A 288,358-nucleotide genomic window follows, 5' to 3' on the forward strand; every position below is an offset into this window, starting at 1 on the left:
AAGGTCAGAAATGAAAATGTTCATGGATGATTGTAAAATATTCAGTACCAATTGCAACTTCTCAGATACTGAAGCTGTCCATGTCTAGATGCTGCAAGACCTGACAACATTCAAGCTTGGGCTGGCAAGTGACAATTACTACTTGCAACATACAAGTATCAGACAATAGTCTTCTCCAATAACAGAGAATCCAGTCATTTTCTTTGACATACAATGCCATTTCCATCACTGAATCCTCTACCATCAACATCTTGGTGGTAGCCATGATTCAGAAAACTAACTGAACCATATCCCATTTAAAAGAGGCTCTGCAGTGCATAAACTCACATCCCAATTTTCTAAAACTTGTTCATCATCTTCAAGTTATAAAACTCTCCATTTGTCTGAATGATTGCAGCTTCAGTGAGAAGCTCAACAGAATTTGGGACAAAGCAGGTGAATTGATGACATCCAATCCATTACCATAAAAACATGCCCTCTACCACTGATGCACAGTGTGTACTATATACAAAATGCACTGCAGAAATTTGTCAATTTCCTTTTGATAACAACTTCCAAGTGCATCTGCTAACTCGAAGGACAATGACAGCAGATGTAAGGGAAAACCACTATTTGCAAATTTCCTTTCAATTCACATCCTGGCTTGGAACTACATTACCATTCACTGTTATTGAATCATAATTCTGCAACTTGTTTCCTAGCAGCACCATTGATGTACCTGTATCAGATACACTGCAATGGTTCAAGAAGGTGTCTCATTGTCATCTTTTCAAGTGAAGTTAAGGATTGGGGAAACAAATGCTCCCCCATCAGTCATGTCACTTCCCATGAAAGAATGAAGATGAATTCAGATTATGACTGAGATCACTAATTATGGATATTCTTGAAGGGAATCAAGGCAAGTATCAATAAAAAAAATGATCATGAAGAACATCATTAACATCCTGTCTATGATACTTGTGCAACAATATCAGCCTTGACCAAGGCCTCCTGTAACATCCTTTTGATCACTTGCAGTGAATCACTGTCCAAGCTCAGGCTTTATACACTGTTTAAAATATTTGTTTAAGGGTGAAATGTGTAAATTATTTAACTTGGACAGCAAGTATGATTCGAGAACAATAATATATTGAAAAGCTACTTTCTGCAGAATATTGATATCTGCACTGGGCCCATTGAGAAAATAATTGATTCAGTGTAATTGTTCGATTTAGACAACTTTTATTAATTCTTTCATGCATTTGAGCATCATTTACAATTGCCTTGAGCTGAATAGGTTCTCAGGCAATTTTAGAGGGTGTTAAGATAGATTCGAATCACTGTGGATCTGGAATCACATGTGGGCCAGACTAGAAATGTACAGCAGATATCTTTCCTGACAGAAGATTGATGAAATAAGTAGGTTTTTAAAACGTTGAATCATGATTTCACAATTAACATTGCTAAAATGCTTCCCAGTTCTATTATAAGAAGAAAGTTGCTGGAAAGGCGCAGTAGGTCCGGCAGCATCTGCGAAGGAAAAAACAGAGTTAGCATTTCCAGTCCACTGACCTTTCCTCAGAACTGACCTGGACCCAAAACGTTAACTCTGTCTCTTCTGAAGAAGAATCTCGACCTGAAACGTCAACTTGCCTGCTCCTCTGATGCTGCTTGGCCTGCTGTGTTCATCCAGCTTCACACCATGTTATCTCAGGTGAGACTGCCAGTTTCCTTTCCTAAAGGACATTAGTCAACTAGATGGAAATAAAAACAGAAGTTGCTGGAAATGTTCAAGAGGTCTGGCAGCATCTGTGAAGAGAAATCAGAGTTAACATTTTGGGCCCAGTGACCTTTCCTTAGAATGAGATGGGTTTTTCCCAACAATTGACAATAGAATCATGGTAATCATTAAACTCTTAATCCCAGATTATTTTTTATTGAATTCAAATTCCACCAGTTGCTGTGGTGGAATCTGAACCTGGGTCCCCAGAATATTATTTGGGTCTCTGGATCAATGGCCCAGTGATAATATCACTAAACCATCATGAAATAAATGGACATTTGGATCATAATAATCTGATTTTACAGTCAGCAAGGCTTTATAATGGAAATTTTGCTTGACAAATGTATTGGAGTGTTTTGCAATGTAATTAACTGATTTAATAGAGATGTGTCAATGGATATACATGGATTTTCAGATAAAGCAGGTTGACTAGTAAAATGAAAGCACATGGAATAGGAGGTAATATACTAGCATGGAATAAGGGTTGTCTAAAAGGTGGAAAACAGAGACTAGGAATAAATGGGTTACATATTAAGAGGTTAGTAGGTAAAGATGGCCAAGGGGTCCTAGGTATGCTATGTACTAAGCCACTAAATGTTAACATGTAGGTTTAACAAACAATTATCATAAGACGATTTAAGCACAGGAGTAGTGAAGTCTTGCTTCAAATGTACAGAAGCTTAGTTTAATCACATCTGGAATACTTTGTGCATTTGATTCCTTTAAATCAGGAGAGAATCATTTGATAATTCATCATTTGGGATGTTGTTTGAACTTATCTTCTAAGCATAAATTTCGCCTCTGCGGCTGATAATCCCTTCTCCATTTGTACTGCATGAAAATGCAACAATGCAATGAGAAAATCATGTTTAATAGCTCAACATTAACTGCTTTTGTATTATATACCATATGTTCTGCTTGATCTTTCAAGTGGATAATGGGGTTGATGACTTATGGATGGGCACTCCCCACGTTGAACTCATCTTGAAACACCAATAAAATACTTTAGGTGCAGCCAACATTAATACTATGGTTAGCAAAGCACATCAAACCACCTAAATCTGTAGTAAAAGTAGTTACCTGAAACTGTCCATCCTTTCTTGATGTCTATAATGTATGTAGCATCAAGGGACATCTGACATGCATGTACAGAAAATCTGATTCCAAAGGCAAAGTCTGACCCCACAGCAAAACACAACTGACTTACAAGCTGTAAACACCTCAACACTGCAGCAAAGGAAGTGTTAACACAATGTACCAATCAAACACATCAGCAAGCTTGAGGGTCAAACAAACAAAATACAAATATGAGAAGCTGACCAAAACTTCCAAGTTGTTAATATCACATTGAGATTGGTTTGGGCATTCAGAAGCTTTTGCAATCATTAAAATAACACATCCTGAAAAACAAGGCAGTATTCTCAAGAAAATAAAATTGGCACAGGAGCCTACATATTACCTCAATGCCTCCTGAAAGACATGCGCCTGAGTAAGTGGTGTGTTCTGTGGTACAGCCTATGAAAGATAGTCTGACAGTAGAACGGATCAGCAGTTTATTAATGGTCTGCAGGACTACCAATTGCACTAACCTCTGTATAGTCACAGTTCATGAGATTCAAACTCCATCCACTGCGGTGGAACACAGCAGCGTGTTGCACATCAGAGATCTACAGGGACATAGCTTTGGAGTGAGAGACAAGCCTAATTCCATGTTAACTGCATCTGACATGCTGAATAGATTTCCCAACTCACACAAAGATTATGATACTCCTCTTGATCTAAACTTTCATGATCTACACTATCAAGTTGAAGATGTTCTCAAGGTCGATCTTTTACACATGGCCAGAGTCAGGGTAAACATTTGCAACTGGCAGCTGCTGAAGAAAGAAAAGAGTTGCAACAGGTCATTATCCAGGGATTTATTTTAGATTTAGATTGTTTTAAGATATTGTCAATTTGTACCTAGGAACAGTGAAAACTGAATAATGTTGCCACGTTCCAGTGCCATCTTGGATTACAGAATAAATTACTGAACAAATTGTATAACTGGTAAAATACTGAAGAAGTTAATATTGAAGTAATATTACTAAAACTGAAACAGACTCAAAAGTTCATCTTTCCCTTTCTGTGGACCTCACAATCTTTGCGGACTTCACCTTCTCTACTCTTCCAGTTGCTGCCATCCGACATTGCCCCCAGAGTGCTGGCAATATGTTTCTTTCCTGCCATCACATCTCTGAGCTGCAGTCAGGCTGCATGGGTCCTGCATCTCCTCTGACACTAGACATTGACTGACAGGCTCTGGCTCTGAGTCAACCAACAGTGTCCTGGCTTGTCTTCTAATGCTGTCACTCCAGGGAGGGATGCAGATGCATGGGGCCCCAGCCTCCTGCAGGAGAACATCAAGAGGAGGCCCCAGAGTGACCAAAACAAAAACAAATGTTACTGAGCTGGAAAGACAACTATGAAGCTGTGCAGATGTGGCAGAATGTGCCACATGAGCCAAACACTGCCAGCCCCACTGCCACCATCTTGGAATCCGTGGATGGTGTGACAATATTAAAGCTATACCCAAGAAGATTTGCGTATTTTGTTCACACTGAGATGAACATGATCACTTTTAAGAACAAACAAGTCCCAATACCAAAATCCTAATGCTGAAATATCAGATCCACACTACACCAGGCACAGATGAGTATCGCACTGACAAGATGGCTGACACATGAATATAAAACCAAGAACTGCAAATGCTGGAAATATGAAACAAAAACAGAAATTGCTGGAAAAACTCAGCAAGCCTAGTAAGTGTTTTCTCTCTTTAGATGCTGATGTTTCGAGTTCGGCAACCCTTCATCTTGAACTAAATTGTACATTTGCTGAAGACAAGGGGTCAAGATGGTTAATATGTGCAGAAGGGGGCAAGTGAGAAAGAAATTCACTTAAGCAGACGTAGGAATGAATAATGATGAGCTAGGAAGATAGAAAAGCTCATAATGGGGCCTATGAGTAGGTGAAAATGGGTTAGCTGTGCTGATGGGAGCCTATGTAATGACAGGGTGAAGGGGGTGGATAAAGGACATGGAAGAAGGTGCTCAGGCCCTAAAATCATTGACGTCAATATTGTCTTCTGAAATTTGTAGGGTCCCCAAGGGAAAAATGAGATACTGCTCTTCTAGCTTACACTGAAACTCACTGGAGCACTGCCACAAGCCTGGGATGGAAATGTTGGCTAGGGAACAGTGTGTTGAAGTGGCAGAACATTAGAAGCTCAGGGTCACTTTCCAGACAGAGCATAGGTGTTGCAGCAAATACAGTAGATTAGATTGAGTGAAGTGCAGGTAAATCACTGCTCCCCCTGGAAGGTGTGCCTGGAGTTTTGAAGAATGAGAAGGGAGGACATAAACAAGTAAGTCTTACACTTCTTGCAATTGTATGGGAATCCCTCTGGGTTCCTTGTTCACATATTGTTCAGTCTTTTAGCCCCGACCTCCTATCTTCAGCTTGTATATCACCTTTTCCTAGCTACTATCTAGTTCTGAAGAAGGGCCACTGCACCTGAAACATTTCTCCAGCAATTTCTGTTTTTGTGGCTTATCCGTGAATCCACGTATGTGCCAGGGACAAATCTGGATCAATGTCTTGTGAATGCATTTGAGACAACACAAATGTACTAACTCCAACGCTGGATGAAGCCTTTACATCTACATAATATTCCATCCACTCCTTGGACAAAAGTAGGAACAGACCCTTTACACTGTATGGGGAAGATTACATCCTTGTGATGGATTACTTCTTCAAACTCCCATTATTGGACAACTTAGCAACACAATGATCCTGAGAACAGGTTGATGTCTAGTTCCTCCTTAAAACAAGTGATTCAACTGCAGCCTGAATGTTATGAATGAATATTGCCTACAATATTGAAACGGTCAACTCACAATGAACACAAGCTGGTGCCAATACAAAACAGACCCAACTCTATTAGGAGATAAGTTAGAATAACTTTTACCACAAAACAAAACTGTCTCGAATCATATTCTGCCTCGAGCTACTTCCCGAGATTATTGTAGATTTGCTCAGCCACGCACTCTCTCTCTCTCTCTCTCTCTGTGTCTCTGTAGGACAGTGAAATTGCTTTCTCTCTTCTTCTTTGTCTCCAGACATTCAGTGAATTGTTGCTTTTTGCTATGTTTACCTCCTCAGAATATCTAACAGAGTCAAAGACACTGGTCTAGAGTCCAAGAGATTGGTCCACAGTTGAACCCTCTTTTTATATATTTTTGGATGGTTTGCTACTGTTTGTTTCTTTGTGTAGCAGGACTTGGTGCCTTTCTGTCTGAGCTTTCCTTTGTTTGGTGGATAAGTTGTTGGGGGTATGTCTATCCAAGGTAAATATTCACTTTTACATTATGCTAATATCATTAACACCTGGGTGCTGTGTTTGGACTGTGCCTGGTGTCTAGGTTTTATGGCTTCAGAGATTTATTTGGCCAATGCACCCAGCATCCCTTGCTGTTTGGCCATGTTAGCAATCCAACTGTGTTTTAGCCACGAGGAGGCTGCTACATTTCCCCCTTTTTGAATGTAAAGAAGCTTGTGCGAATGATGTTCAAATTGAATTGTAAAGGTTTGTTCTGTTAGTTGTCAGGGGAGCTTACACATTTGTGAAAGCCATTTGTCAAGATTATCATCATGCATTTGATAAATGCTATAATTATATGTAGAAAAAAAGAAAAATCTTGTTGTGATAATCCATACAAGATTATGATGCATAGATACCATTCAGTAATCAGAACAAACAGAAATGATAATAGTGATAACCCTGGGAGTTCCATCTGTTATATACTCCTTATGTGCGTGTACAGATATTATTCATGGTGATTGTCCCTATCTGTTGGATATCTATCTTTTCCAGTCTGCATTCTTAACCATCAACATCATGAGATTTATCAAGGTGAGTTTGATTAGGACATAGGTAGATATGGGAGGTGCCAGATTTATGGTTGACAGGTATGGGCATATGTTATGGTGTGTTTGTTCACATTTACTTAGAATGGTCCTATCAATGTCCATTGTCTCTCTACAGTTATGGGAGAGTGTCTTAGTAACCCATCTAAATACTTCATTTTTAATAATTCTGATATTTTTGATTTCAAAATGCCCTCAACCCAACTTTATGACTGGAAATAATTGAAATCCCTAGCACCTAGCCCAGTGCCTCACCAGGAGTATCCTTGCAGTTGTCATTATTCCAAACCTTGATGAGCTGCTGCAATTGACAGCTAGAGATATTGGTGTGGTTAAGGGGGGAAGTTGCGGATCCTTGAAATAAGAGGACATCTGGAAATGCCCCATCTTCGGAGCAGATGCGGTGAAGGTGGAGGAATTGGGAGTAGGGGATCACATTCTTGCAGGAAGGTAGGTGAGATGAGGTGTAGTCTAGGTAGCTGTGGGAGTCGGTGGCCTTGAAATAGATATCAGTTTTGAGGTTGTCACCAGAGATGGAGACAGTGAGATCCAGGAAGGAGAGAGAGATATCAGAGATGGTCCATGTGAACTTGAGATTGGGATGAAAGGTGTTATACCACACGGCTGCCCCCCCCGCCCCCACAGTGGTCAAAAATGCTCTCGACTGCATCTCTTACGTTTCCCACATCTCTGCCCTCACATACCTTGCCCACAACAAAAACAAAGACAGAATTTCTCTTGTCCTCACATATCAACTCAATAACCTCCGGATTCAACGTATCATTCTCCGCCAATTCTGCCACCTGCAATCTGACCCCACAACCAAGATATATTTCTTCCCCACCCCTATCTGCCTTCCGTTCAGACCGCGCTCTCAGCGAATCCCTCATCTGCTGCACACTCCCCACTGGCCCCACCAATCCCAGAAGCTTTTCCTGCAATCATAGGAAGTGCAACATCTGCCCCCGCACCTCCCCCCTCACCTCCATCCAAGAACCCAAAAATACCTTCCACATTAGACAGAGGTTCACCTGCATATCCACCAATGTGGTCTACTGCATCCGCTGTTCCCGATGTGGCCTCCTCTACATTAGTGAGACCACGCTTGGATATTGTTTTGGAGAGTATCTGTGCTCTGTGACAAACAACAACACCTTCTAGTAGCGAACCATTTCATCAGCCCCTCCCACTCCCTGGGTGACATGTCCATCCTGGGCCTCCTCCAGTGTCATAATTATACACACCAGAAACTGCAAGAGCAGCACCTCATATTCCACCTTGGGAGCCTACAACCTAATGGTCTCAATGTGGACTTTACCAGTTTCAAAATCTCCTCACCCCTAGCCTCACTCCATGACTACCCCTCCCTCTCATCCCAACCTCTTTGACCTGACACAACCTGTCCATCTTCTCTCACACCTATCTGCACCCCTACCCACCTCACTGACCAATCCCTTCACTGCCTACCAGGACTCATCTATCACCATCCACCTACCTCCCCCAGCTCCATCGTTCCTCTCTCTATTTATTACTGAGCTCCCTTCGCCCTCCCCCATATTTGACGAAGGGCCCCAACCTGAAACGTTAACTTTCCTTCTCCTCTGATGCTGCCTGGGCTGCTGTGTTCTTCCACTGTGTCATCTCTGACTCCAGCATCAACAGTTCTTACTATCCCTGAATGACTCTCTTAATTTGTCATGTATTTCTTGCCCATATCTCTTAGGCCATGGAACCTGTGGTCCAGGGCCAGGCTGGGTTTCTACAGAATTCTCTGTGTTTGGACCGCTTTATGAGAAGGTACTGTCTGATAATGCCCTCTCAAGTCAGACAAGGGGGCACTTCCCACATTTTGCTAGTCAGCATATAATTGCTGGGTCCTTTACTGGATTCCTCCTTCATGTTATTAAGGCATGGAAAGTGGCCGTAGTTGGTGTAAGGCTTCAGCTAAATTCTTGATGCAGCCACTCTAAGCCTTAGACGTGTAGAGTTATAGCATGGTGATCCCTTCTAGTATTATCCGGAGATAAGTCTTTAACCTCTTCTGTGGCCTGACTAGAATTTCCCACACCTGTGTACTACATCTATCCCTCAGCTTCTGACCCAATATCTTCAGCTTGTTCCAGTTAGTCTTTAAAACATCTGGTAGTCATTTCAAACAGGGTAGTGGACTATGTAGGGGAGTCAACATCAGCTGATGTCTCTAAGGTTCGCACACAGGAAGTACATGCCTGTCCTCCTCTCTCGGCTGACTTCCTCAGAGCACCTCTATACCATGCTATCCTTTTTGAGCTCATGCTTTGCTTGCTACGGGTTGTAGAACACCTGGCTGATGAGCCAACTTCTGGTCAGACGCCTGTATCCTCCATTACTCACTTGAATCCCGTGGGGTATTTGCCGTCTTAAACATGGCTTCGGCAGAATTCTGAGAATACCAGGCCGACGGGTTTAACTTCAGAGGACTGAAGGTCACTTTTTATCGAAGCTCACCCAGGGCTGCCAAATGTTGTCCAGATCTACAACAAAATGAGTCAGACAACCCCAAACAGGTCATTACGAATGAATTTGCCCAGGTGTCCCACAATACCAAAGCAGTCAAATCACAATGAACTCAAGCCTGTACCAAAGCAAAACAGTCCCTATTTTATGAAGAAGCAAGTTACAATAGCTTCTGCAACAACCAAAATATCTCTAATCCTGTTTGTACCCTTAAACTTATAATCCTTCTTGAGTTTCTTGCAGATTTACACAGCCATGCTCTCTCTGTCTCTGTGGGACTGCGAAGCTGCTTTCTTTCTTCATCTGTCTCTGGATGGTCAGTGAGTCTCTTCCTTTTGGCATACTGGTCTCCTCATAAGGTCCAAGAGGGTGCAAGAGATTGGTCTGCAGGTGAACCTTGTTTTTACACCTTTTTGGATGGTTTGCTTCTGTTTGCTTCCGTATGCAGAAGGACCAGGTGATTTCCTTTCTGGTCCCTCCTTTGTTTGGGGGATAAATTGTTGGGAGTATGTCTGTCCAGGGTAAATGTTGTTACTTACATTATGCTAATGTCATTAGCACCTGGCTGCGGTGTTTGCACCATGCCTGTTGCTTAGGTTTTACAACTTCATAGTTTTACTTAGCCAATGTACCCAAAATCCCTTGCTACTTAGACAAGTTAGCAATCTATCTGTGTGTTAGCAGCCAGGAGGCTGCTACAAGGCCAAAGTATGTTTCAAGACATATGTACTAAGGGTACAGAAACCAACATCATGTCATCAACGCATAATCCACACTCACAGAGTTTAGCATTTTGATTCAATTTGATATAATTTTGTCATCTGTACCTAAGTACAGTGAAAAGTTTTGCTTTGTGTGCAGTATAACAGATCGCAGCATACAAAGACACTAAGATTATAGGGTGTTTGAACAGTACAAGGAATGCAAAGTTGTAGCTGCAAAAAAGTTGTACAGAGGCAAGATCAATATCGAATTTACATTTGAGAAGTCCATTCAGAAGTCTAATAACAGTGGGGAAGAAGCTGTTCTTGAACCTTTTGGTACATGTGTTTAAGCTTGCATGCCATCTGCCTGACGGAAGAAGTTGGAAGAGATTATGAATGGGGTGAGAGGAGTCTTTGATGATTTGGCTGCCTTTCCGCAACAGCAAGAAGTGTAGATGGACTCAATGGATGGGAGTTTGGTTAGTATGATGGTCTGGGCTGTGTTCACAACTTTCTGTAGTTTCTTACAGACCTGGACAGAACAGTAGCCATACCAAGCAGTGATGCTTCTGGATAGAATGCTTTCTATGGTGTATCTGTAAAAGTTGGCCAGGGTCTTATGGACATGCCAAATTTTCTTGGTGTCCTGAGGAAGAAGAAGTGTTATTGTGCCTTCTTGAACATCGCACCAACATAGGTGGCCCAGTAGAGATCATTAGTGATCATACTCCTAGGAACTTGAAGCTTTCGACTGTCTCCACTTCAGCTCCATTTATATAAATAGGGGTGTATCCTCCTCCTTGCTTCCTGAAGCTAATGATCAGCTCTTAATAGTTTTTCTGACATTGAGGGAGAGGTTGTTCTTGGCACCATATCATTAAGCATTCTATCTCTTTCTTGCACTCTGTCTCATCATTGTTTGATATCCCACCTCCGATGGGTAGTGTCGTCAGCAAACAAGATGGAGTTCAGATGAAATTTGGCCATACAGTCATGAATGTACAGGAATGTGCAGTAAGGGGATGAGTACACACCCTTTGGGGTCCTGATGTTAAAGATTGTTCTGGAGAAGGTGCTGTTGCCTATGCTCACTGATTGCAGTTTGTAGGTCAGGAAGTTGAGTATCCAGTTGCAGAGGGTGGAGCAGGGGCCTCAGTTTTAAGGTTTGCAGATTATTTTGGATGAGATTATAGATTTGAAGGCAGAGCTGTAGTCAACAAGTAGAAGCTTGATGTAGGTATCCTTATAATTTGCAGGGATGAGTGCAGGGCAAGGGAAATGGCATCCACTGTGGACCTGTTTTGCCGGTAGGCAAATTACAAAGGATCGAGGCAGGCCAGGTGGGTGGAGTTGATGTGAGCCGTGCTAACTTTTCCAAGCACTTCATAATTATGGAGGTCAGAGCCCCTGGCTGGTAGTCATTGAGGCATGTTGCAAATGTTTTCACTGGTGCTGGTTTTTCTCTTGAAGCAGGTAGAGACTTCAGGTTGTAGTAAGGAGAGGTTAAAGATATCAGTGAATAATCCTGCTAGTATCTGAGTGCATGGCCAGGGTCTCCATCTGGGCAAGTCGCTTTCCATGGATTCGGTCTCAAGAAGGCCAATCTGACGTCGGCAGCAGTGACTGATGGAACAGGCGTATAGTACATGCTGAATCACTTCCAATTCAATGATCATCAAGTGTCAAGTGTGAAGAAACAAACAAGATTTTCACATTGCATTGATGCATTTTTAAGCACACCGACAGAGAAGGAATTACTATCCTGAGCAAGTTTTATGCAAATCACCTTACTCAGCAATCAATTGTCAAACCATGATACAGAAGATTCTTCTTTGAAAACTGAGGAAAATGAAAGAGATACACAATAACTAAGCAGGGAGAGTACAACCAACCTGCATACTGGGAAGAGAGTGCGAGTTAGAAATTAAAAAAACTTGGATGTCATTAGAAATTGCAAAAATATACAATCACCACAGATCATGATAGTGTCTGTGAAGAACTGTCATAATCGTCATCACTTTATGTAATTTGGTGTCTTATTTTGGTTTATTTTGCACCACTGAAAATTTTCACGATCTTACAGATGTTATACGAATTGTCTTTGTTCTGCACTTAGTAAAGCTGTTTGAGTATGATTACAATGTAGGCATCTACTTGGCAGTGTTAACTATTGCCTCAGTAAGTCCTACGCATGTAAGAAAAGGAAAATTTTAAACTGAACTGTTACCTTACATCTTCTGATGAAAGGTCTAGGCCCAAAACGTCAGCTTTCCTGCTCCTAGGATTCTGCTTGGCCTGCTGTGTTCATCCAGCTCCGCACCTTGTTGCCTCAGATTCTCCAGCATCTGCAGTTCCAATTATCACTGATACCTTAGATTTACCTACATTTACATGGACAGCAGCTGTTCAGGAAGGCAGCTCACTAGTATCTTCTCAACTATAATTAAGGATGGAGCAGAAAATACTGGTCGTGCCAGCAATATTTATATCCAAAGATGAATTCTTAAAAATATGCAATTTGAGCTGTGAGTAACAAAAAAAAATAAAGAAGGAGAAAATGCAATTGTTTAAATATTTAATGAACAACGACAAATATGATGAGATGCAGATAACAAATTCAACATGTAACAGCCCTTTAGTTTCAAAATTTGATCTGCCAGAATATGAACAATAATCTATTATGTTAAAGGCTATTCGTTCCAGTTTGTGATGTGGAAGATGATGGTGTTGGATGGGGGTGGACAATGTCAGAAGTCACACAACACCTGGTTATAATCCAATAGGTTTATTTAAAATTGCAAGCTTTTGGAGTGCTGTTCCTTCAAAAGATGAAGTGGAGAAAGGCGCGCGGATATAGACATAGCGGTGGAGAATTTGTTATCGAAATGATTTTTCAAAAATGTCTTCCTTTCTTAGTAGGCTATTAGTTTACTCTCATGCTTAAAAGAATTATCTTTCTTTTGTAAGTCATTCTATAGTTTGAAAGTATTTACTATTCATTCATCAGATATATTTACTGAACTTTGTGTACCCATGAGTATGGCTTAAGATTGTATATTGACCTTCGGCACAAACTTTGAGAAGTACTGCAGTGGAGCATTAAAGTCCAGAGATGGAATGTCATGCAGCACTGAATTAGGTTGGTACCAAAACTGTAGTACAAAAACATTCAGAGGAAAACATGATGTTGCGTCATATTGTGTGGTAGAGGAGTGAATGGAAGGCATGCATGCAGTTTGAGAGTGCATTGAGTGGATGCAGTAGTTTGGGAAGCAATTTGATCCTGGGAGGGAGTAGTAGAACGTGGACCTTCAGGCTTTATTGGGAGAGTCTGGGTATAGATGTGTTGGAGGTGAGAAGATAGTTGCAATCTAAAATTGTAATTGATGATGTCCCACTAGCCTCATGGTACAATTAGACAATTCTACATATGCATTGAGATAGAGACAGGATTTTATGTTAGTTGGTTAGAGTCACAATACTGATGTTTTGCTTAGAATATCAAATCCCCACTAATTCTGGTAGGCTGTGAATTATTCAGGTTGAAGGAACTGATCAAACTCAGCAGACATTTCAAATTATACATAGGTGTGGGTCAGTTCTTGAACTTTGCTTCCTTTACTTTCTCCTCCCTTTCCTCTTTCAATATTGGCCTTTTTCTAGGCTGCATTGTACAGAATGTAGCATTCCGTTTACAGAATAGCTAGCATGTGAATCTGTATACTGGCCACAAGTAAATCGGGATATTAAACCACAATTAACAGTCACTATCCTAGAGACTCTGGCAGATGAATATTGCAGGGTACCTCCAGGGCTGTCAAGGCACTGAAAACATATCTCATACACCTACAATTTCATGTTTAGTGATAGCCTCAAGTGAGTGCGGCTCACATTATAAAGCTTTAATGCTGTCGGATTTTTTTATTTTGTGGTGAGGAGTGAGGAACCACCTCATTAAAGAATAGCTCATGTCAATGACTAGCCACTTTGGAAGTGGGATGGAATAATTGATGCAGGAGAGGATGAAGACATTGTTACATTCACTGAGGAAATGTGGGTAGGTTGACAGAATGGAATGCCTTCTGATAAATGAATTGATTAAGTATGCCTTGATTACCATGTATGCAGTTGATTATTCTCTGAACCTGACGAAATCGGTTGTCAAGGTAAAGTCCATTGTCCTCTGTGCTTAGGATTCTGTGTCTATGTGAAGGGTGATGAACTCTGCCACTCACTCATACAGGGCTTCACAACTGTGGTTTTATTATGGTGTGTTGCCACTTACATTGATACATACCTGCACATTTACCCTGGAATGCAGTCACTGTAAAAAAAATTCATTTAAAAAAAAATTTGCCTGCTGTTGTTTTAACGTTCCATTTCTTCCGGTACAATGGCATCTATATTTGCGACTATCTGTTATGACATTCTCAGCCTTCTCTTACTATGGGGCTCCAATGTGTCCAGATAACTAAGCATAGCATAATGTATCCTGCACTCAGAGTGCTAACATATACTCTTTCTTGCTTGTGTAGCTGTGCCACTTGCCAGCCTGCCTTGATGGCCTGGAACTGAACCCATTTTATAATTGGAAGTCTCCTACAGATACATACAATTTCTGTGATGCAGTGGTGGGATTGCCTTGGCTTTTTGGAGGACTGACTTGAATCAATATCTTTCTCTTCCTCTTCCCTCCTACCTACTATAAAGACAGCACTTTCTACAGTGATGACCCAAGTGACATTAACAAAATTATAATTGTTTGAATCATAGAATCCCTACAGTTTGGAAGCAGGCCATTTGGACCATTGAGTCCAGTTAACCCTCCAAAGAGCATTTTAACAGGCCTTTACCGCCCCCCCCCCCGCCTTATCCCCATAACCCTGCATTTCCCATGGCTAATCCATCTAACCTGCACATCCTTGGACACCATGGGCAATTTAGCATGTCCAATCCACCTAACTTGGCCCTAAACTGCTAACAAGATAAAGATTGGCTAAAAATTTTGCAAAATAGATTCGATAAACTTAACAGATGCAAAAAAGTCACAAAGATTATCACTCTTCATGTGGCACAAGTTCACAAATTCAATGTTAAATACATCATAGTTAATTCCAACAAAAATATTTCCCCAGATCGCTCAATAAGGAAATGCTATTTATATAAAATATCTCTCACATTCAGTGCTGTATTTTCAAATCATTATTTAAGATTGTATTATACCTACAATTTTGAGATATATGCCCAATGAATCCAAATGTTGCAGAAGCAAGGTATATTTAATATCTATAGCAGGATTTATAGCAATCAATAATGTCACAAACAATTTTAGTGTATTTCCCTTTACATGGCTGTGATCAAATATATTTGCCTGTGGACCTATACATTTTCTTATGCTCAGACTCAGCCACACTAACACATTTGTGCATAAAATAGTGACAGATGAAGACAAAACAGTAATTATAAAAATTGAATTTCATTCGGTTTCTATTTTGTGCAGGCCTGATGTTTCTCAGTTCAGTTAACATTTTGCCCAGAGCAAAGGCATTGAAAGTACAACGAATGACCAGTAGCTGTGATAGTTCTTAAAATTAAAGTTAATTTCTTAAGGGACTTTTAAAACGGAAGAGTGAGAAGAGACAGAGAGTCTGCTTCTTTTCTGGCATGCTGCGGTTAGGCATTTTGCTGTTTAGTTGACTGCAGAAGCCAGATGACTTTATTTGCAGGATTCCTCTCCTTCTTTGATGAAATTCAGACCATCTCAAAGTAGTTTGAAATATCCTAGAATATATTTCAGCAGCAAGAAAAGATCTCTTATCGTTGTGATCTCATAACAAATGTTGAATAAAAGTCTAAATAGGAGATTGTGGTAATTCAATCTACAATTTGAACCTTTCTTTTAATGTGGCCAAAATCTTTTGCTCTCAACAAGACAAAATCTTAAAGGTGATGAAGGAACTTGCTCACCCTCAGTTTGAAACCGTAGTAAATCATCATCAAATCATAAATTAACTTTTCTCTCTTGAGAGATTCAATTCTTTAAAAATCACTCCGTAGTCCTCAGGAGCTGTCTAAAGTCAGCTATTTTTTAAAGACTCAAATTGTTTTTAAAATGTAACTTTAAAAGATTTGTAATATTACTGTACAGGAACTGCAAAGCATTACCAGAAATACAGAGCAAAATGTATTTTTTCTTCAAAAAACAGAACAAAATATATTTTTTCTCAGAGCAATCCTGATTCTCATGCAGATGGTGTTCCATTTCAGTGTTTTGCAGCAATTCTGCGCTCTATTTCCATGTGATCTGGGGGGCATAAGGGCTATCCTATGAGTTCAGGTCTTTGCAGATTTTCTCAGACTGTGGCAGTCAGTTGGAAAGAAGGTGGTGTGATCACACAGAATGGTGCTTGTCTGGATTGTGAAAGGCTTGTCGCTCCATTGTGAGATGGATTTCAGCCAGCCAGCATACCACCTTTGTAGCCCTTATAAAAATCACCTGCATTTCCCCCAGACATTTGTCTGCTTTCCTGGTGCTGTATTCATTCTGTGTATTTGGGATATTTTCCTCTTGGGATTTACTTGAGTGTTTAATGCTAATTTTTTATTGTATGTCTGTTTCCAGCAGAGTAGCTCAGGTTCCAGCCGCCATTGAATTGTTGGTCAATGATGTGAATGAAGGATAATCAGCCAAGTCACGTAATTAGCTTTAATTTACATATTACTGTGCAGATGCATTTTAGTGAATGGGGAGTCCCAGGCTTTGAAAAAGAAGGACTGTAGTATGCAACAAAATTAAAAACAATGGAAACTTAATTTGTGGCTGAAATTGCAACAAAATACAAACATCTGTGAATTGGACTTAATGTGAGAAAGAATCATTTCTGTACGAGTGCCAACAGGAAAACACAATGTGGGGAATTTTCTCTTTCAGCAGAGGGAGGGCAAAGAAGCAAAAGTGAATAAACTTTCATTTGAGTAAACATTTTCAATGTGTCATTCTCAACGGAGATAAAAGTGATGACAGTCAACCACTTGGACGTGCTGTTAGATTTACCTTGCAACAATTAAAACACGCTTTCTAACTTTGTGAGGGAGAACAATGAAAGCGAACAACTTTTTTTCCCGTGCTGTGTACATGAAGTAAAGCCTTGCTGGACAAGTCAAAAGTAAGTCATTATGTGCTGAATACAGCTGTGTTTAAATCATTGCTACACTCTAGAATTGAATACTTTGATAACACACTATAAGAAAAAAAATCAAAATCTCTTTTGTATGTGATGTTCATCTGATGCAAGCACTTTTATGACATGGAGCTTGGTATTGTGCAGGTGTGGCAGAATAAACTGATTTAATTCACAAAGTTTAATTGTGTTTTCATTGGAAGTTTTTAATAGCTTATCCTTATAAATTCAGTGTACTTACAGCACAGGTTACATGACTAGGGCAAATCGTCTATGTAATTCCCCAAACATGCCTACTTTCACTGAAAAAAAACATGTTATCATTTGCAGTCATCATTTTTCTATTATTCATGGTCAATAAAGAAAGTGATTATTTATGAATAAACGTCGTGTGTTAATTTTAGACCATCCCACTTTTCTCAGCCTCTGTGCAGTCATTACATATATAACTTTTAAGTTGTGAAAGTATGTTGATGGCACACGTGAGCATTGTTATCGACTATTTGTCTGGTGACTGGTCATTACTGGAGTGCCGCATCCTCAATGTTAGCTTCCACTCCAGGAAGATTACTGACTCTATCATGCTGTCTGTGTTGATAGTCATCTGGAGCAGTGGAAATGCCAAACAGCACGCATGTAGACATATATCTGCCATATAGCACCCACAATGTAGGTAGAAAACTTGCTGATTTCATCCTGTTTCAAATGTCAGACACCATCTTTTGAATCTAGTATAGGAGAGACCTTTGCCTTCACAAGTTGTAGCAACATGCTTCAATGGTTAGTAATGGGTAGTGGGGTAACGGGATGTCTTATTGAAAGTCTTTGGATCTGTATGTACTGTCAGAATTTTGTTTTATTTTTCACTACAGTAATACTGTTAATCAAGTCTGTGAAGAGCTCTGTACCATTCACAACTACCACAGCAGACCGTGACCATTTGCATCAATGCATGGACAATATTTAGGTTTGGGTTAATAAGTGATAAGCCTACACTCATGCCACACAAGTGCCAAACAATAGTAATCTTCAACAAGAGAGAATATATCCATTTTCCCTTAATATTGTATGACATTTCCATCACTGAAGCCCCCAGAATCACCATCCTGGGGTGAAACTGGCTGCAGATTGAACTGGGCCAGTCAGTTGTAACTTCTACCTATGGCTAGAAGAGCATGCAGGTGATTATAGGAGCAATTTTGAGGGAAGCAACTCACTTCCTGACTCCCTAAATCCTACCTACCATCTACAAGGCACAAATCAGGAGTGTAATGGAATTCTCCCCAGTTGCGTGGCTGAGTACATTTCTAACAACATGCAAGAAGTACAACAACCATGCAATATAAAACAACTTGCTTGATTGGCACACTATCCACCAATCTCAACATTCGCTCCATGTACCACTGACACAGTGTCAGCACTGTATACAAGATGTACTGAAGCAATTCACCATGTCTCCTTTAATATCACCTTCCAAACTCATAACTGCTGCCACTTGAAGAACAAGGTATGGAGGTGCCAGTATTGGACTGGGTTGGATAAGGTCAAAAACCACACGATATTAGGTTATAGTCCAACAGGTTTATTTGGAAACATTAGCTTTTGGAGCATTGCCCCTTCATCAGGTGTAGTGAGAGAGGCATCAAGACACAGGATTTACAAGTAAAAGATCTAAAAATCATACAACTGATGCAAATGTATTGAATAAACCTAAAATGGCTGGCTGACTCCCACCTGTTAAATCTTTAATCAGTTACAAATGAGACACGAGTTTCAATTGGTTAAAATGCAAATCCCAGAATTTCTTTCAAGTCACTGCCCTGAGATAACAAAACGTTTTATTAGCGTATGCAAGAAGTAGCGTTTCAGGTCAGACAATACATTTTAGGTGTGAGACTTCATTTAGAATCTGTCTGTGTTTTAAACAGGAGTCAGACTGGTTTTATTTCCAAAGCAAGAATTTATAAAATGCCCGTTGACTGACCGTGTCTACAAATTGTGTGTTTTTTGAACAAGATAGAAAGCATCTGCAAATATAAATCCGCACATGCATATTCACTCCATAGATTTGTGTGTGTGTGTGTGTATGTGTCTATCTGTATAGTGTTATGGGGTCACTTGAAGTGCAACATGAACCCAAGATCACAGGTCCGGCCATCCTCATGGGTACCAAATGTGGCTATCAGCCTCTGCTCAGCGACTCTGTGTTTTTGCATAATTCTAAGTCTGCCTTGGAGGACATTTACCCAAAGATCCGAGGCCGAATATTCTTGACCACTGAAGTATTCCCCTACTGGGAGGGAACATTCGTGTGTCTGGCAATTGTTGTGCGGTGTCCATTCATCCATTTGTGCATTGTTGTAGCATCTGCATTGTCCCACCAATATACCAACACTCGGGGTATCCTTGCCTGCAGCATATGAGGTCGAAAATGTTGGCCAAGTCACATGAGTATATGCCGTGTACCTATACTGCAATGAATGAAACACGGGAGGTCCCCATCATCAAAGACAATTATAGGTGGTCAACAAATGCTGGGGTAGCAAGGTGTAGAGCTGGATGAACACAACAGGCCAAGCAGCATCAGACGAGCAGGAAAGCTGACGTTTCAGGCCTAGATCCTTCTTCAGAAAAAGTGCTGGCCAAATGCTACAAAGCCAGCAAACAAATGCTGGTATTGGCAGCAACACTTGCATCCCATGAAAGAAAAAAAAATGCAACTGGGCCCTTGATTTACAATGGGCTTCAGGCCACTGAAATGCTCTAATCATAATAGTGTAGGGTACTTACTTAAGATGGAATTAATACGTGCATGGTATAAACACCCTTCAGCACTCACTTTTCTGGCTGTACACAACTTAAATTCAAGGACATGGTTGCCAGGCCGGCTAACAGGGCTTTTTGCCATGCTCCTATTTGTTTTGGTGGCAGCCCCTTCCAAAAGGTGGACATTTATTTGTGGAGTTGAATGTCGATTATTAAAGTGAGGAAGACGTTCAATGAATATGAATGCAATAACCCTTGAAAATGCTTATTCACCACAGGAAGTAGACTTTGAAAGTCTATGCACCATTGTTTATAAGACAAGCTATCACAGAGTAATGCTATCAATTGCTGTAGTTACACAGCATATTAATCAGAAACAACTCTACTTTTAGTTTTCCATTTTGTTTTTAATATCCATATGTTTTTAATGATTATTGATTAAGAAGTTGTGAGCATGTTTTAGTCAAATGGTAATCTTGCACTGGGGCCGGGGGGGGGGAATGTTCGAAAAGTACTTTCTAGAGCTTTCAACCAACTGAATTTTCCCAATGAGAGTGATTTTATCGGAACCCTGTTATCAGTTGCTTGTTTTGTAGTTTTGAATTCAGTCCAGGCTAGCTATTACTCTGTTAGGATTGCTGCACACATCCTGATATTTTTGTTGATATTTCCTGCACTTAGCTTTGACTTCAACATAATATCATCTCACCACGGCTGGTTCAATTCTATCAATGTGCGGAACGATGAAAGAAGCTCTTCTACTGCTTTCATGCATTAAGGACTTTTTGCTATCTGGCATACATCACAATGAATGAATAATAGCTTGGCTGAAAATCTAAGGGAACTATTAATTTTTGTTTAAATAAAGTCACAATTACAGAGCTATGAAGCAGAATGATTATTATATTTCTGCTGAGGATAGTTTTTTGGTTTCTGTTTATGTAAAAATATGTATAACTCAGGGTGCATGATGTCGTTTGGATGACCATATATGGGAAACTAGATGTATTCATTGGAAGAAGTATATGTTCTTTACCAGCTTGTGTTAACCAAGGGGTAAAACTTGCTTCTTATTAGCTAAGCATAAATTGTGCAAGTTTCACAGCAGTGTTCTGTGCAGGATTTCTTGATGTGTGACCAAGCAAGAACTTTCACTGTATTTTGCCAAACTTACCTCATTTACTACCTATGCCACCCATAGAGACCCTTCTACCAGATTCTATCATCCATCATTCCAAGGAAACTCACCACTGCCAAGATATCCGAGAATGGACCACTATCTCTGGGATCGGCATTATCTTTAAAGGACTGTTTTGCCTCTGAACAAGCTTTGTCAGTGCACAGTTGCCCTACGTGGACCCTGCCATTTTCTCTGGTCATAGTGGACAATGGAAAGTTGAGCCCAGATGTGCATGCAGGGGCCTCAAAGTCCTCTTGGTTGGAATGGTGCAACAACGGTACTTTCCATTCCCCATTGGCCAACAATAACGGCCATGACATCAGATTTATACCAACTGGTTCTGAAGTTGTCATCCAGCTCAGCATAATCTCAGCTGACTAGAAGAATGCACAACAAAGTAACAGAAACTCAATGAAATTCTGAACTCCACTAACACAAGTGCCACCATCTTCTCGCACTCAAACTATCTCCATTATTATAGTGCAATTCTCACCAAGGATCATGCTTTACCAATCCCACTATCACCTGCAAAATTTTGCCTTATTCTCTGTTGATCCAGAGCAAAGCCTCTCTGTAGCATCTACTCATTCACTTGCAAAACTTGCACCGAATGATGACAGCTGTGCTGCATGCTTTCATCTCCGTTATTAACTGTCCCTTTCCATTCTAACAGGACAGAAAGATAAATAGAAAGCGGGACATAACACCAGCGCTTCATCAGAGGCTCACTGATGATGTTACCTAGAATGGTGACGAAACGTCTGAAAACTAACCTTCCAGCTCAGCGAGCAAGCTCACATCTAGGACAGAAAGAGACAAGATAGATGGTGGCTGTATAAAATTTGGCCCTTCGCCCCTTACATAAAGCGGATCCTGACTCTGACTGCCTTGAACAGTTGACTGATCATATTCAAGTCCCTGAATTAGTATTGGAGAGTGATATCAATTTATTGCATCCATGGATGCCTAACTAAATGATATCTCACTTGACATGACTAACACTGTCAACTATGATGCATTTCTTGGCTTTATGTATGTTAAATGGCACATCAGTACAGCAAAACTGTAAACCTGATATTTCTAGCTCAGGGAAAAGGCTCAGAAAAGCAAGACAAAGCGAAGTTGTAAACCTGATATTTCTGGCTCAGGGAAAAGGCTCAAAAAAGCAAGACAAGGCAAGGCAGGGATGCTGGGAGCATCCAGATAGGCTCAAATTGAGCAAATGTTAAGACAGCAAGTGAACAGTCAAGAGATATAGCCTGTTCTAGTCCATGAGCTGTGTGTATGTCCCTGGTGCAAAGTGTCCTGGCCACAGCTGTATAATAAGACCATAAGGCATAGGAGTGGAAGTAAGGCCATTCGGCCCATTGGGTCCACTCTGCCATTTAATCATGGCTGATGGACATTTCAGCTCCACTTCCCTGCACTCTCCCCGTAGCCCTAGATTCCTTGTGAGATCAAGAATTTATCAATCTCTGCCTTGAAGACATTTACTGTCCCGGCCTCCACTGCACTCCGTGGCAATGAATTCCACAGGCCCACCACTCTCTGGCTGAAGAAATGTCACCTCATTTTCATTTTAAATTTACCCCTTGTAATTCTAAGGCTGTGCCCATGGGTCTTAGTCTCCCCGCCTAACGGAAACAACTTCCCAGCATCCAACCTTTCTAAGCCATACATTATCTTGTAAGTTTCTATTAGATCTCCCCTCAACCTTCTAAACTCTAATGAGTACAATCCCAGGATCCTTAGCTGTTCCTCGTACATTAAACCTACCATTCCAGGGATCATCCGTGTGATATAATGATACGTACTAATGTACTGCTGAGGTGTAACATTGAAATTCAGAAGTGCTTCGTCTGTAAATAAAATGAATGTTTTCAGGGGCTGATACATATTGGATACCAATGTCTGTGGATGTGGGATGTATGTGGTCAATGCCATGGAGAGAGCCTTGAAATGTTGGTACCCAGTGTCCAACATGGTGGTCTTTTGGAGCAAGGAGTGAGCTGAAATCACCAAGTACCCACTCTGACGTCTGTGCCGAGAATTTTCAGCACTTGGTTTGGTCATGGCAGGTGGTACGATAAAAATCTGCATATTAATAAGCAAAGGTGTGCAGTTAGTAAGGTCATTAACAAACAATAACCAACATGCTACTCACTGGGGAGAACCTCACTGTGATATCCAGAGTGTAGCTAAAAGATGAAGCAAGGTGACCCTTAAGTTTGAGATAGACATCATTGAACCCCTCACAGGATTCTGCCACATCTGTCACCTTACCCCACATTGTTCAAGACCCTATAAGACCTGCCTCAATTACTTATTGTGCATTTCCAGTGTAGTCTCACACATATATATGAGTTAGGAGCAGGAGTAGGCCACTCAGTGTCTTGTGCCTGCTCAAACATTCTGTAATAACATAGCTGATCTGATTGTAATTTCAACTCCATCAGCCCACCCATCCAATGTAACTTCTCATCTTTCGCATAGTTAGAATCTATCTGCTTCTGCCTTTAAAATATTCAATGGCTCTCCTTCCATCACACTTAGAGGGAGAGAGTTCCAAAGAGTCACTAAAAACTCAAAGAGAAAAAAAAAGTTTATCTCTATCTTAAACGGGTAACTACACATTTTTAAATAGTGACCCCTAGTTCTACATTCACCCGCAAAAGGAAACACTATCTCCACATCTACTCAATGTTCCTCTGATGCTGCTTGGTCTGCTGTGTTCACCCAGCTCCATATTTTGTTATCTAAGATCCCTCAGATGTTATGTTTTAATCAACTCCCTTCTAATTCTTCTAAATTCCAGCAGGTAAAGCCTTGTCTATCCAAACCTTCCTCTGAAAACTTATTACTTATTCCAGGTCAATGTAGTGCAGAGCTGGAGGAACACAGTAGGTCAAGCAGCATCAGAGGAGCAGGAAACCGTACATTTCAGGTCGGGACTTTCATTAGGCCAGAGTCACAACCTGAAACGTTGACATTCCTGTTTCTCTGATGCTGCCTGACCTGCTGTTTTCTTCCAGCTGCACACTATATTGATTCTAATCCCAGCATCTGCAGCTCTTTCTATCACCTACTCATTCCAGGTATTTAGCTTGGTCTAGTCTTCCCTGAAATACTACCATTGCATTTTCATCCTTCCAAAATAAGGAAACCAATGCTCTACACAACACTTCAGATATTGTTGTCTCACCATTGCCCTGTATTACTGAGGCATTATTTACCAATATTTGTACTTGATTCCCCTCACAATAAACAGTAACATTCTATTTGCGTTCCTAATTATTTGCTGTGCCTGCATCACAGCTATTGTGAAACATACACTTTGTCACCCAGATCTCTCTGTAATCATTTGCCTCTTAGATAATCTGCTTCATTTTTTAAAATTTCTTTTCATTTATTATTCCTGTCAAAATTAACAATTTCCTTTTTTCCCATATTAGAGTTCATTTGCCAGATTTTTGCTCAGTCACTTAAACTGTCTATAGTGTTTTGTAGCTTCCTCTTTACATCTTACTTTTCTCTCTATCTATATTTCTTCATTTTAAGCATGTATAACTGAAATCTGTCCCAAACTGTTTTCATTACCATGCACATATTGTATAATTGTACATAGCTTTATTTTAATGTATCAAGAATAAAATTACGTTGCAGCTTGAAAACTGAAGCTGCCTAGCTGCTTTGAAACTGATTATGACAAAAATATTGGCATCTTCTATTTCCTGGAAAATCATGGTAATGACATTTTGACAAAATAAGAAGTACAAATTTTGAATCCTAAATAAAACTTGTTCATTGCAATATCTAGTCTATGACTCGATGGTATAAACTGGCAATGATTGATTTTACTGACCAGAGTTACTGCTGTCATTAAAGGACACCATGTTAAAATGCAAAGCAGGAGGCTTCGCCATTTGTCAGTGATGGATTGATGATGTTTCAACTGTCCAATGAACATCCAAAAGACATTGTGATAAACTAGCTAGGAGGCCTGAGTGAAATGAATGATCAACCAGTCAAGACTGGTACCATATTTAAAAGGTTCTGTTGGCAGGAGGAACAGAGAGGGAGCCATGTAACTGGAAAGATCAAAGAATAGCAACAGTCACACAAGGGTGTCATCCAGACTCTCTGTCATCTGCTCACAAGACCTTCATTGTATGATCCTCTCTGTCCTCCTCATTATGCCATCTTCCGAACTCATGATCCCGATGCCCCTCTGGATGGAGTAGCGCCCTCCCTCTGTTGCATCTCCTTATTAGAGGTCTCAATGTCTTAGTGAATGAACCCTATTATAAATTGCTGCTCTCACAGCCTCTCACCTTGTCATTGTGTACACACAAGTGTTAAGACAGAGAGGTCACTCTATTGGTATCTGTCAACTATGGCTAGCCTCTGCAACACTACTTCTGCTGTTTTCTTGCTGTTACCCTCGCTAAAATATCATGCTACCATGACTTTAGACTGTAGCCAAGACTAACCTACCACTGAGCAACCTTTTCCTCATGGCTGCAACACACTGAAATTGCATTGTTCTTGAATCCCGGAACAAAATAGGAAAAGAAACATTAAAAAGCCTGTACAAATTGCTTACTGTACTTCCTATCCTTTTACCTTTAAGCCTCACGTCCAGCAACCATATTTGCTGCCTCTGGGAATATTCACTGGAATATCCAGATGTGTAATTGCACCAGACTTCCTTCCCAAAATCATCCGCTTTGCTGCCCCTTCGGCTTTCTGACCTATCTCCATTGCGCATATAAAATTCCACCCTTAATCTTGGAAGGAAATTGTTCTGATTGTAACAGAAGTTAGAAAGCTGTGAAACTGTGAACTATTATGGGGTTAATAGCACCCATGGGAATTTCAAGTCAGATCTTAGAAAGTTATGAAACTTTATCCAGGTTGAAGTGGTCTTAAGAAAGAATGCATACACCACTTGGCCACAGGCAAAGAGCCAGACTTGATAGTTGTTTCTTACAAAATCATTTATCAAATGGAATTACAATAAATTACAAACATGAGGTTAATTAACTCAAATGCATTAACTGCCCTGGCTTTAAGCAAAGTGTTCTCGTATCTTTAATGGCCTCGTACACAAATTAGTTTTGTGCAATTATCTTAGGAACTGACGTCACATTGACTATTTTTGGCCATTTCTGTACATTGTCTGATTGTCGCAGCTGAAATTTAGATATCACATTTCGGAAAAGACTGAAAATATGATACTTCATCCAGTCTGCAACTGCGCATTCGAATTATTGTGAATTTGAAGCAGATAAAAGCAAATATTTAAGTGTCACTAAGCCTGATCCTTATTTTGCTTCATCACAGTTCAAGAAAGATAACTAATAAATTCAGGAAATATATAGAATGGCATTTGCATGTTGGAGCTGAAACTGATAATATTGTTATATTGTTGGTGAATTTCTTTAGCCATTAGTTAAAGATGCAAGAGAGGTAAGTTATGTGAAGGAGCAGTGATTTGGTGGCATGGAGGAGTTGAGAATGGATCTATGAGATGTGACAGTGACATTCTGTTTGAGTCAACTTTTTAGAAATATGAGTAATTATGGTATTGCATTGGAGAATTGTTCTAATTTCAGGTCTGTTGCAGAGCTATGTTCGTGATTCAGTGATATGAGTCACTCCCTAAAATGGTATAAACGTTTTGCTTTTGTAGAAGTTGGCTCAATGCGCTTTATATCTATCTATGAAATCGCATAAATAGGGAGTTTAGTAATAGTATCAGAGATAATGGGAACTGCGGATGCTGGAGATTCCAAGATAATAAAATGTGAGGCTGGATGAACACAGCAGGCCAAGCAGCATCTCAGGAGCACAAAAGCTGACGTTTCGGGCCTAGACCCTTCATCAGAGAGGGGGATGGGGGGAGGGAACTGGAATAAATAGGGAGAGAGGGGGAGGCGGACCGAAGATGGAGAGTAAAGAAGACAGGTGGAGAGGGTGTAGGTGGGGAGGTAGGGAGGGGATAGGTCAGTCCAGGGAAGACGGACAGGTCAAGGAGGTGGGATGAGGTTAGTAGGTAGCTGGGGGTGCGGCTTGGGGTGGGAGGAAGGGATGGGTGAGAGGAAGAACCGGTTAGGGAGGCAGAGACAGGTTAGATGCACTGCATCCCAAAACCAGTCTAACCTGTCTCTGCCTCCCTAACCGGTTCTTCCTCTCACCCATCCCTTCCTCCCACCCCAAGCCGCACCCCCAGCTACCTACTAACCTCATCCCACCTCCTTGACCTGTCCGTCTTCCCTGGACTGACCTATCCCCTCCCTACCTCCCCACCTACACCCTCTCCACCTATCTTCTTTACTCTCCATCTTCGGTCCGCCTCCCCCTCTCTCCCTATTTATTCCAGTTCCCTCCCCCCATCCCCCTCTCTGATGAAGGGTCTAGGCCCGAAACGTCAGCTTTTGTGCTCCTGAGATGCTGCTTGGCCTGCTGTGTTCATCCAGCCTCACATTTTATTAGTTTAGTAATAGTACCTTTTTGTTACTCAACTGGATTTTTCTCACCTTCAAATGTCTTTGAATACAGTCCAAGCAAACACTTAATGAGAAGAGGCTTGATATAAATCAATAATATGTTTAATTATTAAAGTGGTAAAAGAGAATAACAGTAGTAAATGGAGTCTACTAATTCAATTCGTACAATTTGTCCTTGCATTATCAGGCAAAGTAAAAGATAAGTCACTCTTTTCTGACAATTTATACATATTTCTCATCTCTTTCTAACCTCATAATTTTGCTGACCACTTTTATTGCTTCTGTTTTAAACTATGCTGGTTCCTTCAGACTGTGCTGTGTTATATCTTCAGCTAATCACAGTTAGAAGAGGATCAAAGTTCACTTACAATATTGGCTGGAATTTTATAGGCCCATAAACAATGTTAGTCTTAGAGGGAGATCTGGGAGAGTCATGTGACAACTTCAGTGAGACCTATCTTGATGTTGGGAGCAACTAGATGCATTTTCCAACAGTGTTCTGAACACCAAGACAAAATTCTTGCTAGATTCCTGTTAACATGGATTAGTAGACGCTTCTGCCTTTAGATAACAGGCACCCAAGAGTCTAAATGACCACTCTATGTTCGGTCACTGTGCACTCCCATATCCAGACCTTGCCTAGCCTCTCCATTTCATCATGGCACATCTCTGTTTGACTTGAACCAGGCTGCTGCTCAGCGTGCACCAGCAACAATCCTTGCAAAGTTGCTCACAGGGACACGGCACCCAGCTCACAGATCCATCCCGGCTGCTCACAGGAAGCTTCAAAATCTCCCCTTCCCCCACTGCATCCCAAAACCAGCCGAGCTCGTCCCCTCCCCCCACTGCATCCCAAAACCAGCCCAGCTTGTCTCCCCCTCCCTAACCTGTTCTTCCTCTCACCTATCCCCTCCTCCCACCTCAAGCCGAACCTCCATTTCCTACCTACTAGCTTCATCCCGCCCCCTTGACCTGTCCATCCTCCCCGGACTGACCTATCCCTTCCCCGCCTCCCCACCTATACTCTCCTCTCTACCTATCTTCTCGTCTATCCATCTTCAGTCCACCTCCCCCTCTCTCCCTATTTATTCCAGAACCCTCTTCCCATCCCCCTCTCTGATGAACGGTCTAGGCCCGAAATGTCAACTTTTGTGCTCCTGAGATGCTGCTTGGCCTGCTGTGTTCATCCAGCTTCACACTTTGTTATCTTGGATTCTCCAGCATCTGCAGTCCCCATTATCTCTGCTGACAGGAGAGATCAGTTTGTCTCTTCATTCTCACTCACCTTGAGCCTAGTTCAAAGCATCTCTGCCTCATTTTGCCATTTTTTCACATATTACCCAGTCAGCTAGACCCACCGGACTCGCAGTGATTGTGTCTTGCTGTGCCATTCAGATACAAAGCCAGGAAGCTTGTTGTCGTTGTCAGCAATCCTCAGTCAAATCAAGGGAACCACTTTTTCACCAGTGGGTCCAGGCAGCAGATGTTGAGGGCAGCCTCCGGTACCATCCAAGGCTTGGGCATAGTCAGTCAGCCACTTGGGGTGGTCAGAGTCAGAGTTATCTTTCACAGGAGTCAAGGATCCTAATGTCAGAAAGCCCACTACCCTCTTGGCTTTTTCTGTCTTATTGTGGGCTATTTTACCTGGGAATGAGAGAAAGGGAGATATTAAGTCAGATGAAAGTGGGGTCATACAAATTGTAATGATGGTGAAAAAGGTGTCCTGAGTAAGTGAGCAGGCAGCATGGAGACACTGCATTGATAGTGCAGTCTGAGCATTTAGAGGCATGCAAGCAAAGATGCTCCCTGTGATAGAGCGGCAGAACAGATTTAAAGTAAGTGTGAGGTATCAAAGAGAAGATGGTGGCACATGCCCTGGCAGACCTGGGAAGGTAATTCATCTTCTTCCTACAATGCTGATAAGTCCTCCAAATGGCTGGCACCACACTGACTCAAGTGGTAACCTCAGACCAGGCTGGTAGGTCTGGTGTTGCATCCTCTTCAGAATCATCCCATCCACCAGAGGCCTGGGCAGCAAAGCAGGCACAAAATTTGCCTTACTTGTCTTCTGCAGAGAAATGAGACTAACTGTGCAAGGTAGCTGTCACAGTGCTTGCCTGAGTATGCAAAAGCTTTTCAAAGATGGGACTAGTGCCCGGGATTCCAGTCCATTCTGGGATAACTGGGCAGTAGTGAATTCTTTGCGTTATGGCGAGTGGGAGAATCAGGCTCGTGTCAGATGAAAGGGGCACCATGTAGCTAGTGCTGATAGTCAGAGGAATTTGGGTTGACAGCATGACAGGACAATAGGCTTCATCGAGGGAAACTACATGAAATTCAATGAAATTGACATTAAGCTAAACTCATTGTTTCTTTTTTGTACTTTGAAGAAAAGGACTTCCAATGGCATATTCATTACTTTCACACTACCCTTTTCAAAGTTGAAGGAAATTTCCATGGCATGGCAGAAAGTATGAATAGCTTCAGCCTGTAATGCTTTCCATCACCTTACCAATCTGACTGGGGTTTCCATTCAACCCCAGGGTCACAATTCCACATTCTTTCCTCACCTACTTCATGCAAATGTTAGTGCTCTCCTGAAAATTTCATATCCTGTTACCACAAATAAACCCATTAATGGAGATTTCTATGTGAAAGCTGACAGTCGACCCCAAGATGTTGACATAATGTCTCAGACTTTTCCTGGTGAAAAAGAAGGTTTTGTATCAGTTTTTTTTTCCAGTCCCCTCAGAGTCACACATTTTGGTCAAGGCTTTCAGTGGGAATTCAGTTCCTTTTTAGGTGTTGACCATTGAAGATAATAAGAATTTTAGAATTAGGAGCAGGAAATGAACATACCACCCATCATGACTACTCCAAAATTCATTATGATGAAAAATGGGGTGGAGCTTCAACTCCATTCCTCCTACCTATTTCACTTCATTCTCCAACACAACAAAATTTTAACTGCCTCAATCATAAATATACCCAGTGATAGTGTATCCACAACTCTCTGTGGTACAGATTCTAAAATTCTAAAAAATTACAGTTCTCAGAGTGATGAAATTACTTCTCATCTCAGTCCTAAATGATCAGTACTTCATTGCTAAACTTTATCCCCTTCTACAATCCTCAGTCAGAAGAAACAGTATCTCAGTATCAACTCTGGCAAGCCCCTTTATTATCTTGAATGTTTGAATGAGATCACCTCTGATTTTTTTCAAATTCCAATGATGATATGCCCAATTTATTCCTCATCCATTGGGTATATCCTTTTCCCATAGGGAACTAATCTACTGCATCTTCACTGCCCTGCCTCCAAATATATCCTTCCTCAAAGTGTCTAAAATCGCACATGGCATGCCAGGTGTGGTCACTCCAATGTCCTGTTTGATTGTAGAATGATATATTTAAGTTCATTCTGCAAGCCCTTAAAATACAAACCAGTGCACCAATTGTCCATCTGTTTGCTTACTGTACCCAAATGCTGACTTTTTTGTGTTCCTTGTATGAGTGCACTCAAGTCTCTGTGAACATTAACATTTGTCTGTTTTATGTCTTTTTTAAAAAAAAGTTCATTTTCTGCTTTAATGACCAAAGAGAATTGCCTCACACTCTTCTATATTATACTGCAGCTTTCCATCTTGTTTCCCACTGACTGAAGCTTTCTTTTGTTCTCCTCATGGCTTGCATTCCCACCCAGCTTTTTACCGTCAGTGAACTTAGATGTGTTACTCATTCCTTCCCTGAGTATTAATAATATTTAGAAATAATTGATGCAACAGCATTGGTCCTCATTGCATTCGCTAATTTAAGCCTGACAACTTGAAAGTGTCCCATTTGTCCTACTCTCTGTTCTTTTTTAACCCATTAACCAATTCTCAGTCCACATTGCATGGAGCTGGAGGAACACAGCAGGCCCGGCAGCATTAGGGGAGCAAGGAAGTTGGAGTTTCAGGTCAGGAAGGATCCTGAATTGAAACTTCAACTTTCCTACTCCTCTAATGCTGCCTGGCCTGCTGTGTTTGTCCAGCTCCATGCCATGTTGTCTCTGACTCCAGCATCTGTAGTTCTTACGACCTCTATCCATGCATTTGCTTTCTTTTTTTACTCGTGTTCTCTGTCCTTCCTTTCTCTAACAGCATTTTCTAACTTCCCAACCCATTCTCGAATCTGGAAGATCATAGCCACTATATCCATTATCTCTGCATTTACCTCCTTTAGAATCCGAGGTGATAGGCCATTGGGTCCTCTGGATTCTCAGAACTTCGTCATGGAGTTTTTCTCTGTTTGGTCTAATTATCTTAATTTCCTGACACTTATCAGCTCCTAGGATACCCTTTGATTCATAGAATCATAGAATCTCTATTGAGTGAAAGCATACCATTCTGCCCATCAAGTCTACACTGCCCTCTGAGCAGCAGACCACCCAGACCCACCCTTCCACCCCATCCCTGTATCCCTCTATTTCCCACGGCCAATCCACCTACTTTGGACATCTTTGGACTGTGGAAGCAAACTGGAGCACCCAGAAGAAAGAAACACATACACAGGGAAAATGTGCAATCTCCGCGCAGACAGTTGCCCGAGGGTGGAGTTGAACCAGGGTCCCCAGTTCTGTGAAGCATGAATACTAATCACTGAGCCACCATGCCACCCCATTTTGAAGATTGACAGGCAATATTTGTTCAACGTCTCTGCCGATTCCTGTGTCCAATGACCATGTCATCTGTTTCTGTTTCCAAGGGAAGCTAGTTTATGTTAGCTATTCAATATTTAAGATTCCTTGCTGGTTATCTGCTGCCATGTTGTGCTAGTAAAGCTACACCTTCATTCAGGATAGTACAGGAAAACTGATCTGAAAAAATCAGAAGGCCCCTAGAGCCCACACACCCCTGAATACTACAGGCAATTTAGCACGGCCGATCCACCTAGCCTCCGCATCTTTGGACTGTGGGAGGAAACCAGAGCATCCAGAGGAAACCCACACAGACATGAGGAGAACGTGCAAACTCCGCACAGACAGTTGCCTGAGGCTGGAATTGAACCTGGGTCCCTGGTGCTATGAGGCTGCAGTGCTAACCACTGAGCCATCCTAAAAGGACAGGCAGGGAGAAACTGACACCAGGTGTATTTGGGTTAAAACAAAACTGCTCAGCAACATCTTTTGGAATAAAGTAGGAAGTTTGTTGCAATGTCCCTGAGTTTCTCAGTTTGCAAATTTTGAATCAGTTCAGTGCAAATTTCTTAGTTCGATGTCCCTGACTCTCAGACTGCCCTCCTTCAGTATTGCTGTACCTCACTTCCACAGACCTCTTGTATACTCCCTACCATTCCTGAATTCACCCTTCTGTCAGGCCCATGCCCTTTAGCTTCTGCTATTCAGTTCCCTTCCTTCCAATCCCCAGTCCCTCACTTTCATCACCCTGACCTGAGCCCCTCACTCCCCAAGTCCTTCAATTTCATCTTCCCCTGACCCTAGCCTCTCATGACCCCAATCCCCAGCCCCTCAATTTCTTCTTCCCCTGATCCTAGTCCCTCATTACCCCAGGCCCCACTCCTTCAATTTCCTCTTCCCCTGACCCTAGCCCCTCACTAGCCCAGTTCATATTCCCTCAATTTCCTCTTCCCCTGACCCTAGCCCCTTACTACCCCAGACCCCATTCCCTCAATTTCCTCTTCCGCTGACCCTAGCCCCTCATTACCCAAATCCCCAGTCCCTCAATTTCCTCTTCCCCTGACCCTTGCCCCTCACTACCCCAGCCCCAATTCCCTCAATTTCCTCTTCCCCGACACTAGTCCCTCATTCCCATTGTCTCCCTTTTTTCAGTTTCCTGTCCCTCAGCCTTGTGGCTCCCTGTCTGTGAGGGTCCCTGTCCCACAGGCCACATTTCCCTCCATCCATCCTGTTCCTTTGCCACACCCACAAGCCTCTCCCATTTCCCGTTCCTCGGTGCATCAGTCCCTCCAGGCCCCGATCTTTATCTGCTCCCATCTCACAGTTCCCTAATCCCGAGTCCCTTCCTCCCATCCCTCAGGCCTGTCCCTCCTCCAATCCTGCTCCCCCCGCAGGATCCTCACATTGACCCCGCTCCTTCATTAACCCTATCCCCTTCAATCTGCCTCACCATATCCAACATTTCTCCCTCAGCCCATCAGCCTGCCTAATCCCTCTCTCTTGCTCTCCTTTCCCACATTCCCTATCACTTATAACACTATCTTAGGAACAGATACTTAAGATTAAAATCTTAGGAAGCAAAAAAAATTTGAAAAATAAAGAAAAAATAGCCCTTGTAGATCATTGGAATAAACATTGTAGGTCAATGGAATAAATTAGAAAACTAAAGAAGGGGAAAGTTGGGAATATCAGTCTTTCCGACCCGGTAACAAGCCTCAAGGGAGACCACACTGCCTTGGCAATGCCTGTGCCAGACTCACCAACAGGAGTTGCCCCACTTTAGGCGCTATCTCTTCACCGCTGGGCCCACTTCACCGTTGCTGCTGAACCCACGCTCCTGCAAAACCAAGAGTCTCTGGCTCTGCTGCCAGGCCAGGCCACCACCGGGCCACGGGTCCCACTTCAGTTGTAGATGACACCTTGCTGGCACTGCCATCTCGAAGGGTCCACTGCTGCTGACACTGCCGTCATGATCGCTGGTGGGGCTTTGCTGCTGCCACTAGGCCTGAACACCGGGAGAACAACCTCATTGCTGCAGCTACAGGCCCCAAATGGTTGGAGAACGATTTCATCTGCCGCCACCTCCTTTCGCCAGGGGACGCATGTCTGCCACTCTGCATGTGGCCTGCTCTCGTTGCCACCCTGGTGCTGCCAACCAACCTGCTGCAGGAAAGAAGAAAAAACACTAAAAGAAAAGGAAACCAAAGCGAAAGGAAAGAGCAGAAGCAAAAGTAATACAAAGAAGGAAAGCAGATGGGGACGGTTGGGCCCTGGGCAATATCCCTCAGACAACCCTGTTACTGCACTGCCATCTTGCACCAGAGACAAGGCAGTCAAAAGCATGGCAAAGAACGTGGCAAGGCTGACGAATTAAACCACTTTTATTTCAATGCAAGAGGCCTGACAAGTAAGGCAGATGAACTCAGGGCATGGATGGATGCATGGGATTGGGATATCATAGTAATTATAGAAATATGGTTGAAGGAGGGAAAAGATTGGCAGCTCAGTGTTCCTGGGGCACAGATGCTGTGAGAAGGATAGAAGAGGAGGCAGGAGGTTTGATTTAATTAGATTTATTGTAGTCACATGTACCTAGTACAGCTAAAAGGTTTGTTTTGTGAGCAATACAGGCAGATCAGACCAAACAAGGACATACAGATCATCTCATGCTTAGACACAGTGAGGCATACAAGGTTATGGGTGCACAGGAAGTGTACAAAACTAGATCAACACTTTTGAATTTAGAGGGGCCTATTCAGGAGTCTAATAACAGCAGGGAGGGAGCTGTTCTTGCACATGTTGGCACATGTGTTTAAGCTGCTGGAACTTCTGCGTCATGGGAGAGGTTGAAGGAGAGTATTACTGGGGCAGGAGGGGTCTTTGATTATATTAGCAGACTTTCCACGGCAATGAGAAGTATAAATGGAGACCCTGAATAGGCAATTGGCAGTGGGCTTTTGCTTAGGGAAAACATCACAGGTAGTATTTAGAGAGGACACACCCGAGGGACTGTCCATTGAGGCTGTATAGGGTGCAACTGAGAAATATGAAGGGGATGATCAATTTGATGAGAATACACTATAAGTCCCACAGTTGTCAGTCGGAAATTGAGGAGCATCTATGTAGGGAGATTGCAAATGGCTATAAGAATAATCAAGTTGTCATAGCAGGTGATTTTAACTTTCCAAACATAGACTGGGATTGACATACTGTTAAGGGCTTGGATGGAGAAGAATTTATTAAGCGAGTTCAAGAAAACTTTCTCAATCAATATGCAGATGTTCCTACTGGAGAAGGCACAAAATGTGACCTCCTCTTGGGAAATAAGGCAGGGCAAGTGCCTAATGTGTTAGCTGGGGTGCAATTTGAGACCAGTGACCATGAGCCTATTAGTTTTAAATTGTTGTGGAAAAGCATAGGCCTGGTCCACAAGGTAAAGTTCTAAACCGGGGAAAAGCCAATTTTGACAGCATTAGAGAGGAACTTCCGAAAATTGATTGGGCAAGCTGTTCACAGGTAAAGGGATGTTTGGCAAGAGGGAGGCTTTCAAAAGTGAAATTACCGGAGTTCAGCGACAGCATGTTCCTGTTAGGGTAAAGGGCAAGGCTGACAGGAGTAGGGAACACTGGATAACTAGAAATACCAAGGCTCTGGTCAAGAAAGAGAAGGTGGCATATGTCAGGTATAGATAGCTGGGATCAAGTGAATCCCTTGAGGAGTATAGGGCATGTAGGAGCACTCTGAAGATGGAAATCAGGAGGGTAACAAAGGAACATGAGACAGCTTTGACAGATAGAGTTAAAGAGAATCCAAAGAGACTCTAAAAGTATTTTAGGGACAAAAAAAGTAATTAGAGAGAGAGAACATGGCCCCTTATTGATCACTGAGGCCATCCGTATGTTGGAACCACAGAAGAAGATATCCTAAATGAGTATTTCACAGCAATATTTCCTGTGGAGAAAGCCATGGAAGCTGGGGGATTTGGAGAAATAAATAGTGATGTCTTGAAATGTGTCCACATTGCAGAAGAGTCGATGCTGGAAGTCTTAAAATGCGTAAAATGTAGATAAATCCCTGGGACCTGGTCAAGTACATACATTGCAGGAACCTAGAGAAGGAATTGCGGGGCTCTTAGCAGAGATATTTGTGTCATCGATAGCCACAGTGAGATGCTGGAAGACTGGAAGGTGACTGATGTTGTGCCATTATTTAAGTAAGCCTACTAGGAAAAAGCAGGGAACTACAGACCAGTGGGCCTAATATCAGTGGTAAGTTGTTGGAGAGGATTCTGAGAGACAGGATCTACATGCATTTCAAAAAGCAAATACTGATTAGGGATAGTCGGCATGACTTTTTGCATGGGAAATAGTATCTCACAAATTTGATTAAGTTTCTTGAAGAGGTCACCAATAAAATAGATCAAGGCAGAGAAGTAGCCGTTGTCTATGTGGACTTCAGTAAGGCCTTTGACAAGGTTCTGTATGGCGGACTGGTTGGTAAGGTTATATTACATGGGTTCTACGGAGAGCCAGCCAATGGATACAAAATTTGCTTGATGGTAGAAGACAGAAGATGGTGGTAGAGGGTTGTTTTTGGGACTAAAAGTCTATGACCAGCAGGGTGTTGCAAGGATCAGTGCTAGGTCTACAGTTGTGTGTCATTTATATAAATGATTTAGATGAGAATATAGAAGACATAGTAAGTTTGCAGATGACACCAAGATTGGTGATATGATGGACAAATAGGAAGGTTATCTCAGACTACAACCACATCTTGCTCAACTGGGCCAGTGGGCCGAAGAGTGGCGAACAGAGTTTAATTTAGTTAATGTGAGGTGTTCTATTTTGGTGAGACAAACCAGGGCAATACTCACACAGTTAATGGTAGAGCCTTGGGGAATATTGTCGAATGGAGAAACCCCGGAGTGCATCCTTGAAAATGGTGTCACAGGTAGACGGGGTGGTGAAAAAGGTGTTTGGCACACTTGCCTTCATTAATCAGAACACTGAGTACAGGAGTTGGGACATCATTTGACAGCTGTACAAAACATTGGTAGGGTCATATTTGGAGTAAGACATACAATTCTAGATTCCCTGCTATAGAAGGATGTTATTAAACTGCAAAGGGTGCAAAAAATATTTCCAAGGCTGTTACCAAATCTGGAAGGTTTGAGTTATGAGGAGAGGTTGGATAGGCTGGGACTTTACTCCCTGGAGCATAGGAGGCTGAGGGGTGACCTTATAAAGTTTTATAAAATCAAAGCTAAGGTCTTTTTCCCAGAAAGGGGAGTCCAAAACTAGAAGGGATAGGTTTAAGGTAAGAAGGGGATGATTTAAAAGGGCGTGAGGGACAATGTTTTCACACAAATATGCTTCAGAGAAAGTGGTAAAGGCAGTACAATTACAGCATCTTAAAAGCTTTTGGACAGGTACACGTATAAAAATGGTTTAGAGGGTTATGGGGAAAATGCAGGCAAATGGGACAAGTTCAGTCTAGGAAACTGGTTAGCATGGATGAGTTTGATCAAAGGGCCTGTTTCCATGCTGTATGACTATGTCTATGATTCTATGTGCCCCAAAACCTACCATCTTGTGAAGTAATCTTCTGTCCACCATAAGGCCAGAAGTGATGTTTCTGAACACATCACAGTGCTTTATTTTATCGCCAAGCCCTCAGATGAAGAAGTAGCCTGTGTCCCTATCTAAAAAGACCCAAAATCGTTCTAACACTGGGATAATAAGGGCCAAACAATAAGCATGAGTGATACTTTAATCACCAGCTCTCCCTCCACTTTCAAATTTCTAAATCTGTAACCTCTACCACCTCAAATAACAGAGGAAACGGTGGTATGGAAATATCACTACCTCCATGTTCTCCCACAAATTAAACACTATCTCAGTGGAAACTATGTCACTATTACTTTGATATTGCAAGTCAAAACCCTGATACTCTTTGTCTAACAAAGTTGAGGAGTCTCCCAGACTGCAGCAGACCGGACAGAGCAATAAAGGATTACACAATAAATTAAGGACTTGTCAGTGATTCATACCTTTGATTAATAAATTAACTTTAAAAACTGTAACATTGGAAAAGAAGACTGAAGATTTTGTATGTAATAAAACATGGGCTCTATATTGTTAAAATCACATATATGTAATCTTAGTACAATGGAATGTGTTCTTTTGCACTCCGTTAATATCCTAGGTCAAGACTTTATTCGATGTTCTCTGTTATCTTGTAAAAGAGGGAACCACTGGCTATAAAATTAATACATTCCTGTGCATTGGGCCTAAAATCAAATGTATTTTTGATTTATATAAGCGGTTTTCTACTGTCGTTTTGGAATCTGTAATCTCTGTTGAAATTATCTAATTGAGCAAGGCAAGGATCCAGACTCATGGATTATGCTAACATTTTAAATGATAGATGAACTCCCTTGTACAGATTCTTTCTGTTGCCACATTCTTCTAAAATACATAAGAAGAAAGGCAGTCCAGTTCAGTTTACACTGCCAGCAACAGCAATCATTATTCACTGGAGGCTGTTGAAACTTGGAAAGAGTCCAGGCCAAATGATAAAGTACCTGGAACTGCATTATCCTGCTGTAAAGACCATATTGACCTTGCGCCCAAATATTGGCACTGAAACAAATCAACTTCAAGGCAATTACGAATGGACGGCAAATGGGCTGACCTTCCCAGGGATGCTCACATCCCTCCAAAATTCAGTGGAAATTTCTGTCCTCTGTGTTTTGGATCCCAAAATCTGCAACAAAAGCCAAATTCATGGTGTGTTTTTCTTTTAGTCTCAATGTTGTACTAAGGAGTGTTATGGATCAAATCAGACCCCTTCAAAATATTTTAAGAAGGGACCCAGACCAAAACTGTTTCTTATCTTAAAGGCAAATGTAAAGTGTCTATTGCTGATGCAATGTGACTGATCAAACTATTCAATGTTAAGTAAAACACAATTTGTTTAAACTGTAGTTAAAATACAACCAGAGAAAGAGAAATTTGAAATAACAACTGAACAATGGCTACCGTGACTATTACTAATTAAATGTTCTAATATAGTAACATCCCAGAAGCACATCCCTTAGCTAAAAAGGAAAATTCAGATACAGATTCTTACATGCAGCTCTCCAATCCAAGACGGAAAAAAAGATATCAAGTGGAAATTCAGAGACAGTAGCAACCAGGAGACATTTACTGAAGCTTCCAAGATAACAAAGTGTGGAGCTGGATGAACACAATAGGCCAAGCAGCATCTTAGGAGGACAAAAGCTGACGTTTCGGGCCTAGACCTTTTCTGATGAAGGGTCTAGGCCTGAAACATCAGTTTTTGTGCTCCTAAGATGCTGCTTGGCCTGCTGTGCTCATCCAGCTCCACAATTTGTTATCTCGGATTCTCCAGCATCTGCAATTCCCATTACCTACTGAAGCTTCCAACTCTTTTTGAGACTCTAATAGCTTACTCAGAAATCCTGATCTGTGAGAGCTGGGTGCACCCATTCAGGCTGTCAATAAGAAAAAAAAAGGCATCCCAAGCTGTTTACACAAGTGATCTTCAGTAGGCAGCTTGAGACCTGTGCCTTACAACCTCTCCTCCATAAAAAGGACAAGATAGCCTCTTAAAGTGACAGCATTATCACAGGATTTAACAGGTACTGATAAAATTAGAATATTGTACTGACATTTCAGATATCATTTATTTAAAAACAAAGATTATGGGCCAAGTTTTACTCTATACCACATGGGCAGTTATCTGGTAAAATGGGTTGCTCCTCATGTTGTCACATGCTCTGTAACAAACAGACAATCCACTCCACAGATTCCTACCACTGCAGTGAATACAAAAGCTTAATACATTATTTTTAATTAAGACCCCACTGCAAATCATTTCCAATAGGTATTTCAGTTATTAGGGATGAATGAATTCTAACAGGCATAGAGCTAAAGTGCATCTAAATGTTGGTGCGAAGGTGTCTTAGCCACTCAAGTAGCAGTGTATTTTTCTTCTTGTTGGAACACCATGTTGCAGCATATTCTTCAATGATTTCCTTACATTGTAGGAGTCATAAGGAGAGGCAGGATGGGCTGGGGCTTCATTCACTGCAGTGTAGGACATTAAGGGGTGACCTTATAGAGATTAATAAAATAATGAGGTGAATAACAAAGGTCTTTTCCCTACAGTGTGGGCCTACAGGGCATATTTTTAAGGTGAGGGGGGAAAGATTTAAAAGGGACATGAGGGGCAACTTTTTCACACAGAGAATGGTTCATGCATGGAATGAACTGCCTGAAGAAGTGGTGGTTGCAGTTACAGTTACAACATTGAAAAGACATTCGAACAGGTACATGAATAGGAAAGGTTGAGAGGGATAGGCCAAATGCATGCAAATGAGCCTAGTTTAACTTGGGAAAATTGGGTGGTGTAGACAATGTGGACCAAGAGATCAGTTTCCATGCTGTATAACTCCATAACTACATGCCCAAAAGCTTATACATGAGTTCAAACCACTCAAAGTCAGGGGACAAGGAACTGTTCTGAGCAGCACCCATGATCCAAAATAAAACAAAGAACTGTGGTTGCTGGAAATCTGAAACAAAACAGAAAATGCTGAATAAGCTCATCAGGTCTGGCAGCTTATGTTGAGATCTAAAGAGAGTTAACATTTTGTTTCATTTTTTGATTAATTTATTGTCATGTTACAAAATACAGTGAAAAGTGTTGTGTAGTGTCACTACTCTCCTGCGCCATCTTAAAACACAGACAAATAAACCAAAAGAAAGAATATGAAGGCAGAAAAATGAAAACAAAAGTGTTCAACATTTCACAATCTTTCTTATTAAGTGGTCCGTCATGAGCCATGGGCCTGGTGGTCAGGCATGAGTTCCCATTGATATGCAGCTGGAAAATCACCACTCTTTGGCACCATATCACTTCCATTGATGTCCTCATCATTATGAGCCCTCACCATACCTTACCAATGTTGATGCCAACGATGCTGCTGGTTATCGGACCGGCACAAATTCAACCCTATTGTTGCCATGACTCTGCTTTAGGCCAATGCAGCCACTGCTGATTTCACTGGGTCTTAGACTGGGCCCAAACACATTCCCACCGCCTCAGTGAATCTATGTTGGAAGTATATGCTGCTGGGAGCCCAAGCTCACCTCCGCAGCAGCAGCTATGAGTCAGTGCTCGGCCCGCCTTGACGATACAGAAGCAACCAAGTACCCAAGCTCACCCCTGATGCTGCTGCCACGGGCCTGCATTGCTGGGCCCACTCACAGCTGCCAATACTGTTGCATGTCAGAGCTCTTCACCAAAAGGTAAGTAAACTAAAATAGAGGAGAATAAAAATGAGAGGGATGAGAAAAGGAAAGAAAAGCAAACAGAGTAGATGGGCCCCACAGAGAAGCTGTACTCTACTGCCATCTTATTGGAAGATTTTGAGTCCAGTGATGCTTCATCCAAACTAAACACAGATTCCTTCCTCTGCAGTGGAAGGAATGATTAGAATAATCAGAGATAATGCTGACAGAGAGAATAAAAGGAGAGACTGACAAAGTGATTACTGCTGATAAAACGAGAGGGAAATAAATGCTGAGTTGGGGGCAAATGAGAAGTGTAAATATTTGAAAATGGGTTGGCTAGGCCTTGAGCAACCCTTGCAAAAAGGACACAAGAGTGTTTGGATGTGTAACAAATATGGAGAATGGTGTTCATGTTCTGAAATTTTTAAACTCAATGTTGAGTCCTGAGGTCTGTGAGGGACCCAAGTGAAGGCTGAGGCATTGTTTCTCTAGCTTGTGCAGAGCTTCACTGCTGCAGTGCAGCAAGCCCAGTGCAGAAATGTTGGTCAGGGAGCATGGTAGTGCATTGAAATGGCAGGCGACTGGAAGCTCAGGGTCATTTTTACCAATAGATTGAATGTGTTTACAAAATAGTTAAGCAGCCTATATTTCATCCCTCCAATGTACAGGAGACCTCATTGTGAGCAGTGAAGACAGTAGACTAGATTTATTTAAGTGCAGGTAAATCGCTGCTTTACCTGGAATGTATGTCTGGTGCCTTGGATACTGAGGATGGAGGAAGTAAGTGGGAAAGTGTTGCAAATTCTGTGATTGCACAAGAAGGTACACTGGGGTGTGGGGACATGTTGGGAGTGGAGGATGAGCAGACCAGGATATATCGGAGGGAGTGGTCCCTATGAAATGCTCACAAGGGAAGGGAGGGGAATATATGTCTGGAGATGGCATCTCACTGGAAGTGGCAGAAATGGCGCCAATAACCCTTTGGATGTAGATGCTGGTAGGATGGTAAATTAAGATCAGGGAACCCTATCGCTCTGTTGGAAGGAAGAGAAGGAGTGAGACAGACGTGCAGAAAATGGGTCGGACAAAGCTAAAGATCCTATCAACCACCATGACAAGGAATTCTCAATTGGGGAAAATGTTGGATATTTCTGAGGCTTTTCTCCTAAAGCTGGCATTATTAGAACAGGTGCAACAGAGACAGAGTAGCTCAGAGAATGAAATGCAGTGTTTACAGGAAGCAGGGTGTGAGGATTTATAGTTTGCATAGCTGTAGAAGTTGGTGGACTTATAATGGATAAAAGTGGCCAGAAATGGAAACTGGGATGTTGAAAAATTTAAGGTTGAGATGGGCCAGTGACGGTGAGGGCAGGGTGAAAATTGAAAGTGAAATTGATGAATTGTTTCTTTCTAAGTCTGAACAAGAGAGACAAGCAATATCAAAGATGTTATCAATCTTCTGGCAAAAGAGTTTTGGATTGGGACCCGGGGACGATTAGAACAAGGAATGTTTTCCACAACCTACAAACTGACAGGGATACCTGGGGCCCATTTTGGAACTTATGTGTACAGCTTTGATCTGAAGAAAATGAGAGGAGTTAAAGAAGAAGTTGTTCAAAGTGATGATGAGCTCGGCCAGGTGGAGAAGGGAGCTGGTGGATGGGGACAGTTCAGGCCCTAATGATCTGTTGTAAAATCATTGACTGGATTTTTAAAGAAAGTGTCCATACCTAATAAGGCAATACTTCCATTATCTCCTATAACATAAGAATGAGACATCAATAACATAGTACTGAATATTCAATATTTATTACATTTTCTAGAGTCTACAGCTTTTACAATCATTGGCATTGCAATGTCTGGGCTAGTAGTGAGAAATTTGGTTATAAAATGTCGCACACTTCCTTCAGCATATCATATTCCAAGTGGCTCCAGTAAGATGGAGACTGAGATCTTCATCAACAAAAACCATGTCACGTGACATGATACAGTAATATCAGGTACATGTTCTTTAAAGTTATATTGCATACCAATTTGACATAATGCACAAAAATAACAGAGTAGATGGCAAGTCAACTGAATGGTGGAAATCTTAAAAGTAAGGTAAAGCTAAAGTCACCACAATCTTACCAGGCCATTAGGTTGCTTTCTCATTCGAGAAAGATGATTACTAGTGGTTTAACATGGGGTCTCCATGTCTCAGACGAGGAGAGAGGTTGAGAAGAAGGATCTCTCATAGTAATCTTAGGTTGTGTGAGAATTGAACCCGTATTCTTGTCAAATCATGTCAGCTGTCCAGTTAACTGAACTAGCCAACACAGAGTAGGTTAAAGAGTAACACTTCAGAGTGACAGAAGACAGGAAATAGATTCCTGCAGGACCAGTGCTGAGATCAGTATGTCTTTACTTTTAAATAAAAAACTGCATTTCTAAGAGTCTGGATGGCTAAGTATATATTTTTGTTCTCTCATACAAGATTCTTAAGTAACTTGATAGGGTAGATATTGAGAAATTGTTTTCTCTACGGAACAGTCTTGGACCAGAGGGCATAATCTCAGAGTAAGGGGTCACCCATTTAAGGCAGAGACGAGGAGGAATTTCTTATCTCAGAGGGTTGTGAGTCAGTAGAGTTTTTTAATACCACAGATGGGTGTCAAGGCTGGATCATTAAGTATATTCAAGGCTGAGATCATCAGATTATTTTTAATCTGTAAGAGAATAAAGGTTTATGGGGAAAAGTCAGGAAAGTGGAGTTGTGGTTATCAGGTCGGCTATGGTCTCGTTGAATGGCAGAGCAGACTTGATGGGCTGAATACTTCTGCTCCTGGGTATTATGGTTTTATATGGTCTTATAAAATCCCAATTCTATGCATGCTGGTGGATGTTCAGTTTTATGTCTGTTCTATCTCTGTCTGCCCAGAATGATTAACTGAGGCTGCTTTCTAAATGATTGTTAACGAAAGTATTCATCACAACCTGATTTCTGTAAGGTGACCATACCGTTTGTTTGCCATTGTCCACATAAATGATTCACTCGAACATTGACACTAAGTACCCTTTGAATTTCATCGGTTTCTATTTCTTCATGACAAAATGGGTTTCATCTCACACCCATTCTGTAAAAATGCTTCTTACATATCTAAGTGAGCATACGAGCAAAGGGATATAAGACGACAGAATAATAAATCTCTAAAACACTGTGATGAAAGTCAATAAGGCCGAAATAAAAGCAAATCATAAGGCTGACCTAACATTTCCAACCTAACATTCTCTACCTCTAAAGTAACACTTCTGAAAATTAAAGGTCGGTTAGGAGATTATTCACCAAAAATCCAGGAGCCCTGCAACTACATTGGGCCAAATCGATTGGCCTAAAGTGCTGTAATCCCAGCAGCACCAGGGTTAAAGAGATAATAAGGTATAGAGCTGGATGAACACAGCAGGCCAAGCAGCATCAGAGGAGCAGGAAGGCTGACGTTTCGGGCCTAGACCCTTCTTCAGAATCTTTTTCTGAAGAAGGGCCTAGGCCCGAAATGTTAGCCTTCCTGCTCCTCCGATGCTGCTTGGCCTGCTGTGTTCATCCAGCTCTACACTTTGTTATCTCAGATCCTCCAGCATCTGCAGTTCCTACTGCCCCAGCTGCAGGGTTAAAGAGTGATCAGTTGGTCTGTCCTTGAGCAAGAGGAGAAAATGAAAGCTTGACTCAAGGTAAGTGTAGGGTATCAGTGGGACATGGCAGGAAAACCTAGTCAAGGGATTTGGGGATTGGTTAGTTTGAAAGGCTGGTGTATGACTTTGGCGCTTTGCCTCCAATAGACACAGGGGATCACTAGGCATGAACCGCATTTCCACTCCCATACCTAATGCAAGCCTGTGCAGTGCAAATCTGGTATGGACTTCCACTTACCATGGGTCAAATAATGATGTGATGAAGAAGGATGTACACTTAAATGGCCGCGAATATGATACTTCGGCTTTCCAGAGTGTCAAGGTGGGCTGTTGGCCTGACTGCTCAAGCCCCCTTTTGTGCCACAACATGAGAAACGGGTTTCAGGTAGGCAGGAATTAAGTATTGAAGTACCTAAGCAGAAATTGAGATGTTGTTCCTCCAGCTTGGTCTATAGCAAACTGTAACATTCCTAGGATAGAGAACACAGTTATTGGACTTTATTTAAGCTCACACTTGAAGTATTATGTTCAGTCCAGTCACCATATTATAAAAGTCATACAAAGACACTAATGCAAGCAATATTTACAAGGATGATTCAAGAATTGGGAGGTGATACCTGAAAAGAGGGTCTCTTTCATCTTGAAATGTGAAGGCTGGGCAAAGCCAAGATAGGTCTAGAATAGATTTTCACTTCTAAGGATTTGCCACACTAATGGCTGACAAGATAATCATCAAGAAATTAGTTAAGGATCTCCAAAGTAACTTCTTTACACAGAGATTGGTGAGAAGGTGAAACTTGCTTCCACATGGAATCATTAAGGCAAATAGCATTGATGGATTTAGGAAAGCAAATGAAAGTGAAGTTATCGAGGAACTTGTGAAGAGTCAAAGGAAGATTCAAAGGAGATTTGAGGAAAGTACAAATGTTGCACAGCTGGATAGGCTGAAGGGTCTGTTTCAGTGCTGTATTTTCCATGCAATTACAATTATAATTACACTTCAGAAAAAGTAACAATTAGCTGTGTAACATCCAAGAATGTACTGAGATTGTGAAAGTCACGAGAAAATATAATTTTATTCTTTCTTTTACAGTCAGAAGGCAGTTAATGGGGACTCATTTTTAAATAGTTCTGTGCTATGATCAGCCTATTAAAATATCACTGCACCACACCTCTGTGAAGAAAATCTTCATCACCATAAAGTAATAAGAAGATTTTCATTGCTGTTGCAAACACTGGGCCAGATTTTCCGAGGAGTGGCCACTTTTCCCCTTCATTTTTACAACAAATGGGAGCTCTTACATTTCTGAGAGAAGGTTCCATTCAGTCTCCTCAGAAATGTGTCGGCATGCTCCCATTCTGACAATGTTTCAGAGCACAGACAGTAAACCACATTCCCTTTTCACAGCAATCAGCTGCCATACTGTGATATTTAAAGGCCCTGGCAGCCACTTTGACAGCTGCTGTCAAATGATAAGTGCATGATGTAAGTGCGATGTTAGAGTTTCTTGGAGAGTTGAATACTAGATATGTAGGATGTAGCAGTCCTGATGAGCTGGGTACCAGCTGGGTAAGGAGCCAGGCAAGAAGTGTGCCAGATGGACAGAGATCCAGGCTTCACACCGATGATCCCTGGAATGCTAGGTTTAACGTACGATGACCGGCTGAGGATCCTGGGATTGTACTCATTAGAGTTTAGAAGGTTGAGGGGAGATCTAATAGAAACATACAAGATAATGTATGGCTTAGAAAGGGTGGACACTGGGAAGTTGTTTCCGTTAGGCGGGGAGACTAGGACCCGTGGGCTCAGCCTTAGAATTAGAGGGTGTAAATTTAAAACAGAAACGAGGAGACATTTTTTCAGCCAGAGAGTGGTGGGCCTGTGGAATTCATTGCCACAGAACGCAGTGGAGGCCGGGACGTTAAATGACTTCAAGGCAGAGATTGATAAATTCTTGATCTCACAAGGAATCAAGGGCTACGGAGAGAGTGCAGGGAAGTGGATTTGAAATGCCCATCAGTCATGATTAAATGGCGGAGTGGACTCAATGGGCTGAATGGCCTTACTTCACTCCTATGTCTTATGGTCTTATAGGCTGGCAGGATGTCAATTAGGAAGTGGATAGGATGTCAAATGGGTAGAGTGCAAAGTGGCAAGGGGGCAGATAGATGACACAGTGTTTAGTTTAGGTTGGGGGGTATGAAAAATCAAAATTGGCAAAGCAAGGAGGGTGGGCATTGGGTTGAGGATGGAAGTCTGGTAAGGCAGCAGCAGCTGGGATGTCAGGGATTGTGTCAGGTGGCAGTGGTGAGTGGTCAGGCGTAAGGGGGCCGGTCTGAAGGCAGAGAGGTTGGGAGTCGGAGGGGGAGAAGAGTGGAGGTTTTGAGTTCCTGGGGAATATTGGGTCTTGTGAGGGTGTCAGGTCAAGGTCTGGTGTTGTAAGCGGTGTGGGGTAGGTGTAGCTGGGCATTTATGAGATAAGTACAGGATCTGTTAATCAGGAGTTGGATAATTTATTTAATAGAAATAGTGGGAACTGCAGATTCTGGAGAATCTGAGATAACAAGGTGTACAGCTGGATGAACACAGCCAGTGAAGCAGCATCAGAGGAGCAAGAAAGCTGAGGTTTCGGGCCTAGACCCTTCTTCAGAAATGCATTTCTGATGCCCCTGTGATGCTGCTTGGCCTGTTGTGTTCATCCAGCCCTACACCTTGTTATCTAAATATTTAATAGACTAACTTAATTTCACCAGAGCCTTCCAATGTATCCGATTTAAATTGAGGCTTTTGGTGACTTCCAAGCAAAGAGGAATTATCTAATGGAAAACTGCCCAAACAATTCTTTCCAATTGTGTCAGGGTAAGAATTCCACAGGGTCCCCATGCACAATTCCTATCTACTATAGAATTATGACTGTCTGACAATGCAAAGTCCTGCTCTTTGTTTCAAATCAACAACATTTTCTTATTTGTTTTAATTGCTGCTTGCAGTAAACATCAGTTTCGTCTGCTTTTAAAAATATCCAATAACTCTGCTCAATATGGGATAGAGAATTCTCGAAAATCATGAATCTCTGAAAAAATACAGGCTCCTTGTCTCTGCTTTAAATACAAAACGCCTTCTTTTGAAACTGTGCCTTTGAATCCTAGTCTCTCCCATGATGGTAAACATCTTTCTGTAATTTTTTTTCATGTAAAAGCATATAGCTAGGAGGAAAATGGAGGCCAACGGATAGGACGTAAAGGTTTGTCAGGATGCAGGTTCATACTGAGGTACAGATTAAATTATAAATGCCCAAGGCTTTAGTAAGTATACAAAACCTGTATGAAATGTGACCACCTAATGATTAGCATGAAACATATTACCTCAAACTATTGTGCTTTTGATTGATGTGAATGAAAAGTCATTGTCCACAGTGTCAGATAATTATCTCAGTTCTTCAATTCTGCCTAGAAATTTAATTGTTGCTTTTTGAACTGCAAAATAAATATCCTTAAAAGAATGTCTTAAACAGTTGTGGTTTTTTGCGCTATCATTTTTTAGTACTGCAGATGTAGTACATGCAAACAAACAGCAAATGAATTTATTTACTTGATGTTGGACAGGTTAGTCAGACTTTGTGACGTTCCACAAGTTTTGAAAAGTTAAAATACAGTAGGACTATTCCATGGACTTAAATCCTATATTTGCCATGAGCACTGGGCAATGTTAAAAGAGAGCCCAAACATGAGAATAGCTAAGTACTGCCAGCCTGCACTGCAGCTTTGTTGGGAAACAGTTTACTCACAATTTATTTTAAGTGTAAACTAATGTTGACTGGCTGATGTTTGGAGCTAGATTTGTATGGCAAGGTGTACCGCCTGACCCTCCAGAAGAGCAATTTCTTGGAAACTAACCAACAAGTCTTTCTTGCAGGAATAGCATGATTAACAAGCTGAACCTTCTTCCCCTTGAGATAAAAGTGCCCCATCCTCAGGAGTTACTGTTACTGTCAGAACTCTGCTGGGCCTGCAAGAAATCTTGGTGAAAAGATCAGAGTGTCCGGACTTCAGTGTGTCCTGGGCTTTTAGGATGGAGAGGACTCAGGCACCATAGGAGGGGGAGAGAAAATGAGGGCACTAAGCTGGAATATGAGAGAAACGCAGGATACGTTTTTAGGGTGGGTTTTTGGAGCCATGCTGAAGTCAGTTTGCCTCCAGCTGGGTATAGTACCTGATATAGTAATGCCTATTATGGTATTTCCTGTAATTTAAGAAACTGGAAGAATTCAACAGTCAGTTATAATAGCTTGCCATTCAATACACATTATATTCACAGGCATATAATTGCCAGGGCTAACTTTAAGCTGTTAAATTACAGAGAGTAGCATGCTCCTTGTACTGTGTTAGGCTTCAGTTAAGTCAGGGATAAGACAGAGTTTGAAAGCAATGTGCCCTCAGGTCACATGATACGGTACAGTGATGATATTACAAACATGTCTCTTAAAGGTATACTGACACACTGACTGTAAGTCAAACAACAAAGATGGGGAGTCAAAAGTGTTGCGTGATTTTCAACAGGTTGTAATTCCCCTTCCTTGCACCTTTGCATCAGCATGAGTGCAGCAGAGGCAGATTGAGATCCTTACGTAAGCTCTGTTTGGCCGCTTAAGAGCCTCAGTAGACCTAAGTGTACTTGGCTATTTCTCAAAGCTGACCCCCAAATCCCAACTACCACAGAATATTAGGAATACCTCAGGGGTGAGCGAAAAGTTGGGTGACTTTCTACATCCTAACCCCCAACCCTGCACACGAACTGAAAACATGCCTAGTGTGAGTGAGGGATCGTGCAATCGATGCACATGTTCAAGGCGTCTGCACAATTTACGCTGTCTCTTCACTTGAGTGAAGCATTTCATGTGGTCCCTAAATGATCAAAATCTGTGCCAGAAATGTATAATGTGGGCAGCAAAGGAGCTGAATTCTTTATTCTATGACTCAATGATTAGCAGCAGCAGTAACCTGTGTAACATAATATTGACTAAAGTCTGCATTGACTTAATTAAACTAATTACTTTTCTTCTACCCACTTGAAATAAACTTCCATCTGTCAGTACTTAGCTTTATTTTACTTTTTTAAATCACTGATTAACTAACATGATGCACAGCACAAGTTCTTGTCTGTGTTTACATATTCTCTGACTAGATTATACCTGTTTTGTCAACAATTGAGTGTGCTCATGTTACAGTCAAAAAGTGTTAATAAGATTGAGAGCTACACAGTTTCCTGATCTCCTTCCTGCTATCTATTTTTACATCCTGTTATTCCAGTGGCTATTATAACACAATACAATGTAGTTGTTTGATTGACACACCATCCATAACCTCACACATTCAATCTCACCATCATCCACACACAGACACCACTGTGTACCATCTTAGATTTAGATTTTAGATTTTTAATGTCGTATGTACTTGAGTACAGGAATATACTGAAAATCGTACAATATCACCATTTTCTGGCACCATCTTAGTTTATAAAAGAAAGGATTAGGAACAGAGACAGGAATAAAACAAACAATCAAAAGAAATGGAAAACATCCCGGTCACTCCCCTACCTCTGCTATAAGTCCTCGCTGCCAGGTAAACAAAGCCACAAAGTCCAAACTTCAGTCTGCGAACAATCGGACGTCCCAAGACCCCGCATGCCACCGCAGTTGGAATGACACAACCTCAGTCATCAGGTACCCAGGCCTTGCCATATCCTGGAGCCATGTCATCACCGCTGGAAACGTGTCACCATTCTTTTGGTGCCAATGTGCACCCACCAATGTTGTTGCTGCCATATGTCTGCATTGGGCCAATTTCAGCAATGCAGCCTCCAAACAGGCCTCAAACTCAGTGCTGGGCCGACTACACTGAAGCAGCTGGAGCCTCAGTTTGGTTTGTGTTGCTGCCACTGCAGTCTCCTGGGAATCCCTCCACTGCCGACGTGCCAGGAAGGAACAGCTCCCTCCAACAAAGAAAAGAAAAAGATAGAGCCAAACTCAAAAAAAGAAAATACAAGGAAAGACAGGCAGATGGAAGCAGATAAGCCCTGAGCTCAGGACCTGGCCCGCACACCGTTCATCTACAATGTGCTTTGCAGCATCTCACCAAAGCTCCTTTGACAGCACCTTCCAAAGCCACAAACATCAGCACCTGGAAGGACAAGGGCAGCAGATGCATTGAAACACCACAATCTCCAAGCCATTCATCATCCTATCTGGTAATCATATCGCTGCTCCTTCCCTGTCACTGGATCTTAATGCTGGACCTCTATCTCTAGCAGCACTGTGGATGAACCTACATTTCATGTACTGCAGCACTTAAAAGTGGCTTCATATTACCTTCCCAAAGTCAATTGGGGATGAGCAGTAAATGTTGGTCATGGCAACTCACTTCCCATGAACAAATAGTAGTGAAATGGAGACAGCCCATCCTTAAGAATAGTTATTCTGAATTCGTCATGAAATAACTCCACTGAGGCCGGTATCCCATTGCCAAGTCACCCTTTATTTGCACGTGCATACTACTTGACGCAAGTCTGGCTTCCCAGAGCTAGCACTCAGAATGAACAGTACCTCTAACACACCTGTTCATATTCTGTCAGTCAGGACTCCCTGATTGGCCCAGATCAATAGCCCCACTGAGGAGATTCATACTCTATGAGGTCCACCTGACTGACCTTGTTACAATCACTACATCCTTTCCTCTCTAAGACCAGGAATGTAGGCCTGTTTTTCTTTTAATTGTAGGTTCTCCTGCAGCATTTTGACACTGGGTCCAGTTTCTCCAACTCAGGCTCAGATATAGGTGGCATGTACCAGGCCATAGCCCACCTCTTGTGCCTGGAGCATCTCTTGAAGAAATTCATCCTCCTCTTCAAAGGCATCAAGGCTGTGACATCCTGTGTACCCATCTTGGACTCTGAGCATACTTCAATGCTGGATGGAGGGGGAGAACGTATGGTTTCTGATAGGCTTTCTGGGTGTTCTGAGGTGCTGAGTATGTTTAGCTCCTGTTTGCAAGGTTGCAGTTTTCATGTGGTCCACATGCTTGTTCAGGGCCACCTCACTTACCTGAACGTTGTACATCACACTGACCTCATGTTGACCATGCCTCTTACCCATGTGTGGCCATTTTCATGGCTTTGGCACCAATTCCGTCCCCTAAAGTAAAGTGCCTTTCTCGCTTACAGCCATTTCACCCTCCTCCCCAGGTCCAGGAAAATCAGATTTAACCTGGCACAGCCTCTTCTCCCCATTAGCAGCTTGGCTGGAGCTATCACATTGTTGCTTGAGGGGTGGTCCTATAATCAAATAGGAACCAGGACAGTTTGGTATGGAGTGAAGCTATAGGCTACTTCTTTAAGAGATAGTAGGAACTGCAGATGCTGGAGAATCTGAGATAACAAGGTATAGAGCTGGATGAACACAGCAGGCCAAGCAGTATCAGACGAGTAGGAAGGCTGACATTTCGGGTCTAGACCTTTCTTCAGAAATGTCTTTAAGCCTGCTTACTAAGCTTGTACCGCTCTTTCTGCCAGACCATTTGGCGATGGATGCTATGGAACTGTCCTTACATGCTGAATGCCATTCAACTTTCAGTAATATTTGAATTCTGTCCTGGTGAATGAATGCCCATTGTCTGTGACTAAAACTTCTGGGAGCCTTAATAACATTGAACGAACTCTATGCGTGTCCAACCATTTTGAGTGGGCATCCACAATGAATGTTGAGCCTATGAAAGGGCCGGCATTGTTGATGTGTAACCAAGTTTAGGGTTTACCTAGCCATTCACACAAACGTGGAGGAGTTTTTGGTGGTAATTTTTGTCCTTGTTGTCACCCTGTGCATTGCCCCACCAACATGATTATGTCTACGTCTAATCTGAGTCACCAGACATAACTTCTTGCTAACATCTTCATTTTGGGTAGCTCTGAATGACCCTGGTGGTGTTCAGCCGGTGTTTGGTGGCGATCTTTGGTCAGGACAATCACGCTTGCTCCCCATTATAGAAAGCTGTCCTGTACAGTCATCTGGTCTCAGAGAATGGCCCTTTTGTTTTCCCCATCACCACCAGAAGTTTTATTTTTGCCAGGACCAGATGTTTTTGTGTTCACAGTATGATATTATCAGCAGTGACTGGAATGGTGTCCAGAAAGCTAAAGCCAGAATGGGCTCCTCTAGGGGTAGCACCACAGGTGGCGTGCCTGCCAGTGCAAGGTGGCTCAAGGCATATGCAGTTGCTACTTGGCCTCCACACTTAGTACACACTTCGAATGAGAGCCCACCATTGAATGTGGCCTGAAGCTATGGGCAGCTTGGCTTTATCCTCTTTGAATAGCCCCAAGTACAGATTTGTGGTCCATTCCTGTTACAAATTTATGTCCGCAAAGGTATTGGTGGAATTTTCTCACACCAAAGATGACTGCTTCCCTTATCTATCTGAACATATTTGCACTCTGCATCAGCCCACATCCAGGAAGAATATGCTATTGGGTGTTCCCCTCCACTGAGCCATCTGTGAGTCAACATTCCATCAATACCATATAAGGAGGCATCGCATGTCAGAACCAGATCTCACTTTGGATCATAGTGCACCAACACCTTACAGGATGATAGCTGCTTCATTACTTCCCTAAAGCTATGTCTTGGTTACAAGACCATTCCCTTGACTGCCCATTGTTCAATAATAGATGTAAAGCCATCAGGATGGAAACCAGGTCACGTATGAGCTTTCTGTAATAATTCACCAATCCAAGGAAAGGCCGAAGTTCCAATACAGGTGTAGGGTCCAGGGCACTTTTGATCGCCCCCACTTTATCTTCCAATGGGTATACCCTAGACTTGTCAATTCTGTATCTCAGGTGGGCCATTTGGGGTGACTGGAACAACAATTTTTCTCTTCTATTACATACACCAGCCTTGGAGAAACAGCTAAGGTCTAAGTCCAAGTTGTCTAAGTGCTCTTTATTGGTCTTCCCTGTTATGCTCATGTCATCCAGATAAATGGCAGCCTGGGGTAGACACTGTAAAAAGTTCTCCATGGTCCACTAAAAATTGGGGCAGGCTGATGATAACCCAAGTAGTAGTCTTGTATATTGGTACAAACTCTTACAGGTATTAATTGTAGCATACTTCTAGGAGTTCTCATCTAACTACAAGTGCAGATACGCATGACCCATTTGTAAAGGACAACGCCCCCCCTCCCCCACCTTACCAGCTTTGCATATGGTCCTCCAAGTGTGGGACTGAGTATTTATCCAGCTATAAGAAGTAGCTTACCATTTGTTTAAAATCCCCACAAAGGTGAAACAATCTGTCAGACTTCATAATCTATTCATCTGATGCTGATCATTCTGCAAACTGGACTGGTTTGATGGTTCTTTCACTTTCCAGCCTCCTGATTTCAGTCTCTGCCTTTGCACATAAGACAAATGGCATTGCTGGGCCTTGCAGAATTGTGCAAGGTCACCTTGACTCCATTGATAGTCACTAGGGCTTCGTGAAAAACCTTCAGGTATTTTGATTGGCTCTGATTTGGATAGTGCTAATCAATATAACTGTTTCAAACCAGATATATAGGTGGGCTTCTCAAGGCATGCACTCTTTTGAATGCTGGCTATGAATTCTCTTACTTAATTCGGGGCTAGTGGGGCTCTTTTGGTCTCTCGACTCCACAGACCGGCAGCAGCTACAATGGCCCAGATACTAAAAAAAAGTTAACTGTTTGGCTGAAGCTTGGCTTTCTTTTGGGAATTTGCTGTGGGCTAACCTAGAGTCCCTCTATGTCCTGAATGAGGCTACACAATTGCCTTCACTCAAGGAGTGGGCCCCAAGCTTAGTTGGCTTGGCGAGAGTGTCCACTGCTGTCGGTATACCCTGAAACTCATATGCTCCACTTGTCACATTTACTAATGACCTAGCCAGTTGTGGTGCCTGTTTGAAATCCAATTGGGCTTCAGCTAGTATGTGTTTTTGAATGGTTACATCACTAACTCCACATACCAAATGGTGTCTCAGCCTCTCATTAAGAGTTAAACCAAAGTCTCTGCCAGTCATCTTAACCTCGTCAAAAATCCCAAAGCAGATTCCCCTGATTTTTGAACTGCTGAGTAAAACCAATCGTGTCACAAGTGTTTCAGAATTAGACGAGGCTTGCGATCGTAATATCCCCCAACTAAATCTGCCAACTGTTGAGATGTTTAATTAACTGGTGCCCCAGGAAATGTTAGAGTCCTAATAACCATAAAAACTGCGGGTCCACAAGCGGTCCTGAGAATTGTTCATTGCTTTTCATCTGCCCAATGTCATTTGTCTGGGAGAGATAACACATTCTTTTTGTGTACTGGGCCCTGTCTTCAATGGCAGGATCAAACAAGTCCAGCTTCTTAAATAACAACATGATGCCAGAAATGTTTACACCCACTCAAAGACTACTGTTACAAGTAAATTTCTTCAATCATCACTGAAGTAGTCCTATAGAAGCCAGTATCCCTTCACCAAGTAATGCTTTATTTACACCTGTTGAGTCCTTGATCCTGATCCATCTTCCTCAGAGCCAGCTTGCAGAGTAAACAGGACATCTGATACCCCTGCATATATCTGTAAACCAGGGCTCCCTGCTTGGCCCAGATTAACAGCCACAATTAGGGAACTCATATTCAATGAGGTCCACTTGGCTGACCTTGTTACAATCACTGCAAGTCGCTGATTTTCATTGTAGTAAGAACCATATAAAGTAACTGACTACAACAGGACCACGTTTCTCATTGAAAACCTTGGTGGTCGCAGTACTGGTGGGGCTTGGGAAACCAGGTCTAATTTGCAATGTGTGTAAATATAACAAGTTTTTATTTAGCTTTAGATTCTTGCCAAGACAGGCTTCATTATCATATAATCAATGTGGTAAATTAATTGTACATTTACTGTAGTTTCAATGTTTAGGAGGCATCCACTTTGTGATTTCTTCTCCTTTAATAAAAAATGACCTTAGAGCTGAACCCTATCTGTTGTAGTGACAAAACGTCAACTTATTTGTCGTATAAAGGTGAAATGACCAGAAAAGGTTAATACTGAGGAATGCCTTAAGCACAACCCACTATGATTAAGTCATGCAGAGCTGGTGGGAGGACTGCTTAGAATCTCAAAGGAGTAAGAACCAACATCCAGGTCTCACTCACCACCCTTGAAACGATGTCTATCACATTATAGAATCCCTACAGTGCAGAAAGAGGCAACTCAACCCATCAAGTCCATACCAACCCTTCAAAGAATATCCCATCTAGATCCAGTCCCACATCCCTGTCCTGGTAAGCTGGCATTTACCATGGCTAATCCACCTAACCTGTACATCCTTGGACACTGCAGGGAAATTTAGCATGGCCAATCCAACTAACCTGCACATCTTTGGACTGTGGGAGGACTGCATGGGTTTCCTTCGGGTACTCCAGTTTCCTCCCACAGTCCAAAGATGTGCAGGTTAGGTGAGCTGGCCGTGTTAGGTGAGCTGGCCATACTAAATTGCCCTTGGTGTTCAAGGCGGGATGCTCCAAAGGTCGGTATGGACTTGTTGAGTCGAAGGGCCTGTTTTGACATTGTAGGGATTCTATGATTCTATGAAACCCAAAAAGACACGGGAAGAACGTGGCAACCCCATCCAGACAGTCACCCATAAATGAAACTGAACCCAGGCCCCTGGATCTATGAGGCACTCATACTTAATCTGGAGAGCTGCTCCACAAAATTGTCAAACAACAGCCTGACTTAGTCATACTTACGGAGTTGTATCAACACCATCATCATCCCTGGATATGTCCTGACCCACCAGCAGGGCAGGCCTAGCTGAGATGGCAACACTATGGTATACATTCAGGAGGGAGACGTCCTAGGAGTCCACAACACTGATTCTAGACCCATAAGCTCTCATAGTATCAGGTCAAACATGGTTTGCTAAGATCACTATCTACCTACACACCAGCCCTAAATGACATAATCATCGTGGTTTAACCTTTAGACATTCCTGATTCCTTGATATCCACCTGACAATATGAAAAATTGCCCAGGTCTATCATTTACACAAAAGCAGGACAAATCCAACCGGGCCAATTACGGTCCCATTATTCTACTCTTGATCATCAGTAAAGTGATGAAAGATAATATCGACAGTGCTATTAAGCAACACCTCCCTAGTAATAGACTGTTCACTGACACTTGGTTTGAGGGGTCAACAGGGCCATAGCTCCTGATGTCATTACAGACTTAGTTTAAACATAGACAAAAGAGCTGAAATCAAGGGATGTAAGAGTGATTGCCATTGATGTCAAGGCATTTGAACTAATGGGGCTTCAAGGAGTTCTTATGAAACTAAAGTCCATGGGAAGTGGGGAAATCTCTCCACTGCTTGCAGCCACACTTGGCACAAAGGAAGAAGGCTGCAGTTGTTGGAAGATTGTCATTTCAGCTCCAGGACAAAGCTGAAAGATTTCCTCAGGATCGTGTCCTTGGTCCAACCATCCTTTTTTTACATGTTCTTGTTGGATGCTGTTTCGTAAGATCAGAAGTGGGGATATTCACTGATGATTGTACAATGTTCAATGCCATTGGCAACTCCTCAGACACTGAAGCAGTCCATATCCAAATACAACAAGACCTTAATAATATCTAGGCCTGGGCTGACAAGTGACAAATTCATGTCACACAAGTGCCAGGCAATGACCATTTCCAAGAAGAGAGAAACAAGCCTTCACCTCTTGTGTATTGGAGAAGTTTCAATCAATCCTCCAGAAACTTTGACTACCAGTCAGTGTCTGAGGCTGTGCACATTACATCTCCCAACATAGCAACACAGAAGGGTATTTGCACAAATCCATTGGGTTCTTTGAACCCAGTTTGTGACCTAATTGGCCAAAAGCCTCAGAACTTCAGGAAGCTCAAGGGCGAAGAGATAAAAACACTGGGCTGGAAACTACCTCCTCAGTAAAACTTGGCCCAGCTGCAGAAATTGGACCATCTGGAAAAAGAGAGACAGAGAGAGAGTATCCACCCTGACCTATAAGATTTAGCTCTGTGGAAGAGAGCCAACCCCATGTTGGAGAAGAAAGAGATAATAACAGCCCAGCTCAAATATGCAGATCCTTTCTCAGACGAATAAAGGTAGAGAAAGCATAAATATTGTGAGAGTTGCGAAATGCACACATGATGTTTTTAATAAGGAATACTTTGGTAATAAAGCCAAGTTGAACCACAAAACGAATTCTGTGTCCCTTTGTCCACCATAGTGACAGGAATGCTTGGGTAAAGTGTTTTTCATATGTAAACTGGTCGAAGAGTCCAAAACACAGACAACAAATTTCTGAAGAAGAGTCATTTGAACTTAAAACATTAAATCTTTTTCTTTCCACAGATGCTGCCTGACCTGCTGAATTTCTCTCTCACTTTCCAAATTTATTCCAGATTTCCAGAATCCGCAGCACTTTCTTTCCTCTACGCATTTTTTCAACTTTTTTTTGCTTTACGTTCTGCAGAACAATGCAAAAATGTATCACAACAATGGCAAAAAAAAGCATTTACATGGTATGAGAGGAGAATTCTGATTGGTTGGCAACTAAATGCTGATTGGTAGAAGTATTGCTGTGGAGAAATGTACCAATTAATGATGACTGACAGTTAACTTCAATGTGCTGTTTAAACCTTTGACCAAACAGGTTATCTCTGAGTGATCAAATCATTGCTATGAAAAAGGAACCAGAGATAAACTGTCACCTGTTCTGTCAGGCTGTATCAGGCACATTTTCATATGTATTCTTTTTAAATACAAAGAACAACACGCTGTGTATTAAGATATGTAGCTTCTGGTACACACAAATGTTCCATGCTCCGAGCCCATCTAATAATCTTGAACTGGTTGTCAGCATAATTTTTTTGTCTACCTAGCATTATCTGCTTGATGTTGACCAATCATGGAATCAGATCTAACGTTGGAGACTGTACTTTGCATTTTGCAAGAGTGGGATGGTTAAATATGATTAGTACCATGTTTGTTGGGAATGGCAGAGGAATATGTCATTCAATATAATCTGGCAGTATTTGGGATTTATGTACCTAGCCTCACATCGGCACTGAAATTCATATACCACATTACACATTTGTGTGATAGGCAGAATATTTTTTGGCTTATTTGCAGAAAGCCATGATTGGAACACATCACTCGTGTTGCTAATGACCTTTCCCCTCAGACAGAATAAGCATTTTATTTTTCCCTTTGTCTCGATATTTCTGGCATGTTGTCTTGATTAGTGCTAGAAGAAAACACTTCAACAAAATGTACCTTTTTATAGCAATACTCCAGTTCTGTTCTGCCAACATGAGTTCAATCTCTAGAAATCAGTCCAAAGATGTGGTTTACTACCTTCCAGAACAAACCACACATATGCTTTATCAATTACACTAGGGTTATGGAAGACCATCCAAACTGTGGTCATTTCCTGCCCTCAACAGGGAGACCTGAAACACCTGTAAGAAAGGATGTTTCTTTGTAGACACAGTGCATGGACAGAGTACTTTGGTAAGGTAGATAGAAAAGTGTGAACACATTTAAAGCCATTGTCAATGGGGGTACTTGGTAAGGTAGTTATCTTTAAATATTAGAATGTATGACTTTAGTCAATGATGTTTTCAGTTAAAATGCTTTTCCTTTCCTCCCAGTGTTTCCAGTGCTCCATATTCCCATTACCTGATGTACTCTGCACCACAACTTGTTACATTCTTCTACATCAGCAGTCTTTTACAAATTACATTAAAATACCATAGAGGATAATGTCCCAAGCCTCCATATTGTTGTTGCAGCTCCAGAATGCCAAAAAAGCCTGAGAAAATTTACTCAAGGATTACTGAGAGAAGCTTGCCTTTGTGCTGAGTAGCAAATTAGGTGAACTAAAATACAAATAATCGAACAATGAAGTGCCCACAGCAACACTTGTTGGTGCAAGATCCTACATGCTCCAAGGAAGGGTGGGAAGTGATTATTTTATTTGGTATCACTTTATTCATTGCAGCATTTTTTTGTAAAAAAAGTATTTTAAATATCACAGTGAAATAACTTGGATCAATTAACTTTTTCAGCTGCCTTTAATAATCAAAATAATCCTTAATATTTTCACATGTGAGTTTAATGTAGTTTACTTTGAGGTAAAAAATAAAGAAAAGTGATACTTCATCCTAAAATTACCTTCCTCTTCACTGCTAATAGCCCATTCTTCTTGTGTGTTAATCCTCTTAGCTACCAGTTATCAATTGTACATGATAGTAATTGGAGGAATCACATGTTACTTACAGCTGCCACTTCAAGTGAGTTCTTAATTCAAAAGCAAGTCTGTGCATCAGCCTAACTCCACACAAGGCATCAGGCATACAAGATCATTCAAGACCACTTTGTGTTGAGACCACATAATTAAGAACAAAAGCACTTTTTTTGTGTGTCAGACTACAGAACCTCTTTTTAAGTTTACTTTTGTCTCTGACGTCAATGGCCTAAGTTGTAACCATGGCTGAGAGGTTGCTGGCTTCTCCCACATCCATTTAATTGGCTACTGAAAGGTACATCAAAGCAGCCAAGAAAGAGTGGGAGAGTTCCAGAAAAGAACAGCTGTATCTTTTCCTTAAATGTGTGTATATTTCTGTCTTTTGTTTCAGGGAAGGGTAATTAGAAAAAGTAGATGTACATTAGGCATACATTTACATTATAACTGTAGACTGATTTTAACCCACTCCACCCGGCAGAAGCAGGGAGCAGCTGGCATTAAAATAGATCATTTTGATGAATCACTCAGTTCCTGGTACAGGCGCGCTGGCTGCCAAATGAACTGCACACTTAATTGAAGTGACAGAGGGGTCTATTAAGACAAGGTCAGTGCCTCTGAGAGGCTTGCAAATTGTTGTCCTACTATGTAATCAGGATCCCAAACTGATTTTAACAGACTTGAATAGGAGTCACAACAAGAAGCTGTAAAGAATTGAGAAATATCTCAGAGGATTAATTTCGGACACTGGCTGGCTCTATTTAAAGGGACACAGGTAAAATCATTCAGATCCGAAGGAAAGCAATTCATGCTGTCTTGGAATAATTTTGAACCTTAACACTTTAAACCTACAATGTAAGAAATAGCTTTGCATCAAGACTAAACTTGCAATTCAAAACACTGAATATGTATATACATTTACTTTTGTGCATGTTTGTATAACATTGATCTCCTATGACATTACTGAGAAAAAGGCAAGGCCAATTCAAGTACAAGCAAGGATTAGAATAAAAGGTGGTCACCAGACACAAAAGGAAGCAAAGTTTATTTGATTTGATTTACTGCTGTCTAATGTACTGAGATACAGTGAAAAGTGTATTCTTATGTGCTTTACAGGCTGATCTTTCTATACAAATTCATCAGGGTAACAGAACAGAGTGCAGGAGATGATGTACAGCTGCTGAGGTGGTTCAGAGAAAGATCAAATTAACATCAAAGAGGTCCATTCAAACTCTGATGACAGTACAGTAGGAGCTGTTCTTGAATCTGTAAGGTGTTTTTGCACCTGAAAGCAAATAGGAGCAAAGTTAGGGTTGAAGGAGGACAAGATGGGCTGTGAAAGGATAAGAGATGGAGAGATAAGAAATGAGGAGCAGTGTAAGGCTCTGAAATTACTCCCAGCAGCCAGGAAAGTTGTACTGAACTGACTGAATTCCAGCAGGATTCAAAACTCCTCTTTGTGAAACAGATTCTGTTGGGGACAAGGAATGGATATCAAGCTGCAGTTGGGGAATGAGGGAACAAAGGCAAGTGGAGTGCCTCTGTAGGAGGGAATTTTACAATTTAGGTTCACCAAGTAGAAGGAGGTCAATGATCAATCACTGTCGTCTCATTTAAGAATGTCTTCTCAGCTTGGAAAGGTACATTTCCCTCCATAATCAATCCTTCAGTCTTTCTGCATTGGCAGGCGTGGATGTTGTAAATTGGAGTCCCAATCATTGGTGGCTGTGGTCAGGCTAGGGAGCTGCACAAATGCTCCTTTCTGATGTTGTAAGTAAATCAAACAGCCATAATAAAATACACTTGTAGTCTAATTACTATGCTGTAAAAGCAATGTAAAGAAAGTAATATTCTTCCATTGCAATGAGACTTATTTCAAACATTAATTGCTGAAAATTAATTAGCATTACGATTGTAATAGTTGGAATGTGTAACGAATCGTCAGGGAAGTAGTTGTATCAAGAATGAAAATCGATATTAAAACCATTGCAGCAGTACAGTGAAGAATGTTTCTTCTGAAGCTATTAGGAAGGGGATACAGTTTAGGTTAGAAAAGAGAATGTTAGCAAGTATTGATAGAGTGTCAAATGACTGGAAGTTCTGGCTATTTTCAGTGAAGGGATGCTGGGATAGGGGGAAGAAGATCAGTGAAGGGTGGTGAGAAAGTGTGCAGGGGGAAGGGGGAGGAGTGCAGAGAATTGGGGATTTGGGGCATTGGTGTGGGAGGGGAATGGCAAATGCTGCGAAAGGGGGTAAGGGAAATGGAAATTCAATAAGAGGGATGAGCAGGAAGGGGGAGGAGGAAGATGGCAAAGTGGGGGAAGATGAGTAAAAGGGAATGAAGAGAGAAGGAGGGGTAAAAGTAGGTGGAGGAGAAGTGTAGAGCAGAGGAGGGTGGTAGTGGGGTGAGTGAAGGTATGTTGACTATAATAATATATAACATCACTAAAACATTATATTATCATAGAATTGAATACCTATCGTGGGGAAGCAAGCCATTCCGTGCATCAAGTACACATTGACCCTGCTAAGAGCATCCCAGCCAGGCCCAAACCCCTCACCCTATAACCCTGCACACCCCATGGCTAGTCCACCTAGCCTGCATTTTTAGTCTGTGGGAGGAAGCTGCAGCAAATGGAGGAAACCCACACAGACTTGGGGAGAATGTATAAACTCCACACAGACAGTCACCCGAGGGTAGAATCAAACCTGGGCCCCTGGCCATGTGAGGCAGCATTGCTAACCACTGAGCCATCGTGCCTCTCAATTAAATTCTAATATTACATTTTAACGACTAATTATAGTAATCATAGTAGCTAATATAATTGAAATGAATAATGTTATAATTATTACTGTAATGATCTGTTAAACAATGACATACTTCATGCCACAATAGCTGAGACTTAGATCACAAGTCTCAGACATAAAGGGTTTCTCTTATCATTGCTTCTAGCCTGAGGAACCGGTCTGACACTTTTATTACACTTTTATCCCTTCTTACGTAATTTCCAATGAGTTCAGCTAAGTGTTGTTGACCACTTAGAGACAAATATATGTTTTCAATTGATATGATTCAAGTATTGTCTGATTTCATTTCAGGGTCACTGATTTCTCTAGATCACTATTAGCTGTCCAATTGTGTCTAAATGAATGCTTTGGGACACAAATTATCATGATTGAGTGCGAACAAAAGCTACTGAACACAGAATGGTGTCAAAATTTTCTGGTAGTGTATTTTGAGTACCATGCACTGCCAAATATATAATGACAACCTCTGAGTCAGCACCACTCTATTTCCCTCCAGCATCTTAGACTCAATTGTCTTTTGGAGTTTCATTTCACACTCCAATACATCTGATAATTTAATGAAACAAAAAGTTCTAGTCCATGATTTCCTGCTGTACCTATAGTTCTTGCCCCACTGAATTTATTTCTTCCAACATTGACTCTATACATCCTCCCCATGTTCCCTTTCCCTATTCACTTATGTGACTTTTCTAAGACCCTAAGTTTTACAATATTTTCAGTTTTGTGATCTTAAACATCTTCCCAATATCACAGCCGTCCAATCTCTTCACATCTCATTCCCTTCTTTTAAATGGATGACTGACCAGATATCATCCACAAAAACTCTTCCTTGCTGGATGAACTAATTATCTTGCTGAACATGTCCTCCTTTATCGTAATTGACTTTCTCCAAATCAAAGGTGTTGCTATGGGTACCATATGGGTTCTAGCTATGCCTGTCTTTTGTCAAACATTACTGTTCCATTCTGACGTGGTCCAATTCACTCAAATTTTGTTCTGGTGCTTCTTGATGACTCCATTGATGCCATTTCCTGCTCATAGCCAAAACCCAAAAAAACTTATTCAACTCTGATTCTAGTTTCCAACTTTCTCTCAGCTTCATGTGGTCCATATCTGACTATCTCCTTTCTTTCCTCAAATATCAACCAACACTCATTATTAGCCCTCTGACTCCCAGAGCTAGCTTGTCTAAACTTCCTAATAGCAATTATGGACTCTTTTACAAGTTCTCCATCTCCACAGCACCTATTCTGATGATTTAACCTTCTGCAGAGGTGCTATTGATATATATTACTTTTCATCAACTGACATTTCCTCTCCCATAGTGATTCATATGAACCTCAACCGTGTAGACATCTGGCTCACAATTATTTTCCCCCATTTATTTTTTGTGGGATGTGGGCATCGTTGGCTAGCCAGCATTTCTTGACTATCCCTTGCTGCCTTGAGAAGGTGGTGGTGAGCTGCCTTCTTGAACCACTGCTGTCCACCTGCTGTAGGTTTACCATAATGCCATTAGGGAAGGAATTCCAGGATTTTGATCCAGTGAGAGTGAAGGAATGGTGATATTTTTCCAAGTTAGGATGGTGAGTGGCTTGGAGGGGACCTTGGAGGTCGTTGTGTTCCCATATATCTACTGCCATAATAAAATACACTTGGGGCATTGTAACAGAAAATCAAAATTTCAACGGAAGCTTATCAAATTTAAATTAAAATATCATTTTGAGGCATGATAATGGACTCCAGCTCTCATGGTGCCCACTGAGCATGAAAGGCCTGCTGCATATCAGCCTCAGCATGGCGATTGGTGTGCCAATACATTGACCTCCGATTCTGGAAGGCACTGCTGTGAACAGATCTCAGTTGAAAAATGAAAGGGAACATGGTTTACTATAATTACTATAATTTACTGTATAACATACAGTATTGAATATTACAGAAGTTAAAGCTTTTTTGAATGAATATGGCACAGCATTTCAATATACAGATTTTAAAAAAACTTACAGACAAAGAAAAAGTTGCACCACTGCTGCCAGAACAAAGGTTAAAAGTTTGAAAAATGTCTAGTGAGGAGAATCAAACTAGCAATTATTTTATCTATTTTCTTGCAGATTCATCAACTGTAGAATCATTAAATCTTTGAAGAAGATAAATCAAGCAACATTGAAATGCTACAGATTTAAAACAGCCTTAGATTAATAAGAATAAAAATCACTTTAGGAAGAAATTAGAAGGAAATTAACATTGCCTTCATGCTATGAGATTAGAAATGGCTCATATGGAAGACAGGATTGGACATCATGCAGAAAACAGTTCTTAAGCTACAGATTGGCTTCTAAGTTAGACTCTAAATCTCAAGACGAATAACAAATGCACTATTATATTAAATAGTCTAATTATTTAGTCTCTAGGTAAGTGCTTGGATCATTTTGCAACCCAAATAGCATCAGCTGGTATTGAAAGACCACTTGATGTCCAAATGTCGATAGCGAAGTATAACATACTTCAGGTCCTTTGGATATCACCCAGAGCTGCAAGAAGCTTTGGAATGGTAACATCAAAATCTCAAATTATGATCAATGCATACTGTCATAAATATTCTCATGATTGGATAAAGGAGTAGAATATTTTGTTTGCTACCCATTATTTACATAATAAAATTTCAATCCTTTTGGATGATTCATGGACATGATTTAAGAAGTCCTCAGAAACTAATCAAAGACAAGATTTTATAAAGCAGGAACAAATCTTTGTTGTTATATTATGTGTCTGTGTTCTAAGAGCCTTTCATGGGAGCCTGCAAAGTGATTCAGGAATATCTTTGAGGTCACAAACAGCCTTGAAGAAATGGACAGACAAGCATACAAAGGCTTGAATGTTTTCAGCAGGGAATGGAGCACTGGTATTACTGTCGTTACAAGGTGAACTGTTGAAAACACAGTTCAGTGGTCCACATAGGTTAATCAAAAGAATTGTTAAAGTAAATTATTTTATTCACACCCCAGTTCGCTGTGAGAAACGGAATAGGCCATGTCACAAAAATATGTGGCAGCAACATCACTGTTAGGAGGAGGATAACAAAGCGCAAATATGTCAGGTAGGAAGGACAGTAGATGGCGACAGAGATAGCGGTAAGGCTGATGAAAACCTAGGCAATTCCCAAAAGTGAACCTCCTGAACTATAAGCCATAAGACATAAAGCAGAGTAAGCCATTCAGCCCATTGAGTCAGCTCCACCATTCAATAAGAACATGCCTGACCTGATAATAGATAGAGTAGACAGCCAGGGACTTTTTGAGGTAGCTTTTGTGCGGGGGCATTGTTAAAAACTGAAAGGAGGTAGTTATCAGGAAGTCAGAGGTAGGTTCTTTACTCAGAAGAGTGGTGGGGCGTGGAATGCATTGCCGAAGAGGGTAGTGGAGTCGGCCTCATTAGGGGCATTTAAGCGTCCATTAGATAGGAATTTGGATGATAGGATAAGGTAGCAGTGGAGGTTAGATCGACGTTAGGTTTAGGGTAAATTTTGACACAACATTGTGGGCCGAAGGGCCTGTACTGTTCTATGTTCTATGTTCTATGATGATCCTCAACTCCACCTATCTTCATAACTCTTTAGTTCCCTTACTGATTAAAAATCTGCCTGTCTCTACCTTGAATATATTTAATGGTCAGCATTGGCAGCCTGCTTGTGGTAAAGAATTCCACAGATTCACAATTGTCTGAGAGAGGACATGGCTCCTTATCTCTATCTTAAATGTGCAACCCCTTTTTTTTTAGCAATTGTGCCCTCTGGAACGAGACTCTCCCACAGAGTGAAACTACTTTGTCACATCTACCCTGTCAGGTCCCCTAAGAACCCTGCATGTTTCAATCCTATGATATACTATTATTTCACACTGAATGATTAGGGAGAGTAGACAACATGTTTTCTTATTTTGACACTAAACCATATGGAGATCTATCGAGGTTATTCCCCAAATTTAAAAGAATCTGCAGGAACGAACCAGTGTGTACAACTTTAGCTATACATGATGGACATGGAAGGTTTGGGTTAAAAGGAAAGGCAGGATAGGCTGGGAATTCTTTCACTGGAGTATTGAAGTTTGAGAGGTGACCTTACAGAGATTTAGAAAAGCATGAGGGATTAGATAACATTAATAGGAGGTGACCTTTTGCTAGAATGGGGAATTTCAAGAGTCGGGGGTATATTTCTAAGGTGAGAGAACAGAGATTTAAAAAAGACAAAGATCAATTTTTTTACACAGAGGGTGATTCACTTGGGATTTGAACTCCTGAGGAAGTGATCTATGTGGGTACAGTTACAGTGTTTAAAAGACACTTAGATAAGTACGTGAATAGGGAAGTTTTGGAGGGATATGGGTAGGAGAAGGCAAGTGGGACTACTTATGGGACTAGATTAGTTTGGGATTATGTTCAGCACGGATTGGTTGAACTGAAGGTTCTGTTTCCATGGTGTATGGCTTTGTGAGTCTATGTTTTGGAAGTTGGAGGAACTTCTGCTTGCAAACCTCAGGGACAAACCCATAAACTCCAAGATTAGCTTTCTTGCAATGACAATCTGTGTGCTGCCCCATGCCTCAGCCTGGAACAATTTGCAATTCACTGGCTATCTGCTGAAAGACTAGCATCCCTTTACTCCCCCACTATCTTTAAATGGCCAGACCAATAAAGAACTATCAGCATCGAGTTGCCTTGCAGACTCCTGACATTTGTCCATACATGGCAGACATTGGAAATTTGGCATACCGTTTTGTGACCAGGAACTTAGAGGTCCTCCTGGATGGAATGATGGAGATGCGGGACTTCCATTTACCGTAGGACCAGCTGTAGGGGCCATGATGCCAGAATATGCTAACCTGGTCTAGAGTTGACACTTGGCTTAATCTAAGAAGCAGGTCAATGAACTTTTCCTCCCATCAGTGTAGGTGCCCCATTTTTTCTCTGATACCTCACACTCACTCCCTCTATCTCTGCTCCTGTACCCACCTCTCACCAAGTTTCATGTTCTACCATTCACACTATTGACTTCAACATCTTGCCCACTTGCTTTCACTCACCCCAATCATGACATTATTAACCCTGCATGCCCTCTGCCCTGCCTACTTACTCAGTTGGGAGAACTTTCCACATGCACCAACAGTACCAGCTGTGCTATCCACTTACATTCATGTCTATACCTGCCTCACTTGCTCTCATTTCAGAGGAAAACCAGTCTTCACTAGGGCAGAAAGAGACAAGATGGGCGGTTAATTGCTTGACATTCAGCTCCTCATTCCTTATGAAGATGTCAGCCTGACCCTGACCATCTCAAGTGGCTAACTGGCCATTTCAAAGACCCCGGACTGGCACTGGAAGCTGTCCTTGACGTTTTGTACCAGATTTACCTGACTGAAGATTATCTCCCATCACTTAACAGAATACTGCCAGTAACCATGAATGTGTGTTGGATGTGGCTGCTATTTATGGATCGTGTCCAAAGATGCTGGTTGGTACTGAGCAACATGGAAGCTGTTTGTAACCAATGGCAAGGTGAAGTCACCAGATGATTTGATATTCATGTCAAGAAGTCTCAATGTCCAGCTTGTTTAGCGCATTTGGTAAGATCAGAAGCTGCATATTAATGAGGTGAGTTGAGGTGTTAGTAAGACATTTAACCAACTATAATCCATCTTATTTGGCAACTTCCTACTGCTGAGTCAGAAACTCATCTTGCCATTTGGCAAAAGAATAAAGGATGCAGTGAGATGCTCCCTATGGGGAGATAGGCCTCACCAGGTGTCTTGCTGGATTCTGCCATAAATCTCATGATAGTCTATGTTGCACAGTTACCAATAAGATTGTGCATTGGAATAGCTAGACAGTATTTTCTCATACTTTGAGGAAGAACAATGGACAAATTTAATCAGATTATTTACAGAATTCTATGTTTTCGGTAGACAGACACTCAGGTGCAATAACTTAGCTAAAGATCGTGTAGACGTTGGGCAACTGGTACCAATCAAATAATATCCAAACTGTTTAAGTCAGGAATCTCAAGCTCAGGTAGAAGCAGGGATTCAGTCTGAAATTTAGTCTGAAAATTTTCATTATTCTGGGGCTTTCATCAATTGGATCTCATCAATGGGTATCAAAGCACTGTGAAGAATTAGTTGACTTTCGACACCTGAATTTGCCCATTGACACACAGGGCATTGCTGTTGTAGTGACTGTAATGAGGTTGGCCAGGTGTTTGTTCCTGCCATCGAAGACTGGCCCACCATTCTCTACCTGGGTGGAGAATCTGAAACAAATGGTTAGGGTCTTTAAACAGACAGTAGAACATTTATGACTGAGATGACGAGAAATGTCTTCACTCAGGAGGTGGTAATGTTGCGGAACTTTTTACCATATAAGGTGATAGTGTTCCAACTCACTAAATATATTTAAGATGTCTAGACAGTCAAGAGGTATGGAGAGACAACAAGAGTAAAGCATTGAGATACAGAATCAGGCATGAGCAGTTTGACTGGTGGAGTAGTCTCGATGGGTCAAACAGCTTATTCTTTTTACTATTTTCCATGTTTCTTGTTTCTACAAACTTCTTTACTCAGTCCAAGTCTCCTTGACACCATCACAGTGCGTGGTGCTGACTGCACTCAGTAAATGCATCAACCCCTTCAGAATTTTCCAGGTCTATATACAACAATTGCCAGCTGGAAAATGATAAGTCATCATGGGAAGGTTAATATTCTGTCTCAGGAACACTTCAAACTCTAAATAACCATCTCTATACCAACATCAAGTAGCTTTCAGTCTGATTTAATTTAAACTTGGAAGAGAATATAATTCTAGTAGACCTGGGCTTGCTACAAAACAGCTGTAACTACATTAATTATTTTTAAGTTAAATTGGCTTTGCCAGTCAATATCTAATATCTGAGCTATGGAATTATTCAAATTCTAAACAGATGAGCATTAAAACTGGTACTTTTGGTGCGCTATGTCCCAGAATGGAATAAGACATTGTATGACTATTGTTCCTGCTCTCAGTAAGAAACAAAGGAACCTGCAGCTTATTTCACCATGAACAGAATCTGCTTAAATTATTTGCCAGTTTTGTTCACTTGTATAATGAGTCATATACCACACCATTCCCAGCTATGATTCTTAATGCAGTTTACATGTTATATTAGCACAATTGTATTTTTGCAATGTGATTTTACATCAGGTTTCATTTCATTATTATTTTATACTCTGTGATATTTCATTATTTCTAGCCAGGCTCACTCAATATTGCCGCTTGTAAATATTTCAGCAGCAACTCCTTCAAAACTAATTGTACTTTATAATTAGAGAATCATACAAAATCCCTAATGATTAAAAACAATGATTTTCTGTCATTCAAACATGGGTTTAAAGTGTTATTGCTGTCTTAAAGTCACATTGGTTATCTGGCAGAAAGAAAATGAGTTGTCATGGAAACATGGCATTCTGTAAACTTCAACATTCTGTGCTGACTTGCAGTTAGTTATTGTAATGCACTTGAGACAAAATGATATGTGAACAGTAAAGAATTCTTATATTTCTGTTGCCAGTTTTTTCAACAGATTGCAATCATTCAGCTTTGTCAGAGGGTTAGGGAAGAGGATTAAAATTCAAATTAAATTTAAACTGAAGAGATAGCTGCTATCAGGAACACAGACATCTCAGAGAACTGTTAATCTAAAGTGACTTCAAAGGAAAGGAAGGGGAAAAGCCACGCAAGGATTCTTTTAAAATTACCAAACTTCAGAAAGCAATGTTAATTCAGAGCCAGTGAGTCCTGAAACCTTTTCGCCAATACAACCGTGTCAACATATTTTTTAATTTATTAAAGATAATGTGCTGATCACTGATCAAGCCAGAATTCGATGCTCATCCCTGATTTACTTATAAAATGTGGCGGCGAGTCTCCTTCTTGGCTTGCTGCAGCTCTTGGGAGGTGCTAAAAAAGCTCATGGCACTCCAGGTACAGAAGTCACCAGGTCTAGATGGGATGCACCCTAGATTGCTAAGAGAGGTAAGGGAACAAATTGCAAAGCCATTAACAGAAATTTTCCAGGAGTTTCTGAACACTGGATTAGTCCCAGAGGACTGGAGGATTGCAAACACGACATTGTTATTTAAGAGAGGGACAAAAGACACACCAGGAAACTAAAATCCTGTCAGTTTGACATCAGTAACAGCATAACTGATGGAGCCCATAATCTGGGAAGGGTAAATTTTTTTAAAGTTTGTTTATGGGACATGGAATGACGCTGGCTGGCCAGCATTTATTGCCCATGACTAGTAAAGATACACCAGGCGAAAAATAAACTAATGCCAAGCAATCAACGGGGCTTTACCAAGGAGGCCATGTCTGACAAATTTAATTGAGGGGGAGATGATGGCCTCGTGGTATTACTGCAAGATTATTAATCAAGAAATTCAGTTTTGTTCTGGGGACCAAGGTTCAAATCCTGCCAAGCAGATGGAGGAATTTCAATGCAATAAAAAAATGGAATTAACAATCTACTGATGACCATGAAACCATTGGTAATTTTCAGAAAAACACATCTGGCTCACTAATGTCCTTCAGGAAAGGAAATCCGCCATTCTCACTTTGTTTGGCCTACATGTGACACCAAACCCACATCAAATTGGTTAACTCTCAACTGCTCTCTGAAGTGCCCAGCAAGCCATTCAGTTCAAGTGCAGCTATGGATGGCCAATAAATGCTGGTCAGGCAGTGATGCCTGTATCCCAAGATTGAATAAAAACCAATGAAGGTAGTGCTGTGGATCTTGCATATTTGGACTTTCAGAAAGCAATAGTTATGGTCCACATGGCAAGTTGTTAGCAAATTAGAAATGTTTGGGATTGATTGGTCCTTTGCAGCATGGATTAGAGGTTGGCTAAAAATTAGGAAACACAGAGGAGATACAAATGAGCATTTCTCAGATTGAAGACAAGTTGAAAGTGGGTTTCCCTTGGATTGATGTTAGAACCCTAGCCTTTTCTGATTTATGTAAATGATTTGAAGATAAGTGTTGAGGGCAAAATCTCTCAATTTGCAGATTATGCTAAACTAAGGAGAATAATGAATTGTGAGTAGTGAATTGTGAGGATGATGCTGAGTGACTACAGAAGGATATTGACAAGTTTGTCAAATTGGCAGACACTTGGCAGATGAATTTCATTGCCTAGAAATGTAAGGTGGAAGAAACAAGGAGAGACAATACAGGCCTAATGGTTCAACTCAGGGGATTAGAGGAGCAGAGCGACCTGGGGTTCAAGTGCTTGATTATCAGAAGGTGACCAGGCAAATTGAAATGTTTGTTAATACAGTTTAATAAATACTTAATAAATAAATTATAAATAAAATAAAATTAATAAATTAATAAATAAATAGTTTAATAAATCCCTGAATTTATAAATAGAGGCACATAGCATAAAAGCAAGAAAGTGATGTTACACCTCAACAAATCATTAATTAAACCACATTTAGAATATTGTGTTTAATTCTGGACATCCGATTCATGGAAGGACGTTAAAGACCTGGAGAGAATGCAAAGGAGAATTACTAAAATAATAGCAGGAGTAAGGGATTTTAGATACAAAAAAAATTAGAGAGTTTGATTTTATTTTCCTTGGAACAGAGAAGATGAAGCGGTGAGCTTAATGAGGTTTTCAAAATTATAGACAATTTTGTTTCGCCTAGTTCATATTTCGGTAACTAGGCATCACAATTTCAAGATTGTCAGTGAGAGAGTTAGGAGTTTGATGAGGAGAAACTTCTTTACTCCGAGAGTTGTTAGGATTTGGAATGCATAGCTTGGGAGAGTGGTGGAGGCAGATTCCATAGGATGTTTCAAAAGAGAGCTGGATATATATTTGAAAGTGATGAATTTAGAGGGCTTAGGAGATAGAGCTCAAAAATGGGACTAGCTAGGTAACTCTTTCAGGAGCTGACACAGACAGAATGGACTGAATGGCCTTTTTCTGCACTGTAAGATTCTCTACTATAACTGAACTTTATGTCTGCCTATTGCTTTTACAGTCAGGGAATCATATAGCACAGAAACAAGGCTTTCGGTCCAACCAGCCCATGCCAAACAAAAGATGCTGCTTGGCCTGATGTGTTCATCCAGCTCTACACTTTGTTATCTCATAATCCCAAACTAAACTAGTCCCACTTGCCTGCTCCTGACCCATATCCCTTGAAGTGACCTAACAAGTGTATTTGTAACCCACAAACACTTAGAACTTAAAATTTTACTTAATAACCCCAACACTTGAAAACTGACCTAAGAAGGCATATCAGTTGTATTGTTGGAAAAGTGCTGACATATGTAAAATGTCGTTTTGCTGTGTAGATTGAGAAAGTTTCAGGGAATATAGGTCTGATGGAGAAAAATTGATTTCTGATTATTGTTTCAAAATTTTCTACTCACTTTCCTTAGTGTGTTCATTTTACATAAACTTTTTTTTAACCTCTGACAGGCTGGGAGCTTTCCATTGTCAAGAAAAGCGAGCATGCACATGATATGAACTATCATGACAAAGAAGATAAATCATAAAATTGCAAAATATTTAAAACCCTGATGGTTTTAGATTGACTAAGTAAAGAGAAACTCTTTCCAATGTGATAAGGATCAATTATCGGGGTCGAATGTTTTAGATGAACAGCAAAAGATTTAAAGGGGAAATGGTTTGGATTTGAAACTTACAAGCTGATAGGGTGGTGGAAGTAGATTCAGTTATGACCTTCAAATCAATATTGAGTAAAAACTTGCAAAAGCAATTCATTGCTGGGGTAATAGGGGACAGAAGTGGAAGTGGGACAAATTGGATTGCTCAATAAAAACAAAAAGAACTGCAGATGCTGAGGAAGGGTCACTGGACCCGAAACGTTAATTCTGCTTTTTAGTCCACAGATGCTGCCAGACTTGCTGAGCTTTTCCAGCAAATTTGTTTTTGTAACTGGATTGCTCTTCTGATACAGATTCAATGGACTGAATGAACTACCTTGTACTATGCTGTTCTATGATCTTTTAAATTTTTTTGAAAGACAAAAGTAAAGGCCACTATAAAGACCAGGAAGACATGAGGTGTGCTCCATAAATAGCATGAACAAGTGCTCCAGTATTGACATTTCTTTCATAAAGTGAATGGCTGACAACCAATTGGTTGTCAATTCTGTTTTAATATCCTAAGATTTAAATTATACAACTACTTCTGAAGACCAGCCTATTGTGAATTTTCATGAACTTCTGAAGGCACATTAAAAATGCAGATCAATTTAGATGTCTGCATTTAATCCATTTTCTAAAGTGAAATCTGAAATACCAGCTGAGTGCTCCATATAGGAAACACTGAATACATAAAACCCTGTTAACAGATTGAATGCTTAAAAAATAAACTGGAATGAGCCTGAGCTTCTTCAAGCTCAGTGTTTTGATCTTATAGCACTTACAGGTTTATAATTCACATCAATGAAAAATATGCACGTGGATTATGAGCTGGATTTTCATCCTCGTAGCTGGAATTGGGAAAACTCATGGTGGGAGAGTCAATATGGCCTTCCGTTCATCAGCTGAGCTGGAAAAGCAATCAGTGACAGTCACAGGGGCTGCAGGGAGCAGATGTTTGACACGTCACCCTCAAGCTGTATGGCAACACCCTAATTGTAATAAAAAGAGAGTAAGGTCCTTGAGCTCACACATCCCCATATCCTTCAAACACAATCCATGTTGCACCCATGCCACCCAATGCTCCTGAATCCATCCCAATGGCCCCTCAATCCCCTATCCCAAACATACACAGGGATCAAAGAAGTGGACCTTATTGTGTCAATAGAGAGTCTAAAGAGGGGTTCTACAAAATTGTAATTCAGTCAATATTTTCCACTTTCTTAGAGCCAAACTGCTCTTTATCTACATTCTATAAAAATGTCTATTGTTCAAACCACTAAAAATGCAAATAGCAGAAGCTGCAGCACTTGTAATATATAAGTAAATGTTGTGAAATCAACGGCAGAGATCAGAAAACCAGAGCCGTTAATCCAGCATTGTTTTCCCTGGACATCAGCTATTTCAATAGACTAATGGCTCATTGTAAAACCCATTAGTGATTTGGGCACCCCAGTAAGCAACAGAATGTCCACAACTTGATCTCACATTCAAGCTCAAATGACCTGTGCTTAATATAACCTCCAAAAAATGTTGTGTTATGTCTCATGTTCAGTATGTTAGTACACCTTTCAAGACACACTAGTGAGATCATCATTGTATCACATGGGAGTGCAATGATCTCATTTTCTCTCTTACTCAGGATCATTTGAAGCATGCCACTACTGGGAGCAAGCTCCTCTGTCGTAACATAATATTTTAATATTAGCCCGGAACCACGTATACCTCAGAAATGTAATGTTTGAATATTATTGTTAGTTTAATGTTTTAACAAAGGTCTATAGCTTGGGTTGCAGGTGGAGTTGTTGGTTGGCTTGCCGAGCTTACTTTGTCCCTGACAAGTTGAGGTCCTTCTACGCACAACCAACTCTTCCTCATTTCAATACACTCTGACACAGAAGGATGTCTGTTTAACTGGGTCAAATGTACAGTACCAGGACAAGCAAGACAAAGATAAGCATGAGAATTCCTGGAGGCTTAGTTTTCAACCACCAAAGCAAAAAACAGTGAAATTGACCTATCTACATACCACTACGGTACAAAACTGGAAACAAGACTGCCTACCATGACAGACCGGACCATATAAGTTCAGGGCAGGACAGAAAAACAGCGCTTCGATGGAGGCTACACAGCACTGACAATGTCACCTAGAAGGGAAGCAAAACATTGCATGAAAACCAGTTAGCTCAGTGAGCTAACCAACAACTCTATTACTGTTAGTTGTAATAAATTTCTGTTGGATTCTTCATATTCTTCATATCGATGACCAGTTTTTTTTATTTTACCAGAGATAACAGAAGTAATGTTGCATCTGGTAAAGCATGCTGTTGGGAGCAAATGCATACCAAGAAGGACGGCCTCTGTGTTTAAATAGAGGCCCCGACTCCAACAACACCAGTGAAAACAGCCCCTGTTGTATTTTTCACAATAACATTTGAATGGCTTGAAACATCTTTGCTAACCCAAATCCAGTTATTTGTTTTTAAAATAACTAATTGAAAATTAGATTTTAAAAAAACCTTTAATTTAGCTTACTTATTGGGTCAGACAATGAATAAAGTATAAGAAAAAATGTACGAGAAATAAGTGGAATGGATAGCTAGAGAGCAATGTAAAAGATGAATGTTTAAAACAATTGCACTGGAGGCTGTCAATGCACTGTTAGCATCTTATAAAATACTGAGCTGCAAAGTGTCAGTAGCCTTTTATTTTCAGTCTGCAGACAGAACGATTCCATTAGTTTCACATCTTATCATTGCACAGTTTTCAAGAGGGAACACGGTGAAAATATTGATACTTAAAATACAGTGTAACCTCTTTAGGACAGGGAGATCAAAGGTCAGTAAATGCTTCAGGCAGTCCTATTTCAAATTAGCAACTTGCCCATTGTAAGTGTCTTGGGTTCCTTGGGCTATTCCATCGAAGAATGGATGGGATAATCACAGATGTGGCTGTGAAGAAGTGAAAAGTGAATTTGGGTAACCCAAGTTCAGGAAACATGGGTAATTTTGTTTTCTCTTCTGATGTAAGTGTTTTGCTCAGCTGGAGATCAAATTAATAAAAATTATGCAGATTCTGTTTTGAAATCCGCCTAACAAATGGTGCAGAATGAAGTTTATCGCAAAGTTTGTTGGTCAGACTATTGAGTATTACGGTTCATGAGGTCTTCCACAGCAGTTTTTCTTTATAAAATGAGATGAAGATAGTTCATGTAACCAGATCGCATTTTTCACTAATGATTTGTACAGATGGCACTTTACTATTCTTTTGTTAAGTGAAAGTTGCATTGAGGTTAGTGGAGTAATTCTTGTTGTGAGGTCAGGTGAGTTTTTGCAATATATCTTATCAAATTAGTGGCTTTAATTGCCATTTGAGTCTTTGCAGTAAGAATCATGCCCCAATTTGCATCCTGTTTTCAAATGCACGTTCCACGGAGCAACTAGTCATTCACTGGAGAGCTGATAGAGATCATGACATCGCCTCATATTTCTAAGTCTGTCTGGAGCCACCCTGCATGGTTTCTGACACTGGCTCCGGACATGGCAGACAGTGGGAAATCCTCACTTGGCTTTCCAGACATGTTCCTGGAGTTTCTGACAGATAGTGTGGTGTATAGGCAGGTGTGATGTGTAGCCCCAGCACCAGCAACAGAGGCCATGACAGTGGACCATACCAGCCTGGTCCCAAGTTGGCACCCATTTCAAAGGAGTCCCAGCAATCTGGAGGAATGGTCAGCAATATAGGAAGAAGCTCAATATCCATCTCCACTCTGCCAGCATTTCTCTCAATATCTCACTCACTCTATCTCTGCAAATGCAACTGCTGCCGACCAAAGCTCATGCTGTATCACTCAGCGATAGTAAGAATTACAGATCCTGGAGTCAGAGATAACACAGTGTAGAGCTGGAGGAGCACAGCAGGCCAGGCAGCATCAGAGGAGCAGGAAAGTTGACATTTTGGGTTTGGACCCTTCTCCAGAAATAGGAGTTTCAGGAGGGGAAGGGAGCTCAGAAATAAATAGAGAAAGGGGGGCTGGAACTGGGGAAGGTAGGTGGGATGATGATAGGTGAGTGCAGGTAGGCAGTGGTGGGGATTGGTCAGTGAGGTGGGAGGGACAGATCGGTGGGAGAGAAGATGGACAGATTTTGTCAGGTCAAGGAGGCGGGAATGAGAGGGAGGGTTGGACATGGGATGAGGCTGGGTGTGGGGAGGTTTTGAAACTGGTAAAATCTATCACTCTCACTAGTGCATGCAACATGTTCCCCACTCAACCTTACCTACACCAGACTGAGACACTGTTAATCCCGCCTGCTGTCTGAGCTGCCTTCTCACTCTCTCACTCAGGAAACTTGCCCATCCACACCAACAATAACAACTGTGTCACACAGCTGCCTCTCTCTCAGTCCTTGAGAAAAACAACTCATGGTAATGAAGAATGAGTTAAAATGTGTACTTCTAGTAATTTGGACTCTTACCCTTTATGAGCAGAGGGTCAAGAGCCTGACTGTCACAAATGGAGCCTAGGTGAATATCAGAGGCTGTCTTTGACTTACTGAGCCAGCATGCCCTGAGTGAAGGCTCACTCCTTGATTAGACTAACAGCTACTGACTTCATGTTATGAAAGACAGCAATAATATGTTCATGATATTTCTGGCTGAAGAGCCAAAGCACATAAAAGGCAAGGATCTGCATGACTGGAGTGTTCCAAGCACCCAGCTAGGCCCAGAGTGAGTCAGCACTATGACACTGAGTGAAGACCCCAGTGGTGCAGCCTGGTCCAGTCTATTAACGTCTGTCACTGAGTGCAAAGTTACAGGTGCAATCTAAAGTAAAGCACTGAAGTGCATCCTGCAATTAATCAGAAATGTGCCACAAGGATTCTTGGATGTCAGCACTAGTTGAATGCCAATGTCTGTGGATATAGTGTGCACTTTACCAGTGCCCAAGGAACATATCTGAGATGTTGATGCCCATGCAGGACATCTAGAGTAATCAGTGATTTGAACCGACCAGGTACCTGCCCCGGCTTCTATGTCAGGTGTTTTTTTGACAAGTGTTTAAATCATAGAATCCCTACAATGTGGAAACAGATCCTTCGGCCCAACAGTCCACACCAACCCTCAGAGCAGCCCACCCAGACCCATCCCCCATTATCCACATAATTGGCACACCCATGAACACAATGGGCAATTTATTTTGGCCATTCCACCTAGCTTGTGCATCTTTGGGCTGTGGGAGGAAATCAGGGCACCCGGAGGAAACCACGCAGACATGGGGACAACGTGCAAACTCCACACAGTCGGTCTTCTGAGGGTGCGATCGAACCTGGGTCCCTGGCGCTGTGAGGCAGCAGTGCTAATCACTGAGCCATTGAGTTTGGTAAGAGTGCGTCCTGTGGCTCATTAGACTGTTAGCAAGCTGTTTAACAAGTAATAGAGAGTGTCAGTCAGGAGCTAGCTTCTCCCAGTTCAGAATCTTGCCTCGTCGCTTGACCAAAGTGAGGAAATTTTGGTGAGATGACCTCAAAGTCAGGACGAAAATTGCGCCCAATTCCACCATTCATCTCTCCAGAGCCAGCATCACTCAAATCCTGTTAAGATCTGCCCTATGTCTTTTCCATCCTTGATTGCACAACAATCCATTTTTAATTTTTTTTTTAAACTGCTTACTGATGAAGATGCTATGCCTCCTTTCAAATCCAAATGGAGATAAATAAATACCACAGAAAATATCATCAGTTGGTATAAGGTGGGTGCAAGTAAAATGATACAGAGCAGAAAGATCGTCTGATGATCCTATAATTATATAATAAATGCATAAAGTTTTCTTTTTATTGGGCATTGCTTTGTGGTTTCTCCAGGTCTGCTTTGCTTTAACTATGGCAGATGTTCAGCGGAAACACCCATTTATACATACAACAGGAGCTTCTGCCAAACAGCCTCCAAAGGAAGAGGAGGAGAAACCCTGAGGTAATTCTGAATGTTTGAAATTATAGATCAGAAAGGTGCTAACCACAAAGCCTTGTGGCTCATGAAGAAATTTTAAATGCATGGTCCTAGTATGTTGCATGTGTCTGCAAATATGAGCAGTTCTAAATATTCTGATTTTGGATTTATTCATCTGTGAGACAAAGTTACTCAAATCCTTTCCAAACCTTCAAGTTTGTTAAATTGAAACAGTGAAACTAATAAGTAAGAAATATAAACACCAATAAAGCCATTTTACTTGGTCATTATGGGTAACTTGCCAAGGCTGGAGGATTGCAAAATGGATCCAGACCACAGACTGGGATTCTCTGCCTACGTAAGTGGCTTATTCCCTCTTTTTGATGTAGAACCCTTTGAACTATCCTTCCTCCTTCTGTTACAGGCCAACTATAAAGGAAATAGTGCTATTGGATTTTCTTACATTTTTCTGGGTTGGAACGGTTTCTTTAGATGATGTAAGAACCTTCTGTGATTCTTTGACAAAAGGAGTGCTATTGAGATGTTCCTAATAAGCTTTATGTGTAGAATGCATCAATCCATAAAATGTTCAACAGTTCAATATACATCAAGCAATATTGACTTTAGTTTACAATAAGAAAATAGCTCAATTGTTCTTCTAATAATTGGTGTCTGAGAAATTTTTGGTGTTTTCGGAATTTTGCTCCATAAATTCATTCAATGCTACAAAACAAGCTGACTTGTAAATCAGGCAGTGATATTAAACTAAAAGCTACCAGGCACTTGGAGTATTTATCTACCTGATTGGGACTGGATGCTCAAAATCAGCTATAACTGATAGACTGTATAATCTACTCCTGTTCCAATTTCTTGTGCTCTTGTGATGTTGTTGCCGAAACAATAATTTTTGAATCAGTCTCAGAAATGGAAAATTGACAGTCTTCAGACTGCTGGGAACTATGTAGAAGTTTAAGTTTGATTTATATTTTGTAGTAAGAAGAGGGAGTTCATTGTTTAGTTTTTTTTAAAGAGTTATTACTATTGGTCTAATTCAGGGGAGTCTGGGAGCCTATTTGTTTGCATGCATTTTTCATTAAGTTTTATAATCACTCCAGCGAAGAAATAGGGTTATTAGCTCAGTGCATTGTAAAAAGTAGAGAAGAAAAGTGTTGTTACTTGGCAACAGGGGTCTAGGGACACAAAGAGACTGAAAATCTAGAAATAAGAGATAACAAGGTATAGAGGTGGATGATCACAGCAAGCCAAGCAGCATCAGAGGAGCAGGAAAGCTGACGTTTTGGGCCTAGACCCTTCTTCAGAAATTTCCGCAGAAGGGTCTAGGCCCGAAACACCAGCCTTGCTGCTCCTCTGATGATGCTTGGCTTGCTGTGATCATCTAGCTCTACACCACGTTATCTCAAATTCTCCAGCATCTGCAGTTCCTACTATCTCAGAAAATCTAGAAATCAGTAGATGTGAGCCAGAGAATGACTGCTGGAACCGGCCTTTAGGGAACGTGTATTTGTTCCAAAAGTAATGTAGCGAGCACATTTTTAAGTCTGCAAAGGTGTCTTACAAAGTGATACCAGCTAAAGGAAAAAGCATCTAGTGAATGTTCAGAAATTCACTGCAAGAAAACTAGGTGTCACTTGAGCAAGAAGTCTTGGCTTGGAGATAGCAGTAACTCTTCACTGAAGTTTTAGCGCTTGTAACAATCTTACTGGGATAAAAGGCACACTCGGCATTTGGATCCTTTTCTGATGTTGGTTTTAAAATTGTTCTTTTCCTTTTAATCATTCATGCATTGTGCCATCACTAGATAAACCAGCATTTATTGCCCATCCCTAACTGCCGAGAGGGCAGTTAAGAGTCGACTACATTGCTGTGGGTCTGGAGTCACATGTAGCCGAGACCAGGTAAGGGTGGCAGTTTCCCTCCATAAAGGACATTATTGAACCAGATGGATTTTCCAGCCATTGCCAATGGTTTCATGGTCATCATTAGAATCTTGGTTGCAGATTATTATTGAATTCTAATTCCACTACCTACAGTGGCAGGCTTACAATCCAGATCCTCAGAACAGTTCTGAGGAAGGGTCACTCGATCTGAAATGTTAACACTGATTTCTCTCCACAGATGCTGCCAGACCTGCTGAGCTCCTCCAGAAACTTCTGTTTTGTTTCCCCAGAATATTACCTGGATCTCAGGACTCTTTTTGTCAGTATAACATTGTTAATGCTCTTTTACTTTCATTAATATTTTGTATTTTGCATGAAAAGTACACTGATGGATTCTTGTGATTGTGTTCAGCCACGAACCTCTATGTTTTACATAAGACAATGTTAGTATCTACCAAGCCAGGTTTCTCTCCTAGGTGTGACTTGACCTGTATTAACGTAAGGTGAGAAGAGTAAAGAAGAGGCATGTTACATTGTTTGTTATTTTAAAATAGTTTTGACTGTTGCGCAGACTTTTTTGGGAATGGTAGATGTTACAATGGACTGAACTGGGAGAATTAACAAATGAATTGAAGTTAGAAATAAAAGTAAGAAAATATGAGGAAGACTTAACTAACTGACACTTAGAATCAAATTGAGGAAAAGCTGAAAAGGATGTAACAAGATAGAAGTTGCTAAGATGTAATTGTACATAAAAAGAAAATTGATTGGAGGGAAAAGAAAAGGAAGAGGAAAGGGAAAAAACAGTAAAAGAGGTAAAAAAGGAAAATGAAATAAAAGCTTGAATTGACAGGAGAGAAGGTAGACAATGGAAAGGGATAATAATGGAAAGGGAAATAGAATTCAAAAAGCAAATCTGACAGATTTAGAAGCTGTGAAAAGGACAAAATTCAATACTTATGAGCTCATCCTTGAATTAAAATTAGGGCATTAAAAAAGAAAGAAAGAAAGAATTTGGAAGAGAAATAAAACTTGTAATAACAAGAGTTTCATCCATTGAGGTTTGAGAAAACCTTTGAGAACATGACGGAAATTCTGATTATAGAATAACTCTGGAGACGTATTCTGGTAACCCTTAATGTGATTGGCAAGTATCAATGATCTGAGAAGCAGCAGTAACAATAGATACTCGAGATGTCTCACACAGCCAGTTGCATTTGGACAACTGGAAATATGAAAATCAAAGAATTAAGAGGAAAAGAATAAATAATGTTATATTCAGGGAACAAATAGAAGGATGTCAAAACCGTAAAGGAGAAAGGCTATGCTGTAAAAGCAATGTAAAGAAAGTAATATTCTTCCATTGCAATGAGACTTATTTCAAACATTAATTGCTGAAAATTAATTAGCATTACGATTGTAATAGTTGGAATGTGTAACGAATCGTCAGGGAAGTAGTTGTATCAAGAATGAAAATCGATATTAAAACCATTGCAGCAGTACAGTGAAGAATGTTTCTTCTGAAGCTATTAGGAAGGGGATACAGTTTAGGTTAGAAAAGAGAATGTTAGCAAGTATTGATAGAGTGTCAAATGACTGGAAGTTCTGGCTATTTTCAGTGAAGGGATGCTGGGATAGGGGGAAGAAGATCAGTGAAGGGTGGTGAGAAAGTGTGCAGGGGGAAGGGGGAGGAGTGCAGAGAATTGGGGATTTGGGGCATTGGTGTGGGAGGGGAATGGCAAATGCTGCGAAAGGGGGTAAGGGAAATGGAAATTCAATAAGAGGGATGAGCAGGAAGGGGGAGGAGGAAGATGGCAAAGTGGGGGAAGATGAGTAAAAGGGAATGAAGAGAGAAGGAGGGGTAAAAGTAGGTGGAGGAGAAGTGTAGAGCAGAGGAGGGTGGTAGTGGGGTGAGTGAAGGTATGTTGACTATAATAATATATAACATCACTAAAACATTATATTATCATAGAATTGAATACCTATCGTGGGGAAGCAAGCCATTCCGTGCATCAAGTACACATTGACCCTGCTAAGAGCATCCCAGCCAGGCCCAAACCCCTCACCCTATAACCCTGCACACCCCATGGCTAGTCCACCTAGCCTGCATTTTTAGTCTGTGGGAGGAAGCTGCAGCAAATGGAGGAAACCCACACAGACTTGGGGAGAATGTATAAACTCCACACAGACAGTCACCCGAGGGTAGAATCAAACCTGGGCCCCTGGCCATGTGAGGCAGCATTGCTAACCACTGAGCCATCGTGCCTCTCAATTAAATTCTAATATTACATTTTAACGACTAATTATAGTAATCATAGTAGCTAATATAATTGAAATGAATAATGTTATAATTATTACTGTAATGATCTGTTAAACAATGACATACTTCATGCCACAATAGCTGAGACTTAGATCACAAGTCTCAGACATAAAGGGTTTCTCTTATCATTGCTTCTAGCCTGAGGAACCGGTCTGACACTTTTTTTACACTTTTATCCCTTCTTACGTAATTTCCAATGAGTTCAGCTAAGTGTTGTTGACCACTTAGAGACAAATATATGTTTTCAATTGATATGATTCAAGTATTGTCTGATTTCATTTCAGGGTCACTGATTTCTCTAGATCACTATTAGCTGTCCAATTGTGTCTAAATGAATGCTTTGGGACACAAATTATCATGATTGAGTGCGAACAAAAGCTACTGAACACAGAATGGTGTCAAAATTTTCTGGTAGTGTATTTTGAGTACCATGCACTGCCAAATATATAATGACAACCTCTGAGTCAGCACCACTCTATTTCCCTCCAGCATCTTAGACTCAATTGTCTTTTGGAGTTTCATTTCACACTCCAATACATCTGATAATTTAATGAAACAAAAAGTTCTAGTCCATGATTTCCTGCTGTACCTATAGTTCTTGCCCCACTGAATTTATTTCTTCCAACATTGACTCTATACATCCTCCCCATGTTCCCTTTCCCTATTCACTTATGTGACTTTTCTAAGACCCTAAGTTTTACAATATTTTCAGTTTTGTGATCTTAAACATCTTCCCAATATCACAGCCGTCCAATCTCTTCACATCTCATTCCCTTCTTTTAAATGGATGACTGACCAGATATCATCCACAAAAACTCTTCCTTGCTGGATGAACTAATTATCTTGCTGAACATGTCCTCCTTTATCGTAATTGACTTTCTCCAAATCAAAGGTGTTGCTATGGGTACCATATGGGTTCTAGCTATGCCTGTCTTTTGTCAAACATTACTGTTCCATTCTGACGTGGTCCAATTCACTCAAATTTTGTTCTGGTGCTTCTTGATGACTCCATTGATGCCATTTCCTGCTCATAGCCAAAACCCAAAAAAACTTATTCAACTCTGATTCTAGTTTCCAACTTTCTCTCAGCTTCATGTGGTCCATATCTGACTATCTCCTTTCTTTCCTCAAATATCAACCAACACTCATTATTAGCCCTCTGACTCCCAGAGCTAGCTTGTCTAAACTTCCTAATAGCAATTATGGACTCTTTTACAAGTTCTCCATCTCCACAGCACCTATTCTGATGATTTAACCTTCTGCAGAGGTGCTATTGATATATATTACTTTTCATCAACTCCCATAGTGATTCATATGAACCTCAACCGTGTAGACATCTGGCTCACAATTATTTTCCCCCATTTATTTTTTGTGGGATGTGGGCATCGTTGGCTAGCCAGCATTTCTTGACTATCCCTTGCTGCCTTGAGAAGGTGGTGGTGAGCTGCCTTCTTGAACCACTGCTGTCCACCTGCTGTAGGTTGACCATAATGCCATTAGGGAAGGAATTCCAGGATTTTGATCCAGTGAGAGTGAAGGAATGGTGATATTTTTCCAAGTTAGGATGGTGAGTGGCTTGGAGGGGACCTTGGAGGTCGTTGTGTTCCCATATATCTACTGCCCTTGTCCTTCCAGCTGGAGGTGGTCCTGGGTTTGGGAGGTGCTGTCTGAGGATCTTTCGTGAATTTTTCGATAGTACACACTGCTGCTACTGAGTGTTGGTGGTGGACGGAGTGAATGCTAGTGGATGTAATGACAATCAAGCGGGCTGCTTTGTCCTAGACAGTATCCAACTTCTTGAGTGTTGTTGAGACTGCACACTCAGGCAAATGGGGAGTACTCAATCATGCTCCTGACTTGTTTCTTGTAGATAATGGACAGGCTTTGAGGAGTCAGGAGATGAGTTACTCGCCACACAGTATTCCCAGCTTCTGACCTGCTCTTGTAGCCACTGTGTTTATGTGTTGAGTCCAGTTGAGTTTCTGGTCAATGATAACACCCAGGATGATGATAGTGGGGGATTCAGTGATGGTAACTCCATTGAATGTCAAGGGGCGGTGATTGGATTGTCTCCTATTGGTGATGGTCTGGCATTTATGTGGTGTGAATGTCACTTGCCACTTGTCGGCCCGAGCTGACTCTCATCCTGTCCTTTTCCTCCCAAAATTGTAATTATATTCCCTTTGTACTCACATTTCATCCTCTGCCTCCAAATCCAAAAGATCATCCTCTGCCATTACGTCCAACTTCAGAAGGATATTGCCATAAATAATATCATTTCACCGTCACCTCTTATGTGTGTATCTCACCTGGGTCAGTTCCCAGTGCGATACTTCCATCCACTCCTCAACCACTTTCAACACTTTTTCTCCTCCCATTGTGCCTTCCCATGCAAGTACAGGAGACGTAACACTGGACCATTTATGTCCTCTCATTGTTTGAGGTCTCAAGTGCTCCTTTTGGATGAGGCAATAGTTTATGTGTACTTCTTTTTGGGTAGCCATTCCGTGGAACACCTCCGCTTAGTCTACAATCATGATCCCAAACTTCTGATGGCTTGTCATTTAATTCACCACCTTGCTCTTACCCCAGTATTTCATTCCTCAGTCAACTGCATTATTCCAATGTGGCTCAACAGTATATGTGACAAAGGGTGCCTAATTTTTCAATTAGATACTTAACAATCTTTTTGAATTCAACACAGATTTCAATAATTTCAGAACACAAGCTCTATTTCCCCCATCTTCTTTATCATGGTTTTGCTTTTGCACACAGCTGTTCATTGCCCTCTCATCCACTCTGGACAACTACTTTGTATCTTTCCAGCCACCATCACTCTTTTTACCTTTTGGCCCATGAAATCTGTTGTTATTCAATCTCACTACCTAATATGTAATGGATCAGTGGCAATGCTACAATCACTGTGGCACTGAATCATTCAGTGGACGGGGGCATCACGGTGACTCAGTACTTCACACTTACGTCTCACAGTGCCAGGGACCTGGGTTCAATCCAGCCTCAGGTGACCCTCTGTGTGGAATTTTCATGTTCTTCCCGTGTCTGTGTGTGTTTCCTCTGTGTGCACCAGTTTCCTCTCATGGCCCAAAGATGTGAAGGTTAGGTGAATTGCCCATTAAAATTGCCCATTGTAACCAGAGATGTGCAGTTTAGGGGGATTAGCCATTGGAAATGCAGTGTTACGGGGATAGGGTAGGGTCGTGGGTCTCGTGGGATGTTCTTTGGAGGACTGGTGTGGACTTGGTGGGCTGAATGACCTGCTTTCTCACTGGAATTCATACAGATTCTATGATTCATTCAAGGTCATTCCATAGTATCTCTGATGGCCGATCAGTGATATGTTAAAACTGGGCCTGTTGTTCCCAGTCTGAGCTGAAAAACAAACTGGGCAAATTTCCTACTTCTATTCACCAGCTGGCAGATGTTGGCAAGTTTTCTTGTGTGGCTCTGGTTTGAGATAGGGTTGGCTTAGCTGTAATAGGTAATGTTTAAGCGACCTGTCAACATTCATTATTTAAGTTCAACATTCGAGCATGAAGTGTGATCTCTGGAGCAAGGTGCCAGCCCACAGCCATGCTGCAGCATGAATCAGTGCCTGGAGGAAGGGACAGTGTGAGAAAATGAAGGAATTTGTATCTTGAGCATTTGTGTGCGATAGCTGTAACTTGGACAACAATGTATTGACAGTGGGATGATGTAAATGCAGACTTGTTTTCACTGGACTACTTTGGACTACAGGAGATTGTACCACATGTCTTGATTTATGCTAGCTTTCATGTTACATCTCAACTTTTGAATAGAATTAGCTTTATTGTCATATGTACTCAAATGAGTACAGTGAAAGTTTGTAAGTTGCCTCTTACAGTACCATCTTAGGTACAAAGATACCTAGGTACAGCTTCTTCATTTCATCATCGGGCTAAGGTCAAGTGTTGAGTTGTGAGTCATCAGAGAGCTTGAGATCATTGCTGAATTGTGATTGGACGTTGGAGAACCACCGGTTGAGCTGACCCTCTATTGGTGGCTCATTATGTTGGCTTCGGCCTAACGCCAATTTCATGAAAATCCTACTTATGGCATCAGCAAATACCCATACCCCAGATGAGGGAGTCCGATCGTAGTCAAGGTGTCTGTGAAGAACGTGGAAGGAGGCACATTGTTGGTGGGTTCCTGTGGGTTCAAAACAGCAGACATCTACTGCCTGCAGGATTTCTCCAGTGGTGGGGTATTTCAATGTGACCTTCAGGAGCGTGTGAAGCAATGTAGGCATCTCCTGAAGGTTTTCGAGGAGAATGGAGGTGAGGGGTCCCGTCTCTGTCTGAAATGCAGTGCCATTGTTTGCGTTATCTGTGCAGGTGAGTTGGATGTTTACCATCCACATATATAGCTCCTATGTGTCAGCAGCAGATGTCCTGATCTTCCTGGAAAAGTATGTGAAAGTAGAAAATGGCAGCTCTGATGTGATGAACCCCTTCAAGATCTGGACCAGCAAATGGCAGGTCAAGGTAAACCTGAGGGCAGATGTGAATGGGAATATCCACTACCCACCGTCCAGCTTTACATTTGTTGCGAACTGAGGCTACCTGATGTACGCAAGGCAGCCCAAAGTATGTCATACCTGCGGGAGGTCAGGGCACATGGCAGCAGTTTGCAGGTGACCCTGCGCAGGAACTGTATGGAGGAGGGATACCTGACTAAGGACTGCCAAAAGACAAAGAACTGTAAGCTTTGTGGAGAAGTGGGCCACCTCTATAAGATGTAGCCATGACAGAGGGTCACTTACCGTCAGATGGGGAGCAGTGGCAATGTGATCCAAACGCCTCCCCCAATGGGGGTCAGTGTCACAGAGGATCTCCAAGAGGTGAGGAGCCAGCAAGCCTTGCTCTTCGCCTCAGAGGCCTCCAAGATAACCTTCCAGTCCAGGATCCACTCTGTGCTTGTGTTTCTTCTTCCACAGGGAGAGCTCTATGCTCAGCAGCCTGAAGGAAGAAGAAGGTTCAGTAAGATCATCTCAGTCTGACATCCTGAGGATCAACAAATCCTTTTATGCCAGACTGTATGACATGAAGCCTGCAGACAAAGTGGCCTATAGTCGTTCCTGTCCTCTGTCACTGAGGTCTTAGACGACAGCACGTGGGAGAGTCTGGACCAGCCAATATATCTCTGGATAAGTTGACCAAAGCCTTTGAAAAGAATAAAACTCCTGGGAGTGATGGCTTACCGGCCGAGTTGTATTTCGCTCTATGGGACTTGATAGGCCAGGGCATGCTGGAGGTGTGTGACATTATGCTTCTGGCATGTACCATGAGCAAATCTGTAAGGAAAGGTACGTCACCCTCATCTACAAGTGGAAGGGGGAGAGGGAGGAAATTAGAAATTGGTGACCAGTTTTGCTGTTGAATGCAGATTACAAAATCCTGTCTAGGGTCATTGCTAACCAGGTCAGGTCTGCTCTGGGATTGGTAGCTTACCCTGGCCAAACTTGACCTGTACCAGGCAGGAAGGTCACTGAGAGCCTTGTGCGTGTCAGAGTTATTATCGCCTTTGAGCAGAATGGGGTGGGGGTTGGGCACTGGCCTTATCAGTCTAGACCAGAAGAAGGCCTTTGACAGGGTATTGCACATGTACCTGAGAGATGTTCTCTCCAAAATGAGAATCTGCAATTGGATTTGACTGATCAACACCAACTTTGTCAGTGCAGCCCCAATCAATGGGTGGGAATCAGAAAGATCCCCAGTCAGAACAGGAGTCAGGCAGGGCTGCCCACTTTCTCCTGCCTTGTTTTTGTGCTGTATAGAACTTTTTGCTGAGTCCATGAGAAAGGATGCGAGCCTGAGAGGGGTGGCTATTCCAGGCAGCGGAGGCCTGCAGGTCAAAGCCTCCCATTACATGGAAGATGTTGCCATTTTCTGTTCAGATGTGCAATTAGCGTGCAGATTCTTGAGTATCTGCAGCCAGTTTGAACTGGCCTCGGATTCCAAATTTAAAGGGACAAGAGCGAGGCCACGTTCTTTTGGAAGTGGGCTGACCAATCCTTTATTCCCTTCACCATCAGGACAGACTGACTGAAGGAGTTGGCTAGTTGGTTTGAAGGGGGTGGGGCGTGCGCCAAAACTTGGGAGGAACATGTCACCAAAGTGAGGCAGAAACTAAGCAGATGGGAACACCAGTTCTTCTTCATTGTGCGTAAAAATCTGGTCAGCGGGTGTGAGGTACTCTCAGTCTTGTTGTATGTGGCACAGGTCTGGCCTATTCCCTGATCATGTGCCGCTGCAGTTATCCGGGTCATTTTTCACTTCATTTGGAGGTCGAAGACGGGCCAATTTTGAAGGGACATTATATATAAAGAACTGGGCAAATGGGGGAAAAACATACTCAGTGCTACCCTCTCCCTGATAGCCTCCTTTGTTTATGGCTGCATCATGCTGTGCATAAATCCTTAGTATGTAAATGTCAAGTGGCACTACTTGCTGAGGTTCTGCCTGTCCCTGGTGTTATGAAGGAAAGGCTTGGCCTTGTTGCTGCAGAACGTTCCAAGTAGTTAGACTGTCCAGTATCACCTATCCTTTGCGAAGAAACTTGAGAAGAGAAACACCTTTTAGCACGAGGCCATGAAGTCATTATCTGCATGTAGCGTCTTCGAGACACTTTGGGAAAAGGAGAGAGTAGATCTTGTCGACTGGTTCCTTGTGCGGACTGCCAAAGCCATTTGGCAGAATGCCTCATCACTAGAACTTTCCAACAAGCACCAGTACATTGCTTGGCGGGTAGTGAGAAGGGCTCTGCCGGTGAGATCCTTCATGCATGCCTGGGCTCTCTGCACAATGCACACTGCCCTCAAAGTGGCTGCGGAGGATACGAGGCAATCACACACCTCCTCCTGGAGAGAGCTGCAAGAGTACCTAAGTACAATCCTTAGTTGCACGATAGAGGAATGAAGAAACGGAAATCACACATTTGTCTAGATATCCATCATTTTCATTTATATCTGGAAAAAAAATCAGAACAATTTAAATATGAGTTCTGTTCCCTTTGAAAGGCTTATTCTCCTCAAAGTTAGGGTAAAAATCAGATCAGCCATGATCTCAAAGAATGGCAGAACAGTCTCAAAAGGCTAAGGATAACAAGGTGTAGGAGTAGATAAACACAGCAGGCCAAGCAGCATCATAGGAGCAGGAAGGCTGACATTTCGGGAGGGTCTAGGGCCGAAACGTCAGCGCCAAAACGTCAGCCTTTCTGCTCCTCTGATGCTGCTTGGTCTGTTGCATTCATTCAGCTCTACACCTTATTTTCTTGGATTCTCCAGCATCTGCAGTTCCTATTATCTCAGGCTTAAAAGGCTGTTTGGCGTACTTTTGTCCTTTTTATGTTTAATAGGTCCAATTGCCACCCTTCTATGCCTGGTGAGAACTGGCACACGTGTTAATTATCCGCTTGATCCTCACATGACCTTGGAACTCTGAATCTATGTACCTGAGATGTTTTATTTTGATTGATTTTGAGGGGCTGGTGAAGGCTCTATTCCACAAGGCTAGTTTTGTATCTCACAAAGGACCATTAGATGTTGACCCAGCTCAAGAAACATTCTTGGTGAAAAGCCATTGCATTAAAGAAACTCAAAAACAAAATTTTCACGATGCAGAGCATTTATAATATGCGGCGTGTGGATATATCATAAGAAAACCTCAAGAATAATGTAAACATTTAAAAAGACTATAATAGCTCTATACTCTTGACAAAACCATTTAAAACTTTTAAACTGTGCTCTGAAAGTGAGATATTTTATGTGTTTATTGAGGGTGAGATGAATCCTCACAAGGGAGCAAGTATATCAGGAAAAAGCAGTCACCGGGCATTTGTTTCTATTTGGTTATCTCTGGAATTTAATTAAAAGCTTATCCAAATTACAGGCCTAATTATGAGGAACTGGGATGCATCCATGAGGGTGACCTCAAAATTGAGAGTCCAAATAATTTCAAGAAAGAAAAGTGGAAAATCTCTGAAAAATGTAGTAATGTTTTTTCTTTTAAATTATTTTCACTAAGTAGTTATCCTCAGAAGTGTATTTATCTCTATTTGAAGGATAGAAATTTGACAAGAAATAGCATACGCTTGCCTTTGTTCCTTGTCTTGGTTTCATAAATGCAGGATTTAGTTAGCATTCATGCTGCATTCTCTGTAGACAAAACTCATAGTTGACTTTTGCATGGAATATTTATGTTCAATAAGCTGTGTGAGTTGAATGTTTACTATAAAATAGGCTTTATCTGCTATGTTTATTGAGCATTTCTTATTCCTATTAAGTTGCAACATTTTTGCTTCAAATGTTTTTACAATTAATCTGCTTTTAAACTGCATTATGCATATCTTTCAGCCAGAGAGCATTATTTAAAATTGTAAAGCTGGTTAGTGGTATATTCATTAGGTGTACAATTTCTACCTCTTCAAAGGGATTTCCTTTTATGCTATCACAAACCAGATGACCCAGTGAAGATCATCTCCAGCTGTTTTTTAACAGGCAAATCATTTACATTTTTCAGGGGGAGGAATGAAATAGGATGCATGAATAATATTCCTCAGACAAATTCATAAACAAGATCTGACAGAATGTGATGTTCAGCATAAACTTAACAAATTACTCAGGAACTTACTTTGCATAACACATAAATTCAAATGAGTACAAAGAAGCAATCAATGTAATAGCTTTTAACATGACCTTAAGAAAAAGGCAAATCTATTTCACCTGCTCTGCCCTCTCCATGACCTTGTATTATTGCTCACGTTTGGGTTTATTCACTGGTTGATAAAACGCGGATAACAACAGCCATTAAAATGACATTAACATCATCTATGGTATACTGTTTATTTGCTGACAGTACTAAGAGAGAGAAAAAGCTACTTTGGTTCTGTGGTAAACGTTAGCTGATAGCTTATTTTATAACGTTCAGTCTGTCTCTTAGCTTTACTATCCTTTTATATATCTTAATGATTTTAATGTGCTTATTGCACTCCACAAAGTCAAAAACAAACAGAATTAGCCACTAACAATTTCTTTGGGACAACAAATAGCCAGCAGTCATTCGAGCTGTGTTCTGCTGATATTTATGAACTATTTCATCCTCGTTATCATTGTGTTTAGATACGAATAGAACTTCTCAATTAAGCAAGTTTGCAAGTTTGCAATTCAATATTGCCCAATTTAAATCCTTTGTGCAACTCGACTGAAATGCTGTAAATGATTTTTTTCATTACAATTTAACGGTATTCAGCAGATGTGTTAAAAATAAGCATTGAATTTTAGACCTAGTTTCGTCAAGCAGGAATCATTGAATTATGAACACAAATATCTACTTAGAACATAGAACATAGAACATTACAGCACAGTACAGGCCCTTCGGCCCTCGATGTTGTGCCAACCTGTCATACCGATCTCAAGCCCATCTAACCTACACTATTCCATGTACGTCCATATGCTTATCCAATGATGACTTAAATGTACCTAAAGTTGGCAAATCTACTACTGTTGCAGGCAAAGCGTTCCATTCCCTTACTACTCTCTGAGTAAAGAAACCACCTCTGACATCTGTCCTATATCTTTCACCCCGCAATTTAAAGCTATGCCCCCTTGTGCTCGCTGTCACCATCTGAGGAAAAGGGCTCTCCCTATCCACCCTATCTAACACTCTGATTATTTTATATGTTTCAATTAAGTCACCTCTCAACCTTCTTCTCTCTAACGAAAACAGCCTCAAGTCCCTCAGCCTTTCCTCGTAAGACCTTCCCTCCCTACCAGGCAACATCCTAGTAAATCTCCTCTGCACCCTTTCCAAAGCTTCCACATCCTTCTTATAATGCGGTGAACAGAACTGTACGTAATACTCCAAGTGCGGCCGCGCCAGAGTTTTGTACAGCTTCACCATAACCTCTTGGTTCCGGAACTCGATCCCTGTATTGATAAAAGCTAAAACACTGTATGCTTTCTTAACAGCCCTGTCAACCTGGGTGGCAACTTTCAAGGATCTGTGTACATGGACACCGAGATCTCTCTGCTCATCTACACTACCAAGAATCTTACCATTAGCCCAGTACTTTGCCTTCCGGTTAGTCCTACCAAAGTGCATCACCTCATACTTGTCTGCATTAAACTCCATTTACCACCTCTCAGCACAGCTCTGCAGCTTATCTATGTCTCTCTGCAACCTACAGCATCCTTCATCACTATCCACAACTCCACCGACCTTAGTGTTGTCTGCAAATTTACTAATCCATCCTTCTACGCCTTTATCCAGGTCATTTATAAAAATGACAAACAGCAGTGGACCCAACACCCACCCTTGCGGAACACCACTAGTAACTGATCTCCAGGATGAACATTTCCCATCAACTACCGCCCTCTGTCTTCTTTCAGCAAGCCAATTTCCGATCCAAACTGCTATATCTCCCACAATTCCATTCCTCCACATTTTGTACAATAGCCTACTGTGGGGAACCTTATTCAGCCTTGCTGAAATCCATATACACCACATCAACCAGTTTACTCTCATCTACCTGTTTGGCCACCTTCTCAAAGAACTCAATAAGGTTTGTGAGGCACAACCTTCCCTTCACAACTTGCACTGCTTGAAATTTGGAAAAATCATCAGCAAGGCTATTGACCATGGAAGTTACTAAATTCAGCAATTTATTACCATTCCTTAAGTGCATCACTTGCAAATTTGGGCTGTAAAATCTTTAAAAAAAGTTCTCAAACCCTCATTTGGCCAAGGCAGAAATGTGGAACTTTTAAAAGGAGATATATATTCAATTTGGTCACTAAGTCTCACATCAGAGGCAATACTAAGATAAAAGTATCATGTGGATATTTAGGCTATGCAAATTCAGTTATCCTGAATTTTACATTACTCCAAAATTGTTACTGTTTAAATGGTGTACTGTGAGATCCAGGTATTATTTTTGGGATTGCAAGAAAATAAAGGACAGTGAGAAACAGGGATTATCTTGGGATTCTCCTGAACAAAGACTTCATCCTGAGCTACATATGATTTTACATTAATGGGTGTTCTCCAGTAGTTCAGCTACCCTGTTCCATCCTACAAAGTGCTGTAGTTGAAATGTTAATTCGGCAGTTTTATAAGACTTTACTAAATTAAACTTGTCTTCAGACTCAGAAGGTTCAAAGGAAGGGAATATCGCATTACTGCTTGCCTGCAGGGTGTTTTTGAAAGACTATTCTAATTTGAATCTTCCCTGTCTGTGAGATGTGATGGGTTGAGAGAATAGATTTTGTTGCAAATCTATGGTGCCGATCAAGAGGAGAACGACTGCTGTAATTTGCAAGGAATTGAAGACTGTAATACATTATAACACAGAACAATTCGCACGCCTGCTTTTTGCTTCTGTGCCTCAGATCACCTACACAAAGTGGGATGCTGGGTGTGGAACGACAATGCTGGGATATTTACACATGTAGAATGGCAGATCTATTTGTAACAGTATAAAACGTATTGAAAATATTCTTTTACCGAATGTTAATAATTGTACTTCAAGGCAGAGGTTATTATCTGGCTGAAAATAATGTTTCACCTGCCCTAATAGCACTTTATGTAAGTTTTGCAAATGCACTTTCAAGTGCTGTCAATTTCTTTTTCATTCTCTTTTAGCATGCATTCAAATAATAACCTTTATGGTCTTTGAATGCATTTTGTGTCCCAAACCTGACACAAAATATGCTTTGATTGACTCTACCTAACTTGTCTCTGTTTAATTTACTGGTGCCCAGCTGAATGCAGTTTGGAAACAGGTTTGTGTAAAGAATCTTGTGTCAGGGTGCACTGTGTTACCTCCTATGCATGTAAGCATTTTGACAGCCTAATGATTTGCAAGGCCTGTTTTTGTCAACTTGCATAACCTTAAATATAGCCGTTATATATGGTTATGCCATTCCAAGAAAGATGGTTCATCTTCTAAATTAAGTCAATGCATGTAGAAGTAATGAGAATTGCAAATGTCAATATTGATATAACAAGTGAAGACTGATTACTGGCAGACAGGCAGCACTTTAACCTGGCAACAATCCATTGTCCGTTAGATTCTATATTAAGCAGGACTTGTTCATAATTAAGATAATAAAATGTGAGGCTGGATGAACACAGCAGGCCAAGCAGCATCTCAGGAGCACAAAAGCTGACGTTTCGGGCCTAGACCCTTCATCAGAAATCTGAAGACTTCAGTTTTCCCAGGCCTCTTTGGTGCCACACTTGGTCAGATGTTCCCCTGATTTTAAGGGGAGATACTCTCACTTCCCATCTGAAATTCAACATTTCTTTCCATGTTTGGACAAATGTTGCAGTGTGATCTGAGATGTGGCCCTTGCAGAACCCAAATTATTGCTGAGTAAGTACTGCTCAAGAACACATCATATTAGAAGAATTTTTTCAGCCAGAGGTGGTGATTCACAGAAAGCTGTGAAAACCAAGTCATTGAGTGTCTAAGATAGAGACACACAGGTTCTTAGTTGGTATGGGGATCAAGAGGTTTGTGGAGAATGCGAGAATGGGGATGAGAAACATATCAGCCATAATTGAATGGTAGAGCAGATTTGATGGGCTGAATTGTCTAATTCTGCTCCTATGCCTTCTGGTCTTATGTTTGCTGAGTTTATATGTTATTCAGTGCTTTTCGCAACTTCCTTGATATTGGAGCAGTCTATGCCCACATGGACATGGACAACATTGAGGCTTGCTTGCTAAGTGAGAAGTTATGTTATTGTAACAATGGTGGAAGGATGCCTAACCTGAAGAAGTTACCCTCCTCCCTCCGGACCAACCTCAGGGAATCTCTCTCCCTATTTATTCCAGTTCCCTCCCCCCATCCCCCTCTCTGATGAAGGGTCTAGGCCCGAAACGTCAGCTTTTGTGCTCCTGAGATGCTGCTTGGCCTGCTGTGTTCATCCAGCCTCACATTTTATTATCTTGGAATCTCCAGCATCTGCAGTTCCCATTATCTCTGATACTATTTTAACCTCACTGCGAAGCCTCTTCCAGGGATGCCTAACCTGAAGAAGTTACCCTCCTTCCTCCGGACCAACCTCAGGGAATCTCTCTCCCTATTTATTCCAGTTCCCTCCCCCCATCCCCCTCTCTGATGAAAGGTCTAGGCCCGAAACGTCAGCTTTTGTGCTCCTGAGATGCTGCTTGGCCTGCTGTGTTCATCCAGCCTCACATTTTATTATCTTGGAATCTCCAGCATCTGCAGTTCCCATTATCTCTAAAACATTCCAATGGTTTGAATTAAGCCAAACACAAAGGAAAATTGTTGCAGTTTTTAGAGGTCATTCATCTCACAAGATCCTCAGGGTAGTGTCCTCAGCCTCACTATAATAATTTGGGTTCATCAGTGATCTTCTCTTGTAAAACCAGAAGGAGAGATGAAAAGTCCATTATTAAGGATTAGATTGTGGGATACATGGAAGTGCATAGTGAAATAGCACAGCTTCATCAAAGTGAGATCATGTCTGACACACCTGTTGGACTATGACCTGGTGTCATGTGATTTTTGACTTTGTCCACCCCAGTCCAACACCAGCACCTCCACATCATGGTTGAAGATGATTGTAAATATTTTAGACTCATCTTCAGCACTAATGTGCTGGGTTGCCCCATCTATGTAATGACTGTCAAACCTCATTCTCCAGTTAGCTGTTTAACTGTTCAACCCAATTCACAACAGGATGTGACAGGACCGGAAAGATTTGATCTGGTCTATTCTTGTGGGCCTGCTTAGCTGTCTACAATGTGCCACTTCTGCTTTTTAGCATATTTGTAGTCCTGTGATGTAGCCTCACCAGGTTGGCATTATATTTTTAGTTATGTCCGCATTGTTCAATGAACCAAAGTTGGTTGGCAGCTTAATGGAAATGGTAGAGTGAGGGATGCACCAGGCCATGAGACTACAGATAGTGTCAAATGCAATTATGCTGCTGTTGACAGCTGACAGTGCCTTACAGAAGGCCAATTTTGAGTTGCTAGATCGCTTCTGAATCTATCCTATATTGTATAGTGCCACATAATATGATACGAGCGTCCCCATTACGAACGCATCTGAAACAGGTAGGTTACTTAGATTTTGGTCAAGTAGGTTTTTCCCCTCCTGCTGGTTGTCTCAGCACTTTGCCATATCCTCTAAGATTCCCTGCTTGCTTCAATTTTAAACTTGCGTGTTTCTCTAATTTCTCTTCTAATTCTATGCATGGCCTCATGATTTTGTCTTGAACCTATTCCCACAAAACTGCTGATCACTCAACTTGCCTTCCTGGCCCCACTGATAACCAGTTTTGTGAACTTTCCTTTTTTTTCTCAGCTCCTGGACCCTTCCTTTCCTGTTGTCATTACCTATCTCCTTAAAAAAACAATCAATTCTTGATCACTCGTCCAAAGCTCTTGCAGGTTGTCAAGGAATCTATCCAGAAACAGTCCTCCCCACCATCTGTCTTAGCAATTCCTGATAGGTAGTTCACATAATTATGCCTGTAGCCTTGTGTGTGACATGATGTTTTCAACTTCCGTGCCTGGATCAACATTTATATTAGCCACACTGACTTAGTATCACGTGAAGATAAAACCCACCTCGATCAACTGTCGGAATATCTCATCTACCTGGTTGAGAATGCTTGGCGAGTCACGAATAAATTCCTTAACTGCATCCATATGATTAAATGTGACCAACAAGATATCTTTAGGCCTTGGACAAAGCAGTATTTGGTACTTGAAAGCCATCATCATCAGGTCATAGAGCTGGAGATTATAGGGAAACAACGCTCAGATACTTACTGCACAGGAGATTACATAAACAACATTCTTTTCCAGAAACAAGTATCACTCTAGAATTATTTTTTCTTTTACCCACCCCTCCAGACGTGTGACACTTGGCTTTGACAATCATGGCACCATCCACATATTTTTATGATGGATGAAGTGGGGCTAGTGTTTAAGCTAGAATTGTGAATTTTCATTGATTACACAGACGAGAGCCTTACAGATTACTCCTGTTTTTCCCACAGTACTATTTAATACTCACACATCGAAAACAATGAATAGTGGTTGCTCCCCACAACTTGGTCTGATCAATTCTGTTAGAGGAGACCATAAACCATTTTCTGAATAAAAGTAGGCGCTGTATTTACGTATATTATAGCCAAAATACTGCCATATTGCTGTAAGGATTAAATATTGCACATATTGTGGATTGATCCATTCACCTTGTCCATGCTGGCTTGGTTAAGTCTCATAATGGAGGCATGGGCCAGTCGATCAAACACTGTTCTTAGGGCTTTCTTGGAATACAGTTCTTGGGATTTGAACAATTCTTCCATAAACTTCTTATTAAACATAGTGCTGATAATGTCATTCATTACTAAGAAAAAACAGAAATAATTACATATAATTTAATGAATAATTCATAAGAATCCTTTATATGGATATGCTGGATAGATGGACTAGAATATACTGGATAATGGCACGGTGGCTCAGTGATTAGCACTACTGCCTCACAGCACCAGGGACCTGGGTTTGACTCCAACCTTGGGCAACTATCCGTATGGAGTTTGCACATTCTCCCAATGTCTGCAGGGGTTTCTGCCAGCTGCTCTGGTTTCCTCCTACAGTCTAAAGATGTGCAGTTTAGGTGGACTGGCTATGCTAAATTGCCCATAGTGTCCAGGGATATGCAGGCTAAGTGGATTGGTAAATGCAGGGATTATGCAGATGGTTCAGGGTGGGACGGTCCTCAACATCAGTGAAGAGTCAATGGACTGAAAGGCCTATATCTGAATTTTGGGGATTTTATCATGCTAAAATGGAAGTGGTGGTTCAGAAGTAAAACTATTTGTTCACTAGTGAGGCCAAAAGACTTTAGAGTGCCTACCAGAAAGATGCAGATCATTGTGCTTGTGTCCTTTATTTATCATTGAAAGTGTAAAGGACGGCAAAGTCATTGTGCAACAGAAAACTATAATAATAATTCACGAGGAGCTCTTGGGGACCGAATGCAGGTGTTCAGCAAAGTAATCACCCAGGGGTTTCCAAGGGACAACATTCTAAGCAGGAATGAAGAGAATAAGCCAGGGCATCTCAAATGCTGAAGCTCAAAGAGTGTGGCTCATTGGCCATAGCATAAAATAGGGATCACAGAAAACAGTGTAATTCGAGGATTGCTGAATATCAATGATATTGCTGAATATCATTGCTGAAATATGAAGTGTGCAACTTAATTTGAAATCTATATAGCGTATTTTCAGTTGTAACTTATATCTTACAAAAAAAGCATGTGGTTCCAAAAGTGAGTCTGACAGAATTTGTTCCCATGCTTTAAACACTACTTCCAAATAAACTGTGTTGAATAGGACCCAAGTATGTCTGCCTTATCATTTGAGTGCCAAATGTGTAACATTTTTCCCCCCAATCTGGAACAGTCAGTGACACTTCAATTCCGTGAATAAACGTTTTAAAAAAAACCAAACTCAAGTACACTATTGACCTCTTTGTCCAGCACACTCATGTCTGTGTCAATGCCACTTCCTGCTCTTACCTGAAACTTTATCAAATTTTGTTCCATCTTCCAATCCTCATATCCTTCGTTATCTCTTCCCTTCTTTGACTTTTAAAAATCTCAATTAAAAGGGTGAATATTACCGCCATCCTGACTGAAATTCTTCACACATCATTCCCTGTAAGGACTACATTCTATTTTCCAATTTCTCTCACATTCTGAGAATGCCACTTTCTACAATTATGCTTCCAAAATATCTTTCTTTCTGCTCAGTTGATGATTTCTGTCCATTGCTGTTGAAGGGTTTCTCCACCTGTCTATCCTCCATCCCACTTTCTGCATTTCCACCACACCCATATCAATCCACAACACATAAGCAGACCATTAATTGCTTAGAGATCAGTGTTTAAATTGGTTACACGACAACAGGCATAAGTTAGCAAAAGTTTTTTTCAAAATGAATGACATTTCTGCACATAAATATCCATCACCTTAAAAGTAGCTTCCACGAACAGCCATCTTGATTGAAATTCTTTTTGTCTCATTCCTTGTGATGTCACAGTTAAATTATTTCTATGAAGCATGCACAAAACTAGAACTTTTTTTAAACCTAGTTACTACTCATTTACTGCATCTCCAATCTCGATCTTGGATTTATATTTAACAACTGATCCAGCGTTCATTACAACAGCATACATAATAGGTTTACCAAGAACATGAACTCCTGAGCAACTGTTACTTTAAGGTAAGGATTCCACATTCTGTTTTGATTCTGATGGGTTGTAGTCCGCTGGAAGTCACAATCCACTATCCCACTGTTGTCACAAGTTGAACAAACTATCGATTAAGCTCTAGGATGGTTAATGCTTAACTGTGATCATCATCTAAGATAAAAGAAACTCACATCTGGTTTCACCAATAAACAGTAAAACAAAAAACACTGTAACAAACTTATCAACAGAACTGACAAGACCAAGACTTGGCAAGAATATTGAGAGTGGAAAATTTAGGCAAATAGGCATAGATTTTGCAGATAAGCCTAAACCAAAAAAGACCAAATGAGTGATTTTCTCAGTCCCTTTTTGGTTTTTTTGGTTATTGTTAACCATGACGATCTCCATTTGCTAACCAGCCAATTGGACTTGGGTCTCAGTTTGACTTAGCATTATCTTTTGCAAATTATTTGAGTCTTATGTCATTTAAACTGAGACAGCTCATTTTCTGACAGGTTTGTCCAAGTCTTAAAAGCTTTCTCTTCAGTTAGGTGACAAACTGCCATTTACAACCAATACATAAGCTGCTTTGGGCAGTTACTTTCTTTTCCCCCAAACAAACCTGGTGTCAGTGCGAATCCCAGAAACATAAAATCCAGTGCCCGGAAAAGAACAACATGCAGTGCCAGTCTCTCTACAAGTTGTAAAAAAAGACTAAATCTAAATGTCAACTTAGATTTCCAAGTAAAATGTGTAGTTTTTGCAATTCATTTGTAAGGAATTTATTGTATCAATGATTTGAACTACTCCTTGATCCCTGTTGGCTGAGTATTCTTTTGTTGATTTATTTTAAAATGTCATGTCCTTTGCAGAATCCCATCTCAGAGCCCCACTTCTCCTCTCCATCCCAAGCCCCCAACTCTGCCCTGCAAACTAATCCATTCTCCATCCCTTGGAGCTTCCTTCTACCCTCCACCCTTGTGCAGTTGCCTTCTCTACCACTACCATTTGCCCTCCTTGACAAAGATACTGCAGCAAAAGCATCCTCCCTCCCTAAGGCAGACTGCTGCACTGACAAATGGCTGCTCCTGGCTCCCCGTCACAGCCTTGATAAGATGTTCCCCCCCTCAGCAGCCTCCCAGTGTGGACTAAAGACAGACCTGAACTCACTGGCAACTCTCTCACTGCTGTCAATAATTTTCCATTTGTCTAGTCATAGGGTGTTTCTTTCCAGTATTTGCTGTTCATATAGGCTCATTACGATCCTATCACTAGTAAACGGAAAAGAATCAGCCAGTGATTGGTGGTGCAGCCACTCATCAATTTTAAAAACCAAAAGAACTGTGGATGCTGTAAATCAGGATCAAAAACTGAAATTGCTGAAAAAGCTCAGCAGGTCTGGTAGCATCTATGAAGAAAAATTAGAGTTAATGTTTTAGCTGCTCTCGTGTGTGCGTGCATGCGTGTAATTATATTGCTGCTCTGCAGTACACAACGGATCCCAAAGAATTTTAACCTATGCTTGCTGAACAGTGCAAGGCTCTTACCTGAGCAGCCTCAGGTCATTTCTAAATCTTTCTCATCTCATGTTACACCTATGTCCCCTAGTTTTGGACTCCTCCACCCTAGGAAAAGACTTGGCTATTCATCCCATCCATGTCCCTCATGCTAGCTACAGCAAGAATGATGTTCTGTTAAGAGAATTTAATGAAAATGAAAATACAAAACATCAAAGTAATCATGTTTGGATGTTTACCTCAGCCATGCATCAATCGGCATAGGATTATGCAGTTTAAATTTAACTCGCAAAACAGAACTGAGAGGGTATGAAATTCTAATTGTTAAGAATGGATTGGGGGACCTTACCAAATGCGTTGACAGTCAATAAGCAGTGGTTCATATTTTAAAATTTGTATGCACGAATTACAACTATTCATTCCTGTCTGATGCAAAAATAAGAGGAAAGGTAGCTCAAGTACGTCTTACAAAAGAAATTAAGGAAAATATTAGATATAAAGAAGAAACATACAAAATTATCAGAAAAAGCAGTAAAAACCTGAAGGTTTGGGGCATCTTGGAATTTAGTAAAAGCAGGAAAAAAAATTGATCAAGAGAGGAAATAGAAGTACGAGAGGCATAGGGCAGTGGTTAACACTGCTGCCTCAATGGCACCAGGGACCTGGGTTCAATTCCAGCCTTGGGCAATTTTCTGTGTACAGTTTGGGCATTCACCCAGGATCTGAATGGGTTTCTTTTGGGTGCTCTGGTTTCTTCCCACGGTCCAAAGATGTGCAGGTTAGGTGGATTGGCAAAGCTAAATTGCACATAGTGTCCAGGAATGTGTAGATTAGGGTTGTAAGCCATGGGAAACATAGGGTGGAGGGAGTCTTGGTGTGTTGCTGTCTGGACAGTCAGTGTTGGCTTGATAGGCACACTTGTTTCCACACTAGGGATTCTATGGGTAAAATTGCTGGAAATATAGAAACTGATTATAAACATGTTAAGAGAAATAAATTAGTAAAGACAATGTAGATCCTTTACAATCAGAACTTATAGTAGGGAACAAAACAAATGGCCAAAGAACTGAACACAAACGTTGGTTCTGTCTTCACAAAAAAGACCACAAATAACCTCCTGGAAATGTTAGGGAACCAAGGATAAGCTGAAAGGGCAGAATTGAAGGATATCGGTATTAGTAAGAAAATGATGCTGAGGAAGTGAACGGGGCTAAAGGCGACTGCTCCCTAATGGCCTAATAATCTACATCCCAAAGTACCAAGGAAGTGGATCTGGATACTTGATGCATTGGGGATCGTCTTCCAAAAATCTGCAGAGGCTGGAGTAGTTCTCACAGATTGGAGGGTGGCAAATGTAACCCCACTATTTAAAACTGTGAAGGAGGGAAAAACATAATTACAAAGCAGATAGCCTAAGTTTAAGAGTGGGAGAAAATGCTGGAGGCTATTACAAAAGATGTGATAACAGAACATTTTGAATGTATTAATGGGATTGGGCAAAGCCAGCATGAGTTTACGCAAGGCATATCATGCTGAACAAACCTTCTGGAGCTTTTTTTTGAGGATATGTAACTAGTAGAAAAGATTAAAGAGGACCTGTGGTGGCAGTGTATTTAGATTTTCAGAAAGCTCTTGATAAGAGCTTAATAGGCAAAAATTAAAGTATATGTGATTGACGTAATATATTAGCATGGATTAAGAATCTGACAGACAGCAAATGGAGAGTTGGAATAAATGGGTGTTTCTCTGCACAGCAGGCAATAACGAGTGGAATGTCACAATAGTGCATGGGTCTCAGCTGTTCATGATATAGATAAAAGACTTGAATGAGGGAACTAAATGTACTTTTCCAAGTTAGATGAAGTCACAAGTCATGTTGAGATCAAAAGGGGAGAGGTTTTGGGGGTCTTCAACAACATTAACGTAGACAAGTCCCCAGGGCCAGATGGGATATACCTCAGAATGCTGAGAGGGACAAGGGAGGAAATTGCTGGGATCTTGAGTGAAATCTTTATATTGTCATTGGCTATAGGAGAGGTCCCAGAAGATTGGCAAATAGCCAATGTTGTTCCTCTGTTTAAGAAGGGTGGCGGGGATAATCCATCTAATTATAGACTGGTGAGCCTTATGTCAGTGGTAGGGAAATTATTGGAAAGGATTCTTCAAGACAGGATTTACTCCAACCTAGAAATCAATGGGCGTATCAGTGAGAGGCAACATGGTTCTGTGAAGGGGAGGTCATGCCTCACTAACTTGGTTGAGTTTATTGAGGAAGTGATGAAAATGATCAATGAGGATAGGGCAGTGGATGTTGTCTACATGGATATCAATAATGCCTTGACAAGGTCCCTCATGGCAGGCTCATACAGAAGGTAAAGTTGCACGGGGTCAGAGGTAAGCTTGCACGATGGATAAAAGACTGGCTGAGTCTTAGAAGACAGAGGGTAGCAGTGGAAGGATGCATTTCTGAATAGAGGGCTGTGACTAGTGGCGTTCCTCAGGGATCAATGTTGGGACCTTTGCCGTTTGTAATTTATATAAATGATTTGGAAGAGAATGTAACTGGTCTCATTAGTAAGTTTGCTGATGACACAAAGGTTGGTGGAATTGTGGATTGTGATGAAGACCATCAAAGGATATAGATCAGTTGATGTCTTGGGCAGAGAGATGGCAGATGGAGTTTAATCCAGAAAAATGTGAGCTAATGCATTTTGGAAGGTCTAATCCAGATGAAAAATGTACTGTAAATGGCAGAACCCTTAACAGCACTGATAGGCAGAGGGATCTGGGTATATAGGTGCACAGGTCACTGAAAGTGGCAACACATGTGGAGAAGATTGTCAACAAGGCATACAACATGCTTGCCTTCATCAGCCAGGGCACTGAGTTTAAAAATTGGCTGGTAATGTTGCAGCTTTATAGAACCTTAGTTAGGCCACATTTAGAATATTGCGTTCAATTCAGGTTGCCATACTTTCAGAAGGATGTGATGGCTTTGGAGTGGGTACAGAAAGGATTTACCAGGATGTTGCCTGGTATGGAGGGCATTAGCTATGAGGAGAGGTTGGTGAAACTTGGGTTGTTCTCACTGGAACAACAGAGGTTGAGGGGTGACCTGATAGAGGTCTACAAGGTTATGAAGGGCATGGACGGGCTGAACAGTCAGAAGCTTTTTCCCCCAGGGTGGAAGAGTCCGTTACCAGGGGCCATGGGTTTAAGGTGCGAGGGGCAAGGTTTAAAGGTGATGTACGAAGCAAGTTTTTTTTTAAACACAGAGCGTGTTGGGTGCCTGGAACTCACAGCCAGGGCAGGTAGTGGAAGGAGATACTATAGTGACTTTTAAAGGGCATCTTGACAAATACATGAATAAGGTAGGAATAGAGGGATACGGTCCACAGAAGTGTAGGGGATTTTAATTATGACAGGCAGCATGTTGTTGCAGGCTTGGAGGGCCGAAGGGCCTGTTCCTGTGCTGTAATTTTCTTTCAAACTGGATGGGACTGAGAGTTGCAAGGAGGCTTCAAAGTGATTGGACTTTTTTTGAGTGAATGGGCAAATACGTGACATATGCAATGCAACATTGCTAAATGTGAAGTTATATACCCATATGAGAAACAGAAAAGCACAGTATTATTTAAAGGTGATATATTGGGAAGCATGGATAATCAAAGGGTGTCCTAGTAGATCAGTCAGTTAAAGTACGAGCAAATTACTGCAGATGGTGGAAATTATATTGAAAACAAAAATTGCTGGTAATCACAGCAGATCAGTCAGCATCTGGACTTGAAACCTTAGCTTGCTCTCCCTCCACGGATGCTGCCTGACACCCTGTGATTTCCAGCATTTTTTTGTTTTCTGTTAATTAAAGTAGATGCAGTAAGCAATTGGGAAGGCAAACAGTAAATTGCCTTTCATTGCAAGATGATTTGAGTTTAGAAGTCAAAATGTTTTACTGCAGTTATCTAAGGCCTTGGTGAGACCACACTTGCAGTATTATGTACAGTTTTAATCTCCCTACCCTAAAAAGGATTTACTTGCCATGAGGGAATGCAAAGGAGTTTCACCAGGCTGATACCGCGGATGGCATGATTCCACGAGTTTTCTCAAGAAAGAAAGACATCTGTTTCATGACCTTTCCATGTTCTATGTTCTACATTCTTTCACAAGCACTGAACATCTCAAAGTGGTTTACAGCCAACGACAATGAAGGAAGCACAGCTACCAGTTTTCACATAGTAAGGTCCCACAAATTGCAATGCCAACACAGGCTTTTTTTTTAAGTAATGTTGTTTGAGGGATAAATATCAGTCAGGACAGTGGGGATATATGCCTTGTACTGCTGCCATGATTTTTTTTAAAATATTGACCGAAGAGCAGACACAGGCTTGGTTTAATATCTAAACCTGAAAATGCACTTCTGAAAGTACAGCACTCCTTCAGTACTGCTCTGAGTATCAGCTTTGTTGTGTGCAAGTCCCATACAGAATTGAACCCGTTCCATTCTGGCTCAGAGATGAGTGCAGCAACAGCTGAGCCACAGCTGACAGTGAAAGCTGTACTAGCTGTTCTTCTAACACAGAGACACTGCAAAATAAATTTGTAGTTAATTAATGCGTGCTGTTTACTTTATATTCATGGAAGGGATAGACAATCCCTTCAGTTTAGATGTATAATTGATTGAAACACACTAGATTCCAAGGGGAGTTGTTTAACTGGTTAATACCGCAGGGACCTTTCCCCTGGCTACCGACTTGAGAAGCAGGAATCACAGTCTCAGTACAAAGGGTTGCCATTTTGGATCAATTTGGGAATTTTTTCTATTTATTGAATTTGAACCTTTGGAATTCTCTATCGCTGGATGCTCTTGCCTTGAATGTATTCAAGATTGAGATATTTTTGGATTCTAAATTGACCATAGAACTTGGGGATCAGACAGGAAAATGGAGATGAGAATCAATAATTATCTTACTGAATGGCAGAACAGGTTTGAGTATGGCCTACTCCTGCTGCTTGTATGAGCTGAGTTAGTGGGACAACAATTTCCAATTTGGTAATATTTATATTAGACAGTGACCCCGGGCAGAGAATCACCATTTTTGGCCAGCCTACAGAATCTTGTGAAGACGTGGAGTATGATCCAGCAAACATGATAACAAATACCCAAATATTAAATCATCTTGACCTGGTCTCATTACATTTGAATAGTTCTGCACATCATAGTATAACACTCAGTCAAGATTAAGACAGGGTCTTTCATTAGATTTCTAATTCCCAGCCTGAAGTCTGCGCCATACTGGCAGACCACACTATCAACATTTTCACAAGGTTGCAACGTATACAACAGAAAAATGAATTGTCTGTCTATAAATAACTGACCATGTCATTTTTTTTCAATATTTAGAACATAGAACATAGAACATAGAACAGTACAGTACAGAACAGGCCCTTCAGCCCACAATGTTGTGCCGACCATTGATCCTCATGTATGCACCCTCAAATTTCTGTGACCATATACATGTCCAGCAGTCTCTTAAATGACCCCAATGACCTTGCTTCCACAACTGCTGCTGGCAACGCATTCCATGCTCTCACAACTCTCTGCGTAAAGAACCTGCCTCTGACATCCCCTCTATACTTTCCACCAACCAACTTAAAACTATGACCCCTCGTGCTAGCCATTTCTGCCCTGGGAAGGGCAACACATTTTCCAGAATGCAGAAGAAAGGAAGATTCTGTTTTGCACTCCTGCAAATAAGGATTACCATCATGAAAAGTTTCCATTCCACAATCTGTTTCCCACCTTGCTGAGAAACAGGATCACAGTGGAATGGAATAAAGAGGAACATGATCTGAAAGTACCATAATTACACAAGGCTTTCAAAAAATGATTTGTGAATAAGCGTGTAAAGAACATCCAGCTTTACCAATTCAGTTTGAAGCTTCATTGCAGAAATACACAGGAGGTTAGAAAGGTTTAAAATGAAATTTATATGTACAACTCTTAGGAGAGACTAGCCTGATCAGAAATCCCACTGTTTTATAATCCACTTCTTCTGTTTTTAAAATTCGTATTTTTAGTTTACAGGCACGCATAGTTGACCTTATTCTCCATCAAGAACACCAAAGATAATACAAATTTTACATTGGGCTAATGTAAAACATATTGGTTTTCAATGTGTACCATGTATCAGAAAGCCTGCATTGATTCTAAAGATACAAATCTCTCAACTGGATGGGCATGATGTTTTGCTTCATAAGGCTATTTCTAGATGATACTGGTAATATAACATGATATTAACATGGGTCCTAGTATTGTCTCTTCGGGACAAGTCAGAACTCACCAAAGCACCAGTGCAGCCAACTCACAGATGGCGAGGATCAGATAGAATAGCCATGGACTTCCCCGTGTACTAGCTTGCTGGCTTGAATAATGCATTAGTTCTGTTCTACTTTCAAGCTAAACAGGGAATAAGATTTGATTTTCCTTGACCATCAGCCCTGACCTCTTCCAAGAGGAAGAATAAGGTCCAGGGCTGAAGGCATGATACTATCTCTGCAATGTTATGTACCTATTTAGAAGGAGAGCTTAGGGGAGCAGCACAGGAGGCAACTATGCAGCTAAACAAAACAAAGTACAATACCTTGTCAGTCTGCCTCTGGCCACTCATCTACAAGATGCACAAGAAAAAAGTGAATGACTTTTTAAAAAGATAATTATGTTATTTACAAGCAACTGTAGCTTGGTGGCAATAATTTCATAGACTACTAATGAAGAAAGAAATGTACAATAAGGTATTTTTGCAACTCAGAATGGTACTTGTTTTTCTCTTTCACCCAACCCATCCTTTGAGGAAAAAAAGTCATCTTCTTTCTATTGATCCTACTGAGCCCACACAGTATTCACAAGAACAACACCCTTCTGGGACATGGGTAAGAAAACTGGGACAAAGTAAGCAATGCAGGACCCTGGGATTTCAGTGTTAAGTGAACTTGAACTGTGAAAAACCCCAGCAGTCCAACTATACTTTGGCCTTCCAAACTGAGGGAATTTGAACGGACCACTGCAGCTGTGTATGTAATACACTGCTTTTGCACTGGTGTTTAATTCCTATTTCACATTCCATCCCAATCATCCAATACTCCAATCCTCCAATCTTCACCCATCCTGCACAAGCAAACCTCAACTTCACTGCATTGAACTCACTCTGGTTTCCAAATCCTTCGTCATCTTCACCCACATAATCTCCAATGCTTTCTCCATCCACATGGCCAAATTTGTAGCTTATCTCCCAATTCTGACCCTCCCTGCACAATTCCACCATCATTAGTTGAGCCTACAATTTGCTATTTTGACCTTAAATCCCCATCGTGTCAGTTACCACTTTGAAAAGCTTCCATAAAGGCTTCTCTTCAATTGTGCTACCAACTCCTTTTCTAAATAGTCTGCATGTCTTCGTGTAAAAATCTTGGGAGTGTTTGTTTTTTTAAAGCTGTTATATAAATGCAAGTTTTTGATGGCGCTGGTTAGAAATACTTCAATTTTGGTGCAATACAGGGAACAAATGGGAAGGGGTTTAAAGATTAAAATGCACTGAACGAGCTCTTGCTCAGTAGATATTGGTAGAATTACACATAGTGGCAGCATTACTTAAAAAAAAAGAAAAATTGTAATTTCTGGATAATCAATATACAAAGTGCACCAAAGTCCAGAAAATGTGTTTTAAGGATTAAAAGGAGCCAAAAAACTGATGTTAGATTGAACTATCCAAAGTGATACCAAAAATAATAGATAAACATAAAGTGATACACTGTGGTAGGACAAAAAGAAAAATCACCTCACATTTTAGAAAGGAAGAAATTAAATGGTAAAAAAACAAGAGATTAAGAACCAAATGAAGAACAAAACATTAAATGGACCATCACAGGTCAGCAAAACAATAAAAATGGCAACAAAGCATCGGGATTTGTTTCTCAGGGTAAATATTTTCTAATCAATCTGTTCAGAGGTGGCATGAAACAACTCAGGATATAAAGAACAAAGTTAGTGAAGTCTTTATGCTTATTGTTTCAGACGCTGGTCAGGCTGCATCTAGTGTATGGGGCACTACTCTTGTTTCCTTAAACAGACTCAGGAACACTGAAGAAAGTGCAATCTTTATTCAAAGGAAGGTACCAAAACTGAGACAATATAATAATCTCAAAAACTTTTTTTTTTAAATTTCCGATTAGGAATAGATTAGATAAGAAAGACATATAGAGAATGTTTCCACTTGGAGCAAAATCCAAGACTAGGGACAATAGATAGTTATCAATACATCCCATAGGGAAACAAGGAACATTTTTCCATTTTGATGGAAATGATTGAATCAAATGGCATAGATGCTTTCGATGGGGAACAGAAGGAATATATGCAGAGCAGGAAGGCAGAATGAGAGGAGACTTACGTCAAGCAGCGCAAGCAAGTTGGGCCAAATGGCATATTCCTGCACTATTCATTCAATGAAATCCTCTGTAAAGAATAACAACTTGTATTTATAAAGAATCTTTGAAATAGTAGAACATTCCAAGGTGCTACATAGAAGTATTATCAAAAAACAAAATGACTCTAAACCACAGGAGATACAGTGCTGGTCAAAGTGGTAAACTTTAGTGAACATTTTAAATGGGTAGAGATAGATGCGGAGGTTTACAGGATTGTATCAAGCTATCATTTATTTCATTTCTGTAGTCTTCTCCTATTATGTGTTGATCTGAGGCAGGGAGTGCACAGAACTGAGTTGCCCCCATAAACCATATTTGATGACCAGAGCAGTTATTTCCACAGGAGTCAAAAACTTAGAAGAACGGCAAGAGGGGAAAAATCCAACAAGGAATAATCCAACTCAGTAAATACATCAGGAAAGAAAAGCAAAGAGGAGTCATATTGGTCTTGAAACTTTAACTGTTTCTATTCACAGATGCTGCCAGACTTGAATTTCTGTGGCACTTCTGATTTTATTTTAAATAATGCAGACTTAATTTAGACAAGAAACCAGGTGGTTCATTTCACAACTTTACCACATTGAACTAACTTGATGTCACTGTCATAGACAGTTAAGTGTATGGACAAAACTTGGCAGGCACAATGTAATGTGGAGAAGCGTAATGTCAATCAATTCAGTGGGATAAACAGGAACAGACTGGATAATATTGGCTTTCAGAGATATCTCATTGGCCCTGTACAGAGGAGTGCAGTATATGAGGATCGAAATCTTCTTAAAAATATATAGGGCTTTGGTGAAAATCACATCGAATATTGCAACATATTTTGCTCTCCTTACCTAAGGAAGGATTATATTACTTTAGATGAAATACAACAAAAGGTCACTTTGAGTGATAGTCAAGATGTGGGAACTGTCCAGTAGAAGACACTGAGTGGGTCGTGCCTACATTCCTGGGTTCAAGAATAATGAGATAACTTATGTCAAATTCTTAAGGGGCTTGACAGAATAAATGCTTCGAGGATCTTACCAAAACGTCAGTGCATGGGAATAGTGAATCAGTTTAAATCTCAGGTGAGACTTTTCTCACTCAAAGGAGCTTTGGAATTCTCTACCACAGAAAGCTGTGGATACTCATCAATTGATAATATTTAGGATGGAGATTGACAGATTCTAAGGAAAGCAAAGTGTAACCTGGGAACATGTAATCAAGTAAATGATGTTTCATTATTCTACTGAATGGCAGAGTAAGCTCGGAATTAAATGACCAATTCCTTACATTTTTATGGTGCACAGCCACTATGAACAGAAATATGAATTAAAATGCTACCATACAAATTACACCAGACAAGGTGTGTAAATGGAAGTTCTTTCCATTAACAGAATGACTCTCAGTTGCATGAAATTTGTTGGGGGTGGACACCAGATGTGAATGAACATATTGCAAAACTGCACCACCTGCTTAATACTCAACAGTAGCTTTCTTCCAACAAAAATAAACTTTAAATGGGGTGGAGCGAGTCTGTGGCTTCATGATGATACTCCCTCCTTTGCATTCAAAGGCACAATATGAACCATGTTCCAGATAGAGATGGAGATGATGGGAACTGCAGATGCTGGAGAATTCCAGATAGTCCAGGTGTGACAATCAGAAATGCTACATAGTTCCACACTCCTATTCCCTATCCCATTCCCAACCCCTTCTAATCCTCATTGTGGAATTCAATTAAACTCTCCTCTCACGGGATTTCAAGAAGAAAGCAATGATCATGTTGCATTCTGTCAAACTCAGTCCACAAATCCTTCACTCCTTGGAATGGCACTCTCCAAGGAGAAGGTGCAGTTACAAAATAGTCATGGGTTTCATAAGGTTAGGTTGAGAAGTGCAGCCAAGAGGGGCGGGGACAGGGCAAGCCCCCAGGTTGCAGGCACTGCTGTCATGAAGGTGTCTCCCCTCTCACCCTCAGCACTGATGTTTTTGCTGCTTTAGTCACTGTTCAGTGCTTGTGTGACTATTTAAAAGCATCTTTCATCCTATTTCCACTCTCAGAGGTAGCAGTGCCAAGACTGCAAACTGCGAATGCCAGAAATCGAAACAGACAATGGCAGCAATTTTTATGAAGTCAGCCTTCCCCTGATCAAATGCCCACCAAGATGCAATCTTCACCAGAAGTTACAGGATAGCCATCGAATGCAAAAGCCCTGGATAATATTGACTCTGGAGGTCATGAACACCAAAGGCAACTGGTGCAGGCCTATCGACTAACAACTATTCTAAACATAGTCAGAAGATCAACACACCAACTTTAATAAATGAAGTAACAGCAGAGGCATGCAAATCAATTCTCAATCACACCATCTCCAGCACATCCCTCACCTTCCTGGACCTCTCAGTCTCCATCTCAGGCAACCAGCTTGTAACTGATGTCCATTTCAAGCCCACCAACTCCCACAGCTACCTAGAATACACCTCCTCCCACCCACCCTCCTGCAAAAATTCCGTCCCCTATTCCCAATCCCTCCGCCTCCACCGCATCTGCTCGCACGATAAGACATTCCACTCCCGCACATCCCAGATGTCCAAGTTCTTCAAGGACCGCAACCAACCCCCCACAGTGATCGAGAACGCCCTTGACCGCGTCTCCCGCATTTCCCGCAACACATCCCTCACACCCCGCTCCCGCCACAACTGCCCAAAGAGGATCCCCCTCGTTCTCACACACCACCCCACCAACCTCCGGATACAACGCATCATCCTCCGACACTTCCGCCATTTACAATCCGACCCGACCACCCAAGACATTTTTCCATCCCCACCCCTGTCTGCTTTCCGGAGAGACCACTCTCTCCGTGACTCCCTTGTTCGCTCCACACTGCCCTCAAACCCCACCACACCCGGCACCTTCCCCTGCAACCGCAGGAAATGCTACACTTGCCCCCACACCTCCTCCCTCACCCCTATCCCAGGCCCCAAGATGACATTCCACATTAAGCAGAGGTTCACCTGCACATCTGCCAATGTGGTATACTGCATCCACTGTACCCGGTGTGTCTTCCTCTACATTGGGGAAACCAAGCGGAGGCTTGGAGACCGCTTTGCAGAACACCTCCGCTCAGTTCGCAACAAGCAACTGCACCTCCCAGTCACAAACCATTTCCACTCCCCCTCCCATTCTTTGGATGACATGTCCATCATGGGCCTCCTGCAGTGCCACAATGATGCCACCCGAAGGTTGCAGGAACAGCTACTCATATTCCGCTTGGGAACCCTGCAGCCTAATGGTATCAATGTGGACTTCACCAGTTTCAAAATCTCCCCTTCCCCAACTGCATCCCTAAACCAGCCCAGTTCGTCCCCTCCCCCCACTGCATCCCAACACCAGTCCAACCTGTCTCAGCCTCCCTAACCTGGTCTTCGTCTCACCCATCCCTTCCTCCCACCCCAAGCCGCACACCCATCTACCTACTAACCTCATCCCACCTCCTTGACCTGTCCATCTTCCCTGGACTGACCTATCCCCTCCCTACCTCCCCACCTGTACTCTCTCCACCTATCTTCTTTACTCTCCATCTTCGGTCCGCCTCCCCCTCTCTCCCTAATTATTCCAGTTGCCTCTCCCCATCCCCCTCTCTGATGAAGGGTCTAGGCCCGAAACATCAGCTTTTGTGCTCCTGAGATGTTGCTGGGCCTGCTGTGTTCATCCAGCCTTGCATTTTATTATCTTGGAATTCTCCAGCATCTGCAGTTCCCATTATCCCAGCAAACAAAGTAAACCTGCTAAATTGAACTGCATTTATTTCAATGCAAGAGGCCAAACAGGTAAGGAATTCAGGGCATGATTAGAAACATGAGACTGTGATATCATAAAGATTACAGAAACATGGCTCAGGGATGGGCAAGACTGGTAGCTTAATGTTCCAGGATATTGATGCTGTAGGAACAATAAGAAGGGTGGGGGGTGGGGGGTAGGGAGGAAGGGGAGTGGCATTTTTGATTGGGGATAACATTACGGCTCTACTTAGGGAGGATATCCCTGGGAGTATGTCCAGGGAAGTTATTTGGGTGGACCTGAAAAATCAGAAAGAAATGATCACTTTATTGGGATTGTACTGTAGACCGCTCAATAGTCAGTGGGACATTGAGAGCAAATTTGCAAGGAGATCTCAGTTATCTGTGAGAATAATAGAATGGTTACCATGGGGGATTTTAACTTCCTACACATCGACTGGGACTGCGGTGGTTTTAAGGACTTGGCTGGAGAGGAATTTGTTGTTAAGTGTGTCCAAGAAAATTTTCTGATTCAGTATTTGGATGTACCTAGTAGAGAAGGAGCAAAACATGATCTCTTCTTGGGAAATAAGGCAGGGCAGGTGACTGAGGTATCAGTGGGGGAGCAATTTGAGGTGAGTGATCTTAATTCTATTACTTTTAAAATAGTGATGGACAAGGATAGTCTGGATCTAAAAGTTAAATTTCTAAATTGGAGGAAGGCCAATTTTGACTGTATTAGTATTAGACTGTATTATCAAAAGTTGATTGGGGTCAGATATTTGCAGGTAAAGGGACAGTTAGAAAATGAGAAACCTTCAAAAATGAGTTAACAAAAGCCAAGGGACAGTATATCCCTGTTAGGGTAAATGATAAGGCTGGTAGGTATAGGGAATGCTGGATAACTAGAGAAATTGAGGTTTTGGTCAAGAAAAAGAAAGAAACATATGCCAGATAGAGACATATGCTTCTTTCTTTTTCTTGATCAAGTGAATTCTGAGAAGAGTACAAAGGCAATAGAAGTAATATTTAAGAGTGAAATTAGGAGGGCAAAAAGGAGACATGAGGTAGCTTTGGCAAATAGGGTTAAGGAGAATCCAAAGGGATTCTACAAATACATTAAGGACAAAAAGGTAGCTAGAGAGGGAATAGGGCCACTTAAAAATCAGCATGGATGTCTATGTGTGGAGCCACTGGAAATGGGAGAAATATTAAAGAAATATTTTGCATCACTGTTTACTCTGGAGAAGGATATTGAAGCTAGAGAACTTGGGGAAATAAATACCGACATCTTGAAAGAAGTACTTATTACACAGGAGGAGGTGTTGGGCATCTTAAAATGCTTAAAGATGGATAAATCCCCAGGAGCTGATCAAATGTACATTAGAACTCTGTAGGAAGCTAGGAAATTGATTGGTGGATCCCTCACTGAGATACTTGCATCATCAACAGCTACAGATGAGGTGCTGTAGGAATGGGGGGGTGTCTAATATGGTGCCACTATTTAAGAAAAGGTGGTAAGGAAAAGCCAGGGAATCATAGACTGGTGAGCCTGTCATGAGTGGTGGGCAGGTCGTCGGAGGGCATCCTGAGGGACAGGATTTACATGTATTAGGAAAGGCAAGGACTGATTAGTGATAATCAACATGGCTTTGTTTGGGAAATCATGTCTCACTAAATTAATTGAGTTTTTTTTAAAAGAAGTAACAAAGAAGATTGATGAAGACAGAATAGTGGACAATATCTATGTGGATGTCAGTAAGGTGTTTGACAAAGTTCTGCATGGTAGACTAGTTAGCAAGTTTAGATCACATGAAATACAGGTAGAAGTAGTGAAGACTGGTACAATTACAACATTTGAAAGGTAACTGGATGTATATATGAATAGGAAGGGTTCAGAGGGATATGGGCCAAATGCTGGCAATTAGGATTAGATTAATTTAGGATACCTGGTCGGCATGGATGAGTTGGAATGTTTCCATGCTGTACAACTCAATGACTCCATAACTAGCCATTTGAATACAGAATTGGTTCAAAGGTAGGGCGATGGTGGGGAGTTGCTTTTCAGACTGGAAGCCTGTGACCAGCGGTGTGCTGCAAGGATCAGTGCTGGGTCCACTACTCTGTCATTTTATTAATGATTCGGATGTGAACATTGGAGGAATAGTTAGTAAGTTTACAGATGACGCCCAAATTGGTGGTGTAGTGGACATTGAAGAAAGTTACCCCAAAGTACAGTGGGGTCTTGATCATATAGGCGGGTGGACCAAGGAGTGGCAAATGGCGTTTAATTCAGATAAATATGAGGTGCTGCATTTTGGAAAGGCAAACTAGGGCAGAACTTATACAATTCATAGCAAGGTTAGGCTGTCTTGCTCAACAAAGAGACCTTGGAGTGCAGGTTCATAGTTCCTTGAAAGTAGAATCATAGCTCGACAGGTTAGTGAAGAAGGCATATGACATGTGGCCTTTATTGGTCAGTACATTGACAACAGGTGTTGCGATGTCATGTTGTGGCTGTAAAGGACATTGGTTCGGCCACTATTGGAATACTGCATTCAATTCTGGTTTCCCTGCTATTGAAAGGATGTTGTGAAACTTGAACAGGTTCAAAAATGATTTACAAAGATGTTGCCAGGGTTGGAGTGTTTGAGCTACAGGGAGAGGCTGAATAGGTTGCAGCTATTTTCCCAGGTGTGTCGAAGGCTGAGGGGTGACTTTGTAGAGGTTTATAAATTCATGAAGGGCATGGGTAGGGTGAATAGCCAAGGCCTTCTCCCCGGGTTGGGGAATCCAGAACTAGAGGGCATGGGTTTGAGGTGAGAGGGGAAAGATTGAAAAGGGACCTAAGGCACAACTTTTTCACAAAAAAGGTGGTGCGTGTATGGAATGAGCTGCCAGAGGAAGTAGTGGAGGCTGGTACAATTACAACATTTAAAAGGCCTGTGGATGGGTATGTGAACAGGAAAGATTTAGAGGGATATGGGCCAAATGCTGACAAATGGGACTAGATTATTTTAGGATATCTGGTTGGCAAGGAAGAGTTGGACTGAAGGGTCAGTTTCCATGCTGTACATCTTTATGACTCTAAGAAACAAATTACATTTATCTCTGTTTCAGACAGGAGAGAATGACTGTGAAATAATTACATTCATCCTTCCATTGTGTCCAATATAGAAATTGGGGTCTTATGCCCAGATTAGATCCAATAAAATGAGCCAGAAATATTACTACAGTACACAGAAATCTGATCATATTCCAAATTTTAGAACAAGCCTGAAGTGAATACTGAAAGAAATTGATTGAAAGCAGAAGAGGGAAACTTCAATGGCTATCCTTAAACACAACCATAGCATTTTTTGCCATTCTAATATTAAAGCAACATTGTGAATTGTGCTACTATTTGGATGTGGAAAAGAAGAATTATCTGGAAAAATATTAGCATTTCTAAGCGTAGCAGTATTGAGATTTATTGTAAGGTAAACACAGATAAATGTTCCAGCTGAAGCAAAATGGCTCAGCTACTCCAAAAGCTTTGCAAGCAACTATGCCTCAGTCCGTATCCTGAAAAATTGGGAGAGAAGAGCCAAAACCAAAAATTAGTATACCATACCTAGAGTAATTACTGAAACAGATTAAACTATTACTAGAATTTCAAGAGACAGAGGGAAAAAGAACAAATTTTCCACTAATAGCTGCAGGATGTTGAATTAGAAGTACAAATGGGGTGGAGAGATTGAGCAGTATTACAAGGAAAAGGCTTGGTAATGTCCCCAACATTACATCCTGAGCATCCAGAACAGTCTGAACAAAAAAAAAGTTAACCAGAAAGGTTCTGTTCACCTCCTGAAGAGGTGCTTTCCCATCATTCTAATACAGGATGAAAGAGTCCAAAAACAAAATAGAAAAAAAGTCATGGCAGTTTAAGGAGGTTAATTCAAAGCCCTCCAGTTAAAGCAGAACAGAATAGAACTAATTGGAACTCAAAAAGCCAAAGGAAAGACAGATAGAGTCAAACATTCAAGTTGGGCCCAGGTGTGAGAGAAATAGGATTATATTTGCTGGAGATTTCAATTTTTCTAACATAAACTGGATTGCCTTAATGTGAAAGGATTATACAGGGCGGAACAGCTTTCTGTTCCAGTCCTTAGATAGTCTAACTAGAGGTGGAGCAATATTTGATTTGATATATTACTGCCATACATCCCTCAGTACAGTGATAAGTTTTGTTTTGTGTGCAGTACAGGTAGTCATACTAGAGAGAGTGAATCAGGATAAGAGAACAGAGTGAATAATACAATGATATGATTGTACAGAAGGTGTACGTAGAGCGAGATCAACATTAAATTAAAAACTTGAGAGGTCCATTCAGAAATTTGGCAATAGTGGGTAAGAAGCTGTTCTTGAATCTGTTGGTACTTGTGTTTAAGCTTTTGTATCTTCTGTCTGATGGAAGAGTTTGGAAGAGATTATAACTGGAGTGGGAGGGATCTTTGATCATGTTGGCTGCCTTCCCGAAGCAGGGAAAAGTACAGATGGAGTTGATGGATGTTTGGCTTGCATAATGGACTGGGCTGTGTTCACAACTCTTTGCTGTTTCCCATGGTTCTGGGCAGAGCATTTGCCAAACTAAACCATGATGCATCCAGACAAAATGCTTTCTATGGTACGTCTGTAAGAGTTGATAAGAGTCTTTAGAGATGTGCCAAATTTCCTTAACCTCCTGAGGAAGTAAAGGCCTTGTATTTTCTTGGCTGTAACATCATTGTGGGTGGACCAAGACAAATTGTTGGTGATCTTCAGCCTTGGGAACTTGACAGTCTCAACCACCTCTATCTCAGCTCCATTAATGCTGACAGGGGCATGCCCTCCACCTTGCTTTCTGGAGTCAATGACCAGCCCTTTTATTTTGCTGATGTTGAGGGAGAGATTATCTTTACACCATGCCACCAAGCACTCTATCCCTTCCTGTTTTCTGACTCATCAGTGTTTGAGATCAGCCCAACAATGGTGATGTCATCAGCGAACTCGTAGATGGAATTGGGACAAAATTTGGCCACACAGTCACCACTGTATAGGGAGTATAGTAAGGGGCTCAGTACGCAGCCTTGTGGGGCACCTGTGTTGTGGATTGTCATGAAGGAGTGTTGCTGTCTATTCTCATTTATTGAGATCAGTGGATCAGGAAGTCTAGGACCCAGTTGCAGAGGATGGAGCAGAGACCTCAGTCTCTCAGAATTTGAAGATTAGTTTGATTGGCATTATATTGTTGAAGGTGTAGCTGAAACCATAAATAGGAGTCTGGTGTAGGTATTCTTGTTATTCAGATGTTCCAGGGATGAGTGTAGGGCCAGGGCGATGGCGCCTGACAAAGGCTGATTGCAGGGAATCAAGGCAGATTAGGAGGCTGGAGTTGACGTCAGCCAAGATCTAATCTTCAGGAAAGAAGGTGGTCAAGTGGTTGAAATATCAATGGACAAGCATTTTGGTGATATTGACCATAACTGTGAATTTCAATGTTAAAATGGAAAGGATTAACGATAGCGTAGAAGTTAATTGTCTAAATTTGGAGAAGGCCAATTTCAATATCATCAGGATCTGGCAAATAAAGACTGGAAGCAGCTTATTTGCAGGTAATGAAATGTGAGGCTGGATGAACACAGCAGGCCCAGCAGCATCTCAGGAGCACAAAAGCTGACGTTTTGGGCCTAGACCCTTCATCAGAGAGGGGGATGGGGTGAGGGTTCTGGAATAAATAGGGACAGAGGGGGAGGCAGACCGAAGATGGAGAGAAAAGAAAATAGGTGGAGAGGAGAGTATAGGTGGGGAGGTAGGGAGGGGATAGATCAGTCCAGGGAAGACGGACAGGTCAAGGAGGTGGGATGAGGTTAGTAGGTAGGAGATGGAGGTGTGGCTTGGGGTGGGAGGAAGGGATGGGTGAGAGGAAGAACAGGTTAGGGAGGCAGAGACAGGTTGGACTGGTTTTGGGATGCAGTGGGTAGAGGGGAAGAGCTGGGCTGGTTGTGTGGTGCAGTGGGGGGAGGGGGCGAACTGGGCTGGTTTTGGGATGCGGTGGGGGAAGGGGAGATTTTGAAGCTGGTGAAGTCCACATTGATACCATTGGGGTGCAGGGTTCCCAAGCGGAATATGAGTTGCTGTTCCTGCAACCTTCGGGTGGCATCATTGTGGCACTGCAGGAGGCCCATGATGGACATGTCATCTAAAGAATGGGAGGGGGAGTGGAAATGGTTTGCGACTGGGAGGTGCAGTTGTTTATTGCGAACCGAGCGGAGGTGTTCTGCAAAGCTGTCCCCAAGCCTACTTGGTAAGTCTACTTTTGGAAAGTGGGAGTCTTTTAAAAGTAGTCTAATGGGAATTCAGGGCTGCCATGTTCCTCCAAGAATCAAGGGCAGTGGTAGCAAGTCCAGGGAACCCTGGATGTCAAAGAATATTGAGAGTTTGATCAAAAAAAAGAAGCACACGTCAGGTACAAGGCATGACAAACATGGAGACCTTTCAAAGTATACAGAGCATAGGCTGCTGTTTAGAAAATAAATTAGGAGGGCAAAGAGGGGCAATGAAATATCTTTTGTTCATAAGATCAAGGAAAACCCAAAGGGCATTTTCTAGGTATATTAAGCATAAGGGTTGTCAAGGAAATAATGGGGTGTATTAGGTACCAAAGAATAGTTTTGCATGGAGCCAGTGCATGTAAGGGGAAGTTGTAAATGAATACTTCTCATCTGTCGCCAAAGATTTTATTTTGGGATAGTGAGGTTTGAGAGCACGTTAAGATTAATAAGTAGGAAATATTAGGTGTTTTACAGGGCATAAAAGTACACTAAAGCTCAGGACCTGAAATGATGTTACCAGGTGCAATGGGAGGAAGATAAGAGATTTCTGGGGCCTTGATGGAGACATTTACTACTTCACTGGTCACTAGTGAAGTACCAGATAACTGGAAGATATATTGTTCAAGAAGGGCAGCAGGGACAGACCAGGTAATTAAACATCAGTTAGTCTGAGGTCAGTGGAAGGAAAATTATTGGAAAAAATTCCGAAGGACAGGATTAATCAAAAATTAGAAAGGCAGGAATTGATCAGGGATAGTCAGCATGGACTTTGTAGTGGGTGATCCTCTCTGATTAATTTAATTGAGTTTTTTGAAATGATGATTAAATGTATTGATGAAGGTAGTGCCGTTGGCGTAGTTCACTTGGATTTTGTGAAAGCCTTTGACAAAAGGAGGTGATGGCCTACTGGTATTATCACTGGATTGTTAATCCAGAGACCCAGATAACACTTCTGGGACCCAGGTTCAAATCTACGGCAGATGGTGGAATTTGAATTCAATAAAAATATCTGCTGTTAGGAATCTAATGATGACCATAAGTTAATTATTAAGGAAAAACCCAGCTGGTTCACTAATGTCCTTTAGGGAAGGAAGCTATCATTCTTGCCTGGTCTGGCCTACATGTGGCTCCAGGACCACAGCAATGTGGTTGACTCTGAACTGCCCTCTTGGTAATTACAGATGGGCAATAAATGCTGTGTAGCCAGCAACACTCTCAAGCCATTAATGAATAAATCAGAAATCTCACATGGAAGGCTGGTCCAAATGGTAGGACCCCATGGGATCCAGGGCAAGGTAGTAAACTGGATCCAAAATTGCATTGCAAATAAAAAACAAAGAATGATAGTGAAGGCTTGATTTTATGTTTGAAGCTGTGACCAGTGGTGTGCCACAGGGATCAAGTCTGAAACCCTTGGTATTTGTTATGTATATTAGCCATTTGGATGTGAATGTAGAAGGCATAATTAGTAAGTTTGCAGATAACATGATAATTGGTGTTGATAGTGAGGAGGATGGACTCAGGTTACAGTCTGACATTGATCAGCTGGTAAATTGAGCAGAGCATTTAATAGAATTCAATCCTGATAATTGTGAGGTGATGCATTTTGGAAGATTTAATAAAGAAAGTGCATGATGAATGGTTGGTCTATATCGAGTACTAAGGATCAAAGGGCTCTGGGTGTACAATTCCATAGATCTCTGAAGGTGTCAGCACAGGTAGACAGGGTGGTGAAGAATGCACACAGGGTGCTTGCCTTAGTTTACTGTATAGTGAAGGAGTAAAGAAATCTTGTTATAATTTTATTAAACATTTGTTAGACCACAGATGGAATACTGAGTGCTGTTTTGGTTCCCTCACCATCAGAAGGACATGATTGCAATGGAGAAGCTGCAGAGGAGATCCACCAGAATGTTACCTAGGATGAAAAGTCTCAGTAATGAGGAGAAATTGGATAGACTGAATTTGTCTTCCATAGAGCAGAAGAGGCTAAGCGGGATTTTATTGGGGTTTACAAAATTATGAGAGGCACAAACAGAGTAGATAATGAGAATCTTATCCCCCAGGGCAGACATGTCTAAGGCCAGAGGGTATAAATTTAAGGGAAGGAGTAAAGTCATTTAAAAGTGATCCACGGAAGGGGTTTTATACCCATGGCTTGGTAGAAATATGGAACATGCTGCCTGAGAGGGTGATGGAGGCAAGTGCTCTCACGACACTGAAGAAGCATCTCAGGAGCAGATAAAATGCAATGACATAATAGGCAATGGACTAATTGCAGGTAAATGGGATTAATGTAGTTTGTTGTATGTTGGTTGGCATAGGCATAGTGGGCTGAAGGGCCTGTTGTAAGACTCTGTGACTCTAATTTTCCACGTGGAAGTCAGAGCAGGTGACTTCAGCTCATAGCTAGATGTGACCAGCCTTCATGTTGCTCAGCACCAAACAGCATCTCAGGGGCATGATCCAAGTGCACCAACTCATGCACCCCTCATCCATGGACACTGGCATCCAACATGTCACCCGTTGCGGCCATCATAGCAACTCCCTGATTTACTTTCCCAGTCATCCACTTGAACTATCTGGGATATCTTGGTATGATTCACTGCCACCAATATTTCTTGCTAGTATCAGTCTAAAATACAGATACTATAAGGGGATGGATAACCCTGTAACATCCTGAGGAAAAGATAGGCTCAATTTTGATGAATGGTAAATGAGCCTATTAGATATTATGTAGCTTTTTATATTACTTCTAAGGGAGTTGATACTGTCTTGTGAGCCATTAGGCTGAATGTAAATGCAGGTCCACATTGGCAGACTAAAACAGTCTTTTCATATATTTTGCTGACAGCACCAGAATGCAACAACTTTCCATTAGCTCACCTGGAACGATCTTTGAGATACTGATGGGTGGAGACTATTCCATGATGTCAGTTAACCATTTCACACTCTAATCATTTTATTCAACAAAAACCCCGTGTTCACTTTATTTCCTCTCCATATTGGTGCTTCAAAGCTTTAATAATGGCAGATAGTAGGTGAAGCACACTGTTTATTTCGCTGAGCTGAACCACTTAAGTCCTTGTGTATTCTAAGGCTATTTTAACTGCTGATTTTATCTGAAGCCAAGTGATCGATGCACAAGTTCTGCTTATTCGTGCCTAATTCAGTCCCATGCAAAAACAGGAGTGCTACTGACCAGGTCACTGGTTCAAGGTGGGTGTGGAAATCATTACTAGTGTGGATTATATTATAGCCCTCAGTAAGTTCACCCAAGGACACTTGTAAAGAATGTGTGCCATATTCACAATTATCACAGCAACAGATGAAACAAACATCAAGTTGAACTTTGGATTACGCTTACAGCAGAATGGATAGCAATGTGGCTCCAAAACAGGAAAAAGAGCGAGGACTAAAGACATTTGTTCTGACTTGCAGAAGGCAGGAAGTGGAGATCCACAGGGGGAACAGCCATTACTCACAATTTACAGAAACTATGTGATTGGAAATCAGGAGTATAGTATTGAAAATTGTGGATGGCAATAGCTTGCTGTAGAAGACTGTGATAAAAGAGGTGGCACAGTGGCTCGGTGGTTAGCAATGCTGCCTCATAGCACCAAGGATCCAGATTTAATTCCACCCTTGGATGACTGTGAGGAGTTTGTATATTCTCCCCATGTCAGTAGGGGCTTCTTCCCACAGTCCAAAAATGTGCAGGTTAGGTGGATTGGTCAGGCTAAATTGCTCATAGTGTCCAGGAATGTGTAGGCTAATTGGATTAGCCATGGGAAATGCAAGGTTTCAGCAATAGGGTAGAGGAGGTGGGTCTGGGCAGGATGCTTATTGGTGTTGGTGTAGGCTGAATGGTCCGCTTCCACACTGTTGTGATGCTATGAAATTACATGAAAGTTTTTATAAGCTTGTAAATGACTTTTACATGGTGTGACAGCTGTTGTCCTGTTGGTAACACTTCTTGCTCTGAGCAAGAACATAGAGGTTTGAGGGCCCACCCTGTGAGACCTGAGCATAACAACCTGAGGCTGGCATTCCCACACAATACTGGAGCAGTGCTGCACTGTCAAAGGTGTTCCCTTTTAATGAGATATTAAATCAAGGCTTCAACTACTCTCTCAGGTGGATGTAAAAGACCAAATATCACAGTTTGAAAGAGAGAGTAGTTAACTCTGGGATCCTGGCCAATATTTATTCATCAATTAACATTATTCAAAGAAGCTATTTAGACCATGGCTAGGATTTTCCACTGACCAGACAGTGGGTATTCCAACACTGATAAGATTTGTACATGGGGACCCTGTGGGATCTCCATTGTCGCAAATTCCATAGGTATTACCAGGCAAATTAAATTTTCTGCTGGCAGTTCCATTAGCTTCAGAACCCTCTGAAAGTCTCTGATCTGTGGAAGGATGTTCTTACTACAAGAGGGAATTCAGCAAAGGCTTACAAGTTTGAATCCTGGGATGGTGGGGTTGATGTAAGAGGAGAGACATACAGTCATACAGTACGGAAACTGGCACTTTGGTCCAACCACCCACACTGAATATAATCCCAACTAAACTAGTGTCACCTGCCTGCTCCTGGTCCATATCCCTCCAAATCTTTCCTATTCATATATCCAACCAAATGTCTTCTAAATGTTGTAATTGCAACCACATCCACCACTTCCTCAGGAATTTCATTTCACACTCGAATGACCCTCTGTGTAAAAAAATTGTCTCTTATGTCTTTTTCAAATCTCCCTCCTCTCACCTTAAAAATGTGTCCCCTAGTCTTGAAATTCCTCTCCTTAGGAAAATATAACTATCCATCAACTCTACATATACCTCTTATTATTTTATAGGCTCAATCAGCTCACGTTCCAACCTCCTTCACTCCAGTGAAAAAATGTCCCAGCCTACCCAGCCATTCTTAATAACCTAAACATTCCATATGCAGCAGCATCCTTGTAAATATCTTCTGCGCCCTCTCCAGCTTGACAACACCCTTTCTATAACTGATTGACCAGAACTGGACACAGGGATCAATCATTTAGGATTGTATTCGCTGGATTTTGGAACAATGAAGGGGAATCTCATAGAAACGTATAAAGTCCTACCAGAACTAGAGAGGGTAGCCGCAAGTTTATTTTTCTAATGATGGAGAAGTCAAGAACCAGGGATTACAGTTTAAGAATATGCAGCAATATATATTGAAGGATATAGGCGAAAATAAAAAAGGGACTTTTTTGGGTGGCACAATGGCTCAGTGGTTAGCACTGCTGCCTCACAGCGCCAGGGACCTGGGTTCGATTCCACCCTTAGGCAACTGTCTGTGTGGAGTTTGCACATTCTCCCTGTGTCTGTGTGGGTTTCCTCTGGGTGTTCTGGCTTCCTCCCACAGTCCAAAGATGTGCAGGCTAGGTGGATTGGCCATGTTAAATTGCCCACTAGTGTTCAGGGGTTTGTACATTAGGTGAGTTGTAGGGGGAATGAGTCTGGGTGGGATGCTCTGAGATTCAGTGTGGATTTGTTGGGCCAAAGGGCCTGTTTCCACACTGTAGGGATTCTATGATTCTGAGATCATTTAGGTCTGAGGTGAGGAGAAATTTCTTCACCCAGAGAGTGGTGATCCTCTGAAATTTGCTACAACAGAAAGAAGTTGATGCCTAAACAATATATGATTTCAAGAATGAGTTGAATGTAAGTACAGGTGGGTGGCTTGGTGGCTCAGTGGTTAGTACTGCTGTCTCACAGCACCAGGGACCTGGGATCGAGCCCAGCTGTGAGTGATTGTTTGTGTGGAGCTTACATATTCTCCCCGTGTCTGTGTGGGTTTTCATTGGGTGCTCTAGTTTCCTCCCACAGTCCAAAGATGTGCAGGCTGGGTGGATTGACCATGCTAAATTATCCCATAGTGTGCAAGAATGTGCAGGTTCGGTGGATTAGCCATGGGAATGCAGTGTACTGGCCTGGATCTGAGTGGGATGCTCTGCAGAAGGTCAGTATCTACTCGAGAGGCTAATCAGCCTCTTTCCACACTGTAGGGATTCTGTGACTTGGGGTTAAAGAAATCAAAGAATGTAGGGGAAAAGGCAGGACCAGGCTATTGAAATGAATGACCGTAATGAATGGCCTTTTCCTGCTCCCATTTTATGTGATACACTGCTGGAACCCAAACATTACACTTACGTTGATGACTTACCGTTTTACAGCAGTTGTCTAAGTGGCTGACTAGACATTTTAGTTTCAGAATATTGTAACTGATTGATGAAAAGAAATTCTGGTTTGCCTTTCTCTGACAGTTTTATGCTATAACAGAAGTATAGACTGAAGCATGGCATCCCATTTCTGGGTGAGTCCCGAATGCAATCTCTTGACAGAAATATGGAGCTCTCTGCTTTCATAAAAGAGGAGGGGCAGAGTGGTAATCTGTGTGAGTTTGCCACTCCTCAGATAATCTTACCCATTATTACAAAACTGGATGCAATCTGTGTGTTCTGACAGGTGCCTTAGACAAAGAGTCTGGATTACTGATACCAGTTGGCATTATATTATCTGTCTATGATTGTTGCCATGAAATAAGACTCTTCCTCTTCAACAAGAATGATATCTTCTTTTTCTGCTTGAACCACGGTTGCTGTTGAGAGAGTATTCACCATTATTTGTGCCTTGCCTGGTTCATAAAATATAGCATTGTTAGATTTCATCAGCCAAAACCTTTAATTCTTTTTTTTTTCAGATTTCCTCTCATTACTAATAACGTTATGCACTATTTGAGATCTCCTCTTCACCAGAAGTTTTCAAAAGGACAATGGAAAACTAGAACCAGGGAACGGCCTGCCTTATAGACAATATCTTAGCATATGGTAAAATGAAGCAGGAATTTGATTGGAAAGTCTGGGAAGTGTAAAGAGCATGTCACAATGCAGCCCTTACAATAACTGGAAAATACCAAGTCCCTAGAACAACAATGACATTTCAAGACATTATTCAGGAACAAGGCATTATAGTGTATCCAGGAAAGACAAGAGCCAGCAGTGACTTTTCAGCACTGAAGAGTGCTTCATAGGCATGGTGTATAAGTGAGAAAGTTTGTTCCCAACTTAACAAGTCTTAAAAATCCATAAAACAGCTTTTGATAGAAAAGGCCATCAGTAATATTGGAGTCAGTAACAGTTGCAGATTTTGAAATGATCAAAGAGAAGTTTCTTTCACTAATGTTTTTAGCACTCTGCAGTCCAGGATTAATCACTATTATAGCCACAGCTGCATTGTCCTCAGGATAAAGTAGGAGACTTTGTTCAAAAACAATGGAATACAATGTAGGAAGGTGTGAGGTTATGCACTCTGGTAGGAAGAATAGAGATGTAGGCTACTTCCTAAATGGGGAAAGGCTTCAGATATCAGAAGCACAAAAGGACTCAAGAGTTTTTGTTCAGGATTCTCTTAAGGTAAGCATTCAGATTGAGTTGCTTTCAGGAAGGCAAATGTAATGTTAACATTCGTAGAATACAAAAGTGGGGGAGTACTTCTGAGTCTGTATATGACTATGACCAGACAACATTTGGAATATTGTGATTAGGTTTGGGCCTCATACCTAAGGAAGGATGTGCAGGTATAGGAAGGAGTCCAGAGAAGGTTCACAAGAATGGTCCCTGGATTGAAGAGCTTGTCAAATGAGGAGCAGGTAAGGACTCTGGATCTGTACTCAATGCAGTTTGGGAGGATGAGGGGTAATCTGATTGAAGCTTACAGAATACTGAGAGGCCTGGATAGGGTAGACATGGAGAAGATATTTCTATAAGGTGGAGAGACTAGGATCCAAGGGTACAGTCTCAGAGTGAAGTGACAATCCTTTAGAACTGAGATGAGGAGGAATTTCTTTGGCCAGCGGGTAGTTAATCTGTAGAACTCATTGCCACAGAATGCTGTGGACACCATGTCATTGAGTGTATTTAAGATAGAGATAGATAGGTTCTTGATTAGTAAGTGGATTAAGAGCCACAGGGAGAAGGCAGGAGCACAGGTTTGAGAAATATATCACCATTGATGGAATGGTGGAGCATTCCAATCAGCCAAATGGCCTAATTCTGCTCCTATATCTTAAGATGTAGATGTGAACCAATGGAATACATGAACTATTTTACAGTAAACAGACTCATCATGGATGAGAAAACATTAGCTGTTACCTGAGATGTGAAAGATTTGCAGGCTAAGTCATGGGGTCAGAAATTCCATGTCAAGGTAGATCATAATCCTTTAGTAACATTATTGGTATTGATTAGATTAGATTCCCTACAGTGTGGAAACAGGCTCTTCGGCCCAACAAGTCCACACTGCCCCTTGAAGCATCCCACCCAGACCCATTCCCCTATAACCCACACACCCCTGAACACCACAGGCAATTTAGCATGGCCGATCCACATAGCCTGCACATCTTTGGATTGTGGGAGGAAACCGGAGCACCCGGAGGAAACCCACGCAGACACCAGGAGAATGTGCAAACTCCACACAGACAGTCGCCCAAGGCTGGAATTGAACCTGGGTCCCTGGTGCTGTGAGGCTGCAGTGCTAACCACTGAGCCACTGTGTCGCCCTAATAGTGAGAGGAAATCTGAAAAAATGAGAAAGAATTAAAGATTTTGGCTGATGAAGTCTAACTTTGTGATATTCTATGGACCAGGCAAGGCACAATTAAAGAGAGAACAAGGTATAGAGCTGGATGAACACAGCAGGCCAAGTAGCATCAGAGGAGCAGGAAGGTTGACGTTTTGTGCCTTGACCCTTTTTCAGAAAATGATTTTCTGAAGAAGGGTCTTGGCACGAAACGTCAGCCTTCCTGCTCCTCTGATGCTGCTTGGCCAGCTGTGTTCATCCGGCTCTACACCTTGTTATCTCAGATTCTCCAGCATCTGCACTTCCTACTATCTCCAAGGCACAGTTAATGGTGAACATTCTCTCAAGACCAACAGTGGTTCAAGCAGAAAAAGAAGATCTCATTCTTGTTGAAGAGGGAGAGTCTTATTTCAACGCAATAATCAACATTTCACCAGAAATTGAGGGAAAACTGAAGTAAATTTATCCAGCTCAAAAATCTGACAAAGTGAGTAAAAAGATCAGATTACTCTGACTGCAAGGGTAGTTAAAATATAATCCAGCACATCAAACGCCAAAGAGATATGATGAGCAGAAACAACACTTGACAATAGTGGATGATTTATTTGTGTGTAACCATAGAATATTTAAAACAAAATTGATGTGAAGACCATGGTTAGAGACAAGAAAAAAAACCTGCACATGCTGGAATCTAGGTAGACAAACAGGAGGCTGGAAGAATACAGCAAACAAGGCAGCATCTGGAGGAAAGGAGCGTTCAATGTTTTGGATGTTACTTTTCAGGACTGAAGACCATTCTTGGTATCAAAAATGCAGAACCAGCCTTCCTTCCCCCACCATCTCCCTGGGCATAATGGAATACTTGGAGAATTTATAAAGCAAGTGAATGGAAGCATCATTTTACAGCCCATCCCAAAAGGACAATGCAGCATTGTATTTACACTGAAGCTGAACAGGAAGTATAAGCAATCAAATACCTCACCTACTTTTCACTCTTGGGTTTCTGAAGAGTTGCTTACCTTGACTGTTTAGAAGCAAATTTGGATGGTTTCTTTAATTCCAGCAAATAAATAGGAAGCTAATGAATGAAGATAAGTTTCTCATCAACAACTGTCAAGACCATCAGTCTCTGAGGGGATGAAGTAACTCACTGAAGTTTAACTAAACAACAAGAATCTGATTTTTTTTGTCTTTTTTCCAATTAGGTTCTCCCATTCACTGTTCTATTTGCTAACTTTAGGATGAGGAAATGCCGCCCAATATTTCAGCTCAATAAGTTTCATCAGAAAAGAATCTCAACAGTAGCCTGATGGTCTGCTAGTAAAAGAGTTTAGAAGAGGAAACCCTCATTTGACTCCACTGCTCTGGAAAAAAAAACTACGTTTTTCCAGCTTCTCCTTATAGCACATATCCTCTAAGCCAGGCAGCATCCTGGCAAACCTCTTCTGCAACTTCTCCTAAGACTCCACATGCTTCCTGTAATGTGGCGACTGGAATTGAGCACAATACTTTAAGTATGGCATAACTAAAGTCTTATAAAGCTGCAACATGACATCCTGACTCTTGTGTTAATACCCTGACCAATAAAGCTACACATGCCACGTGCCTGCTTTATCACCCTATCTACCTGCATGGCCACTTTCAGGGAGTTATGGACTGAACTCCAAGACCTTTTTGCACATATCAATGCTGTTCAGGGTCCTGCCATTAGCTGCATACTTTTCCTTAACATTTGATCTCCCAAAGCACAACACCTCACACTTACCTGGATTAAACTCCATCTGCCATTTCTCCACAGATGTCTGCAACTGGTCTATATCCACTGTATCCTTTGACAACCTTCTACTCTATCCAAAACTCCATCGATCATTGTATCATCTGTAAGTGTATTAACTCACTGATTTACATTTTCATCTGAATAATTTATGTAAATTACAAACAGCAGAGGTCCTCGTATGGATCACTGCGGAACCCCCTCATTCATGGACCTCCAACCTGAAAAACACCCTTCCACCACTACCCTCCGCATCTGTGGGCAAGCTAATTCTGAATCCATGTGACTAAGTCACTGTGGATCCCATGCATCTCAATCTTTTGGATGAGCCTACCTTGCTGAAAGCCTTACTAACATTCATGTAAACAACATCCACTGCTCTGCCCTCATTGATCACCCTTTGTTACCTCCTCAAAAAATGCAATCAACTTTAGTAAAACATGTTAACTCAGCCACATTAGGGGCATTTAAACAGTCCTTGGATAAGCATATTGGATGATGATGGGATAGTGTAGGGGGATTTGCTTAGATTAGTTCACAAGTCAGTGCAACATCGAGGGCCGAAGGGCCTGTTCTGTGCTGTATTGTTCTATGTTCTATGACCTGCTCTGCACGAAGCTATGCTGACTGTCCCTATTAGGTCATGCTTTTCCAAATGTGCATAAATCCTATCCCTAAGAACTCTCTCCAATAGCTTCCCCAATCACTGATGTGAGAGACTCAGCAGTCTCTAATTTCCTGGATTTTCCCTACTTCGCTTCTTGAACAGCCTATTTCCCTTCATGAATCTTCTTAGGGTTTGGTTAGCTCGGTTGGCAGGATGACTAGTTTGCAAAGCAGAGTGATGTTAATGTGTGAGTTCAATTCCTGCACCAGCTGAGGTTACCATGCAGGATGTCTCAACCTCTCCTCTCACCTGTGGTGTAGTGGCCCTTATGTTAGACCCATCAGCAGTCATCTCTCTCTAATGAAATTTTTTTTATAACAACAGAACTGAATAATTGTCACTCATTACAATAATTTGCATGTCCTCCTTCGATCATATAACTAATTCTCTACTGGGACAATCTGATGCTAGCTTGAGGGTTCGATCCTAAATTCTGAAGCAATTTAACTCATAAAGTCTCATCAGGTGCCAATAAAGGCACCATGGGATCTGGGCAACACTTCATCCAGGTTTGGATTCCTGACAGAAGTGGTCATATGCTGGATTTTCCGCAAAGTGGCAATTCTCACACAAGTATAGGCATTCAGCCTTTCTTTTTCACAAAAGAAGGCAGATCTGCATTTCAGACAGAAGATTGTGCTCAGTGCTCCCTGGGAAATGCGAAGCCATACTTCAATTCTGTCAGTTTTTCATACTGTAAGAATGTCTGTGGATACCAGGACCACATTTCACAGGTGTCAGCTGATGTATTCTGAGATTTAACAGCTGTTGTCAAATGATAAGTACATAAGTTGTGATGTTTGATGTTATGGTGCTAGAAAGGAAGGGATCCAGCTGTCAGCAAGGTAGAAGTTAGGGTGGTAGGGCTGGAAAGCCGGATGAATGCAGAGATTGAGGCAGTTAAATAGGGTACCAGTTGGAAGGCTGTCAGCTGAGGAGAAAGGTGCTGAGTGTAGGATGCCACAGAGTTAGGATGACAAGACTGAAGAAGGCACAAATGGTTAGAGTTCCACCTGGCCATGGAGCCTGGTAAGTGATGCGATTTATTTTTGGCAGGTCAGGGTGTTTGGGAGAAATCAGGCTTGGCTAATTGAGGGGAAGAGAGGGTGATGGGTCCAGCATACACATAGGTTGGGCAGTTTGAGGTGGGAGTCAGCTCAAGTATTCTCTGATAGGGCAGGTTTAGAGGCAATGGGTGGGTGTGCCAGGTTTGGTCCATTCTGATGGTGCAGGTCTGACAATTCAAGTTGGTCTGAGGTCGGAGGTGAGGTGGTCAGGCCCAATGGTGATGGGCAAGGGTCATGTCCAATGGAGGGAGGAGGGACTGGCAGCTCTGTTCAGATCTGGTGGGTGGCATGGCAGTGTAATCTCTGCCAGTCAAGTTATTGGGTAGCATCAGGGGTGGGTGTGTGGGTAAATGGTAAAGGGTGGAGCATCCTGGGTGCAAGGCTGTTGGGGCAGGGTCTGGGATACGTAAATTGTCTGGAGAAGGTGTAGGTCATCATGTTTGAGTAAGTATGCAGTCAGTTAAATAGTTACTTAGTGATTAGACTACATGGTTGAACTTTTTCTCTTACTAATTATTTAATTCCATCAAAATATCTGTCCCTGATTTAAGTAAATACTTTCGGAGGCTTTCAGGTTTAGTAGAATTGCCAAGTGGAATCTTCGATTCCCCAGACAATTTCATTGGAGTCTGCTATGATGGAGATTCTACAGGGTTCCCTTGAACAAATCCTATCCACTCAGAACAATGACCATCAGAAAATCCTACCACATATGCCTTGGAGTCCAGCACAAGAGGGATTACCCAAATTCTAAGCACCAGCCCCACTAGAGACAAAGCCTGAAAATAAGCTGGTGAATTTGAATTGGGAAGTCAAGCAAAGTCATCTGGAGTAATAGAGTGAATCATAGAATAGCTGTAAAACAGAAGAAGACTGGGCCCATCAAGCCCATGGTGCCTCTGCATACGAGTAATTTAACTAGTCTCACTCTCCAGACATTTTCTTGTAGCGCAGCAAGATTTTCACTTCAGATGATTGCTTAAGCCCTTCGTGAAAGCCATGATTGAATGTAATGATAAGAACAACAGTCATCTTCTGTTCAAGGCTTGTTTGCAGTCTGAAGGCTGAGTTGCAGTGTAGTTTCCACTTAACAATAATACAACATACAAAGAAGAAAATGAAATCTAGAACCAACAGCGTGGACAAGATACTAAAAGAAATGGCATCAAAATTGTACGAAAAATTACAAACTATTCCTCACTCACAGGTACTAAAATACATATAAATTCACTTATTAAGTACAACAAACTTTGCTTTAACTGGCATGCTTGACAAACTGGCAAAAATTATATACCTCAAATATTGCAATCTACTGTGGTATCTAAACATTTATGCTGTAAATAAACTACAACACTGATGTGTTTACTCACTGCATTGCATTTGTTAATTACTGGGTGCTTTTATTTTCATTCTGGGAGGTATATTGACATTTTGATGTTGATTTTTGAGGGATGTTGATGTCGTGATAGCTTTGATTTATTTATCATCATGTGTACCAAAATACAGTGAAAGGCTTTGTTTACGAGTGGTACAGGTAGATCATAGTTAGCAAAAGATGTACAGATCAAGAAGACTTAGACCAAGGCATACAGGTTACCTGTGCTTGGCAAGACCAAGGTTAACAAGATCAGCATTATTTGAGCTGGAGAGTGGAGAGTCCATTCATCAGTCTGGTAACGGCCAGGAAAAAGCTGTTCCTGAACCTGCTTGTGCGTGTGTTCAGGCTTCTGTATCCTCTTCCCTCAGAAGAGGTTGTAGGAGGTCATTCCTGGGATGTGATGGATCTTTGATGGTTTTGGCAGTCTTCCCATGGCAGCGAACTGTGTATATGATTTCTGTGATGGTCTAGGCTGCGCACATCACCTTCTGTAATTTCTTGCGGTCCTGGGCAGAGTAGTTGCCACACCAGACTGTTAGAAGCACAGAAAGCATTGAGTGTGTCAGGGAGGGATGTGTCTTTGTCCACTATCCCACCATCATGCTCTGCTTCATTTTGGGTCCTGTAATGTTGTTTAGGCCTTGTCATAGGTAGATAGGTTTGGGCCTCTATCTTTGTCCGGTACATGCTTATTCAGGGTTCACTGCAGTTATATGTACTTCTTGATTAATCAGAATATTTTTATCAACCAGTGCACTCCTGGTCCTATAGGTGCCAGTTAATGAAAAATTACAACATTGAGAATGCAAAGTATATATGGCAAGGTACTACATCAGTATCTTTCTGTCCTATGTAGAATTTGTTTGAATTTCTAATTGCCCCCACCTTTTTTTCAAGCTGTGTATCCCAGATCCTAATGAAAAGGTTTCCTTCTAATTTTTAATATTCCTACACAAATATCTGAGTAGTCTGAGCGTTAAAAATTGGCCCGGAATGGACGCCATGTGGAGGAGGGCGGTAATAAAGAGTAGGTGTCAAAAGAATTTTGGATGACCCAAACTTTACAAAGGCTGGAGAATGAGAGCTCAGCCAGGACAGCATTGGAATTACCAAATCTGAAAATGGCAAAGGCAGGGATATGATTTTCAATAGCAGATTGAAATCATTGATACTGGCAATGTTGTGGAAGCAGGAATAGACAATTGATGTGATGGGAGAATTTAGACTTGGAAGGACATTTATGGGACCAAAACGTCTTGCCATAATTGTCAACAGTTCAGTTAGACGTGAAATAATGATGATGGAAAGAAATGGAATGTGAAGTGCATGTATAGAATTTGTGGGCAGTGGGGATTAGGGTTTTTGGTACTGAAGATAGATTTATCTTTTTGTAGTTAGCTACAACAAATTACAGCTACATAAAACTCCAGCTCCATATTATTTGGTTAACTCATGAAGGATTCTGAATGAAGTGACCTGTAGGCCATTTAATAGTAAATACAATCAGTACAAATGTGCCCATCATATGTTTTGGGCAACAAAGTTAGAAAGAAACCTAAACTTTTGAAAAAATATTCATCATTACATTATTTTCTCGAGATTTTATCAAAAAAAAGTTTTTTTAGTATTAGGAAATACTTCTGAATAACAGTTGAATTGCAAAATTACTAAAAGTAATGCAATACATTGTGCTTCATTTGTTGCAAAGCTAAACAAAGAGAAAATGTAACCATGCATTCTGTGGGCTGTACTATTGTTCTGAGAATAGCTAATATTAATAGGTATGGAGAGTGTAGGCTTCACACTACCTTTGAGCTGTTTGTGGCTCAATGCCAGTTAGAGTTAGTTAGCATGCAGAGCAAGCACATTTGCCTCTACCCAGCACTCATCATCTTTTTGATTATTGCATGTGCCATCCTGTTTTATCACAAACTAGTGGGGAAAACAATAGCTTTGAAGGCTATCAATGCTCTTCATTCAGCCTGTCAGCAATTCTTCAGAAGCTCAATAGACTTTTTTGCCCAGTGCCCACTATCGTTTAGCAGTATGCATTTACTGCTGATTATAGTAAGCTGCTGCTGGTGGTAGAGCACCACTTATGATAATTGCTGTTATTTCCACACTGTCCATGAGAAAAAACACACTAGTAGGAGGGGAGGTGATGGCCTAGAGGTATTATTGCTAGGCTATTAATTCAGAGATCCAGATAATATTCTGGGGACCTGGGTTTGAATCCTGCTGTGGCAAATGGTTGAATGTGAATACAATTAAAAATATCTGGAATTAAGGATCTAGTGATAACCATGAATCCATTACCAATTGATGGGGGAAAACTCCTCTGGTTTGGTAATGTCCTTTAGGAAAGGAAACTGCCGTCCTTATCTGGTCTGGCCTACATGTGACTCCAGACCCACGGCAATGTGGTTGACTCTGAACTGCCCTCTGGGGCAATTAGGGATGTACAATAAATGCTGCCTAGCCAGCAATGCCCTCATCCTGTTAATTAATTTAAAAAAGGGACTCATTTGTATCACCAAAATCATTATGGTTTACTGCATTCCAAAAATAAATTCTTTCTCTGTTCTCAGAACATTTGTTATTACAATGTTCATGGATAGTCCAAAACTAATTATTGAATGTCACAACAGTGATTTTCCAAACTCAGCTCCTAACATTACAATTCGAACACTGGAACAGTTTGGAACAGCAATGAAAAAACAATGAAATGACTGATAATACAAGAGGCATCACCATGTCTGCATTACTCATTTTTATCTCAGTGGATCTCATAGTGCTGCATTCTAGTTAAGTTGAGATCCATCAGCTCAGGGAGTTGTACTACAACATCAGGATATCAATCAGGAGATTTGTCCTTCCGTCAGAGGTTTGTGCAGCTTACTGTCCCAGAGGCAATGAAGGTGGGGGTCATTGAAAAATTTTAGGGCGGATGCAGATAAATTCTTATTAGAGAAGGGATTTTTTAAAATGTATTATTAGCACATGAAACTATGTACAGTGAAAAGTTTCATTTTGCGTGCAGTACAGGTAGATCAGACCATACAAAGTGCGTTAGGGTAATAGAACAGAGCAAGAAATACAATGTTATGGTTGCAGAAAAGGTGCACAAAGATCGAGATCAACGTTAAAATTTGAGAGGTCCATTCAGAAGTCTAATAACAGCAGGGAAGAAACTGTACTTGAATCTGTTGGTTCGCGGGTTTTAGATTTTGTATCTTCTGCCCAACCGAAGAGGTTGAGAGAGATTATAACAGGGGTGGGAGGGGTTTTTGAATTAGTTGGCTGTCTTTTCGAAGCAGTGAGAACTATAGATGGAGTCAATTCTTAATGAGAGTAGATAGCATGGGAAAATACCAACAGATCTTATTGAATGGTGGAGCAGGCACAACGGAATGAATGGCTTACTTCTGCTAACGCTAAAATTACAATAACAGAATTTCCTTAATTTTGCAGAAATTTTGCCTTGAGTTTACAAGGTACACTCAACTATCAAGGAAAGGTGAAACTCCTGGGGAGTTCACACTTCACACAATCTCTGAATTGGACTGCACAGTCGCAAGGATTTTTGTAGAGGTTGCAAGGAACTCAGAAAAAAATCTATAGGACAGAATTTTTCCAATCCCTGAATGATATGGGCAATGGTAGAACAGTTGGGAAAATACAGTGAGAATAGAAGAACACTTCTTGACATTGGAAAACATGTCAGATTTTCTGCACAACGGCCAGATGACAATCTCATTAGTGAGTGGTGAGGAGCACATTTGCATGTATTAGCATCATATTTGTAGCTAAGCTCATTTCATTTCAGAGAGACATTATCATGTCCCAACATGAAAATCAGAGCAGTTACTTAGCAGCCATTGCTCATCGGCATTTTCTCTGGGTATTCACCTTAGCCAATATTCCTTAATATGTCAGGCACACTTTCTATTGGAAGTAGCTGTCTCAATTCCTCCATGGCAGATTGACATTGACAAAGTACCAGTTTTACCACACCATCATGGCACATCTCATTTCTAATACTGTTCACCACTTCAGTATTACACCTTGGAGTTCACCAATATTTTAGATTACAATGCTACTGCATTTTGCACATGGACACCATACATCTCTGGGCTTGCTTTCTCGGCACTCGTTCACTTCACACCTACTTGGATTCTGACGCCTTCACTGACTTGCATTGTCTTTTTGTGCATTGTCAAAACTTACCAGCTCAGGCCACTTCTGCCTTGCCTTGTCTTTTAGGAATATTTCAGTCAGGAAACTGCACAGAAATCAGTCAGTGGCCTGGTCCATCAACAATGGAGGCACCATACTGGGTGCTGATGGGGATACATTTGACGGGGAGCAATCCAACATATAAGGGTGGGAGATGATAGACTATCGGCAAGCATAAAAAATCATTGATGCTCGCCACTACCCTGGCTTCAATGAGCAGACAGTGCAACACGATGTTTGGCATAACTAAGCTGTAGGCCTGGATCTCCAGTTTAATATGGGAAGATGAAGAGTTAAATAAAAGAGTTGGGATGGAGAGTGGGGAAGCTCAAACCTGATGAAGTCACCACGGATTACATGGCAGAAAGGATTATGCTGGTTTGTGCTCCCCTAGATTGACAGGCTGAGCTTGTCATTCATTCTTTGGAGACTTACCAATGTTGCCTTCCATCTTCAAGCAAATTGCAAGTATTTAATAAAAATTTAAAATGGCAGCCAGAGGGGTGGAATAAATTAGTTTTCTCGCCTGAGAAAGTGGGGACTACTTGTGAGCAATGTGAGCCCGTTCAAGGTGCAGTTTCACAAATCAGGTACTTACAATGAATAAGTTAAAGAACATCTGTGATCAGAAGAACCAGCAGTGACCAACTATGTCTATTGTGAATGGCACAAGCAACCTTGACCATGATATTGGTCATTACAAATTAACCATAGTAACTTATGAAACAGAAACATGAGTAATCGCAGGGAACTTTTGTAATGTGTCACCTGTGTTTCACAATTCACAAACTCATTCCAAGATCAGAGGTTGTAAAAGAGCCTGGAGTTGCTTTCCTTGTACATTTAACTGTAAGCATTTCACATCATGCTGGTATATGCAATGCTGCCTTTGTTGGTGTCATGTGGGGTGGGTATGCAGTGAGATGATGCCATTGATCATGCCACACTTAAAACCATATACCATATTTAAGTGATGAGGAGAAAACAGACACTCTTACAGAAGCTCTTGTGAAAGAAGAAGTGAATTTCTCACAGAAAGATACCATTTTATCAGAAGAGTGGAGGATGGGAGAAGATGTGGCACTGTTGAAAACACGGTTGAACACAGCTGTTTAATGGGGTTTATTAAAGAAGCCAGATAAAGGAACTGCCAGGAATATGTAGTTTCAGATGACGAGAGAGACAGAGCATTTGTCTAGCTATATCTTACTGGTGAAAACTCAAATAGGAAGGAATGATTGGTGAAGGCCTCATCCAGCATGGTGAGGTTTGGTAGAAACTACAGGACAGTTTAAGGGAACTATGGTTCTGCTCTGGATGCTGTATGTAATATTTGTGAAATCAGTTTAAAAATAAATTTACCATTTTAGTTCAACTTTTATCACTTTATTAGATAACATTTTAATTGTGTTTGCTTTGGTTTGAAGGTTGATTTTAATTTTTTTAGAAAGTAAAGTCTTATGTATCAGATTCTTTCCTCAAGGTCATTTGGGATTTGCTTCTTTTAAGCAGTTGTTTGATATTCATGAGGCCTGTAACAGCTAGTAGGAGCAGTTGTGGTACATGTTGTTGACATGAGTGTCTATGTTATGGTACTGAATGACATTATTACCACCAGTCACTAATGGTATTGTAATACCTGTATTGATTACGAGTACCTGAAAACCACATAATTATATTACCATTGTCATGCAAGGCAATATTTCACCTTGCTGTTTCAACATGTGAGAATTAATTAGATTCACAATAACCATTTTTTAATCATGTTGATATAATTAACATTTTCACAATAATCTAGGAAGCATATAACTATACATAGGGTCAACAGCAAGAAACCAAAATAATCAATGAGAAATGTGTCCTGCTTATCCATTCTATCTATTTACCTGCCTGCTATCTTCAGAGATGATGTACTCCAAGATCCTTCTGACTCTCTCTACTTCCCAGTACGCTACAATTTATTTTGCCTTTCCTCGCCTTCTTTTACTTTCTCAAATGCATTTCCTCAAACTTCTCTGGATTTAATTTAGAGATAGCAAGAACTGCAGATGCTGGAGCCAGAGGTAACACAGTGTGGAGCTGGAGGGGCACAGCAGGCCAGGCAGTATCAAAGGAGCAGGAAAACTGATGTTTCAGGTCAGGACCCTTCCTCAGAAATGGAAGGGATTGGGGGAGTGGAAGGGAGTTGGGAAGTTGGAGGCTGGCATGGGCAGTTTACTGTGTTCAGGTACAAATCACCTTACTTGCCCAAGTAGAGGTCACCCCTATAGATCCGCTTTTTGGCCCCAGGCCAAAATTATGGCCGCAGGGCCACTATTAATGCAAGCAGTCCAAACCAGAGTTCAAAAATCTAAATCAAATTCCAAGAGCATTCTTTACCAACTGGTGTTCCATCTATGATCCTCTTTCAATGAGGTGGTCTTTGCCATTCTACTAGTAGTCTGTTGACTTGATTGTGCATAGTAAGACCACCCCCACGATCCATGGCACTTCTGCAGTCCTCTTCTTCCTTATTGTGGTCATAATGCATTTTACAAGACAAAAATAATGTAACATAAGAACAGTGTTACAACAAACATTACTATTCCCTGTACAATGGGCATCTCAAGGGATCCCAGCCACCGTTCTGCCCAACTCACGAGGCTCGAAGAGAGATGTTGTTTAAGTTTGTTCATTTCTTTTTGGATATGGTCAGCTAAATGAGTAATTGCTCCTGAGTTATTGGGAATGTATGTATAGCACTCTTTTCTGTTGCGTGCCCAAGTTCCTCCTTTCTTGTTTAACATCATGTCAAGGGCAGTTCAGTTCTGTAATGTTATGGTTCGTATGACGATCATTTCTGCATTTATTTTGCTGAAAGCTCGTCAGGTGCCATTGACCACTTGCTCTAAGACACTAGCCAAATTGATAGATTCTCTGGATCACTTGTCTGTACCATACCAGGGTAAGAATGTGGAGAGGAGCCTATCTGCTCCTGAAATTGCACGTTTGTGTTGTTCTGACATCAACTGCAGGAGGGACACAGTGTGGTGTATGAACGGTACCACGTAGGCCAAGTAACATGACTCGGCCCAGGTTGGGGGCAGCCGGGCATAGGCTCTGAGTTCAAACACAAAGTAGGTGCCCTTGTACGGGATGAATCAGGTAATAATTTCGGGGTACCAGTGTTGTTGAAAAGTTCCATTACTCATGAGATTCCTGAAGATCAGGAGTTTGGACCACCTTGCATGAGGAAAGACTCATTTAAGGGTTCCATGGTCAGGAAGAGTGCCCTGCTGGGTTCTAGAACAGGGTTTGTGGAATTATTATAATTCTGGTTGCAGTTATTAAATCCCATGGGTGTTCCTTCTGCTTGGTTTTCAGTTCTTGTCAGGCAGGTCAAGCCATCAGGTCTCCCTATCTTTGATGTGTTAGTCAATGTGATGAAGTGGGATGGTCATGGGGTTTGTGTAGTTGGGTTGCTACAATCTTGTAAAGGTGTTCAAGTTATACCCTGCTGACTTCCATTGTGCCCTATCTCAGTCAGTATTTACTACGTACTTTTCACTATTGGTAGGATGCCTGTCTCTATCTCCTTGTTTTGAGCTATTCTGTCTTAATACCCATTTGGCTAATCCTGAGGCATTAAAGGGGATGGGTCGCATTGGTACCCCTCCCTTAGAATGTATGGAGATGTAGGGGCAGACCCAGCAATTGGAAACATTATGCTCTCTAGAATTCATGAGATAAATACAAAAAGTGTTAACATTCAAATTCCACTTCTCCACTCACTTATCAGTCTTTAATGGGACCAAAAGTAAGAGGAACCCACAGAGAAATAGCATTTTCATGCTAACATTAATGTCAGCAATGTTCGTAATTACAGTCTTTACCACCCAACCACATCACATATATTTACATGTGACATTAATCTATTCCATTTGTTGTCCTGGAGCTGGGAAATAAATAGAGAGAGGAGGGTTTGGGCTGGGGAAGGTAGGTGGGATGGTGGTCAGTGAGTGCAGGTAGGCAGTGGTGGGGTTTGGTCGGTGAGGTGTGAGGTGGTTTGGTGAGAGAGAAGTTGGACAGGTTGTGTCAGGCCAAGGAGGTGGGGATGAGATGGTGGGTTAGTCATGGGATGAGGCTGGGGTTGGGGAGATTTTGAAACTGGTAAAGTGTGCATTGAGACCATTGGGTTGTAGGGTCCCAAGGTGGAATATGAGGTGTTACACTTTCAATTTCCGGGTAGTGCCATTGGTACACAGGAGGAGGCCCAGAATGAACATGTCACCCAGGGAGTGGGAGGGGGAGTTGAAATGGTTCACAACCGGAAGGTGTTGTCGTTTATCACGAACAGAGTGCAGGTGCTCTACAAAGTGTTCTCCAAGCCTCAGTTTGATCTCGCCAATGTAGAGAAGACCACATCAGCAGCAACAAACACAATAGACTATACTGACAGATCTGTGGGTGAACCTCTGTCTGATGTGAAAGGGTGTATTGGTTCCTGGGATGGAAGAGGCAGGGGTAGGGGCAGGTATAGCAGGGAAAGGTGCTGGGTGTGGTGGGGCTAGTGGGAAGTGTGGAGCGGACGAGGGAGTCGCAGAGAGCGCGGTTCCTACAGAAGGTAGATAAGGGTGGGGAAGGAAAATATATCTTTGGTTGTCAGATTGCAGGTGGCGGTAGTGGCGGAGAATGATACTTTGGATACAAAGGTTGGTGGGGTAACATATGAGGACAAGGGCGATTCTGTCTTTGGTTTTGTTGTGGGGAGGGGATGTGAGGGCAGAGGTGCAGTAAATGTAAGAGATGCAGTCAAGGGCATTTTCGACCACTGAAAGGGGAATTTGCAACCTTGAAGTAAAAGGATATTTGGGATGTTCAGGAGTGGAACACCCCATCTTGGGAGTGGACACAGTGGAAGCTCAGGAATTGGGAGTAGGGGATTGCATTCGCTCAGGAAGGTGGGTGAGAGGAGGTGTATTCTAGGTAGCTGTGGGAGTTGGTGGGCTTGAAATTTGAGGTTTTGAGGTGGTCACCAGAGATGGAAACAGAGAGGCCCGGGAAGGAGAGAATGTTATCAGAGATGCTCCGGGTAAAGTTGAGGTTGGGGTGAACTGTTCAAGCTACTCATGGGAGCACGAGGTGGGCCCGATATAACCATCAATGAAGCAGAGGAAGAGGTGGGGGAATGGGGCCAGTGTGGCTGTGGAAGAGGGACTGTTCCACATATCCTACAAAGAGGCAGGCACAGCTCGGGCCTGTGCGGGTTCCCATAGACTCCTACTTAGTCTGTAGGAAGTGGCGTACTTTTTATTTATCTTTCTTTCTAATTAATGTATTCAGAGATGTTATTACACAATTTTTAGAGTGGGTGGGACTTGAGCTTAAGCCTTCTGGCCCAAGGGAAGGGACACAGCCACTGTACCACAGGAGGTTCCAAGAGGAAAATATTTTTCTTTAGCACCTGAAATTATCTGCTCTATTCTGTAAAGTGCACGAACAATGCAAATTACAACAAAAGTGTGAAAGGGGAAGATCTCATCGATTCTTTCAGTAAATTTGCTCATGTTTTAATGCTGCACAGACTGTGGTCAAACTAACAGTGAAATGATAACGATCAGAGATTGTGCTGTAACCTCCAACCTAGCTGTAAACAACGTCACACAAGAATAACATAGCAATAATTACAGTATCTTTTGTCCCATGTTTCCCAAATAAGTTATGAATTTTGCTTCTTCTCATCTAGGTCTGTCTTTTGCATCTTAATTTGTCTCATTGCCAGCTCCGTTTGCCTTGCACTATTACTCATTTTGACATTTAATTTCTTCTTTGTTGCGTCCTATCATGCATCTTAGCCGTTGCGCCTTTCCCTTCCTGTATTTGTCTAATACACACTATAGTCTCTTTTTCGAGTTCTAACAAAGGGTTATTGATTTGGAAGTTGAATTTGTTCCTCCTTCCCCAAATGCTGCCTGACCTATTGTGCATTTCTAACATTTTCTGACTGTTTTTGCAGAGAATATCTTTTGTTGCAACATTTGATTTGAAATTGCCAATGTATCTAGGGATGTGTAAGTTAGCCATGGATTTGCCATGGGAAATGTAGGGTTACAAGGATAGGGTGGGATGATCTTTGGAGGGTCAGTGTGGACTTGTTGGGCTGAATGACCTGTATCCACAGTGCAGGGATTCTATGAGCAGCTTTCTCAAAGTATACCATCCTCTCTTTAACAATTCAAACAATTAAGAAATGCTCTGCTGAAGCATGGGATAAGAGGAGGGAACTATCTGGTTTATTAATGCATCTGCTATAAACTATTGTTAAATGATTTATGAATTATCTCCAGTGATGAGCTCCATGCTTATAATTACACAACTAATCATTCTCACTTTAATTACTGTGATTGCATTTCATTATAGTTCAGTTGGAGAACTCAGTAGGATTTTAACCATAGGTGCCATAATATTTTTCTCTCAGTAAGAAATAAGAATATGTGAAATGAATGCGCATTTTCAGCACTTCTGTGCTTATTTAAATAGTAACTCATCATGTCGAATTGGCGAAGTTAGCACAGGAAAAATGATGTGTTCTTGAAGTAATTTTCCCATCATTCCTTGCAAGTGCTAAAAATATATAATTGCATTCAAAGTGGCAAATAACTGGAAGGAAAATAATGCAAAAATCAAAAATAAATTCATAGCAATTAAGATTCAGTAATGAATCACGCGAGTTTATTTCCTCATTAAATTACAACCAATGGGTTATGCTTAACAAGGACACTGATAAATGGGACACTTGCATTTTCAACAGAGCTCATTAATTAGCAGTCTTCAGGGATATTTTAATAAGCTACTTTATCAGCTTAAGCTGCTCTGCTTCATCACTTGGATTAGTTTTTAAAATCAAATTTACCTGTATATATACAGAGTTAAGCTGTCATACTAGAACTTAGTTACATTAGTCAATTCATTTTCTTAATTTTTAATTCAAGCTTCTGCAGCTTTTCATTACTGACTGACTTATTTCATAATAACAATTTAATGAAAGTAATGGAGGACAGGTTTAAAGTATGTAAATGAAGGTCTCTAATGAAACCATTATGATCAATCCAGATATTACATTGAACAGCCCTTTAACTGGCGTGCAATCAATCATGACAGATAGTTCTTTCTAATTCCACAATTCTGTCCCTCATTTGTTACTTTTTTTAATATGCATTCTACATAAATCAGCGATTTAATTCTGTCTTCAAATATCCAGTTTTGTTGAACTTTATAATGGTGCCTCAGTGCGCGGGTATAAATGGGGAGCCTTCATGATTGTCTGGAACATTTCCGGCAAGATTCCCAGAGCAAGCAGGCATACAAACAAAATTCATCCTGCTCTCCCCTCCAGTTACAGCCTGTGCAGTTTCTTTTTAACTAGCCTTTAACATTGGTTGATCACTTGACTCTCTCAGCCTCACTGTATCTGCAAGGAAGATCATTTATAGATATACTTGCTTCATTCAATATTCACCCAAAGTTCTGCCAATATTCTACAAATGTTAGATATTTTCATGCATAAGAGAAGAGTAGTTCTTAAATGGGAGGGGTACTTTTTGTGAATATTGAGTAGAATTGATATGAATTCTTTTCCCAGTCAGAGAGCTTGATGGTCAAGCCATAGGAAGAGGCTGAATAAGCTGGGGGTACTTTCACTGGAGCATCACAGGCTGAGGGGTGACCTTACAGAGATTTATAAAATCATGAGGGGCATGGATAGGGTGAAAAGCCAAGGTCTTTTTCCCAGGGTAGAGGAGTCCAAAACTAAGAGATATGGATTTAAGGTGAAAGGAGAAAGATATAAAAGGGGCATAAAGGGCAACTTTTTCCCATAGATGGTGGTGTGTGTATGGAATGAGCTGCCAGATGAATTGGTGGAGGCTGGTACAATTAAACATTTAAATGGCATCTGGATGGTACATGAGTAGAAAGAGTTTAAAGGGATCTTGTCCAAATGCTGGTAAATGGGACGAGATTAATTTAAGCTAACAGTGACGAAGGATGCTGTAGGTTGCAGAGAGACATAGATAAGCTGCAGAGCAGGGCTGAGAGGTGGCAAATGGAGTTTAATGCAGACAAGTGTGAGGTGATGCACTTTGGTAGGAGTAACCGGAAGGCAAAGTACAAGGCTAATGGTAAGATTCTTAGTAGTGTAGATGAGCAGAGAGATCTCGGTGTCCATGTACACAGATCCTTGAAAGTTGCCACCCAGATTGACAGGGCTGTTAAGAAGGCATACACTGTTTTAGCTTTTATTAATAGAGGGATCGTGTTCCGGAACCAAGAGGTTATGGCAAAGCTGTACAAAACTCTGGTGCGGCCACACTTGGAGTATTGTGTATAGTTCTGTTCACCGCATTATAAGAAGGATGTGGAAGCTTTGGAAAGGGTGCAGAGGAGATTTACTAGGATGTTGCCTGGTATGGAGGGAAAGTCTTACGAGGAAAGGCTGAGGGACTTGAGGCTGTTTTCATTAGAGAGAAGAAGGTTGAGAGGTGACTTAATTGAAACATATAAAATAATCAGAGGGTTAGATAGGGTGGATAGGGAGACCCTTTTTCCTAGGAGGGTGACGACGAGCACAAGGGGCATAGCTTTAAATTGAGGGGTGAAAGATATAGGACAGATGTCAGAGGTAGTTTCTTTACTCAGAGAGTAGTAAGGGAATGGAACGCTTTGCCTGCAACGGTAGTAGATTCTCCAACTTTAGGTACATTTAAGTCGTCACTGGATAAGCATATGGGCGTACATGGAATAGTGTAGGTTAGATGGGCTTGAGATCGGTATGACAGGTCGACACAACATTGAGGGCCAAAGGGCCTGTACTGTGCTGTAATGTTCTATGTTCTATGTTCTTATCTGGTTGGTGTGGATGAGTTGGACCAAAGGGTGTGTTTCTGTGCTGTAAAACTTTGTGACTCTATAATAGGGGCTGCAACAAATTGTACCCTAATGTTTATTGACTGGTGTGTGCAACAGAACAAAGGAACTGCATAAAAGCAGAAAATACTGGAAAAATAAAGTCAAATTGGACAGCATCTGCGCAACAAGACAAAATTAACAATCCAGGTCTAAGAGCTTGCATCAGAACTGGGAAATGTTGAGGTATAGTAGGTTGTAAGCAAGGGGTGGGAGGACCCAAAGAAAGTGAAAGGCTGTGATAGAATGGAAGACAAGAGAGCGTGAACAGCAGACTGGTCCAAAGGGCATGGAAATAGTGCAAGAATAGAATGAGGGGCGACTTCTTCTTATTTTCGGAATTACATGTCCACTCAAGGATTATCACCTGCCTCATTCTCCCACCTGATCCTGCACTTCCTACTCACTGAATGGAGCCACCTCCCCACCTTTCCTGCTGATGCATGACCATAACTGTTCTTGCATCCAGTTCCATCAAGCTCAACCACCTCCCCGCAACCTTCCTTCAATTGCAGGAAATATAGGCCCATACACACAGGCTGAAGACAGTCAGGGAAATGAAGACGTCAGGCTGCTCGTGGGAACAAAATTGTGGATTTGGCCGGAGAAGAACAAGGCTGCTCATGTGGGGATTTGTGCAATATACAAACTTGCCAAAAATGTCAACTTCATTGTTCTGAGCTTCTCCCCAGTATCACCAGTACTAACTCATTCTTAATCTGCACAACATTTTATTCCACTTTTACAATTTATTCTTTCTGTTACGCAGGCTGTGATGGCATATAGTAGACCTTCACTGACAATGAGCATGACCTCCATCTTCAAGGTAGAATCCTACTTACTCTCAGGGCACACAACAGCAAGGAATCCTTCTCTACAAGGTCAGAGGCTTTCCGCTTGGTGTGTACACTTTCTAGATGAGATTCGGCAGCACAAGCTGGTGAGGACATCACTGCCATGCTTCTGTGGCAGAAAAACCCAGGCTGCTGGCATTGAGAGGGCTGCTGGTGACCAGGAACAAGCTCAACCCCTGTTGAGACGAGCCCCTGTTCTTGGCCATTAATGACTAGGTCAAACTGGAACGGCAAACACAGGAACATCAGGCAGGGGTGCCAAGTTAGACAGTAAACTCAAATAAAATGAGTGAGTGTTAAGAAGGCAAGTTAAGAGCCGTAAGATTTCACATGTTCATGTCCAAGCAAATATAATTTGTACAAAGACATGAGGCATATAGTTGTTCCTGCCCACAAAAGAGCCAGTCAGAAACATGCAGGTCATCTGTCAGCTCCAAACCAAAGTGGTTGAGGCCCAGAATAGTGGCTGAGTTGGTACAAAAGAATCATAACTCTGGTGCTTTGCTGATATAAGGTTGTATGGATAATGGCCAAGTTGAAAATGTGGATATTGAGCAACTGAGCTGTATAGTGATTGAATCATAGAATCTTTACAGTGTGAAATAGGCCCTTTGTCCAACATGTCCACACCGAGCCACACAACATCCAAACCAGACCCGTTCCTCATAACCTAATCTACATATCCCTAAACACTATGGGCAATTTAACATTGCCAGTCCACCTAACCTGCACATCTTTGAACTGTGAGAGGAAACGAGAGCACCTGGAGGAAACCCATACAGATACGGGGACAATGTGCAAACTCAACACAGACAGTCACCTGAGGGTGGAATCGAACCCGGGTTTCTGGCACTGAAATGTTTAGAAAGGCTGGCAGCACTCCAGTTAAAGAAGTCACAGGCCTGGATGTGATGCATCAGAGATTACTGATAGTGAAAAAAGGAGCAAATCATGGAGGCATTGACAGTGTCTCTGAATACAACATTAGTCCCAGGAGACTGGAGGATTGCAAATGTGAGATTATTGTTTAAGAAACGGACAAAGGATAACTGAGGAAACTACAGACCTGTCAGTTTGACACCAATAATGGGAAAATGATTGAGGCCATAATGCGGAGTAAGGTAAACATACACTTAGAGAAAAAATAAGCTAATATTAGAGAGTCAACACGGCTTTGTCAAGGGCAAGTCATGTCTGACAATTGTGATAGAGTTCTTGATGAGATGACACAGTCAGTGGGTAAGATTAGTACTGTGAAGATTGTATATTTGGACCTTCAGAAAAGCATTTGATATGGTGCCACATGGTAAGTTGGTTAACAAATTAGAAATATTTGGGATTGCTGGGTCCTTGGCAGCATGGATTAGAAGTTGGCTAAAAGATAGGAAACAAAGGTTTTATATATAGATGGGCATTTCTGACATTGGAAACAAGTTGAAAGTGGTATCGCCCAGGGATCTGTGTTGGGCCCTTGATTTTTCTAATTTATATAAACAATTTGGAGATGGGTGTTAAGGGAAAAATCTCTATGTTTGCAAATGAAACTAGGGGACGGAGAATATTGAATTATGAGGGTGATGCTGACTGACTTCAGTGATGTTGAAATATTGGTCAATTGGGCAGGTACATGGCAGATGAATTTCAATGTAGAGTAATGTAAGGTAATACTGCTTGGAAGAAGAAATATGGCGAGGCAATACAGACTAAACGCCACAACTACAAGGGGAGTACAGGAGGACAGTGATCTTGGTGCTCATGTGCACGATTCTCTGAAGGTGACCAAACAAAATGAAACAGTGGTTAAGAAGGTTTCTAAGATCCTTGTGTTTATAAATAGAGGCACTGGGGATAAAAGCTAGGAAGTGGTGCCACACCTCTATAAATCATTGGTCAGACCACATTGGGAGCATTATGTTCAATTCTGGGCATCTCACTTAAGGAATTAATGTTAAAGCTCTGAAATGCAAAAAAGATTTACCAGAATGATACCAGGAATGAGAGATTTTAGATACAAGGAAAGATAAATTGGGCCTATTCTCCTTGGAACAGAGAAAATTAAAAGGTGACTTCATTGAGGTGTTTAAAATAATGGATAATTTTGATAGGTTAAAGGAGAATATTCTATTTCAATTAGTTGGTAAGTTAGTAACTAGAGGTCACAATTTGAAGATTGTCAGCCAGACAGCTAGGACTGAGTTGAAGAGAAACTTCTTTACTCAGAGAGTTGTCAGGGTTTGGAATGCACCATCTGGGAAAGTGGTGGAGACAGATTCCTTAGAAGGCTTCAAAACTGAGCTGGATATATATTTGAAACTGATGAAATTAGAGGGCTACAGGAACAGGACTAGAGAATGGGTGGACAGTTTTTCTGGAGCCAGTACAGTCAGGATGAGTTGACGGGCCTCCTTCTGTGCCTAGAATTTCTATTACCCTGTAAGCTTCAAGGAGGTTGATGGCCATAGAGCGTGCAGGGATATTTTGTAGAAGAAGTTGTGGTCTGATGGCCAGCTCATGCATGTAGTAAGCTGCCATCTCCAGGTACCTGTTCTCTTTTCCATGTCAGGAAATGGCAAAACCTGGTTTCTTGATAGAGGAGTGAAGAACTCAGATTATGTCATGAACAAGGAGTATTCAGACTTTCATAAGATGAAATGCATGTATATGAGATGACCACCGCTCAAGAATGCAATTTTGAAGTTGCCATTTACAGCTTGAGGGGAAACCAGGCGAATTGTTCTCAATGTTGGGAATCTAATGTTTCCATTATCACCGTACTTTGGCACCATGCCTGTCAGTTCTTTCTCCTCACCAGGGAAGGGAATATCTCACCCAGGATATATATCTATTGCTCATGATTTACTTCCTCTCTGCATTAAATTTCACCTGCCATTGTTACCCTCATGAATTAATTCTACTCATTCTAAAATTTTTGATCCATTTTCTCAATTGACTGCAGCTCCTTGTTGGCCATCTTCTGTTTAATCTGACCGTTTTACATTGAAGTGGCTGATGTAAATTAGAAACACTAGTAGTCCTCACATTAAGTCCTGAGGCACTCCACTCAGTTCTTCCTTTCAATATCCCCACCATCCCAATCCCACAGAGGAGAACATAACACAGTTTGCCCTTTTTGATCTGTTACAGAACTTCCATTAACATTGGCACATCTGGTATCCAGACAGCCAGAGTCACAATCGTGGCTTTGATCTAACTGCACATGAACACATTTTGTGCATATATCTTCACCATTTGTGGATGAAGTTATTGTATATAAAAACAGAGCAGATTTGAGGTCTAAATACCCAGCACAATCTATGAAAAAACTTCCTAGTCCGGAAAGGTTGCATCTTTAAAAGTAGAAATAAACAATAATTTAATAAGAAATCAATATTTACTACAGTTGAATTAAGCAGATGGCAATCCTTGAGCCAGGATTATTTTCTTCAGTTCTGGCTGGACATTACTTTCACTGGTTCACATTTGATCTTTTTTTCAGTTCTCATTGCACCTGACACGAAGAGAGTGTGCACTTTTGTGAAGACAGAAATACTGATAACACCACAGCAGGACTGCTACTGCGTCGCTCAGAAAAACACAACAATGTGCTTTCAAAAAGACAAAGCTGAAGTCCAACTCAGCAGCAGAGGCGTTGGCATGACAGAAACCGAAGGCATTTTAAGGAGTCAGTGTCATTTACATTGACTTATGAATCTGCGAGTACTTAACAATGTTGTTGGTAGTTTGTTGATCAGAGTTGATAGCTTTTCTGTTGGGTTGAGGCAAAACTTCAATGTAAAATAAAACAGGGAGAAGGTGTAAATTTTGCAAAGTGGAATGGTTGGATTGTGAGTGGACCTTTCAAATCTTATGGCATTCTGAGCAGCATCATGACTCCATAGAAATCCTTACGAAACAAAGGATCTTTAAATGACATGCTCTGAATTTGTAATGGCCCAAATTGTTCACTCTAGGGTTTGCTGCTCAATCTCTCAATGCCTATATCAATAAGCACAGCAGAGATGCCACACACTCTGCCCAATGTTACGTCCAGATTGCATCAGAGCTTTAGGTATATCACAGAATCCTGCTAAAGTTAGTTTCCCTCTAAAGCAGGGAGGTGACCATGTTAACCACACCGAGGTCCCTAGGAAAATGGAGAAGGAATAAAGTTGTGCATTCAGATAACTTTGGAGATGGGAGCTCATCTGTCTGATTCTCGCTTAGTTGTGGGAGCTAAAATCAACTCTTTGAGGTCTAAATTGCTAACATGCATTTTCCTTTTGAACATTGATTGATCAGTTGTCCACCTCTTGCAGTTTTTGTCTCTAGTTCTTTATTTACTTTAATCAGCTGACAAATTTTGAATATTATACAAGTACTGGACCCAAACATCTTTGTAATTGGTGTGATCTCTGGTTCTTCCAACTTCCCTCTTTTATTTCTCTATTTTTTTCAACCTTTATGAAAATGCTTGTTCATTTTTAATGAATAATTCTAATGAAAAGCAAACCCAAAATATCATAACCCCTTAATTCACAAGCTGCCAAATTGCGTGTTTCCTCATCTTTGGTGTTCATTTCAGATTCCCAGCATTTGTCCTTGTCTTTTTCATTTGACAAAATGTTAAACACTGTACGGAATGATGCAACTATTCTGATGAGTGATGGCACACCAATTCAGCATTGTTTGGAAACCATGTGTTCTATAGCTTTTGTGCTTGAAGGATTTGTGTGAAGCTGTTTCGCGGTTTGCTATTCCCCTGATTCAAACTGTTAATTTGTTAAAATTAAAATAGGCGAAATAGATGGTCTGACAATTAATTACCAATTATGATTAATTCACTGGTGAATCATTTTAGAATTGGATCAAATTGTACCAGTTTCATTAATTTCTCACCATATAAAGATTTGCAGCTGATAAACATTTCAAGCAAAGACCTGGGTCATCTCTTGGTACATGTATGTCTCGCTCCATTCCAATTACTGCTGGTTCAGAGCAATTTCAGTGCTTTTGATGTACAGAATCCAACACAAGCAACCTTATTTAAGTTGTGCTTTCATTTTAAAAAGCAATAACCATTAGTCATTTCCATTAGAGCCATTTTCAATGCCATTACTGCTCTGTGTGTTTTGGGAAGATGCAGCTGTGTATTCACTCATCAATCACACACAAATTGTTACCCTTTTATTACCTCTGTAACTGACAAAGCTAATGCCAGACATGCATATTGCTGACTTAAATTGATTATGTTAAATTAACATATCTCAGAATTCCTTCCTTCCAGACTCCCAAGAAACCCATTTTGTTCTTTATTGACATCGCAAGCACTCTGGTTCAGCTGAAGGCCAGTTCTTTGAAGATTTCATCTACCATTTCTATATGAATCCTGTTAGATGTTCTTTCTCTTCAACATTTTACAGACGACAGAGTCATCTAACAAAGGTTATATGAGTCTGTCAGGCACTGGCACATCAAACCCATGAGACCATAGGTTTGTTGAGCCTACACTCGTTCGAGCAAATATTCAATGACAGGGAGGCTATTTGGCAGTAATTAAAATAAGAACATAAGTAGGCCTTTTCTGCATCTTCCGCCAATCATGGCTAATGAGTGACCAAACTCCCACATCATATTTCTACCATTTTGTGTAATAAATCTTGTTAATTAAAATTAATGACTATCATGCCATTATAAGGTCATGTTGATTGAAATGGACAACAAATAGCTTCCTGTGCTGAAATTTGTTTGTATGGTGCAACACAGCAACTTCACACCATTTGATGCATTTCATTGTGAGACAGGTAACAAGAGGTAACATTGATGACAATTTAATACAAAAATTGATGCTCTTTCCCAGAAACTACTGCAGCAATTGCACATTACTCATTTTGATAGTACATTATTGTCCATCATTATCGGTATCACATTTGACAATATCTTCTCAAAATTACAAAGCACCACAGCTCCTAATTCTGTGATGTTACAACCATTTGAGTTTTATTTTTTATAAAGTGAATTTTAATTCATTTCATGGGATGCATTTGTCAAAGGCAGGGCTAGCATTTGTTGCATGCTCCTAATTGCCCTTGAACTGAGTAACTTGCTTGACTCATTCAGAAGCTGGTAAAGTATCAAACACATTGCCCAGTGTCTGGAATTGTAAGTAATTGGTTAAGGATGGCAGATTTTCTTCCCTATAATGTTTAGTGAACAGTACGGACTTTCAACATAATAAACATTAACTGTTCTGGTGACCACTACTGCAATTAGATCCAGATTTATTCCATGAATTTAAATTCGACAAGTTCCATAGTAGTATCCGAACCTATATACTCAAAATATTAACCTGGATCTCTTAATTGCTTATTGAGTGATACTACAATTCCACCAGCATACTTCCTCATTATCAACATCTTACAATGTGAATTGACCAGAAACTTCATTAAATTATATCAATAATTTAACTTGAGAGTAAGGAAGAGGTAGGAATATAGGAGCATGGGAACAGGGTGAGGCCTTTCAGCCCCGTGAATCTATCCCCCCATTTAGTAAGATCATGGCTGATCTGGGGCCTAACTCTATATACCTCCCTTTGGTCCATATCCCTTAATATCTATTGCTTAACAAAAATATACCTATCTAAATTTTAAATTAACAGTTAATCCTGCATCCACTGTCATTTGCAAAGGAGAGCTCCAAACATCTACCACACTTTGAGTGTAGAAGTGCTTCTTTCACCTCCCCTGAATGGTCTGAACCCTATTCTCAAATAATACCCCCTAGTTCCCAAGCCCCCTCCACCAGTCAAAATAGTTTATCTTTGACTATCCTGACTTTTTCTCTTATATTCTGAAGACATCAATTTGATCACCCCTTGCCATTCTAAATTCTAAAGAGAATGTACCGAATATGTATATTCTATCCTCATAATGTAACCCCTGATGTCTAGGTATTAATCTTGTAAACCTATGTCGCACTTCATCCTTTCAAAGGCTCATAGTACTCCAGGTGGAGTCTAACCAGGATTTTATATAACTTCAGCATAACTTCCTTATACTCCAGTCCTCTAACAGTAAAGACCAGCATTCCATTAGCCTTCTTGATTATTTTCTGCATCAGTTCATATTTTAAAAATCTATGTACCTGAACCGCTAAGTCTCTTTGGATAGCTACTGTATTAAACTTCACACCATCTAGAAAGTAACATGATCTATCCTTTATTGGTCCAAAATGGATCACCTCACAACAGCTTACTTTGAATTTTCAACCTTAAGTTCACCTGGACCATCTCCAATACTTCTCTCTCTTTCTTGGACCTCTCTGTTTCCATCTCTAGCAAACACCTGGAAACCGATATCCATTTCAAGCCTACTGACTCCCACAGCTACCTAGAATACACCTCTTCTCACCTACCTTCCTGCAAAAATGCTATCCCCTATTGCCAATTCCTTTGCCCCTGCCACTCCCACTCCCAAGATGAGGCATTCTACTTGCAGGCATCCCAAATGTCCTTGTTTTTCAAGGGCCGCAACTTCCCCACCACAGTGGTCGAAAATGCCCTCGACCGCGTCTCTTGCATTTCCCGCAACTCATACCTCACACCTTCTACCTGCAATAACAACCAAAACAGAATCCCCCTTGTCCCCATGTACCATCCCACCAACCTCTGGGTCCAACGCATCATCCTCTGACACTTCTGCCATCTGCAATCTGACCACCCTACTAAAGACATTTTTCCCTCCCCACCCTTATCTGCTTTCCAGAGGGACGACTCTTTCCGTGACTCCCTTGTCCACTCCACACTCCCCACCAGCCCCACTGGTCCCGGCACTTTTCCCTGCAACTGCAGGAAGTGCTACGCCTGCACTCACACCTCACCCGCACCTCCATCCCAGGCCCCAAGAAACCTTCCACATCAATCAGATGTTCACCTGCACGTCTACTCAAGAGGTATACTGTATCCGCTGTTCCCGATGTGGCTTCCTGCACATCGGGGAAACCAAGCAGAGGCTTGGAGACTGCTTTGTGGAATACCTACATTCGGCTTGTGACAAATGACTGCAACTCCCAGTTGCAAACCACGTCAACTCTCGCCACGCCCCCCCCCCAACTCCTTGATCGACATGTCCATCTTGGTCCTCCTCCGGTGCCACAACGATGCCACCTGAAGGTTGCAGGAACAGCACCTCATACTTTGCTTGGGAACCCTGCAGTCCAATGGTATCAATGTGGACTTCTCAAGCTTCAAGATCTCCCTTCCCCCAACCACATCCCAAACCAGCCCAACTTGTTCTCGTCTCCCTAACCTGTCTGTCCTTTCTCCCACCTATCCACTCCTCCCACCTCAAACCCTACCCCCACTTCCTATCTACCAGCCTCATCCGCACCTTTTTGACCAGTCCGTTTCCTCCCCACCTATCTGCTCCTTTATCCATCTACCATCCGCCTCCCCCACCTCTCTATTTATTTCAGAACCCCCTTCCCCAACCCCATTTCTGAAGAATTTTGAGACCCAAAATGTCAGCTTTCCTGCTCCCCTGATGCTGCTTGGCCTGCTGTGTTCATCCAGCTCTACACCTTGTTATCATGGATTAGTTACTGCCTTTCTTACATTACCATGGTGGTTGCACCACACAAGTCCTTCATCAGTTATGAAGCACAAGGACATGCTGAAGTGGTGAAAATTACTCTGTGTATGTGTATCTTTCTTTCCTTTTGACAAATAGTAAACTGACGTGAATGTTTTTGATGGCAGCAGGTTAATTCTGTATTCATATCATGTGTTTCATATGCTCACACATCCTCAAGGACTTTCAAATAAAAAAATAGACTTTAAAACGTTCCGTTATGCAGATAAGTATGATAGCCAGCAGAGCACAGAAAATTCCAAAATAGAAAGGCAAATCTGTGAATTTCTTCTTTTTAATACATTCACAGGATGAATAGACAACACTATTTGGGCCAGCCTTTATCATCAGGAGGTGAACACATCTATTTTGTCTAGAACTAGGTGAATTGTCATGACTGCAGGTGTAAACGAAACAACAGTGAAATCTTGATGTGAATTCACAATCATACTGTCGGGACTGCTGATAAACTTGTAAGAGAACCCATGCAGGACTCTGTGCTCTATGGTCTGTTTACTGAGACACACACTGAGACAAACATTGACTGTGCCTTGAGGACTGTCAACTTGTCAAAGATGCCCTTTCTTTTGCCTGAAACTTGTTGGTCTTTCAGGGCAGGGAGTTGACCCCGACCAAGTGTTGCAATCTGGCACATTTCAAGTCTAGGGTGACGTGCCGAGCAACGCTAAAATTTAGGGCAGCTACCTCCAAAGTGCAATGCAGATAATCCACCATCTGGGGTCTTCTTGCCGGAGTTAAGTTGGGCTCTGTTCAGTTATTGGACCCTCCCAATGCCTCAAATATGTGTAAATATAATCTTACACAAGTAAGAAAAGCCTTTGGTTTGTTTGCTAACTACAGTCAAACTCTAATATTTTATTTTTTCTTCACAAGCTGCTATGCAGAACCAACCTGCTTTAATGACTATGTTAGTATATAAAGCTATCGAGTTTTGAGAAGATTTGTAGCTCAGGCTGAGGTTCTGGATGTGAGTTTGCTCGCTGAGCTGGAAGGTTCGTTTTCAGACGTTTCGTCATCATACTAGGTAACATCATCAGTGAGCCTCCAACAAAGCGCTGGTGTTATGTCCCGCTTTCTATTTATCTGGTTAGGTTTCCTTGGGTTGGTGATGTCATTTCCTGTGTTGGTGATGTCACTTCCTGTTCTTTTTCTCAGGGGATGGTAGATTGGCTCCAAATCAATGTGTTTGTTGATGGAGTTCCAGTTGGAATGCCATTCTTCTAGGAATTCTCGTGCGTGTCTCTGTTTGGCTTGTCCTAGGATGGATGTGTTGTCCCAATCAAAGTGGTGTCCTTCCTCATCTGTATGTAAGGATACGAGTGATAGTGGGTCATGTCGTTCTGTGGCTAGTTGATGTTCATGTATCCTGGTGGCTAGCTTTCTGCCAGTTTGTCCAATGTAGTGTTTGTCACAGTTCTTGCAAGGTATTTTGTAGATGACGTTCATTTTATTTGTTGTCTGCATAGGGTCTTTTAAGTTCATTAGCTGCTGTTTTAGTGTGTTGCATGAACGTGACTGCCAGACTACTCGGACCTCTTGGCATCAGGGTAGCCCACAAACCCACCAACACACTAAAACAGCAGCAAATGAACTTAAAAGACCCTATACAGACAACAAATAAGAGTCAACCACATTGCTGTCATAGTAGGAACTGCGGATGCTGGAGAATCTGATATAACAAGGTGTAGAGCTGGATCAACACAGCAGGCCAAGCAGCATCAGAGGAGCAGGAAAGCTGATGTTTCGGGTCTAGGCCCTTCTTCAGAAAAGTTCATCATTTCTTCACTTCTTCATTTCTGAAGAAGGGTCTAGATCCGAAATGTCAACTTTCCTGCTCCTCTGATGCTGCTTGGCCTGCTGTGTTCATCCAGCTCTACACCTTGTTATATCACATTGCTGTGGGTCTGCAATCCAAGTAGGCCAGACCAGGGACAGCAGTCAACTTCCCTAAGAGGCATTAGTGAAACAGCTGGTGTCTTCTAATATTTGATAATCGTTTCACAGTTATCATTAGACTCTTAATTCAACATTTTTTGAAATTAATTGAATTCTAACTCTACAATCACAAGATTTGAACCCAGTTCACCAGATTAACAGTCTGGTGATAATACCACTAGGCTACCACCTTCACATAACTTTATTTTCTGCATTGATTGAGTGAGATATATTGCCTATGATACTGGAAGAATGCTCAGGTTGTTTTTTTTTCAAAAATGGTGCAAAACCATTTTGTTTTTGCCTGAATAGCCAAATGGACTTTATGTCATTTCAATATGCATCATTTCCAAACTATAACAGTAACAGGTGAAGTTCTGAACCGTACGTGAAAAAGTTAATGTTTCAAATAAGACATTAAACCAAGCCTATCTATTCATCAATACCAATTGACTTTCCAATATCTACAAGTGCCAGACAAGTTTCCCTTTCATTAATCTATTTCTAATGCAATTCCAATGTCTCCTTATTATGAAGTGCAGTTGACTTCCAAGTAGTTGCTTGGCAAACTGAAAACAGAGGAGCAAATCAGGCTGTGAATATAAAAAGACAACAAAATGTGAGGCTGGATGAACACAGCAGGCCAAGCAGCATCTCAGGAGCACAAAAGCTGACGTTTCGGGCCTAGACCCTTCATCAGAGAGGGGGATGGGGTAAGGGTTCTGGAATAAATAGGGAGAGAGGGGGAGGCGGACCGAAGATGGAGAGAAAAGAAGATAGGTGGAGAGAGTATAGGTGGGGAGGTAGGGAGGGGATAGGTCGGTCCAGGGAAGACGGACAGGTCAAGGAGGTGGGATGAGGTTAGTAGGTAGATGGGGGTGCGGCTTGGGGTGGGAGGAAGGGATGGGTGAGAGGAGGAACAGGTTAGGGAGGCGGAGACAGGTTGGACTGGTTTTGGGATGCAGTGGGTGGAGTGGAAGAGCTGGGCTGGTTGTGTGGTGCAGTGGGGGGAGGGGACGAACTGGGCTGGTTTAGGGATGCAGTAGGGGAAGGGGAGATTTTGAAACTGGTGAAGTCCACATTGATACCATTAGGCTGCAGGGTTCCCACGGGGAATATGAGTTGCTGTTCCTGCAACCTTCGGGTGGCATCATTGTGGCACTGCAGGAGGCCCATGATGGACATGTCATCTAAAGAATGGGAGGGGGAGTGGAAATGGTTTGCGACTGGGAGGTGCAGTAGTTTGTTGCGAACTGAGCGGAGGTGTTCTGCAAAGCGCTCTCCAAGCCTCCGCTTGGTTTCCCCAATGTAGAGGAAGCCACACCGGGTACAGTGGATGCAGTATACCACATTGGCAGATGTGCAGGTGAACCTCTGCTTAATGTGGAATGTTAAGCAGAGGTTCACCTGCACATCTGCCAATGTGGTATACTGCATCCACTGTACCCGGTGTGGCTTCCTCTACATTGGGGAAACCAAGCGGAGGCTTGGAGAGCGCTTTGCAGAACACCTCCGCTCAGTTCGCAACAAACTACTGCATCTCCCAGTTGCAAACCATTTCCACTCCCCCTCCCATTCTTTAGATGACATGTCCATCATGGGCCTCCTGCAGTGCCACAATGATGCCACCCGAAGGTTGCAGGAACAGCAACTCATATTCCGCCTGGGAACCCTGCAGCCTAATGGTTTCAATGTGGGCTTCACCAGTTTCAAAATCTCCCCTTCCCCAACTGCATCCCTAAACCAGCCCAGTTCGTCCCCTCCCCCCACTGCACCACACAACCAGCCCAGCTCTTCCACTCCACCCACTGCATCCCAAAACCAGTCCAACCTGTCTCCGCCTCCCTAACCTGTTCTTCCTCTCACCCATCCCTTCCTCCCACCCCAAGCCGCACCCCCATCTACCTACTAACCTCATCCCACCTCCTTGACCTGTCCGTCTTCCCTGGACTGACCTATCCCCTCCCTACCTCCCCACCTATACTCTCTCCACCTATCTTCTTTTCTCTCCATCTTCGGTCCGCCTCCCCCTCTCTCCCTATTTATTCCAGAACCCTCACCCCATCCCCCTCTCTGATGAAGGGTCTAGACCCGAAACGTCAGCTTTTGTGCTCCTGAGATGCTGCTTGGCCTGCTGTGTTCATCCAGCCTCACATTTTGTTGTCTTGGATTCTCCAGCATCTGCAGTTCCCATTATCTCTGTGAATATAAAATGGAAGCAATCAAAGTGAGGTAGTAACAGGCATAGGTAAGGAAGGAGAATTAAAAGCTAATAATGCCTAAGCACAGATGCAAAGAGATTAAAGAACTGAACTTTTGTTCAAAGGTCGAGAATATCCATAATCCAACATATTCATGGAGCATAAGGTTAATATGATACAATCAAGTATGAAAAGGTTTAAATGAATTTATGTACCACAGCCAGGTTAATTATTGTTAAATGAGCAGATCTAAGACAGACTGATTTCCGACACTAGGTAGGATAAATTACGTAGAATACAGATTGGCATTTATTTGTTTCTATCATGAACAAGATTCAGTATGGTAAACATGCTTAATAATGATCCTTGAAGGAATTCAGTCACTAACATACTCTTCTCTTGTGACTTATATTGCAGTAGTAATGAAGAGAAGAAAACAGAAATGCTGAAAATTCTGGGCAGTTCAAGCAGGATCTGTAAACAGAGAAATAACATTTAAAGTCCATGACCCATCATCAGAACTGGCAAAAGTTATAAATGTAATAGGCTTTGAGCAAGAGATAAGTGGAGTAAAGGGCAAAAATAAATTTGGATTTTGTTCCTGTTTGTGGTATAAATTCTTAGAACCTGGTCTTCATCTTTTGCATTCTATGTGCATTAAGTTTTTCAATTCCTGACAGAAACTTGAAATCCAGCCATTTCTAGATGGATTCTCTTTGTAAGACATTTCCACAATTTTCCTGTACATTCTCCATGTGTATATGAGTATATATTTGAAATGCAAACACTTCATGCTTCACTCTGACAATATTACTATGGTAACAGAAATGTGATATTTGAAGTGTTTTCTCTATCATATAGGATCACTTCAGGTTCAAATCTACATAATTAATACTATTTTAAAAAACAAACTTATGGACATGATAGGTTTATGATGATATTTAAAAGCATAATTTCAATGACTATTAAAATATTAATCACTGTGAATTATTTTTTTAAATGTGCTTTAATTATTCAGACTCAAATTCAGATCAATGACAGTCTTTTCTGGTAAACTGACCTCCGATATGCCAGCTTCCTTCTGATTTGCTTGTTATCTGATCCCAATAGTTCATTAATTTGTATTTATTATGCTATTATAACTATATGCCATCATTCAGGAATGGTTAGACACAACATTATATAATTGAGAAATCAAATTATATGTTGATGAATTGATAGCCTTATCTCTTTGAAGCTTACCACTGGAAGATTCATATTTTTGCAAGGTTTATGAGCACATTACAACAATGAAAGGATTTGATAAATTGGTTGAGTCAATAGAAATGAGGACTGACATTTCAAATGACAGGAGACTATTAGGAATTTAGTCACAAAAGCACGGGAAAAGATTTCTAAAAGAGACAGCATATAACCCACCTATCTCCGTACAGAGATGGTAAAGTAAAGCATGAATGATGAGGATAACCAATAGTTTGCTTGTGCATCTATCAACAGTCCCAGCTGTGGGCTTGTGAATTCACTTCAAGGTTTGGCTGTTGTATAGTTACAGCTTCACAACTGGAGAAAATTTACCTAATTCTAGACAAGCTAGATTTGTTCACCCCCTGGAGATAAAACAAAATACAATTGTGCCAATTAATCATGAAAAATTATTATTCACAATGTGGACCACCTTAAACAGTTTGAAAGAGCTAGCACTGTGGCAAGAAACAAGACTGGTGAACTAAAAGAAAAATAAGAGAAGTATCAACAGAACTAAAATAATAGAAAAATCTTGGATCTGTCTGGTAATTTAAAATTACATGTGGAGTGGAAACCAGCAGGATTGAGCAGAATGCTGATCTCACACTCCATGCGGAATTTAATCAGTGTAATAGTAGTCTCACCTATCAGCTGGAGAACTGATGGAAACCTGTGTTGCATATCTTTTGGAATACCCTCCACATTAACCAGTTAATCAGACATTTTTTACCTGGACAATGTCAGGCGTGCTCTCAATTATGTCCCCAGTAAGATGGAAATCCCATTCTCATGAACTCAGCAATGACCATTGCCAGTACAGTTGCCTGCATGAGATCAGCGTGAATAGGATGGGTGGTGCAGAGAGGTGATTGGTGAGAGGATAGCACCAGCAACAGGGGAGTTGGGTGCAGGTGGATGGGAGGCAGGACATTTGGATGGCTTTCAGCAGGCCCCCTTTTCCAAAGTCAGGTCGCAACATCAAACACTGGGTCCTTGCAAAGTAGAGATGTTGCTGTATGGCACTCAAACTCAGCGGAATTAATGGACTTGCCCAGATGGCTAATCTCATACTTGCTGCTGGGTGAATGCCAGTGGCAGCAGGAAGAGGGCCTTAAGTAATTCCTTAAGTGCTTTATGGGTTTGGAAGGTGCTGCCTAAGGATCTTTGGTGAATTTCTGCAGTACATCTTGTAGATAGTAGGTGTCAAGCTTCTTGAATGTTGTTGGAGTTGCACCCATCCAGACAAGTATTCCAAAACATACCTGATTTGTAGATGGTGGCCAGGGTTTGGGAAGTCAGGAGGTCAGAAATTTGCCACAGGATTCCTAGCCTCTGACCTTCTCTTGTAGTCACTGTGTTTATTTGCATGTCCAGTTGAGTTTCTGGTCAATCGTCACCCAAGAATGTTGAAAGTGAGGGATTTGGTGATGGTATATCAAAGGACAGTGGTTAGCATGTCTCTTATTGGAAATAATCATTGCCTGGCATTTGTATGGTGTGAGTGCTACTTGCCATTTGTTAGCCCAAGCCTTCATATTATCCAGATCTTATTGCATTTGAACATGGTATCTGAGAAGTCGTGAATGATCCTCAACAATGCGCAATCATCAGTGGACATCCCACTTCTGACGTCATGATCAATGGAAGGTAATTGATGAAGCAGCAAAAAATGGTTGGGTCTACAATATGACCCTGAGGAACTCAATGAATCAATTAATTAACTGATTAAGCAATTACTCTATATAACTAACTTTTTAACCCAATTGATCAATTATTCCAATGGGGAAGGTTGAGCCATTTAAGGTTCCTGTGGAACTACGTAGAACTTACATTATAAGAACTGACCAAGAAACCAATGATTATGTTCCAAACATGTGTCCTCCCTCCCAAACGTATCCAACCATAATTGAACATCCCAATTTTGCTTATCCCTTGTGTACTTATCCACCTGCATGATTCTTTTTATCTTGGAGCCAGATATGAGTTGAAGGATGGTTGGCTAGCATGCTTGGTCCATTAGTTATTTGCATCTTTGCAGAACTAAGTGCAAACATTTGATACATAGTACGCAGATTGTGAAGAATAGTGCTTCTATACTCTGCATTCTCTACTCTATAACCTGATGCTGAGCAACACATCGCTAGTGTAAGCTGCAGAACAAACCTTCAAGCATGAATTGGGTACCTTTACAGCATCAGTCACAATGGCGTTGAGTGATCATATTGAAGCATTGTGATAATGAATAATCATAAAATATGGCTTTTGTAGGAGTACAGTGAGCATTAAGGAAGAATTCAGAGGCATCTGCATATAGAAATCAGCGGCAACATTCAGGGATCAGCCTCTAGTAGCAACACACTAACAAAAGCACAGCAACAGATAGGATGTTCCCATATTGTGACTGATCCAGTGCATGGCTCTGAACATATGAAATTACAATAACATGATGAAGCACCCCAAAACAGCCAGAACAGGAGAGGAAATTCCATATCACTCACTGAAGTGTCTGGCTATTCAGCACGGATTAGAAAGCAACAATAGGAACTGGCTCAAAAAAATCAATTCTAGTTACGCTTTGCAAAGTAGCCTGTATGTTAATCTTATCAAATTCCTGCAGCTCTACTTTAGCAAGCACAGGTAGTAATACATTTCAGAAAGACAAACTAATGAAATGGGTAGACGTATACTTAAAAGAAGAGAAGCATGAAGAGATGCATTTGTGTCTAGAGTGAGAACTGCCAAGATACACTAAATGATAAAATTTTAAAGAGAAGAAGGAGGAGCCAATATAATTTAGTGAGTATGTATACAAGCCTTTGAACATGGTGGCAGCAATTGATAAGGATGCTAAAATGGTATATGGGCTTTATAACTGAAACATAGAGTGCAAAAATAAAACAAATTCACGAGTTCTGAGATAGTGCAGAGGGGCTTTACTCAAATGATACAAGGATAATTGAAGTTTAGTTATTTGGAGAGGCGATGGAGTTGGTCTCCTGAGAACAGGGAAGATTGCAGTGAGATTTAATAGAGATAATCACAATCATGAAAGAAAACAAGCATGAATTGTTTTCAGTGATGGAAGATAGAAGAAAATGCATGGGTGACTTAAAAAAGTAGAGGGGGTAAAATATGGATCTTTCATTCTGTATAGCAAATTGTTATGACTCAAATGCATTGCTATAAAAGGGTGGTTTAAGCAAATGTAATGTTACTTTCAAAACAGAATTGGATAAGTACTTGGAGGAGAAATATGCAGAGGAGAAGGTCTGTACTGAAAGATCTGAGCAATGTAGGCAAGAGTAGACATGCACGGGAATTCCTAGAGGCCTGGTTCTCCACCCATAATTCAAGCAACAAACTCATAGAATTGGGCCCCATATACAAACCTATACAAATGAAAATCAGAAGTGATACTACTCACCATAACAGACCAGAGAATATAAATTCCAAGAGATGTAGAGTAACATTGCTTCAGCAGAGCCACCACTAATGATGTCATCTAGCATGGTGACAAAACGTCAGAAAGAGAACAAGCCAGCTCGGATATCAAGTCAACAACTTTAACCACAACCCAAGCTACAGACCTGTGCCAAAACTTTTGAATGCAAGCGTGCTAAATGCTTTCTCAACCACAGTGTCCACCTGTGACGCAGCTTTCAAAGAACTATATACCTGAACCCCTGGGTCTCTCTATTCAAAACACTACCCAGGTCCCTACCATCAACTGTATAATTCCTGCCCTTGATTGTTTTACCAAAATGTAACATCTTGTATTTATCCAAATTAAACTCCACCTGCCACTCCTCAACCCATTGACTTAATTGATCAAGATCACTTTGTATTCTTCTTCACTGTCAACTATACCACCAATTCTTGTATCATTTGCAAACTTACTAATCATGCATCCTAAATTCGCATCCAAATTGTTTTAGAAAGTGGACCCAACACCTATTGCTGTGGAACAGCGCTGGCCACAGGCCTCCAGTCCGAGAAACAGCCCTCCACCACCACCCACTGTCTATTATGGTCAAGCCAATTTTGTATCCAGTCTGCCTGAATACAAAGTGAACTAACTTTAATAATTAGTCTATTATGCAGACCCTTGTCAAAGGCTTTACTAAAGTCCATGAAAAGAAATGAAATAGTCACATGTGCAATCTGACCACCAAGAGGTCAATGCTTGTTTTCTGTTGAATGGGAACACGAATCAAATCATTGAGTTTGCACATTTGGATAACCATATTGGTCCAACTGAGGTACATAAGTTGTTGAAAGAATTTCCTCAGGAAGTTAGAACCTGTTTCCTGTGGTCTGTATTTGAGAAAGACAGGGGATAACTTTAAAATTAGAGCTAAGCAATTTAGGGGTAAAATCTCACAGCACTCTTTAAACAAAGGGTAGGGGAAGTCTGGTGCACTCCACAACAATACACCACCCCCCGGCCCATTGTCCAATCTTGCCCCTCTCCTACCCACTACCAAATGAAAAACTATTGAGCTACAATGCATTGAAAATGACAAAATGAAAGTGACTAGCTGTCGTTCAGTACAGTAAATATAAAGTTAGCGTAATGAGGCAGGAAAATGGAGTTCACATATTGACAGCTGACTGAATGATGGAAAAAGTTGGGAGGGCTTAATGCCCTCCTTCTTTCCTATTCCTATTGTTGGTAAAACTGAGTTGTATTTTATCATGATGAAGGATGGGATATGATTTTGAGGCTGAGGCTACTTATTTGCATTGATTCTTAATCTTAGGCACTATTTGCCTGTGCTGGCACTGGTCCTACAAGCTTCTCTTGTTTTGTGATTTTTGGAATTAAAATCGATGGAACAGTAATGTGAAATTAGGTTACTCCTTAAAATGAATATTTATGTCCAGTGACACCACAAATAACCTATTAGCTACAGAGTAAATTCCACTTTTCATTCATGTTACAACCTGAAAATAGCTTGAGATAGCTATTCAAGAAAAGCGTGTTCATTGACTACTCCAAGCTGATAACTTAAAAAAAGGTTAAAGAGAAGAATGCAGGCGTGCCTGAGAGACATTAAAATACTCATTATACATTAACTGTTTTATTGTCATCAAAATGATGCAGCATTCCATGGAAAATCTCAGAGTAATTGTAATGTGAGTGCTTTTTTTCTGCCAATAAAAATTGTTGACAGTTTTATAGCCAAGCACTACTGTGTACAAATTTCGCCAGTCATGCATGTGCACTGTTGCTAATTACGTTTGTCAAACCTCTGTTTAGTTCAGTAATAACCTTGCTGAACATGGGTAAATTAATACACAAACATGTTTAGGTACAGCATTATCCAAAGTTCGTAATTTTCAGTTTTTCAAAGTTTTTACTTTTGCTTTATATTTTTATTTTATCTTATTCCTCATGACAGCAACCATACGGTGGTTTGTAAATATCATTGGATGCCATTTTCATGATATTATCATCTTATACATGTTCGTAAGAATAGAAAAGCACACAATTGCATTGTTTCAAATATACTGTACTAAATGTGCACAGATGTTGAACTGATGGCTCAAAAATTAATTTCCATTAATAATTTCCGTAACAGTGAGATAAAAAGCAATTTAACGAATAAAGATTGTGTATGTTCCTTATCTTCTTCAAGTACAATTGTTTACATTGAATTTTATGCTCTAACATGTTTATAAAATGCCCATGTAATTTAGCATAACAATTGCCATGACAACTGGATATATTTTACGATAATTTCTGTGTGCGATCCAGAAAATCATGTGCCGTTACACTAGCCTGATTTCATCAAAATAATTACGAACTATTTATGCTCAAATTCAACAGTGTCTTCAAGAGAAAAGAAGATGCATAATTAAAGTCAGAAATCCAAAAGTTGGTTTTTGAGATGTGCTGTTCCACCATTTGTTTGGCACCTCTTCTTTTGCCTCTCCATTGAATAGCTTCAATCAGCATGAAATTGTTCTATATATATCATAAGCACAAACTTAACACACCATAGACAATGAACAATTGTCATTTCAGTTAATGTACCCTTTCAATAGTGAGGTGTTAATGACATTAGAACACGAGAAAACCCACCCTCTCACTTCTGCATTTCTATAAGATCATGGCTGATCCATCCCAGGCTTTACTCCTTTTTTGTGCTAATCACTCAGCCCTTGAGTATTTCAAAATATCCATCTAGGTCCTCTTTAAATACATTCAGTGATCTTGTCTCCACAACTCTGTAGGATTGACAATTCTAGACACTCACTATCCTCTGAAGGGCAGAAATTCCTTTGCATCCCAGTTTTAAAAGAATGGCCCTTATTCTGTAACTATGTTCCTAAGAGCAAGAGTCTCCCATTAGTGAAAATACCCTTCAATATCTAGATTGTCAAGCCCCTTCAGAATTTTGTATGTTTCAATAAGATCATTCCTCATTCTTCTGAAATCTATAGAAGAAAGACTTAACCTGTTTAGGGCTTCTCAACGAGTGAAATCCTTCATCACAAGAATCAGCCGAGTGAGTCTCTTTTGAACTGTCTCCAGGGTCAGTTGTTTCTTTCTTTTTCAAATATGAAGACCAAAACTGTAACAGCACTTCAAATAAGGCTTCACCAACATTCTGTACAATTTTAACAAGCCTTCCTTATTTTAAACTCCAACCATCTAGCAAAAGAATGGCTAGAATCTCATTCGTCTTAGGAATGACTTGCATGCTAACACTTTGTGTGTTTCATGCACAAGGACACTCAAAATACCCCCACACTGTCTCTTTCCATTTAAATAATCATTTTATTTTATTCTGCCTATCATAGCGCATGACTTGACACTTTTGTACAATTAAACATCTTTATGACCTCTTACAGCATGATCTCTGATGAATTTTTTGATATATAACTTTCTACCCCCACTTTTAGTTCATTGATAAAGATGATAAATAATTAAGGCCCTTGTACTGATTTTTATGCCACCCTACTAATTAGATCTTTCCAACCCGAGAAAAGGTACATTAATCCTGTCTCTCTGTCTTCTGTATCTCAACCAGGCCTTAAACCATGCTAATATAATAGCCCAAATACCGTGAGGTCTTATCATATGCAATAATATTTTTGATGGCACGTTATTGAATACCTTTTGGAAACCTACATACACTAAATCTACCAGCTCCCTTTTATTAACTTCTCTTGCTATAACCTCAAAGCACATCAGCAAGTTTGTCAAATACGATTTCCCTTTTGGCTCCATTAGATGGTGTTAAGGCTTTCGAAAAGTCCTGATATTTCTTCCTTAAAAATGGGCTCCAGTATTTTGCCAATGACAGATGTTAGGCTAACTGGCCTATGGCTTTCTGTCCCTCACCTCTCGAGTAGGGGCATCACAGTAATGGATTTCCAGTCCGCTGGAACTCTCGCTGAATTCAATGACGTCTGGAATATTTTGACGAATGCCTCTTCCACTCCACAGCCTTCCTTTAAAACAGCCAGCCAATCTCCGTCACTTATAAGTTATGAAGGAGTCATTGCAGCAAGGTCCATTCTGCATGTGCAAACTGGACTAAACTCCAAAATGCAACATGTTTAGAAACACAATGTACATGAACTCAGTCTGTCTGAAATGAGCAAAGTTGTGCTGTGGTTTTCAATTTATTATGAATAACTTTCTATGATGCATACCTAGAATAAGACATTTCTTTAGCACCCAATCACTATGGCAGTGCAAACCATTACAAAGCATCATAAAGTATAATTGCAGTTGATAACTACAGTTGTGGTTCAACATGTATACACTGATATAGTTGTACTGCGCGGGAATATACAGATTGGCCATTGGAATTTGCTATGTGTACTTTATAGATTGTAACTCTTCCCAGTCCTTCATTAGCTGCTGACATAACAAGCATTATGTCACATGTATGTGCTAGAGACGGGTGTAATGCTTGTTTTGTGTCCTCTTTCTGAACTCTGACAGGAGCTCCTGTTGTAATACTGAGTTGGTCTTGAACCTCCTCATTTGGACACAAGCTATAAATGCAATGCAGCTTCATGCCCAAATCAGGCATGGCTGACATGTCTATCAAGTGAGAATGGCAAAAATATCAACATTCCATATGATACTCATTGTTGCTTCTATAGTAGCCTCGATTTTGATCTCATTTGACATTGGGATGTAATTGTGGGTTAAATGATATTTATTTCAATTTACCTACTCAATTTATTTCAACTGGGATAATGGGAACTGCAGATGCTGGAGAATCCAAGATAACAAAGTGTGGAGCTGGATGAACACAGCAGCCCAAGCAGCATCTCAGGAGCACAAAAGCTGACGTTTCAGGCCTGCAAAGCGGTCCTTGACGCCCTTGACCACGTCTCCCGCATTTCCCGCAACACATCCCTCACACCCCGCCCCTGCCACAACCGCCCCCAGAGGATCCCCCTCGTTCTCACATACCACCCCACCAACATCCGGATACAACATATCATCCTCTGACACTTCCACCATCTACAATCTGATCCCACCACCCAAGCTATTTTTCCATCCCCACTCTTGTCTGCCTTCCGGAGCGACCACTCTCTCCGCGACTCCCTTGTCCGCTCCACACTCCCCTCCAACCCCACCACACCCGGCACCTTCCCCTGCAACCGTAGGAAGTGCTACACTTGCCCCCACACCTCCTCCCTCACCCCCATCCCAGGCCCCAAGATGACCTTCCATATCAAGCAGATGTTCACCTGCACATCTGCCAATGTGGTATATTGTACCCATTGCACCCGGTGTGGCTTCCTCTACATTGGGAAACCAAGCGGAGGCTTGGGGACTGCTTTGCAGAACACGTCCGCTCGGTTTGCAAGAAACAACTGCACCTCCCAGTTGCGAACCATTTCAACTCCCCCTCCCATTCCTCAGACGACATGTCCATCATGAGCCTCCTGCAGTGCCACAATGATGCCACCCGAAGGTTGCAGGAACAGCAACTCATATTCCGCTTGAGAACCCTGCAGCCCAATGGTATCAATGTGGACTTCACAAGCTTCAAAATCTCCCCTTCCCTCACTGCATCCCAAAACCAGCCCAGCCTGTCTCTGCTTCCCTAACCTGTTCTTCCTCTCACCCATCCCTTCCTCCCACCTCAAGCTGCACCTCCATTTCCTACCTACCACCTCATCCTGCCTCCTTGACCTGTCCATCTTCCCTACTGACCTATACCCTCCCTACCTCCTAACCTATACTCTCCTCTCCACCTATCTTGTTTTCTCTCCATCTTCGGTCCGCCTCACCCTCTCTCCCTATTTATTCCAATTCCCTCTCCCCATCCCCCTCTCTGATGAAGGGTCTAGGCCCGAAACGCCAGCTTTTGTGCTCCTGAGGTGCTGCTTGGCCTGCTGTGTTCACCCAGCTCCACACTTTGTTATCTTATTTCAACTGGGATTTGTTTTCTTACATTCTCCTTCTCTAGGTTTTAAAAGAGGCATTCTAGAAGGATTAGACAAAGTGCAGACGTGATCTCCTTCACTTAAATAACCTTATGGCCTTGAATTGATGAATTACTCTGCAGTAAAAAAGAATTTTTCTTTTACCTAGAAAAATCCAAATGAGAAGTGATCTTACTAGAATTATTAGCAATAGGCAACAAACATTGACTTTTCTGGTGATGCTTACAGCCTGTGAAAGAATTTAAAACCCCCAGTTTTCTTTTACCATTGACTGGAGAAGGTAGCAATGCTTGTCCTTTAGTGGAGGATTTAATCTACACTGTCAATTCAAGAAAGCTATAAATGTACAAACAGGTAAAACTACAATCTCTGAAGGATCAGACGCCTTAGGAATGTATTCCTAACCATTTGTTGTTCCTGTAGTATATCATAGATTGGATCGTGATAACACAACACAGACAAGCAGATGGTAACAGCGGTAATCAATATAAACATTGTGGAAATAAAATCATTCTGATATCACATTGTCAGTATAGAAAAGGAATCTGGGCTTGCTTTGAGTACAGAAATACTTTTTACTAATGATTTTAGTTCAATGTTTTTTTAAACAGCTTCCAACAATCTTTTTCCTGTCAAAGTTCTGTGATTTGTGTCTTGTAGCTTGCTTAAAGAATGGTGTTACAGGTACTGCTGGGGAGAATCCTTTACAAGCTGCAAATGATTGTCAGCACTGATGTAGAGGTGTGCGTTATGATCTGTACTTCTGGTGTTACTGCCCTACCTTCAGCATGTTGACAGTCGTGCTTTGAGTGACAATTAACAAGGAACAGTGAAGATGATTTATAAAAAGAAAACAAACTGGTGTTCTGGCATGCAATTGTTGCTGAAGGGCGTAAGGTTTATCCATTATGTCTTTATACTGCACTAACTATTTGAGATGAACACACAAACCATCATACAATGCTCAAAAAGGCTCTTCAGCCCATTGCACTCTCTGACTTTTGAAAAGACTACCCATTAAATCTTCCTCCTTCCATTTTCAAAAGAATCATAGAATTCAAAGAGCCATGCTGCGTATGAACATATGAGAAATACCTTCAAAGAAAAAATGAAGAAAAGTATTGAATTATTATACACAATAAATTGCAAGTGGTGAACAGTCTTTGGTAGAAATCGATTGGCAGACTGAACCCTGGCTCATATCTCTTTCCATTTACAAACCATTCTGCACTTTCGCAGAAGTCCAATTTCATCCAATTTTCACTCTTCAAGAACATTAGTTATTTGGGGGAGATAACACCCCTTGTCAATGTTCTTGAACAATGGATATGTAAAATTTTTTATTCATTCACCAAGAACAGCCAATTGTTTTAAAAATACCAATTTAATAGGAATAATGCTAAAAATTTTAGACAATAGGCAATGTAAAATGCATCGGGGAGAATCTTATACAGTAATGTTGGCTATGGCAAGATTTGTGGTAAAATTGCATGAGAAACTAAGTGGTACGCATTTTAAAAATGAAGGGTTAATCTAATTAAAAATCTAGTACTGTTTGCCTGTAATTTAACATTTTACTTAAGCCAGTGTCTGCTGACATTGCTACTGTAGGGCAACTGTGCATGTGCGCTCACTCAGAAACATACAAATGCATGGTTCCAAACCCTCGACATTATTGCATCATGATATGGAGGTGCCAGTGTTGGTCTGCGGTGAATAGTCAGAAGTCACACAACACTAGATTATAGTCCAACAGATTTATTTGAAATTACACAAGGTTTTGGAGGGCCGCGCCCTTTGTCAGGTGCACTGAGATAGCAGAACACACAGACCCAGAGATTATTGGCAGAGAGGTCAAGGGAAGAGAGATCAAAAGATCATATAACTGGTGTGAGTGGAGTGTCAGGTAAGTCTCTGGAGGTTATCAAAATAAAGGCAATCCCTACATTGGTTATTGGTTGACACATTACTCACTGTCTAACACTTTTAGTCACGTGCAGATGCTCCACTCACACCAGTTGTATGATATTTGATCTCTCTGCCCTTGATATCTCTGCCTATAAACTCTTGGGCTGTGTGCTCTTCTCTCTCACTGCACCTGACGAAGGGGCTGCTGCGCTCTGAAAGCTTGTGCGATTTCAAATAAACCTGATGGATCATTACATCATGCCCAAAGTCCATTCTGTGCATGTGCATAGGATAGGTGTGTCATGGAAATAGAGTTCTATGCAGGAAAAGAGCTTCAGAATTGCTCTGGAAGGAGTCCCTGGTATACAACAGACACCTCCCCTCAACCCAATTCAACTCCGTACTCAGAATAAAATAAACAAGTGCTCTATCATTGAGTGATCTGTTGCAGAGTGGTAACACAGTGAGCTTAGTGAGATGGAAGATCAGTGAGAGGAAAGGAAAGTGCTTTTTATTAACCTTTTCTTTCTCTAGTTTGAGCACAATATGACCAAGAGTTAAGTAGCTACATAAGAAGAGTGAGTCTTAAAAATATTCAAGGATGACATTGCAGGGAAAACACATGTTCATCACTGCAATTGGGAGCAGCACACGATGAGTGGTGGTCTTGGTAAATAAGGTCAAGGGAGTATTCCTACTATCCATTTCTTTAAAGTAAAAATTGGTCTTTAGTTTAGTTTGAGTATTTTCAGGATAAGGACTAAAACAAGGTCCCTGATATTCATTCAATTTTTTTTTAAATTACAGAAGTAAATCGGAAGAGAGTAATTTAAGGATAAGTAACTACAAAGATCTTGGACATTGTTAAGATCCTACTCTGCAATGTAGGGAGTCAGGGACACTTCCAGTGACTCCAGCTGCAGCTATTGTTTCTGCTTCATAGCAGCAGACAGAGTAACTAAGGATTGTCTGCATAACTGAGGTCTTCATGGAAGGCTCATACCATGACAGTGAGATGGTCATCCCGCAGAAAGGGAATGGGTCACCACCAGAAACAGTAAAATCATCAGGCAGGTAGCAGAGGAATCCACTTGTGCCATTGTCCTTGCTCCCATTTTGGATATTGCTGTGGATATGGATTCTTAGGGGAATGTAATGAGACCAGGACTCTGAGATAGTAGGAACTGCTGATGCTGGGGTCGAACACAACAAGGTGTGGAGCTGGATGAACACAGCAGGCCAGGCAGCATCAGAGGAGGAGGAAAGCTAACGTTTTGGGTCTGGACCCTTTTTCAGAAATTTCTGAAGAAGGGTCCAGGCCCGAAACGTCAGCTTTCCTGCTCCTCTGATGAGACCAGGACTCTGCTATGTACAGCACTTAAGATGTTTCATGATACATGTAAAAAAGGCATTTGTTGTTTATCATATGCTTTGAACATTCCTCTTTATCAAATATAAATATATTGAAAATGGGGGACAAGAGACTATTTAGCTGATGGTAAAGAGTCATCCAATTGGGTCGTGAGTCTCTTTGCCTTCCAGTTGATGTAAGAAGGCAGTCATCACAAAAATTTTTTTTCTTTATTCATTCGCAGGATGAGGGCATTGCTGGCTAGGCAGCATTTATTGCCCATAGGGCAGTTAAGAGTCAACCACATTGCTGCATCTGGAGCCACATGTAGGCCAGACCATGCAAGGATGGTAGTTTCCTTCCCTAAAGGACATTAATGAACTAAATGGGTTTTTCCAACAATCAACAATGGATTCAGTCATCATTTGATTCTTAATTCCAGGCATTTATTGAACGTTAGTAAAATGAGAGGCTGGATGAACACAGCAGACCAAGCAGCATCTCAGGAGCACAAAAGCTGACGCTTCGGCCTAGACCCTTCATCAGAGAGGGGGATGGGGTGAGGGAACTGGAATAAATTTATTCCAGTTCCCTCTCCCCATCCCCCTCTCTGATGAAGGGTCTAGGCCCGAAACGTCAGCTTTTGTGCTCCTGAGATGCTGCTTGGCCTGCTGTGTTCATCCAGCCTCAAATTTTATTATCTTGGAATTCTCCAGCATCTGCAGTTCCCATTATCTCTGATTTAATGAACGTTATCTGTGTCTTTGGATTAACAGTCTAGCGATAATACCACTAGGCCTCCACCTCTACTCACATTCCAGCAAGTATTGATAGCTAACTAACAGCTGAAATATGGGGCCATGTTACGTTTGAAACCTCCAGGAATACATCTAATCATAGATGGAAACCTTTGTTGTTGAAGAGACCGGCAGCATTTATGTGAGGCCCAGCAGTCAACAACACAAAGGCCTGTTGCTACCTCCAGGTGAGAAATGAAGTCACAAGAATCCCTGTCTGAGTTAAATTCTGCACCACAGATTCCATCCAACCTGCTCAAAATCAGGAGCAATTTGGCATTCAGACAGTTCCAGCCTTCCTGAGTTAGAGAGCTAAGAGCACAAAGGCAGAAGCTTTGCATAAATTAAGTGTGCAAATGATACTGCAGGAAGCAAGTCAGTGTCCAAGCAATTTCGTGAAGGTGCATACATACTAATTTCTGGGAAGATCTTTCACTTTGAGGGCCAGAAATAAAATTGATCTCTGAGAGTGTTGTGGCTCTGCAACGCTGAGCAAGAATACAATGAAATAACACTGGTGCAAATTAGAAGCTGTAATTTGGCTCTTTTCTACATCAGATGAGTGATGGAAAAGATGAAGCATGATTAATACTGGATACACCGGGAAGCTGAGATGTAGCAGGTGATGAAACATGCAGAAAGATGGAAGCAGTGCTTTCTGTGAGGTTTTCTGTGTAATGTTACAATTGGCTGGAACCCAGGTGTGTGCAGTACAATGAATGGCTATGTAAGCCTTAAAGTAGGGGAGTTGTATATTTTTGTTTGATATTCCTCTGTGAAAGAGAACAGTACCCTTCCCTGTTGGAACAGTTATTAAGAGAAAATTGACAGAACAGAAATGGCACATCAGGGATCCCCCAGAGGCATGAATTATGGATGCTGGGGACATCCACAACAATATGCTGGTACAGTTTGCTGCTGCCGTGACTGAGCAGGGATATTTACAGAAAACGGAAATCTACAGACAAGAACAAAGCATGGGGCTTCTTACTTTAAAATTTTCATCTTTGCATCTCATCTCTAAGCCACTTTAACAAACAAATTGAAGCATTTTACACAACAGTCTCAAATTATTTTGCCAAAGATGTTTAACCCATTTATTTCCTACTTCTACTACATTTTAGTTCTTGAAGCTTCGAAAAATATAGTTCAGCAATAGGTCAACTGTCACAAATGCCATCAGCAGTCCTATCCTAAGAACGGTTCTACTGGGAACTACCCATCAATTCCTAAAGGTCACACAAAGATGTTTGTTCCTTGTATCTTGTTTCTGTGGTTACCAATGTGTATTTAGCACATCACAAAAGAGATTGTGCTTTGTCACAAATAACCCCATTGATTTTCATTATAATTGTATGAAAGGGAAAGCTGCAGCAAGAATTTGTTCTGTTGCAGAAAATAACTGCAAATTGTGGAGGTTTTTAATGACTTTGTCTATTTATAAGAAATGTGGGCTGATGCTCCTAATATGATAATCTGTGACATGCTCAATTAAAAGTCAATTCTGTTTCAAAATATTTTTTGTCTTGTATGCTCACTTCTTCCAATCTCCTTGTTCACTGCACACCTGATCCTAATCTCTCATGTTTGGAACACAAAGATATTCAAAATTATGAAGGCCATGTCCAGGGAAGAGGTTGGCCTATTTTAGATTATTCATATGGTCGAATTTTAGCCAGATGGGAGGAGAAGGAAATGGGGAATGTCTGGCAAAGAGAGATTCTCTCTTGTGCTGCCTGCGAGTCCGTTTAAATAGCATTTGCTTTTTCAATTGACTGAGGTTTAAATCAGACTTGTTTCTCAGGGAGATGGTAGAGTAGGACGTCTCCAATCAAGGCTTATAAATTTAACCTGTTTCGATCTGTTGGTATTGGTGTGGGAAGCAAGAATTCCAGCAAGACTCACAAGACAGAAAAGTGAGAGTTTAAGAGAGTCCCTTACCAGAAGAGTGTGGGAGTTTCAGTGAGTCCCTTATCAGAGAACAGTGCGGCAGCCAGATGGTTGTATGACCCACTGCAATGCTGTAGTTTCTGGGCATGAAGGTCCAATTGCATCATACAAAGCTGTTTCTCCTTATGCATAATGCCTCTTCAGAATCATATCAGACTCAGACTCCATTTCTCTGTCCACAGATGCTGCCAGACCTGTTACATTTCTCCAGCATTTTCTGCTTTTGTTTCAGATTTCCAGCATCCACAGTATTTTGTTTTTATATTAGTTTAAATGGTCAATATAAGCGATACTTCTTATGCACTCACAGACTCCTGCATCGTTCCCCACAAATAAATTGTAACATGTGCAATTGTAAAGTTTTCCAACCTAGACTCTAACACATAAGATCTAATACTTTACCAACTAATTTACTTGGTTTTCAACTAATTTTCATCAGTAGATATAACACATCTGAAGCCCCCTAAAAATTTGTTGCTCATATGCATACTCCTTTTGAACCTCTGTAGGTAGGTTTATAACAGCCTTGATGCCATAAATTACTCCTATCTATGGCATCTTTAATAAAGGACATTGATTATGCCACTTTTGGAATACTACATGCAATTCTGGTCACCTTCCTATAGGAATGATGTTGTGAAACTTGAAAGGGTTCAGAAAAGATTTACAAGGATGTTGTCACGGTTGGAGGGTTTGAACTGTAGGGAGAGGCTGAATAGGCTGGGACTATTTTCCCTGGAGTGTCAGAGACTAAGGGGTGACTTTGCCGAGGTTTATAATATCATAAGAGGCATGGATAGGGTAAATCATCAAAGTCTTTGCCCTAGGGCAGGGGAGTACAAAGCTAGAGGTCATAGGCTTAAGTTGAGAGAAGAAAGGCTTAAAAGAGACCTAAGGGGCAACTGTTTCATGCAGACGATGGTGCTTGCATGCAATGAGCTGCCAGAGGAAGTGGTGGATGCTGGAACCTTTAAAAGGCATCTGAATGGGGATATGAATAGGAATGGTTTAGAGGGATATGGGCCAAATGCAGGCAAATCGTATTACATTTATTTAAGATACCTGGTTAGCATGGATGCTTTGGACTGAAGGGTCTGTTTTGCACTGTACATATCTATGAGTCTAAGTCCATTTAAAAATTGAGTCTTCTCTGACAAACTGAAGCAATAGTAATAATATTTTCCAATTCACAAACTTAACCTTGTCTTTATCATTCTGTCCATTTTAACCATATAACATGTGAAACTTCCTCAGTTTTCCCATGTTTTCTAATCTCGGGCCACATGACATATGTGTTTAAATGTTTTGCTTTTGGAGCTGCTTCCAATTCAGTGGTTACCAGATGACATGACCCAGTGTTTCCTTATTACTCAGGAAAATTACAACAGATCCTTCTTGAAATAATGTGAACTCTTAAAAGCGCTTTTCGACATTATTTTTAACAATTCTAATAATACGGAAAATGCAAATTTATCATGCTGTACTGCTTTTGGGTCAACTATTGTCACATCTTTTAAATTTACTTGGAAAGCATGATAGATGATAACATGCATATGACACATCATTCGATATTTGCTGCAGATTTGCATTTTGTCTGGCTGCAATTTAGATTTTATTATTTGATTGTGATTACATTACAAACTTTGAAAGATTTTAAAGTACATTTTTGCTATCTTAAAAGATTACTTTTCCAGATTATATATCATCACTACCAAACTAGGAACTTGAATTTTGAAGAATCCTCTTATTAAATCAGACTAACTGTTCACTCTTCACTGTATTCTCTTTCAGTCATGCCCAAGCATCTTCTCGTGTCAAAATAAACAGAGGAAATCATGCACTGGTTCACTTACAAGCTTGATCCTTTTATGTAACTTTTTTACTATCATAACGGACCTGGCACTAGCTCTAATCACATGGCATGCATTTATACAATATCGATGTACTCCTCTTGCTTCAAATGTTGCAATGGAATCTTTAGCTCTATTACTGAATATATGGAATTGAGTTCTGAAACCAAAAATCAGCAGTGATTGAAAGTAAAGTAAATAACATTCCCCCTACTGCAGCCCCCTACCAATCCCACCCCTCCATCGTTTATTATAACATATGCCCCCAGTTTTGAAAATCTGAAGCAAGAAATGCGAGGATCACATTTCAGGAGCCTCAGCAACTGCAATGAAAAAGGTAGGCATTGGGTAAAGCCTATTCGTCAGGACTGGTCCAGAACCTGCAATGTGGAAGATTGTGTTGATCTTTTCATTTTGTACAGGCCAAAATTAATGCTGTCTGTTTCATTAATTTTAAATAAAATTTTGTATGCAGCATAGAATTAGTCCTTTCAATTCACATAGTTTATTCTAGTCTTTATACTGCATGCAAGTCTCCTCTGACTACTCATCTCATCCTATTCATATATCTTTCTGTACCCCCTCATTAGTTTATCGTGTTTCCCCTTAAATCATAGAATTTCTACAGTGTGGAAGCAGGCCATTTGGCCCATCAAGTTCACACTGAGCCTCTGAAAGGCATTCCACCCAGACCCGCCCCACTACCCCACCTCTGTAACCCTGCATTTCCCTTGGCTAATCCATGTGGCCTGCACATTCCAGGACACTATGGACAATTTAGCATGGCTGATCATCCTAATCTGCACATCTTCGGACTGTGGGAGGAAGCCAGGGCACCCACAGGAAACCCCACGCAGACACAGGGAGAATGTGCAAACTCCATGCGGACAACTACCCGAGGCTAGAATTGAACCCTAGTCCCTGATACTGTGAGGCAGCAGAACTAACCATTGACCCACTGTGCAACCCCAAATAGATACTTTTATTTTTTTTCTTTCTTGGACTTTCCAGTATGGCATGTTACTTTATTTTACAAATTGTTAATTAATGGTACCTAACATTGTTACAATTGTCAATATAATGCTTTCATATAATGTTTTCTTTTATAGTGTGTAGGTACATTTTACATCATTCTAACTTTACAGCAGTGCTATAACGAGAGTACAGGGGCCCTTGATTTATGAATGTCCGACTTAATAACAAATGTACTTATGAAAATGATCCCATACATGGTTGTAAATTTAAAAACCCAACAGACGAATATTTCTTGTACTTACGAGCAGCTGCTTTATGTTGTCCTTCACGGTGTCCTCGTGTACGAACAAATCGACTTTCAAATGGCTTCCAGAATGAAGTCCGATAGCAACGGGGGTCTCACATTAAAAAGCACGTACTATGAATTCCTATCCTACAAAAAAGAGAACACTAATAATTTAGTTTTGTCAATGAGGTATTTCTTTTGTTTTCTGAGAAATGTCTGCTTTTTAAATGACAGGTGCTTCTTTAAATAATTTGCATTCTTCCCTCAACCTCATTGTTGAAAATTATTATTCTTCCTGCGATAAGAATAAAACACAAGAAAGCCATCAATTCTTATTTTTTGACTTTAAGTTGCTTTCTTTATGGTGCATGATAGCTCATGTTGCCAACTCTAGTCGGAATGATGTCTGGAGGTGTTATCATGTGACCTTCTTCCTCTAACTTCTCCACTTCCTTGTTCCCAGAATTGGTCCCTCAACATGACTGTTGTCTTTGATGGCCCACTCCTTCAGGCAACTGGGAAGTAAATAGATTCTTTATGCCACTACTGGATTATTTTTGATGTTCAGTCAAACAGCGTTTTTCCCAACCCTGAGGTTTTTATGAACATTTGATTTTTAAAAAAAAACTAAACTATGCTTTTTGTCTGGATTATTCACAATCACAGTCTTTAACTTCTGGAGACCCCAGAGCAACACTGAAGCATTGAGGAGCCTAACATTAATCCCAAAGGTTGGATTTCACTCTTTCTTTTTGTTCATACTGTCATATGCTTTTAGGGTCTTAATGAGAGGAATTTTTTTTCTGACTGAAAACTATCTCAACTTACCTAACTGACAGCACATCTATTTGCAGTGGCTTCATGTAAGGCAACCTGTGATACAATTGGAAGACTTCTTTTGCTCTGTGCTGCATGTGGGAAGTCTTGCTCATAATCAGTGTGAATCAAACAACAGAGCGATGTTTTCCTATTTCCAAACCACACTTACTTTGAGATAACAAAGTGTGGAACTGGATTAACACAGCAGGCCAAGCAGCATCTCAGGAGATGCTACTTGGCCTGCTGTGTTCATCCAGCTCCACACTTTGTTATCTCAGATTCTCTAGCTTTTGCAGTTCCCATTATCTCTGATCGCACTTACTTTGACTTGGCTCTCCACTGAGAGCATTGAATTTGCCCAAGTGTTAACACACCAAATCTATGGTATTGAAAATGCAATGAAAGCCTCTGAAATGCCAGAGATCTTTCAACCTTGGAGATTAAGCTATTGGCGATTATTTGCTTTGCCATTTGGTCTTGTATGTTAAGGGACGTTAAGGAAATTTCTTAGTGTCTTCACATTTACTGCGTTTTTATCTGTGGCTGCTGATGCTATTAATGAGTGCAGTGTTGACTTTTCCCCTTTTGCATGGATTTTTATTTCCATGTGCTGAAGGGGAATAGGAGGATAACTCTAGGATAACTGAATTCTGTCATTCTTTTGTATAGGCATTGACTCTTATATCTGGTCCAATATAAAAACATGTTTATGCAGAATGCTGAAGGATAGCAAAACAGAATCATTATTTTTTTAATGGAAATAAGCAGTCAGTAGCACATAATACCCTTTTGTTCCTACTCTGCAGCCTGGATTATTGAAGTGCACAATATAATTGATTAATGTCGAAAGAACTTCTATTCACTCGTGATCATATGTCCTTGATGGAAATCCTTCTATGAATAGATAAAGCTGAAATATATGATGCATGGATTGCACGTGGCTCTAGTAATAGAATTGAATATGTCAGTCTCTGTGGTTCCTTATTTTATAGCAGTTAACTAGATCACATTGCTTAATATCAGTGCTCCACTCAACTGCATGTGTGTGCAGCTATATCATGCAGGAAACATACAGATTGGGGACAACGAGTAATCTGTTTAAGATGCACTGACATGTGGCAATCTTAAAGGGGCCACACAGCACAATACACAATCTGTGTCAGAAAACAGAAGGTGAAAGACAAAGATACATCCCGCAATTGCAATTGGAGATAAAGAACAACGTACTATGGATCTTGTACACCAAATAGAGAGGCAAGAAAAAAATAAGGCAGCAGACCACTGGGATAATAATAGGACACAATTCTGTTCACTTTCAACAGCATTTCCACTGTCTGGTTCAGTTATCCGGGTATATTGCATTCATGACCCCCAGGATTAAAGTTTTTTTTCTTTATTCATTCACGGTATGACGGCATTGCTGGCTAGGCAGAGTTTATAGTCCATTGCTAATCAGCAGGGAGCAGTTAAGAGTCAACCACATTGCTTTGAGTCTGGAGTCACATATAGGCCAGACTAGATAAGGATGGCAGTTTCAGTCCCTAAAGGACATTAGTGAACCAGATGGGTGTTGCTTGTTGTACCCTGTAATGTAACCTAATGATATAGGAGCAAGACAAGAAATAGCAACAAACAGCAACAAACAGAATAAGGTGATGTTAAATTATGAGGAATGGATCTTATCAACAAACCTTTACTTAAATATCTTATTTTACCAATGTGAAAAATAACTAATTTGCATCTACTTCCATCCCATTTGCTAAACAAAACTCGATCAATTGGACCCAGTTGTACACCAACACTTGTGGCTGCTATGAAAACGAAATACTGAACATATTGGAAACCTGAAACAAACACAGAGGCTGTTGGAGGAAAACAAGATTTATGGACATTTAGAGAGGCAAAAATTGGTTAGGGATAGTCAACATGGTTTGGTGCGACAAAAATTGTGTCTCACTAACTTGATTGCATTTTTGTGGAAGTTACCAAAAAGATTGATGATGGTACGGCAACAGACGTTGTTTATTTGGATTTAGTAAAGCCATTGACAAGGTTCTGCATGATAGATTAATTAGTAAAGTTATTAGTAATGCTTATGATCAGTGGTGTTCCACAGGGATCAGTTCTGGATTCCCTTTTGCTTGTCATTTATGTAAATGATTTGGATGAGAATATAGAAAGCGTGGTTAGTAAATTTGCAGATGATACTAAAATTGATGGCATCGTAGACGGTGACGTTTTTTCCACGATTACAAAAGGGATCTGGATCAAGTGGGTCAGCAGGATGAAAAATGGCAGACAGAGCTCAATCTGGATAAATACGAGGTATTGCATTTTGGTACAAGCAACAAGGATAGGGCATATACAATTAATGGTAGTACCTTGGGTAGTGTTGTATAACAGAGGGACATGGGGGTACCGGTATATAATTCTTTAAAGTTTGCATCACATATAGACAGGATGGTTAAAAAGGCATTTGGTATGCTTGCCTTCATTGTTCAGTCCTTTGAGTATAGGAGTTGGGACTTTATGTTGACATTGTACAGGATGTTGGTGAAGCCTCTTCTGGAATACAATGTCCAGTTCTGGTGTTCTAGTTCTGGTCACTGAATTATAGGAAGGATATTGTCAAGCTGGAGAGGGTTCAGAAGAGATTTACCAGGATGTTACCAGGTATGGAAAGTTTGAATTAGGCTGGGACTTTTTCACTGGAGCGTAAGAGGTTAGGAGGTGGCCTGATAGAAGTTTATAAAATAATGAGAGGTATAGATAGAGTTGATGGTAGTTGTCTTTTCCCTAACATGTGGAATTTCAGGAAAGGAGAGAGATTTTAAAAAGACATTAAGCAATTATTTTTACACAGGCTGGTTCGCATGTGGAATGAACTTCCTAAGGAAGTAATGAATGCGCGTACAATTTTAGTGTTTAAAAGACATTTGGAAAGACACATGAATAGGAATGATTTGGAGGGATATGGGCCAGGAGCTGGCAGGTGGGATTAGTTTAGTTTGGGATTATGTTCGGCATGGACTGGTTGGACTGAAGGATCTGTTTCCATGCTTTATGACTCTATAATGCAGCAGGTCTGGCAGCATCTGTAAGAGAGAAAACACAGTTATCTTCTTTAGAAGTGAAGAAGCGTCATACTTAGCTTGAAAATTTACCTGTTATTCTCTCCAGAGGTGTTGCCAGACCTATGATTGCTATGTCATTATTACAGAACATATCAGCCTGGACTTTCCTCTGGCCAGAGGGTTGTTATTGTGTGTAGATGGAGTTGCATTTGCAAACCCTGTGGAATCCCCATTGTAGCAGATTTGAAGGAATTGCCTGGGAAATTGAAGATTCCACCAGGCATCTTGACTATGCTTGCAACCCTCAAGTCTCCATTTAAAGTGCAGAATTCAAAGGATTCCACTGAAATTAATCTAACCAGGCAACTCCTGAATAACTATTAAACTGATTACTACCTTGGCTGAAACACTGCAACTACAACAATACTGACAGCACCCCTCCCAGTCCCTGACCTGACAACTCAAATGTCTCCCCTCCTCAGACCTGAGATTCTTCTTCCCCCAGTCTGCCCACTCACATCTTCCCCCAAAACCGCTTCCGCTGCCTGGGACTTGGCCCTACATTCCTCATTTTGGATCTGCTGTCAATATTCCGGGCCTGCATTCTGGGCCTGATCTTCCTGCTTCACTTCCCCTGCCAACTGAAGTCATCCCCCTCACCTTCCCCCCATTCCCTTGCATCAGGCCTGACACTGCCTTCACTGTCTTTGGACCCATTCCCTTTTTCCTCCACTCTGCTCCAGACCAGTGGTGCCTGTTCTCTGTCCCCATTACCACACTCCCTGTCTCACTCTTCCCCTGTTCTAGACCAGGACTGTGTCTGTCACTCACCCTGCCCTGGGGCCAAACACCTACCCCTCTCATGCCACCAGACTGAAAGCCGCTTCCAACCTGCCCTCCAATCAGACCTGATACCTTCCACATACCTCAACTTACTCTGAACACGGCACTACTGACCTGATTCCCTTACCAATTTGTAACCTGGCATGCTGTCCACAGCATCCTATTCATTTAGCATCCTACTCAGTTGATTCACTACACTCTACTCACTTGTCAAACTACGTAGCTAGTCTCTACCACCTGCCTCATTATCACTTACCCAAATGAACTCTGTCACACTTAATATCCTGTCCTATGACACCCTACCCTCCAATTGCTTGGTACCCTATCATACCTTGCACCTTACCTAATTTGCATCCTAACCTCCACCCATCTGGTACCCTAACCTCATGGAAACCTAACCTCATGGAAACCAAACCTCACACATTCTTTATGTACTTATTGCTTGATAGCAGATTTCATAGTGCTTTTCTTTGATTCTGGGTTTTTAAATGTCAGAATATATCAGGTCGCTGTATTGAAAAGGGGCTACAATAGCTTCCTCCTTTCATTAAGAAGTAGTAGGGGATTTACAATCTGCATGAGATTTTTGCTCCTTTTAAAATCCAGGCCAATTTTGATCTTGTCAGCAAGACAGCTAGAAGTGAGATGAGGAGAAACTTCTTTGTTGGGATTTGGAATGTGCTGCCTGGGAGAGTGATGGAAGTTGATTCAGTAGGTGGTTTCAAAAGATATTTATCTGAGATAACAAGGTGTAGAAGTGGATGAATATAGCAGGCCAAGCAGCATCAGAGGAGCAGGAAACCTGGCGTTTTGGGTCTGGACCCTTCATTTTCTGAAAAAGGGTACTGACCTGAAACATCAGCTTTCCTGCTCCTCTGATGCTGCCTGGCCTGCTGTGTTCATACAGCTCTACACCTTGGTATCTCAGATTCTCCAGCATCGGCAGTTCCTACTATACCTGGGTATATATTTGAATGTGATGAAGTTAAAGGGTTACGGAGATAGGACTGGAGACCGAGACTGGCTGGCTAGCTGTTTCGGGAGCTGGTACTGATAGGGTATGCCAAATGGCGTCCTCCTAAACTGTATGATTCTATGATTCTAATTTTGGTCTTGCAGTATGTCTGTACTCAGTATGATTTAATCCAGTGTTCCCTCGTATTAACTGTGTGCTCCTTCTGAGTCATCTGCCAGTGGGAGGACAGCGTGAGGGAATGATTACTGAACGTCAGCATTTAATATAAAGAGACTGAGTTGGTGGAATTCTTTCTGCTCTTGTTCAGAATTTGACCCTGAAACTGCAGACACTAGTAGGGAACGTATTTCCAGTTATTTGATCTGAGTTTGCTCTGAACAACTTCACTAACATTGGTACCAGCTCATATCCTGCTGCTGACTGCTCCTTCAGAGGTTCTACAGAGTTCATGCAACTCCTACAGTGTTGAAGCAGGCTGGTCTGTCCATTGAGTTGACAACAACGCAATGAAAAAGTCCGACTCCCTCTACTCTCTCCCTGTAACCCTGCAATTCCCTCGGTTAATCCACCTAGCCTCTACATCCTTGAACAGTATGAGCAATTTAGCATGGCCAATCCACCTAACCTGCACATCTTTGGACTGTAGGAGGAACCCAGAGAAAACCCAAGCAGACATAGGGAGAGCGTGAAACTCCACACAAACAGTCGCCCAAGGGTGGAATCAAACCTGGTCCCTGGCGCTGAGAGGCAGCAGTGCTAACCATTGAGTCACCGTGTAGTCCCTAATCTGCCTCAACTGACTAGCATCAGAGTAAACCACTGAAAGATAATGAGGCTTTGTGACTATTATGACTTGTATTCAATTGTTAAGGCAGAGTATTATGGATTTGTGCGTAAGGCCTTTGTACCTTCAGACAAGATGTTCCCTATAGTAGTTATGTTTGTCCTTAACACCCCAAATGGGGAGCTCTACTGGAGAGATCTTTAGAGTGACTAGGTTTTCTGTGCAGTATGTTCACAAAAATTTGACTGCATTTGGGTTCTGATTTTGTATTGCACTCAGTGAGACACTTGGCACACTCTCACAAAATGGTAAGGGTGATGTGAGATGCTGGGCTATTTAGTTAGCACAACTAACTCCTGAGCAGCTAGAGCAGCAGCTGATGATGTAGTTTATAATCTTGTTGTAAGACACCCTTTAGAATATTGCTGCATTTCGCAGTATGTTGTACTGTGGCACACTGAAATGCTTCAGTATCTAGTGGTGTGTTAGGAAACTAATTTGTAAATAAATAAGGGGATAAGGAATACAAGTAAAACATATTCTCCATGAAAATAGGGGAAGTTTTACCATTTCCTTAATTCTCTTCATGCATACAATCACTCGTCATTAGGAACTCTAGATCAAAGAGCCTCTTTTCTCGACAACCTGTTATTTTGTTCCACCTTTTCCCACAATAAGACATAGAAGTGACATGCATAGGGCAATCAGTTGACTGCTACACAAGCACAAACCATTTGAAATGCATTTGTCAACAAGCAGCATTATAAAACATTATCCTGACACAGTATTTAATGATATTACTTGCCATATATAGCAGAAAACAATGTCAACACATTAACAATCACAACTGAATAATTTTGTGGAATTGGAGCATGCCTGTACATATAGGAAAGGAAACATTTGGCAGAGTTGATTGTATTTTGCCTTTCTGATGTGGCAGCACATTTACTACCAAGAGCAACAGGGAGGTATTGCAAAATAGCCTATTGAGATGCCTCTTTTGCATGTTTGCCTTGACAACCATGCGTAGAGCCAAAACATTTCTTATCTCTTCCAGGTTTCAGCCAAAGGCAAGGCTGCCTTTGTATATTCTTCGGTCCGAAATCCCATCTAAAGATCTTGGAATTAAAATTAGTCTGTGCTGTTTCTTGGAGGCATTTTGCAACCTGCCTCTGCCTGTTGCTGTGGAAAAAAGGCTGCACTCAAACTTGTTGCTGCCTTTTCATTTGCCTGATTGTTGCCTTGGTCCAAGTGGGGCCTACACGGTCGGTAGCTGAGTAGTGTTCATAGGCAGTAGACTGCCTGGTCCTTTTAAAGACAGCATAACTCTCTGAAAAGGCGAGATGCACTCAATCACTGAACAGTAGTGTTGTAATTTTAAACAACAGCACAAAGATAGACAGAAAGCCCCCAGATTCACGGATGTTGCATTGAAAGCTTAATGCGTGGTGGCGGACATGAAAAGAGAAGCGATAAAGAGAACAGAAAGCCCATGAGGAACAGGTCAGAAGAGATTGTGTGCAAGTGGTCATGGAAATCAACTCTAATAGTCTAACCCCGAAGAGCATGCGTCTCACCCCTACTGCTTCTACATAACTCTGACTATTCTGTGTGGAAGGCACCCCAACACCCCACCCATATACGGGGGCTACATAATCACTGATGCTCTCTCTTCCTCCTAGAAATAGAAGGTAGCATTCAACAGAAGAAGGAGCAGAGCAGAAATGGCAGAAATAAGGACACCTGCATCTCCTGAAGTAACATGGAAATGGGTCTCCATTTGATGGGACCAGATGTGACTGTCTTTGTCTCCAACATCACTGAAAACATTGAGGGTTAAAGTCCAGTCCAGACTTATGCCCATCCTCAACTCCCAATGTGCCCTCATCCTGCTAATGAGAAAACTACAAGTTAAAGTAATCAGAGTCTCTTTGCTGTCACTCCCCTTGATCAATCTTGCACTTACAAATTACCTGCTCTCAGACATAGATGAGGCAGGGGTTTATGGTTCTAACCACTGGGGCTATGTCTCTAGAGGTACCTGGGCTCATAATTTGAGCAGCTTGTCATTCAGGATGGTCCATAGCAGCTAATCTGACACTTAGAGCTTTCTGATTGACAGTCTGCTCAGCCAATGATTGCTGTTCTTCTGAACAGCATTAATCCTTGCCCAAGGAGGATGTGCCAGATTCCTGGATCCTTCCTAATTTACTTTGCACTTGTGTGACTCATGGGTTTTCCTGTTACATCGGTTTGGAGATAGCTTGAGTCCAAGATGAGGTGAATAAAACAGCTAGTGATGCCTCACCACTCTTCTCAAAACCCATCTTGACCCTGTCCATAGATAGTTATGTGGCCTTGTCTCTGTGGTGATTACCTTACTCGTTCACTCTCTTTCAAAGCCTTCTTGCCCTTCCCACCCAAGGTCCTGTTTCTCATCGTCTGCTCGATAATGTTCAAAGGTAATGTCTATTTCCTACACTACTTGCTTCCTGGCTTGATCTACCTCCTTCCTCTCCTGTCAAGGGTGGCTAATGTTGGCTGCTTCCCCATCACCCCCACCCCGAGTGCAACTCCCTGACCCTCAACCTCCTGTCTCTCTTTGGGGAGTCTGACAGAGAGTGAAACAGTTTATGTGTGATTGTGAAAGTGAGAGAGTGAGACGACACTTGCCAGTATGTGACTGTATGTATGTGTCAGTGTGCAAGGGTTTGAGTTCATAAAAACAAGTTGTGAGGAAGAGGATGAGTGCCAGATGCAGAGCTTCTACAAAATATTTTTCCTCTCTCAAGGAATTCCTTCTCATTTCATTAGAATTTGAAAAATCTTGCATGTCTAAAAATGTGGCCACAGAATATCGAACTGAGGTTATTTTTATTGTGTAATTTCAAACTTTGTTTCAAACAAACAAGTATTATTGTTTCTTTTCCTCCCTGTTCCTTTGAGTTGTTTCTGAAATTGGTCTATTAATCAGCTTGTTAGTTATGAGGAGGGGAGTACTGACACTCTGTTGCAGGCAACAAAGCTTTCCTGTAGCTGTTTTTAAGTTAATGTTTTTTGTTTCAAATCCATGTCAGTCCGTGAAAGTCCCAAGTTTTAAAATAAGATGATGCAAGTTAAAAATCAATAGTCCACATTTTATCACTATCATGACGTCAAAAACAGAGGAACTTAAAATAAATTATTTTAATATTTACTGCATTTGAGGATTGAGGAGCTTTATTAAATAAGCATCATCTTCGGATTTGCAAGTGACACAATAATGCGACTTATGTCTTTGAGTCCTTTGTAAACAGTGAAGTCAGGAACACTGATGTATTAGGGAAAAAGAAAATGATCAGGCTCAAAAAGCTGCTGCACCATTCAATTTAATCACAATAAATTTGCAACTACACTACCTCAGTAAATCTACCACAGTTTTGAAACCTTCCATTGTCGCTACATCTCAACCTTTTGGAAGGAAATTACAGATTACAATGACAAATTATGTAGATTTTGCCTACTATTCACGTAAAAGAAGGTTCCTTAGTATCCTTCCTAACCTGTTTATCTCTACTTTTCGGATTATTTCGTTTTTTTCAAATGTGACGAAATGAAGAGGAATTGCTGGAAAAAAAGAATCATTTTGGAGAAGCTCTGTATCTGCTGCTTATCCTCTTCCTCAAACTTGTTCTTATAAACTCCAACTCTTACACACTGACACATGTGCACACTCACACATTTCTCCATGGTGGTCATATCAACCATTGAATCAATTTGGAAACAAATTTCTTGCAGAACTCTGAAAGTTCCTGAAGTGAGTACTGCACGACTGCCCCAGTTGAAGACTCAGTGCAGTTAAAGTGACAGAAGTAGCAAAATTATGATATGAAGGTGACTTTTGGAGTCCTCGCATATGGCAGGGTACTTCAGTTTTTTTTATTAGATTAGATTAGATTCCCTACAGTGTGAAAACAGGCCCTTTGGCCCAACAAGTCCACACCGCCCCTTAGAGCATCCCACCCAGACCTATCCCCCTGTAACCCACACACCGCTGAACACTATGGGCAATTTAGCATGGCCGATCCACCCAGTTACTGTTAGTGCTCATTGCCAAGTCATTTTGGTGGTCCATTTTATGGTCTGTGTTTGAAGCATTTTTTTCCACAAGCCAGGACTCAAAAAAATTCTCTGCTATTAATATTTGTTGTATAATATAGAAAACTGTTCATAAAATTTAGGGATGATTTACCCTTTGCAGTAAGCACGAGAGCACAAATACCTTCCTCTGTCAGCAAGTATTAACCCATACACATTAAAACAAGCTGGCCACTGTCATAGTTTTCACTGGCATCACCAAGAGACTTTGTCTCCTAACATCAATTAGTGGAAAGCTGTGAAAATATTTTCTACTATGTGATGTTTTTACAGGCTCAATGTTACAGCTTAAAAGGACATGATGATACTGATATTTACTTAGAGATGCATTGGGAAAGACATGATGGACTCCTATATTGCGTGGGAAACCCGGAAGTCAGTTTGGTGCATTTTCCAATTGTTTTTTCACTTCAGGAAGCTTGTTCTGAATTCACCTCCAGCTTGGCTCTGCCATCTGTAACAATTGGATTGATGAAGACCTGCTTGGATGATCTGAGCTCCTGTAACTCAAATGGAACATAACTGCTGGGTTGGACTGATTGGCTGAAACAGCCCATTTCAATGTTGCATAACTTACATAACTTCATATATTTTAAGGGTCAGCCCAAATATAAATTTAGAGGAGTTAGAGTTTGCAAGAAAGGTGTAGGAGGTTAATGGATAGATTTCAAATGGGTACAGGCTGCAGCACAGTTTGATGACACCTTCCTAAATGTTTACTGTCCCTATGAGGAGTAATAATTAGATGCTCTTTCATTTCTTTCATTCATTCACGGCATGTGGATATTGCAAGGTGGCTAGCTTTTGAAGCCCATCCCTAATGCATCTTAAATGAATGGTTATCATCATAAAATAGAAGCATCATAGAATCCCTACAGTGTGAAAACAGGCCCTTCGGCCCAACAAGTCCACACTGATCCTCAGTGCATCCCACCCAGACCCACCCCGCTATAACTTACCTAATCTACGCATCCCTGAACACTAAGGCAAGTTAGCATGGTCAGTCCACCTAGCCTGCAGTCTTTGGACTGCGGGAAGAAATCAGAGCACCCGAAGGAAACCCTCACAGACACAGGGAGAATGTGCAAACTCCACACAGACTGTCAGCTGAGGGCGGAATCAAACCCAGGTCTCTGGTGCTGTGGGACAGCAGTGCTAACCACTAAGCCACTGTGCCATCCTGGTTATCTAGAGCATTCATGAGGGTGGTCAAGAGTATGTATTGGGAGTCACATGTGGGGCAGAATGGGTAAAAACAGCAGATTTTCTTCCCTAAAGGAACCAGGTAATTTTTTACAACATTAGTCTTGTTGTCACTAATAATTAGAGTCCGAGATGTACAGCACAAATACAACTCATCCACGCTAACCAGATATTCTAAATTAAGAGATAATGGGAACTGCAGATGCTGGAGATTCCAAGATAATATCCCATCCCCCTCTCTGATGAAGGGTCTAGGCCCGAAACGTCAGCTTTTGTGCTCCTGAGATGCTGCTTGGCCTGCTGTGTTCATCCAGCCTCACATTTTATTATTCTAAATTAATCTAGTCCCATTTGCCAGCATTTGGCCCACATTCCTCTGAGCCTTTTCAATTCATGTACCTATCCAGATGCCTTTACGATGTAATTGTGCCAATTTTCATCATGTACTCTGGCAGCTCATTCTACATACACACCATGCACTGCATGGAAAAGTTGCCTCTTAGGTCCCTTTTAAATCTTTCCTCTTCCACCCTAAACCTATGCCCTCTAGTTTAGGGCTCCCCTTCCCTGAGGAAAAGACCTTCGCTATTCACCCTATCCATGCCCCTCATGATTTCATAAACCTCTACAAGGTCACTCCTCAGCCTCTGATGCTGCAGGAAAAATAACCCCAGACTATTCAGCCTCTCTCTGTAGCTCAAACCCTCCAACCCTGGCAACATCCTGGTAATTCTTTTCTGAATCCTTTCGAGTTTTACAATGTCTTTCCTAAAGCAGGGAGACCAGAATTAAATGCAATATTCCAAAAGTGGCCTAACCAATGTCCTGCACAGCCACAATGACATTCCAACTGAATTTAATTGAATGGCACAACTGTCTCAGTGGGCTGAGTTTTCTAATTGTGGTCCTATGTCATATTCAAATTTATTACCCAGAAGAAAAGAAACAGTCAATCAAGTTAATTAAGATATTGCATCTGACAACTCAGTAATGATTGGGCACAAATAACTTCTGTATCTAGGTTGAAGTTGAGTGGCGTGTATGTTTTATTCTTATTCAGCATTTATGTCAAAGGTTCATATTGCTGAGTAGGTAGATAGGATATCGCATGACTTTCATCTCACATCCTGTTTAATGAAACAATCATGTAACACTTCAGTTTTTGACTGAGAAAACCTGCAAAGTGGTGACAGCAAACAAAAGTAGGGCAAACAAACGTTTTTCCATGAAACAGTAAGAAAATGAATCGGTATTGAATACTTCATTAGTTTGAATCAAGGTCTTTAATTCCCTTTCGTGTTCTCACTCTGCTGTCACTGGCAAGTTTCATGAAGCCTGGGAAACCGATTGATGCATTGCTGAATATACAAGTAAGCTGAAGTATCACTCTAATTGAGCTATTAACAGATGTCATTTGGTAACTCACTCATTTCCAGGGGGTCGTGTGGAAATAACATAACACACTCTCAGTTAGCACATCAGTGGGCTGGAGCTGCCTTCCTGATATGCTGACTTTTTTCTGGTTTTTTATCCTCAGACTAATCCTTAGACAAACGCCTCCAGGTTAAAATGCCTCTTAACCATTCTAAGGGCAACAGTACATCATCCACCACCAAACCCCCAACCCCACATATTGTGATCTCTTGGAAAAATATAATAAATTTCGTTATGAGTAACAGGTTATAACACAGGTAATTCTCCTTTGTGAAGCAGTGCTATCATCACTGGTAAATTAACTGGTAGGGGAAACAAGTTTTTTGCCAGACTAATTTTATCTCTTCCTGAGTGTTTCTGTGTGTTGGAGTGTATTTCCAATGGAATTTTTGCCCTTTGTTATCATGACTAAGTGCTCATTATTTATGTGTGAGTCTTCAAAGCAATAGTAACAGGCTATTTCTTTCTCAGAAACAAAAGCTAGTGATTTCTAAGCTTCAACAGACAGAGTCAGGCACAAAGCTTGGAGATGGCCCTGACAATTGGGAAATAGAAATCCTGTGCAATACTCTGCAAAACAGACTACATTTCTAATTTTGCAGAAGTTTATGCAAGAAATTAATGGATGTTATACAACTTTGCTTTGAAATATCTGGAGTTGTTGGCCTGTTGGTTATTCCAGGATCATCTCTGATGCTGTTATCCAATGCTGACCCTGACAATGTTCGCAATACTGAAGGGACGATGCCTCTACATAAATTAAATGAGCAGAATTTGTATCTTCCGGTGGATTTATGCAGCCTTCCTGCCTCTGGTTAATAAAATCCCTTTCCTTTGCTTAATGTCACTTGCCCACTTTCCACTTTATATTTTCTGACTCCATAACAGGGGTTTCCAGCCTGCAAATGCTTGATGGGTCTTTGAAGGAAGTCCAAGCCTCTTGCCCAGCTAGAATCTCACAGGTAGGATATTCCACTAGTTTATGTGTCAGAAAACATATGGCCCACCTATAGTAGATGAACAGGAAATCCTGGTTTTGGGAGAGATTGCTTCTAATCCCATTTTATGCTTTTGCTTCATAAGATTAGATTAGATTCCCTACAGTGTGGAAACAGGCCCTTCGGCCCAACAAGTCCACACCGCCCCTTGGAGCATCCCACCCAGACCCATTCCCATCCCCATATAACCCACACACCCCTGAACACTACAGGCAATTTAGCCTGGCCAATCCACCAACATGCACATCTTTAGATTGTGGGAGAAAACCCACGCAGACACGGGGAACATGTACAAACTCCACACAGACAGTCACCGAACGGTGGAATTGAAGCTGGGTCCCTGGTGCTGTGAGGCAGCAATGCTCACCACTGAACCACCGTGCCACCCTCGGGGATCGACAGAACAAAGATAAACCCCCCAGAAACATGGCAATATCGGACCTCAACATCTGACAAAATACTAAAGATAAAGCAATAAGGTAACTTCATCATGATTCTGAAAAAAAAGTTTACATCTACATTTGTACAGTAAACCAATACTTCAATTCACATTTTTCATTGCTTTTCTAATTTTACTAAACATTTGTAGATGACAAACAAGTTAAGAGACTGGGATGATTCTGTTTTATGAAACCACAATAACGTGTTACAATGATGCAAAGCACAAAGTTAATCATTCAAGCAAATGAAGATGGTAGAAGGACAAAGTGTTTTTTTTTAGGTTGTGTATTAAACTATCAGTTTTAAGGTGTGACATACTGTATCATCAATTGACAGGATGATCATTTGTAACTGAGATTCCTTTCATATAAATTAATAATATTGATTATGTTGTTGCAGAAGAGACAATGAGCAAAAGGTCTTTTCTGCAGGATTACAGGATGATTTAATCCAGGCTATTCTTAACTACATGCTGACAATGAGCAATAATTTCAGTAGATTCTACTCCATTTCATCAGTGCTATTTGGCTTATGATACAGGGTTCATGGAAAAGTATAACTATGTATTTTGATGAATTATAACACCCAATGCAAGGACAGATTTCTAAACCTCAGGTTATTTTTTATTAATTAGATTCACCTCTATTTAAAATGGAAAAGAGACCCAAAAAATAGGTAACTATAGGCCCAAAAGTCAGCTTTTGTGCTCCTGACATGCTGCTTGGCCTGCTGTGTTCATCCAGCTCCATACTTCGTTATCTTGGATTCTCCAGCATCTGCAGTTCCCATTATCACTAACTATAGGCCAGTTAGATAAATGTCTGTTATTGGAAAAAATAATAGAGTCAATTATTAAAGAAAATAGCAGAGCATTTAGAAATGCATGATATGAGCAAGCAAAGTCAGCATGGCTTCATGAAGGGGAAATCACGCCTGAAAATGTACTAGAATTCTTTGAACGAGCTATATAGGTAAATGGGAAGCAATGGATGTAATATATTTGGATTTTTAGAAGGCATTTGATAAGGTATTACACGTTAAATTAGTTAAGACAAGAGCCCATGGTGCCAGAGGCAGTTTACTAGCATGGAAAGAAGACTGGCTAACAAATAGAAGACAGAAAGTCAGAATAAGGGGGCATTTTCAGGAATGGCAACCTCTAACTAGTTGAGTGCCACAGGGGTCAGTGCTGGGTCCACAACTATTTCAACATAAGCTAATAACTTAGATGAGGAAAGTGAAAGTAATATAGCCGAGTTTGTGGACACACTAAAATATATTGGAAGGCATGTGCTGAAGGTGACACAGTGGTCTAAAAGAAACGGGCACAGGTTGAGTGAGAGAGCAAAAACTTGACAGACGGAATACAATGTGGGAAAATGTGAAGTTTTGCACTTTGGCAGGAAGAATAGGGTTGTTAAATATCATTTAAATGGAGAAAGACTGCAGAAAACTACAGAAAAGAGGGATTTAAGAGTCCTCAGGAATGAGTCACAAATAGCTAAAGATAGCACGTTCAGCAAGTTACGGGTAAGGCAAATGAAATGCAGATATTCATTTCAAAATGGCCAGAATATAAAACTAGGAATGTCTTGCTAAAACGTTGCAAAACACGAGATTAACTCCACCCAGAATGATATGAATTGGTATCAGAGATAATGGGAACTGCAGATGCTGGAGATTCCAAGATAATAAAATGTGAGGCTGGATGAACACAGCAGGCCAAGCAGCATCTAGGCCCGAAACGTCAGCTTTTGTGCTCCTGAGATGCTGCTTGGCCTGCTGTGTTCATCCAGCCTCACATTTTATTATCATGATATGAATTGGGTTTTTTTTTACTTTTAAAATGAAATATATACTGGCATCGGTGAAAATGCAGAGAAGGTCCATTAAGTTAATCCAAGACGTGGAGGGATTTTCTTAAGAGAAAAGATTGAGCAAGTTGGGGGCTGTATTCGCTGCAGTTAAGAAGAATATCACTGACCATAATAAAGCTTTAAAATTCTTAAGAAACTTGACATGTTAGATGCTGAGAGGTTGTTTCACCTTATGAGTGAGTCTGGGAGCAATGGACATAATCCCTGAATAAGTGGTTGCCCAGTTAAGACCAAGATAAGGAGGATTTTCTCCTCTCAACAGTAATGAATCTATGGAATGCTTCACCTCAGAGGACTGTACATGCAGTGTTGTTAAATGTATTCAAGACTGAGATAAATTTTAATCTGTTGGGGGATCAATGTGGGGGAAAAGGCAGGAGAGTGGAGATGACAATTATAAGATAGGCAATGATCTCATTGAGATCTCACCAGGACAGACGCAATGGGCTGAATGGCCTAGTTTAGCCTCCATGTGTTATGCTCATGTGCTTATTTAATTCAATGATGGCGAGAATGGGATGAGTGTCTTTCTGGGAAAAATTGTGAATTATTTCCCGCTTTTGCCTCACTTTCGCCATCAAGAGGGAGGGGAAAACTTTATTGAATGTCTGCAATCCAACACAATTACCCTTGGCTTATGCACAAAACTACACCTGTTAGTGTTTTCAGTTGAACATAGATTAAGTCATTAATTCAATTATTTCTCCAATCTAGAATATTGTGTCTTTTTAATTAAGTTTTCTGAGTCAGAATATCTTGGTTTAGTGTTCTAGCTGTTGTGTTTCCAGGCACTTGTCTCCTTCATTGTTATCTAAAAGTCTCCTTTCTAGTTTTAATCTGAGCAGTTTACTTTTACATAGATTTGTACTTTTTCAAATTGATCTTAACTTTCCTGAACGTCTTACTTTTTGTTGCTGATACATTAGAGACATTTAAGTGACTCTTGGATAGGCATATGGATGATAGTAAAAAGAAGAATATGTAGGTTAGTTTTGATCCTAGAGTAGAATAATAGGTCAGCACAACATCATGGGGCAAAGGGCATGTATTATGCTGTACTGTTCTATGTTCTTTATTCTTGTTCTCAAGTCCTTCTGTTTTATTCAGATTTTCTAACCTTTGCATCCTCATATTTACAACTCCCTTAACAAATCTGCCTTCGACTTCTAACCATAGAAGTGCTTCGAGAGATCCTCATCTGTTGGGTCTCAAAGGCCTGCATATTGCAAGCAATACGTTTACTTTATCCCTCATCTGTGTCATGCAAAGCCAAGCAGAGACTGTCCCTAGGGATCACATGTTAAATACAGGAGAATTCTGATTATTTTCTTTAACATGTTAAATATCACTGCACTTGACATTCACATCTCAAATCTTCTTTCTATTTCTGCAGCGACAGTAATACTGTCTAATATTGCTATAGTTTCTAAGCAGCAAAACCAACTCTGTAAAGCTGCTCTATATTCTTGTCAAATGTTGCTATTCCAACAAAAGACTGATATCATTTGCAATTCTACAGTGAAAATCACAAACCAGTCCACATAAATCTGCAATCTATGAAGTGTGTTCTGTGTAATGTGTAATTATGTGTAATCTGTGAAATAACTTGGCCCCTCCTTGCCGTTCTTTCAATACCACACATGCTCTTACCCTCATTGCTATCTTGAGTCTATTATGATAATCTTGCTTATTTCACAATATATATCAAATATTACAACACTGTGATTGGTGCTGGCCTCGAAATTACAAACATGAGAACTTTCTTTTTGAGAATGATGCTTGAACTGACTCAATTATTAGAGATCAGAGAATGATCTGTGCTGAACTTCACACCAGGAATTCCTGCCCCTAGTTTAAATTGGTTACTAGCCCGTGAAAAATAGTGCAGAGCTTTTGGTTTTAGCCAGCTGGCTGGAAGTTTCACATTCAGAGAAGATCCAACTCATACAAATTTTCAGCTCACATGAACAGGGAATTTGTAGCAGTTTCAGTAGTGTAGATCAATTCTTCTGTACCATGTCAGACTGAATCCTCTGATGTTGAAGAGTTCAAGGTTCTAGTGAAGCAAATGCACCAGATGGAGATGAAGGTGAAGTTAAAGGTCACTCTCCAAAATCGCAAGTGCAGCTAATTGTGTCATGTCTCATAGTCAGAATGTCAATGTATCTTTAAGAGGCATGCTCATGCTATCCCCACTGTCATAGAATTCCTACAGTGTGGAAACAGCCCATTCAGCCCAATAAGTCCACACCACCTCTCAGCCAGACCAATTCCCATACCCCTGCATTTCCCATGTCTAACCCACCCAACTGAAACATCCTCAGGCAATTTAGCATGGCCTCTCCACCTACTCTGCACATCTTTGGACTGTGGAAGGAAACTGGAGCAGCCGGAATAAACCCATGCAGACATGGGGCAAATGTGCAAGCTCCACACAGACAGTTACCTGAGGCTGGAATCAAATCCAGATCCCTGGTGCTGAGAGGCAATAATGCTAATCATTGAGCCACCGTGCCACCCCCTGTATCATAGCATGTGGGGTATGAAGGTCTCATGTTCCATCTAAGCTCAGATTTCTTGAAGCATAACACATTACTGAAAACATGCTGCTCTGCCATAATGTAACTGTAACAGTATCCCACACAAATATGTGCCAGAAGAATGTAATATTGTACATAATAATTAGTTGTTATAAATGTCTACTGGATTCTTCCATATCTACACCTAGTTTCATAACTTATGGAAAATAACATAAGCAGTGTCACAATAGGTGAAACAGCCTGCTGGAGACAAATGTGCACCATGGTAACTATAGTAGCCAGCCTTGCACTCTTACTGAATTGCAACAACTCAGATAACCTATGAAGTTCTATTTAACAGACCAAGGAATATATGGCCCCAAGAAACTCAAAGCCCCATTTGCCATTGCCAAGGAGAGACTTCACCAGATTAGCTTGTTTCGTCTTTCCCTGAATGATCAGGAAAATCCAGAAAGGATCTGCAAAGTTCTTGAAGACCAGCTGTAGGTGAGAATTTAACTGCAAGATTAACAGACCCTAACACATGTCGTACCAATAGCAAACCAAGGATCTATTTAATTGTTTGTCAGAAGATGGCATGGCAAAGAATATGATTATAACTTTGCCACAGAGGAATTGTTGAATTAGGAATTGAATTAGTCATTATCTCTAGGCCAATTGAAGTCTTTAAGAATGAACTTATAGACAATAAATAAGCTTTATTTCAGAATAAGGGCAAAAATTAATTTAGGTGCATCCAAAAATATTGCTACAGCCAGCCAAGTGCACCAAAGCAAAAGAAATCCATTACAGATACAGTTTGTTGCACATATCCAAAACCTGTACAATTTTTCTTTGTGTAAAGCATGAGGCACCAAGGGACATTCATTCCAAAGGACATTCTAGAGTTTAGAACAAAGAACAGGAGATAAGCAAGACAATACAATAGCTCACACTGAAAGCTAGGAAAGTGTTAACGATGTGCACAAACGCATTGATGAAGATCAGAGTTAACCAAATGAAAGACAAATTCCAGAAGGTGACTGAAATTTCCCGGTTTTTAAGATTATGCATCATATAAGCAGTTTAAAGGCAATCAGAATCTTTTACTATGTATCATATATTCTGAAAGGACAGGACTACGTACACTGAAAGCTAAATTTGACACTAGGGCTAATGCTAATCATTACCACTGTGTTTCCTGAAAGATAGACTTCAGCAAGGCATGCACCATGGTACTACCTGCAAGACACGGTTTTACAGTGTATGATAGATCACCAATTTCATTCATGGACAGAGTCACACTGCAGTGTCAATATGCAAGTTCATGTTTATTTCCCAAAATCTTCTACCCATGATTATCCTGATGCTGACTGCACCAAACAGCTGACTGACTGTGTCCATGCTGCTGGACTGGTATTGAGGCTGCCTGTAAACAACTGTACCGTGACCCAAGTGAAGATTTGATTAAGACCTGCTGAGAACCATGACAAGCTTCCTTCCTTGTCTCTGCACTACATGTCATGGCAGTACAACAATACTGTGAACTAGGTATCTCTGACTAAGGGGTGGAGTGCAAAAATGCAACGCAGGGATGCTGTGATTATCCAATAATGCACAAAGTAAGTAAAAGCTAAGAGAGCAAGAAAAAAAAGTTCAGAGATGCAACCTGATCCAGCCATAAGCTGGATACATGTCCCTGGGTGCACAGTGTCCTTACTGCAGCATTACAATGGCAGTAACCATTGCACTCCAAGGAGCAGTATTAAAGTGCAGATGTATACTGCAAGTGTGATACACCATGAAGGTTCTTAGAGGCCGGCACATGTTGGATGCCAATATCCTTGGATATGGCCAATAAGCATGAAGCATTCTCTGAAATGTTCATGCACGGTATCTGGCATGCAGGTCCTTTGGTACAAGTCGTAGAGTGAACTCTGATTTCTGCATTGAGAATTCGAAAAGTCTTGTTAATTTATAAAGGGTGGTAGGATTGGAAACAGCATACTAATGAAGCAAGATGTGCTGTTAACAAGGTTGTTGAGAAAAAATAATCTACCTTGATTAACATCTCAACTGAATTTCATCTTGATACCTGGAAGTTAGTTAAGAGATGCAGCAAGTTGCTCTGAATATTGAGATGGACCTCACTAGACTTCTCTCACAATTATTCAATTTTTCTGGATATAACCCACCTCATTTGAGTCCCGATAATATTCATCCCATAAACTTTGTTACCTGTATGTCTAATTAGCAAACTCATTACACGTGCCCTGTCTACAAATAAATAAAATGTATATACATATAATATCTGTCTGGGTCAAGTTTCTTTTTAAGGAAAAGAGCAATGTTGTCTTATGCCTTACCCTTAGTATGTCAAAATATGTTTAGGAGGCAGACTCATGATATCCTTATTGTATCACAGCGAGTGACCTGAGGTTATAAAGGCCTTATACTCCATCTTACTTCAGATCACTTGAAACATTACACTATACTGGAAACATGCTCCTTTGTTGTAATTTAACAGCGTAATAATAGCTAAGATACATGGCTAAATATTCTAATCTTTATAGATAACAGTTAGTTGTAATAAATATTTGTTAGATTCTTCAATACTCACCGTCCATGTCCAGTTTCTGATGTTACAGTAGCTAGCATAAACATTGCTGCATCAGGTAAAACACTTTGCTGGAGGCAAACTCACACCACAACCTGCAAAGGAAGAGGTCAACAGTGATCCAGTCTTGCATATCACTCATATCTGACTGCAATGTCAGCAAAGTTTGGTATCAGGGAGAAAACATGGCTAAGTTTATTTCTTATCATTGCACAATTATCTTGTCCAATGAGTTAAGGATGGTATAAAAAAAATTCAGAACTTATGATATTTCTGTAAATTGTAGAAAGTACCATTTAAAACATTGTGCACAACAAGTGCCCTTCATCTTTGTACAACCTTTAACATTGTGGAAAAAGTAGATGTCACATCCCTTGCAGCAAAGGTGCTGGCCAAGGAACATTAAGCACATGAAGGCTTCTACTGTTTTGTTCAGGCAGTTTCTCGTAGGTCAGTGTCTGTGGATAGCGTAATGACCTCTAATTGTCCAGTCTTATCTCCCAAGTGTTCTGTTCTTAAATAATGGAAACAAGTTGCTGTAATATGTAGGCATAAAATTTGCTTCCTGATTACCTACGTAGTGATGCTTTCGTGTTTGGATACTAGCTGACAATTGATTGTGAATTCTATGGGCTGAATCTAACCAGAAACCAACAAAGGATAATTCTTGTTGAATTTCATGGAGGGCCTCTCTCCATGAGACCCATTAAGTTTTACATTGCTATCATCCCAAACTTCCCATTTTAGCCATGCACCATGCTGCTATAGTACCACACTTATCCTGTCAGTGGAAAGTGACATGCATACCACACAAATGCATGAAACTATCATCTCCAACAAGACAGCAGATAACCATCGACCCTTGATGTTCAATGGCATTACGATCAGTGAATCAGCCACCATCAATACCCTGGGTTACCATTAATTAGAAACTTAACTGGATTAGCCATATAAATACTGAAGCTCCCACAGCTGGTCAGATGTTAGGAATTCTGAAGCAAACAACTCAGCTCCTGACTCCACAAAGCTTGTCCACCAAGTCAGGAGTGTGATGAAATATTCCCCTCTAGTCTGAATGATAGCAGCTCCAACAACACACAAGAAACTTGGCAATGACTAGGACAAAGCAGCCTGCTTGACTGACACCATATCTACACACACTTCCCCACCCTGAAGCACAGTGGCAGCAATGTGTACCATCTACAAGATGCACTGTAAAAATTCACCAACCCTCCTTAGGCATCCTCCAAACCCAGGCCCACTAAAGTGAAATCTAGAAAGTCAAGGGCAGCAAATACAAAGGAACACCAGAGAAAGGACAGGGAAGAATCTTGTAAGACCACTATGAAAGAATGAGGTAATTTGTAGAGATACACCTTGATGCACTGCATTAATTAGACATGATGTTCATTTGGAAGAGTCAGGATTGATAAAACAACATCCTTATTGATTGAGCCCAGAAACATAAGTATAGGTGGAAGTAGAGATTCAGTACTTGCTAGAAAACCACTTGATTGAAAAAAAATCAAAGCAGCTCAAGCTCAGTACTAGTGTTGCTTCCTAAACTGGACAGATCAACATGATTTTGTATAGATTAAAGAAGGTGAGTAATGTCACAGAGGCAGATTTATACCCAATTCCATCATTGGAAGATTGTATTGGTAGGGTTCCTTTCTAATATTGATCTATTGAAGACATACAGGAAAGTACCATAAACATCAAAGCCTAAAGAAATTTCCACATCTGTTTCACCAGACAGGTAATACCGAAGTCGGGTGTCTTCATTCGAGTTAAAATACATAGCTACATTCCATAGGTTTATGAACCAAATCATTACTGGGATTCATAAATGTGTAGTATAAACTACAATATCATCTAAATATGCTAACACTTGGGAAAATGCATGTATGACAATTCAAAGACCTATTAAACAATTATAGTTAAATGGTTTAGTGGTAAATTTAGCAAAAGATTAAATTTACAAAAGCAAGAGTGGCTTACTTGGGACATGTGGTTAGACAAGAATAAGTACTGTCAAGGACAGAAAACATGAAGGCTTTAGTACAATTTCCTGTTCGAAAAATAAAACTAAATGAGAAATTGTGAGTTTTTTTAGGAATGTATGAATCTTACCAGAAATGTAATTTCAGAATGATAGCTGTCCTTTTCGCAAATTTTCTGAAGAATCAAGCAAAAGTGGTATGGTCAGCAAAATGCAAAGCATTTGAGAAGCTGAATGTAATCTTAATAAATGAAATAGTGCTCGCTGCATCTTATATTTCCAGACCTTTCAGAATAGCAATTGGTGCTGGTAATTCGGGATTGGACAGTGCCTTGTTACAGATAATGAGTCAGGATTAGAGAAGCTGGAGGTTAGTACTCTAAGACACTAAACCATTATCAGATAAAATATGCTACTGAAGAAAAAAGAAGACATTAACATGGAAACAAGAAAACACCAAGTTACACTGATCAGCAACCAATGACTTTCATTGTAAGGTTAAAAAATCAGAATGAGACGATTCACATGAAAACATTTTGTTGAAAACATTTGATTTAAAAACTTTTCACACTACTGAAAAAGATAACATAACTTGGATACTTTATTCTGAACTTAAAATATTATAATAGGTTACGGTAAAAGAAATTCTGAGACTCTGCCATTGTGTATTAGGCTAAAGAATAATGAATGGACATGAGTTTTGTCTGGTTACAAAACCAGAATTTGCTAGAAAAGTTCACAGATGCTACCAGACTGCCAGAAGAGAAATCAGAGTTAACGTTATGGGTCCAGTGATCCTTCCTCAGAACCTTTGGTTATCTAGAAAATTGTCAGTTTATACGTGGAAGATAGAATGGGGGGGAAGAGGGTAAGGAGGAAACAGCAGGTGGGGATTGAGCCCAAGAAGAGAGAAGAACAGTTGGACAGACAAAGGAGTTGACAAGAATCTGGCTAGGAAAGTGATGAGCAGTTAATGGAGACTGATAGTAGTGAATGATAGGTAGTGTGTAATGGCAGACTATGTAACAACAAGCCCTGGTGCGTGGGGTAGGGGGCTAGGACATGGGAGAGTTCAGGCTCTAAAATTATTCAACTTGACATTGAGTCTGGAGGGCTGCAGGGTCCCCAAATGGAAAATGAGGTGTTTTCTCCCACCTTGCACTGAGGTCTGCTGAAACAATGCAACAACCCTGAGGCAGAGGGGTTGGCCAGGGAACAGGGTGGTGTGTTAATGTGGCAGGCATTTGGAAGCTGAGGTTCTCTTTTGCAAACAGAATGTAGATGTTCTGTGAAGCCATCACCTAGCCTACAATTCATTTCCCTACTGTGGAGGTGACCACATAGTGAGCAGTGTTTGCAGTAGACTAGATTGTGGGACATGCAGGTAAAGCGCTGCTTCACCTAGAAGGTGTGCTTGGGCCCTTAGATACTGGGGAGGGAGGACACAAATGGGCAGGTGTTACACATCCATTAGTTTCAAGCAAAGGTGCCATGGGGCTGTGGGGGTTGGTGTTGGGAGTGAAGGAAGAGTAGACCAAGGTGTGGACTGAATGGATTGTACAGAAAGCAGACATGGGGGGGAGGGAGGGGAATATGTGTCTGGTGATGGCATCTCGCTGAAGGTGGTAGAAAGGGTGGCGACGAATTTCTGGATGTGGATGCTGGTGGGATGCTGTTTTGATGCTCTGTATAATGCATTTGTTATCAAATGCATTTTTAAAAGGCATTTCATTCTCCTAAAGACAGAGGCATGTAAGAACCATGTCTTTTTAGTTTTGTCTTTAAAGGAGTAGGTTACGGGGAGAAAGAACTTTCTTTTGAAGAAAGGGATTGACCAGGATGGTTCCATAATTTCACAGCAAGTAATTCAATGTTTATCGTGAATTCTGTTCTTTTTTTAGCAACATACAGAGGATCGGGGGCCAAGGATTTGTGCACAAGTGAAGCTGATTGGTTATCTGCTTACTGAACAAGATAGCACCAAATATGAGTTTTACATATACACACACAGAAAGAGACAGAAGGGTGTGCTGTTGTTTCCCTCAACAGAAGCTGCCTATTCTCTCCATTAAAAGAATCTCAGTTTAAGTAGAAAAAGACCAGTTACCTTTTCTGCAGTAATGGTTGTGAGATATGACTTTAAAATCTATTAGACTTATGTGAAGGAAGGAACATGCTTAAGGCATAGGGTGTGTGTACACACAAATTAAACTTTGACCTGTTTCTGCATGAGTGCAATCTCACACCAAAACCAAGAACCGCACACATTTCACATATCTATGCTGTTTCCAACTTACGTGCTGTGTAGCATATATTTTGATGAAAATATATTAGCTTTGCTAAGATCTATGATGTAACATGAAAGGAGTAGTGTAATGAGTAGATTATTTCTCAATAAGCAAAAGGGGAATGGTTTCGTAATTACCATAATGATGAATAACATCAAAGACAAATACTTAAGGCAAGCTCATGTCAAGTTCCAACAGAATATGGAAAGTACATCATTAAGATAATATTTAGTGTGTTGTGTAGCAATGTTAATTGCATAAAATAGAAACAGGGTTATCATTACTGTCTAGGTCAGGATTGGCATTATTGATGGCTGCAGGGAGGTGCACTGGTATCTATCTAGGCACTTCTCATGCAGGCCTAGTGGTATTGTTGTTCGACTGTGAATCCAGAGACCCAAATAGTATTCTGAGAATCTGAGTTTGAATCCAGCCATGGCAAATGGTGGAATTTGAATTCAATAAATGTTTGGAATTAAGAGCCTGATGATGACTGTGATTCCATTGTTGATTGTCAGAAAAACCCATCTGGTTCCCTAATGTCCTTTAGGGGAGGAAATTGCCATCTTTGCCTCATCTGGCCTACATGCGATTCCAGACACACAGCAATGTGGTTGACTCTTAACAGCCCTCTGGGAAATTAGGAAAGGGCAATAAATGATGGCCTGGTCAGTGACACCCCTACTCCATGAATTAATAAAACAAAAAAAAGGCCTGATTAGGCCACATTCATTCCATCAGATCCATCCAGAGAAACTAGGGGAAAGGACTGCATGGATTAATAAAACAAAAAAAAGGTCTGATTAGGCCACATTCATTCCATCAGATCCATCCAGAGAAACTAGGGGAAAGGACTGCATGGGGACAAGGTGGGGTGGAGTGACTAAAAGAGGAAAGAGATTCAAAAAAACTTACATGTGTGATTGGCAGTTGCAGGCAATGAGGAATGGATGTAAGGGTGGCAATTATGAAGAGGGGCAACTGTATTTGTAGGGGTGAGATATGGCAAAGCATGGAAGGGAACAGGGTAAGGTGGGAGGGGTGGGGACATGTTTGCCCGTTACCATGAGTGCCCTGGCTTCAAGGGGGTGATGTTATGACCATACTTGGCATGCTCACTCATATCTCTGAATGGATTGCCAAATTCTCTTCACTCCTGGTAGCACGCCCTCAGTTCTGAGAATGAATAACTAGGGTGAGTGTGTGCAGGTATGTGCTTGTACATAGAAGACACTAAGGGTGTGGGACACAGCTCTGCACTGCAGCCATACAATTGCATACTTGGTGCAAATGGGTCCCCATTCCCACTGGTACACTCCTGCAGCTTCTGGACAATGAGGTCCACAATGTTCTACTTACCTATCTGCCACTTCTGTTCCTCTCTGTGCATTCAGACAAAGTCCCCGATTGCAGACACTGTAGGAACCTTTCCTACCTGAGTTGACCGAATGCTTAGATTGCAGTAGTTCTCTGAGTGTCAGCTAACTTGGGCTGCTTTTCACCTTGGCCAGCTGCAGAGCTGTAGTAGTGTTGTGCCCACCACCTTGTGCTCTCGAACTTACTAAACCTGACACGTGTCAGTATTTCAGCTGGTGAGAGATGCAGAAGGCAGCCTGGCTGGTGCTTTCTTTGAGGCTGTGGTACTCTTGTTCTCAGAGGTCTTTCTGGCATGGCAGACTCTTTCTCTCCTGGGGCCAAAGCCGAGCTGCTGACACCTACAAAATACAAAGGAGAAAAGCCATTGTGCCCAATGTTTAAAAATAGCCTGCAGTGAATGACATTGACAGCAGAGTGAACACTAGAGTTGGAATGGAATTAAGAATCGTTGGTAGGACATGGATATCTTAGAATCCTTGCAAGGTTTGTACTGTCCTGTAATGTGCCGTTTATTTCCTGGAATAAGAGAAAGGGAGAGACTGAGAGAGATGAAAGTGGCTGGCATACCTTTTAGTGTTGACAATATAGCGGTCAGAAGTTAGTGAGGTTTCCCAGTTAGTGAACAGGCAGGACAGAGAACATGTCAAGGATAAATGGGGTGAGGGTTTTATTAGGGATTGACCGTGAGTGAAGGACGTTGTTTCAGGCAACAATGAGACTGGCAGAGCATAAGCCTGTGTGGGAGTTGTGTATTGAGGCAGACAGAGAGTACATCAAACCAATTCCAGTCCCCATGCACACAGTCAATCTGAGCCAACACCCCACCTCCTGTATTGTTGGTGCAGTACTGGTTAGCCCTAATATCCACCCTCCCTTACCATGATGGTCCCAATTTCTCTCACCCATGTTTGCATCACTGACCTTGATACTCTGTAAGATAGCAGAGGGGAGAGTGGACCCTCACCCTGGCCTTTTTCTGTCACTGGTTGCTGGACAAGGAGGACACACTAACCTGGCCATGGATCAGGCTGCCAGGATCTGGTGGCAAAGCTGCCTCTGCTGGTCCACTTGGAAAAGCATACACTGCCCATGGACCCGATCTGATGCCAACCCTGTCCCCTACCCCCACCACAGATGCTGGACCAGACCTGAGAACCTGATCTAACCTACTCGATAAGTTAGACCCCAGCTAAATCCAGTCTACTGGCATATACACACACACACACACACACACACACACACACACACACACACACACACACACACACACACACACACACATGTACATACAGCCAACATGTTGCACCAGCTAGTTCTTTCTTTGAGGCTGTGGTACTCTTGTTCTCAGCGGTCTTTCTGGCAGGGCAGACTCCTTCTTTCCTGGGATCAAAGCTGTCCTGCTGACACCTACAGGATACAAAGGAGAAAAGCCATTGTACCCAATGTTTTAGAATAGTGTGCAATGAATGACATTGACAGCAGAGTTAACGCTAGAGTTGCTACTGGTGCAGAACCTTCTAGCCCTGACATGTACACTCCTTCTCCACAATGGACCTGATTTCTCTCACCCAGGTCGACCTACCTACCTTAAACTCTGCATTACTGACCTTGCCACTTTACATCATGGCTCCCAACTTCACACCCTAACCCCTTCATACTTGTCTGGTACCCCCGACCCATCCCAGCACCTTAATTGGCTGCATGAACCTTTAAATTTCAGAAAATGACAGCTGACAACTAACAAAAGGAGGCATGGTTTGCCTTTTCTCTGGCAGTTCTGCATTATGAAACAACTGTCAGAACAGAAGTCTAGCTCTATATTTCCGAGGGACCCCTGAGTGGAATCTCCTTTCTGACATACGAAGAGCTCTTCTTTTGTTAAGAAAAAATGGTCAGCATGAGATTGGGCCAGATTGTCAATGAGGTGCGAATTGAACAGATCTGCACTGGTTCAGGATGTCCAAGCTTGGAAGGTGATGACTACTTTAACAATTAGAGTTGATCCAGGCCACAATGTATTGCTTGGGCAATATGCGAATAGTGAGATTGATTTGTGATGTTGCATGATATGGTCAAAAGCACTTGGGACTGGACAATAGGGGCACATACTGTATTTTGTGATGTCTTTCACCAATGCTGTGTCGGTGTCTGTTTAATGCTGTTGTTTTTGATAGTTGTGAGTCATACATTCAGCCACTCTGTCTAGGCAACTGTCTAAATCTTCACATTCCCTACTTAGCTGCACTCTCTGTCACCCCACTGGATTTGATGTTCCCCACATTCCCACCTAACCCACTTATTTAATTGTTTATCACCACACTTTACCCACTGGTTTCTACATATTTACAGCATTTATAGTCATCATGCCAGACATAGTAGTGTACTGTCTCATCAAAGTTAGGATGATGTTGACAATCAATGACACCCCTATCCACATAACACATTTTTCACCCATGCTGTACCATCTTCTTTTTTATGTTGTGTTGCTCCCTCCCACTTCACAATTGTTGTTCTCTCTGAATCCCAGCATGCTGTCTCTAGCCCCCACAATTGAGATCCCAGCTTCTTCCTGACAGCAGTGGTCCTGATAGACTCTCCAACTTGATTCTTAGTTGACAGACTCCCAAAATTGACTATGGCCCAAATCCCTTGGCCAACTTGGATGGACAGCTCCAAACAACTTACCAGATCTCTGACTGATCTCTGTGTGGCTACCCAACTGACTTGGTGCAACCTCCCCAAGACACATTACGCTGGACCAGCAGGGCTGACCATGTCCCACTGTACAGTCCGTAGATATATGGACACCCTGAGCCTGACAATCCCTAGCAGCCAACTCACCTTGTCTAAACTGCTGCACTGGTATTGCCAATTTCCTTGATTTATTGTGCCGGGACCCACCTCTTGACTTAACTGAGGATTGTTCCCATTAGACTTTAAGACGTGGCAATTTGGTTAATGCACATACAATGTGTTTGCCATTTACTTGCCTGGCACATGGTGCAGCAATGAAACTGACATAGCATGATGACAGACAGCAATATGGCCAATCCATGGACTGATTACTCCTGAAAGTGCTGTGGCCACATTAAAAGGCAAGGCAAGGCAACATAGACATTTTGTAAGTATCCAAATAGTTCCAAAATAAGTGAGGTGCTGTGAGATGCATTCTGGTTCAAACCATGACTTTAGTGCCCATCACTATGCATAAATATTCATGGCAGCAGCATTATATCAAAGTGTTAGTGTATTCCAAAGTGCAGCATGGAAGTGCAGAACCATACTATAAGTGGATAGTAGATAAGCCTTGAGGGTTCAGTGAGGCTGGTATGATTCCAATGCCAACCTCTGTGCAGGGAGAGTGGCAGTTGATGCCCATACAGCATGCTATGAGATGCCAGTGACTGATGACCATGATGGGAAGCTGGAGGAGCAAATGGTGAGCTGGAGTTGCCAAGTAACTTCTTTGGCTTTTACACTGGAAATTGATAGAATCGAGTTTCTGCCAGGGTTGGTAGTGGTGGGAGAGAGATTCAGAGAGAATGGGGATCTCCATATTAATGAGGTAGGATTAGATAATAATAAGATATTAACATATTAGTTTTCATCTCATTGTTCAACATTTGGTTGAAATCAGGAACATTTTGCTTTCCACATTGGCACAAGCACAATTCTCAATCTCACCAATGCCCACATCATTCAGGGGTGAGGAAGATTCTGCCCACTGTCACCATAGATTTACTGAATGTCTCCACCATCTTGTAATTTCATTGCAAAATATCAGTGAGTGAGCATGGAAACAAATGAATTGATCGGTTTGTTGCTGTATATAAGACAATGTAAAGGAGCCTGTGAGACAGGTGAGCTGAAGATACAGACAAGACTTAAAGTGTACCAAAAATCTTCTTGAAATATGGCTTGAAGAAGTGCTGGAATGAGAGCTAGCTAGAGACAGGTTAAATAGGGTGATAATAGGGCTGGGTTCAGAAAATTGGTTGAAGACAAAAATCACAGAGGGAGCAATGGTGTACCAGAATGAGAATCAAATAAAAGCATCTGATTTGAGGTGAAGAACAAATAAAAAAAAATCGCATTGCTTGGAATATTTAAAAGAGTCCCAAACTGTCATGGCAAGATCAGATATCCTAGTATTGACTAGGATATAATCAGTATAATAACAGGGTGTTGGATTATTACAATGTATTCAGGTGAACTCTTTTTTTATCCAGTGTAAAACAAGACCAACAAAAGAAAATGTGATAATGAGAATCAAGTAAAACATGATGATGGAATTGATAACAAAGCACCAATAAGACACCAGTCAAAAATGAGCACGTGGAGATAGGAACTTTAGACACTACACTAGCAAACTACATTTGATAACCGTGATCAGAGATGATGGGAACTGCAGGTGCAAGGTAACAAAGGTGGAGCTGGATGAACACAGCAGGCCAAGCAGCATCATAGGAGCACCAAGATGCTGCTTGGCCTGCTGCGTCCATCCACCTCCACACCTTGTTACATTTGATAGCCTACAGTTTGTAGCCTCAACTAAAAGGAGTGTAACAGTACGTAAGGAGTACCAATGCCCCACACAGAAAACATGGGTCCTCAGGGATAGCATTAGTGCACATACACCCACGATCCAAGATACTCCAGACTTCATGTGCAGGTAGCAGTAAAGGGTTAAAAAAAAGGGTGACAAGGGGTACTTCTGGACTTATTTTTCAGGAACGAATCTTGTTGTTTGGAAGGCAATTAGTGAGAAAGTACTTTGGTAGATGTGATTTGAATTCAGTTATTTGTAGTAGAATAAAGATAGACCACAAGTAAAATTATGAATTGGGGTAAGGGCCAATTTTACTAAGTTGAGATGTGATTTAATAAGAGTGGACTGGAACTAGCTACTTGAAGGTAAGTCAGTGTTAGACTAGTGGAATATATTGAAAGAGAAATTGGACAAGGTTCAAAACAAATTTATTCCAAGAAAGGAAATGGGTGAAACTCTTAAATCTATCCTTCTGGATGTCAAGAAGCAGGGAGTATAATTTGATGTCAAAAAGAAGGCTTATGTCAGATGCCAAAATTTATCATTGCTAAAATTGTGGAGTATGGTAACTATATGGGTGAACTTATAAAGAAATTAGAAAGCAAACAGAAGGCATGATGAAATACTGGAAAGTAAAGGAAAACACAGATAACAAGGTGTAGAGCTGGATGAACACAACAGACCAAGCAACATCCGAGGAGCAGGAAAGCTGATGTTTTGGGTCAAGGCGCTTCTTCAGAACTGGGGAAGGGGAAGGGGATTCTGAAATAAATAGGGAGAGAGGGGGAGGAGGATAAAAGATGGATAAAGGAGAAGATAGAGGGAGAGGAGATAGACAGGTCAAAGAGGAGGGATTGGAGCCAGTGAAGGTGAGTGTAGGTGGGGAGTTAGGGAGGGGATAGGTCGGTCCAGGGAGAACGGACAGGTCAAGAAGGTGGGATGAGGTTAGTAGGTAGGAGATGGAGGTGGAGGGGGAGAAAATGGAGTCGAGATAGGTGGAGATAAGTTCGGTGGGGCAGGATCAGGCGGAGACAATGAGTCAACTAGGACAGTCAGGTTTGTGGAATTTAGGAAGGGGATAGAAGCAGGCGGTGTGGTGTTAGGGAATGATGAGGTTGGAGGCTGTGGGTGGGTGGTCACCTGAGGTGATGAGGTTGTGGATGATTTTGGAGATGATGGTTTGGTGCTCGGGGGTGGGGTCAAGATCAAAGAGGCAATAGGAGGAGGTGTCAGAGAGCAGGCATCTGGCCTCAGCGATGTAGAGGTCAGTGCGCCATACTACAACTGCACCTCCCTTGATCGTGGGCTTTATGGTGAGGTTGGGAATGAAGCGGAGGGAGCAGAGGGCTGCATGTTCTGTGGGGGAGAGGTTGGAGTAGGTGAGAGGGGTGGAGAGTTTGAGGCGATCAATGTCTTGATGGCAGTTAAAGATGAAGAGGTTGTGGGAGGGTAGGAGGCCTTGGGGTAGTGTCCAGGCAGAGGGGGTATGTTGGAGGTGGGAAAAAGGGTCAGTAGAGGGAGGGTTAGGCTCACGGTTAAAGAAGTAAGTGCAGAGGTGGAGGTGGCGGAAAAACTGCTCAATGTCCTGTATAGACTGTGGGAAAGTATCAATGGGACTGGTCAGATGAGTAGAGAAGAGGCAAATGGAAGACAAGCTAGAGAAATGTGCGATGATTCATTTGCTGAGGACAAAATTGGTTGAGGGAATACACAATGAGGGAGTAGAGTAAAGGAACACCCAGACACTGGAATGCCTATCTAATAATGCCTGAAGGTCGCAAGACAAGTAAATAATATAATCAAGAAGGTATAGGAGATGTTTTCCAGTGTCGGTTGAAGTCCAGAGTATCAGAGAGCTGTGCTGTTATGGTAAAACGGGATAAAACTCGAGTTGTAACCAAGATAGTAGGAACTGCTGATGCTGGAGAATCTGATATATCAAGGTGCTGAGCTGGATGAACACAGCAGGCCAAGCAGCATCAGAGGAGCAGAAAAGCTGATGTTTTGGGTTTAGACCCTTCTTCAGAAATCAGTTCCATTGATATTCTCCTGCTGTCTATACTTCCATTCCTCACAATTAAGACCACAACTAATTTTTCTTAAAATTTCTTTATTGTACTCTCTGCCTTTAAGTCTATATCATTGATACCATTTGTGTATACAACAAACAGCCACAGAACCAGTTTCAAATCATGCAAAATCCCATTGGAAGCTCCGTTCCAGTCACAAAAAACACCCATTGACTTGTTTCTTGCTGATGGGTCGGCTTTGAATCCAGCTTGCTGCTTCCCCATGGATCCCATGAAGTTTTTAATTTTGATCAATTTGCATGTGGAGCTTCAGATTTTCTGAAGAAGGGTCTAGGCCCGAAATATCAGGTTTCCAGCTCCTCTGATGATGCTTGGACTGCTGTGTTCATCTAGCTCTACACCTTTTTGTATAAAACTAGAGTTGCATTTGTTAAATATCTGAAGTTAAATGCTGGTTTGACAGAATCTGGGTATATAACTTTTGAGTGAGAGCTTGATTTCCACTTACAGTCCATAGGCTCCAACAACACCATTGACTTGATTCTCCATATGTGCAACCAGTCAAGAAGGTGCTGTGACACAGTGGTACGTATAAAACCATACCTGAACAGGATAATTAAAATAGCTATACCCAAGTCAAAGTGCTCACTGACTTATACCTTCTATTACAATCTAGCCATCACCTATTTCCAAGTTCCATTTGGTCTCAGACAGCCCTGTCAAACTCTACTAGCTAATTATCAGCATATAGTTCTGGATGGAAAGGATGTGATCACATTGGAATGGGCACAGAAGAAGGATGTTGACAGTAATGGAGAATGTTATGTACGAAGAAAGGTTGGAAGCTGTGTTATGTTTTGGAAAGATGGGGCTGAGGGGAAACTTAATTGAGGAAGCATAGATTTAAAGTAACTGGCAGAAAGATGAGAGGAGAATTATGTACTCTTTTCATCCAGAGGGTCAAGCATGTAATGTGGCCAAGATGTGTGTAAAATTTCCCTTATCAAGTAACAAATTCCTGTAATTTTCAAGTCTGAATGCATTATTAAACTGCAAAAAATGGTGTCTTTCTCTCAGCAATTTATGATACTCAGGGTTGATCCTTCAATGTTTGATATGCCCTCAGTCCCAGAATTCAGTACATTAATGCAAAGCTACAAACCCAACCATAAAATATACCGGCAGTTCCTACTATCCATGAAATGTTGGTTAGTTTGACAAGATGGAGGGAAGATTTCCAGCTTACAACTTAATATCCAAATGTACCTCTTTGCAACAATGGCTTGAGGCAACCGTAATTTTTACAATTTCAAATTAACAAGATCCAGTTGGATAAAACAAAATTTAGTTGCAATATTATATATGAGTATTTCTTTAATTTGAATTTCTGTTACAGAAATGCTTAACTTTGTTTGAAATATGTTTCCATTTTCATGGAGAAATAGTGTGTTATAGCAGCAGACTGAAGGTCTCTATTGCTTCCAGATAATTTATATATGAGAGAACATAGTGTGGAATAGGCCATTTAAATTTAGCTTTAATTGCAGAAATATTTTAGCAATACAATAGAACTCACCAGCCTATAACAATACTCTGTTCCACTCTGCCTCCATCTGCAGCCTTGTTTTGTCTGTGTGAGAAATATTGTAGGCATTTTCTCTTCTCTCTTAACCAGTAATAAGCTAGAGATTTTTTTTCGTTCCTGTTTGACTTTGATTAAATTCTATTGCATAGACAGAAGGTGATCAGAATGCTTTCCAACGAGATCTGGCTGTCAGATAGTGGTGGAATTGTTGACCCTTCAGACAAAGAAGGTTTGTTTTGAACTCAGCTTCTTTACATAATCATGCTTTCATATATATAGATATTAACAAACATTGGAGTTTGACTCTATCCAAACAAAGGCATCTCTTACTTGAAGCAGACTATATTGACAATCATTTGAGGCACCAGGACGATCTGATAACTGAACAGATGCCCATTTAGCTTCATCAGGAAGACTTCTGACAGCAGCCTTCCCCACTGCATCTTGGCAACAGCTGCCCCAAACTTTAGTGTGTCCCTCAGCAGGTAGTTCTGGACCTTGGAATGTGCCATTCTGCAACAATTGGTCGAAGTCAGCTCCTTGTCCTGGAAGGCCAACAAGTTTTAGGCAGACCAAACAGCATCTTTCACCAACTTGATGGTCGTTCAGGCGCAGATGTCTCGATTGGGATGAACCTCGACAAAAAAACCACTGCATCTTTGTCTAATTCCAGTAGGAGATATGAGACAATCTTAATCACCATGTCTCCACCCTGCAGCCACTTCGAGAGCAGCCTGCAGTGGCATATACTGACCGGGCTTACAAGTATGACCTCACAGGTAATGCTTTTCTCACCACCAGCCAAACAATGTCTTGGTGCTTGTTGAAAAGCTCTGGTGATGAGGCAATCTGCCAATTGAATTTGACAGTCTGCTCAGGGAATCATGTGACAGGATCTGCCTTTTCCAATACCCAAAGTGTCCCGAGGACGCTGCATTGCTAACCACTTCTGATTGCCTTGTGGTCAAATGTGTTTTTCTTTGCAAATTTCTCTATGTAGGACAGGTGATACAGAACAGTCCAACTGTTAGGAGATTTTTGCAGCAACGAGACTGGTCCCATCCTTCGCGACACCAGAGACAGGTAGAACCTCAGGGCGTGGTGGCATTTTGTGTTTGTGTACCAAATCATGTATTATACATACAAATTAAGGACAAAAACATCAGTTTTCTTATCCATTGGCAGACAATTTGGTTACCCAAATATCGAACAGCTCCAAGATAGTCACAGTGCCTTCTCATAGTGCTGGAAATGTTATCTAAATGAGGACCTTATTCATTGTTTATATAATATGGCCTCGGAATTTAGAAACACAGTAAGTGTTTTTCAAATGTTGCACAACCGTTTGAAGGTTATCTGCTGCAAATAACCCCAGCTACTTGCATGCCACTCAGTAGTACAATGGGATGCTAACTGGCACGAAATCCCCTTCACTAGTCTATTTAAAAGATTGTGCATGAAATTTAAGTTTATTGCTGGTTCATGATTTGTGCCTTCTTTTCCAATTCAAAGCAGTTGCTTCATGTTTTAGCTCTCAAGTGAATTCATTTTTACTTCTTAGAGGACTAGCACCTTTTTAATCATTATTGTTGCTTACATATTTTTGTTGAGCATTACATTGTACAAGTCTCAAACCACTATTTGTTGCTTTACACTAACCAAAACAAAACCAAAAGTGGCTTTTAACTGTATTAATTGAAAAGCAGATTGGCAAGAATTTTGAGACGTAATGCAGAATGACAAAAATGACAAAGGATTCTTGAAGCAAAGTTTTGCAATAGATTGTATTTCATCATTGGTGATGGAAAGAAATAAAATGGAAAATTAAAATTACAAAGTGAAGCAGAACGGAATACCACATAACAAGAACAAATTATAAATGAAGCATAAAAATGATCAGTAAAGCATAAATATGAAAAGGAAGAAACTGGATCTCATAAAATAGATGCACTGAGGGGCAATTTCATGCATCAATATTTAAAGCCTCAAGGATGCCTGTAAGACTTCTGACTTGACATTCAAGCACTACAGTTTTTAAGGAGTAGTGTTGTTTCGAGGTAGCATAAAGTGGCATCAGATCCTTTTGTGAAGCTGCTGAAAAGAACACTGAGATTTTAGGACCACTAGAGCCATTCTAAAAGCTACATTGATATCAGGTTTGTTCTATTCAAGTTTTCCTCTGAGCTTTTCTAGGTCTGACAAGGAGAAAAACTAACTGGAAGCATCAGCCTTGTCCCCTTCACTCCACTCTGCTCCATCCCTGTCCCAGGGTTAACTTTACAGACTGCTATGATGAGGTAAGTGAATTGATTACAGTACTTTTAAAAAGGAGTCTTCTAACTGGTACCAAAAACTCAAAAAATGATACTGAGCCTAAGACCCAAAATCAAAACTGGTTCTCTTATTTGGAGAAAACTTCAAATTTGTAAATAGGAGTAATGAAATTCTAAAATTCCCCTGCATAATTCAACCCCCACATAAAAACCAACTTCACATCAATATCAAGGCTTCTCCTTTGTAAGATAAAAATCAATGATAAAGCATTTCACATTCCAAGAACAGTTTCACACCATTAATTCTGATTGAATGAGACAACATAAATCTGTGATATTTCACTCGCACCTCACATATTATGTGCAATCTACTTTGGCTTTCATCCAAAACTTGAAGCTTCACATGGAACCTAAGAGAGATATTGAGTGTGGTCATTCATTGTGTAATTCAATTTCCCCAGTTGTTCACATGTAATCTCAGCACTGACACTCATTCGTCAGACTGTTGGATTATTTTTTTCGACAGTCTGTTCACAGGCTTGGGTTGATTCCAGCAGTGATACTAAAAAGGGCACAAATGTGAAAGTGTGGGCTATCTGTCCTTTATCAAAAGGAACAACAAGAGGGGCTGTAACTAGGATACTGATCCTTAAATAAATTTTGTGACCTGTTATTAGATGTAACTTGACGTTAAACAGATTTAAGTTGCTAGTAACTGGGCACAGGTTTACTCTACCAGATCATGAAAGGAATTTGTCTATTTTGAATTAAGCATTCTGTACAAATGACATGAATGTAGCAAGACACTAGTGAGGGTGATGGTCAAAAGAACACCTGATCGGGACCAGATCTGGGCCATTGACTATTTTACTGTGGCTTTCTAAACATAAGAAGCAACACATTCCACATTTCTCATCAAACTTTACAGAACTTCGCAGGGAAGGTGTGGTTGCAATATACTTTGGCTAAAACTTCTGAGGAATGGAATTCACAGTCAGATTGACACTTGCTTCTTTCCAATATATCCTGCACCAGTGTTTCTGGTTCAAGTTTCTAATATGGACCCCTTAAGAAACACCTTGTCTAGAGGTCCACCGCAACAACACGGGATCAGCTTTGAAGACCACACCAGGTACCATTTTTACACCAATATTCTGTATTCTGGGGTTTAAAGTTTCAAAGACATGTTAATAAGTTAAGAAAAGAGTAAGTAAGTGTCTAAACTAAGTGGGTGAAAGAGAGGGTGCAAGTGGGTGGGTGATGGGGGTTGGCCGGAAATTGCCTCCACTGTGTGTTTAACATGATGTGGAATTGCTAAAACTGTTGCTCAAAATATAAGCTCCCGAAAACTGATGTTGTGGTATTGAAGAATCCAACCGAAATCTATTACAGCTTACTTATGTACAAATGTTATATTCACACACGCAAGTATTGAACTAACATGAAGTTATTAAATTTCCCCTCAAAGTCACATCCTTGCTCCTTGACTGTTTTGAATGTGGTGGTGGACATGTTAGTGGTTTGCAGCACATCATCGTCTTATATTCAGTTTCAATGGTGAGTTCCTTAATAAATAAGTAGGTGTGAAACCAAATGATATCAAGTATGACAGTTGATGTCTCACACTCTAAATGTGAATAGTTGCCTTGTAGGGATGACATGGTTTGCAAACCACAAACAATGGCCTTGTCATCATGCAAAAGGTATGTACTCAGGTCTTTTTTTTAGTTATGAGAATCACTGCTTTCTTGGGATCATTGTGCGACATATTTTCTGACAGGACCTGCTTAAGAGAATCAAAGACATGTTGATAATCATCTTGCCACATATAAGAACTGTCCTTTTTGACCAAGTCTCTGTTTTCCCAGTTTGGAATATAAAGCGAGAGGAAATGTAAAAATCTGGGGTATCATCACTGATCCCTTTCATCCTGTGGAGGCGACATTTATTTGATATCCTTCATTTTTCTTATATTGGGACAGATTCTGTAAGTGATGTAAATGGGCCCAAAGAACGCTGGCATTGACTATTCTGTTAAATGTTAATCCTCATCATCATGCTGCTGCAATTTGTAAGTGGAAGTTGTGGTCATATTCTGCCTTTGTCTTACCCAAGACCATGCTATTTTCAACAAAGCAAAACCAAACCCAAATAGGCGCATTTCCAATAATCCTATTCAAACACTGCTGAAATATGTCTTGACGAACTCAGAATTCCGGCGGTAACAGTACCATCCCAATGTTGTAAATGTTGTGAGCTTTTCTGTTAGCTGGATAGACCAGTATCCATACATCCTACCTAGCTCAGAAATTTACTCCAGAAAATTTAGGATTTAATACTGTGTGTCAATATTTTGAATGGATGCTTTTTAAGCAAAATTTTGAGGTATCTGGATCTAGATATATTGCTATGGGGCCTGCTTTCTTTAAAACACATGTGATGGAGCTAAGTCAAACTGTGTGGTGGTCACCCTTCTGAATTATACCATGTTGATTCTCTCATTCCGTTCCACTTTGAGCTTCTCCTGAATATAAAGAGTTTGGGCGTGATTGCCGATCCATTTGAATTTCTTCCCATTTTTTTCTTCTCTGCTTTCATTCCTGCACCAGTCACCTGCCCCTTAGGAACAGTCACTAATTTAAATGACAGCCTTGCTTCCTTATCATATCACTGGGGTATATACACAATGTTATCCACAGCACCGCAGCAATGGCTTCACTGATCATCAAATGTGACTCCCACTCACCGGCACTGATATCTCAGTGTAGCTGGCTCATTTCCCACATTCTAACCACTCTGAAATTTTGGTCAGCCAAAATCCTGTTGCCTGACTATTAATTCACAGCAAGTCACTTCCCCTTGTCCTGCTGATTTGCAACTGCTCAAACAATGTCTGCAGTTTAAAGTTCCTATCTTTGTTTTCAAATTTCTCCATGGCCTCACCACACTATATCTCTGACACTGCTGCATGATGCTTGTACTTACCTCACTCTAGCCTTTTGAATGCCCCTCATTTTATTTGGATCACTGGTACAGCACACAAATCACTTGATTGCTTGGGCACAAATCTTCAGGGTAACCCCTCTAAAATTTGCATTCTCCATCACACTCACCTGCTTTAAGACAGTTCTTAAGTTTGTCTCCTTGGTCATTGTGCCTAATATACCTTTATTTAGCTCAATGTCATGTGCTTTATTACTTCTGTGAAGCACTTCGGAATGTTTTATTTCTTTCAAGTTTGTTTTATAAATGCAAGCTGCTTTCATTGAGATTGTTCCTGCCTTGACCATTGGTCATAACTCAGCTCACCAAAGATCATATCACACTTCTAATTTCAGCAATTTTTAAGGAAGTACGTCCATGGGATAACCGTAATTTCAGGAACCTCACTCAAAGTTAGGAGAAATAAATTGAGGGTTCAAGGCCAGGATGTGAACCTACAGATAAAAGAACACAACTGGTGTTTGTAAATTGTCGCTTTGAAACATTTTTAAAAAATGCATAAAAGTTTTTTGAGTTTTCCCTGCTGTAGTATCACGACGTTTGTATTTGATGTCTGCATGTTCTTACAAGAATTTGGGGGAGTTGAGAATTTAACACTTCTGATGATTATAAATTTATAGAGTAGCCATAGACAGATTAAAATTGAAGCATTGGAAATCGGAATTTCAAGGGGAGGAAAAGGAAAGGCAAAGAGAGAGAAAGGGAGAAAGAGGCAAAAGAGTGGAGAGACGGAGCAAGACAAAGAGATATAGAGGATGGATGGACGGAAGGAAGGATGGAAGGAAGACAGAATTAATTCAGACTTAAGAGCAGAATGTGACTGCTTTAATTTTTTAATTCCTTAATTTTAGGCAGCAGAAGTGGAAATCATCTTTATTGCTTTAGAATGGATCACAGAGTAGTTAATAAGAGAGCATAAGCTTTTAGGGAAGATTTGGGATATGTTGCTGCTTGGTTGAGGAAAAAGCTACTGATTATGAGGCAGTAAAAAAAAGTGTGGTGCAAGAGACATTTTGTCAAAAAATTCTCTACTCTGAGAAAGCAGCTATAACCAGATATGCAGAATTTGAAAGGTTGAAGTAAGTTGCTTTTAACTAGTGGTTTTGAGACTAAGACAAAAGCCAATTAAAAAAGCTTTGTGAAATAATCTTCCTTGAGGAGTTGAAAAATTCAATTTGCTTCCCAATAAGAATACACCAAGAAAAACAAAATGTGTGACCGATGCCAGGCAGAAAGGCTCAGTGGCTGATCATTATGAGCTGATACACAAACCTAATGTTCCCAAAGATGCCTTCCCCTTATTACTCCATACCAAATGGCATGTATAGAGGTATGGAGAATGATGGGAAGCTAAACACAATAGGAGGGAGTTATTTGCTGGGAACTGCCCTCAAGGCAGAAAAGGGTGGTGCTAAGATGATGCTAAGAAACCATTTAGAATCAAATAATATTAATTATTCTAGGGGGATTCTTCTGCAGACCTTTACACTATGGCCCTTACAAGCTATAAACCCAAAATAAAGATCTTACACAATAAGCAATAAAAATAGCATACACAATCACCTGACTTTATCCAAATCAGACACTTTTCCTGGACTAAAAACCAAAAGAACTGCAGATACTGGAAATTAGAAACATAAACAGAAATTACAGGAAAAACCTAGCAGGCCCAGTGGTATCTGTGGAAAGAACGCAGAGTCAATTTTTTAGATCTAATAACCCTTCTTCAGAACTCTTCCATGACTGCTTCACTGCAACACTGACCATGGGACACTTGTCCCAGACTGCTTCACTGCGATGCTGAGTGTGGGACTTTCTTGCCCTAAGAATCCTGAAATTGAGTGTCCTATGTTCCAGTATCCTCATCTTATGGATCAGTCTCTATTTTCTTTTAATACGTTTGCCTCTTTTAGACTCACTTTTCATTTCAAATCTGTGTGTTGTGTTATTGTTGCATTTAATGACCAATAAACACACTCTTTTGATAAGTCAAAGAAGCCTGTTTAAACTGGCTCCTTTTAAGAGAACTGTATTACAAGGGAGGAGATATTTCCTAAATTAACTTGTTGCGACCCACTGAGGGGTAGTTGATTTATGAAAAAGAGTCATTACGTCCCTCCTCACCCAGCTGCTTGACAATTTGGGGTATCTGTCTGGAACTGTAATAACTGAAGGAACATCACCCATCATCTGGTCATAACAAATTGGGGAAATGTTTTAACAACTTCCAACAATTTAGGGCAGAAATCTGAGCTTAGAAATGTATATGAGGCCAAGTAGTTAAATTCTTCCAGGTCTCATGCATCAAAAGAGGCCAATGTGTTTTCAACCTGAGTTAACGTCAATACTTATAAGCTATTCACAACCTATGCTTTGGGGAAATGTGCAATTATTATTTATATTCTGAGTGAAATTTTCAGCAATTCATCCGCTTCACTCGACAAACAGTTTGCTGAATTGTAACAACGTACAACAAAACCTCAGCAATCAAAGTCAGCAGAAACACCAGGCTCACATACCACAGATGAGATCTGTACCAATGCATCCCTATAAAGGCAGAGTGCAACTATAACTGTCATTTGGGCCTTTGCCAAAAAACTCAAGTTTTCCAAACAAAGTAAACTTTTAGTAACGACATTTGGCTGGGCTTGATAGTTCCTTCTCAGCGAGTTTACATCTGGAATTTTTATCTTTGCTTCAAGGCTCATGAAATTATGAAGTAAAACAGACTTTGTGGTTTGTATGTTTATCAATGGTTTTAAATGGGTTGCTGTTTTATATAACAGTTTCAAGGAACAACATTGGTGATTATCCAATATATTTAGAACATTCTATTTCTTTGCATCCAAATGAATGGAACAGTTAGTAGGAATCTAATGTGACAGAAGTAATAACTAAATGGGAGGAAAAAGCAACCTGGTACTCAATGAAATGCCAAAGATATATGTTTCTAGACTGCCTAACAGCCCTTTCTTCTGCTGTCTACTTGGATTAACTTCAATGGCTTTTCAGAAGCTTGCTTGGCAGACCAGTATGCAATAGTAGATCAGCATGCCAAATCACAATGCAAATTTTGTCCATTTTTGGTCCGTTATCTTACACTGTGTGTGGATATTATCAGAAGGGCTCATTACCAGCAATTTTACACAAAGCTAAAAGACTGAGGGCTCACAGATGATTTCACAGTTTTAAGAGCATAATCTTGGTTAACGCTACAGTGCAGTGCAGAGATCTCCACCTACATTTTTAGGCAGATGTTAAAGAGCAAATCTACTGGAACTAAAAAGAGAGTGCTGGCCCAGGTCTTGCAGCATTATTGGAGAATAAAACTGGGTTAATGTTTCAAGTCCCATATCAGTCTTCTTGGGGACTGAAGGAATATGTAGAAGTTGGGGTTTTATCCTGCTGATAAAAGTGGGGAGAAGCAAGCCAGGGGAGAGAGTTATAACTGGAGGCAAAGAATGTATGGGCAGAATCTTGCTGTGTTTTGACTAATTGTCAACTTCAGTGAGTTCCACAAAGGTGTTCACTCCATGACCACTGGCAAATTTTCTTATACAATTCTCCTCTGCTAGCATCTTTAAATAAATATCCAGTCCCCATGGTATATTCTTGTGCAATTTTGCTGTCTATAGAGGCTTGTCTGAGCCAGGGCCTTCTGACGTTCACACTGTAGATGCAATATTTAAATTCCAGCTGTAGGCTTTTGTTTGTACTTCCCCTGGTCCATCAAATTTACTTTGGGTATTAGTTCTATGAATGTTCTTTATTCAAGCAAAGTACTCTGCATAGTACTACAAGAGTCTTACCCATACAATGCTTACAACCAAAAGGTAAACCAGTTTAGGAGGGCTTGTCTGAGAATAAGAACAATAAAGGTGGTCAGCCTGCTCTATCTCAACCTCCAGCTGCTGATACAATTATATTCTGAGCTACCTAACTATGTGCTGAGGCAAACTTTCTTCTACACCTTTTCCATACAGACAAGCCACATTCAAACTTTAAGACTGTACAATCTACAGCAAATGTTCAGTTGGACCACAGGAAAACATTAGGAAAAAATATCATTTTTCACAGTCAGTTTGTTGAATTAACCCATTAAAACTTGCATGTTTTTCCCTGAAAAGAGGCTTACCTCATGATTTTAATGAACTTTGACCTCAGCTTTACCATGTATGTGATAAACAACCAAATGATATTGACACAGCACAATTCTATGATCAAGCACCTTCTGTTCAGCTGATAAATAATCACATTACATATTTGATGGCCTGGGCTGTTTTAAAACAAGACTCCAGCCTTTCCGACACACTCTGGTAGTTTAGCCCATTACTGTTAGGTTACAGTGCTTAATTCAAGCACACGTTTTTCGTTTTAGGAATACAAAAACACATTAATGCCAATGATCTGTTTAATCATTAGGTCATCATCCAAACACTAACTTTTTGTTAGAGGAGGCTTCATAAATTTTTCACTAATTTCATTTAATTTCAGCTAACTCAGCAATTTTTAGATTAATATTTGCACACCTGTACACCATTTCAAATGCTGAAAGCTGGAAAATGACATTAAGTGTGTGTTGTTCATTTGGAAAACAGAATAAGATGGCAGAAAAAGGCAATTGGCAACCCAGTTCACAGACCTGAAGGTTGGGTTGGTTGAGTGGTGGTGAGGAGAGCTGTTTTCTCACTCCAGGTCTACCAGCAGAGCCGCAGCAAGAGATACAGCCACCTTGGTCAGAGATAGCCACCCAGGTCAATGCAGATTCCATGGGTGAAATGTGCAACAATGCTGCAAGAAGGTCAATTACAGGACACACTCCACAAGGGTGGAGTACCATTATGTGCGCTCCAATACCTTGTGCTCACTCTAACTTTGCCACTGCACACATCTCCCACTAAGGAGTCATGGTCTGTCACTCTCACCATTGTGTACAGCATTTTCCTTTAATGATTCTGACTCACTGCCAGGCTATTGAGTCTTCTCACCCTGTGCACTTCCAACCCAGTAAGTGAAGTCACTGCTCCACCTTTGTTCCTACTTGACAGTTCATCCAACCACTTACATTAAACTTAATACATCCCTTTGTCCCATTGTCGTGAAACCTGGCCGACTCATCTACTGGACTGATACTTCCACAGCATCCTGACTGATTCAGCTGTAAATCTCTGACTGGTTGGATTTCACCTCCAGGTATGACCATGGCAAACCCCCTGGAATGCGATCCAACTATGCCTTGACTGACTGTGGTGACACCTTGAGTGGCCATAAACCCCATTGCCTTGACTTAAGGGCTAATTCACTTATACTTTGAGACTTGGCTGTCTGGTTGAAACACGCAGTGTGTTTGCTTTTTCCATTTGCTGTAACTGTGATATTGATACCATGGTGCTGAGCAGCAACTTTGTTCAGTGCTGGCAACCATGACAATCTGTTTGGCTTTCTATATGTGCTAAAAAGCAAGGCATGGCAGAAATTGTGAGAGTGTACAACTAAGTACAAACTGAGTGAGCACCAAGAAAAAATGTCAGGAGTCTTGGTTTGCCCCCTGTTCCAATGCACACTCAGTTTGTATTTCTGCACAGTGGACCGGGCAGGAGCACCACAAAGTAAGGTATTAGTGAGCCTTTTAGTACAGTCTTACACAGTGTTGGAAAGTATTATGTCAGCCCAAGATTGGTCATGATGGTTTCTTGAGGTTGTTACATTCTACCACTGTCTAGTTACTCATTGGTACCTGGAAGAGTAGCAACTTGCAAGTAAATGAGGCGAAGTTAGCTTGTACCGAAGTGCAAATACATGAATATAGGATCTTTGCCACTTAATAGTGAGATTCTCATCTACCTATTGAAACCTTAAGGACAAAATTGGGCATTTTTCTCAGATTTGAGATTTTTAAGTCTTATATTCTGATTTTTTTTCTCCCAAATTTCTCACGATTGCCCACAGCGTTCAGATGCTGGAAAAATTCCATCATGTGTATTCTCAAAGGCAATCATAGCTCCAAGATTTAAATATAGACTCTTCTCAATTATTAGATGCCAGTATTTTTTTTCTTTGTTTAAAAAGTTGTTAAGTTATATTCGGTAATAGCTACTCCCAAGGATTTCATGATTCAACTGGCAGTTCCTTCAGAATTTGGTACAATGGCAGTCTACACCCTAGTGTTTTTATACTGACATTAAATCAGTTGGAATTTTAAAAGACTGGTGCCTGTAAGATTTATATCACTAAATCTGTCTCCCTATGCATAAATGAAACAAAAGAAAACAAAGTAATGGGAAGAGCAGCTTTAAGAAATGCTTCTTTGGATCTAAACATTGGCTTTTCATCTCTGGAATCTAGGCTTAGTTAGTAGAATGAAAGTCTAGCCACTTGGAAACTGATGCAGAGCCATTTCAAAACCAGCTTTGGTTGGCCTTACAATAGTTCTCAAAGCAAAATTACTACTAGTATATTAAATCCAACTTTAAGCAGGCAGATGAATGAAAATGAACATTGCTAGGTGGAGAGAACAAGATGCATACATCTCATATACGACATATCATTTTAACGGGCTGAAACTTACTTTTCATGGCTGAGTGTCGGTTGCTTCATGTTTTTGCAGGGCTTTATTGCCACAAGGTCTGGCAAGATTCCAAACCGCATCTTACCCAGCTTCCCTTTTAAATATTTGTCCTGTCCTTCTGGTTTCCCTTTTGCCCAATACTAGCCTGATCCTACCATGAGCTGTCTCTGAGCAACTCAGCACTCAGCAGATACCTGTACCTGTGCCATCTTTCAAAGACCACTATGTACTCAGACAAGGGTTGGCAATTTGATGTTGCACCTCACAAACAATGTAATTGGCACATAGCCACACAGATACACTGCTGAAGTCATATAGCTAAGATGCCTCTAATTTCCTCATGCATACAAACCCCACTCTCTCATCCTATTTACTATTTAATCACCAGCTAACACACTTTATCTCAGCTTAGCTCAGTCCCATCTAAATATCCTCCCTAATGCTATGTTACCCTGTCTCCAATGCCCACTGCACATTTCGACTCAGGGAACAAGATGCCAATGACATCACATGCAGGCAAACAATCAGACAATTTCAAATGTGAGCTTTTATTTACAGCCAGCAAAATCAAACACAAACAAAACCAAAACCAAAAGAGGCTGCTGTTTGGCCCTACAACGCCAATCAAATGTTGGCATCATGACCAATGAGTATTTTACAAACCATGACAGACTGCTGCACCCTGCTCTCATCTACTGCAACCTGGTTCTGTATGGGTTGTAGTGCCTGATACAACTGAGCTCAGTCATGGACAAGGAGAGCCTCCTCATCCTCATCGCCGTCATCCTCCCTCTAAGAAATCTATTCTCATTTTCCCCATTCCTCAGCATCTATCACATAACTCATTGCTACTCCAGTTATGCATTGCACAGCACAGCAGGAACATGGGGTACAGTCTATCCGGACTATATCGGTGGACTTTCCCAACAACAGTCCAAAACAACAGAACCACATTTTCAGAAGCCCTGTCACTTGCTCCACGATAGTTCTGGTCGCAACATGTACACAAACTTGGTGAAGATGCAGCACCACCTGAGTGATTAACAACATGACAATATGACCCACTTCCCATCCCAAGTCCATATCAACGATGAAACCTCTTACTGCATTCAGTAGTGTTCTGTCAGGTCATTTAGACATAGAGTTCAATGTGTCCTGCAACACTCCTAGAAGTTTCACAAGTGTAGGGGTGCTACCCCTGTAGGCACCACAGTTGTGGTTACTGCCAAAAACTCCCTGCCTCTCATGGGCTACAATGCCCTTCAAATACTGTTCTTGCTACCCCACAATGAGATTCCCTTAGTCAGTGTTCTTGTCCCCACCTCTACACTTGATTCTCTTTTCCCCCGACCCTCCCGAGCCTTGACTCCACATGTCCTTTTGGCAGTGATTTCATCCTCTGCCTGTTTAGGCTGCCTTGGGCCCACAAAGATCAAGGCACAGAACTACAGGACTCTATTCCACTAGATCTCCAATCAATTTTGACAAGGCCCAAGACATGACTGAGCAGATCCTTGACTGCTGTATTTGCAGCTCCATGACTAATGATATATGATTCCCCTGAGTTTGGCACTAGCCTTGCAAAATGGACAATTAACCAATCCCCAGACTGCTGTTGGACAGATCCCTTGACTGCGCCTGGCCTGAGTGGATGACCAATTGTAGCCAACCCTCTGGACTGTGGACAGAGTGGTTCTGGGACTGATCATACTGAAAGTCTTGAATTACAATGGCCACCCCTTGACTGGGCTAAGGGTGAGCCCCTACCCAGCTTCAGACATGGCCAATTGGTTGAATGAGTGTGCACCATGTTGGAGGCTGGCTCACACTGTAGGTGTTAGATCAATGTCTCTATGAAGCATACAGTAAGACATTCCTAGCTCCACTCCGTTCTTTATTAAAAAGAATCAAAAGGCAGACTATTTTTTAAATGGAAGGAGACTGTAAAACTGTGCAGGTCAGAGAAACCTGAGTGTTTTTGATCATGAAACACAAAATGTTAACATGCAGGCACAGCAAGTAATTACAAAGGCAAATGGAGTTGTGGCTTTCACTGCTAAGGATTGTAGTTCAAATGAAGTGAAGCTTTGTTAAACTGCACAGAGGTTTGGGAGACTCTACTAAGAGTACAATATACAGTTTTGGTCCCAATATTTATGAAAGGATGTATTGGCATTGCTGGCAGTTGAAGAGAAATCCACGAGGCTGATTTCTGGAATGTTGTGGTCACCTTCTCAAGAATAACTAAACAGGGTTAGGCTTTTATTCCTTAGAGTTTAAATGAATGAGGAATCACCTTTTTTAAACTATTGCACCTCACTGGGGTATCATGCTGTAAATCAAGCCTCACTATTCCCCTGAGTCATCACAAAACTTCAAGATCTGAGAGTACACAGGATTCCCCACTTTACTTTTCTTTTAGGACCAGGTTGAAAGAAACACAGACCAGGTTTCTGTACTTAACAAGAATTAATTTTGTATTAGAAATAAGCAGACCCCAATTATAGATTAACACTGATGAACCGTCAACATGTATCTCCACCAGTTAAATTTCAAACCCCATGATAAATTTCCTTTGTAGAGAAATACAGATAAAAAAAAACAGATAGGTGTTAGGAGCATTGGGAAAAACTGGAAGCGTGGTTCAATAGTCCTTCTCCAATGTGCTTGCCGAGATAATCCTTTTGCTTATCAGAGTGCCATTTCTTCCCCAGGTCCTTTCATTTATTTGCAGGAGAAACAGGGTGAGACACTTTATAAAGGCCTTTGACTTATTAATTTAAAAAAGCAAACATAGTTTATGGCAACTGCAGAGAAATTAACCAATTTTTATTGTTTTTTTACTGCACAGCTATGACAATTCCCTTCCTTCCAGAGGTCCAATTGTTTCTGCCCTGAACTTTCACACTCCAACTGTTCAATTACTTGGGATCAAGGCAGATTGTTTTTGACAGGCAGGAGGCTTTTGTCATCAAAATGTGGTCACCAATTCACAGACCAATGAGCTACTTGTTGCTGGACAAATCTCCATTTTTTAAATGAGCATCCTGCTCCCTCAGTTCCAGCTCATTGGTAACTACGTTCTCCCTACTGCATGAGCAAACAAATGTGTAAATACGCTTACAATGAGAATAAAGTCACTTGTTTTTAAAATGTGCAATGGTCTTTTAACAATCTTTGGTTTTTAAAACAGTTAGTTTCCCATTTTTACTTTTCTGTATTTTTGATTCTGGTGTAAAAGATACGGTCTTTACAAAATATACCAGATTCTGATTGGGCTTTGGCAAGGCAGATGTTGGAAAGTTGATTCCACCCTTGAGGGAATTACAAGCGAGAGGAGATAATTATAGAATAAGGGGACATTCATTTAAAACTGAGATGAGGACCAATTTCTTTTCTCAGAGGACAGTGAATGTCTGGAATTCTCTATCTCACGGAATTATGGAAGCTAGATCACTGAAAGTATTTAAAGACAAAGAAGATAGATTATTTACATATTAGGGACTGGAAGACTTTCAACATAGAGTTGAATCCCCACAGTGTGGAAACAGGCCATTTGGCCCACTATGTCCACGCCAACCCTCTGACGAACATCCCACCCCCTACCATATCCTTACAACCCTGCATCTCCAAATCGACCTAACTCACACATCCCTGGACACTATGGACAAATTAGTGCGGCCAATCCACCTAACCTGCACATCTTTGGACTGTGGGAGTAAACTGGATTTTGCAGACACAGGGAGAACATGCAAACTCTACACAAACAGCTGGCCAAGGCTGGAACTGATCCCGAGTCCCTGGCACTGAGAGGCAGCTGTGATAACTACTGAGCCATTGTGTCACCCTAGTATGAAGCAGGAGTTGAGGATTGGGACAATACAACCATAATCTTTTTGAATGGGAAGACAAGATTGAGGGGTTGATTGGCTTGCTCCTGTTCCCATTTCCCATATTCTTAATTTCACTGGAAATATTGGGATGCCTATAATTACGATAAAATGTCCCAAAGTGCTCAGCAGATCAAGTAGCATCTGTGGCAATTGACAGGTCTAAGATTTCAAATCAACGATCTTTCATTGGAACTGAGAGAAGTTAGAACAATAGTAGGCTCTAAACAAGTGAAAAAGGAAAGGTGGAAAAAGGAAGAAAGATGACGATTGTTGAAAAGGGAGGCATGTTGCCAAAGCCTTTCATTTTGCACTCGTCAGGACGAATGGCCGAATGTCAAATTTTAAATAATCACAAGACTTTATATAGCAGGGGAAAAGCATGCTGGTTGGCAACTTGCCTCAGTCAAACAGAATAAACTTGTCAACCAGTGAGCATGTTTTACTCCAGTAATATAAACAGCTGTGATGGTTTGAAATTTCATTCTTGCATTATCCTGATGAGCATGAAATTAAAAGCCTCGTCAACATGTCTCTCTTTACAATAATATAAAGGAGAAGGTTTGTGATAGGGTAGAATTGTTTCGAGACTAGATGAGAAAAGAACTGAGACATGGCCCAGGGAATGACAATCAAACAAGTAAAGGAACAAAATGCATGTCTGGAGGATATTCAAATAGAGTCAAAGAGCTGTACAGCACAAATGCAGACCCTTCGCTCCAACTCATACAAGCTGACCAGGTATCCTGGATGAATCTAGTCACATTTGCCAGCATCTGGCCCATATTCCTCTTAACCCTTCCTATTCATATACCCATCCAGGTGCCTTTTAAAGGTTGTAATTGTTCTAGTCTCTGGCAGGTCATTCCATATACCATGTGAAAAAGTTGCCCTTTGTAGGTCCCTTTTAAATCTTTCCCTCCTCATCTTAAACCTATTCCTCAAGTTTTGGACTCCCCTGCCCTTGGAAAAAGGCCTTGGCTATTCACCCCATCCCTTTTTAACATAACAACATCCTGAAATGATACATAACTGAGGGCATCCAAGACAAAGCCATTGTGTAAAACAATAGTAAGACTTAAGCCGAACAAGAGAAAAGAAACAAAACATTGTGAAAGATATAATGATCTGAAATTGCTGAACTCAATAACTTGTGCTGAAACAAAAACAAGGTGTTGCTGCTTGAGCTCATGTTGAGTTTTATTGGAGTCCTGCAGGATACCAAGGATAAAGTGAAAGCAAGGTAAATAATTAAAGTGACAGGTAGTTAGAAAAGAGGGCTATCTGGCTTTTGGAGTATGTCTTGAATTACCCAACAGTTGATGGTCTTGTGTTGCCTCCAAGTAAGATTCCAGAACCTGTATTTTTATAGGGTTTCAGACACTGAAGGCAAACGGCAGCTAACTAAACTCTAATGCTTTGTGAAGAATGTGGAGACCAGCAACACCTGATGCTGCCCACAGTAAACCAGTTAGTTGCCTCAGCGAGTCAATTAATCAGGTACAAAATAGCTTGCTCATAATATTCAGATTTAGAGGTAGCCGTGGAGGCTACAATGATTGGAGGATGTCAGGGCCACAGAAACCTAGACATTGTGCTGAACTTAGCACTCTTGGTTGGACTAACGTAAAGAAGCAGTGTAGATACTGAGGACACCTCTGATAAACCCACCATCAGAATGTGAATTTGTACCCAAAAGCCTTCTGCAGTGAATTTTCACTTCTAGTTATACTGGGAGAAGGAAGCAACAATGGCTGGACATTAAACACGGCTGAAATCAGGACCTTAGTTGCTATGGCATCAAATTTAATGTTAATTGCAGGCTGAGCACTTTAAATGCTTAAGTGATAATATTGTACATTGTGTAAAAGTAGTCTTCATTATAAAGAAGACACTTTATTTGAAACCTTTTATGTTTTAGTCTGTCTTTGTTCATGTAGAATTACAGATCCTGAAATGGCTCTTGGATTGTACTACATTTTTGAAAATACATTATTTTCTTGCTAGCTGATGTTAGCTGTTTGGTTCCTCTCATAGCAGATCAATATTCTATTTCCCAGTAGAACTGAATCTAAAAAAGCAAATAACGTTTATGTGGTATGCAGGGAGCATTTATGAAAGGTCACTTGTGTGCACTTGTCCTTGCCCATGATCAGGGAGTAACCCAGTAAACAAGTAAAGCTTCTTTCTGCGAACATTCCAGCAAAAGTTGAAGAATGTCTGACAAAATGTTACGCAAATACCACCATGTTTGTGTCTCTTAGCTGATGACAAATTGATAAATGTCTTTTCTCAGGAAAATAATGAGCTACAGAGACTGGTTTAACTTCAAAAAATGCAATTTTCCGACTCTATGTTCTTGATGGGATGCAATGCCCAGTGTGGGAGACTATACTTGTTTCAGTGATGGAAATGGATAATCACATTCATGGTTAATGGGAGGCCTGAAGCTCAGATCATGAATAGGGTTGTGAACTGCCTGCTTCAAACTGCGCATACAGTTTTAGAAGGGAGTGGAATTAGGTAGAAGTGTGGTCAACTTGGCCAGGAGCTAAGCCTTAGATTGTTTCAGACTCTCTATTTTTATTCGATTAGAGGTTCTTTGCTGGGATCTGGCAAGTTCTGAAATTAACTCCCCATTTAGACACAGTTCAAAAAAAAACAAGGAACCGAAGCCTATTCTTTTCTCATAACTCAAACCAATGTACTGTCTAGTACAAGATAACAAAGTGTGAAGGTGGATGAACACAGCAGGCCAAGCAGCATCTCAGGCTCCTGAGATGCTGCTTGGCCTGCTGTGTTCATCCTGCTTCACGCTTTGTTATCTTGGATTCTCCAGCATCTGCAGTCCCCATTATCTCTACTGTCTAGTACTCATGTTTTCACACTTCAGTAAAGACAGATTTGTGATAGACACATATAGAGATTTTGACTGTGGCCCTTATCATGATTAAGGTATTCTGGAAGATCAAGCCACTTTAGCCTGTATTTCAGTGGTATCTTCTTTTTATGATTCTTTCTGAGTTTTTTCATAAGGCAATAACAATGGAATAAGAATGCATTCAGCTCAAGACCCCTGTCACCTCCACACAATTCCCTACAAGTGTGTCAAGGAGAGGATCCCAAAGGATGAGCCTCCAAGATGGGAGTAAAATGGGAATGGCAAAAATCGTCAGCAGCAGTTCACACTGAGAAAGCTGGGGCAGAGGTTACAATTTGAATTTGTTAAACTCAGCGCTCAATCTAGAATCCTGTAAAGTGACCAAACCAAAGATAGACACTGCCAGAGGCTGAAAACAAAAGTCAGAGTGTAAATCATACAGAGAATAAAATGACTAAATGGTCAGTTGTGTTTGCCAGTAGACAATGCATCAAGTAGACAGTGTTATTCAATGCTATTCAATGCACTTATATTCTCTGCACTCATAAGTTTTAAAATTATACATACTATCACTCTGCAAAAGAGTTATATTCTTGCACTTAGGACAGAGACTGATATATTCCTCTTCAAATAGGAAAATATGGCTCAGACTCATTCTCTGATATTTCTCCAGGTTCGTTTTGAAATTTGCCAACTCTCTGCACACAGATCACCTTGCTCTCCCTGCTTCAAGCATAAACTGTGTTCTCTGGTATACAATTCTTTGAATACAAAATAGCTTGTCATGCGTTACACCATTTAGTCCCATTAGAATCCCCAGGACAGCAATCAAATTATTTCTGTTCACTTTCCAATGAGGAAGTGCCCAATTTACTGAAATTTTCAAAACCAAAACCTTCCATCATGTTAGTCATTCTGTCTGTGTTCTCTCTCACAATCTGCAGTCTCATTGTTGTACTTTGTTGACCAGAATGATACACAGTTATTGAAGGCATGTATATTCTTGGCATTTAAGTTAGTCCCAAACATAAAGAATTCCATGGATGAATCCTGTGTGAAGATTTGAGTATAAACTAGGGGGACTATTTTATGCGCCCCCTGAAGGCAGATTTGGTGGGAAGGAGGAATTAAGTGGGATCAAGTACAGACTCCAACAACTTCTCAACTCCACCTCAATTAAACTCATGGCAGGAAAGCCCATGGATGACTTTTCTACTGTACCATCAATTGAAGTCCTTAATGGGCAATTATTGCTGGGTGTTAACATAGGAAAAGGTAGGCCACTCATCACACAGGCAGCACAATGTGCACAATGCTTGTGATCTACTAAAGTAGAATGCACTCAGCTCAAAACCCCTGCCACCTCCACACAATTCCCTACAAGTGTGTCAAGGAGCGAATCCCAAATCAGTAATTATATTCTGAATGCGGTGACTTTCAGTTCTCTTGGCACCTATTCTGTCTGCTACAATTTATGCTTTCCAATTAAATTAAAATACATCACAAGTTGATTTACTGGTGTGTCATTTTACAAGCTTCTTTTATAGCCTTTTGTGCTATATTACTGGGTCATCACATAACCAGTAAGTAATGACTTAGTCATAGATTGTTTCATACCATTGTGAAGGCTCCATTCTTTAAGACGTTATGATGCCTGTGGAGATGAATTATTTTTAAAAAGACATTCAAAATTTTGATTATTAGCTACAAAATGACAACCAAAGCTTTGTTTTATGGTGATTACTTCAACTTAAGGCTAAAAGCACCACCAGCACAATATTCAACACTATCTTTGTAGGTATCAAATACTTTCAAGCACAGAAAAGAACACTCCCCTTCCTTAGAGATAGTAAAAATTGTCAATGCTGGAGTCAGAGATAACAGTGTGGAGCTGGAGAAACACAGCAGGCCAGGCACCTTTCTGAAAAAGAGACACAACCCGAAATGTCAGCTTTCCTGCTCCTCTGATGCTGCCTGGTCTGTTGTGCTCTTCCAACTCCAACCTGTGTTCATTCCCCTTCCTTATTTTTGTCACCACCAAGAAAGCACACATCTCAGACATACATTACCATGTCCTTTCAGTTGACATTCGAATTTTCAAAAACAATGCAAACTAATTTGTAGCTCCCAAAGTTTTACTTTACTTCTTATCCTTCGTCAACCTGGTAACTTCTAATACCAGAGCTGTTCTTTGTGGAGTGAGTAACTCTAGGGATTCATCTTCTGTAGCAAGATAGGCCAATTTTGCAGCTTTGCTTTAACTCCTCATGAACTTGACCTTTTTAATCTGAACATGAACTTTTACCTGTATGAGGAATGGTGAATTGTAGCATCTTGCTGTTAACGTTGTTCTCTCTCCTGGGCTGTCACAGACTAAACCATCTGACTGTAACATTAATGATATTCTAGGAAACCTTTAATCTTTACACTAGCTTTTTTTGCTGTGTGCTTCTCCATGGCAACATGAATCACAAGGGCAATAGAATGTGGAGCTGGAGGAATGCAGCAGATCGGGCAGCAGAGGAACAGGTGAGTCAACATTTCAGACCTGGAACCTGCACCAGGACTGGTGAAGGACCTCCCCTGAGGAGGGGTCTCAGCCCGAGATATTGACTCTCCTACTCCTCTAATGCTGCCTGGCCTGCTGCGTTCTTCCAGCTCCACACTGAATCAACTCTGACTCCAGCATTTGCAGTCCTTTCTATCTCCAAATCACTAGAACCTTGAATCCAGTTTTAAAAAATACCCATTTTCTATTCTTTAGAGCTCAGTTCTATCCTATCCTGGAATCAAATGGACAGTTTACCCCTTTACAATTTAACATTTTAAATAGTTCTTTGAGACTTGGAGATCCACAGCCTATCCTCTTGGAAAACAATTACAATTGCCATTGACTGCAAGCCTTATGGCTTTGCACTTTTTAAGATTAGAGGCTTCATTTAATCTTTGCCAGCCCAGATATGTTGTCAGACAGACTTCAGAGCCAGTCATATGATCCCCTTCATTTCACTCTAAACTTAAAGACACGGTCCAAAAAAAAACCAATAATCCATTAACCTTATTGTCATGAAGTATCTGATTATATTCTGAATACATGGAATGCCTTTCAAAAGCCAGTTTTACTTGATAAGCAGGCACCTGGCATTACCGCGCATGCGTCAGTGCATATTGCAAGTGCAAGGCACGGCGGGGCAAGGTTTGCAAACAGTAGACAAACTATTAGGCACAAGATGAGTATGAGCTGAGAGAGAAAGGAAGGCACCCTGATCGGCAGCCTGATCTACAACAGGGATTTGGTATGCCCCTGTAACTGATGCAATGGAGTACTGCTAGTTGCTGATATGCCCTGCTTCATGAGTGTGGGGTTACTGGGCACAAACGCCAGGCCATTATATTAATACCAGGAAGGTGGCAATAGCTCCTGCAAGTCAGGTGTCAGAGCCCATGGTGAAAGGGTGCATATGGCTGGTGCCTGTGGGTCATGCCCTGCTCAGCAGTTTGACCGTAGCAAAGTAGAGGTCAATTAGAATAAGTGGTGAATAGCACCTATCCAGGTCAATCAGGAAGTGCCATTCCTAGATGACAATCTTGCCCCACCACTTGGGAAAAGCAAGAAAGTGGCAGTGAGGTGATCTCAGCATTGAGACGACCAACTTGTTGATTCAGTCATTCATCTTACCATAACCCCAATGTCACTCAGTTGCTCTTAATTATTACACATCTGTCCATTCCAGCTGGATTTCTTCATGGTCAGCATGCTCCCCAAGCTGGGCAGCTATGCATACATAGACCGCTCCAACATTCTGCAAGCGGTGACCTGTGTGCTAACATGGATCGCAACATTGATTTCTGGTTCCAGAAGTCACTGCTTTGCACAGGCCTTGGAGGTGCACCCAGAAAAGAAACAATTAGACAGAATGCTGCTCTTGGGCAGCAAACTATTTGGGTCAGGTGGGTTATTAACAAGCTCGATTAGCCATTAATGAGTTTTCTTTAAAATGAAGGCAAGCTGCTGATTTTGACAACTACGTTCAGATTGTGTGGGAAACATTTGATGACAGGTTTGCGACCTGATTACATCACACTTGATTCACACATGCGTGGAACAGCAGTAGTCTTGATTTTCAAACATAATTTCATAGCTACTGCTGTAAAGTGTTACACTTGACAGAAGTATGGGTGCAATTCGGAGATGTGATTTCTCGGTGGCTCCACTGCAAAAATACTTGATAGTGAAACTTGGAATTGAAACAACATGAGAACTATTCCCCAGTCAAGCATTGAAATGCTACCCCCCCACCCCCTCCCCCAAGGTGATATGTTCAGAAATACAGTCTGTTAAAGATGAGATTCCAATGGTTGAAGTAGTCTGGCATGGCCCTGCAGTATAGTTCAGAAAGAGTGCATTATGTAACGACTGCATGCTATGCTCTGCAAAATTGGGGCAATCAAAGAGGGGGTGAGATGGATGCTGAAGAATTGCATCAACAGTCTTCCAAGGAGGAGGATGAGGACACGAAGCAGGAGAAAATCACCTTCTGCTTGATTAAGCATTGCAGCATTGGGCACATGCAGCCAGGCAGGACTTAATTGATACTGGTTCCTACAGAGTTCAGTAATCACTCATGGACCGTAACTTTGTTGTTTGCTGAAAGGGAAGCGGTCATTGTATGTTCCCAGAAACAAATGCAACTTCTGTTCATTAGTTTCTCCTTCACTTCTGCAGAATAAAACTAAATTCTTCCAATTATTTGAAGCCTTTCGATTATGTTAAGGCTCCACATTGAACAATGTGCTGAGCTGAGCATTGGGGAAAGACTAGCACTCCTTTAACTCTAATCCTAACTCTAATTCTATCACGGGCTTCTAAACCATACTGAAATTATAGACAGAAAGATGTAAATTTTGTTCTTAAATGGCAATACATTTCCAAATATGCAATTATATTTGCAATAAAGTGTCGCATTGAAACCTATGCACCTGAGGGTATTTCCTTTCTGATCCCTCCCTCTTTGAATCATAGAAACCCTACAGTGTGGAAACAGGCCCTTTGGCCCAACAAGTCCACACTGACCTTTAGAGCATCCTACCCAGATCCATCCCCCTTTAACCCATCTAATCTACACATCCCTGAACATTATGGGCAATCCACTTAACCTGCACATCTTTGGGCTGCAGGCGGAAACCTACACAGAGAATGTGCAAACTCCACACAGACAGTCACCCGAGGGTGGGATTGAACCTGGGTCCCTAGCATTGTGAGGTAGCAGTGCTAACCACTGAGCCACTGTGCCACCCTTATCATGTGCACAGTGATGGCTAAATCCCTGCTGGCAGCTTGACATGGTGCACAGCAGTAATGAGTATTTCCACCTCTACAGAGAGACACATTGCACAGCTGATGAGGTCAGTCATTGAGAATGCAGTTAAGAGAAAACATGGAGAGAAATTCTTCATAAAACTTGCCAAAATTAACACTGAGCCAACTCCTGGTAAAATACTGCATGGAAAAACAATACGGCATGAGCAATGGGACCTGTTTTTAAAAATTTACTAAGAATTGGTAAAGCCCTAAAATATGTTTACTTATTAAATGGTTAAATTAATGGTTCTGATTGTGGCTCCACACCTGACAATGTGGAAAATGGTTTTGAGGGATGCTGTCAACACTGGGAGAGCTGTCTTCTATAGAATAGTCAAACAATATTGTCCATAAGGTTTGATTCTACGAGTATGGCTATGTTCCAGACATCACCACCCAATCTGTCCAATTCTAATGGCAGGACAGACACAGCAGAGGTGACGATTGCACGTTGTTCATTATTAATTACTCCTCAGGTACAGAAGCAGTATAGGTTCAAATACAGCAAGTCCTGGACAATACTTGACTTGAGGTCCAAGTGGCAAGTATCTTTCACGTCACATAGCTTCTATGACACATAGTCTCATGTTGAGATAGTCAATCTAACCACCGGCCCTTGAAATTTAGGAGCTTCACCATCACTAAAACCCCTAGTAACCACATCCCAGAGTCACCATTAACTAGAAATCAAACTGGGCTAGCGATATAAATGCAATGACTAAGCAGCAGGTTAGAAGCTACTCACCGAGTACTGCCGTGAATAGCTCACCTTCTGATTCATCAAGTTCTATCAACCATTTGAAGGCACAAGTAAGGAGTGTATTGGAATATTCCTCACTTTCCTGGATTTACTGCAGCCCCAACAACATTTAAGGAGCTTGACACTATCCAGGTTAAAATTGGTGTTGTATTGGAGGATGAAAGAGGATAAGTCAGAGCACAATGGGGTCTTGATCAGATGGGCCAATGGGCTGAGGAATGGCAGATGGACTTAATTTAGATAAATGCAAGGTGCTGTATCTTGGAATGGGAAAATCAGGGTAGTACTTATACGCTTAATGCTAAGGTCCTGGTGAATGTTGTACTTCAAATTCTCTTTGTTCAGCAGATTCACAGTTTCTCGAAAGTAGAATAGCAGGTTAGCAGGATAGTGAAAGCGGCGTTTGATATGCTTGCCTTTATTGGTCAGTGCATTGAGTGTAAGAGTTGGAAGGTCATGTTGTGACTGTACAGGACATTGGTTAGGTCACTTTTGGAATAATCCATCCAATTCTGTTCTCCCTGCTACAGGAAGGATATTGCGAAACTTGACAGGGTTCGGGGAAAGATTTACTAGGATGTTGCCAGGGTTGGAGGATTTAAGCGACCAGGAATGGCTAAATAGGGTAGGGCTATTTTCCCTGGAGCATCAGAGGCTGAGGGGTGACCTTATAGAGGTGTATAAAATTATGAGGGCATGAACAGGTTAAATAACCAAGGTCTTTTCCCCAGGGTAGGGGAGTCCAAAATTAGAAGGCATTGGTTTATGGTGAGAGGGGAGAGGTTTAAAAGGGACGTGCAGGGCAACTTTTTCATGCAAAGGGTGGTGAGTGTATAGAATGAGCTATCAGAGGAAGTGGTAGAGGCTGGTACAATTATAACATTTAAAAGGCATTGGTCTATGAATAGGAAGGGTTTAGAGAGGGAGAGGCCAAATGACAACAAATGGGACTAGATTAATTTAGGATATTCGGTCAGCACGGATAAATAAATATAATGTTTCAATAATGTTTGCTCTTCTGTGACTAAACTTCATGATAATTTGCCCACACACTTAAATAACTGTACCTCCTAGACTATAGGGTTTTGCGTTTGCTGGTCTGACTCTCTCAAATGCAACCTTAGCAAGATGTCTACCAGTATTGAGTTTAAATTCTGCTTCAAAGGCTTCTATCTTTAAGGTGATAGTCAAGAAACTGTTCTGACTCTTTTTGACCTCAAGGCTGCAATTTTGCTTTCCACTTTATTTTTCTGTATCTTTAATTTGTTGATTTTGCCACTGTTTTTATTTCTTTTGAAGTTTTCCTTTGTCAGCACTTTGTTTCTGACATGATGAAAATGTTGTTAACTTTCAATATTCTCTAAATTTTCCTAACTCCTCACACACACCTAGCATTCAGTTCTCCTTGCAGGATATTTATTGTGCTTGTGATTCTGTTTGGAGCCATGTTTTGTACAATCTAATATAGTATATGATGTAGTTTCGAACTCTTTTAGAGTTTTGACAGGCTTTCTGGAGGATGACGATGGAGCCTACCTATCTGACCTTGTCAGAAGAATTCCCAATGTATCTTTACAATGCTGACCAGTGTTGGACCCTGATTTCAGCTTGCATGGTGGAATGGGGTCTCCAGTTTCAAGTGATAATGGTGAAGGAGGGCGCTGAACAGAAAACTTGAGCAGGCAAATACATCATGTCTGGAAGAAAAAGAGTTTTTGCTGGAAAGAAGTCTCGTGAAGAGAAGGGGAGACAGGCAGAAGATTTCCTCAAACAGATGTGAACTACCAACTTTATTCTGTGTTAATACGCTGTTTTTCTTGTTTCACTTTGATTTACCTTTATGATTGTAAAGACCATGAGCAAGTGGAATAAATAATTCTTACTCCTGTGGTCCTTGGATTGTTTATTTACTTAAATATTGAATTACAACAGGAAATTGGATTGCCTGTTTCTGCAATAAACCTCGTGATCAGAGATAATGGAAACTGCAGATGCTGGAGAATCCAAGATATCAAAGTGTGAAGCTGGGTGAACACAGCAGGCCAAGCAGCATCTCAGGAGCACAAAAGCTAACGTTTCGGGCCTAGACCCTTCATCAGCTTCACACTTTGTTATCTGCAATAAACCTCGTTGGTTTGAAGGATGTCTGCAACTTCTCACCCTTACACCCAACCATTATCATTCTTAATTAATTCATCCTTCAAAGCTTTGCAGCCACAACATTCTCCTGATCGAAACTCATTACAGGGGCTCCAATTGATTTTCCCAAGTACTGAGATTGTCAGTTAAACCCTGATAGTTCCGTCACTAATTTTCTTTTGGGGTTAAAGTACATGTCGAATACTTTAATTGATGTATCATGTTCCAAAGAAATTTCTTTGATGCTTTGCTTTATCAGAATATCATCAGCTATTGGACATAAAGCATATGAAAATGTGCTGACACTATTCTTTTGTGTGCGAGTCTGAAGTTGTTGGATAGTGTTTAAAGCTGTTACTTCCAGAGTTCTCACCTCTGTCCTCATTGTGGGCTTTTTGCAGTGTCAAACAGTTGAGATAATATCAAGTACTGTAGTGGAGCTGCCAACTCTCAGCACTAGCGAATCTTACTAACCTGCATGCTAGTCTTCTGAGTTATTCTTGCATTACCTTCAAAGTCATCTCACTTCCAACTTCATAAGACCTTCAACGTTTTCTGAGATCCTGTCCTGCTCTTGGAGTCTTCCTTTTTTCAGCTGTGTGACTCTATTTTAACTTTGTGTTCTGCCTCTGGAGGTTTAATCTATAGCTGTCGCCATGCTGTATCTTGTGCTTACAGCACACACTGCTATGTGCACATTGAGATCCCAATATGGAGTATTTCAGACTGTGGGTATCTGTACCTACACTGTCCCTGATGCTTTATGTTCCTTTTCTCTATGTGAGATGCTTCAACTCTTGTTTACGGTAAAACTTTTTTATTCACATTCGTACAGATTAGGTTATCAAACACTGCTCTCTGGTGCAATTTCACTTGCTCATTCCATAGTAATGTCTTCTCTCTTCTTGATATCAGAGTCACGTGATAAGTTACACCATCATGATTTGTGCTTTTTTTAATGGCTGAAGTCCATGCAATGTAAGTACACCAGCTGTCAGGTTAGGGGAAGAGTTCCAGGAGTTCAGCTGAGCAATGGGAAAGGAACTGGAATATAGTTTCACGTGAAAAAGGCTTGGGAAGAAGCTTCCAGGTAGTGGTAGTGTTCCTATCTATATGATGTTCTTGCCCTTCCAAATGCCAGAACCAATGGGTTTGAGAGATGATGTCAGAGAATGCCTGACAAGTTGTTTTATTGCATCTTGTAGGTGGTTCACCTTTTTACTATTTCACATGCCTATAAAGAACTTTCGCATTCCCGTCTTATGCCAAACTCATACTCTTTGCCTCCCTTATTTCTAATTTTGTGATGTTTCCATGCTTTCAGTTTACAGTGGACGATATGTACATATATTGTCTCTTGTGCAGCCCTTTTAGCCACACTTCAACTTCCTCTATTCTCTTATTTATGTATTTGCTAACATGGGCAGAAGGAATAGCCTATTTCCAAGATATTTCAACATTTGTCATCAGTACCAATATTAATTATGAACTCTGGATGTTCATTCTCTCCATTAGAATGCTTTACAGCTCCTAGGGGTATTCCTCACTTTAGAGAGAGGCAATACACCACCCTAGATTCACATCACAGTTGTACAATTGTTTGTTCATCGAAAAATAGAATCCCTTTTCATTTTTAGCTTTTCCAAACTCCATTCAATCGCTTGGCACTCCAGGCAGCTGAACCACCCATTGCATCATGGACCTGACTCTGGCTGCAGTCCACAAAGGAAATATTACCGTCCTCAATATTCAGATCTGAAAAACTTTTGGAGAGCAGTATGTAGTATTGTCTCATGATTTGAACCTCCTTGACTGTTGCAGGTGTCACCTAGTTTTCTATGCTCTTAAACAGCCGGATGATCACATAGAGACATGTTGGTCACTAAACTCTCAGCCTTAGGATTGCATCATCCCCAGAACTTGAGTTTCTACATCTGCTAACACTTTATACACATGTGCTTGTCCAGAACAGAAGAACTACATTGGAACTCCCAAGTTGAGCAGGATGTGCACAGCATGGCATTGATTTGCCTTCTTTGCCTCGATTTATTAGACAAAGTAAACTAATCAGAAATAAACTGAAGAGCATTTAAAGATATATAAAAGGAAACTATTGCTATTTTGCACAGAACACCTCTCACTTTTCATTCTTCTCTATTACCTGTGGGTATTGAGTCCGGCAGGCTGGGATGGAGAGAGGGTGATGGAGTGGAATCATCTCAGATCAGAGGTTGGTTGTCCATCAGAACATCCAGCCCTACATATCCTTGAACTTGTATTGGGTTAACATATTTAGGTCACGGTACAGAAATTGTCACTGCACGTTCGTGTGGCCAGTGGTCAAAGACAATTGCAAATGTTAAAACCTGAAACAAAAATAGTTAAAGCTCAGCAAGTAAATCAGATTCTGAGGAGAGAGGAGATTAATGCTTTAGACATGTATGAAGGCATCATATCTAATATGAACAGACTGTGATTCCAGCTGCAGTAGTTGGTATTAACCTCAAAGGGTAATTTCGCAGTGATGGCAACTGCCCGTGAATTGGAGCAACTGTCTGTTTCTCGTGCCAGCTTTTATTTCAAAAAAAAGAGTGGGGGGGCGGGATTCAAAGGGCCTTGACATTAGTTCTGGTTTGTGTCGGAGGGGCCAAGAGGAACACAACTTCCAATTTGCAAAGCAGACAGGAAACAGAACAGCTTTCACACAAAGAAGAAAGATGTATTGCGGTCAAAGAGAACAGCTGCTCTAATAGTTGCTGGCATTTGTTTTTGACACGGAGTTTGAAAACTACAAATGGTTATTTGTTTGCAGTTTTTGATTTGAATTTTTTTCTCATATTCCAATTCTGACTAACCAACTACTTTAAAGCAAGGAAAAGTATTATGGGCTGATATTATTTTGTAATAGTTTCTTCTGGTTGTTCTGTTTTACAGCAAAGCAGACATTTGTAAATGGGTGAGGGAGAGTAATAAAGTTAGTAATAGACACTCTCGTCGTTATTACTTCTACTCTGGATTTTCTCTCTATCGATGTAAAGAAATATGAAAAATACAGAGCTGTCTGAAAGATTTTCCTGTGGAAATTACATTTTGCACAAGTAAATGATTTAAAAGATGAAACATTGAACTCATTAACAACAGGAAATAGTTAGGAATTAGCTCATAATTTTTTTCATGTTATGAAGAAATATGACTAGTTCACAGTCTGAAGATCCAACATATTAAGCCGAAATCTAATTGTACAGGTCCTAATGACCTCTAACACACGCGTTATCAGTAAAACCCTAAAAACATTTTATCATGGTTTTAAAAATGTCCTTCCTTACTTTCTATTTTAAAGCCACAATGAATACAAGTTAGTGTCGACTTTTGTTTTTATGAGTTTGGATCCTGAATAGTTACACACCAATTAATGGATGTGCAGTAAGCGTCCCTCCCTGGCACGGTCAATGCTTTCCACACTCGGTTTGAGCAGAATACCACTGATGTGGTGATGCCTGCTCCGACAGCCCCGGACATGCCCGTTCCCTCAGTCGACACTTCAGGATTCAGATCAGTCTTCTTGGGAGTCAGTGCAAGGAAAATAGTGGGCCTGGATGGTGTCCCTGGCAGAGCACTCAGATCCTGTGTGCTTTAACTGGTGGAGGTATTCACTGATATCTTCAACCTCTCCCTCCTACAAGGGGAAACCCTCCACCCCCTTCATTAAGACCACAATCATACCTGTACCCAAGAAAACACATGCTATGTGACTTACTGATCATCATCCAATAGCTTTGACCTCAATAATCATGATGTAGTTTGTGAGGTCGGTCGTGGCTCACATCAACACTGGTCTCCCAACCTGCCTTCATCCCCTAAGTTTGCCTACCGACATAACAGGTCCACAGAGGATGCCGTATCCATAGCTCTGCACTCATCCCTGGAACATCTGGACAACAAAGACACCTTTGTCAGACTCCTGCTCATTGATTACAGCTCCACTTTCAACACCATTAACCTCCAGACTGACCTCAAAACACTGTGATCTAGGCCTTGGCTCTGTCTCCTGCAACTGGATCGTTTGCAGCCTATGGATCAGGAAGCTATCAGTGAGGATAGGTAACTGCTCCTCCTCCACAATAACACTCCACACTGGACCCCTTCAAGGATGCGGCCTCTGCCTCCTACTGTACTTCCTTTACACCTATGACTGTGTTGTCAAATTCCGAATGAACACCATCTACAAGTTCAGTAATGACACTACCATAGTAGGATGGATCTGTTAAAATGGCGAGTCAAACTATACGAGGGAGATAGAGGGCTCCATGGCATGGTGCAATGAAAATAATCTGTCTGTCTCTTAACATCAGCAAAATGAAAGAACTGATCATTGACTTCAGAAAGAAAGGAGGAGAACACACACCCATCTACATCAACAGAACTGAGTTTGAGAGAGTGAAGACCATCAAGTTCCTTGGAGTGACGATAACTGACAATCTGTCCTAGACTTCCAATGTAGATGTGACAGTTAAGAAGACACAACAACGCCTCTTCTTCCCCAAGTGGCCCAGGAAATTTGGCATGTCCATAAGGTCTCTTACCAAATTTTACAGCTACGCCATTGAAAGCATACTGTCCAGGTGCTTAATGGCCTGGTATTGCAACTGCTGTGTCCAAGACCATAACAAACTACAGAAGGTGGTTTGCACAGCAAAAACCATCACAGAAGCCGACCTTTCATCCATAGACTCTCCTTACATGGGTCGCTGCCTCAGAAAGGCAGCTAATGTCATCAAGGCCCTTCAGACCCTGTTAATGATCTGCCTGACAGTAGAGGTTGTAGGAGAAAATACAGAAGCCTGAACACATGCACAAGTAGGTTCAGGAACAGCTTCTTTCTTTCTGTTGAATGGACTGGAGCCTCAAATGATGTAACTTGTATGCTTCTAAGTGTTTTTGATCTGTACATCCTTTGCTTGCTGTGATCTGTCTGTATTGCTTGTAAACAAAAATTTTCAATACACATGACAATAAATCAATCAATTAAACAGTAGGCTAATTTTAGAATTGAAAACTGCTATGTTGAAGAAATCCCAGCTTCGTTGAAATAAACTTTTTCTACTAGATGATATATATTTCTTCTTGTAGCCAGGAAGAAATACCTGGCCTGTGATTCTTCTTGTATTTAAACCTGTGGTGATTGATAGTAACTTTAGCCTTCTGTATGTTATGATCTACAAAATTCAGCAGCTAAATCCCATACATCCTAATGCAAATTGCCATAGTATTTGGCAATGTTATCATTTTCGCCATACAGGTGATAAACTTAGAAATGCATATTGATCACCAGTTATCTAACACATTCACCTTTACCTTTCCAGCAATGCATTCCATTCAGAAACACTTCCATTGTTTTGTTTTTTTCTTTCCCTGTAGGAATTTACAAGAAGGATTTGTGAGTAACTGATGAAAGCTAGAAACAGGGCATTCAGAGCAGGTGGTATCACAAACTCCATCTGTCACAACCACTATTACGGGTAGAACCGGCTAAAAGAACAATCACAAGTGAACAGGAACAAATGGAGATGGCATCTGAGCAACAGCATGCTGTAGCCTGTGCGCACAACTCTGGTGTTCCCTGCTGAATAGTGAAGAGTTAGCATTGATTTCAGAAGTCAGATGATCACTGAGCAACAAGGCTTATGCACCTTTTCTTTTGACACTAAGCTAACTTCCTTATGAAGGTAGTTAGACAACTGGCAGCTGTACACATCCAACTGCTCCGTGGTAATGAATGAAGGATTTTCACAAACATAAGAGCAGCAGAAAGCACAGCTGTACTGCCACTAGAATTAACCCTAAGAAATCACCATTAAAATCAGATTATCAAGGGTTCTTTTTCTGTCAGTGAGTTAATGTGGATAATGCTACGGTGAACAAAATCAGTCACTTGGCTTTTACAATAGCATAAAACACCACACATGTCCCATGTTATTTTCCATGACTTTAGGAAAGCTGAGCCCAGGTTTACAGCTCCTTTTTTGTACCTGTCAGACATCTTCACTAAGTCTTACATTCCATTCAATTTATAGGCGGTGCAATCTTATTGAGAACGTATTTGGACCCTGCAGAATAGGTTGATTGTAATCACTTCATCTTACCTATACATGTGAGACTGTCTGCTATCTAATCTGTAAGTAGACAGCGTGAAAGCACAAATCCGAACTATGTTGCTGTTTTTAAAAAATTGTTTTCAGATTTTAAATAGCGAAACATTTGAAAATACGTCTGAATTTTGTTACTTCCTAGTACATTGATGGCGATTTAATGTGGTTCATAGGGAAGTGCAGATCACTGGGCAGTCTGGAAGTGTGATGTGCTACCAAACTCTAAATTCTCACAAATTCTTTCAACCCAGTTTTAGATCTGCTTTCTTTTCCAAAACATAGAACTTAAGAGTTAGTAGTGCTATTTAATAGGTGATTAGATTTTGACCATGTGTGCAGAGATAGTCTATTTAAAACGCTAAAAGAAATTTGCTATCCGTATAGGCTGTTCAGTGTGACCTCCACTTTCCAAGACCTTGCAATGGGTCAGGTGAGCTTTGATGGGGCAATGCCAGAACACTCAGCAATCTGTAGTGGGTTTGTAGAGATTGGATTCTGCACTGACTCTTTTTGGCACATTCTTCTTTTTGCTGCTTCCATGTGTTTTAAGTTTATCTCTGGAGGATGTTCACCTACATACCAGAACTGATGAAAAACCTACCTATAATCCAATACAATGCTACACCAAGCCCTGAGAGTTCCATGTTGACGATTCTGCACCAGTGTTCAATAGCTCAGAACACCTCAAGCAGCAAACGAACAGGCCTTTACATGTCTGTAAAGAGCCCAGTTTGACTATCAGCATCAAGCAGACCAATGTCATAGCTCAGGACTTCGACATGCCACCTTCAGGTAGCATTGGCAGTGTAATGCTGGATGTGTTGGTAACTTCACATATTTAGACTCCAATCCACAACCACCAGAATTTGTCATATTGCTGAAAACAATGCATGTGTTGCTAACGTTGAAGCTATGGATTGTGGAATGGAAGTGATTGCTGACACCAACAATTGCGGGCAACCAAGCATGCACACTCATCGGGGAACGCACGGTTCCAAGCATTGACACTCTCATGTACAGTTTACATTTGATGTCATGTGCAAACACACTACTTCATTGCTTGTGGAGTAACAACAACCTAAATTATAAATGTCAGTGAGCAAGTCTACCAAGCCTGCACTCCAGTGCGTTCCTCCACAGGAGTGAGACCTGAATACATTTGTTAGGTAGGAGAAAAGCCTGAACGTGTACTACATTAGTTGACACATGTATAGTTGCTACCTCTTGGCAGGACAAGGTCAGCAACCCAGAAGTCCTGGAGCATACTAATTCCAGCCATCACTCACCTATTGTTAAACAAACAGCAGTTGCAATAGTTTGGCCACTTTCATCAGCTGGAGATTGACAGCAAAACAAAAACTTTCTATAATGTGAATTGGATACTGGATTGTAACCTGCTAGGTGTCTGTAGCTTGACTACAAGGAGACCTGCAAGTGAGATTTAATGACAGCCACTGACATAGCCCACGATCTGACTGTAGCCCACAGCTGTTACAGCAGAGACTGACTGTTTGAAGAGGTGTTGGAATAGATGAGAAGATCAGTTGGCCAAGAACCAATGGAGCAAGAAAATCTCAAAACTTTCAGGTTATTGTCTTCCTTTCCGATAGATCTGCCATGACAGACAGATACATGAGTAACACTGGATGATAACAAGGCACAAACCACCATTTGATGAATTGAAAGTTTGTCAGAGGATATCACTTTGAGTTAGTATCTTGCCATTTTAATGGAGAGCAAATAGTTACAAAAACATAGGAACACGAGTATGCAGTTCCACCCTTCTAAGTCTCAAGGTCAAGTGCTTTTTTTAATGCAACTCCATTTAATTGCCATGGCACAACAGCATTATAAGCTGTGAGAAGCCTCCCATTATTGGCTTGACAAATTTATACTGTGCGGATGCTGCATCTGTTGCAACACATGCTGTACAAGTGTGGTATTCGTTTTTTGCCTGACTTGTATAGAAATACAGTTAAAGGAATTAGTTGGAGAAATGAACAAGCAATGCAATAATGTCAGCATTTCAAACAAGCCTCTCCATCTTTTCCCAATGACAAAGCACCCCTTTCAGGATCATTCCTTCTAAACTTTTTATGATTTTCTTACATCAGTATTTATTTAGCTAAGAATGTACCTTTCCACAATGTCTCAGTTAAAATCACAGAAAACTACAGTTATGTAGATTTTCATAGGTTTTATGAATAGGCGTCTTTGTCTCTTGCCTCAGCCACAAATTAAACACCTTCCTAGCAAAGCCCAAGAGCAAAACTATGGACTTCTTTGTTTTTCAGTGGTGTATCTGATGCCATAATAACAGATGGAGTCAGAACAATTGCAATAATGGTGAATGTTTCATGTAATTAACTCTGGTGATTACTGAGCACATAGACAGACTTGCTTAAATTCTATGATAGCATCAGTAGAAAAGCCAAAGGTGCTTTCTGCTCCAATACATGCACCATTAACCCTATTTAGGGGATAATATTTAACTGTTTGTCTGTGAAGCTCTGTACACATGATCAGGGCTCCAGGAGTGGCCTGTGAAAATTTGTTGACAGTAGTTAGTGTTGATTTTATGGATTATCATGCCAAGAAAAGAGATGTAATATTTATAATTATAAACCACAAATTGTGACCTGTGTGAAATTTTCTGGAACTAACTTTTCATTTTAAAATGGACAATGATAGGCTGCAAAAGATGGCTACCTAGGGTCACCTGCTTCACCACGTATTCAAAGGCTGCCACAATATCATGAAAAAAACAGAAGTACACAGTCCATTTCTATCTCTCAAAGCCATCCAGAAATGCATTTCCTAACTTGAATAGTTCATTGTCAAATTAGGGAGTTGATTGTTTCAAACATTCAAGGTGAATATTTGGAAACAATAATCCAAATTGTGGTTAATCTAACTAAGTCCAACATCATTCTTTGTAGGGAGCTATGAGAAGCCAGCATAAGGCAAACTTGTTTGTCTCCATATTTAAATCTTCAAATGCTGTCTCTACAAACAACTCAACTACTGCAGGAGCATTAGCAGAAGGGGCAATGATATATATCCTTAAGGAGTTGGAGACTGGAAGACTGGAAGTTCTCCAAAGTTTTTGAGCTCATCAATTTAGCAAACTGATCTCCTGAGTCTTCAAGAAGATGATGTTGTCATCTGCAGTAAGTTGACTTGTTTTGGGAGAAACCTGCTGTAACACTAATATCAAACTTTTGCTATTAAGTTCATTTAATTCTATAGCAGAAAACTGTCTTCTTCAATAGAACTGCACATGAATCATGTGAATTATGAACTAATCCTTTTGTAAAAGTGTACTATTCTTAACTACTTTCTGCAATTGAGTGAATAAGTGATATAGCATTTTTTTATATACCTTGTTAATGTAAATCCTCAAAAAGCAATGGGGCTAGGGTTAATTGCTTAACAGATTGTCCACACATTCACAGTTAAGAAACACAGACTTCTTTTTCAAACAGACAGATTCTGAAGAATAAGTGAATGTATTTCAGTTCTGTCTCATCCTTGTCTATAACAGAACTTGTCTGTTGTCTTCACCCATTAGAGTAAACAAATTAAAAGAATAAATCAGAAAGGAAGAGATAATTCGATAGTTTTTTTTGAAGAAAGGGACTACATAAGCACTAGAGAATAGGATGCCTAAATGTAACATGAAATCATTTATAAAATAGGCAGAGATTAACAATCTTATTGAATAGCTAAGAGCAACAAGCAGGTGAGAATTTAGTATAAAGCAAAAGGTAAAACTGCTGGCTAAGTACTTTCTCTCACCCGGAGTGGAAACAAACAGAACATGACAGAACCAAGATTTCTAATCAAAAATTGACCTGGAACAGCATAAACTCCTCTTTCTGTTTCAACTTTGAGTATAGAAAAGAGAAATGCATCAAAAATGGGAAGAAGAGTAAATGAAATGCAGGAAAGAAAGGAATCCCAAGAGAAAGAGAGAACTTAAAAAAATAGAAAAGTTTGGAAAGGATTTGCAAGCACAGAAGTACAGTGAAATGAGATTGAATTTGCCAGAGGAAAATTTTCTCGGCATAGTGAGGCGACTTATAATTCAGTTGACTGTTTTTCAGAGGCAAGTTTTGATTTATTAAACTATATCCAATGATTACAGAAACGCGATAAAGTTGAAGCTTACTTCACACCTTTTGAGGAGTTTGCAGATAGGTTCAAGTGGCCTAGAGAAATTTGGGCTTTCCTTGATTCATGGGCAGTAAACTGAAAAAGCTTTTGTCATTTATTCTCCATTGTGTACAGAGATCTCTTCAAACTATGAGCAAACAAAAACTGTATCCTTAGTGTTTAAATGTAGAAACAGCACTTAAGGGTTTCAAAACTTTACTGGTGGTCAAGAAAACTTGATGTTTCTTCTGCAACCTCTGAATTTTAATCCACTCCAAGTTTCTCTAGAACTTGAATTTCTATTAAATCTAAAGCTGCCCAAAAACAACATGTATGTTCATATTAAAATTCACAAAGCACTACAAACCAGTGTTAATGAATACACATTAAAAACATTCAGGTGTGAAATGCATGGTGCGCAGTAGGCTGTTCCCGTCATAGTCATTGGTTTTTATAGCTTCTGACTGTGCAAGTAATAGGCCAGGTGTTTGTCTGTCATACTAAATATTGATAGTGTCCGGAAGGTGTGGCAACATCTGTGAAAAGAGAGAGAAGTGGAATAACATTTCAAATGGATGACCCTTCATCAGGTATTTCCCCTAGAACATAGGTCTGATCGAGAGCATTGAACATAGAAGGTAACCCAGAGGTGTGAGTTGAACATTCCAAATATTTACAGACAATCAAAAAATGGACACTCACATCCAGTGACTTATATGCCTCATCTAGGTTTAAAGAGATCATGCTATCTTTTAGCCAGAATGTGCCATTTATTTCAGTTTTATGAATGGAAAGTTACTGAAAAACTGCATAGCATAGTCTATGACCTTGATTTTTCCTGAGATCTAAACATTAACAAGTGGAATTTTATCTAAACATTTTATACCTTTCATCCCACTTACATCAAAATTAAGGAATGAGTGGGATAGTTAACTGCATAAAACATTTCCTCCTGCTCTGCTCCTTTTGAGTATTTTGTTTGGGCAATCAGATGAGCCAAACCACTTCACTCAGATGTATTTCTGACTGAAGAGGCAGCATCAAACGTGACTTGAAAGTTAAGTAAAATTTAAAAAGAATTATCCTTACTACGGTGTTTATACAGTGGAATCCATGCACTTTTTCTGCAGTGACCAACTAAATGAACCCAGAGCGGGACTGGAAATTAAAATCTTCTGCTTACAAGGCTGAACTTTACCTGAACCCATTACTCACCATTTATAGAATCATAGAATTTTACTATGCAGAAATAGTCTATTTAGCTTGTTTCTTCTGCCTAACCAGCTAGTCCCATTCTCCAGTCCTAAGACTATAGGCCTCTAAAATCATCACTTCAAATACATATCCAGCTCTCTTTTAAAATGTCCTATGAATTCACCTCCACCACTCTCCTAGGCAGAACATTCCAAATCCTGACAACTCTCTTATCACTCCTGACTCTCTTGCTGACAGCCTTGAATTGTGACCATTGGAGTCATACCAACAGAATATCCTTTTTCACCCTTTCAAAATTATTCATAATTTTGAACGCCTCTATCAGGTTACCTCTTCATCTTCTCTGTTCAAAGAAGAATAAACCCAATTTCTCTAATGTTTCCTTGTATCTAAAATTCCTCGTTCCTGGTATTGTTTAAGCATATCTCTTTTGAACTATTTCTCTCTTTCCAGGGCTTTAGCATCCTTCCTTCAATAAGGTTATCAGAATGGAACATAATACTGCCAATATGGTTTGAGCAATGATTTAGAGAGATGTAGCTCACTTCCTTGCTTTTCTACTCCATGTCTCTACATTATGAATCTAAGGATCCTGAAAGCCTTCTTGACAACTGTTTCAACTTTCCCAGTCACTTTCAGGGAATTGCATGCATTCTGAGGTCAATCTGCTCCTGTACCACCCTCAAGCCTATGCCTTTGAAACTGAAATGTCTCGGCATTTCTCCTTAATTTAAATTTTCAATTTAATTCCCCAGAAGTACAGTAGTGCATACATAATGGCCTGAATTTACCATCTTGCTTGGATCTCACCACTGGGACCTAATCCAAATGCAGGTGAACAGCAGGATTTGCTGCAGAATCAGACAAGAAGTCTGATGAGGTCCATCTCAACGCAATACAAACTACAATGATATCTTATTTTGATAAAAGACTCTCTGCTATTTATTAAAAAAAGGGATTATTTCCTTGATAAATAAAACCAAGTGAAAAATATGTGCATTTGAAACCTCACCTCCTGATTTATGCTGAATTTTAATATTGATCAGTTTCTGTAATCTCAAATGTCTCCAGGCCAAATGTGTCATACTGTGTGTCAGAATACTTGCCACACGGAGTTAAAAGCATGTGAATAGTGAGTTCAGTCAAATGATTGACAGCAAATCAGGTCAGCTTGAGGTACATAGATGTTGGTGCTGAACGTTAACAATTTATTACCGTGTAGAGCAAATCAGCAGATGATGTTGTTGATGTTGTAAATGGTAATTTCACAGGTTAGATTTTAAGGAGGCAACAAGAAAGGATTTCCTCAATCACTAATGTTGATTTCACTCAGAACTCTGGGCACCATTCTGTCATAGACTCCCTTCAACTCATTTAATCTTCTGTGAAGGAGTCATAAAATATTTCTTCCTGTTCTTATTTGAAAAGATAAATTGAGAGAGGAACATAATTTTAAAAATTGCATTTTGCATGCATCTTTGCCATGGATATTGAAAAATAAAGAAAATCATTTAAGGAAATGAATCCTGTCCATGAAAGGAATGTAAAAGCCACAAATAGGTTTGCAAGTCAGGAGATATATGCAGGGTAGAAAGAAAAAACAATGCCCTTTAAAGCTATCAAGAATGCAATTAGATCCACGCTGACAAATGACGACAAGTGGCTAGAATCAGACTGATTGAGGAGACAATCATGACCAATAGGGAAGAAAAATAGAAGGCCGGCATGATTATCTTCATGATTCAGGATACATGTATATCACTGAAGCTAAAATAGGACACATGATTTTTTTAAAACAAACAAGGTTTGGTTTACAGGTCAGGTTCAGAGCATTCCCGCCTTGTCTATCTGCACTGGGGCCTTACCGCCAGATCTAAAAGGCTCGCTGTATTTCTGTCTTGCTTTGCTGTTCAGCATCACCACAAATGTAGGAAGCTGGTCACAGTTGTCAGCAGCCATCAAGGGGGAGGACATTTAGCTACATGGCACTGTGTTACATTAATCTCACACCTGCCATGTACCAGTTGTGTACATACCTAACATATCATATCTGAGTCAAGAAAAGGTCCAAGTCTCTATGTCCAAAGGGAGTAATTCTCAGTTAATTCAAGGAAGACAACCTTCAGACAAGGGATGATAACACAATAAGTTAAGGGCAGCCTTCATTATCAGTCTACTGTTTTGGGTACAGCCCCTACTTTCAGACTTCTGTGCCATGAGAAAAAGACCTGAAGGGCATGGATAGGTTGAAAAGTCAAGATCTTTACCTGAGGGTACGGGAGTCCAGAAATAGAGGGAATACATTTAAGGTGGGAGGGGCAAGATTTTAAAGGGACCTAAGGAGCAATGTTTTCATGCAGAGAGTGTTTTGTTTGTGGAATGAGCTGCTAGAGGAGGTGGTGGAGGTTGGTACAATTGCAACATTTAAAAGGCACCTGGATAGTTGTATGAATAGGAATGGTTTAGAGAGAAATGGGGCAAATGGTGGAAAATGGGGCTAGATTAATTTAGGATTGCTGGTCAGCGTAGACATGTTGGACCAAAGTGTCTGTTTCCATGCTGTACATCTCTATGGCTCAACCTGGGGCCATCAGAGTCAGGGGCGCCATACCTTCACAGTCAGTGGCCCACAGTCAGCCCTGTGGGAATTAATGGAAGCACATTCAGGGAGCAATACAAATATCAGTCAGCTGTCTGGCCACTTATTGGTTGGGGCTCTGCAGCTAATTTGTTCAAACACACGCGCCATGGTCAGTACCAGGAATCTGACCATAGAATGTCAAGGAGCGAGATTATCAGGGACGCCTGCTGCAAGAGAGAAGTTGGGGATCTCAGTTATGGGGAAGCAAAATGCCAGGATTCAGGTGGGATTACAATAGTGAAAGGATGACAAATCAATATAGGACGGTGAAATAATAGAGCATGGAAGGGAAAGAAGTAACCATCAGATTAGCAGCACTCTAATTTCTATAAAGTGACAGCAGACTACTTGATTTGACTTGTTTCCTTGATATACCTGGAGTTGGGAGGTAAAAGTGGGCAGAAGAAGATTTAGATGGATGAGTTGGATGGAAATCTTGGTAAGTTCAAAGCCTATGTGGTAGACTAAGAAGGCTACCAAGAAGAAAATGTTTAGATTTGGCACTTCATCAGTAGTAAGAGGCTGAACTTGAAACTCACTGCTTGAGGAGCCACTGTGGTTATCTTCTATGTGCTGTAAATAACAAGTGGAAGATTGAAATGGACATGGCTGTGACCACACTCAGAAATGTGCAAGATAACTGGTTACTACAGTGAGGGAGAGGACTCAGCTTTGAGCAATGTAAGGATCTTTAAATGGATAACACCATTACTCAGATGCTTATTGAAGCTCACTGCCAAAGTAGCAAACGCATACCATTTACCAATAGCCTACACACTTCATACCTTGGCCCATCAAACATTGTCTCATGCTCAGTATGGTCACTTTTATAAGTGCAGCCAGACAGACACTTGCATACACAGCTGATGAAAAGAAGTAAACATATATTTACAATTGTGATAAATTATTTACATTGACATATCTCAGTACATGTGACAACAGTAAATCAATCAGAAGGCATTCATTGTTCTCTCCATGTTAATAACACATACATGGTAGGGGTAATAAAAGAGTAACATCACATTGACCAATATTTTTCACAATATTTGTGGAACATGGTGGTTTTTACACCTGCATCGGATTGGCCCAAGAAATTGCCTGCAAGGGCCAAGACCTTCTCCTTGTATTGGGTGTGGAGCTGAATGTAAGGCACCCCATTACCTGTCCTGGCTCTTTTGGTGTGAATGAGGTCCATTTTCTGCTGCATTGAGAGAAAGGGAAGGATTGAGCAAAATGTAAGTGAGTGACACCTGCTGGTGTTACTGCAGGTGGGGGAGAGGTGGTGAAGTGTCCGGGGTCAATTAGTAGGCAGCAGAGAGGCCATGCAGGGTTAATAGAATGGGGATATTGCAATGGGAGATAATGAGTGAAGGAAGATATTGCACGCAATAGCTAGGATGGTACAACATGAGCTTTGGTGGGACCTGTGAGCAGTAACAGAAACACAGTGAGTGTGGGATAGCAAAGAGAACATGGTGGCATGTATCCTGGCAGAGTGCAAAAGATCATTGACATTCTTTTGGCATTGCTAGGCATTTCTCTCTTCCATAGTCCATACTGTCATGCTGGCCACCTTGGACCTAGGCTGGCAAGGTCGGGTGTCATGGCCTCTTTTGATGGTCCAAGGGGACAAGAAAGTCCGTCCTGTTCGCAATGCTGGGCACCATCTTCTCATTCTCTGTCATATCCTTGCTGAATGTCTGCAACAATGCTCCAGACTGTGAATGCTCTACCGGGTACAGTATGCCCTTTTAACTATGGCACTGCCAACAAGGAGCCCAACAGTGGATAGCACACCTGCCTATGGTGAATGGTTGAATCCTGCTAGCAGTGGCCTTGTGGTGTAGTACCTAGATAATGAGGTGAGCATATGAAAACTGACTACGCTTCATGGAGAGAAAACCCTTCATGAAACAAGATGATAAAGACACTTGGCTAATTTCTGGAAAGATCAGTTCAATTAGCTTGGTACTCCCTTCAAACACATCGACATTTTTAGGCAGGACTTGCAAGATAAGCAGATGATAAAATTGTTGATATTGCCTTCCAGACAATTTGCTTTTTCTTCATGCCTGAGTCCTACCATCTGATGCCAGTAATATTTCTCTAACAGTCTAATAAGAAAGACAAGGAACAGGATATTTTGGATGTCGATTTCCTGCCTTTTAGCCCCACTGAAATTGACTGTCCTGAACCCATTTCACGTTCCAAGGACAATTAATTGGGCGGAGCATTGATCTGCCAGCACCGTAGTCCAAACAGCTCAAGTAATAGCAATGGCCAGGATTAGGAGTTCTACAGTTTCAAAGTCTTGGAGTCCAGAATCAGCAAAGCATGAATTGTCAAATGCCAGGATCCTGGCAGAAGGGAAGAAAGGGAAGACGGACTTCACAGAAAATCCAGAGGATGAGGGAGCATTTGTAGGGATGAGCCTTGATGGCTGGGTAGAGCGGCCTGATGTGGAAGGGAAGCAGTTGAGGGAGACTTCCCTTCCTTCCTGAGAGCTAAGTGATTCTTTCACGCTTTTATCAAAAGAAAGCCACAAACAGACAGATCTGCAAACATTCCAAAAATAACAGCCTTATCGTGTTCCAAGTCAAATTTAATTTTTGCCCATTTCAAAGAAAATTCACTCAATATTACTAACATCCCTTGATAGAGCACATCAGTATTGGCTTACAAAAATAGGAGTGCTGGAAAAGCTCGGCAGGTCTGGCAGCATCTGTGGAGAGAAATCAAAGTAAACATTTTGAGGTGAGTGACCCTTCCGTCTTCCCTTTCTTCCCTTCTCCCAGGATCCTGGCTTTTGACAATTCATACTTGGCTGATTCCTCAGAACTCGATGCAAAACGTTAACTCTGATTTCTGTCCACAGATACTGCCAGACCTGCTGAGCTTTTCCAGCAATCTGTTTCTGTTTCTGATTTACAGCATCCGCAGTCCTTTTGATTTTTATTCAATATTGGCTTACTGTATTTTAGATGAAACTAAAACGTGATGGAACCAGAAATCTGACAATTTCAGATATCTTAGATCAATCCAGTAATTTAAATGCAAGTTTCAGTCTAGGAATCCCTAAACTGAATGTCACCAACTTTTTCTTAAAACAAAAAGTCTGCTTTATATATTATTCCATGAGATTACTGTGCTACTTATCAACACTTGAAAAGAGGGAAAGATTGCAGATGCTGGAAGTGTGAAACTAACACAGAGTTCTGGAGAAGGTCGGCAGGTCTTGCAGCATCTTTGGAGGGAGAAACAAATTAATGGACTCTTTTGAAGAAGCCATACCAGGCGTGAAATATTAATTGTTTCTATCTCCACTAAGTTTCTTCGATGTTGTTTCTGTTCGGTGCCTTTTCACAAAATCTGAAATTCTGATTATGCCTTGGAGGCATTTAGCACATCAGCTTTCTTATAGATTTCATCCCACAACCTTACTGAGGTTCAAGACCTTCATCATTATTGAACGTGATCTTATTGAATGGCGAAGAGATCGGAGTCAAGGGACCAGAGGATTCATCGTATTCATATTTCATGTGTTCTTGTATTTTTATAGCAGGCATTTATCATAGAAAATAATTACGTCTCACTTCTTTCAACTAAAAAGGAACAATGCCAGCCCAAATCTTTTTTGTTTTCTGTTTGTTAGAGACATAATTCTGTTCATGTGTCTATTTGATTCTTCCACTTGGCACAGTCTTCATCTCCAAGAATATCATACAGCAATTATTTACTTGTGTTCTGTCAATTTCCAGAGTGACTGCTTGGATTTTCATTTTGTAGTTTTTTTTTCTCCCTTTTGTTTCCAAACCTCATCTGCTTTTATAAAGATTGATTTACAGAGATACATATTACAAACATTTCAGCTCCCCACTCATCACCATTGCTTCTATCTGTTCCTTTTTAAAGGAGCATAAATGTGCCCCAAGTTAATGTCCACCCCTCCATATAATTAAATATAATTAAGATATAATTACAAAATGGATCAATGTAGGAGCTCAGTAAATATTGTTCCTTTGATTTTCCCAAAGCTTTAGCAAGGTACCATGCAAAAGCTACAGTTTTAAAAGTTGTACTTTCATGTGCATTTAGAGTTGCTTAAGTGACCGCATGTGGAAGTATTTGGATTACATACTTGAGAGCTTGCTTGGTAATCGATGACATTTTTGGTGTTAACTATGTATTTACACTTTGTAGTACCTAGCCCTAAATATTTGTGGCAAATTTAATTTTTATCTTTCACCCAAGAACAGAAACATCATGATATTCAATGCATCAATGTAATTTCCATAAATTTATTAGCAGAGGAGTTTAAATTGAACAGCAACTTTGTATATTCTCATTTGCTCTATGTTGTCTGAAGGCACAGTACTCTTCATTCCTAAATAAAAGTGTGTCATTAACCTCATCATAATTTGACAGCATATTTTGCCCCAGTGTTATCACAAAACAGTGAATATTTGTTCCTCACCACTGGGAAACCTTACAACTCTTATTTTACAAGTCATATTAACTTAAATTCTCATATTTTATACATTATTTGGTCATAAGGGATGTTTTACCAAGTTTAATAAGCTGTATAAAGGTAAATGGCTGTTATATTGACTTGTGTGCCTCCAGGCATAATACTACTAATGAGTCTTAAAAGAAAGTCCTATCCAGATTTAGCACATGTCATCTCCACAACAATTATGTTAAATAAATTCCCTAGAAAAAAACTTTCCATTTCTGTATTTAAATTGCAAACATTTCAGACCCTTCCTCATTAGCTTAAAGAAAGCTAGATGAGATGGGTTACCAGGGAAACATTCTTGTTAGTTATCTTGATGACCAGTAGCTATTATCAAGAGACAAAGAGGCTTTCACTATTAAAGATAATAAACAGAAAGATTGTGCACAAATTACTTTGGGATCAGGCAGATTCCTAAAGGAGATGACCAGAAACAAAACTATATTGTGTCTCTGCTACAATCTGAAAGGCATAAATGCTAGTTTTATACAAGGAATGTTTTAATTGATTTGAACAATGGCCCTGAGGGGATCTTAACAATCTTAGTGCTATTACAAAAACTGAATTGGAGTGGAGCAGCCAAAATGAATGGGTCTAGAAATTTGTGAGTCCCTGTAAGAGGGATATAGGGCGAATATTCAACCTCAGATTTAGTCTGGCAGTATAGTCAACCAACTAAAATTGAAGAGGATTGCGAGTATCACTGTGGCTGGAGTAAGTGGGTGCAGTCATACTTAAAAACAAAACCAGTTTCAACATAAATCCTAGATAACAAAGTGTGAAGCTGGATGAACACAGCAGGCCAAGCAGCATCTCAGGAGCACAAAAGCTGACGTTTCGGGCCTAGACCCTTGATCAGAGGGCCTAGGCCTGAAACGTCAGCTTTTGTGCTCCTGAGATGCTGCTTGGCCTGCTGTGTTCATCCAGCTTCATACTTTGTTATCTTTGATTCTCCAGCATCTGCAGTCCCCATTATCTCTGATCAAAATAAATTCTGTTGGCTATGCAAAGATGGCAACTATGTTAAACACTGTTCCTGCCACTTGTACGAGGAGTTCAGCAGGTATGTTTAGCTTCATGATTTATAAATAATATTGATGTGATATATAATTGGAAGAAAATCTGAAATTTACACGGATGTTCGAGATAGAAATAAGTACTCCAACACAAAATAATCCATTCACCACTCCTGAATGAATATTTGGTAGAATTTTTAAAAAGTCTCATGTAGGCCTCAAAGTGATTGGTACTTCTGACTGGAAATGTGCTTTTGATAAGGACTTTGAAACAATATCCTCTAGCTATGCTTAAAGCAGACATAAGTACTTTGCATGTGCAAGTAAGGAACTCAACAACAGCTTGAGGTCCCTGCTCATTGGCTGCAATAAGGGAAATCAAATGAGCGAAGCTCTCACAAGGGGGAGATAAGAAACGTTTCCTCATAAAGAATTTTCTTTCCAATCATTCCCATTGTTACCATTCTCAGTCCAAATGCCAGTCTTGAGATTCTATATTTTCAAACTCACATCCTTTAACCTTATATTCTATGCATTATCTCTGTACCGCCAATAACCCCAACTTTGAGTTCTCTAAGATATCAACTAATCCCTATGCCGATCCATTGCCATTAAAGAAAGACATGGCTTTTGATGAGAAAAATAAATCAAGTCTTAAACATTTGATAAATCTTTCAGAATCTAGGTATTTACTAATGTTCAATTTGTGATGGTATATATCCCATCAGAGAAAATTTGTTAGAATTTTTCATTGACTATGAACCACAACTGGTACTTCTCATACCTCCTACGTAAATAGACTTTATTTTAGTGCTTAGCTATTTTACAGCAAACCGTTCCCTGGACTGGCTTTATGTTAGCGTACCAAATCAATTTGCAATTTGTCCCAGCCCCAAGGTAGACACCTGAAAGTATAATTGTCAAATATACCTCAAATATTCATCAACCCGTATTCTCAACAACCTGTTTTACACATTTAAAATAGAACAAAATAAAAATAGGGACTACAACTCTCCTTAGATTTCCCAGCAGTCCAACTGTATAAATTTTGGAAAATTTAGAATGATTAACTTTCAATCATTAAATATTGATATCAACAATATCAACAAATAATCACATAAAACTTGATTTCCCCACCCTGAGAAACTCTAAATGTCTGAATAGAATAATGGAATTGCTGGTTGAGAAGAGAGTAAGATCCGTGAAGTCTGCCTTGTACCAATCTGCTAGTCTCATTAACCAGTCTTGATTAATCATGGTAATGAACCTCTATCGATGAATCTAGAACAGACGTTGATGTTTAGTGAGGAAAAAATTCTCTGGAAACGGTTGTTCAGAAGCCCCTTGCTCCTCCCAAACTTGTTAAACTTGGCAGAATTAATTTGAGTAGCCTCTGAGTTACAAACGATACAATTTTCATTTAGACGCAACAAGCGGTCACTTAAGCAACTCTAAATGCTCATGAAATGAATTCTTTTTGGCATATGTTAACTGTTGCTTGCCCGTTGAGGTTATTATCTTGCAATCACTAAAAGCGAACCTACCAACACATAACACCAATTCCCATTGTTTAGAAGAATAAACATGTTTGTGCCTATTTAAAGAAGGCTGTCATATGTGTGTTTGATGATGTAATGTATCAGTTGTAATTTTTTTCATTCACTTATGGGATGAGGGCATCAATTGCTGGGTCAGCATTCATTGCCAATCCCTAAGTGTCCTTGAGAAGGTGGTGTGGAACTGGCTTCTTGAACCACTGCAGTCTATGTGCAATAGGTGAGCCCACAATGTTGTTAACGAGGGATTTCTGCAACCTGAAAATATTGTTATTAATAGCAAATGGCCTGGATTGCTTGGAGTTAAGTGTATCACTGTTAACTTAATTCATAGGTATCGTTGTTTGCGGTCCAGTACCACATATCATTTGGCTATTTTCTCTCAATGATTTATTCAACAATCTTTTTACATGGTTAGAAAATTATACACAGTGTGTGTCAATTTGTGGTCACTAAGAATGAGCTAACAACACCATTTGAAATTGCCCCAGCATACATTCGCTGTACTCGGGTTATAAACAGGAATAGAAGTAAAAAATGGCAAATTCTGAAAGCGGCCAGAAAAGCACAAAGGAAATTTGTCTAAACGAGTCGTAGAAGTGAATGCATGAAATCATATGAGGTTTTGCTTCTAAAATCTGCTGCTCTGCTGTTATGATGCTATTGAAAAGGCACAAGTAGAATCTTCAGCTCTTGGGGATGGCAACCGTGGAAGAGGAAAGGGCACAAGATTGTGGTGTATCCAAACTCTGCCACTCTCTCTCAACTCCATTGGAACTAAGTTCTGGGCAGGAAGATGTGCTGTTGACTTTTGCAATCTATTACCAATTGAGACCTTTTAAGCAGCCAATTAAGGACCAAAACTGACCCCCAACCCTGCCACTGCATTTAACCTAGCCGTAAACACCACTCTGTCCACATAACTCACAAATACAGGAATAGCACCTCCCACCACTCCCACAAATCTCTTACCTTTCACCTTGCTCTCCTGCAATCCTCGATGATCTTCTACAGCTCTCTGTGGTGACACCGAGTTTGAGATTGCCACTGTTGAGATTGTTCTGAGGAAGGGTCACCAGACCCGAAACGTTAACTCTGTTTTCTCCTCCACAGATGCTGTCAGACCTGCTGAGCTTTTCCAGCAACTTTATTTTTATTTTTGAGATTGACCCTGATTGTCCAGCACCATTTTGCTGAGCGGGGCTCCTCCACTAGGGTTCTAATTTCAGGTAAAAGCCTGCTATTGGTCTGGTTAATGCCTGATTGGAAATAGATTCCACCAGTTTTCTCTTAAAGAGTCAGCAGAGGTCTCTCACTGTTCAAATAATTGATGACACTTCAACCATCCCTCAACAAGATTCAGTCACATACTGTGTCTTTTTTGACCATTTTTCCCCTCTAAATTTTGTATTTATCATTTGGAGCCATTAGAAAACTGAAGTGCATTAAAAGTGAGTGTTTTATTCTTTGACCAGTTGAAGAAGCAAACCCATGACAAACTATTGAACCATTTCTTAAACGGGTACTGAAACAGAAAACAAAAATTTAAAGGAAAAGTGGGAAAAGTAAATAAAGAATTTAGTTTTGGCAGCGACGATGCAGTCCAGCTGCTGCAGCACCCACTGCTTGTGGAAGCATGTCCGTGAACTGTATGCCTCTTCTCCAGAGATATCCAAGGGCAGATGTAACAATGAAAGAGGAGCAGACAGTCGGGTTGTTCACCCTGTCCACCTTTGGTTTCTGGGACCTGTCAATGGTCACCTTGACCAAGCCTGCAAGAAGAATGGCTGAGCATTAAATGTGCAATATGCTTTTCTTTTAAACTTTGTCACAATTATGATGAATGCAAGCTAGATGCTTCAGATCCTTGATTTACTATTGATGTTAATACATTACAAACTTACAACAGAGAACAAGAGTAGGCCACTTGGCCCTTCAAGCCTGCTCTGCCAATTGATAAGATCATGGCCTTAGCAATCCCCTTAGCAATCAAGAATCCAATTCTTCCTTAACAATATTTAAATATTCTGCACCCACTGCCTATTGTGGAAGGAACTCCAAAGATTTGCAACCATCTAAGAGAGAGGAAAAAAAACTTTCATCTCTATTTTAAATGGGTGCTCCTTTAGTTTTAAACAATGACACCTATTTCTTAAATTCTCCTACAAGAGGAAAGCTGTTTTAAACATCCACCAGGTCAAGTCCCCTTAAGATTTTAGAGATAGTAGGAACTGCTGATGCTGGAGAATCTGAGATGACAAGGTGTAGAGCTCGATGAGCCCAGCAGGCCCAGCAGCATCGCAGGAGCAGGAAAGCTGACGTTTCGGGTCTGGACCCTTCTTCAGAAAGGTCAAGATCCCTCAAGATCTTACTTGTTTCAATTAAATCACCTCTGACTCTTCTAAACTGCAGAGGATGCAGGTCTATCCTGTCTGATTTTTCTTCACAAGGCAATTCACTCATTTCATATGTTTTGTTCTGTACTTAAAAATAAAAAAGCGAAATGAAAAGACTTAACATTGAGCCTCCATTATGCAAATAATTTTGTTTTGGTATCTTTCCATGTTTTCTTTAGATGCCGTGTTCTACTAGATGGCAACCCAGAGTTGAAGGCCCAGGGTCCACTCACTGATACCATTTGGACTGGAATTCACACGCTGATTCGGAAAGCAGGAATGCCACAATAGAGCAAAGACTAACTCATAGGGCAGGGCTGAGTGTAATTTATCTTAGAGAGTTATAAACTGCTGAATGTGTGAACAAATGGCCTTCTGCAGGATCTGACTAGCGCACGGCATGTATTTAAATGTTAACCGGTAGTTTTAAAAAAATTAAAATGACTGCAAATTGTGACAGCTCTAAGATTGTAAATAGTTAATATAACTGCCTACATGTTGAGACCACATACATTCAGTCCTTGTTTAAATTTTAGACCATCAATCCTGTATAATACTTCATAGGTCAGAGTATAAATGGTGTCACATTGTACAGAAGAGTCTCGCATAATCAGAACCCTCAGAGCTGGTCTGTTAATGTAAAATCTCAAGTGTATGAGAAGTATCCTACCAGCACTATTTTGCTAAAAGAATGGGCTAATGTCTGTCTTAATATGGCAGCGTGGCACTTCTATCAGACATCTCACCATTTGTGTGTTTATATCTGACGGTATGTGCTCAGGCATTATAGTTAATAGAATAGCAAAGCGTTTGCTCCTGCCTGTGGGTAAAGCTCCAAACCTGCTTCTTCTGTAGGCTGCAGTTGGAACTCATTTACTGGGCTCAGCATGGATTTGATGATAAATTAACCAGAGAAACCTAACAGTGTTGTAATGCCCAGAACATGAGCAATGTTCCTCAATTTGGTAAAGTTCCAAATGGGATACCTCAAATCATTGATAATGGGAACTGCAGATGCTGGAGAATCCAAGATAATGAAATGTGAGGCTGGATGAACACAGCAGGCCCAGCAGCATCTCAGGAGCACAAAAGCTGACGTTTCAGGCCTAGACCCTTCATCAGAGAGGGGGAATGGGGTGAGGGTTCTGGAATAAATAGGGAGAGAGGGGGAGGTGGACCGAAGATGGAGAGAAAAGAAGATAGGTGGAGAGGACAGTGTAGGTGGGGAGGTAGGGAGGGGATAGGTCAGTCCAGGGAAGACGGACAGGTCAAGGAGGTGGAACCAACTTCATCCCACCTCCTTGATCTGTCCGTCTTCCCTGGACTGACTATCCCCTCCCCACCTCCCCACCTATACGCTCTCCACCTATCTTCTTTTCTCTCCATCTTCGGTCCGCCTCCCCCTCTCTCCCTATTTATTCCAGTTCCCTCTCCCCATCCCCCTCTCTGATGAAGGGTCTAGGCCCGAAACGTCAGCTTTTGTGCTCCTGAGATGCTGCTGGGCCTGCTGTGTTCATCCAGCCTCACATTTCATTACCTCAAATCATTAATGTGAGGAGAGATGAACTGGTTCACTTTCAGTATTCATTCTCCCCCTCAATTAGTCTCAACAAGATCAATTTAAAAATCAATACTTTTCATCATGGATACCTTTCCATCAAATCCAAATGAACTTATGTTTTTAAAGGAGCCAATTGAACCAAGCTTTCTTGCATTAACAAAGAATGAGTTTGTTATTTATTAAATGTAAAAAACATGAACGACGTACACAGATTAGAAATAAGTGGGAGAGTCCAAAAAGATGAAAGCAAATAGAAATGTAGATCTGTGGCTGAATTGTTTGTGAAGAGCTGATTGTTGAACCTTATCATGGTTAGCAGTTACCTCTAGCATTAATATTGGTTTCCAGATTTGTGGTTATTGCAGATTGGTTGACATTATATAGTTTTAATTCCTTTTAACCGTGACCAAATTTCCACATTCACGGTGAAGGAGAGTTCTTTCGTTGTCCTGTTTTCGCTTGTCTGGTTTGCTAGTTAGCTGGCTGTGAGTTGCCAGGGTAACAGCATCCTTTTACCTGCAACACAGGAATAACTAAGGGTAGCTATTTTACACTACATCAGTCCTCTTTTAAATTAAACATATTTTACAAGTATAAGTCAAACATGTCTATAGTATTCTAAAGTGATTATGTCAGCATGGTGTATTGCCAATGAAGCCATGCTTGCCTTAATGTCTGTCTTTAGCTCTGTGTCACATAAACAGTTCTTGATCTTTTAAAATTTTTCAATTTTTTATTTAGTGATTGCTGTGAGAGGGCAATCGGTTGAGAATGTGAATGTTAGCTGTTGAGATAAGACCAAAAGAAAAAAAACAGCGATTTAAGCTTACTGTCCATACAATAATATCATGGCTAATGTGATTATGGCATTTACTCCACCTTTCTGCCTGCTGACCATAACTCTTAACTCCCTTCAACATCAAGGGCAGTATTTTGATTCCTCAGCCTAAGTTTGGAAGTAGGCTCAAAAAACAGGAGGTAGATTTGCGTTGGTGTAGATTGGGTGCTGGCATGCAATATTTGTTCTTTTCAGCTCATTACATATGGATATGTGAGTGAAAGACTAAATTTAAGTGGTGGAAGGACAGGAAATTCTGATTTCTGTCTTCAATTTCCAAGTACCATATTTGAAAGGCACCGTAGTGTTCAGGGATGTGTAGATGAGGTGGATTATAGAGGTATGAGAATGGGTGAGATGCTCTGAGGGTTGATGTGGATATGTTAGGCTGAAGGGCCTGTTTCCACACTGAAGGCATTCTATGATGATCCAGCAGGTAGTGGAGCAAGCCATCGAGGAACATAGTTGACATGAACTTTAGGTAAGGATGGCATTTCACATGGTTTTTGTATGTGTTTTTTTGCAACAAAGAGGAAAGGAATTATAAGAATATGTAGGAGAGACTTCATGCTCTTTCCATCAAACTCCAGCAAGCAATCCTCTAAAGAGGAGCAGCCGAGTCCCTTAGAGGATACATTGTCAAGGGACTCCAGCCCACCATCCATCTGATCAGAGACTTGCACCTCCATTGGCCTACAGCTCAAGGAGGAGGAAGCAACCAAGGCATGCAACATTCAGATGAGTACTGGAGGATACCCCCTGCTGAGGCCAGTACAGTTGATGCCATTGATGAGTTACTGAAGATGCATAAGCCAGTAGAAAACATCTGGCATGTTTCAGTTGGAGAGCCATATTCTGCAAAACAGCCAAAAGCTGCCAGATATGCATAGGGACCTTTATTCATAGAATGCTGACAGTGTGGAAAGAGGCCATTCAGCCTGTCCAGTCTGCACTGACCATCTGAAGAGCATTCCGCCCTTTCCCAGTAACACGACCTTCGTATACTAATCCCCCTAACCTGCACATCCCTAGTTATTATGGGCAATTTTAGATGGCCAATCCACCTAACCTGCACATCTTTAGACTGGGAGGGAATGGGAGCACCCAGAAGAAACCCAAACAGATAAGGGTAGAACATGCAGGCTCCACACAGTCACTCAGGGCTGGAAGCAAGCCCAGGTACCTGGCACTTTGAGGCAGCAGTGCTAACCACTGATCCACTTATGTGATGGCCTCCATCACATAAACCAAGCAGAGATTCAGTTAGTAGCTTGATGCAGAATGCTGAGTGATCCAGCTGTCAGTCCAGAGATGAGGGTAGTTTCATTACGCACGGACAGAGAGGAGGAGCAACAGTTTGGGAACTCATAGATTGTCATCTCCGATCTTTCCAGAGATGCCTTGTGCACCGCCTCTCCTCTGTCAGTGACCCAAATCCCTCAGTCAGCACAGCTTGAGGAGCTGCACCTGCACCTATGCTGCAGGCTAAAACTTCCTGTACTGTCAAAATCATCTGAGGGAGAGCAACAAACCAGCAAGCAGCCATTGCCCAACTCAGCCACTACAACAGAGATGACACTTCATGGTAGTGTTAGAACAAGAAAGAGAAAAGAAATTTTGAAGTTATTTTGGGAACACTGATGTGAAATCTCTGCGTACAGCATTAGCGCTTGATGAGACTTCCCATTTTTACATGCATCTTAGTGCTCTCATTCAATCTTTCAAAAACTTTATCTGTAGTGACAGCATGAAGAGGTTTGAAGAGTGTAAAACCTTCAATGAACAGCAGGTGCATCATTGCAAGGAGCTGTGAGACTCTCGTTCACTGCTGTCACCTGGGAGGGCGATGAACTAGATTAAGTCGGAATATACACGACATGATTGCACTTCACAAGTGAATTAACATAGTAATGCCGCATAATATTTCATTTCTCTATGACTGGCACTTCTAATGTAAGGTTTGTCACATCTCAGCATTTCCCCAATATAAGCTGCAAACTTCACACTGGTTTGATTCAAGAGATTAACATGGTTTTCTTGTTTCAAAGTGACTGAAATTAAGCATGTGGTATGCCAATCAAACTTTTAGGAAGTCTGCTTGTTCCCAAAGAATAGCTTTTGTGATACTGGAAGCAACTCCAGATCCCAAAGCAATGTCACTTCTGGATGTCCACAAATGTGAATATAAAACAATGAATTCTCCAATCTATCCACTATTAGGTATTGCAGGCCTGTCTGCCTGGCTTCCTTATCTTTCTCTATATCCTTAGCATCCCTGATATCCTCCTCTTCTTCCTCATTGGCGGACAGAGCTTGCTGCTCCATTCTCCCTCTTGAAATTCTCACCACTTTCTTTAGCCACATTGTTCAGAATGCAGCAAGCAATCATTAATTTGGAAACCCTGTCTGGTGAGTTGCTCTGTTCTCCTCATTCTCATTCTTTATCTTATGCATCTTATTGATTTTAAAGCTCAAATTAGGTTCAGTACATGCACTTTGCGAATGGAAGTCCTGATGTCTGAACATAAAGCTGTGATAAAGTATAAAATTAAAGTAAAATTTGTAACCCAGACAATGAAGCATTTAGCCTCTTGACAGACTTGTTGTAATGGGTGAAAACCTGCCCTTACACCAGCTGGACATGTAAAAGTTCTTCCTCTATGAACTCATTAGTGATTATCCTCATATGATAAGACATTGGATTGATGAACATTATGGCAACATTAGTATCCATGCATGTGGCAATAAAGCATGTTGCCTCAATTACTGACCCTCAATGATCCTGCAATGCAACCCTTACAAAATGATAGTTTCAGTGTGCATTATGGTCTAATTCCCTCTGTCTGGCTTTTAAAATGCAGTTTGCTTCTATTGATTCTAAATGGTAGATTTTTGCCCCTCCTGCATCATTGCATCTGATTCTTGGGTGCCTTTCTAGTGAAATGTGTTTGAATGAAGGGACATAACTGGCAAGCTAATGAGTTTCACTTTGCAATTACTGGTTAACTTCAATGCAAAGCAGTTATGGAGTCCTGATGCTCCAGGTTTTTGTAGTTTTGTTTTCAATGAGTTTTTTTCTAGGGTCAGTCCTACCTAAGCTTATAAAGCAAACTTGGTCTCCTTCCTTTGCACTGTAAACTCTCATTATGCATCATGTTGAAAAGAATGTGGACTAGAGAGGTTGTGATCAAATTTACTTGTGAGTCTTTCCCCCTTTACCCAACCGTATCAATTAAACTCTCCCTCCATTCCTGGAGATAGCGTTTGCCTTAGCCTTATCTTTCTCCCTTCATGTGTGTTCATCTTCTCTCCTCCACTGGAGTATTTCACAAAATTGTTTCAAATGCATTCCCTTCCATCTGGGTCTAACACCATTCAAATCCCAATGACTAGCATCAACTTTACCCCTCATCATCTCTACATTCTCCCTCCTAAACATTACAAGTGAGCCCATCTTTTCTGCAAATTCTAATCATCCAGCTCCTCTATCATTGTTGTTTCCTTTTCTCTCCTAATGGTCTGTCTCACCCCTTCATCCTATTTTGTTTCCTCCATGCTGCAGGAACATTTGAATGTATCCTAAGCATACACTTTAGTTTCAATACCTTCCGTTTTTTTACAGCCTGGCCCCACTCACTTTATCTTGTTGAGCACAGTTTTATGTTGTACCACCTTTTTCCTTTAGTTGTCTATTGTAAGTTCATCCTTTCAGTTCAGGCATGCTTTCATCTTCTCTCACTCAGTCTTCACCCCTGCACTGAAATTGTTCATGTTTGGAACCTGGAGATCCTTTTCCTCTTAGCTTCAACATGCTGAGACTTTACTTAAGGCAATACCCTCAGGATGACAGTGGAGTGGGAGTCCTGAGCCAGAGCTTGTCTGCTCCATCTGTTTCTTTTTTCATCTGTCTCATTTTGCGCTTTTTTTTTCATTTTTATTTTTACCCCTCGTCCTCGGGCAGCATCATTGGCGATGTCCAGGGTGAAAGCCAGCATGGATGCGGACATCCAGCCTCAGCAAGCTCTAGGATCTTGACCTTGAGGTGAAGCCTAATACAATCTGGTTTGGCAGGACTGTTCTTCTGGCCTCTTATTTATCTATTTTCTAGTTTATTGCTGGGCTTTTTATTTTGTTATGTTTCTAATTTTTTCCCTAAGAATTTGTACTTAAGAATCTGTACCTAGGTACCTGGATACCTAAAATGGTGCCACAAGTGGTACTTTGTAATCTTTTCACTGTGTTCATATGAGTACATAAGAAAATAAAGCTAATTTAATTCAATTCCTGATGAGGGAAAATAGAAGTTATGCAGCTACAATGTCATTAGAATCCCCGACGCATTTGATTATTAATCTTAGACTGCACTCATTTAACATTTTGACCTGTATCCTAACCAGTAGTTGAATCTGAAGATACCTTTTGTGTTTTTGGTGAATGGCTGTTTTCAGTATTGATTAAGGTTCCTTTTGAAGAATTAGTTTATTTGAAATCAACTAAGTGCTCTGGAGGTTCTGTGACGAAGTGTGAAAGTGCTTTATTTCTTACAATAATATTAGAAGACAGTAGCTGCCTCTAATATGATACAGTATTGACTAAAATCTAGTGCGACAGCCCCCCTTCCTTTTCTGGTGGCTTTAATATCACAGAGTATTGCTGTTCTGTCTGTTGATGTAATAATAACATGGCATGTTTTAGCCTCCATATATATTGTTGGTCTGCTTACAATAGTCTGAAAATTGTCAGGAGAACCTATTCAGCCCAAATATTGGTGTCAAGTTTTCTTTATAAAATATCATTTTCCATTCTGGCACCAGAAAATATGTGAGAATTAATTATAGTTGCTTTATTCAAAGAAATTTAGCGTTGTTATAATGGTATGACTGAGAAGTATGGTTTTGTAGGAAAGCTTTGCATAAAAAAGATTAAGACCATTAGAGAAATGTAACAGTTCCTGGTGAAATATATTACAATACTTTCTCAATTCTATTGGATATAATCCCAAAGTAGGAAGCTGTGACCATGTGATTTGAAGAAAAAAATGTCCAGTGAGCTGGCTGAAATAAAACATGTCTGTATACAGCTATCAATCAAATCTAATACTGAAAACTGCAGCAATCAGTCAATTCCCAAAGGGACTGAGAGTTGGAGGTCACCAGTTACTTACTGATCAAATTATGCAATTGCAGAAGTACTTAAAGCATCATTGTTCTGAGATTCAGTATGTGGCTCAATCTTCGGTGATATTCACAAGATAGCTGTCTTGTGAGAAGCCTTGAGTTGCATTTGGCTCCAATTCATGAGATGAGTGGGGGCTCCTGCTCTCAAAGTGTCCTGGCAGCAGCACTATTATGAAAGGTGCTGATGCACTCTAAACTGTAGCATTGGTTCATAATAATGGGTCTTAATCCACCAAAGAGGCTATTTCAACATGAACAGGCAATTCCAAAATTCCAAGGGCACAATTTGATGATTTGAAAGTGGTCTCTCCCACTGAAAAAAGTTGCTGCAGAACTTAGTGTAGCTCTGAAGTCCTGCTGAACAGCCAGTTAACATTTGAAGGGGCATTAATTGTCTCAGGGCAAATGATCAGCTCCTATTTGGGAGTAGGCCTCGCATTCAAGAACTGCCAGCAATCGTTCATTAGTCTCAGCAGCACCACACGGACTGGTAACCACTGCTGGGACTGCAAATACAGTATCCAATGGAGATAGTCACTGGAAATGCAAAGAGAGATTATTTGGTGGGACAAAGTTAAGAACGAAAGGCGAGGCGAGCTTGGTGGTGAGGGTGTATGGAGACCAGGGTAGAGAAACCTGGAATAGAGACAAAACATTTGGCATAGGGTGTAATGCTGCAGTAAGCCCAGAAAATCCATGATGAAGATACCCCCTTTTTATTGGCTATAGTCAGAGGAGTGGAACTTGGTTTTTACATACACCTGCCACAGGAAGATATGCAGCAAAGAGGAGGTACCTCATTGGCCATTGATTGGTCCCTTTAGGTCAAGTGGCCGAAGTTCAGGTGGACAATCTATTGCCTTCTTCACCAGGATAACAGTACGTTGGGTTTGCAGAGTACACTCCATCCACCTGCCAGTCTGCCCCCTGAGGGAGTGTAAAACCTTTCCCCAAAATCTCACAATCTGGAAGGACAAACTACCAAAACACTGATGGAAGTGCAGATACGGTAGTCTGGTCTTCAAGGACTGAATTGTTAAGACTTGTAAGAAAACATTTGTGTGAAGCCCACAAATTGGACGCTTCTACTTAAACCTAACAGGTCTAATAATCAGAGCCACTAAAATTTTAACAGATAAGAAGATTTATCATTAAAGGGGCATTGATGTCAAGAAGTAAAATGTTTAGCAAAAGCTCCTTTGGTTTGTGAGTGAAGAGCATGAAGACAGAGTTTTAAATAACAACAAAAATGCCTTTCCACATGAACTGTGTTATATCACACAACAGTTTCAAGGCCCAAGGAATATAGAAAACAATGATCCAGTAAAATGAAACTGATTGGAAATTAAATTGAAATAAAAAAGACCTGGGAAAAACAACGCAATTCCTAACAAAGTTAGAAGTGATATGTGAAATGAAACTTAGAACTGAAACATCATTTCAGTGATAAAGATAAATCAAAATTAAATAAGAAGACAAACTGAAATTTTCTATTGGTCAGACAGTTCCTCCAGTGTAGGTGGAAATTGCCTGTGTAATCCCCATAATGGCAGAAGGAATTGCTCTGGAAATAGAAGATCCTGTAGATTATTTCCTCTGCGCCTGGGACACTCAACGTATCTAGTTAAATCAGAGAATTCAGAGTGTTCTGATGAATAAAATAGTTAGTCAGGATAAAGTAGACAATTAATAACATGGTCTAACTCCAGAGAAACTGTTCCACTGACCCCATACTTACCTCACACGTCAAGTACACCTATCCCAGACTCTGACCTGACAAACCCAGGATTCTGTTACACTCCAGATCAAACTGCTGCATGCACTGTACCCACTGTAGGCACAACCCCCTTCACCTTTTGACACTCCCACCTCCACTCCCTATCCCACTCCTGTTTGACCCCCTTCACCACTTGGGAACTGACACCCTTTCACCCTGCCCTGCACCCAATCCCTTTTACCTCCCAGTGCTGACCACTTCCCTTCATCTGCTCAGGACCCAACCCCTGCTTCAATGCCTGGGACCAATCCATTTCTCCCACTCTGGATCCAACCGCTACTGGGAATTGACCGTCTTCCCCTATCCTAGTCCTAATCCCCTTCCCTAACGCTGCACCTGAACCACTTGACCCTACCTCCTGACCCAACACCCATTCTCCTCCACCAGACTTAATCCCTATCCCTAACTCACTAGACATCCTAGCAGTCTGGTACCCTATGCACTCCGGAATCCTAACTCTTCTACCCATCTAGCACTCTACCCTCCCAGCACCCAAGTGTCACACTTACCTTACAACTTACAGTTTGACAGCGGATGTCAAAGTGACTATCAGGGCCTTTACGTTTCAGAATACAGCAGCTGACCGCTGTGAAAAGGGGACATGGCATGCCTTCCTGTAACAGTTCTGGGCAACAAAAGAATTATTGTTTGGAAGTACAGTTTTGCATTTCTGGGAGAATTCTGAGCAGAAACTACTCTCAGAAATGCAGAATTCCTTTCTTCTTAAAAAGAGGGCCCATCTGCACAGACAGAATAAGCCAAGATAATGATTGCTGTTGTTTACTCTGATAATTCATTTGTGTTTAGTTTTGTAATTAATCAAACAGAATTTCTAGTCACAACTGAACAAATACATGACAAAACTTGGTCTCAGTTGACAGTCAGTTGAGAACTGAAGGTTTATGTCCTTTTATGCTGAGCCATATGGATGCCACAAGGATTGAAATATTACAATGATCCAAAGTCATGAAATACAATACCTCAGAAAATGTAATGATTGGAACGGAAATGCTGATAGTAAGAGACATTAGAAGTCTGATTTGAAAGAAAGAGTCGAGTTATATCAATTTAAAATGATTTAGAATTTGAGATCCATGTTGTTCTCATGTGCATGTTTGTTCCTAAAGCCATATCATTCACCGTTACAGTGCCAAACACACAGTGTGTCATTTAATGCCCTCCCCGGAGCAAGTTTGATGGTGAGGTCTATCCAGGTGCGCATAAAGGTCATGAGAGAGGATTCCAGTCTCTGTATCATTTGAGTCCAGAATGGGAAAACTCATGAAAACCGTCCCCTGCTTTTTGCCTGTTGAAGCTCTTGGGTGGACTGTGGATATAAGTTAAGGGTCTTATTCCACAGTTGATGATATTCACCCAGTGTCAAGCAAGAGGCCTATGATGTCGAGACTGTTTGATGGGACGTGACCTTTGTTCAAAAGCAATCAGTCAGTGCCTCATTGAGGGGCTTAGTATCATGAGGTAGGGGCTCGCTGAGAACTACACTGTGACCAGAACTACACAACAACCACGGTCACTTGTCCCTCGACACAACCTTGTGACTCCTATCTTACCAACATTCACCAGTGGCCTGAGTCCCTCGGCTATCCCAGGACTCATGTGGGTGCATTACCAGCAGCAGCCACCATTATCCTATTGATGTTGCTGAGCAATATGGACCTGTGAGCCTCTGAATAGCCAGCAGTTCTTTGATCGGGGTAGTTGGGTGGTTTGGGATGGTGGGAGGTGATAGTGAACTCTACCCCTTGGCTTCTTGTTCCCGCAAAACACTCACCACTGTCCAGCTTATACCCTGTTTGACACTTAATTCAACAGTCCCTCCCAAAAAGAAGCATTGGAGGGCTCTCCTCACTGACACAATCCACACAGCAAGTGAGACTCCCGTCGCTTACATTAAATATCACCCACATCATGTAATTTTACCACACACGGACAAATGTAATAAATTACATATCTGTAAGCTTCAGAATCTGTGTCAAAGTGTAATTTAATTTGGAGTTCTGGAAAAGTTAAGCCATAAGAGTTCCTATTTACAATGAATATTGCTAAAGGGGAATTAAAAAAAATTGCAGCAATGCATTTTATTTCAATCAGTTGTCTGTCTCTGGGAGTCATTCACAATATTTCATGACAGGAATTGTACATAAACCAAACAATTAAAAGGGATCTCTACTCTAACAGAAAGGGAATGATCAAGCACTGGTTGGAAATTAGCATCCAATACACTAAACCTCTGAACCACACGTGACTGGTAGCAATTTCAGTTTCTACTGAAATCATAGTGATGCGCCAAAGTGCAGAATGCCACTATGGTTGCTCAGATTTGAAGAAAATACAACAAACTGCTAAGCTTCAGATTTAAATGCAGAGATGCCAGTTAATTTGCCTAGTTACAGTTCCTTATCCCATGTTTTACATGATACCCCGCACTCAGCTACTTGACCACTTAAACCCATACACTCTGCAAGATCAGTGACAATGGGAACTGCAGATGCTGGAGAATCCAAGATAATAAAATGTGAGACTGGATGAACACAACAGGCCCAGCAGCATCTCAGGAGGACAAAAGCTGACGTTTCGGGCCTAGACCCTTCATCAGAGAGGGGGATGGGGTGAGGGTTCTGGAATAAACCCTCGTCCCATCCCCCTCTCTGATGAAGGGTCTAGGACTGAAACGTTAGCTTTTGTGCTCCTGAGATTCTCTCTGCAAGATCAATTTAGTTAATTCCATGCCCTTCTCAAACATAACCTTAGTTTTCTTGTTAGGTGCTTATCCAATTTATTTTCAAAACCCATGATTGAAGCTATCTTCAAGCACTCTCAAAAAAGATGTTGGACAATGAGATCTCAAATTGTAGTAGCCATAATGGTTATCGATGGTCCAGTGATTTTGGAATTATCGCACGCACTATTGCAAAATATTTCCATGAAGTTCATAATTGATTGAAATTACACCTATTGTTTGAAGGCTACTCAAAATTCAAAATCTATGGATTCATAAACTTACTGTCTCTCTGCCTGAAACTTAACAATGAAAGCAACATCAGTCAAATCATAAGTAAGTGTAAAGTCATTCTGCATTGTAGAGTCATGAGTTCCTGTTTGACATCATGCTAGGTAGACAGTAGATACGTTGGTCATCTGAATTAAAAAGTGTACAAATACCAGTCTTATTATCCAATGAACAAGGAGGCATCCAGGCAGTTTGAAATGACAAGTAGAGAGACAGCAGCAGGATTGACGGCAGCATAATAAAGTGTGAAGCTAGATGAACACAGCAGGCCAAGCAGCATCTCAGGAGCACAAAAGCTGATGTTTCAGGCCTAGACTCTTCATCAAAGAAGGGTCTAGGCCTGAAACATCAGCTTTTGTGCTCCTGAGATGCTGCTTGGCCTGCTGTGTTCATCCAGCTTCACACTTTATTATCTTGGATTCTCCAGCATCTGCAGTTCCCATTATCTTTGATGGCAACATTGATGCTTTTAAAGACTGGAGATTGTAATATCTTTAAATGTTTAAACCTATTCCTTTTCAATTCCACCATTAACAGAAACTTGATCTCCTAGTAAGACTGCAAGAACAACTTTGTGACCTGCTGAATATTCATCTCTTGGAGGGGATCCTTTAATAATCCTGCTGTTCTAATCCTACTACTAAACCGTTCAATGGTGAAGTTACTTCCTAACTAGGACTGCCATATGTACTATTTCTTCAGTGAACCAAATATATGAATTAAGTTTTTCTCTTTTGTTGTAAAAATACACTTTTCACTTTAGTTGTATTTCTCCTTGAACTTCTGAAACTGTAGGATAGCGTGAGGTAATTTTTTTTTCTCTGCCAAGTATAAAAGCCTTTCAACATATCTGTATCTTCAGATAGACCAGAATAACAAAATGAAACAAATGGACCTTAGATACTAGAAACCAGGAGCAAAAACAGAAGTTGCTGCAAAACTCAGCAGGTCTGGCAGCATCTGTGGATAGAAAGCATAGTTAATGTTTCTGGTCCAGTGACTTTATTCATGAGAAAAACAAGTACTGGGACAGATTTTCCACTAGCTAGACAGTAGTTATGTGAATGTTTTGTGAGAGTTGCGCACAGGGACTTTGCAGAAACTAGATTGTGGCAGGGTCCAAAAGAATTACCTGGGAAAATTAATTTTCTGTTGGGCAGTTTCCCTGAACCTGGAAACCCCTGAAAGTTTCCAGTTAGATCAGAGGCTGTTGTATGGCTCTGATGAAATCACGCTTAGCTTATGTACTTACAGTTCGACAGCAACTGTGAATTTCAGAACAAATTTTTAGAATTCAAATTACAGCTGACTGTTGTGTAACAGGGGTGTGGTCTGCCATCCTTGATAGGGCTACACTACACAAAAACTGTCCAAATCAAATTACAACTCTACATTTCAAAGGGAGCCTTGAGCAGAATCTCTTCCCAGAAATTTGGAGCTTTCCTTCTTATCTAAAGAAGGAAAAATTAGAGTGACACTGTCCAGAAAATGTGACCGATAGTTCTTCAACCATTTCTAAAGAAAATGCCAAAAGTGAGAAGGTTTTGAATCACCATAAAAACTAAAAGTAACACATTTCTCTTGTGTTATGAAATCCTTTGATCTTATCAAACAATGTTTAGAACAAGAGGGCATAGCCTCAAAAATAGGGGTAACAGACTTCTTTACCCAAAGGGTTGTGAATCTGTTGAACTCCCTGCCTGTTGAAGTAGTTGAGGCTTCCTGATTGAATGCTTTTGAAGTGAAGGTAGATCATTTTTTTAAAGAGTGAAGGAATTAAGGGTTATGGTGAGAGGGTGATTAAGTGGAGCTGAGGCCACATAAAAATCAGCCATGATCTTATTTAATGGCCGAACAGGCTGAAAGGGCCAGTCAGCCTATTCCTGCTCCTAGTTCTTATGTTGTGATGTAATGCTGTGGTGTTAATTCATTGTAAAATGCATTTAAACATTTCCCATGCAGCTAACCTTCGCTTCGAGTGTTTTGTTAATGTGTTCCTAAAAATTGAGTAATAACTAAAAGTACAAAATAATTTTTCCACAAGAAAACACGCATGAAGTGTGAATTATGATCCTAATCTGTACATTTTTGAATAAGATGGGGGCTGACTGATTCCAGGGTTTGAGCTGGCTGGCTTTGGGTGAGAACTGACTGACTCAGATGTATGAGACTCTGGAACAATCTAACCTAACCAATTATCAAGGATCAGAAAGATGATGGGAGGCAACATTGACAGTGTCATCAAGTGGCACTGGCTCACTCATAAACTTATCACTATCATTCAGTTTGGAAAGGAAGATGGTTGTTCGCAATTATTTATCACCATCTGGGAACATGTCTGCAAGAGTTTGTCAAGGGAGTGTCTGAGGTCTAACCATCTCCATTTACTTTATCAATGACTTTCCCTCATCATAACGTCAGACGTGGATGTTCACTGATGATTGCACAATATTCAGCACCTTTGCTGCACTTCAGATACTGAAATAGTATGTGTTCACATGTAGCAAGTCCTGGACAGCATTCATGTTTAAGTGACATGTGACAAGTAACAAGTATGTCACATGAGCAATGGGCAATGACCATCTACAACAAGAGAGAATCCAACCATTGTCTTTGAAGTACTGCTGACTACTCACGATCTGGGCATTACCACTGACAAGAAACTGAACTGGACCAATGTAAATGTTGTGACTATAAAAGCAAGTCAAAGGCTTAGAATTCTGTAGCAGGTAACTCACTTCCAGACTCCTCAAAACCTGTCCATATCTACAAGGCACAAGTCAGGAGTGGGAGGAATCAGTCACCACTTGCCTGAATGAATACAGCTACAAGAATAGTCAGGAAGCTCAATGCTGTCAAAGACAGAACATACCAGTTGACTGGCACTCACATTTAACACCCTCAGCATTCACCCATAACACCACTGACACAAAGTAACAGCACAGTGTATTAGTAACTCACAAAGACTCCCTAAGCAGCTGTTTTCAAACTTACCAACTCTTAAGATCTCAAAGGACAAGGGCAGCCTATACATAGAAACACCACCACATACAAGTTTCCCTCTGAGCCATTCACAATCCTGACTTGGAATTATGTCACCATTCCCTCACTGTTGCTGGGCCAAAGCCCTGGAACTTCCTTCCTGAAAGCACTGCCAATATATCTACACCACATGGACTGCAGCAGTTTAAGGAAGCAGTTCTCAACCATCCTGTGAATTAGAGATGGGCATTAAATACTGGCCCAGCTACCAATGCCTGTATATTGTGAACTGTGTTTTAAAAAGCTGACTGACCACAGGGTTTGTGTTTGACACAACTGACTGCAGGGCCTGGGTTTCATTAGACTGACTCCAAGCGTGAGATAATTGATTCCACGGTGTGAACTGGTTGCCTCTGTGTGTCTACTGGCTGCCTCCTGGTGTGAGCTCATTGACACATGGATTGTGAGCTGGCTGAATCCAGTGCGTGAGCTAGCAGATTTCTGGTGTGAGTTGACAACTAAGGCTGTACTTCCAGTTGGATAGAGGGATCTGCTATCCATTCATCCACTCATGATATATATGAAATGATGTAGAGATTACCAGACATTGCCCTCAACTCTAGTCCCAGCAACGAACACAGGCAGGTGAATGATTGCTTGGACTGCAGTTCATGATCGCAGGATCCTTAGAGTATTAGAAGCTGCAGTGGCTAGACTCCAAGCAGACTTCAAGCCCACTGGGGGAGGACAGGCTAACCACAGGAAATCTATCTGAGATGGGGTTGGTGTTCATTCAGACATCTTTGTCAAAATTGAAATTTATAAGGTTTGTTCAATTTTCCCTTATCTCTTCAAAGAGCTCCAAATATCCACCAGGCACGACCTCCCTCCCATAATGCTGACTACCTCTTACAGTTCTATGTTTCTACAAGTCATCAATGTTCGTTCTTTTAGGATGCCATCTATGACATTCTTATAGATGGCATTAGGCTGCCCAACCTGCATTCCCTGGTTTCTTTTACTGCCGTAGTTTTATATATGGATTTAGTGTTTTACTGCAAATCTCCAATTATCAAGCTGCCCACATTTCCCAGCATTTACAAAAGATGCTCTTTAGAACAATTCCCAATTTAATTTAACAACCCCTCAAGTGTCCTAGGCTGAAATTGGTACGCATTCAGTGCACAACACAGAGAAATTAGCGTGGTAATGTTATAAATACAATATCTTCAACAATGAAGCTGTTTTATGAAATATTTCCTTTAGGAATGTGTATAAACATTCAGTGCTTTTCATAACATTTAATAAAATGTAATAAAATTCTTGTTATTATCCTGAATTTTTGCTCTTTTTAATGTTGTTGGTAGATACAGCCATAGAGTCAAAACTGTTTTACAGCAAAGACAAGAGGCCTTTTGGGCCATTGTGTTCATGTTGGTCATCAAACATCTATCTATTCTGATAGATGGCATTTCAAGAGTCCATCTAAATAGTTCTTAAGTGTTTTGAGGGTTCCTACCTCTACCACTCATTTTAGGCAGTTCCAGATACCCACAATCTTCTGGCTGAAAAACATTTTCCTCAAATTCCTTCTAAACCTCCTGTTCCTTTCCTTAAAACTGTGCCTACAAACATTTCTCCCAATATATCCCGTCTATATCACTCAGTGTTTTGTATACTACAATCAGATCCTCCCTCTAACGGTTCTGCTCTGAGAAAAGTAACTCCAATGTATCTAGTCTCTCTCCATTGCTGAATTACTCCAGCCCAAGAAATATCTTGGTTAACCTCTTTTGTATCCCCTCTAATGCAATCACATTCTTTGTACAGAATGACATCCAGAACTGCATATAGCATTCTGGTTGTGGCCTAACTAAAATCATATGCAACTCTATCATATGATCATTTCTCTTGCAATTAGTGCTTTGTCTAATAAAGGCAAGTATCCCATAAGCCTTCTTTACCACCTTCTCTACTGTTCTGCTGCCTTCAAGAATCTGTAGACATGCACTCAAAGGTCCCTCTGATCCTTTGTACTTCCTAGGTCCTACATGCAACACATAGTCCCTTGTTAGCCCTTCCAAAATACATCACCTCACTTTCCAGGATTAAATCCTATTTGCCATCATTCATCCCAATTGACCAGCCTGTCTGTATTGTTCTGTACTCCAAAACTTTTCTTGTTGCTATTTACTACACCACCAATTTTCAAGTTCATCTGTGAACTTACTGATCAAACCTTCTAAATTTGTGTCCAGCTCATTAAAATGCACAACAAACAACAAGGCACCCAATACCATATCTTGTGATAAGCTATTCGGCACAGGTTTCCAGTTACAAAAACATCCTTCGACTATCATCCTCTGCTTCCTGTCACTAAGACAATTTTGGATGTAATTTGCCAACTGCATTGGGCCCAATGGCTTAGGGGGGCTTTTAGTTTCCAAACTAGCCTGCCATGTGAGGTCTTGTCAAAATATTTACTGTATTCCATGTAGGCTACATCAACTGCACTATCCTCATCTACTCATTAATCCCCAGCGCAAAAAAAGTCAATCATGGTTCAGCTCGGGATCAATGAAAGACAGCAAGAATTTAGGAAGCTAGATTTTGGATTAAGAAACAGAATCTCAAAAGTTGTAACCTTTGGATTACTCCTGGTACCACTTGCTAGTGAATCTAGAAGCAGTTTGATAGAACAGATGAATGTATATTTCAAGAGTTGGAGCAGGAGGGAGGGCTTTAGATTCCTAGATCACTGGGTTCATTTCTAGGGAAAGTGGGATCATTACAAGTCTGACGGCTTGCTCCTGAACTGCAACAATCTTCTCGAGAAGTTTATTTGTACTGTTGCAGGACGTTTAAACTAATTTAGCAGGTAGATAGGATACAGACTCATCACTGAATTTGAAGACCCTTACAAACCCATTCTGGTTATCCTTGACTGATCCTTGCCTCTCCAAGTGAAAATTAATTGCATCCCTCTGTTTTGTTTTCCGGTCGTTTCCAGAATCACTAATGTTAGACCTACTGGCCTGTTTCGTGGTTTATCTCTATCACCCTTCTTGAATAAGGGTACCATTTTAACTGTCCTCCAGTTCTCTGGCACTCCTCTTGTGGTCAGGAAGAAAATCTTTGAGTATAGGAGTTGGGATGTCATGTTGAGGTTGTACGGGACATTGGTGAGGCCTTTTCTGCAATACTGTGTGCAATTCTGGTCACCCTGTTATAGAAGGGTTGTTATTTTTAAATGGGAGAGGGTTCATAAAAGAATGGAATTAGGCTGGATAGGCTGGGATTTTTTTTCTCTGGAGCATAGGAAGTTGAGGGGTGATCTTATAAAGGTTTATAAAATCATGGTGGATAATGAGGACTTTTTCTTAAGGTGGGGGAGTTCAAAAATTGGGGTCATATTTTTAAGATGAGAGGAGAAAGTTTTAAAAACAACATGAGGGGCAATGTTTTTATGTTTTTAGGCAGAAAATGGTTTATCTGTGGAAGGAACTGACAGAGGAAATTGGGTATGCATATACAGTTACAACATTTAAAAGACATATGGATACGTACATGGATAGGAAAGGTTTAGAGGCATGTCGGTCAAATGCAGGCAAGTGTGATTAGTTTAGTTTGGGAACATGTTAGTGTGGACTGGTTGGACTGAAGGGTCTGTTTCCATGCTGTATGATTCGGTGATTCTATAACTCTATAACTCTATAACTTGAAAATTAATGCCAGAGCCTCTGCCTTCTCTTCTCCTGTCTCTCACAGCAGCTTGGAATATATCCCATCTGGAACTGGGGATTTATTTACTTCCAAGACTGTTAAAATTCTCTCAATGTTAATTTGTTCAAGTATTTCACAGTCACCCTCCCCGATTTCAAGCCTCAGAGATAATAGGAACTGCAGAAGCTGGAGAATCTGAGGTCACAAGGTGTTGAGCTGGATGAACACAGCAGGCCAAGCAGTATCATAGGAGCAGGAGAGCTGACATTTCGGGACGTTTTGGAACCTAAAAAAGGGTTCAGAAACCTTTTTTTCTGAAGAAGGGTCTCGGCCCAAAACGTCAGCTCTCCTGCTTCTATGATGCTGCTTGGCCTGCTGTGTTCATCCAGCTCTACACCTTGTCATCTCTGATTTCTAGCTTACTTTGTTTTAGTCTACAGTGAATCCAGACACAATGGACTCATTTAAAACTCCAGCTATACTTCTGGCTCCACACGGATTGCTGCTTTGGTCTCAAATGGGTTCTAATCTTCTTCTGGTTATCCTCTTGTCCTGAATGTACTTATAAAGCACCTTCTGGATTTTCCTTAATAATGCTCACCAATATTTTTCATACCCCCTCCTCATTCCCCTAATTTCTTTTTTTAAGTAGCCTGTGACTCTTTCTGCCCTCCCCTAGGGCATCTGCTATTATGAGCCTTCTATATTTTCTATTTTTTATCTTAACCAGTCCTGTACAGCTCTTGATATTGAGGGCTGTCTGGAAATTTTGGTCCCACACTTGACCTTGGGGGATTATGTTGTCCTGCCTTTCTGCCTTACCCTTTTGAATGTCTCCTATTGCTGTGATGTAGGATTCTCCTCTCAGTGGCTGCTCCAGTATACTTCGACCGGATCCTGTTTTCCCTATTAAAATTGGATTTCCTTGAACTCAGAATCTATAATTTCAGTTCATTTTTCTCCTCATCCATTATTACCTGAAATTTACTGAAATATGGTCACTTCCATCAAAGTGCTCGCCCACTGCCACATTTTCATTCCCTATAATTAGGTTTAGTGCCAGCCGCTGTCTTGTCAAACTGTATATGGGCTGTTTTGAAAGTCCTCCTGGACACATTTTAAACATTCCAAGCCTTTCACACTTTGTCTGTCCCAGTTATTATTTGATTAGTTGAAATCTTCTATTATTACCATGTTATTTTTGCAGTTCTTTGAAATTTGCCTACGTATTCGTCTTTCTAACTTTCTCTGACTATCTATAGTACACCCCTAGCAAAGTGACTGCCCCCTTTTTGCATTGAAATTCAACCCATAAGGTGTCATTTTAGGAACCTTTAGGTAATTGACTCCTTGATCAGTGTTGCGATTTTACCTCCATTTTTAAACCCCCTATCTCTATACCCCAAATATTGACCTGTCAGCCCTATCCCTGCCTCCAATATGTCTCTGTGGTAGCAATATTCCCT

General features: G+C 40.9%; 1 long non-coding RNA gene across 1 annotated transcript; it reads left to right on the plus strand.

Annotated features, from left to right (window-relative positions):
• Positions 1-16,966: 16,966 nt before the first annotated feature.
• Positions 16,967-162,454, plus strand: LOC132210540 (uncharacterized). Its single transcript, XR_009446678.1, has 3 exons — positions 16,967-17,096; positions 152,661-152,846; positions 162,366-162,454. It is a non-coding gene; the product is annotated as an uncharacterized LOC132210540 (long non-coding RNA).
• The last annotated feature ends 125,904 nt before the right edge of the window (positions 162,455-288,358 follow it).

This window comes from Stegostoma tigrinum, chromosome 1 (assembly GCF_030684315.1).
Source record: "Stegostoma tigrinum isolate sSteTig4 chromosome 1, sSteTig4.hap1, whole genome shotgun sequence".
In the NCBI taxonomy this organism is placed as follows: Eukaryota; Metazoa; Chordata; class Chondrichthyes; order Orectolobiformes; family Stegostomatidae; genus Stegostoma; species Stegostoma tigrinum.